General features: G+C 45.6%; 3 protein-coding genes across 5 annotated transcripts; 2 read left to right on the forward strand and 1 right to left on the reverse strand.

The window, feature by feature from the left end:
- Positions 1-35,524: 35,524 nt before the first annotated feature.
- Positions 35,525-64,816, forward strand: LOC137523109 (phospholipase A2 inhibitor gamma subunit B-like). Its single transcript, XM_068243328.1, has 5 exons — positions 35,525-35,602; positions 42,689-42,808; positions 50,111-50,257; positions 61,519-61,665; positions 64,636-64,816. Exons 1-5 carry the CDS (start codon positions 35,554-35,556, stop codon positions 64,758-64,760), a joined length of 588 nt encoding a protein of 195 aa, XP_068099429.1. The 5' UTR covers positions 35,525-35,553; the 3' UTR covers positions 64,761-64,816.
- A 4,709-nt stretch (positions 64,817-69,525) lies between these two features.
- LOC137521981 (phospholipase A2 inhibitor and Ly6/PLAUR domain-containing protein-like) lies at positions 69,526-100,001 on the reverse strand. The gene is made up of 5 exons (XM_068241966.1): positions 99,916-100,001; positions 90,133-90,255; positions 87,800-87,946; positions 74,950-75,099; positions 69,526-70,171 (listed from the first exon to the last, which is right to left on the reverse strand). Exons 1-5 carry the CDS (start codon positions 99,965-99,967, stop codon positions 70,044-70,046), a joined length of 600 nt encoding a protein of 199 aa, XP_068098067.1. The 5' UTR covers positions 99,968-100,001; the 3' UTR covers positions 69,526-70,043.
- Positions 85,706-219,342, forward strand: LYPD3 (LY6/PLAUR domain containing 3). Of its 3 annotated transcripts, XM_068241965.1 has the most exons (6): positions 85,706-85,912; positions 87,823-87,924; positions 197,059-197,196; positions 210,878-211,051; positions 213,381-213,527; positions 218,787-219,342. In XM_068241965.1, exons 3-6 carry the CDS (start codon positions 197,139-197,141, stop codon positions 219,161-219,163), a joined length of 756 nt encoding a protein of 251 aa, XP_068098066.1. In that variant the 5' UTR covers positions 85,706-85,912; positions 87,823-87,924; positions 197,059-197,138; the 3' UTR covers positions 219,164-219,342. The 3 variants fall into 3 exon arrangements, with proteins under 3 accessions (XP_068098066.1, XP_068098065.1, XP_068098064.1); XM_068241964.1 differs by lacking the exon at positions 87,823-87,924; XM_068241963.1 differs by lacking the exons at positions 85,706-85,912; positions 87,823-87,924 and adding an exon at positions 184,430-184,666.
- The last annotated feature ends 69,016 nt before the right edge of the window (positions 219,343-288,358 follow it).

Raw genomic sequence — 288,358 nt, forward strand, 5'->3', positions numbered from 1 at the left:
CGCCCACTATACTTCAGAGGGTGGCATTGCAGGCAGTGGCTCGTAGTGATGGGAAGTTTCTCTTTTCAATGAATCGATTCATTCGAATTTATTCATAAAAAGAACCGGATTGTGAACAGAAGGAGTAGGTAAGCTCCCAGCTCCCTGCTATTCTTGTAACAAGTTTTGCTAAACTAGCTCAGGGATGAGCAGAAACTACGCCGGTGCGAATTTACGCATCGTAGTTCACATCTACGCATCGTAGTTCGTAGGTGAAGTTTCAAAACTACGCTTACGAATTTATACGTAGCGAAGTACCAGTACGCGTTGCTTACGCTCACTATGCGTAGTTAACGTGTATTGCGTAGTGAACTACGAATGCATTACTCGCGTCTAATTTTCAGCGTGTGATTGTATGCTTACAAATTTACGCATTGGAAAGGGGAATGTATGCATAGAAAAGTTCCTGGTATAAGCATTTAAAGAGGAATTAATGCGTAAAATTTTCTGCATGCGGCATAAGCCTCTGCATACCCTACGCTTTGCACTACGTGTAATTGCGTATTTTAACGCGTAGTCTACAAAATGCATATGAAACTAATATTTGAATTCGAAGTCGTAGTTTGGCGAAACGTAATTGCGTAAAACTACGCGTAGTTCCAGCGTAGCGAAGTTGGCTGACTATGACCATCCCTGAACTAGCTGGAGGGGTAGCAGGGACTGGGGACCCAGGTGAGGGAGGGTCCCCCCCCCTCCCTGCTGACTACTGCCACAACCGTCCTGTCTGCCATCACCCTCCAGCATGGCGGCCCCCTCTCCCACTACCCAGGATGTGACACAGAAATGGACCAGTTTCTGTGTCAAAATTTACCTGTGTAAAGGGAAATGTTGCGTACATATTTATATAAAATTTTAAAAAACAATCAAACACGGGGTTACAATAGATAAGAATATATGATAGTTAACTTGAAAACAAAGTTGGTTTGAAATTTTATAATGCAACAATCGTTACGGACCGCGCTACACAGGAAGTACGGAAGCTGGGCAAAATCCAACGCAGGCGCATTGGCCCTTGTAACGATCGTTGTCGGTCCATGTCTGTACACACTATAGTTTTGTAACGATTGTCGTTCAATATGATCCATCCTGTTGGAGTCTTCCATCGTGCCGTTATGGTTCGTTGATCGTTTGGTTAAGTTCTGTCCCCGATTGTCGTCAGACCGATCGTTAAGCTGCTGTTACGACCATAGTCGCAAGTGTGTACGTAGCATTAGTCTCGCTTATCAGCTGTGAGGCCAGAAACCAACCAGGAGCGATTTTCTGAGCACTTTGCGGAAAAAAAAAATTCTCTTGCTAATGTAATGCTATGGGTGTGATCCCACCTGAGCGATGTGATTCTATAAAAATCCCCCATAGCATTGCCTTAGCAAGAGCTTTCTCAAATCACTAGCGATTAGAAATTGCTTGCAGTGGGTTTCTGGCGTAAGGCAGGTGGCTGTGTGCATGAGTCGGGGTTTTCTGTCTAGTGCATGGCTTTAAACGTGTTGGAGCTAGAGATGCTAGGGGACAGCTCGCCAGCGAAGCTTTATGGGCAGTCTGGCCGCCTACTACTTCCGGGCCGCAATGTCCGGGATTAGTGCGCCTGTCTGTGTCTGCACGCAGCCTTTAGTAGGCATGTCCTGGCCCGGCGGTGCGCATCCCTGATTGCAACAACACGCACCGCCGGGCCAGGGCATGCATACTAAAGGATGCGGGCAGGCATACTACTCTGGGACATTGCGGCCCGGAAGTAGTACAAGACCCGCTATTTGCGGCGAGCAGCTCGCGAGCCTACATCTCTGGTTGCAGCTCCTTTCTGTACGCAGGGTAATGCAACAGAAATGAAAATCTATGGGGCCTAGTACACTTACTCCGTCACGTGGCCTTGTGCCCACACTGTCACCCATTCAAACTGAAAGAGTCCTTAGTGGTAAAATCGCTAAGCTCCAAATATTACTACCCATATATCTCTGTCTGTGGTATAACGGTTTTATCTGCTGATGTGGTGGCTGGATAGTGTAATGGGCTCTACCTCTGACACAGGAGACCAGGGTTTGAGGGCTCGTTTCCACTAGTGCGGTGCGGAATCGCCTGCATTCCACCGCGGACGAAATCGCATGCGGGTGCGATTCCGCATGTGTTTTTGCCGCGATTTCGCATGCGATTCCGCATAGGTAAGGTATATGCGAATTTAACCATGTCACTGCTGGTGTAAATTAACATTATTACCTATGCGAAATCGCATGCGATTTCGCGTCAAAAAACGCATGGTCACCCCGCATGCGATTTCCCTATTAAGATACATTAGCGGCGATTCGTGCACATTCCTTCTGCACGCGAAATCTGACGGCTCTGCCGTGCAGATTTCTGCCGCTTCAAAAAACGCTGCCGCACCCGCAGAAGTGGAAACAGCCCCATCCACTGACATTGCCTATGCGAATCCGCATGCAGTGCCCGCATGCGGATTCGCACTAGTGGAAACGAGCCCTTAATCTCAGCTCTGTCTGTTCAGTAAGCCAGCACCTATTCAGCAGGAGACCTTGGGCAAGACTCCCTAACACTGCTACTGCCTATAGAGTGCCCCCTAGTGGCTGCAGCTCTGGAGCTTTGAGTCCGCCAGGAGAAAAGTGCAATATAAATGTTCTGTGTTTATGTATGGGGATGAGCGAAGTTGACCAGGCTATAAAATGAGCACAGTGTTCTTTGCGTTATATAACTCGAGGGGGCCCAACTACTCACTCTTCCTCAATATAGCGCCCCCTTCCCCCCCACACACATATTGTTGGGCTCACACTTGAACTTAGTGGTGCAAGGGGCAAAAGTTTATCTGGGGCTCCTCTGGGTGGTAGTTATGCCACTATAGCGTGAATAAGTTCAGGGGCATAACTAGAAATCTCCGAGCCCCCCCTGAAAAAAAAAAATCTGCCCCGGAGGGGTCGCAACATAAGAGGAGAGAGTGGCACAGCTCAGCGGGGAGGGGGGACATCCCCCCTCCCCCTCTCCTCTCAGCGCTCTTCCTCCTGCAATCCTCATTAGTGGCAGCGGGCGTGGCAGGAAGTAACATGAAGCTCTTAGAGCTCGGAGACCTCTGGCACGATGGAGGTATGTGTGATCTGTGCCACGCTCTCCTCTTATGTTGAGACTCCTCCTGCCCCCCCAAAAGGCCCTGGGAGGCCCTAGGGGCCCCCACCCCCCGCAGGGCTCCCATCCCCTATCGTTACACCCCTGAATAAGTTCTGCATTTACAATTATGTATGGAATACTCTCCTTGTTATGTCCCTAAGGACACAGAGGTGCTCTGTCAGAAATGTATATTTGCCTTGTGATCTATTTGTTGCCCCTCTTTCAGAAAGCTCAGGCCCGGCCCGCGCCTGAACCTCAAGCATGAACAGCATCGTCCTCTTCATCTTGTTAAGCCGTCTTGCCACAGGTCAGTTTGTATTAGTGTTATACTGGGCTGGATAGTGTAAAGCAGGTTGTTTTCGGGGCTCAGCATTAGCATCCCATTGCAGTAATGTAATACCGCTGGGTAAGGGTGATTCAAGGCTCCTGCAGTTGCTGGACCCCAAATTGCATCTCCCTCTGGGTTTGTGACACATTGATGTGCAAATTATGAACCTGGTGCATTAACTAAAACCCTTCCACCACCACATACTGTACATGCCACACAAATAAGACACAGGCTGCTGAGGTTGGCTTTAAAGTGCAAAAGCAGCCCGTTTATTGAGGAAAATTAATTCTAACAATAACCTAAAACAACTTGAGCCAAAACACTGACTGAAGACCCATAAAACATTAAAATGTAGATGAACGTCAACGGGAGGGACTCCAGAGGTCGACCAGGTCCTCAACTGCACAGCTAGGGCCCTCAGCCGTGGACAAAGACAGCTGTAGCAGAATCAAAATGGTCCTACCTTGAAGATAGGTGACATGTACCACCGGAAGAAAACACACCAAGGCGTATCCTACCTACACTCACTGACTGTTCGGGGACCTCCTAGTGCCCTGCCCCAGCAGGCGGCAATGACAACACCACCGTTGTATTCCTTCTGTAAAACAAAACAAGAGGGAGGGAAAGGGAGAAAAACACACAACCAAAATGGACATAAATAAGGAGGGTGGGTGGGAAACTCGCTTCTCTGACTGGTAAGTCCCTCCTTTTCCCCTGGCAAAAACTGACTCTTTCCTACCTACCCTGACCAATCCCACTGCTCCGCTCCTCCCTCCCCAGCTAACTTATGATTGGCCAGGACCCCCACCCATCAGTCTTACTAGGAGCCAGGTCTTTCCTGCCCATCATGTGCAGCCCTGTGACACCCTGTGGGCTCATCTGGGCCTTCTTCTTTATGGGGGAATAGTATTTAAAGAGAACCTGAACTGAAAATTAAGTCAAAATAACCATACACAAGTGATACTTACCTTCCATGTAGTCTACTCCTCAATCTCTCTTCTCGCGCGTCCCATCTGTCCACTGTGATCAATTGAATTCTCCATCCTCCATTTTGAAAATGGCCATTACCCCATAACAACTTTCTGGTCAGCACACAGTTAAACTGTAACATCGCCCACTTGAGCCATAGGGAAACATGGACACATCAGTTCTCCGCTCAGCTGTAACTGACAGCAACTGATATATAACTGAGAGCAACTGATATATTTCAGTTCTGACAAAATGTTGTCAGAACTGGAAGGGATTATTGTCAGAAGAAAATGATGAGCTTCTGAGAGGAACTGATGGCGAGGTAACTATGTAATGTTCATTTGAAGTTACCTCATGTGTTTTATTTTACTTAGTACGGGTTCTCTTTAACACCACCAGGGAGTTTTGCTACTGCAGCAGCAAGAGGCATCATTTGGCTCGCCCCGCGCCCAACTCGCTGATGTACGCTGATTGTGCACTAGCTAAAGATTCTGGAACGTGCACTGGTAGGACACCAGAGTTTCAATCCTGGCTGGAGCCCAATAACTAGCTAGTAAGGAGAACCTGGGCAAGACTCCCTAATAGGGGTGGTCAATGAGATGCAAATTCTGAGTTGATGCAGAAATATTCAAATTCTGTATGAAGCTTCAAAAAATGGACCAATCAAATTCTACTCTGGCAAGGTTTGATTGGCTTATTTTCAAACTGCATACATTTGCTTTATCCTGCATCAACTCGAAGGCAGAGATCACACTTGGGGAAGGAGTGGGCGAATCTCGTACATTTTGGTGCAATGCTATTTTTTTTCCCCCCACACACTGCGTTTTATAGCCATAATTTTTTATTTCTGTATTCAAATGTAGCATAACAATGCGAATGACATTGAAAGGTGATCACATATAAAATAATAGGAAAAAAAAAACAGGAGCTTTAACAACAACCGTTACAAGTAGAAAATTATAACATTAGATCATACAGCACTATAATCGAGGAAATCTAATAGTCCAATTTAATAATGCTTGAACGATGCGTATAGGAATTCTTCTTCCATTTCTTGCACATACTAGAGCGATATAATATTACCCAACCACTCATCACATTGTGTGTGTGTGTGTGTGACGGGTTGGGGACAAATGCCCACTGCTAGATGATACGGGTGATTGGCACAGTGGTCCGGAGAACAGCCAAACACACAATGAAACTTTGTAGTGAAATCACTTTCAGATAGCGTAGAGCAAGAAATGACAGGAAGGTCTGTGTGTCTGAACTTGTACAACAAGGGTCCGAGAATTGCTCTAGAAAGATAACAACATACATTTGAAGAACTGCATGTTGTTTTCTGACGTGCAGAAAACGCAAAGAATCATGGCGGGGGGGGGGGGGGTAGCTTCTGAGCAGTGGCATAGCTAAGGAGCTATGGGCCCCGGTGCAAGTTTTTTACATGGGGCCCCCCCAAGCACTCTATACATAATTGATACTGCGCACCAAAACCTGCCAATGGCAGCTACAGTGTCAGAGGTGCAAGAAGGGGATGGGGAGCAGTTTGTTAATGATCACTTCTATAGATACATTGAATAGTGGTAATTATTATGAGCACAGGACCAATAGAGAGCCAATACCGTAGTTGAGGGAGGGCCCTTCGGGGCCCCTCTGGCCCAAGGGCCCCGATGCAGTCGCAACCTCTGCAACCCCTATTCCTATCTGAGCACACCCTTAAAGGATACCCGAACTGACTTGACATGAGGTAGACATGGGCATGTACAGTGCCTAGCACACAAATATGCTGTGTTCCCTTTTTTTTTTTTTTTTTTTTTTTTTTTTTTTCCCTTTCCCTGCCTGAAAGAGTTAAATATCAGGTATGTAAGTGGCTAACTCAGTCCTGACTCGGACAGGAAGTGACTACAGTGTGACCCTCACTGATAAGAAATTTACCTTTTTATCTCTTTCTTGCTATCAGAAGCCATTTTCTGCTAGGAAAGTGTTTTTTATAGTTGGAATTTTATTAGTGAGGGTCACACTGTAGTCCCTGCCTGTCTGAGTCAGGACTGAGTTAGCCACTTAAATACCTGATATTTAACTCTTTCAGACAGAGAAAGAAAAAAAGGAACACAGCATAGTTGTCTGTGGTGCTAGGCACTGTACATACACTTGTCTACCTCATCATGCCACATGTCAGTTCGGGTATCCTTTAACCAGTTCGGCCTATCTGGACAAGCTTCCTCGTCCAGATAGGCACTGCTGCTTCTGCCGCATGGTGCACGCGAACGGGCGCGCACCTGCCGCTAGCCCCCCGATCAGTGAATGGGAATATAATTCCCATTCACCGATCTAATTTCCCCGCAGAAAAACCGACGCTTTCTAGTGAGAGAGCGCAGTATTTCTGCCCCCCCAGGAAACTTCTTAGTGAACTTTAGTTCCTGGATGCGAGATTGTTCGCATCCAGGACTTTTTTTACTGTGGCCAAATAGTAAACTGCACCCACATACACTTTTAATAAAACAATTCTATTTTACATTTAAAATTAGGAGTTACCCTCCCACACCAAAAATTGCCCACATACATATTTGATTTAAAAAAATAAAATAAAAAATACAATAAAAAAAAAAAAAGTTACCCAAGGGTCTGAACTTTTTAAATATGCATGTCAAGAGAGTATGTTATTATAATATTTAAAATTATAAGCTTATAAATTGTGATGGACACAAATTGAAAAAATGCACCTTTATTTCTAAATGAAATATCGGCACCATAAATTGTGATAGGGACATCGTTTAAATGGTATAATAACCGGGACAGATGGGCAAATAAAATACATGAGTTTTAATTACGGTAGCTTATATTAATTTCAAACTATAATGGCCAAAAACTGAGAAATAATAATTTTTTTTTTTAATTTCTTTATTAATCTTCCTGTTAAAATGGATTTAGAAAAAAATAATTCTTAGCAAAATGTAGCACCCAAAGAAAGCCTAATTAGTGGCGAAAAAAACAAGATCTAGGTCAATTTATTGTGATAAGTAGAGTTGGGCCGAACCTCCGATTTTTAGGTTCGCGAACCCTGTTCGCGAACTTCCGCGAAAGGTTCGGTTCGCGAACCGTAATAGACTTCAATGGGGAGGCGAACTTTGAAAGTTTTAAAAAATTCTATCAGCTGGAAAAATGATAGAAAACATGTTTCAAAAGGTCTAATACCTGGAGCCCCACCTAATTCAGTGAAATACACATCACTGCTGGAGGAACCCCCCCCCCCCCACCCTTCCTCCTCCAAGCAAGGTCCTTTATACCATTTGACTCAGTTGTCTGCCTACACTAATTAGTTATGGGACAGCTGCTACGAAGATTTTAACCTCTCTCCTCCCTCCTCCCTTTTCCCTTTTCCCACCTCCCTCCTACTCTTCTACCTATTCCCTCCTACCGGAGGGAGGAGGGTCTCTTCTGCCAGGGAATTATACTATTTTAAAAACCAGTATACATCATACCATAGCTGAGAATCGAACCCAGATCTCACTGTGTGATGGGCACGTCACCCTAAGCACTGTACCACTACAGTAGTAAGTGAAGCTAGCCTAAAATGTACCATTTATGCTCAACGCAATAGAACCATTAGGTTGCTTAAAAGGAGAACTGTAGTGAGAGGTATATGGAGGCTGCCATATTGATTTCCTTTTAAGCTATACCAGTTGCCTGGCAGCCCTGCTGATCTATTTGGCTGCAGTAGTGTGAATCACACCAGAAACAAGCATGCAGCTAATCTTGTCAGATCTTACAAAAATGTCAAACACCAGATCTGCTGCATGCTTGCTCAGGGTCTAGGGCTAAAAGTATTGGGAGGCAGAGGATCTGCAGGATAGCCAGGTAACTGGTATTGCTTAAAAGGAAATCAATATGGTAGCCTCCATATACCTTTCACTACAGTTCTCCTTTAAAGGGAACCTTAAGGGCCCATTCACACTTGAGCGGGAATCGCACGATTCCCGCTCACGGCAAACCGCTAGCTAGCTACTGCCTATAGAGCATGCCCTAGTGGCTGCAGCTCTGGTGCTTTGAGTCCGCCAGGAGAAAAGTGTGATATAAATGTTATTTGTCTTGTCTACTTTTTCTCTTGTATTGAGCATAAATGGTAAATTTTAGGCCAGCTTCATATGGTACAGTGGTTAGTGTGCTTGTCCACCACACAGTGAGACCCAGGTTCAAATCCCAGCCAATGTGAGTTGGCTTTTATGCTACAAATCCTTAAAGGGAACCTAAACGGAGAAGGATATGGATTTTTCCTTTTAAAATAATACCAGTTGCCTGAATCGCCTGCTGATCCTGTGTCTCTAATACTTTTAGCCACAGCCCCTGAACAAGCATGCAGATCAGGTGCTCTGACTGAAGTCAGACTGGATTAGCTGCATGCTTGTTTCAGGGTGTGATTCAGCCACTATTGCAGTCACAAAGATCAGCTGGACTGCCAGGCAACTGGTATTGTTTACAGGAAACAGCCATATCACTCTCAGTTAAGGTTCCCTTTAAAGGAGAACTGTAGTGAAAGGTATATGGAGGCTACCATATTGATTTCCTTTTAAGCAATACCAGTTACCTGGCTATCCTGCAGATCCTCTGCCTCCAATACTTTTAGCCCTAGACCCTGAACAAGCATGCAGCAGATCTGGTGTTTGACATTTTTGTAAGATCTGACAAGATTAGCTGCATGCTTGTTTCTGGTGTGATTCACACTACTGCAGCCAAATAGATCAGCAGGGCTGCCAGGCAACTGGTATAGCTTAAAAGGAAATCAATATGGCAGACTCCATATACCTCTCACTACAGTTTTCCTTTAAGCAACCTAATGGTTCTATTGCATTGAGCATAAATGGTACATTTTAGGCTAGCTTCACTTACTACTGTAGTGGTACAGTGCTTAGGGTGACGTGCCCATCACACAGTGAGATCTGGGTTCGATTCCCAGCTATGGTATGATGTATACTGGTTTTTAAAATAGTATAATTCCCTGGCAGAAGAGACCCTCCTCCCTCCGGTAGGAGGGAGGAGGGAATAGGTAGAAGGGGAGGTGGGAGGAGGGAGGCCAATTAAAATCTCCCTAGCAGAGTGTGTAGCAGCTGTCCCATAACTAATTAGTGTAGGCAGACAACTGAGTCAAATGGTATAAAGGACCTAGCTTGAAGGGAGGGTGGGCGGGTTCTCGAGCAGTGTGTTTGACAAAAACATGTCTGCTGACAGTGATATGGAGGGTCAAAATTTTGCTCAATAGAGCATTATGGGGCGAATCGAACTTCCGCAAAAGTTCTTTCGATGCAGGCGAACGCGAACCCCCAAAGTTCGCAGGCGAACCGTTCGGCCCAACTCTAGTGATAAGTAGCAATAAAGTTATAGGCGAATGAATGGGAGGTGAACGTTGCTCGGATGCTGGAGATTTTCGGCACTGCGGTGCTGAACCGGTTAAAATGAAATCACTTACTGTATGTTTTCTAGTATTCTCCCGTAAAATCCCTGTAAATCTAAAGTTCGTCTATAATACTGTTTTTGAACCTTCTTTATTTTGCTTACAGTGTTCTGCTTGAGCTGTGTGAAGTGCACAAATAGCACAGATACATACTGTACAGGCCCGGTAGAAGAGTGCTCAGAAGGCATGCAATGTATGTCAACAGTGATACAATTTACCAGTGAAGGTAAGTGCCCACCTTCTAAGCAATGCTTTCTGCATGGGCTGTCAGCTCTCCCAGCTCAGCTTCTGACTGGCTGTCACTATGGACCAATCACAAGCCAGCAGCCAGTAGGGATGCTCGCTGGATTCCGCGGAATTCTAAATTCCGTGATTCCGGACGGAATTGGGCCGATTCCGCCGGTCGGAACGGAATTGCTATAGCTCTAAAACGGAATTCCGCTGAGATTTTTTTTTAATTCCACTGAATTTTACGGAATTCAATTTTTCCTTCCTTCCTTCCTTCCTTCCTTCCTTCCTTCCTTCCTTCCTTCCTTCCTTCCTTCCTTCCTTCCTTCCTTCCTTCCTTCCTTCCCTCCTGGAGGGAGGAAGGTCTCATCTTCCAGGGAATTGTAGTATTTAAAAAGCCAGCTTGCATACCGTGGCTGGGAATTGAACCCGCGTATCAATGAAGTAATGACCGGCTAAATGAGTGTGTTGGGGGGCACACCTGACCCAAGGAGATAGATAATAATGTAATTGCTTCATTGTGGACAGACCAAATTCGATCTGCTGGACAGTCACTGTTCTGTCATTCAGCTACCTCAGCCTGGTGACCATATGGGCTTGAAAACAGTCATCGCCTGCACTCTGGCCACGGTGCGCACCAGTCCAGCACGGCCGTCACTACGCAAAGAGCTGTTTGCGGTGCGTTACACAGTGAGTTTGGTGTGTCAGTGTGAAGCAGTACTCTAATTACACTCCCTGATTGATGTATACACATGCAAGATGTTTTAAAGCACTTTAGGCCTCCAATTTAGCATGCAATGTGATTTCTGTCCTTAAAACGCTGCTGTGCGTCAAATCCGGAGTTTTCCCCGGGACTTTTGGCGTCTATCCCACTCATCCATGCAAAAACTCAGATGTTAGACTCCTTGAAACATCTTTTTCATCACTTTTGTGGCCAGCATAAATGTTTCTCGTTTTCAAAGCTCGCCTCCCCATTGAAGTCTATTGCGGTTCACGCAAACCAAACTTTTGCGGAAGTTCGCGTTCGAGGTTTGAGAACTGAAAATCGGAGGTTCAAGCCAGTTCTACATAGGAAAGTAATTTTAAAGTGCGTTTTACTCTGGGAAAAATGTATATTTTTTTTTCTCAGCACACATGTATTCTAAAGTTTTTTGCAATGTCTTTTGGGATAGCGGTTATTTTAATTTTCAGGCATATCTGAACTGACACTCGCATTCAACAGAGAAAGGATTGTGTTTAAAGGAATCAGGCTAAAAATAAAAAATCAGCATTACTCACCTGTGGCTTTCTCCAGCTCGCAGCAGACTGTCCCACGCTGATCGCTCCACTCTCTGCCGCCATCCCGGACTTTGCGCACAGTGCAGAGGCCGACCTTGAGGTCGTCCTTACTGCGCCTGCATGAAGCGCCGCTGTCAATCCTGGCCACGTTGTCTGCAGCGCACTGCGCAGGTGGTAGTTCTGCATCTGCGCAGTGCGCTGTGGATACCGTGGCCCTGATTGCCAGCGGCGCTTCATGCAGGCGCAGTAAGGACAACCTTGAGGTCGTCCTCTGCACCGTGTGGGGAGCCCAGGATGGCAGCGGAGAGTGGAGCGGCCAGCATGGGGCAGTCAGCTGCAAGGGGCTGGAGAAAACCCAATGTGAGTAATGCTGATTTTTAATTTTTAGCCTGATGATTCCTTTAAGGCTCCATTCATAACAAACTGATCCACAGAGTAACCAATATGCAGGGCAGTTCCTAGGCTAAATGTGCTCAGAGCAAAGTTGTAAAAATTGATCGCCCTTAATCGACTCTGCTGAGACACTAATTGCCTCACCTGTTCATGTTTGTGGTTTTCTGCAAAACACGTACTGTTGGTGGGCCTGGAGGACAGGGTTGGGGGAACACTGTGTTAGGGCACACATTACCTCACGTACAAGGAGCCATTTCCTTCCTCCCACAGCTCTGCCTCTCTGCTGTAAAATCCTCTGTCAGCTTTAGATACAAAAGTGTCGGCTCTTAAAGAAAATCTGTAGTGAAAAAAACTCCCCTGGGGGGTACTCGCCTCGGGTGGGGGATGCCTCAGGATCCTTTTGAGGCTTCCCCTGTCCTCCTCGGTCGGCAGAGAAAATGCTCCCGGAGCGGCGGCGATGTAAATATTTATCTTCCCGACTCCAGCGCAGGCGCAGTATCCGCTCTTCTGACGGAGATAGGTGAAAATAGGCGATCTCCGTCGGGCCACTCTACTGTGCAGGCGCAAGTCTCCTGCACCTGCGCAGTAGAGCGGACCCGACGGAGATCGGCTATTTTCACCTATCTCCGTCAGAAGAGCTGCAACAGCACCCCCGCTGGAGCCCGAAAAGGTAAATATTGAACAGGCTGTCGAATTTGCGGTGTGCGTTTTTGGGGGCTGCAGCGAGACCGCCGTGGGACACAGGAGGGGGGAAGCCTCAATGGGGTCCAGAGGCTTCCTCCTACTGAGGTGAGTGAGTACCCCCCAGGGGAACTTTTTTTTTTTTTTCAGTACAGGTTTTCTGTAAGGTAGCTATACACTGATAGATTTTCAGCAGATTTGACCGTCAGATTTCTGGCAGATGCTTGTCAGGTGAAATCTGACAGGAATCTATCTGATGTGTGCCACACACTAGGAACAGATTTCCAATAGATTTCATTCTGAAATCTATTGCAAATCGCTCTAAAGGCATTACAGCACCATTAGATCCAATGCCACTCTATGGGCCATCGATCTGCTCCCAGCAGCAGATCAACCTAGATCTTCCATCCTGTCAGATCGATCAAATCGATCGAAAACGCCACAAATCGATCAAATGGAGAATTTAATAGAATCGATTTCTGATCAATCGATTCTATAGAATCGATCGATTACTAAAATCGACCAGTGTATGGGCCCCTTTAGAGGGATAGACCATGTCCCTGCACAGAGGGGAAGGGGGGGGGGGTTGCTATGCACTCCCCAGTGTATAGTATAATAATCACCTTGCTGAAAGAATCTCATTGAGATGGAGGTAAGGGGTTAAAGATTCCAGAAATGTGTGTTTTATTATCTATGCTTCTCTGACTGATGATGCCTTTGTAAACGGCTCTCTCCCTCTCAGCAAAGGCACCACATAGCAGCCTACAAAGTAGATGCAGTGTGGAGTGAAAAGTCGCAAGTCAGTCAGGAATAGTGTACACACATCTCCCTGCTAGTTATATTACAGGTTACCTTTTCAGATCAGCCACCGCCTCCTTATGTCTCCTGCATGCTGCGACACAGTGAAGTATATGTGTGAGCTGTGTGAGGAATGAAGGATGATTTTTAAGCAGGGAGATAGAACTGGGTAAACAAAGTGTCCCTAGCCTAGTGGTAATGTGTACCTTTTTTAATATAAAGTATTAAAAAAAGTCATTTTTAATAGTGTTCCTTTAAATATTAACAAAAAGGCTAATATGTTGTTTGTATTGATGGAAGTTTTGTACATAATCTTTTTCTTTCAACCTTTTATGAACTGTTCTGGGTTTCAGGAGGCCAGAAGCAGCTTTCGTTTCATAGAGACTGTGGAAAACTGGAGCTTTGTGATGTCCCTGGCAGCTTGACCAGTCTGGTGACCATACAGAGTCTTAGCACGTGCTGTAACACCTCTGACTCCTGCACGCCGTACATGCCAAAGTGTGAGTACACCACACCCAATTGCTGAATTTATTGATGGATGGAATTAAACTCTAAGGGGGAAAAAAAAAAGTTCAACTTACCTGGGGCTTTTACTGGCACCCTGCAGACGTCCTGCGCCCACACCGAAACAAAACTATCCTCCGGTTCCCCACTGCTGCTTACTTCCTGGTTTTTGAAACTTTAATGTTGCAGTCCACTGTGCCTGAGCAGGAAGCTCCTGGCAACGTCAGTGGGAGCAAGGATGCGTGCGGCCAGGGCCGCGCAGGCAAAGTGGACTGCGACATTAAAGTCACAAAAACCGGTAAGTGAGCCGCAGTGGGGACCAGAGAATCTATTTCTCCCAGCGCAGGCACAGGATGTCTGGGGGGGGCCGTTAGAAGCCCCAGGTAAGTTCAACTCAATAACTTTTTATCTCTGAGCTGATAAAAATGTTACAGTTGAAAAGCATGGACAACAAACCCCCCTCTCATCCCTCCATGGAATTCAATGGCAGAGCTAATTAGTTTAAACAGGTGTAAAATAAACATTCCAGGAGCAGACAGCTGTAGCTATTCAGTAACTTGTACAATGCGCTACTAATATATTATGAAAACAAATGACCTGTTTAAACAGAAGAGACAAAGTAAAATGTGGGTTTAATGTAAATAGAACTGTTTACATTAAAGCTATAATGTACAAAAGATGGCTGAGATGGGAATATCATAAATTCTGTTTTGTCCAGTTTTAGTTTCAGGAACCTAGCGGACATCCAGGAAGCGATGGCTGATAGGTAGGAGAAGACCTTGTCCATGGTAGTGGTGGATATGTCAGGAGTGTGGAGGTAGATCTGGGTGTCATCTGCATACAAATGATAGTTAAAATCCATGGAGGAGATAACCTTGCCAATGGAGGATGTGTATAGGGAGAACAGTAGGGGGCCAAGGACTGAGCCTTGGGGTCTCCCACCAAGAGGTGGTTTGGAACTCCTTGAAGGAGAGGTAGGATGAGAGCCAGGCCAAGGCAAGGTCATGAATGCCCATGGACTAGAGGGTCTGAAGGAGTAAGAAATGGTCCACTGTGTCAAAAGCTGTTGAAAGGTCAAGGAGGAGGAGAATGGAGTATTTGCCTTCAGCTTTAGCTAAGTCGAGGTCATTGACCACTTTGGTGAGAGCTGTTTGGGTTAGGGGGACAGTTGGGCTGGGGGTTAGGGGGACAGTTGCAGCAGAATATTGGGGGAGCAGCTTCCTCTAGGGCTGATGTGAGGGCTTGACGATGCTAAGCTGCAGCAAGATTAGGACAGATTTGGGTGGGAAGAGAGGAGGAGAGGGCAATGAGGGGGACAGCTAGAACACTAGCATTAAGATGACTTAGGTGGTCTCCCTGCCATTGACTGGGTGGGCAGGTGGTTTGGAGGTGCATTCTGTGAGGAGGTTGAAGTTGAGAAGGTGGACTGAGGGTGGGAAGGTTGTGATGTCAAGGTCTGTAATGGTGGTTAAGTGAGTATATTAGGTCGAGATTGGGTGGAGGTGTTGGTATGTTGTACTAGGCCAAGGCAGTTGGTCAAGACAGAATTGTTGGGTTCATTGATGGGAATGTTGAAATCCCCAAGTTGATGGTGGGGAGGTCAGAGGAGAGGATGTGTGGGAGCCAAGAGGCAAGGTTGTCAAGAAATTTTGGTGTGGAGCTCAATGGAGGGCAGTATAAAACCACAACAATGACTGAGAGGTGACAGTAGAGGCACATAATGTGGGCCTCGAATGATGTAATTTGGAGGTAGGTGGTGTGAGGACACGGAAGGTGCAGGATGGGGAGAGGAGCAGACCCACCCCTCCCCCGGTCCTATTGTCTGGTCTGGGGGGTGACTGAGGTGAAGCCCCCCGTATGAGAGGGCAGCCTCTGCGGCAGAGTCAGAGGGGGTGAGCCATGTCTCAGTGAGTGCGAGGATGGTGAGGGATTTGGAGAGGAAGAGGTTGTGGACCGCTGTAAGTTTTATTGTGGACGGATCTGGCATTCCAGCGACCGCAGGGTAGGGGGAGCATGTTTGTGGGTGGGATGGATGGAAATAAGGTTGGGGTGAGGATGGATGTTGAGGTTATTTGGGGCTGTGAAGCAGGGGATTCTTGTCTGGCAGCAGGCTGTGGCCCAGGATTTAGGTGATCTATGCCAGCTGTAGGTAAAAGCAGGAGGGAGAGAGTAAATGGGAATGGGATTTAAATGTTTGTGAGTTTTTTGAGCTGCTTGGGGGTTCATGAGATGCTGAGCAAGGTGAGGAAATCGGAGCAGGTGAAATGAATATGGAATGTTGTACATTGGGAGGATGCATGTAGCAATGCTGCTTATAGATGTTTGCAGACAGGCAAAACCTAAAAAAAATGGAGTAAACATGGTGAGTGTGTGTGATTGATAACCAGAACATTTCCAACCACTAAACCGTTCATATGGATATGCAGGTAGTTCAAGCAAACCGGTGTAAATAAAGAAGCAAATTCGACTTGGCTGTGCAACATATAACCAGCAGTGGCATTTTTGGCAACAGCATTGGAGGCAGTTCTGGATGCAGGGTGTTTTTTCTTTTCTTCAGTTCTGTGGCTGTTTATTCCTGTTTGAATTCCTGGGTGAATTCTTGGTAAGTTGTGAAGGCACTTTGAAATAACTGGCACTTAGAAATTAACGGCATAAGCATGACCAAGGCCACCCGTGACCTTGCTGCAATGTTTAACCTCCTTGGTGGTAACCCCGTGTGTGACACGGGGTAAGCCGCCGGAGGGTGTCGCTCAGGCCCTGCTGGGCCGATTTACATTTTTTTTTTTTTCAAACACGCAGCTAGCACTTTGCTAGCTGCGTGTTTGGTCTGATCGCCGCCGCATGCCGCCGATGCGCCACTACCCGCCGCGGAAACAGGGCCCCCCCCCCTGCATACCCCTTGCACAGCCTGGCCAATCGCGGCCAGGCTGCTCTATGGGGTGGATCGGGATTCCCTGTGACATCGATGACGTCACTCTGTTCGTTGCCATGGCGACGGGGGAAGCCCTCAAGGAAATACCGTTCAGAACGGGATTTCCTTATGGGCAAGCGGCGATCGGTAGGTACGGGGGGGGGGGGGGGGGCGCCGCAGGGAGGGGGGAAGCATGTAGCTAGGCTAGCTACATGCTAAAAAAAATAATTTGAAAAAAAACTCCCGCGGCCACGCAGCCGCATTTCTCATACCGCCAGGGAGGTTAAATAGATATGATAGCTGCCATGGCTGGATTCAAATGATATTCAATTAGAAATTGGGGGGGGGGGGGAGTGCAGCTAAGGATGGGAGCAGCTACCAAAAATCAGGCCCGCAATAAATAATTGGTGCTCACTGGACTGGAACACAGGAATTCACAAATGTAAGGTGGGAGTGTACAAACACTGCTGAACTATTTATACAGATATTAAACAATCTTAGTAACTATGTATGCAGCAATTAAATGAGCAGATATTGATTGCAGTCAGATTGTAAAGCAGATTTTGCAAGAGGAAGCAGCAATTATGTATTTGTGTAGTGCTGACATCTTCTGCAGCGCTGTACTCCATTCTTATAACTCGCTGGTGATGTTTCATTTACTTTTTTTTTTTTTCCCCACCACATTTTAGTGAATTATGTAAAGAGGGAACCTAACGGTGTCCAGTGCCCGGCCTGCCTGGCCATAAATAGGAAGGATTGTATTCTCACAGTAGCTTGGAATTGTGTGGGAGATGAGAAGTATTGCGCTGTCTACAGGATGAAGAAAGATTCTGTTGGTGAGCATATTGGTTTATTATTCTTGATTTATAAAGCGTCAACACACATGCCTCAATTCTGGTAGGGTTATCAAACAAATGACCATGTGAGGTAATTTACCTCCATGAGGTAAAGACATTTAGCAATTCTGGTAGGTTTTAGTCATGTTTTACCTCATGAGGTAAATTAGAAGGTAATTCATGAGGTAATTTACTGATAATGGCTATTCTCATGGAAATTAGGGGACATGTTAGCACATCATTTACTGATCAGTTTAAAGAGACACTGAAGCGAAAAAAAATGTATGATATGATGAATTGGTTGTGTACTATGAATGATTACTAGAAGTTTAGCAGCAAAGAAAATATTCTCATATTTTTATTTTCAGGTATAGTGTTTTTTTCTAACATTGCATCATTCTATAATATGTGCAGATTACACAACACTCAGCACTCAAAATGATTTTCAGAGCAGTCTGTGAACTAATGACCTCTCCTCTGGCAGAAGAAAAGTAATTAGTTCAATAACACTTGAGATAATAAAAGTCAGAAGACAGCCCTCTTTGAAAGTCGTAGAGCTTAATGGCTTTTTTTGCATAGAGCTAACAACTGGAGTTTCTTAACTCTTCCTGTACTGGAAACAATTATACTTATGTCTCTGCTCATAATGTTTTATTTCTTAGCTGTGCTACACATACAAATCACAATATCATATTTTTTTCGCTTTAGTGTCTCTTTAAGACCTGCCTGTACCTGGAGGCAAAGTCAATTTGTATGCATTTTGCAGATTTTAATGGAGTTCCTATTGCTGATTTAGTGTTGTTCCTATTCACGCTGTGTAATAGAAAAGAATAGCAGAAATAAGACCCTAAATATTAACTTTTTTTTTTTTTTTTTTTTCCCTACGAGGAATGCCTATAAATATACTTTTCATTGGTTGCTCCATAATCAAATACACCTCCTCCCCCCCCCCCCCCCCCCCTCAAAAAAAACCTTATGGAAGACAATTAACTATTATTATTTACTGCATGCTTACCGCTGAAAACCCTCATGTTTTACCTCACTTTATGCATTCACCTCATGTTTTTTACCTCCTGTTCGGAAATGGAGAAAAATCTTTCAGAATTGCTAAAGAAAGAGGAAAATGCCTCATGAGGTATTTTACCTACAAAAAAAAATATTTACCTCACAGAGCTACCAGAATTTAGGCCATTCCGTGGCGCTGTACAAAGTAAGAAACAAACATGGGGTACATAATACAGACAATGGTGTACACCAATATACAAGATACATAATTAGTGACAATACAAAAATTATACAGAATACACAATACAGAGTTGGTAATGACAATGATAAAAGTAACATGATAAAATGTATAATCCTTTTTTCCAGTAACCTCCAGGACAGGTCCACCATGAGACGACATAGGCTCCTCCCAGGAACAGGAAACGTCCAAATTAGAGCACTCTATAAATTTAAATCCAATCCCTCCATCACCAGTTGACGTTTCCTGTTCCAGGGAAAAGAGTACTCTATGTCGCTCGCCGGTCCGTCTAGCCAGGTGTGCTGGGGACCTTGGTTGGCGGCGCATGGGGACCTGCCTGGAGCCTGTGGAAGGAGAAGGGAAACACTACTACCTTCTCCATGGCGTCGTGGCTGCCCGGGTGGTGGTAGTTCCGAGGACGCGTACGGCGTCCATGATTCCCTGGTGGCGGAGGCTGTGGCGCGCCGGAAGTGACGAGGGGAAGACTGGGCCTCCGGAGGGCTGGCGAAGGTTTTTGCCCTCAATGGCGGCGCTCGTTGGCGTACTTCCGCCCTTACGTGACGTCACTTCCGGTAAGCGTGGGGAAGAGACGCCGGAAGCCTGCATTGCTCGGCATTTCGTTTTGCGAGCGGAGAAGGATGGACGCTAAGCAGGAGCCGGGAAAGGTAAGGTGGCGGAAGGCTTGGGGACCTTTACGGTATGAGCCTAACGCCCTGCTCCGCGTCTATGCTGAGGTCTGTTTTTGATTAGTGTCATATTAAAACAGTTTCCTGGCCACTTAAGCGTCTGATCTGAGGTCTCTATATAGACATTAAGATTTTACATATTATGTCTGTCTGAGGTCTGTAATATGATATAACAATAGCAAGCTATGTTTTTATGTGGTTATGATTTATTCTTATTAAGGTGGTCTCTGCAGCAATATGTTTTAAAGTGACACCTTTTTCTCTAGCTTATTGGCTCACATATATCTATGATGATTTATTTGAGGTCATTTGTATAATGTTCTGCAATACAAGTACCTTTTTTTTCTCCTAACTGGGGTAGGGAAGCTTCTTTCCTCACGTTCTGGCATTGATCACAAGGGTGTGGCTTTACAATTATCTGCTTTGACAGACAGGTGACACTTGGTTTTCTTATTGTGTTTTTATTATAGGGCACAGAGTCTGCTGACCCTTCAAGGCCGAGGAGGCGTTGCCCGCTCTGTGACACAAAACTTGCCCATACTTACGATAAGCAGTTTTGCCAACCCTGTTTTGTAAAACTGATTCAGGAACAATCAGGGGGATTAAAAGAGGAGATTATGTCAGCAGTTAAACAAGAGATGTCTGATACAATTAAATCATTAAAAGAGGTTTTCTCTGCTGCCATGACCCCGCCTATAGATACTGGCAATGCAGGCCCTAGTAAGACAGCACCTGTAACTCCTACACCTGATAGTGATGCTATTTATCCCGTACAGCCTGCAAAAAGCAAAAGTAAAAGTAAATCCTCCAGTAAAAGACCTATTATTTCTTCCTCTGAAGAGGAAGGAGAGGAGGATGACGGAGACAATTCCGATGCATCTTCAGTTAAAAGTGTTGAAAGTCAGTCAGATATAAAGAAAGTATCTAGGTTCAGGTTTCCGGCAGATGAAACTGACCAGCTTATCTTGGCAATTAATAATACCTTAAAAATTGAGACAAAGAAATCTGAGGAAGTGTCACTGCATGATAAATTGTACCAGGGAATGGAACCAGATGAGACCCTTACTTTCCCGGTACATAAATCTACTAAGAATACTATCCTTAGTCAATGGAGATACCCGGATAGGAAGTTGTTTATGTCGAAGGGGTTTATTAAAAGATTTCCATTTACAGAATCAGATGCCAAGATATGGGACCGGTGTCCTAAGCTAGACGCAGCTTTTTCTCAAGTAAATAAAGACAACGAATTAGCATTTGAAGACCTCGGATACCTTAAAGATCCACAGGATAAAAGGGTAGAATTCGCTCTGAAGAAAGCATGGACTTCAGCAGGAGCAAATTTTCGCCCGGCAGAGGCAACAACATGTGTATCGAGGGTATTAGCTTTATGGGTTAAAAAAGTAGAAGAGAAAGTAGAAAGAGGGGCATCTAAGGAAGAGATCTTAGAGTCACTTGAGGTGGTTTCAAAAGCCACAGACTACATAACTGATGCGGCTGCAGAAAACATAAGGGTAAATGCTAGAACGACAGCCCTGATTAATTCTGCCAGACGTAATTTATGGATAAAAAATTGGGATGGCAGTCAGGCGTCTAAGGCTAGGGTATGTAACATACCTTTCGATGGGGAGCTTTTATTCGGGGCCCAACTAGACGAAATATTAGAGAGAACGAGCGATAGAAAGAAGGGGTTCCCTAAAAAGAAGAAATATATTCAGAATAAAAGATTCTTTAGAAGAAATAGGCAAGAAAACAGGGATAAACCTCAGCAGAAAAGAAAACCCTGGGCTATCAACAGAGAGGGAACGAAAAATAATTTTCTTTTTCGAGACCCAGAAGGCCAAAAGAAAAAGTGACGCCAAAGAAAGAGTTGGGGGTCGTCTAACAGGATTTTATTCCCAATGGACGAACATAACCAAAAACGATTTCATCCTGAATCTTATAAGTCAGGGGTACAAAATTCAATTTCATGCGCTTCCGGGAAACAGGTTTGTTTCCACTCCTCTTCCAAAGGACAAAGAAAAGCGTCAGGCCTTGCAAAGCATTGTAAAGGGCATGACAGAGGAAGGAGTGGTAGCTCCTGTGCCGTGCGATCAACGGTGCAGGGGGTTTTACTCGACCATATTCATGGTAAAGAAGCCGACCGGGAAATTCAGGTTGATTTTAAACCTGAAACCATTAAACCCTTTTGTGACTTACCAAAGATTCAGGATGGAATCAATCTTCTCTGTAAGAAACTTACTAACCCCCAACTGTGTAATGACGAACATAGATCTAAGAGATGCATATTGGCACATTCCAATAAGAGAATCATCACAGAAGTTTCTGAGGTTTGCAATAAAAGAAAAGGAATCAATCCAACATTTTCAGTTCAAGGTCCTTCCCTTCGGAATTTCATCAGCCCCTCGAATCTTCACAAAGATAATGGGAGAAGTGATAAAGGACTTACATGTGAAGGGAATCATGGTGATTCCCTATCTAGACGACTTATTAGTAGTAGCAGACTCTTACCAACAAGCAAAAAGAGACACGAAGAGGGTACTAGAGCAGCTACAGACTCTCGGATGGATAGTAAATTGGGAAAAGTCAGTGCTGGAACCGAAGGCAAGGATACAGTTTCTAGGAGTGGTAATAGACTCAGAAAAAGGAAGACTGTACTTGACAGAACAGAAGGTGACAAAGCTAAAGAACCTAATACAGGACTGTATAAGAAGCCCGATTCTGACAATACGAGAGGTCATGAGAATACTAGGGTTTCTGACATCAACATTACCTGCCATCCAATGGGCACTGTTACACACAAGAGAGCTCCAGAGTTGGATGATGGGAGTATGGAACAAAAAGCAGGAAGATCTAGAGAGAGAAGTGAGATGCCCAGACACAGTACTAAACTCGTTACAGTGGTGGATGTCGGAAAAAATCCTAACAGAAGGAAGATTATGGACAATCCCAACACAAAGATACATTACCACAGATGCAAGTCTCCTAGGATGGGGAGCCCATTTAGAGGGGAAGATGTTTCAGGGTCTCTGGCCAAAGCTAGTAAGAGAGCAGTCATCAAATTACAGAGAACTAAGGGCAGTGAGAGAAGTGCTAGTACAGGTAGTGCAATCACTGAGGGGGCATCATGTTCAACTAAGGACAGACAATACCACGACAGTGGCCTACATAAATCGTCAGGGGGGAACAAGATCAAGGAAGCTTCTAGACCTAACGATGGAAATTCTATTGATAGCGGAGGAAAACTTTCTCTCGTTGACCGCAGTCCACTTGAAAGGATCTTTGAATACCATGGCAGATTTCCTGAGCAGACACAGACTATCAAACTCAGAGATGGAGATATCCAACAAAGTCTTCAGGAATCTAGTCAAAAGATGGGGCCGGCCTCAGATCGACATCTTTGCAAACAGAACAAATACGAAATGCAAGAGGTTCTATTCCCTGAATCCAAGGGAGGGAGCAGAGGCGGTAGATGCGCTCAGTCAAAAGTGGACATTCAGGAAGGCATATGCGTTTCCTCCAATCCAACTAATACCTCGAGTTTTGCAAAAGTTAATGCAGAGCAGAGCAACTTTGATCATGATAACTCCGGATTGGCCGGGAAGGAGCTGGTATCTGATTCTTCTGAAGATGAGACTAGAAGGTCCGATAAGGCTGCCCCACAGAAGGATTCTATCGCAGGTAGAGAAAGGAAGTATAAGTTATATACCAAATCTAAACCTGTGTGCCTGGCTTCTGAGAGGTCTCCTTTAAGAAAGAAAGGGATCTCTGAGAGAGTTATTAGTACCCTCCTCGACTGTAGAAAGAAGGTAACTAGAAAAATATATCTAAAGTACTGGAAGACTTTCAATTTGTGGAAAGAAGAGTCAGGATTTTCAGGAGAGACAATACCAACCGTATTAGAATTCCTGCAAGATGGGGTAGAAAAGAACATTGCCCTTAGTACTTTAAAGGTTCAGGTTACAGCATTATCGACTTATTTAGATCAGAAATTAGCCAATGACCCTCTGATCATACAATTCTTTAGATCCATAGAAAGAAGAAAACCTATAATTAATAAAAGGATTCCGAGTTGGGATCTCTCTTTGGTATTAAGGATCTTGAAGGGAGACCAATTTGAGCCAATATCAGAGATTCCATTAAGGCAGTTAACGATGAAAATTGTTTTTCTAGTAGCAGTCACTTCAGCCAGGAGAGTGAGCGAATTGGAGGCTTTATGTTGTGATGAACCCTTTTGTCTAATATTTAATGATAGGGTGATATTAAAGACATGTGAAGAATTCCTTCCTAAGGTAGCTACGAGCTTTCATAGATCTCAGGAGATTGTATTACCTTCCTTCAATGAAGAACCAACCTTAGATGTTAGGAGGTGTCTCATTGCTTATCTGGACAAAGTAGCAGACTTTAGAAAGTCAAGAGCTCTATTTATCAATTCATCTGGAGCTACTAAGGGCATGAAGATGTCTAAAAGAACTATAGGCAAGTGGATAAGATTGTGTATAGAAGAAGCCTATAGGTTGGCAGGGTCTACTTTACTAGGTGCAGTTAGGGCTCATTCGACTAGGGCAGCTGCTACATCATGGGCCTACAGAGCGGGTGCTACGCCAGAAGAAATTTGTAGAGCCGCTACGTGGACAAGCATGTGCACCTTTTCAAGGCATTACAGGGTGAATCTGATGACTGCAAGACAACAATCCTTTGGGAGAAAGGTTCTGCAGGCAGTCGGCCCACCCTAGAATTGGTAAGATTTCTTGCTCATCTTCTCATGGTGGACCTGTCCTGGAGGTTACTGGAAAAACCAGTGTTAGTTACCTGGTAACATCCTTTTTAGTAACCTCCAGGACAGGTCCGTAACCCACCCGGATAACGGGATATATGTATAGATGAATGTGTACAATAATTTGAATATGCCTCTTTAAGCGGTTAACAGTTCTTATAGTTGACTGGTGATGGAGGGATTGAAATTAAATTTATAGAGTGCTCTAATTTGGACGTTTCCTGTTCCTGGGAGGAGCCTATGTCGTCTCATGGTGGACCTGTCCTGGAGGTTACTAAAAAGGATGTTACCAGGTAACTAACACTGGTTTCAAGACACAAAAGGGGGAGAGAGCCCTGCCCTTGCAAGCTTACAATCTAAAGGGAATGGGGGGAAACAAGAGGAGTGGTCGTATACAGCAAATATATAGAGGCAGTGTGTTTTAGGATACCTAGTAGGAGTGCAATTTTTGGTCTTAGGACAAAAGGGAAGTGGCCTAAGGTAGCGCATATGCTTGTCGGGACAAGTGAGTGTGTCCTCCTTTTTTTCTTTTTTTTTTTTTTTTTTTTAGAGAGTGGTTAAAGGTAACAAAGGTTGGCGAGTGACGGATGTGTTGGGGGAGGGCATTCCAGAGGAGGTGTGAAGTGCGTGCAAAATCTTGCAAACGTGAATGTGAGGAGGTAATTCTAGAGAAGGACAACAGAAGATCATGTGCAGCTTTGAGATTGCGATTGGGTTGGTATCTGGAGATTAGTGAGGATATGTACTGGGGAGAGAGATTGTGGAGAGCTTTGTAGGTTAGGGTTAGGAGTTTGAACTGGATCCTCTGTGCAATTGGCAGCCAGTGAAGAGCTTGACAAAGAGGGTCAGCAGAGGAAGATCGAGAAGAAAGATGAATGAGACGAGCAGCAGAGTTCAGTACCGACTGGAGCGGGGCCAGTCTGTTAGACGGTAGTCCACACAGTAGTATGTTGCAGTAGTTCAGACGAGATATTATAAGAGCATGTATTAACATTTTAGTCATGTCCTGAGTGAGAAAAGGTCGGATGCGAGACCTGTTTTTGAGTTGGAGATGACAGGAGCTGGTTAGGGAGTGAACATGAGGAATAAGAGAGAGATGAGTCGAATATTACCCATAAGCACCGAGCTTTGGGATCTGAAGTTATGGGAGTATTATTAACATTTGTTTCAGGCAGAGACGGTGAAAAAATGATTAGTTCTGTTTTACTCCTATTAAGTTTTTTTAAGAAGCGAGAGGACATGGAGGATATAGCAGACAAGCAGTCAGGAACACGTGTGAGGAGGGAGTTGAGGTCTGGGGCCGAGAGGTACAGGTGTGTATCGTCTGCATACAGGTGGTATTGAAACCTAAATTAGTTGATTAAGTCATCAAGACTGTGTATGGGATGTTATGGAAGCCTACGTGCGTGTTGATGGGTCATGTGATCTACGAGCCTCCTGCAGTCAAGCTGCTGTCATGTGATGCAATCTGGTGGATGCCCCCTTTCCAATCCTACAGACGGGTTCATTCATGTTGGGTGTTACCGAGTGCTATGCAAGAACTTCTACAGGAGATCTGTCAGGCTGGCTGGCTGGTCCTGCTCAAGGTTACCTATGATAACGGAGTAATAGTGTCCAGCCCATTGTAGCCAGGGCTGGATTTGTATGTTTTACTGCCCAAGGCCACTGTCAGCAGCCCCCTTTAATGTATAGGTAGACAACCTCTCCTTCTCACCCCCCCCCCCTTCAGCCTATGTAGCCCGATGACCCCTCTCCTCCCCTCCCCCCCCCCCCCCCCAGTCTAGGTAGCCTGATGACCCCTTCCAGCCAGAATAATCCAGATGACCCCTCCCCCCCCCCCCATTCTGTATAGATAGCCTGATGAACCCCTCCTTCCAGTATAGGTAGCCCTTCCCCCAATATAGCTTGCTGCCCACCCGCCCTTGATCCTTTGGTGCCCTAGGCTATGGCCTATGTGGCCTTGCCTTAAATACGGCACTGATTGTAGCATTACAAGTGATCACATGATAAACTTGAGCTTGGCCATGACTTCTCCTGTAGGATATAGTGATCATCTCTATGTACTTGAAAAGCAACAAGACAGATTGATGGGCTTTAACCAGTTCACCCCCAAGTGGTTTTTACCCTAACGGACCAGAGCAATTTTCACTTGTCAGTGCTCCTCCTTTTTATTCCCAAATAACTTTATTACTACTTATCACAATAAAATGATCCATATCTGGGTTATTTTCACCACCAATTAGGCTTTCTGTGGGTAGTACATTTTTGCTAATTTTTTTTTTTTTTATTATTATTCTAAATGTGGTTTAGTGGGAAAAATAAGAAAATAATGGAAAAAAATAATTATTTCTGCCATTATAGTTTTTAAAATTTATATGAAAAAAGGATACGGCACTCAGAGGCTGAAAGCAGAAACAAGCTGTATTGGAGCAGCAAGGTAGTACACGCAACGTTTTGGGTGGAGCCCCTCCTCAAGTGTCCTGCTAAACAGGAAGCAGCGTGTGTATCAGCAGCTGGGCAGAGGAGGAGACCAGCGGAGAGTGAGCGGCGATTGGAATGCAGGCAGGTGAGTTCCTTTCTGTATACAGCGTTTCCCTGCTCTCACTCTGCAGTCAGACTCGGAGGGGGGAGCACGGCGAGTGGCCCGTGGAGAGGAAGGGAGTGAGAGGTCGGGCTGCCCTCCCCGTGGCTGACTCCCCCCTCCATTATGGGGGGCGGGTACCTAACTATACTGGGGGGGGCAGCTACCTAATCTAACCTATACTGGGGGGCAGCTACCTGTATTGGGGGGCAGCTACCTATCTAACCTATACTGGGGCACCTATACCTGGCTACCTATACTGGGGGGAACCAATAGCCCTTGCCCTGGGTGCATTTTAGCCTAGAAACTGCCCTGGTCCCCTTATTAAATGGGACCCCAGATGATATCATGAATTCCCCCCCCCCCCCCCCAGGCATATCATTCCCCCCCCCCCCCCCCCTCCCTGGCAATGGAGGTGGGGTAGAGATCCTTGTCCATGGATAGGAAAAAGGCTCTGGGGAGATGGGGAGGCTTGGCCAGCCACCTCATCCAGAGCCCCCTCTACTGTGGACCATGCAGGCTGGCTGGTATAGCTCATGGTGTGGACCAGGCTTCTTATTCTGGCTATCCCAGCCTGCATGTCAAAGGGTTAAAGAGGCTTGTGAGGGGGACCCCATGCTGTCCTTTTTCATGAAATGTAAACAATGTGTATTTAGAATTCAGAATGTAGTACGGTTTTCTGCAGCAAAGTGTCATTTTATCCAGTTTAAGATCCCTTTTTCCTATGAAATTTAAAAATGATTTTCTCAAAGTGCATGGTCTCTTTCACTTTATTTATTTATTTTTTTACTATACTCCCTAACATATGTGGCAAATTTGGTGACGACGATGGCATGTACAGGGGCTTTGTTGTTAACTGCAGAAATTTGCACCATTTACTTTAACCATTTCAGCCCATGGGGAATTTTCACCTTATGCATTGGAGCAATTTTCACTTCCCATTCATTCGCTAATAACTTTATCACTACTTACCACAATTTATTGCTCTATATCTTGTTTTTTCTGCCACTAATTAGGCTTTCTGTGGGTGGTACATTTTGCTAAGAGCCACTTTACTGTAAATGCATTTTTACAGGATTAATAAGAAAAAAATGGAAAAAAATCTTTATTTCTCAGTTTTCGGCCGTTATAGCTTTAAAATAATCCACGCTACCATAATTAAAACCTATGTATTTTATTTGCCCGTATGTCTCGGTTATTATACCAATTAAATTTTGTCCCTATCACAATGTATGGCGCCAATATTTTATTTGGAAATAAAGGTGCATTGTTTCAGTTTTGCGTCCATCACTATTTACAAGCTTATAATATATATATAAAAAAAAAAAAAATTTGTAGTATACCCCCTTCAAATGCATATTTAAAAAGTTCAGACCCTTGGGTAACTATGTCTTATGCTACTGGGGGACACTGCGGGGACACCGGGGCGCATTCACGCGGGGGAGCGCAGCAGAGCAGCCGCCCGGACGTGAGCTTCACGTCTGGGCGGCTGAAATGGTAAATAGAATATGCCTTCAGAAAACGAAATTTGATATTTGCCTGCGGAAAACAGAATTTCAATGAATTCACCTGTTCCGGTGATCCCTATATCTTCGCTATGTTTTTGTTTTTTTTTGTTTTTTTTTTTTGTCCCCAATAATCCGCTCATGGACAGCATTGCAGATCGCCAGGTTGGTTGGGATTGGGGGGAACCCACTGTGGGGCTAATCTTCAATGGTGAAATGCCAAGTCCTGAAGCAAGATATCCAGGTTGAGACTTCTCAGTAGGAAGGATACTTCTCCTCCAGTGTTTAGGACATCTCAGTAGGAAGGACACTTCTCCTCCTGTGTTTAGGACATCTCAGTAGGAAGGATGCTTCTCCTCCTGTGTTTAGGACATCTCAGTAGGAAGGATGCTTCTCCTCCTGTGTTTAGGACATCTCAGTAGGAAGGATGCTTCTCCTCCAGTGTTTAGGACATCTCAGTAGGAAGGACGCTTCTTCTCCTGTGTTTAGGACATCTCAGTGGGAATGTCCTTTGTTGACTTTCCCTGGAGAAACAAAGTTCACGATGGCCTGTAACTCCCAACAATGAGAAACTTACTTGTGTCTCTTACGTCACAGATTCTCACAAAAATAAATATTTCATTTGAAAGGAAGCAAAGCTAGGAACTTAACAGCACTTCCTCATATGTCTAAAGTTGTTGTTGTTGTTTTGATTTTCCATCAATGAATGTTCTCAATAAAATGTCCCTTTGATACAAAAGAAGAAACTCTCTCTCTCTGCTTTTCAGACCAGATCGTCCTGAAGGGTTGCGCCAGCTCCTACTTCTGCACTACAGCTCAGGGCGTGAGAGAAGAAGATGGCCACGAGACATCAGTTTGGGCAACATGTGGACGCAGTGGAAGCCTTCCTCTAGCTTATCAGAGTCGTGTCTTGCTGTTTGGGATGTTGGTGGCACCACTGATTAAGGCCATCTTGTAAATGTTACAAAGGTGCAAGTACTTCTTCTTCTGTATACTATATGAAGACCTTGTCATTTTCTGTGACAAATGACTGATTCAGACTGCTTTGCATTAACCGCACATCTTCATGCTTCATTGGTGCCGGCCAGGAGGTTCCACAGGGAAGGGGCTTTTAGGAAGCTACCCTTAACCCTATAAAAAGTTCAATATGGCTGCAGTGACGTCAAAATGCAATCAACCATTTTTGACCTACAGTATGTTATTTTCAGTGGGTGCGGATTTTTATATTTAAATTTATAAAACTGAGCTTATTTAATCATTTTTATAAAAACTGTTTAAAGTTGGGACAATTAATTTTGAATAATGTAAATTTCTGCTGAAAACCTTTTTTTATTCTTGACCAAATTGTAATACTGTAATAAAAATTTTATAAATTACAGCTAACAATGTTTACATCTGATTCGGTGAAGACTATGAAACTAGTAGAAATTGGCACCAGACCAGTGTTCGAGGAAAAGCCTTACTTCTAAAAAGTGTAAATTTGGGCATAAGTATTTGCCAGGTGAATAATTCACCGCGAAGATCGTGTATTTGCATTCGACTCCTTCGGCAAATGGTGCATTCGGTTGGCATCTATACAATATCATTGAGCTAAACTTTGATCCCTTACCTCACAGTCAGCAGACACATGGTAGCCAATCAGCTAGCATGCCCTCCTGGACCGCCCAGCCCCTCTATAAAAACATCAGGACAACAGGCATCTTAGATTCTAACTCTGTGTCTGCAGTGTTAGTGAGAGCAGGGAGAGAGCTGCTGCACATAGGGAAAGCGTTAGCTAGGTCTCTGTTCTGTGTCTTTAGTGTAGACTCTTGCTGCTACCACATTGTCCTGAACAGCTAAGCCCTGTTCTTAGGGCTTATACATTGTTTTCCTTGCGATTGTATTGCTCTTCTGTGGCAAGTGCACAAGTTAGCTGTTGCCAAAAGGTCTACTGGTCCTAGTAGTGCACTGACCATACAGAAAGAGCCCTCACTAAAGTGGTCAATGCCCTTGCCAAAGCCGAAGGTAAATACTCCATCCTGCTCCTCCTGGACCTCTCCTTGGCATTTGACACTGTTGACCATTCCCTGCAGTCAATGGGCATTCAGGACCTAGCCTTAGCCTGGATATCCTCCCATCTCTCCAACCGCTCCTTCACATTCTTCAATGGCTCCTCATCCACTTCTACACCCCTCTCAGTTGATGTTCCGTGCTAGGACCACTACTGTTCTCATTCTACACTGCCTCAATTGGCAAAATCATCTCCTCCATGGGCTTCAATTACCACCTGTATGCCGATGACGCCCAGATATACCTACACACCCCAGATCTCTCCTCCTCCACCATGGACAAAGTCTCCACCTGCCTCACATCCATTTACTCCTGGATGGCCGCGAAGTTCCTGAAGCTAAATTTGGACAAGACTGAGCTTCTCATATTTCCACCCTGCACAGCTGCACCACTCCCAGATTTAAACACCACTATCAAAAATACTACCATCCGCCCTACCTCCCAAGCCCACTGTCTAGGTGTTACCCCGGACTCTGCACTTTCCTTTACATCCCACATCCAAGGTATTGCCCGATCCTGCAACTTCCACCTCCGCAACATCTCCAAGATCCGCTCCTACCTGTCCCCTGACACCACTAAACTCCTCATCCATGCCCTCGTCATCTCCCGCCTAGACTACTGCAGTTCTCTTTTGTCTGGCCTCCCCTCTAACCGTGCTGCCCCACTTCAATCGTTACTGAATGCGGCAGCCAGACTGATGCATTCTTCTCATCGCAGCGCCTCTACAACTCCGCTCTGTAAAGCACTACACTGGCTCCCCATCAGCTTTAGGATCAATTTCAAAATCCTGTGCTTGGCCTAAAAATCAGTGCACAAGACCTGCCCGACCTACATCTCTGATCTGGTCCACAGGCACATACCAGCCCCCCCATCCTCCAATGACCTGCACCTTTAGATTGTAAGCCTCTGGCAGGGCCCTCCCCCCTCCCCCCTCCCCCCCCCTAGTGTTTCCAGCTTGATTATGCAATCTTACTGACAATCACCCCTCTTGTAGACTCGAACAGTCTATTTTGACCTCTGACACTGTATTGTTCTCAAATCATTTGCATGATCTTGTTTTGTTGTGAGTTTCCTGTATGTACTACCTTGTATGTTATCCCATTTATCTATTGTGCAGCGCTGCGTAATATGTTGGCGCTTTATAAAAATAATAAATAACCCACCTTCACTCCACTACTGGCATCTAGTATCCACTGGCCTCCGTGTAAAACTTCAGTGATGTAGGAGACAGATCTGCTGGTCCTAGTAGTGCACCGACCATAACCCACCTTCACACCACTAGGAGATCTAGTATCCACTACTGCCCCCTGTATAAGGCCTCAGTGCAGAATCAGTGTGTTTTTGTTTTTTTGGGGGGTCACTTAACTGAACTACCTCAGCCTGACCATAGAGGTTGGAAAAGCGCGATCACCTGCACTCCCACGATTGTGCACACAAGCACAACGGCAACTATACACCAGGACACAAGGACTGCCGCTGAGAGTACTAACATTTATGTCCTAGAGGTGTCAACTAGTAAAAACAAAGATCTGCTCACCTGACCTCACTAAAGGTCTTTGCAGTTGTTTGTGGACTGCGGTGCGTTAAACGTTTCGCCTGTCAGTATGAAGCGGTAGCCAAAAACCTTGTAGCCGAATAAAAAATATGGGCTACAAAGGGGCGCCCATTTGTAGCTGAATTAACCTCTCTCTTTTTCCTCTTCTCTTTTTCCATCTTCCTTTCACCCTCTCTTTCCTGATTCTTTCTCTTCCACTTAAACTCCTCAGTTGAGCTTATCAGGAGCGACCTCTCTGTTGCCCGTCTATCGCTGGACGACGGGCATGGGGGATCACAGTTTTCCCTGGCCATTGGCTAGGACCACCCCCTTCCCACCCATATACTTGCCCCAGATAGCTGGACATGGTCCTCTGGGTCACATCTCTATAAAGTCTCTAATATGCACTATTCCCTAGTTTACATTGTGATTACGTTATCATTCCTCTCACTGATATTTGACCAATGTTATGTTTATCACCTGGTTATTGTATGACATCTGATCAATGTTACATTGACTGTTACGATACTACTTGGCCATATTGTTAGCCTTAATGTATCTTTTGAAAATGGAAAATTTAATAAAAAGTTTTGAAAAAAAAAAAAAAAAAATGGGCTACAAAGGGGAGCCCTTTTGTAGCCCAATCGTAAACTTTATAGCCGAAAGAAAACTCAGGGCACCTTTTCACCACCTTGTAGCCCATATTTGAAGAAATAATATTGAAGTCTACGGAGAAGCCCTTTTAATACATATGGCTGAGGAGCCCTTTTCAACTGATTCCTCAGAAACAGTCTTTGTAGGTTTTAAAATGTGCCTGCCCATTGAAGTCTATGGAGATTCGCCAGATTCGCCTATTCACGAACTTTCAAGGAAATTTACATTCGAAATTCATGAACCCAAAATGATATTCAGCCCATTACTACATGTGGGTACTTCATCGAGGCAAAGTTTTACCATTCAATGAGGCAATGTGGGAAATGGATGTGAAATCTCTTTACTGGTTCGTTTCCCCACAGCGAAGATATTCCTTCATTGTCCTCTGATGAGAAGATGGAGAAGAAGATAGCCTTATATTATGGTTTTGCATAAAAACCATTTATCTGTATCTTGTAGCACTGGCCACCTTTCTCTTTGGTTAGAGTTTGGTGGTGGCATCTGCCAGTTTGCCATTGTAATGACACACTTGGCCAGTTCCTATATGAAATGTGGAGGGCACTTTTTGTTAAAGCGAGCCCCGGCAGCGATTAAGTCCGACAACTTTCTAATTGCCTATTACTTCCCAATAGTGAGGAGCTCTCGAGTAGTGAGCTATTCGAATCAGTGATTAAAATGAGGATTAATTGCCTCAGGTGTGCGGCTGGGAGAGAGGAGGCTCGTTACCCATAAGTCCGCGGTATTCTATGCGTCTTGCACACGTCCTATTGGACACATTGCAAGACTCACTACGTGTACTTCCTCCTTCCGGCTTGAAGGAGGAAGTGCGCAATACCTCCTTACCATATTCTCAATGTGATCACGCTGTTGTCCTTGGGAGTCCCCCTGCTCCTATTAGTCTTTGACTGGGTTTTTAAGTTGCATGTAACACAGGCGGCACCGCACAAGGAGAGCTGCGCAGTTCCCAGATCGCACTTGCACTGTTGAAGTGCTTGTTTATGTGCTCTTTCTTTCACTGTGCAGGCGCAGGTCCTGAACTTCCACCTGTGCAGTGTAGAATTGCACTGCACCGCTCAGAGTAACTTTCGGGTGGTTGCAGTGTTTGGAGGGTTGGAGGACCCTCAGAGATGAGCCCACTATGGGCTTTATTAACCACTTGAGGACAGCAGTGTTAAACCTCTCCCTCTAGATTGTAAGCCTTTGGGCAGGGTCCTCCTCCTTTTGTGTCCAACCTGATCATGCACCTCTGAGTGAACCTAACTTGCCAAATTTTGATCGATTTGATCTATCTGATAGGATGGAAAATCTAGGTCGATGGCAGCAGATCGATGGCCCATAGAGTTGCATTGGATCTAGTGGTCCAATAATTCATTTAGATCCATTTCCAATAGATTTCATTCTAAAATCTATTGGAAATCTGTTCCTAGCGTGTGGCACACATCAGATTCCTGTCAGATTCAACCTGACCTGCATCTGACCAAAATCTATCAATCTATCTGATGCTGGGAATACAGGGTTCGTCTTTTAGCTGATTAGATGGTTTGATAGATAATTTCCGACATGTCCGATCTCCCTTTCAATCCTTTTGCCACTCGATTTCTGATAGAAGTGAATGGAAAAAGATAAGAAAAACGAGCGGAAGATAAGGGAATTGACTGCAGAATCGAGCGGCAAAAACGATCGAGTGGAGAATCGAGCGCCAGAAACGAACCGCGTATTACCAGCATAATGGTCGATTCTGCTGCAAATCTATAAGTGTATGGCCACCTTAAATTCTGGGCCTCTTTAAATCCAATCAGACTAAAATAAACATTTTGAAATTCAAATGATTGATGGAACGATCATCTGTCATTCATCCGCAACATTGTTGGTAACCGATTCAACCATATAGTTGATCACCTGGGAGATTGTAGCATCAATGAGCACCTTAAGAGGACCCCTCACTTTTTCTGTTAATTCTCCTCCGTCCTATGGTAAAACATGTATTCTCAATATAACAGTTTCTTGTCATAGACATCCTTTACCTATTTGTCGACTATGTCACGCCGATTGGCATGAACACGGCGGCAGCCCCAGGACCGCTCCACAACCGATTGGCGTGAACGGCTTCCTATGGAGCTATCAAGAGATTGCGTGCATCTCCGCTTGGAAGGCCGCTCAGAGACTGTTAGACGCCGAAACTGCTGTCTAATTAGCATGTACAGCACTGTGATCCAAGGCAGCGCTGTCTCCCTGGGACACAGGAATGCGATCAGCTCTCATAGGCTGAAGCCTATGACAGCCGATCGCAGTCATTAGCTGACTGGGGGAGGGAGGGAGTTAGGGGGAAAAAAATAAATAAATAGGTACATTTATTTAAAAAAAAAAATAAATAAAATAAATAAAAAAAGTTGATGCTGAGAAATGTATTATGCTAGGTACACATGATACAATTTTCTAACCGATTTACTTATCGACTTTTTCCAACAGTTCTGATCTGATTTCCAATTGATTTTTTCCACGGTAATGAACAGAAAATCATGTGCACCTAACATTAGGGCTGGTTCACACTACAAGAGCTTTTCTAAGCACTAAAGATGTGAAAAGCTCTTTGCTAATGCAATGCTATGGGGGATTTTTCCTAAATATCGCTCCAGTGTGAACACACACATAGGATAACATTAGCTAGAGCATTTAATATCCCAAAGCGCTTAGAAAAGCTCTGGTAGTGTGAACCAGACCCTGTGGTAGATACAATCGTAACTTGATTCTTTCATGCTGTGGCTTGACTAAAGAGCTCTTCTGTCTTTCTGAAAGATCTTATTGAAAATAATACCGGCCGCTAAAAATTGCACCGTTAATAAGCACCTTCTGTCGAACAAGTCGGTGTCATCTGGTGATCTCATTCTATGCACATGTCGATCCTCATCCAGCACCCTCCCTTGTAATTATCTCTTTATAATCGTCACGGCTTGTCACAATGTCCTGCATACAGAAGCAGGTTCTCGGGAGTTCGCTCGCTGTCTGACTCAACCATGAAGATGCTTCTGAAGATCTACTTGGCTTCCTCTTTCATCTCTGCAGGTGAGAACTGACCGTGTTAATGGGGTACATAGGAAAATGGCGCCTGTGAATAATGGCGCACGGTGATGCCGCAAATCCGTTTTCCGCTTATTGTTAACAATAACACTAAATCGTTAATTTCCATTTTAAAAGCGTCTTCTCAAAAGTCTTACCTAATGTTTGTATTGATCTTAATAATTCTAATGCTCTTAAAGAGAACCCAAGGTGGGGATCTTCGAGTTAAATCTATACACAGAGGCTGGATCTGGCTATAGTGCCCAGCCTCTGTTGCTAGTTGAGTCTTCCCTAAATACCCCCTGCGCTCCGCTCTCCCCCATAAATGACAGCCGCGCTGTCGGGCTCTGTTTACCATTCTAGTGCCACTCCCGCCGCTCCCCCGCCTCCTGTAGAGCGCCAATCCCCGCCCACGTCCCTCCCTCGACGCTGATTGGAGGGAAGGGACGCAGGCGGGGACCGGCACTCTGCAGGGGGCGGGGGGAGTGGCATGAGTGGCACTAGAAAGGTAAACAGAGCATTTATGGGCTTGTGCAGAGCGCAGGGGGGATTTACGGGGGATTCAACTAACAGAGGCTGGGCACTATAGCCAGACCCAGCCTCTGTGTATAGATTTAACTCTAAGATCCCCACCTCGGGTTCTCTTTAATAGTAATCTTTATTTATAGTTATTTTTTACTTACCTAATTGCTATTTTTTATTTTCAAAGTCAGTGTATTAGAGTTAATTAACATTAAGAGTACTGTACATTACAGGTACAAATTAGCTAATGTTATTAAAGATAAGAATTTTTTTTTTTAAAACCTCCAACCCTGCACATTCACAATGTATTAAAGTTAGTCAACATTTACAGAACTGCACATTACTTGAACAAAGTTAATGCTTACAGTACTGCACATTACTTGAACAAAGTTAATAACGTTAGTTAACGTTTACAGAACTGCACATTACTTGAACAAAGTTAATAACGTTAGTTAACGTTTACAGAACTGCACATTACTTGAACAAAGTTAATAACGTTAGTTAACGCTTACAGTACTGCACATTACTTGAACAAAGTTGATAACGTTAGTTAACGCTTACAGTACTGCACATTACTTGAACAAAGTTAATAACGTTAGTTAACGTTTACAGTACTGCGCATTACTTGAACAAAGTTAATAACGTTAGTTAACGTTTACAGAACTGCACATTACTTGAACAAAGTTAATAACGTTAGTTAACGCTTACAGAACTGCACATTACTTGAACAAAGTTAATAACGTTAGTTAACGCTTACAGAACTGCACATTACTTGAACAAAGTTAATAACGTTAGTTAACGCTTACAGAACTGCACATTACTTGAACAAAGTTAATAACGTTAGTTAACGCTTACAGAACTGCACATTACTTGAACAAAGTTAATAACGTTAGTTAACGCTTACAGAACTGCACATTACTTGAACAAAGTTAATAACGTTAGTTAACGCTTACAGAACTGCACATTACTTGAACAAAGTTAATAACGTTAGTTAACGCTTACAGTACTGCACATTACTTGAACAAAGTTAATAACGTTAGTTGACGCTTACAGAACTGCACATTACTTGAACAAAGTTAATAACGTTAGTTAACGTTTACAGTACTGCGCATTACTTGAGCAAAGTTAATAACGTTAGTTAATGTTTACAGTACTGCACATTACTTGAACAAAGTTAATAACGTTAGTTGACGCTTACAGAACTGCACATTACTTGAACAAAGTTAATAACGTTAGTTAACGTTTACAGAACTGCACATTACTTGAACAAAGTTAATAACGTTAGTTAACGTTTACACTACTGCGCATTACTTGAACAAAGTTAATAACGTTAGTTAACGCTTACAGAACTGCACATTACTTGAACAAAGTTAATAACGTTAGTTAACGCTTACAGAACTGCACATTACTTGAACAAAGTTAATAACGTTAGTTAACGCTTACAGTACTGCACATTACTTGAACAAAGTTAATAACGTTAGTTGACGCTTACAGAACTGCACATTACTTGAACAAAGTTAATAACGTTAGTTAACGTTTACACTACTGCGCATTACTTGAACAAAGTTAATAACGTTAGTTAACGCTTACAGAACTGCACATTACTTGAACAAAGTTAATAACGTTAGTTAACGTTTACACTACTGCGCATTACTTGAACAAAGTTAATAACGTTAGTTAACGCTTACAGAACTGCACATTACTTGAACAAAGTTAATAACGTTAGTTAACGCTTACAGAACTGCACATTACTTGAACAAAGTTAATAACGTTAGTTAACGCTTACAGAACTGCACATTACTTGAACAAAGTTAATAACGTTAGTTAACGCTTACAGTACTGCACATTACTTGAACAAAGTTAATAACGTTAGTTGACGCTTACAGAACTGCACATTACTTGAACAAAGTTAATAACGTTAGTTAACGTTTACAGAACTGCACATTACTTGAACAAAGTTAATAAAGTTAGTTAACGTTTACACTACTGCGCATTACTTGAACAAAGTTAATAACGTTAGTTGACGCTTACAGAACTGCACATTACTTGAACAAAGTTAATAACGTTAGTTAACGCTTACAGAACTGCACATTACTTGAACAAAGTTAATAACGTTAGTTAACGCTTACAGTACTGCGCATTACTTGAACAAAGTTAATAATGTTAGTTAACGCTTACAGTACTGCACATTACTTGAACAAAGTTAATAATGTTAGTTAACGCTTACAGTACTGCACATTACTTGAACAAAGTTAATAATGTTAGTTAACGCTTACAGTACTGCACATTACTTGAACAAAGTTAATAATGTTAGTTAACGCTTACAGTACTGCACATTACTTGAACAAAGTTAATAATGTTAGTTAACGCTTACAGTACTGCGCATTACTTGAACAAAGTTGATAAAGTTAATATTGTTTTTTTAAATCCGCAATCTGGGACATCTTTAGAATTTTTAACAGTGTTACATTAAATCCATTCAGCGTTTTGCAGTTAAATAACGTCTGCTGTTTGACTTGCGTATGGCGCTATTGATAAATATCGGCACTGTGCGCCGTCTTTCTTCATTTTTCTCTGTGCGTCATTATGCAGTACTATTGTTAAATAGCGTTAAGCGTATGTTTTCAATGCAGCGCCATTTTAAAGCATAGGCACTGTGCGCCATTATTCTCTGATCCGGTGTTAATGGGCTATATTCGTGTTTAAGGTGGAACGGATAGAGCTGCTATATACAGCCACTCATAGCCTGGACAAGGTCCTCCAGCACCCAAGGCTGAGACATCAAAGTGCGCCCCTCCATCCCTCCCACCCCAGCCGTCACACACTGATTGCTATTAGACTAAGAGGCCCCTCCATCCCTCCCACCCCAGCCGTCACACACTGATTGCTATTAGACTAAGAGGCCCCTCCTCCATCCCTCCCACCCCAGCCGTCACACACTGATTGCTATTAGACTAAGAGGCCCCTCCTCCATCCCTCCCACCCCAGCCTTCACACACTGATTGCTATTACACTAAGAGGCCCCTCCCCATCCGTCACACACTGATTGCTATTACACTAAGAGGCCCCTCCCATCCCTCCCACCCCAGCCGTCACACACTGATTGCTATTAGACTAAGAGGCCCCTCCCCATCCCTCCCACCCCAGCCATCACACACTGATTGCTATTACACTAAGAGGCCCCTCCCCATCCCTCCCACCCCAGCCGTCACACACTGATTGCAATTACACTAAGAGGCCCCTCCTCCATCCCTTCCACCCCAGCCGTCACACACTGATTGCTATTATACTAAGAGGCCCCTCCATCCCTCCCACCCCAGCCGTCACACACTGATTGCTATTACACTAAGAGGCCCCTCCCCCATCCCTCCCACCCCAGCCGTCACACACTGATTGCTATTACACTAAGAGGCCCCTCCCCATCCCTCCCACCCCAGCCGTCACACACTGATTGCTATTACACTGAGGCCCCTCCATCCCTCCCACCCCAGCCGTCACACACTGATTGCTATTATACTAAGAGGCCCCTCCCCCATCCCTCCCACCCCAGCCGCCACACACTGATTGCTATTAGACTAAGAGGCCCCTCCCCCATCCCTCCCACCCCAGCCGCCACACACTGATTGCTATTACACTAAGAGGCCCCTCCCCATCCCTCCCACCCCAGCCGTCACACACTGATTGCTATTAGACTAAGAGGCCCCTCCCCCATCCCTCCCACCCCAGCCGTCACACACTGATTGCTATTACACTAAGAGGCCCCTCCATCCCTCCCACCCCAGTCGTCACACACTGATTGCTATTACATTAAGAGGCTCCTCCCCATCCCTCCCACCCCAGCAGTCACACACTGATTGCTATTACACTAAGAGGCCCCTCCATCCCTCCCACCCCAGCCGTCACACACTGATTGCTATTAGACTAAGAGGCCCCTCCTCCATCCCTCCCACCCCAACCGTCACACACTGATTGCTATTAGACTAAGAGGTAACCCAGGGCCCCAACCCCCCTCCCAACACCTTAAAGGACAACTGTAGAGATAGTATACAATGAACAGAGGCTCAAACGTATAAGATTAGATTAAATGAGCTTAAAAACCAACTTCAATGGCAAAATTGAAGGAGGAAGTGGTGGTCTTACCTCCCTCAAGCAGATACGACAACGACTGCGATTCAGACAGTCAAACACATTTATTAGCAACTCCCCAAAAAAAATGCAACGCGTTTCGCAGGTTCAACCCCGCTTCATCAGGCAATATAGGGAGGAGTATCAAACAATCTGCACAAGGATTCAAATTAAGCGCCTATGTTCCCTGTTTTTAACTGTAGAGATAGGGATATGCAGGCTGCCATATTTATTTCCTTTTAAGAAATACCAGTTGCCTGGCAGCCCTGCTGATCTATTTGACTGCAGTACTGTCTGAATCACACCAGGAACAAGCATGCAACTAATCTTGTCAGATCTGACAATAATGTCAGAATCACCTGATCTGCTGTATGCTTGTTCAGGGTATAATACCGGGAATACACGGGCGATTAGCGGCCGAATCGATTGTCGCTCGTCCCCGGTGCTTCTTAATCAGCGCTCGATTCCCTGCCATTGTCCGGCGGCGGGGATCGAGCGGGCGGGAGTCGAGCAGCTTGATCGGGCCCGCTGAATATTATCAGCTGGTCGATGCACGATACAGAAACGTACCGTGAATCCCCAGCATTAGGCTAAAAGTATGAGTAGCAGAGGATCAGCAGGACAGCCAAGGAACTGGTATTGCTTAAAAGGAAATAAATATGGCTGCCTCCATAACCCACTTTGTTACAGTTGTCCTTTAATCTCCAGTTATCTGGCTTGCAGTCACTGCTATGTATCTCCATTTCTTATTTCTCTCTGCTTCCAACACAATAGAGGAATGATAGCTGAGTGAGTTGTGCGCCCCCTCCTACACTGCGCTCTGTGGCTGGAGCCTCTCTCGCCTCTGCCTCTCCCTGAAGCCACTGATTCTAACTCTCTACTTCAGTTTGATCACTGTAAGTTATGCTGTGTGAGGGGTGCTCAGATGTATTATATTTTGATGGTTTATAATCATTTTAGCTATTTGACTAGACAGGCTGTCTTCTGTCCCCGTCTATGGTGGTTTTGCTCTGGGTCATCACGGAGCCTTGACGGCGTACTGATGAACAACCTATCACGGCTTCACACTGATTCAGGGAGGGAGCAGGCAGCAGGAGGTTGCAAGAGAGAACAATGTGACTTCGTTCAAAATTTATTCTCCTTTTTATTTTCTTCAAAAAGTTTTCTGAACTTTTTGTTTCACATCCCTTATTATTTTTTTTCCTTTATTACACATACTAGTCAATCAGTGTTCTTTTCAATGTATAAAAAAACCACCAAAAATACTATACCTAATCTTGCATTTAGAATTCAAGCCACCCCCTTCTGCTACCTATGCCAGCACGCACACACACACACCACACACACACACACACACCACACACACACACACACACCACACCACACCACACCCCACACACACACTGTATACACACACACACACACACACACCACACCACACCACACCACACCACACCACACCACACCACACCACACCCCACACACACACACTGTATACACACACACACACACACCACACACACACCACACACACCACACGCACACCACACGCACGCACACACCACGCACACACACACGCACACACACACACACACACTGTACACACGCACACACACACACACACTCGCACACACTCGCACACACGCACACACACACAGAGACACACACACACACACACACACACACACACACAGAGACACACACACACACACACACACACACACACACACACACACACACACACACAGTACACACACACACACACACACACACACAGAGACACCCACACACACTGTATACACACACACACACACACACACAGACACACACAGACACACACACACAGACATACACACACAGACACACACACACAGACAGACACACACACACAGACACACACACACAGACACACCACACACAGACACCACACACACAGACACCACACACACACACACACACACACACACACAGACACCACACACACACACACACACACAGAGACACACACGCACAGAGAGACACACACGCACGCACACACCACACACACACACCACACACACACCAGTTTTTACTGCCACTCCCAAACCTTTTTTTGGGGAAGGCCCCAGACCCCTGGTGATGTCATCACTTCATCCTCTATACTTCCATACCTCCAGCTCCTGATCATGTGATCTGCACTGAGAGCCAGAGATATGCAACATAGACAATGGTAAATATTAAAATGCTACTCTACAGAAGTGTTAATTAAATCTTAATAAATTGGCATACGCCACGTTCTTGGCCTACAATTCATCCCAAATGAGATGGGTAAACGCACTAATTTATCTTTTCAGACTGATGATAAAAACCTGTCAAGGAAGTTGATCAGCTTGGCCTAATAATCTAATTATACCGTAGACACGCTCAATGTTCTATAATTGCATATGGGCATTCCCTGTGTTTCAGTGTCATCCCTGATGTGTCACTCCTGCTCGGAGAAGAATTCTGATACCTGCACTGGGAGAGAGGTTCACTGCAAATCATCCACTGGTTCCTGTATCAGCAGTCAGACGGTCCTAACATATGGTAGGTTCTCTTCTTCAGCTGGCTTTCATTTACTATAAGGACATTGGCTCACCTTCCATTAATGTGTGATCAGAACACAACCGGATCCCATTGATGTGCAGTAACGATGATCAAAGAGATGCAAATATTTCTGAGTTGATGCAAATGTATGTAATTATTTTATTATGCATGTATATACAGCTTTAGATTGGACCAATCAAGGCCCACCTAAGTTTAAATTCATTGGTCCAATTTCAAGCTGTATATATTTGCATACAGATTTACACACATTTGCATAATCTTGTATTTGCATCTCTCATCCCTAATGTACAGGGCATTGGCACAGGCAAAACCGCACTGTGTGGAATCCTCCTCCCTTTTCTTGCACTGCTAGTTTGTTTTCCTCAGAAACCACTTCATGATCCCTAAACCTTGCATCAACATAAATTATACAAATTTGGGTCAGGAAATTAAACAAAAATGATAAAATACAGTTTTCTAAGATAGATCCAGCCTTCCATTTAAAGCGGAATATAATCCTGCATTTCAACTTTGCTCTAAAACATTATTTACAGCATCTTATATGCAACCAACATTTTTTTTTTTTTTACTAGACCAGCATTGGAAGGGTTACACACGGAGCTTTAAAGTTCCTCGGAGAGAAATGCTGCCGCATCCGAAGTTTACATAGATACATTTAAGTGATAACCGTTTTTTTGCACAAAACCCATTTTTTTCACGCAAAAACGCGTTAAAATGCGCACAAAGCCGTGCTAACAGCCGTGCTAACAGTTAGCACTGTTTTTTGAATCAAGCACACTGTCATTAAGTTATCAGTTATGATAATCAAAATAGATAGGTAATCTAATCTCTTACCCACACTGTTTTAAAAGAACAGGCAAATGTTTGATTTCATGGGGGCAGCCATCTTTTTGGTTGAAAGGAAGTGACAGGGAGCATGAGACACAGTTCCAACTGTCCTGTGTCCTGATCACCCCTCCCAGTTGCTAAGCAACGAGAACAACAACATCAGAAATCTCATTATGCTTTGCACAGCATCAGGGGAGAAATGCCCGGGCAGATTTCTTTAATGGGGCGGAGCTTAGGTTATGTGCAGCTAAAAATGAGGCTTGGTTAAGAAAAACAAAGTTCTGATGCTGTGAAACTGAAAGAAACACCCGGCATTTTCAGTGCTGCTGAGTAGATTTTTAGTCCGGAGGTTAACTTTAAGATCTTAAAGGAATACTATCGATACCCAAGTGTTCTAAAATGACAGTGTACAAAAAATGTCTAAGTAGCTGTGTAAACATTTTCCTACTTTTCATGTTAAATATCAGAGGCAAAAGCTGTAATTTATTGAGGGTAGGATTTAGCTATATTGGGACAAATCAATTGCAGAAGGAGTGTCTGCTTCAATGCACAGCCAGAGTTGCATATCAGACTACAGAAAGCAAATATCAAACATATCAAACTCTGAAAGCAAAAACCGTATGAAAAAGCTGTGACAATTAGTTACATTTCCTCTGCTCTCTTCATACACGTCAGTCAGAAACACAGGACACAGGAACTGCAGCTGTTGGGAGCTCTCTTCTCTGTCACACACAGAGCTACACATAGAGTTAACTGATCAAGTGTGAGGGGAATTTCCCCTCTCCTCATGGCTGTCAGTTTTGGCGTCAGTAAAGTTTGAATGTATTTTGATAACAGTAAACCAAGAAGTTGCTACTAAAATGTATACACCAGTACTTAGCAGCACTTCCCAAACAATTCCTGTGTCAATTGAAAAAAATGTGAATCGATAGTTTTCCTTTAAGTACAAGAAAATACACAGACTGGGACCGGAACAGCAGCGCCAGAACTAATCTCAAGAAAGAAACTACAGCTAGAGGAGGCACTAGTGTTGGGCGAACAGTGTTCGCCACTGTTTGGGTTCTGCAGAACATCACCCTGTTCGGGTGATGTTCGAGTTCGGCCGAACACCTGATGGTGTTCGGCCAAACCGTTCGGCCGTATGGCTGAACTAAGAGCGCATGGCCGAACGTTCCCCGAACGTTCGGCTAGTGCTGTGATTGGCCGAACGGGTCACGTGGTTTGGACCCGAACGCGCTCTGATTGGCCGAATGGGTCACGTGGTTCGGGTAAATAAATACCCGATCCACGTCATTTCTCCGCCATTTGTCTGTGGGTTTAGCTTTGGGTAGGCAGGCAGGATAGTTCTCTCTCCAGCCAGGCTAGCCAGGGTCCCCCCAGTCATTGTGTCGCTGCTGGGAACAGTAGTACACCGCTCACCCACACTATATAGCATTGTGTTTACTGCCACTCTGTGTACACCGCTCACCCACCACTGTATAGCATTGTGTTTACTGCCACTCTGTGTCTCTGCTGGGAACAGTAATACACCGCTCAACCCGCCACTGTATAGCATTGTGCTCTGTTTCGCTGCTGTGAATAGTAGTACACCGCTCACCCACCACTGTATAGCATTATGCTCTGTGTCGCTGCTGGGAATAGTAGTACACCGCTCACCCACCACTGTATAGCATTGTGCTCTGTGTCGCTGCTGGGAATAGTAGTACACCGCTCTCCCACCACTGTATAGCATTGTGCTCTGTGTCGCTGCTGGGAACAGTAGTTCACCGCTCACCCACCACTGTATAGCATTGTGCTCTGTGTCGCTGCTGGGAACAGTAGTACACCGCTCACCCACCACTGTATAGCATTATGCTCTGTGTCGCTGCTGGGAATAGTAGTACAGCGCTCACCCACCACTGTATAGCATTGTGCTCTGTGTCGCTGCTGGGAATAGTAGTACACCGCTCACCCACCACTGTATAGCATTGTGCACTGTCTCTGCTGGGAACAGTAGTACACCGCTCACCCACCACTGTATAGCATTGTGCTCTGTGTCGCTGCTGGGAATAGTAGTACACCGCTCACCCACCACTGTATAGCATTGTGCTCTGTGTAGCTGCTGGGAATAGTAGTACACCGCTCACCCACCACTATATAGCATTTCTGTACTGCCACTGTACTGCTGCCAGTCAGCGTGTACTTTAAGGATAAGTGAAATGAAGAAGAAACTTTGTGAAAGGGGGAGGGGCAAGGGAAGAGGTGTTTCCCCTGACGGTTCACGTACAGGCCACAGTGGAGCACCGAAGAAAACCCACTCAATACCGCCCATGTTGTCCAGGAAATCAACCCTCACAAATCCAAAAGAACAGGACCAGATAATTAATTGGATGACCTCTCAAGCGTCCAGCAGTGGGTTAAGCAGCACCAGCACATCACGCACGAGGTCCGAGTCCTCAGCCAGTTACAAGGAGCCAGTGGGCACAAAGCTGACACAACCGGCAGCGACACCACGCACACAACTGCCAAATAACCAGTCCGAAGAGTTTCCTCAGGACACAATGGGGTATTCGCAGGAGCTATTCCCAGCCCAACAAACTTCCACCTTTCAAAGGTCAATGGAACAGCCAGAAATGTTGTGCCCGGATTCACAACCATTTACTGTGGGAAATGCACCGCGCACTGAAATGCAAGGCGAGTCCGAGGACTTTAAAACCCAAATCCCAGAGCAAGTTGGGCAGGAGGGGTTTCAATTGCAGGAGGTCGGCCGAGAAGATCTGGAAGACGACGTTGGAGTGAGCTGCGCAGAGGTTGTTCTGGGGAGCTCTACTCCACGGCGGCGGCCCACAATCACATATGACGAGTTTGAGGAGATAGAAGAGGAGGGTTTGGACAATGTGGACACAGACCCAGATTTTGTATGTGAAGGAGAACATCGCCGTCATAGCAGTACAGATGAGTCTGTTGAAGAACCCACTGCTGCACGAGTTCGCCTTGTGCCACAAGGTAGGCGGCGCGAAATTTCAGGCACCACAAGTGTGGAAGTTCAAGTGAGACGCAAAAGAGGCGCAAACAGAAATCGCCAGCAAGGCAGGTGCTCCAAAGTCTGGCCTTTCTTTGAAGACTGCAGTGAGGATGGTACCATGTTGATTTGCAAGGTGTGCAAGACCCGCCTGAGCAGGGGGAAAAATATTAACAACCTCTCCACCACCAGCATGACCCGCCACATGGTATCCAAACATCCCACTCTGTGGGCAAACGCGGCAGGACAGGGTACCAGCAACACTGCCTCCCTTGGGTTCACCAGACTCCTCACCAGACCCGCCTCAGCAGCAGCAGTAGCCCAGCCATTGCGTGGTTCACAACATTCACAAACAGACGACGCTGACACTGTCACTTTCCGGAGTAGTGCTCTTGAGGTCTCCCAGTCTTCATCAAACACAACAACCAACAGCCCTTCAGTGTGCAGCCCTACGGTTCAGTTGTCTGTCTCGGAGATGTTTGAGCGCAAGAGGAAATTGCCAGCAAATGACCCCTGGGCCGTGGCACTAACAGCCAGCATAGCCAAGCTTCTGGCCTGCGAAATGCTGCCATATCGAGTGGTGGAGACAAACAGCTTCAAGGGCATGATGTCAGTGGCCATCCCACGTTACGTGGTTCCCAGCCGCTACCACTTTGCGCGCTCTGCAGTGCCTGAGTTGCATGAGCACGTGGTCAGCAAAATAACCCGAAGCTTGAAGAATGCCGTTGCCTGCAAGGTTCACCTCACCACTGACACCTGGACGAGTGCGTTCGGCCAGGGTCGATACATCTCCCTTACCGCGCACTGGGTGAACCTTGTGGAGCCTGGCAGCGATTCCTCACCTGCTACGGCGCGGGTGTTGCCCACGCCGCAAACAGCTGCACCGCCGTCCCTCCCACTGGATAACAACAGCAGCACCTACCTCTCTGACTCCTTCTCCTCCAACGCATCTCAAAGCTGTACCTCATCCGGAAACGCTAACCCAGCAGCAGTAGGATCGTGGAAGCAGTGCAGCACAGCTGTTGGCATGCGTCAGCAAGCGTTGCTGAAGCTGATCTGCCTTGGGGATAAGCAGCACACAAGGGAGGAAATTTGGAGGGGAATAAAGGAACAGACGGATTTGTGGCTGGCACCGCTGGACCTGAAACCGGGCATGGTTGTGTGTGATAATGGGAGTAATCTCATTCGCGCTTTAAGGTTGGCTAAGCTGACACACATCCCTTGCCTGGCGCACGTGATGAACCTAGTAGTTCAGCGGTTCCTGAGGACATACCCAGGCGTGGCTGATCTTCTGTTGAAGGTGTGACGAGTGGCCAAACATTGTAGAAATTCCAGTACTGCTTCGGGGGCACTCGCCAAGATGCAGGAGCGCTTCAATCTCCCCCACCATTGCTTGCTGTGTGATGTCCCTACACGCTGGAATTCTACGCTGCACATGCTAGCCCGCTTTTGCGAGCAGAAGAGTGCAGTGGTCCAGTACATGACGGCGCAGTACCGAGGCGCATCCGGACAGCTGCCAAGCTTCTGTGAATCCGATTGGGCCAACATGTTGGACCTCTGCCAAGTCCTCCAAAATTTTGAGCAATCCACGTTGCTTGTGAGCAGTGACAACTCTTCAGTCAGCATTACCATACCACTGCTGTGTTTACTGAAGAAGTCAATGTTGAAAATCAAGGAAACCGCTGTCATGATGCAACTGGGGGAATCTGAAGGAGAAAACGATCAGCGTGATGATACCAACATCAGGCCATCTGCTTTAGGAAACGCTGGCCCCAGCAGCTATGACGAAGAAGAGGAGGAGTAACAGCTGGAGTTGGAGCAGGAATTTCATGCCACCACTGACGAGGGCCAGAGCGGTGCACGTTGGACTTCCACAATTCAGCGCGAATGGTCAGCAGAAGCAGACCAGGAAGAAGGTGACGACTATGATGCATCACAACTATCACAACGCTCACAAGAGGATGATGAAGATTCTGGCAGGACTCTGGCACACATGGCTCAATTCATGCTAGACTGCATTGAACGCGACCCACGCATTGTGCGCATTCTGGACAACACCAATTACTGGGTTTATACCCTTCTGGATCCACGGTACAAACACAATGTACCAAAACTGCTTGAAGAAAGAGTCAGACAGGTCAAAATGGAAGAATACCAGTAGGCCCTTGTGGAGACTTTAGAGAGGAGATTGACATCCTCCCCCTCCTCTAGCCAGTTGTACGCCGACAGACTGACTTCCGCAAACCCAGGACGACCAGGAGGGCAGCAAACAACACAAGCCGCAGCTAGTGCCCAAAAGGGAATGGTATCGGCAGTGTCCTTGGAGTGGGAAAATTTTCTGACACCCATGCAGCAGCCCACAGAACAGCAAGCGTGCAGATCCACCTCCAACACCGATTGCCTGGAGAAGATGGTCAAGGACTACATGTCAGATGGTGTAGCTGTGTTGAACAATCCATCTGCACCCTTCAACTATTGGGTATCGAAGCTAGACACCTGGCACGAACTGGCAAAATACGCAATAGAGGTGCTGGCTTGCCCGGCAGCCAGCGTTATGTCGGAACGCTGTTTCAGTGCTGCCGGAGGCATCGTCACAGATCGGCGTATCCACCTCTCCACAGAAAATGCAGACCGTCTGACTCAAATTAAAATGAATCAATCCTGGATTGGAAACGACTACGCAACACTCCCGGACCCCAACCAAGTAACATGAACAATGAACATCTGTGATGGGTTAGCGTTTCCGGTCCCTGTTTATTGAACCTCTCATCTGTATTACATTTATGACTGCATGGCGACAAAATGCATTGCTATCCGCACGCTTCTTGTCCTCATGCAAGGCCTGGGTTGTTGTATCTCAAAGCGTGGCCTTCTCCTCCTGCGCCGCCCTCCTCCTGTTCCATCACGTGTGCTGCTGCTGGGTTAGCGTTACCGGTCCCTTTTCCTGGAACCTCTTATCTGTATTACATTTATGACTGCATGGCGACAAAAAGCATGTTACCTGTGCAAAGAAAAATGACATTTTCCGCATTTAAAAGACATTTTTTCCTTTGAAACTTTACAATCAATTTTCTCAAAAACTATAAGCTCTTTTTCAAATATTTTTTTTCCTCTTGTACCCACTCCCAAGGTGCACATACCCTGCACATTTGGGGTATGTAGCATGTAAGGAAGCTTTACAAAGCACGAAAGTTCGGGTCCCCATTGACTTCCATTATGTTCGGAGTTCGGCGCGAACACTCGAACATCGCGGCCATGTTCGGCGAACGTTCGCAAACCCGAACATCCAGGTGTTCGCCCAACACTAGGAGGCACCACAAGGAAACAGGTGAGTACTACCTCTTTACAGGTTTTTTTTTTTAATCCACGAATTAAACTTTTGTGGCATCTTTTTATTAGTATTTGTTACCTGATTAAGTAATGTCCTTTACTTCTGCATGTTTCATACACAGGAAACTCTATCATAAAACTGCCACAAAAGTCTTGTGGCTTTCCAAAGGTTTGTAACCTGACCTATTCAGTGACTGTGGAGGATGTCCAGATATCAGTCGCGGCCCGGTGCTGCAAGACAGACAACTGCAATGTGGATACTCCGCAAGGTGAGTGCCTGACGTGACAGGTCCTCTTCTTTGTCAGATAAGGGATGGTTCCCCAGCTACCCAGCCTAATAGGGGGAGGGATCTGCAGGAATAATGTGGAATTTCCAAGGAAGTTGCCTTCAAGATTCACTGTGCACCAGAATTCCCCCGGGGGTAAGGCCGAAATTTTAGGATACTGTCTATAACAATATTTTCATTATTTCTTCATCTTTATCTGACTTAGAATAATAAATATGTTAAAATGCTGGTAAAAAAAAACAACTACAAAATATTGTCTATAACAATAAAAACAAAAATCTATAGTAACAGTCGTAATAAGCATAGTACAACATTGGTAAATATTACAGATGTATTACTACAACTACACCTAACCCTACTCTCACACAGAACCCTCCCTCTACCGATACCTAATTCTAAGACCTACCCGGTGGTGCCTAACCCTAACCCCCCCCCCCCCATTCCTGGTGCCTAACACCAAAACCCTCTTCTTGACGTCTAATCCTGTAAATCACTTTAATACAAAAAGAAATACATTTCTAAGATAAAGTTCCAAACGAGATGTCACGATATTATAATTCTCAAAAATAATTTAAAAATGATATTTATCAAAACAAAACATTTGGGTTGGACGGGCCCAGCCCCCGCTATTTATTGGATGCCCAAATTTCTTCTTTGCTGCCCAATACCAGATATTTTGCATTAGGGTCTATGGGGCGCCCAAATAGTCCATTAGCCCCAGGCGCCCAAATTTCCTTATTTCCCCCCTCCCCTTTAGTTTCTAAGTAAATAAACAGAGGAACACCAAGAGCCCCAATAGTGTAGTATGTATTGACAAAGGGGGTAATGACACAAAGTAATAGTTGTTATACCCACAAGTCAGGGTCACCAATAGGCAACCACTGTAAAGGCAGGTGGGGAGATTATCCTGACCCCACTCAGGAATAAGAAGTCGCTCTCTGTAGATAGTAGAAAAGGGTCGCAACCCTTCACCCAGGGTGGATACAATGTTATATAAGAGAGAACAGAGGCGCCAAAAGGATAAAAGGGGTTTTAAACGAGCTTAAAAGCCAAAACTTGGTAATTAGAGGAGGCAGTGGTGGACTTACCCCCTCCAAGCAGACACAACACGACTGTACATTCAGTCTATTTATTAACGAACTCCAGATAAAACAAAGCAACGCGTTTCACGGGTCAGCGCACGCTTCCTCAGGCAATAGAAAAAGGAGTTACAGCATCTAGCCTCAGAGGCGCTGAGTGTCGTTTGTTTTGCTAGATGCTGTAACTCCTTTTTCTATTGCCTGAGGAAGCGAACACTGACCCATGAAACGCGTTGCTTTGTTTTATCTGGAGTTCGTTAATAAATATACTGAATGTACAGTCGTGTTGTGTCTGCTTGGAGGAGGTAAGTCCACCACTGCCTCCTCTAATTACCAAGTTTTGGCTTTTAAGCTCGTTTAAAACCCCTTTTATCCTTTTGGCGCCTCTGTTCTCTCTTATATAATTTAGTTTCTAAGTGATCACCATTACTTTATTGATGAGGGTTTTGTAGGTGTAGGTGGTACCACACTTTCAGCTCCAAATAATTTAGTTTTCTAATCGGCAAAGAAAGTCATCAGTCCTGATCATACATTTTAAGAGAACCTGAAATAAGAGGTACTAGCCGTCCCGCGTCGTAGCATACGCCGCATCTTCTATCTATCTATCTAATAGAGTACGTGCCTCAACCTTGAAGCAAGAAGGATAAAGGTGGGTACACACATCAGATAAAAGTCTTTGGAAAAATGAAAGATCACAGACCAATTTTACCCCCTCCCATGTAGTATGAGAGCCACACCTACACAGTCTATTCTATGGAGCTGCACTCCCCATCAGACAGAAATCTTACCCCCTTCCATGTAGTATGAGAGCCACACCTACACAGTCTATTCTATGGAGCTGCACTCCCCATCAGACAGAAATCTTACCCCCTTCCATGTAGTATGAGAGCCACACCTACACAGTCTATTCTATGGAGCTGCACTCCCCATCAGACAGAAATCTTACCCCCTTCCATGTAGTATGAGAGCCACACCTACACAGTCTATTCTATGGAGCTGCACTCCCCATCAGACAGAAATCTTACCCCCTTCCATGTAGTATGAGAGCCACACCTACACAGTCTATTCTATGGAGCTGAGCTCCCCATCAGACAGAAATCTTACCCCCTTCCATGTAGTACGAGAGCCACACCTACACAGTCTATTCTATGGAGCTGCCCTCCCCATCAGACAGAAATCTTACCCTCTTCCATGTAGTATGAGAGCCACACCTACACAGTCTATTCTATGGAGCTGCACTCCCCATCAGACAGAAATCTTACCCCCTTCCATGTAGTATGAGAGCCACACCTACACAGTCTATTCTATGGAGCTGCACTCCCCATCAGACAGAAATCTTACCCCCTTCCATGTAGTATCAGAGCCATACCTACACAGTCTATTCTATGGAGCTGCACTCCCCATCAGACAGAAATCTTACCACCCTTCCATGTAGTATGAGAGCCACACCTACACAGTCTATTCTATGGAGCTGCACTCCCCATCAGACAGAAATCTCACCCCCTTCCATGTAGTATGAGAGCCATACCTACACAGTCTATTCTATGGAGCTGCACTCCCCATCAGACAGAAATCTTACCCCCTTCCATGTAGTATGAGAGCCACACCTACACAGTCTATTCTATGGAGCTGCACTCCCCATCAGACAGAAATCTTACCCCCTTCCATGTAGTATGAGAGCCATACCTACACAGTCTATTCTATGGAGCTGAACTCCCCATCAGACAGAGATCTTACCCCCTTCCATGTAGTATGAGAGCCATACCTACACAGTCTATTCTATGGAGCTGCACTCCCCATCAGACAGAAATCTTACCTCCTTCCATGTAGTATGAGAGCCACACCTACACAGTCTATTCTATGGAGCTGCACTCCCCATCAGACAGAAATCTTACCCCCTTCCATGTAGTATGAGAGCCACACCTACACAGTCTATTCTATGGAGCTGCACTCCCCATCAGACAGAAATCTTACCCCCTTCCATGTAGTATGAGAGCCATACCTACACAGTCTATTCTATGGAACTGCACTCCCCATCAGACAGAAATCTTACCCCCTTCCATGTAGTATGAGAGCCATACCTACACAGTCTATTCTATGGAACTGCACTCCCCATCAGACAGAAATCTTACCCCCTTCCATGTAGTATGAGAGCCACACTCTATACAGTCTATTCTATGGAGCTGCACTCCCCATCAGACAGAAATCTTACCCCCTTCCATGTAGTATGAGAGCCACACCTACACAGTCTATGGAGCTGCACTCCCCATCAGACAGAAATCTTACCCCCTTCCATGTACTATGAGAGCCATACCTACACAGTCTATTCTATGGAGCTGCACTCCCCATCAGACAGAAATCTTACCCCCTTCCATGTAGTATGAGAGCCACACCTACACAGTCTATTCTATGGAGCTGCACTCCTCATCAGACAGAAATCTTACCCCCTTCCATGTAGTATGAGAGCCACACCTACACAGTCTATTCTATGGAGCTGCACTCCCCATCAGACAGAAATCTTACCCCCTTCCTGTAGTATAAGAGCCACACCTACACAGTCTATTCTATGGAGCTGCACTCCCCATCAGACAGAAATCTTACCACCTTACATGTAGTATGAGAGCCACACCTACACAGTCTATTCTATGGAGCTGCACTCCCCATCAGACAGAAATCTTACCCCCTTCCTGTAGTATAAGAGCCACACCTACACAGTCTATTCTATGGAGCTGCACTCCCCATCAGACAGAAATCTTACCCCCTTCCATGTACTATGAGAGCCATACCTACACAGTCTATTCTATGGAGCTGCACTCCCCATCAGACAGAAATCTTACCCCCTTCCATGTAGTATGAGAGCCACACCTACACAGTCTATTCTATGGAGCTGCACTCCTCATCAGACAGAAATCTTACCCCCTTCCATGTAGTATGAGAGCCACACCTACACAGTCTATTCTATGGAGCTGCACTCCCCATCAGATAGAGATCTTACCCCCTTCCATGTAGTATGAGAGCCACACCTACACAGTCTATTCTATGGAGCTGCACTCCTCATCAGACAGAAATCTTACCCCCTTCCATGTAGTATGAGAGCCACACCTACACAGTCTATTCTATGGAGCTGCACTCCCCATCAGACAGAAATCTTACCCCCTTCCATGTAGTATGAGAGCCACACCTACACAGTCTATTCTATGGAGCTGCACTCCCCATCAGACAGAAATCTTACCCCCTTCCATGTAGTATGAGAGCCACACCTACACAGTCTATTCTATGGAGCTGCACTCCCCATCAGATAGAGATCTTACCCCCTTCCATGTAGTATGAGAGCCACACCTACACAGTCTATTCTATGGAGCTGCACTCCTCATCAGACAGAAATCTTACCCCCTTCCATGTAGTATGAGAGCCACACCTACACAGTCTATTCTATGGAGCTGCACTCCCCATCAGACAGAAATCTTACCCCCTTCCATGTAGTATGAGAGCCATACCTACACAGTCTATTCTATGGAGCTGCACTCCCCATCAGACAGAGATCTTACCCCCTTCCATGTAGTATGAGAGCCACACCTACACAGTCTATTCTATGGAGCTGCACTCCCCATCAGACAGAAATCTTACCCCCTTCCATGTAGTATGAGAGCCATACCTACACAGTCTATTCTATGGAGCTGCACTCCCCATCAGACAGAAATCTTACCCCCTTCCATGTAGTATGAGAGCCACACCTATACAGTCTATTCTATGGAGCTGCACTCCCCATCAGACAGAAATCTTACCCCCTTCCATGTAGTATGAGAGCCACACCTACACAGTCTATTCTATGGAGCTGCACTCCCCATCAGATAGAGATCTTACCCCCTTCCATGTAGTATGAGAGCCACACCTACACAGTCTATTCTATGGAGCTGCACTCCCCATCAGACAGAAATCTTACCCCCTTCCATGTAGTATGAGAGCCATACCTACACAGTGTATTCTATGGAGCTGAACTCCACATCAGACAGAAATCTTACCCCCTTCCATGTAGTATGAGAGCCACACCTACACAGTCTATTCTATGGAGCTGCACTCCCCATCAGACAGAAATCTTACCACCCTTCATGTAGTATGAGAGCCATACCTACACAGTCTATTCTATGGAGCTGCACTCCCCATCAGACAGGAATCTTACCCCCTTCCACGTAGTATGAGAGCCATACTCTACACAGTCTATTCTATGGAGCTGCACTCCCCATCAGACAGGAATCTTACCCCCTTCCATGTAGTATGAGAGCCACACCTACACAGTCTATTCTATGGAGCTGCACTCCCCATCAGACAGAAATCTTACCCCCTTCCATGTAGTATGAGAGCCACACCTACACAGTCTATTCTATGGAGCTGCACTCCCCATCAGACAGAGATCTTACCTCCTTCCATGTAGTATGAGAGCCACACCTACACAGTCTATTCTATGGAGCTGCACTCCCCATCAGACAGAAATCTTACCCCCTTCCATGTAGTATGAGAGCCATACCTACACAGTCTGTTCTATGGAGCTGCACTCCCCATCAGACAGAAATATTACCCCCTTCCATGTAGTATGAGAGCCACAACTACACAGTCTATTCTATGGAGCTGCACTCCCCATCAGACAGAAATCTTACCACCTTCCATGTAGTATGAGAGCCACACCTACACAGTCTATTCTATGGAGCTGCACTCCCCATCAGACAGAAATCTTACCCCCTTCCATGTAGTATCAGAGCCATACCTACACAGTCTATTCTATGGAGCTGCACTCCCCATCAGACAGAAATCTTACCCCCTTCCATGTAGTATGAGAGCCACACCTACACAGTCTATTCTATGGAGCTGAACTCCCCATCAGACAGGAATCTTACCCCCTTCCATGTAGTATGAGAGCCACACCTACACAGTCTATTCTATGGAGCTGCACTCCCCATCAGACAGAAATCTTACCCCCTTCCATGTAGTATGAGAGCCACACCTACACAGTCTATTCTATGGAGCTGAACTCCCCATCAGACAGAAATCTTACCCCCTTCCATGTAGTATGAGAGCCACACCTACACAGTCTATTCTATGGAGCTGATCTCCCCATCAGACAGAAATCTTACCCCCTTCCATGTACTATGAGAGCCATACCTACACAGTCTATTCTATGGAGCTGCACTCCCCATCAGACAGAAATCTTACCCCCTTCCATGTAGTATGAGAGCCACACCTACACAGTCTATTCTATGGAGCTGCACTCCCCATCAGATAGAAATCTTACCCCCTTCCATGTAGTATGAGAGCCACACCTACACAGTCTATTCTATGGAGCTGCACTCCCCATCAGACAGAAATCTTACCCCCTTCCATGTAGTATGAGAGCCATACCTACACAGTCTGTTCTATGGAGCTGCACTCCCCATCAGACAGAGATCTTACCCCCTTCCATGTAGTATGAGAGCCATACCTACACAGTCTGTTCTATGGAGCTGCACTCCCCATCAGACAGAAATATTACCCCCTTACATGTAGTATGAGAGCCACAACTACACAGTCTATTCTATGGAGCTGCACTCCCCATCAGACAGAAATCTTACCACCTTCCATGTAGTATGAGAGCCACACCTACACAGTCTATTCTATGGAGCTGCACTCCCCATCAGACAGAAATCTTACCCCCTTCCATGTAGTATCAGAGCCATACCTACACAGTCTATTCTATGGAGCTGCACTCCCCATCAGACAGAAATCTTACCCCCTTCCATGTAGTATGAGAGCCACACCTACACAGTCTATTCTATGGAGCTGAACTCCCCATCAGACAGGAATCTTACCCCCTTCCATGTAGTATGAGAGCCACACCTACACAGTCTATTCTATGGAGCTGCACTCCCCATCAGACAGAAATCTTACCCCCTTCCATGTAGTATGAGAGCCACACCTACACAGTCTATTCTATGGAGCTGAACTCCCCATCAGACAGAAATCTTACCCCCTTCCATGTAGTATGAGAGCCACACCTACACAGTCTATTCTATGGAGCTGATCTCCCCATCAGACAGAAATCTTACCCCCTTCCATGTACTATGAGAGCCATACCTACACAGTCTATTCTATGGAGCTGCACTCCCCATCAGACAGAAATCTTACCCCCTTCCATGTAGTATGAGAGCCACACCTACACAGTCTATTCTATGGAGCTGCACTCCCCATCAGACAGAAATCTTACCCCCTTCCATGTAGTATGAGAGCCATACCTACACAGTCTATTCTATGGAGCTGCACTCCCCATCAGACAGAGATCTTACCCCCTTCCATGTAGTATGAGAGCCACACCTACACAGTCTATTCTATGGAGCTGCACTCCCCATTAGATAGAAATCTTACCCCCTTCCATGTAGTATCAGAGCCACACCTACACAGTCTATTCTATGGAGCTGCACTCCCCATTAGATAGAAATCTTACCCCCTTCCATGTAGTATCAGAGCCACACCTACACAGTCTATTCTATTGAGCTGCACTCCCCATCAGACAGAAATCTTACCACCCTCCATGTAGTATGAGAGCCACACCTACACAGTCTATTCTATGGAGCTGCACTCCCCATCAGACAGAAATCTTACCCCCTTCCATGTAGTATCAGAGCCACACCTACACAGTCTATTCTATTGAGCTGCACTCCCCATCAGACAGAAATCTTACCCCCTTCCATGTAGTATCAGAGCCACACCTACACAGTCTATTCTATTGAGCTGCACTCCCCATCAGATAGAAATATTTGCAAGATGCTGCACACAAAGTTGCTGTACACATTCAAAAGATCATTATCTGCAAAAGATCCGTTCCTGCAAAAGATCAGTACCTACAAAATACATTCATAGTCTATATTTCCATGCGGATTATTGTGGACATTTTTCCGCATAAGGGCATAAGCATCTGCATACAATGAATTTTCGATGCTGGTCGAAAACACAAATATTTCTGAAGATTTTCGTGAAAATTCGCCAAAAAACGAAAACAGGATTTTCGATGCGAAAATGACTTAGGCGAAAATTCGCAAGCAACACTGCTACATGCTACATTAGCACTATCCAGGAGCGCCACAGGGAGGATTCCCAATGCCCCCTTTTTATACAACCGGAGGGACGGCGGGAACCAGAGCGGCACCCCGGAGGGGGAGGCTAGGTGCCGCAGGCGACCCCCCCCCCCCCCCAAGCGTGGCCAGCGCCAGGGAGAGCCGTCTGCACCCACCTCTCAATATTAAAAACAGGCACTTACCTTAACGTGCATTGCGTTCTGCTACATGCGCATTAATTTTCTCATGGAAAGCATTTTTTGCAGTTTGTATCCTTTGGAGGCAGGTGGTGGATGGCTTGCTCCGGTGGTGTGAGCCCTGGAGTGAGTTGTCTGCACCTGTCCTCCCCCCCTACCCCTCTGGAGTGCTGTATGTGAGCCAGCCCTGAGCTCTAAAGCTCGGGGTGACCCATGCTTCACTCCTTTCTCATGTGGTGCCCCCAAGTTAATGCGCATGTAGCAGAACGCAATGGACGTTAAGGTAAGTGCCTGTTTTTAATATTGGGAGGTGGGTGTGGACGGCTCTCCCCGACGCTGGCCACGCTTGGGGGGGGGGTCGCCTGCGCCTCCCCCTCCGGGGTGTCGCTGTGGTTCCCAGGCAGTGAGAGAGCCTGGGACCCTGTGGTCCCCCCGGTTGTATAAAAGGGGGGCATTGGGAATCCTCCCCGTGCTAATGTAGCATGTAGCAGTGTTGCTTGCGAATTTTCGCCTCGAAAATCCCGTTTTCGTTTTTTGGCGAATTTTTTAACGAAAATCTTCAGAAATATTTGCGTTTTCGACCAGCATCGAAAATTCATTGTATGCGGATGCTTATGCCCTTATGCGGAAAAATGTCCACAATAATATGCATGGAAATTCAATCTATGCGGACGTTTATACGGAAAAATGCCCGCAATAATGCGCAAGGAACTTCTCTGAATGCGGGCGCTAATGCCCTTATGTGGAAAATGTCCGCAATCATACGCAAGTAATGCGAAAATGACTGGCCTTAGGCGAAAATTAACGTGAAAAAATTAGATGGAAAATTTGCCTGTCAAAACGAAATTAGGCGAAAGTTCGGTAAAAATTTATCGAAACAAATTTTTGCATTTTCGCTCATCACTGGCATGTAGCAGGGCGACGGCTTTGCAGTATTGGTTTTTTGACCCTGCATAGTTTGGCATGCAAAAGCAGATGCATATTTGCATGAGCATTGCCTCATGAATAGCCAATTAGGCCAGATTTGCAAAGCCAGACTTGCTAGGGTAGGCCTCTTTTCCACGGACAGTTGATAGGCAGTAACATGCCTCTCAAACTTTTACAACTGCTCACTACTGCCTGGTAACAGCTTGCTGCTGCCTGGAAACTGCTTGTTGCTGCCTGGTATCTGCTTGCTGCTGCCTGGTAACTGCTTGCTGCTGCCTGGTAACTGCTTGCTGCTGCCTGGTAACTGCTTGCTGCTGCCTGGTAACTGCTTGCTGCTGCCTGGTAACTGCTTGCTGAGCACACAGCTCAACAGTCCGTGGAAAAGAAGCCTAAAACTTGGTGATTGAACACGCATACATTTTCTCATGCAAAGTACTTCTTCTTCTTGCTCGAAGGTTGAGGCACTTACTCTATTATATATATAGATATGGAGGCTGACATATTTATTTTCTATTGAACAATGCACATTGCCTGGCTGTTCTGGTGATCCTCAGCCTCCAACACTTTTCGAGAGGTGGGAGGCGGTCAGCAGGCCATGCTCCAAAGTTCCAAAACAAATAAAAAAATGCAGAGACAGCCAAGAGTGGAAAAATTAATTTAGGCACAGAGCGCACCTGATCATTTGGGCGCCACCACAGGCCACTGTACAAACTGCAACTCTGGCTTTCAGAATTAGCAATGGGGAGACAAGATGGCAACAGTGGATAGCAGGAAAGGAAAAATTGCAGCTTTTATGGAATTAGCAGTGGGGAGACAGAACAGCAACAATGCATAGCAGGGAAGGATAAATTACAGCTTTTATGTGTGCCAGAGTTCCCCTATGATATGGTCAAACTCCAGCCTTCCTTGTAATAGTATTTCATTGGAGTAGTTTGGTGGGTGGTTTCCGAAGTGGTGAGGCCCCTTGGCGCACTGCCTACATTGCCTTCCCCCTTGGGGTGTAATCTTTGGGTGATGGTCCCAGGTGGCGTGAGCACTGAGCACTTGAGGCCCTGTCTGTATTGCTGACCCCATTTGCAAGTTTTGGTAAAACTACCCCAGACAACCCACATTTCACTACCAACAACAACAAAATAAAATTCCATCAAGGGGCGTAATTACAGAGCACTAAGGCTGACCCCTGCCCCCCACATCCCCCTTTCATGGGGCAAACACCCCCCCAGCATCTAATCCCCAAGCCCGGAAGTACCCACACTTCTTTATTCCCTTTTCAACCAAGGCCCGCCTTCTGTGCTCCCCTGTATGCTGCTGCTTATCCTTCCTTGGACAGTCCCACAGTTTAGAGCAGCAGTTGTACTTGCAGTGGCATAGCAATAGGGGGTGCAGAGGTTGCGACCGCATTTGGGCCCTTGGGCCAGATGGGCCCATCCCTCAAATACAGTATTAGCTCTTTATTGGTCTTGTGCTGATAATATTCACATCTATAGTTGATTTGAATAGTAGTGATCATTAACACACAGTTTCCCAGCCCCTTCTTGCACCTCTGACACTGCGGTTGTTCTTGATTGGTTTTAGTGTGTTGTATCAATTGTTATCTATAGCAGGCTTGGGGGGCCCCAATGCTAAACTTGCACTGGGGCCCACAGCTTCTTAGCTACGCCACTGTGTACTTGGGTTATCTCTTCCACTGGCTGGTCCCTTCTGCTCTCACACTGCAGCCACTAGGTGTCTTCTGCCTCGCTTTTGACCTCGGTCTACCTGAACATCGTGAGACTTTATGGACTGTGCAGAATACCGAGAGTGGTGTGAAAACTCTGGGATTGCTCATTTTACAGCATGTGAGAATTAGCCCTAAGTTAGTCAATAAATATATTAAAAAAAGGTAAAGGTTGACTAGGCATGTGTTTGAGAAAAATCTTCCCAACCACTGCAAATGACATCTTATGTTAACCTCTCAGTTGCTCCGAGGAACATGACGACGAATGGCTTGGAATGTCCCAGCTGCTTTGAGAAAGGACTGAATGGCTGCATTGCCCAGAAGAAAAGTCTCTGCACAGGCATGGAAACAAAGTGCATCAAGTTTTCTGGCTACCTGGGTATCGAAGGTATGGAAAATCTCGTTCTCAGATAGGTTTGAATTTAATTCTTAGGGCTATGTCACACAGGTGGCTTTGCCACAGGCACTAGCCACTTCAACTAGTCTTGATATCTTAGTCGCTAGGTGCCGTCTTGCATTAGCAGCAACTATTGCCAAATTTCATCTATCTCCATTGAACATTAATCAAATAAAGGCTATCGGCCTTTTTGAGGAGCAACTTTGTCTTTGGAAATGGTTATTCATTATATGAGTCTACTTCTAGACAAGACCGACTGTATGAGCAGATTATATTATTACTATGGAAGGTCCTCCCTAAAAGCAAGAACAATTTGCATGTGCATTTTTTACAAATACACACAGGCTCTATATTATCTCAGGCAGGCCTTCTCAGAAGCCAAGCAACAAGCTCTCTTCCCTGACTCTTCCCTGACTCCCTCAACTCCTCATAGTCCTTTAATCCAAACCATTTTTTAAAGCTTTCAGCTTGTTACTCTGTCCTCCACCTTTTCTTCCTTGTCTCTGCATTTGGATGTTAGGAATAACTTCTCCTATAGCCTAGTTTTTGCATTCAAACACTAGCTTTCACCTCCCCTTTCACTGCTTTCTCTCAATTAACTGGAAGCACCCTCTATGACTTTATATCTAAATCCCATTGCACTTTCCCGCCCCTTGGTCTTATTTCTTCCCGCTTCATCCCGTCCCTCCCATCTTCCATTTTACCTGGCCTAACTTCTCTCATTAACCTTTTCATCTCCATACTCCTTTTCCAATCCATATCAATAAGCAAAAGGTAGGAATAGAACTACATCAAAGACGGACATAACCAAAATCACCATAACTATATTTTATTAGAAAATCACAGAAAATCATAATCCGAATCACACAGTGCTATTAAAAAGGACATTAATAATCGACAAGATGGCTGAGTCCATGTATCTCGATAGGGCAGGGTCCCACCATATTCAACAAAGTCTGTCAATAAGGGTCCAGGCACTGATATGCAGCAGAGTAAAACCAAAAGGCTGAAGTAATGAAGTCATTTATATGCTCAGCATGGGAAGGATTGTTCAACTACAGAGTCCTGTATCACAGATATAAGTATACATCCATTAGCTTGATAAGTGCAACTTCCATATGACAGTAGACTGCAGTGTTCTCTAACCCATTTTTTAGGCCACTTCAGTATTGCTTTAAGAAAGAACTTATGGATCCTATAGCTCCTCCCCCACTACAGTATATATCTACTCCAGTGACTAAACAGATACGTTTTTAGGGATATATCTATTTTATTCCTGAAAGAACTTAATGGTGATCATTATAATTGTACAAAAGTTTACTTGCTGCAAGAGAGGACTGGGCAACCATTTGGATTGTCCCTTCTGTGAGCGCTTGGGATAAACTCCCATTTTCACATCAAAATTTGCTTATTTAAAGAGGAACTCCATTGAAAATACCGTAATGAACAAAAGTGCTTTATTTTTACAATAAATATTTATACATCATTTGGTCAGTGTTTGCCCATTGTAAAATCTTTCCTCTCATTGATTTACACTCTGACATTTATCACATGGTGACATTTTTACTGCTGGCAGGTGATGTCAGTAGAAGTAGCTGCTGCTTGCTTTTTTAGCCATACAGAGCCCCCTGATGATGATCTGTTTGAGAAAAGGTAAAGATTTCTCATGGGAAAGGGGGTATCAGCTACTGATTGATGAGGTGCAATCCTTGGTCACGGTTTCTCTTAAATTTTTCATTTGACTCAATTTTTTTTTTTCAAAAATAGGTAATCGATTTTCCTAAAATTCACATTGTTGCAAAAATGAGAACTTTTTTTTAAACGTGTTTACTCATGCCCTTAACCTGTTGCCGCCCGCGTCACACCAATGGGCGTGGCCGCGGCGGCAGCCCCAGGGCCGTCTAACGCCAATTGGCGTGAAGTCCTGGGGCTGTGTTTTGCAGGTGATCGCGCGCAGGGTGCGCGCGCATCTCCTGCTTGGTGCGTGGAGCAGAGCTCCGCCTTCAGTCTCCGAGCGGCGGTTGCAGCTCGGGAGACTGTTAGAAGGCGTAATCACCGTCTATTTACATGTACAGCGTTGCGATCAGCAGCAGCGCTGTACTGGGGACAGCCCTGTGACACGGCTGTCCCCTCCTGAGCAGCAGAGGTGATCGGCTGTCATTGGCTGAAGCCTATGACAGCTGATCACGGGGATTGGCTAGCGGAGGGAGGGAGGGGGGTTTACACGTAATTTAAAAAAATGACATTTTTGAAAAAAAAAATCAAACAAACAAACACAAATAAACAAACATTGGGGGGGCGATCAGACCCCACCAACAGAGAGCTCTGTTGGTGGAGAGAAAAGGGGGGAACAGTGTAACAAGTGAACACAGTGTAACAAGTGAAAAGGCGCTCTGTGCTTCAGACACACACAGTTTAGAAAAGCTCATTAGAAGATGTTAATGTATAATAAAAAGCAGTTTGAATAAAATGCAATGGCAGCTTTCAGGGCAAGATAAACAACACTTTGGAAACTTGCAATTTGTAAACAGACAATAATATTTATGCACAAAAGCAATTATGATAACTGTATGAGTAATAAAACATAGCAAAACACATTTTTATTGAATTTTATGTCGAGTTTAAGACCACTTTAAGTCAGTTTATTTACATAATTCCCTGTGAGAGCACTGTTAGTGACTTACACTGAAAATCAGTAATGTTGACGTGTAAAAACATATTTTTACTTTTAAGAAATTCAAATATACAGGTTTGGTCCCACCCCTTTTAATTTTCAGTGGCCAAGGGAATATAGTGTTGGTTTACAAACTTGACATAAAAAAAATAAACAAACAGTAAAACGTGTGAGCAACCAGCATCACCTTGTAGTAATCTGAAAAAATTACGTTTTGTGACTGAAGAATGATTGTATTACGGTAATAAATTATGTATTGGATTCTTCTTAATGTCTTTTTTTTCTAGGCGATCCGGTAGCAGCTTCCTATCAAGGTTGTGCAACTCCAAGCTCCTGTCTGCCTTCGCCTCGGGCATCAACTAACCGACCCAAGGGCAGCAGACTAAGCTGCACTGAGGCTGAAGTGCACTGAGAAGGAAAAGCCTGGCTAAAATTGTCAAAGCATATTGTGAAATAATAACAATAAATGCTACCCAATTTCAAAAAGATATGGAGGCTGCCATCTTTATATTATTTTGCATGTAATCAGATCTTGTATTCATTTTATTTTGCTTGGAAAAACAGATCTATTTAAGTAACAAACTTCTATCACTCTACATTCCTTAAATGTGCATGCAGTATATGGTCAACTGTTGTCCAACAAAGCTGTCCATCCAACTCCCTGTTGTGGACAATTAAAGAGAATCTGTACTCTAAAATTCTTACAATAAAAAGCATACCATTCTATTCATTATGTTCTCCTGGGCCCCTCTGTGCTGTTTCTGCCACTCCCTGCTGCAATCCTGGCTTGTAATTAACAGTTTTAGGCAGTGTTTACAAACAAAAGCCTGGCTTTTAACCAGAGTATCATAGGCTGAAAACAGCTTACTGTGTGACTCATGCAGAGCTTGGAGAGGGTGTGTAAAGCTTCTGCCACAAGCAGTGCTGCACATTCCACACATTCCAGCCTGAGCCCGACAGAAACGACAGAGGAAAGAAGATAAGATGTATTACAGAGACAGTGCAACTAGAAAATGCTGCAGTAAGACAGACCACATTAGAACAGGCATAGGAACTTATAGGATAGAAGAAATAAGGCTCAAAATTTTGTTACAGAGTCTCTTTAAAACAGAGGTGGAGGTGCCCAGTGCATAATAGCCTAATAAAGCTGTTGATTTTATACATCAGAATCAGAGTCAATTTACTTCGCCAAGTAATTTGACATGGCAGTTTGTTAAAGCAGTAGGATCAGCCATACTGTGCCAGGGAAAAAGCACATATATAAGTAGATACATACTTGATCTACTTACATAACACATGTATTGTACTGTCCGCATTTTGATCTCAGTGAATATTATATAGCAAATGAAGAGAATTCTGTTCCTGGTGGGGGCCATGTCTTTTGCCCACAGTTTGAGGCTAAATACTTATGTAATTTCTTCCCTTAACTTTTTTTTCTTTTCCCCCTTTCGATCGCTGAGTCACCTCAGCCTTGCTTGTAAACACAAGTGAGCAGAGGATCATCTAATCACATAAGCTGCGCTCAATTGATCCTATGAGAAAAACAGTCCTCATACATATGACAATTGCCTCGGCGATAGTTCAGTTCAGCATCAGTACTTCTGCAGGGTGCAATCAAATACGCCACTTCAGTGAGACACCACCACCACACCCCAAGCAGAGGGCACTCACCGTATATATATATATATATGACCCTCTGTTAGATGGGTCACCAGCACACATGGCTGGCGACAGGCGACGTGGGTACAGAGCGGAACGCAGGGGAGACGGCGACCATACCAGCGCATATCAGCCCACCCAGCGGCCAACGATTGGGGTAAAGCCCAAAAAATCTGTGCTACAAAACCACAAATATACTTGTGAGTGCAAATTTCTATTATTAGTAAAAGTTTTTATGGTTTTACGCTATGGTGGTTCCGATGATGTCCTTTTGAGGTGTATTGACCCTATGAGGAGGTGATATCAGTGAACAGAAAGTGCTCAGGGAGGCAGGGGGCGGCCAGATGACCCCATAGGCGCTGGTGACCCATCTAACAGAGGGTCATATATATATATATATACGGTGAGTGCCCTCTGCTTGGGGTGTGGTGGTGTCTCACTGAAGTGGCGTATTTGATTGCAACCTGCAGAAGTACTGATGCTGAACTGAACTATCGCCGAGGCAATTGTCATATGTATGAAGACTGTTTTTCTCATAGGAACATTTGAACGCAGCTTATGTGATTAGATTGGACATTATTAGATTTTGGGCAGCGCACCACCAGTTAAAGAGACTCTGAAGCGACATTAAAAATCGCTTTTTACCTTATAATCAACATGAGCATGTCTGCCCCTGCTAAAACGCTGCTATCCCGCGGCTGAACGAGGGGTCTTTAACCCCCCAAATCCCCTCCGTGGTGCCCGGGATCGCTTCCTGTTTTGGCAGGGCTAATGGCCGCAGCCCTGCCTCTCAGCGCGTCTATCAGCGCTGATCGCCGCCTTTCCCCCGCCCCTCTCAGCCTTCCTTCACTGAGAGGGGCGGGGAGAGGCGGAGATCCGCCGGCTGACAGACGCGCATGGAGGCAGAGCTACAGCTGAAAGCTCTGCCTCCATGAGCAGCAAAATCTACGACCAAGTTGGTCGTGGATTTTGCAGGGGGTGATTTGAGGGGTAAAGACCCCTCGTTCAGCTGCGGGATAACGGTGTTTTAGCAGGGGCAGACATGCCCATGTTGATTATAAGGTAAAAAGCAATTTTTAATGTCGCTTCAGAGTCTCTTTAAAACATTTCAGTGTTTGATATCAGCACAGTAGTTGTATTTTTCTGAGCAGAGGATCATATTTCAGCAAGGCAGCTAGGGCAGGGAAATAAAGGGAAGAGGAGGAATATATTATTGATAAAAAGAACCCCCAGCATGCAACTGAATGGCAATGGCTATTAAAGGGCCTGTGCTCCTAAGGTATGTGATAATTCCAAACCATAACAGCAGAAAAGTTTTGAATGCAGGATTAGCTATTACTTAATACACTCAGACCAGTTGCTGTTAAACTTTGATTTTTATGGTGACAATCCAGCTTTAACAGACACAAACAAAAACAATACAAGGACAGACAGTATATATATTACAAGTCAAGGACAATGGCGTCAATTCACTAAGATCATGCTGGAGATAAGGCACAAGAAAACTTACCTCGTTTCCACCGCTCCCGCCGCCAATTGTTGGATGAATAAATGAGAACGAAGTTCCCATTCATTAATCTCCCCTCTAGGCCCCCATGATAGCAGGCATCAATGAGATGCCTTCGCCACTTCTGAAGTGTAACAGCCACGCATTACTTCCTATTTAGTGTACTTTTGTATGCTTATAGGCTATAATGTGCAAGGACATCTTGTGGCCAAGTAGTAAAATTACACCTACAGACTTCAGGACTAAACATTTTTTATTATGTATGGCAAGAGGGTATATTTTTATTAAATTATAAACTTGTAATGAGGGATGGATGCACCTTTATTTCCAAATAAAATATTGTCACCATACATTGCACTAGGGATGTAATTTAGGCCTCTTTTACAGTGGGACGTTAAAGTCGCTCATTATAAAAAATGATAATTCAGACTAACGCACAGAAATACAAAGTCTGTGCGACATTCACAGTGCACACGTTGCATTGTGTGTAACGTGTAGCAATATATAGAAAGTGCTGCATGCTGTGCGTTTAGCAATAAATTTGCTGCGTTGTGTGTTGCACATGCTCAGTAATGTTTTTGTTTTTTTTATGTAACGCATGCGCCGTTTTCGTTCCATCACTGTGCGACGAGCACGGTGCACCAAGAGACACATAACGCAGTGCAAAATAACGTCCAATTTCACAACCTACATGCGCTGCGTTAGGGGCACATTGTGCGACTTTAACGTCGCATCAAACGCAACGTCCCACTGTGAGAGAGGCCTTAAACGTTACATTAACCGAGACCAATGGGGAAATAAAATGTCTGGGTTTTAATTACAGTACTATGTATTATTTGAAAACTATAATGGTCCAAAACTGAGAAATAATGAATTTTTCATTTTTTTTCTTATTTTCCCTATTAAAACGTATTGATCATTTTGTTGTTATATGTAGTGATAAAGTTATTAGGTAATGAAAGGAACTAGCGCTGACAGGTGAAAATTCCTCTTGTCCATAAGGTGAAAACAACCCGCAGGCTGAAATGGTTAAACTAATAATAACCTCTCATTGGAGGATGCTCTGATCACAAGGCTGTGAGATTTTCTCCTTCCTGCTCTCTCTCTCGTATTTCTTCTCTGTGAAAGTCCTTGCAAATGGAAGGAAAACGGTTTTAGTCTCACAAAGGGTGATCCACCACACCCAGACTTGACACTCAACAGATGCTATGGAGACTTATATTTCTTGTAGAAACCACAACGTTCTTACAGTAGCAAAGCACAGAGCTTCGTTTCGGGCGGCCCTTCATCAGGCCCTTGTGACAAAAAATTCTAAAAAATTTAAACTGACATAACCAGAATTCAAATTCAAAAATATTTCATATATAAGTCACCTAAAGGAACCAAAAAGTGAAAGATTGGCTGATTACATGCAGATTACAGATAATCCAACAAACCCAACATCAGCCTGAATCAGATGAACAGATAAATATCCCCCGCTCTGGGAAATGGTCAAAACACATACAGTAAAATATAGAAGAACTCGAAGAGACATATATATATATATATATATATATATATATATACACATATACACAGAAAGGGTATGACTATAGTCACAGTGAGTAGCCAATATTGATAAGAGATGGGCAAAAAACAAACCTCATAAATCCAATCTGGAACAAAACTATGTTTGATAGGTATGCTTCACTTCTCACCTTTGCAACCTGGTAGCTACTAGGCTACTAGGCAGGAAAGTAGTCCATAACCCGCTAGTGGTGGTGGCCCACCATACCTTGCGGGGTGCTCTTGTAAAGACTGGTAGCTGCTTAGACTCTCTTCCCTGGGAGAGCCCACGCCACCTACTGGTGTCGGGATCAACAGTTTCCCACAAATCTTAACAGAGTCTTGGTAAACTGGGGGCCCCCCTGACAGACCATCCCCTTCCCTACAGCGACATTAAGGCCCCTTTGTTGATGCCAAATCCCCCCCCCCCAGGACCCCTACATCAACTGTAATCACCCCTCCCCCACCCAAAGTCTACTCCCAATTTAACTGTGGTATATGGGCTCCTGCAGAGTCTACAGCACTGTAGCGACTCACCTGTCTCAGCTGGCATGCTCCTCCCAGTCTTTGGCTGTGGGCTTCATCCACCACTGGCTGCATCATCTCTGTGATCTGTGGCATGTGATTGCGTAACGACATGCACCGGGCCATGGAGGAGAGGCACCCCTGGGAGGATGAAGACAGGAGTGGACGGAGCCACGAATTGACAGAGGAGCACACCAGCATTACCAAAGACTCTATGTGGCCCCCGAAGACCATAGTTATATTGCATGGAAACCTGTGGGAAGCAACTGCAAGCTCTGGGCCCTGGGGCAATTGCCCAGGTCGCCCGTATGATAGCACCGGCCCTGGTCAGCGGGAATACAAGAGAGGGATGGCACAGAGCAGTTACTGAGATTCATTGACACAAAAAGACCTTTACACGCTTCCCTGCCTAGCCATTATGTAATGATAATCCTGGTTGGGGTTTGGTTAGGCCCATCTTCAGTGTTTGGGCTGCAGACAAGTCAGTATGTAGCCGGGATCGATGAGACTTGCTGGGTATGCTGTTATCTGATATTGGCAGGCACTCTCCGTGATACAGCCGTGATGGGTCCACTTATTAAAATGAGCTGAAAGAGAGAGGTTACAATAATCTTTAGTTATCTATGTTACCATTATACATCATTCCAGGAATTTTATATTTGGGCGGAGGAACCCCACAAAGAATAATTTTGCGGGGCTGTTACTGTGTCACATTTTCCACCAACTTCCTATAAAACTTTCAAGAGCGTCATGAGAGATTATTCTACCTATGAGGTCCATGATGTACGAGACGGACTATCCACATGTCAAACTTATGACATGAACACTTGCATCTGTTGAATTATTTCCAAATATAACTATTATATTCTGTTTTCATTCTTTAAATATTTGTGACCTGCACTCCATTCAACCAACCCCCCCCCCCAGTGTTGTCAACCTTTCACGTTATTTTTTACTGACATACCTAAAAATTTACTGACAAAAGATTTTTTTTTACTGACAAAATCTCCTGAGCCGCGCGCCAAAGAATGGACGTGGTCACGCAACAGAATGTGGGCGTGGTCAAGGGTGGGGCCAAATATACATGATTTTAGTATTGCTGTAAAAGGTCTGCCAGGGAAGTTTGAGCTCTGCCATAGTGTTTTCCCCCCTTCCCCCAAAATACATGTAATCTTACAGCATTTCACCAAAGATCCACGTAATCTGGCAGAGGTTCTTTCAAAATACAGACAATACGGCAGTGGTTCCCAAAAAATAGATGTAATCTGGCAGCAGCAATTCCCCAACATACACATAATCTGGCAGCAGTTCCCCAAAATACATTTAATCTGACAGCAATGGTTCCCCAAAAATAGGTAGCCCCAGGTCTATAGGTGTCCCCAGAATAGGTGGCCAGGGGTATAGATGTCCCCAGAACAGGTAGCCAGGGGTATATGTGCCCAGTATATGTAGGCAGGGGTACAGGGCCGGTTCTAGACTGGCACATACAAGGGGGCAGTCAAATGGGTAGGGGGCAACATGTTCGAGGAAATTGGGCATGGCAAGTAAATGCACATAATGAGAGACAGCCTTTCACCAGTAAATGCACGTAATGACAGACAGCTTTTCACCAGTAAATGCATGTAATGAGAGACAGCTTTTCACCAGTAAATGCATGTAATGAAAGACAGCTTTTCACCAGTAAATGCACATAATGAGAGACAGCTTTTCACCAGTAAATGCACATAATAAGAGACAGCTTTTCACCAGTAAATGCACATAAGAGGCAGCTTTTCACCAGTATATTCACATATTAAGAGACAGCTTTTCACTAGTAAATGCACATAATAAGAGACAGCTTTTCACCAGTAAATGCACATAATAAGAGACAGCTTTTCACCAGTAAATGCACATAATAAGAGACAGCTTTTCACCAGTAAATGCACATAATAAGAGACAGCTTTTTACCAGTATATGCACATAATAAGAGACAGCTTTTCACCAGTAAATGCACATAATAAGAGACAGCTTTTCACCAGTAAATGCACATAATAAGAGACAGCTTTTCACCAGTAAATGCACATAATGGCAAACAGCCAGCGTCCTCAGTATATGTAGCCAGGGATATATGTCCCCAGTATATGTAGCCAGGGGTATATGTCCCCAGTATATGTAGCCAGGGGTATATGTGCCCAGTATATGTAGCCACAGGTATATGTCCCAGTATATGTAGTCAGGGTTAAATGTGCCCAGTATATGTAGCCAGAGGTATATGTGCCTACAATAGGTAGCCAGGGGGTATATGTGCCCAGTATATGTAGCCAGGGTTATATGTCCCCAGTATATGTAGGCAGGGTATATGTGCCCAGTATATGTCCCAGTATATGTAGTCAGGGTTATATGTGCCCAGTATATGTAGCCAGGGGTATATGTGCCCAGTATATGTAGGCAGGGTATATGTGCCCAGTATATGTAGGCAGGGTATATGTGCCCAGTATATGTAGCCACAGGTATATGTGGCCAGGGTTATATGTGCCCAGTATATGTAGCCAGGGGTATATGTCCAAATATATGTAGTCAGGGTTATATGTGCCCACAATAGGTAGCCAGGTAACCCCCCCCCCCCCCCCCAGCAGGAGGACAGCAGCACAGTGGAGGGAGAGCTGTGGCATCAGTGGTGGAGAAGGGGGGCAATCTACCCCCTTCTCTCACCTTAGTGCTCTCCCTCCCTCGCTGACTGTCCCCTCCTGATCTAAGTGCTGAGTGGCTGGCAGGCGGCAGCGAGCGGAACTTACCTGCGTCTCGTCCCCGGCACAGGATGATTTGCCGCTACTCTGGTCTGGTCCAGACCAGAGCAGCAGAACTTCCGGCGCAGGAGCGAGACGGAAGGTAAGTCCCGCCCCCTGCCAAACGCCACTCCGCACTTAGATCAGGAGGGGACAGTCAGCGAGGGAGGGAGAGCACTAAGGTGAGAGAAGGGGGGGAGATTGCCCCCCCTTCTCCACCGCTGCTCACAGCTCTTCCTCCACAGCACTGCTGTCCTCCTGGAACAGGGCAGCTCATTTTGTATCAAAATTTACGGGTTGCCCGTAAATTTAAGGGCGGTTGGCAACACTGCCCTCCCCGGCCTTTTCCTGAACACACACACACACACACACACACACACACACACACACACACACCACACACATGGAGTAAACACGAACTTATGAAATAAACACTCGCACCTGTAGAATTATTCCCAAACAGAAGTATTTGGGAGCTCCTACTTCTCATTCCCGTCTGATACCTTCTTTGTTCTTTCTTTAAATATTTAACATTTTATTCAAAGAAACAGTATTCTGCAGCTCCCTCCCCCCTTCCCCCCCCCCCCCCCCCCAAAAAAAAAATCTTAATCCTGCACGTGGATATCGAAAGTAGGGATGCTCATTTGGGTTATGTGGAAGTGAAATTTCCGTATCTCTCCGATCAGAAATCTGCCTTTCCAATTGGAATTTGGAAATCGGGAATCAGAATTCTGGGGAAATCCGATTTACTGCAAATCTGTACTTTTAGCCCAATTAGAGAACTCTGAAGCATTGGACCAATCGGTGAATGCCGAATTTTTGTGGAAAATTTTAATTTCAGACCAATCACAAGATTTTCAGTTTTTCCAATTTCTGCTTCTTCGATTTCTGTTTTTCTGATTTAAGTTTTAAGTTTTATTTTTATTTATTTTTTTAGCATCCTCTTTGCAAAAAAATCGACTAATAAAATATTCCTAGAAAATCAGAAATTGGAGAAACTGAAAATCGGAAATCAGAAAATTGGAAAACTGGGAAATTCAGAAATCAGAAAACGCAAATTCGGAATTTCCGTGAAATCGGAAATCGGCATTTTCGACCATCCCTAATTAAAAGCCTAAGCTGGACAGTGTGGGGCTCCATAATAACCTGAACAATGCAAATCCACATGGTTGTTGATACAGAGAGTTCACCATAAGAGAGGGACTGAATCATTATTGTCAAGGTCAAGGTGCGCCTCCTATCTCTGTTGCCTAGGCGTTGTCTATGTCAAGGGTCAAGCTGCTCCTCCCATCTCTGTTGCCTAGGTGTTTTCTATCTCAAGGTCAAGCTGCTGCTCCCATCTCTGTTGCCTGTGTGCTGTCTATCTAAAGGTCAAGCTGCTCCTCCCATCTCTGGTGCCTGTGTGTTGTCTATCTAAAGGTCAAGCTGCTCCTCCCATCTCTGTTGCCTAGGTGTTGTCTATCTCAAGGTCATGGTGCTCCTCCCATCACTGTTCCCTTGATGTTATCTATCTTAAGGTCAAAGTGCTCCTCCCATCTGTGCTGCCTAGGTGATGTTTATCTCAAGGTAAAGGTGCTCCTCCCATCTGTGTTGCCTAGGTGTTGTCTATCTCAAGGTAAAGGTGCTCCTCCCATCTGTGTTGCCTAGGTGTTGTCTATCTCAAGGTAAAGGTGCTCCTCCCATCTGTGTTGCCTAGATGTTGTCTATCTCAAGGTCAAAGTGCCCCTCCCATCTGTGTTGCCTAGGTGATGTCTATCTCAAGGTAAAGGTGCTCCTCCCATCTGTGTTACCTAGGTGTTGTCTATGTCAAGGTGCTCCTCCCATCTCCCATTGCCTAGGTGGATGTGGGGTTAACAACCCCTATATATACCGGGTTTGTACTGGAGAAATGGGCATGAGTGGATATTAGAACTCCTTACCCATCCCCACAAATTGTTCAAAACAAATGTAAAGCACTGTGGAATATTTCTGTCCCACAAAACACAAAAAAATAAGTAGGAATAATGATAATAATAATAATAATGGTGTATCTTAGCTCAGTCCAGGAATGGTCGTAGTCAGCTAACTTCGCTACGCTGGAACTACGCATAGTTTTACGCAATTATGCTTCACCAAACTAGGACTTCGAAATCAAATATTCACTTCATATGAATTTCGTAGACTAAGTGTTAAAATACACAATTACGCGTAGTGCGAAGCGTACTGTATGCGGATACTTATGCCCGTATGCAGAAAATGCACGCATTAATTCCTTTAAATTGCTTATACCGGGAACTCTTCTATGCGTACATTCCCCTTTCCAATGCGTAAATCTGTAAGCATACAATCGCACGCGGAAAATTAGACGCGAGTAACGCATTCGCAGTTCACTACACAATACACATGTTAACTACACACAGTGGGCGTAAGCTACGCGTAGCGGTACTTCACTACGTGTAAATTCGTAAGCATAGTTTTTAAATTTCACCTACAAACTACGATGCGTAGATGCGAACTACGATGCGTAAATTCGCACTGCCGTAGTTTCTGCTCATCCCTGGCTCAGTCTTCTAACTCTAACTAGCATACGATCAGGGAATATCATGAAAAGAGCCACTTACTTCCATTGTAGACCTTGCCAATGAAAATGACGCATTGTGTCTGGGGGCCCTGGCATTTCATGGTCTCCCCTGGCTCGGATGTGCAGCAAGCACTCTTGGCGTGGCAGACCGGGCACTCCACCCCATTGTCTTCTGTGCTCGTCTCATTCACTGAAATAAAAACACAAGATCTGGGCACAAGATAAACAACAATTTTAAAAAAAGATAATTTGGTGTAATATTTTGTGAAAAACTATAGAAGTTGCTGGAGCAAAAATTGAGATTTACAGAAAATTGATGGTGATACGTTTTGTAGGGTGGTTTTCAAAAGCTTTGGGAACATTCTACTGGGTATATTATTATTATTTATTGGATCTACAGTATATAGTGCCAACATATTACGCAGCGCTGTACAATACATAGGATTACTGGCAATGATAACAGAGGTGACAGACAACACAATACAGGTACTAAGCAATAAGATACAACAACGAAATACAGGTAATTAGCAATAAGGTACACACCACAATATGGGTAGTAATACAAGGCCAGATCATACAATAATACAAGTTCACATTATTCTGTGAGCAGGATGCACAATCAAGTATGATACACAAGGAGAGAGGGCCCTGCCAAAGGCTTACAATCTAGAGGGAGGGATGGTGACAAGAAAGGAGGGGGGCTGCATTGAGGGTTTCTCAGGGGAGAGAGTTAGGGCAGTATTGAAGTGGGGTAGGCCTTCTTGAAGAAGTGAGTTTTGAGGGCTTGTTTGAAGGAGGGAGCAAGCGTGATGGGCAGTGGGAGAGAGTTCCACAGGATGGGGGCAGCTCTAGTGAAGTCCTGTAGTTCAGAATGGGAGTGTGAGATGCGTGGGGTGGTTAAGAGGAGGTTGGTGGAGGAGCAAAGTGGGCGGCTAGGTACCAGGTCAGAGATTTAGGTTGGCCAGGACTTGTGTATAGATTTGTAAGCCATTTCACAGTCAGGATACCTGGATTCATCTGCTTGTTTGTCACAGTCTCATTTCTATGATGCCCTCTAGTGGTGCCTCTTATTATGTGCGCCACTGGAGGGGGTAATGGAGACAAATCTGCGACCCACAAGCGGATGGATCCTGGCAGCAAAAGTGAGTAAACTCTTCTGCTATGCACCGCTGTGTAACACTATGCATATGCCCAGGGGCACTGCGCTCCTGCCGTGCATATGCCCGGGGGAACACTTGTACTGCGGACAGTAACCAGAATACAGCTGCAGCAGTGGGAGGGGCGTGATTTCACGCAGCTCCCTTATGTCCCGGGTGGATGGGGGGACATTATCGAGTGGCCACAGTCCTGCATACCGTGCCGGCAAGTGGGCACAGTCCTGTATTTCTATAGCGAGCATTCGTGGCACCAGATACTGTATTTCAGCTGTATAAGACGCATTTTTTCTCCCCAAAAAATGGGGAGATAAAGTCTCAGGGACTATACGGCGGAAATACAGTATCTGGTGCCACGACTGCCCGCTATAGAAAGATCGGCCCGTGTTTCTGCAAACCCTCCCTTCCCCACGTCTCTTCTCCACCCATGTAGTGTAGAATTGTATCGGGCAGCTGGATTACCTACTCCACTCCATGCCCACGGGGATTGCAGACATCGCACCTCCTCCACGCGGCTGGCTCTAGTGACAGGCTTGTGATGATCGCGTCATCAGTACAAAACAGGGGACACATGCTGAACGGGACACATGAGCAGTGGTGCTCACCGCCAGGTCGTGATCACGCTTACGCGTGGATTCACGACCATTTTGACGCATTCCGCCTCGGACACGAAAATCCGTGAATAGATTTTCAACCACGAAAATCTACTTCGGCTTCGCGTGAATGCGGACAGAAATCCGCATTCACGCTCGTGAAACCCGGTGCTGAAGTCGTGGTTTGCGGAAATGCGTCAAACTATGCGGAAGTGACACATTGCAGGCCAATCAGAGTGCCCCAGCCAGGCCCTAGCAACCAATCACAGGAGGGGACCTATGCCCTCCCCTCCTGAATATAAAGCGGCGGCCATGATGGAAAAGCTCTGTCCTTGCTACTAGACTGTGGTGCTGAGAGGATTATCTCCAGGCCATTGTTGTTTGAGCAAGTGCATTTATTGTGTTAAAAACAAAGCGGTTTTTTTGCTAACACTGCTCTTATACTGTACACAGTTAGCTAGTCAGTGAGTGATTGCTGTAGTTAGTTGTAGTCAGTGTAGTGTAGTGGGAGTGTGGGAGTCTAGTGATTATTTAACTGTGTGTAGTGCTGTGCAGGCAGGTTCAGTGCTGCAGTGTAGTGGGAGTGGGGATTATCTGTGTGTAGAGTGCAGGCAGGCAGGTTAGTGCAGCTGCAGTGTTCACTTGTATATTCCAGTGACAGTTATACACTTGTACTATTTGCAGGCAGCCAGTCACACCGCCGGCGCCGCCACTCTCTGCCAGCGCTGTTCATTCATTCTGTCAGTGACCTTGTGCCGTGCCCAGTGCCCACTGCTCGCTCGCTCGCTGGCATATGAGCATCTCATTACACAGTGTGACATCCTTGTGTGCCCACTGCATCCTTCAGTGACCTAGTTGTATATCCAGTGCCCACTGCTGTGCCCACTGCATCCTTCAGTGACCTTGTACTGTGGCCACTGCATCCTTCAGTGACCTAGTTGTATATCCAGTGGCCACTGCTGTGCCCACTGCATCCTTCAGTGACCTTGTACTGTGGCCACTGCATCCTTCAGTGACCTAGTTGTATATCCAGTGCCCACTGCTGTGCCCACTGCATCCTTCAGTGACCTTGTACTGTCCCCACTGCATCCTTCAGTGACCTTGTACTGTGCCCACTGCATCCTTCAGTGACCTTGTACTGTGCCCACTGCATCCTTCAGTGACCTAGTTGTATATCCAGTGCCCACTGCTGTGCCCACTGCATCCTTCAGTGACCTTGTACTGTGGCCACTGCATCCTTCAGTGACCTTGTACTGTGCCCACTGCATCCTTCAGTGACCTAGTTGTATATCCAGTGCCCACTGCTGTGCCCACTGCATCCTTCAGTGACCTTGTACTGTGGCCACTGCATCCTTCAGTGACCTAGTTGTATATCCAGTGGCCACTGCTGTGCCCACTGCATCCTTCAGTGACCTTGTACTGTGGCCACTGCATCCTTCAGTGACCTAGTTGTATATCCAGTGCCCACTGCTGTGCCCACTGCATCCTTCAGTGACCTTGTACTGTGCCCACTGCATCCTTCAGTGACCTTGTACTGTGCCCACTGCATCCTTCAGTGACCTTGTACTGTGCCCACTGCATCCTTCAGTGACCTAGTTGTATATCCAGTGCCCACTGCTGTGCCCACTGCATCCTTCAGTGACCTTGTACTGTGGCCACTGCATCCTTCAGTGACCTTGTACTGTGCCCACTGCATCCTTCAGTGACCTAGTTGTATATCCAGTGCCCACTGCTGTGCCCACTGCATCCTTCAGTGACCTTGTACTGTGGCCACTGCATCCTTCAGTGACCTTGTACTGTGCCCACTGCATCCTTCAGTGACCTAGTTGTATATCCAGTGCCCACTGCTGTGCCCACTGCATCCTTCAGTGACCTTGTACTGTGCCCACTGCATCCTTCAGTGACCTTGTACTGTGCCCACTGCATCCTTCAGTGACCTTGTACTGTGCCCACTGCATCCTTCAGTGACCTAGTTGTATATCCAGTGCCCACTGCTGTGCCCACTGCATCCTTAAGTGACCTTGTACTGTGGCCACTGCATCCTTCAGTGACCTAGTTGTATATCCAGTGCCCACTGCATCCTTCAGTGACCTTGTACTGTGGCCACTGCATCCTTCAGTGACCTTGTACTGTGCCCACTGCATCCTTCAGTGACCTTGTACTGTGCCCACTGCATCCAGTGATTCATTACTAGCAACATGTCTGGCAGGGTTTCGCGGGGTGAGAGGAAAGGGAGTTCAATTGCCTCAGCCACTTCTGGGACTGCTCCACGTCCAGGGAGAGGACGCCCAGCTGTACGTGGTCGTGATGCAGCAGAAAAGGGGGCAGCAAAGCCTGGGCCGAGTCAGCGGACGCCATTGTCCAAATATTTTAAAGTTTCTGGTCCTCGTGTGGTGGTTGAGCAAATGGAACCTGACGTACTCATGGACATCATGACTTCCTCCCAGACCTCTACTGTGAGCACCACTCCAAGCAGTAGCAGCAGCAGCCAACATCCCACGCTTGTTGTGACATCCACCCCAGCACCCACTGGTCAGCAGCCCTCCCAGGATGACAGCGTTCTGTCCCTCAGTCCGGCATCTGAGAACCTGCTGATGCAAGAAGCTCAGGACTTACTGGGGACTAATGTGGCAGAGATTGAGATTGGGCCACAATCAGAAGCGTTGTTGAGTTCTGGTGATGAAGAAGAGGGGTCTGTGTCTGGGGATGTAGGGACAGAAGAGGAGGCGGGGGAGTCAGAGGAAGAGCTGGATTATGATGATGCTGCTGATGATGACGACGTTGTGGACCCTAACTATGTGCAGCCTGCTGAGTCCGTGGAAGAATGGTCAGAGCAGGATGACGAGTCACCTCGGCCTAGGCAAGGATATCGCCATATGTCAGGCAGGGGCAGGGGCATCGGCAGCAGTGGGCGTGGAGGAAGTAGACAGGACACTGCTTCAGCCGGCACCACCACCATGCAACCCCCGGCAACTACTACCACACATTGCTCCGCTGCACCCTCTGCTAGTGGGAGCCGCAGTAAATTAAAGTCACCAGTGTGGGATTGCTTTGAGGAATGTACTGATGACAAAAGGTATGCGGTGTGCAGGTTATGCAGCAAAAGATTGAGCCGTGGGAAAAGTCTGAGCAAGATGGGTACCTCATCCCTCCAGGGCCACCTGAGAAGCCGCCACTGCCGCGAGTATGCAGACTTTAAGAGGAAGCAGGCACTGCTGGCAGGGGTTCCTGAGAGCAGAAGGCCCACCAGCGCAGCAGCATCCTCCCTCCCTCAGGGTCGTGAATCCCCCACAGCAGCAGCAGTAGTAGCACGCAAGCGCTCTTCCACCTCGGCTGCTCAGGACACAGACATTGAGGCTGGCAGCCAGTGTTCGTCTCTCTCCTCTGTCTCCCCTGCATCCCAGCGTCGTCAGACCCTGCTGAGCGACACCTTTCAGGGTCTGACCAAGCCTCTGCCTCCAAGCCACAGGCGGATCCGCAAACTAAATGGCTTGCTGGCCCGGGCCATGGCATCACAGCTGCTTCCCTACTCCCTGGTGCAGGAGGGGAGCGCCATGCGGACGCTGCTCCAATTTGGCATCCCCGAGTGGCAAGTCCCCAGTCGCCACTATTTCAGCAGGAGCGCGATCCCAGCACTCCACAAGTTTGCGGTGGAAAACGTGGCCCGTTCCCTGGACTACTCTGTGGGCAAGCGGGTCCACGTGACCATGGACTCGTGGAGTAGCAGATTTGGGACATGTCGCTACCTGTCCTTTACGGCCCACTGGGTGACACTGATGGAAGGGAGGGAGGACAAGAGCGCATCAGCCCAGCTAGTGGTGCCACCACGCGGGATCAGGGGGGATGCAGAAGGGTCCTGTCACGACACTCCCTCAGCACCCGGAAAGCAAGCCCGCCTCGGCAGCAGCAGCGCCAAGCCTCGGCACTGCCAAGCCCTTTTAACATTGGTGACCCTGGGGAAGGAGAGGCTTACGGCCACCAACGTCCTGGCCGCCCTCAGGAAGCAGGAGCGGAGGTGGCTGACCCCCAGAGGCCTGGAAGTGGGGTATGTGGCAGCCGATAACGGGGCCAACCTGGTGGCAGCAGTGCAGCAGGGAAACCTCCAGCACATCCCCTGCTTGGCCCACGTGCTCAATCTTGTGGTGCAGCGCTTCTTGCGCACCTACCAGGGGATGAGCGAGCTGCTGCAGGATGCCCGGGCGGTGGTACGCTTTTTCCGCCTGTCAGCCACTGCCTCTGCACTCTTGTCCACCTTACAGCAGCAGTATGGAAGGCCACAACACCGGCTGATCATCGACATGCCAGTTCGCTGGAATTCGACTCTGGCCATGTTGGAGCGGCTGTGTCAGCACAGGCTGGCTCTTAGGGCCTACATGCTAGACCCAAGTGTCCCCAGCAACCAGCAAGTCCCCATGATTACTGCCACTCAGTGGACACTGATGCAGCAAGTATGCCTGGTGCTGAGTCCCTTCCTGGAGGCAACCAAGATGGTCAGTGAGGAGCGGGCCTCTGTGTGCCAGTGGGTGCCCTTGGTTTGTCTACTGGAGCAGGCAATGGACAATTTAATTGAGCGTGGGGATGAAGCCCTGAGGCAGTTGGAAGAACAGGAGCAGATGGCAGCACAGTCCAGCTCAGAGGAGGGCTCACAGCAGGTAGTGGAAGAGTTGGAGGTCCCTAACCTGAATGAGGAGGAGGAGCAGAGTGCAGCAGGCGTTGTACGTGGATGGCGGTTTGAGGAGGACAACGACATGGCACAGGAAGAGGACAGGCATGCGTTATGGGACAATGGCGAGGACGAGGAAGATCTTGCTGGCAGCGCCCACTTGTTTCCCATGGCTGTGCACATGTTGCGCTGCCTTCGCAGGGACCCCCGGGTGATCCAGATGCGTTCAAGGGAGGACATCTGGATTACCTTGATGCTTGATCCCGGTCTGAAGGGGAAGCTGGGAGACTTAATGACGCCATCCACTACCGAGCAACGCACAAGGGAGTTGAAGGAGGCCCTTGTGCGCAGACTACTGGAAGCATTCCCCCAGCCTTCCACCCCCACTGTAACTGCTCTGCCAAGCCAGCAAGAGGTGCCTGCCATTGCCACTAGCAGCACAACAACAACCACCAGCAGCAGCAGCAGCAACTGGCGCCCCGGAGACCTGAAGAGCCTAAGCAAGAGCCTGTATGCAGTGCAGCAGCCCAGAACAGAGGTGCCCGCCACAGCATCCACCACCAACCAGCACAAGCAACGACTGACCACCATGGTGTCTGACTATATGGGGTCATCCAGCGGGCTCAATGACACCGACAGCCCCGTGGACCCCTTGGAGTACTGGGTCAAGAGACTGGACATCTGGAGCGAGCTTTCCCAGTACGCCCTGGAACTCCTATCCTGCCCTCCTTCCAGTGTCCTCTCAGAGAGATGCTTTAGTGCGGCCGGTGGCGTGGTCACAGAGAAGCGCTCTCGGCTCTCCCACGCCTCTGTGGACAAACTCACCTTCCTGAAAATCAACCAGGCTTGGGTGGAAGGTGAGTTCCTGGCCCCTATTGTCGGACACAGGGGGACATGAAGTGGCTGCTGCATGTGCTGTTGTTAACTATGCCTGCCTTTATAAAGACATTTACTACCTGCCTAGTGCCTACCTTGGTTAATTTTTTGGGTGTTATGGTACTACTACCAGTAAGTTGCCATGGTCCTCCTTCTGAGCTGCTGAACTGACCGCCCGCTTTGTCCTCCTGACTCAGTCGCTACTACACTCTGCATTCACACTGCCCGGGTCGCCGGGTGCATTTAATTTTTTGGCCAGCACTATGACGCTGTGCTACTACTACTGTGCTGCTGCTGCTGAACTGACCGCCCGCTTTGTCCTCCTGACTCAGTCGCTACTACACTCTGCGTTCACACTGCCCGGGTCGCCGGGTGCATTTAATTTTTTGGCCAGCACTATGACGCTGTGCTACTACTACTGTGCTGCTGCTGCTGAACTGACCGCCCGCTTTGTCCTCCTGACTCAGTCGCTACTACACTCTGCGTGCACACTGCCCGGGTCGCCGGGTGCATTTAATTTTTTGGCCAGCACTATGACGCTGTGCTACTACTACTGTGCTGCTGCTGCTGCTGAACTGACCGCCCGCTTTGTCCTCCTGACTCAGTCGCTACTACACTCTGCGTTCACACTGCCCGGGTCGCCGGGTGCATTTAATTTTTTGGCCAGCACTATGACGCTGTGCTACTACTACTGTGCTGCTGCTGCTGAACTGACCGCCCGCTTTGTCCTCCTGACTCAGTCGCTACTACACTCTGCGTTCACACTGCCCGGGTCGCCGGGTGCATTTAATTTTTTGGCCAGCACTATGACGCTGTGCTGCTACTACTATCACCAGTATGTTGCCGTGGTCCTTCTGTGCTGCTGAACTGACCGCCCGCATAGTCCTTCTCCTGACTCAGTCGCTACCACCACTGCACTCTGCGTTCACACTGCCCGTGTCCACTGACAACTCTGCTGCGATGTCATTGCTAATTGCTGCAAAAAAAAACAAAAAAAAAATTACAAAAACCTCTCTGGAGCCTTTTTGGCGTCAGCCACTCATCCTCCTCCAGCGGTACCTTCGCCGCCAAGTGCCATTGGAACTCGCCTTCACCTCTTTGACTGCTTAACGCGTATATCCCTTTTTAAAACCACTTATTACCAATTAATAGCCCCATTTAAAGTGTTGATTTCACTTTAACATCCATTTTCTCTAGAAAAAATTTTTGGGGGGGAATTTTTTATGTTGAAGTTATGTTGCCCCTTATCACCTCGATAATCCATGCTATTTGGGGGACTGTAGCATGTATGGGGGCTTTGTTATTAACGTTAAAAGAAAAACCGCCTCCGGGTGTGAATCCGCGCGTGATTACGCCATTCACGGGAAAAAATCCGCGTGGTTGCGTGGACGCGGACGAAAATCCGCATGTGGCGGGGCCGAATGCAGATTTTTTTTTGCAACCACGCGGATTTCCGAATTCGTGGATGAGGCACATCCGAGCATCCCTGCACATGAGGGACTAAAGGGCACACATGAGCAGCAGAAAGGGCACACAGGAGGACACATAAAGGGCAGATGGACACAGAAGGGAACACATCGGGGACACAGGAGGACACCATTTGGGGTAGAACATGTACAAGACGCTCCTGGAACATGGACGCACCAGGTTTAGTATATATATATATATATATATTAACCTGTTTTTGCCCTCTAAACCTGGTGCATCTTATATTCCGGAGCTTATATGGCGGAAAATACGGTATTTTTATGGGGTGCCTCTGGGACCCAAATTTGCTGTCATAGCCACTTTGAGACTTTTTACAAAGGTGCCCATGATGGGCTCAAATTTACTCAGTGCCTCCGACTCCCAAAGTTATGTGACCGCAGGTAAGCAAGAGAGTGCGGAGTCATAAAAGGCGGGACATACCAAGTAAAGTAATGTGACGTAGTAAATAAATTACTGCTAATGTGTATTAAAATAGCTAGTAGGGCAGTTGGTGCCATCCTTGTCATCAGGAGTAATGAGAATGTGAGGAATGTGCCTGCAGTATGTGGTGGAGAATGCTGGGATTAATGTCATCCTGAGTACAGAACCGGTTTGGGCAGCAGAGAGACAGTGCTGAGGGATATTTCATCTCACTCTATAGGTATACCTCCCAACTTTTTGAGATGAGAAAGAGGGACACTAAACCTTTTCCCGACCGCGTCACGCCGATGCCAACGTTGATTCAGAGGCGTATCTAGGGAAGATAGCGCCTATGGCAAGTACTGAAATTGCGCCCCCCCCCCACCCAGTCCCCCTTGTTGTTGTTTTTTTTTCATATTCAAATGTGTGAATTAAAGGGAACCTGAATTGAAACAAAAAAAAGTTTGTTACCTGGAGCTTCTACCAGCCCAGTGCAGCTGTCTCGCACGTGCACTGTCAGGGATCGAGTCTCTGCTCCCTCACTACCACTTTCTTGCTGACTCAGCCATGTGGATGGCCACTGTGAAAATCTCATACTGCACATGTGCTGGGACGCTCCTGGCCATGGGAGTGTGATTGAGGACCCGCATGGCCAAGGCTGCACAGGTGCAGTGGCCATCGACTGGCCAGTCAATAAGAATGAAACTAAGCAGGGGGGGGCTGAAAGATTTAATCTGTGACAAAGCAGGCACAGGGCTGATACAGGGGGCTGGTAGAAGCCCCAGCTAAGTGAAACTTTTTCTTTTTTAAATTTAGGTTCCTTTTAATTCACACTTTTAAATTTGAAAAAAAAAACTCACTGACTCACTGTGTATTGTAATATACAGTCTCCATTTTCTGTGGATCTGTTGTGCTGTTGTGACACACAGGTTTCTAGGCGCTGAAAGAAGCCCCAGGTAAGTAAAGTTTTATAGGTAACAATCACTTAAAGGTAATATCCAGGCTATATAAAAACAATGATAGCCCTTAACTTACCTGGGGCTTATCCCAGCACCTAGAAGGCTGTGTGTCACAACAAATCCACATAAAATGGAGACTGAGAGAGACTGGATATTACCTTTAAGGGTTAAGAAAGCCTAGAAAAAAGAAGTGAAAGGAAGAGAGCTGACCCCAGGTCACAGCTGGTCTGGAGGATACCTGCATATCAGAAGTTTCCCTTTCATGTGTAATTCGTGTCTCCCAGCAGCCAGGATTAACCACCCCCTGCTGCACTGCAGAAAGTTAATTACAGTAACTTACTTGTCTCACTCATGCTGGCGTGTTCTTATTGTCGCGTTCTGTCTGCTAAATAAATAGACGGCTCAAGTCAGCTGGGTGAAGATTGTAGTGAGAGGAGAGGAGCGTGGAGATTGGGACATGGCACCAGTTATATGGGGTAATGTTAATGGGTGAGCAGAGTGAGCTGAGTGCTGTCTATCGCTCAGTGACAAGCAATCTCTGAGCATGCTGAATCGGCTCTGGTTACCTTCTGGTAACTTACTTATAACTTATTAAATACCTTGTTTTATTATTTCACTGCTTCCAGCCAGCAGCAAGATGTGATCTCTGCTGCCCGCAGCCCGACCAGCCTAGCTGCTTACAGTCAGCGTGCATGTCATCTGACCTCTTGCAACTCCATCCACGAACTGTTTCCTCTCCCACCCCCATCATCCCCAGCGGCACAGAGGTGGCCAATCAGGAGGGGGGATCGCGGATGTGAGGCAGTGCCTGTTGTCACCAAAGTTACTATGGCGATCAAAAATGCTGGGCACTGCAGCGGTAGGACCGCAGGTAAACGCAAGTCACACACAGTCCCTCTCCCTCTTCTCTACCTCTGCAGGCAGGCGGGCGGGCGGCATAGATAACAGCGCTGGCGGTGCGCCAGCAACATGGGAAGGAGGTGCGTGCCTGAATTGACCGGAGGGGTGATTTATTAAACTGCTTACTGGGGATGCGCCCCCCCCAGGTGAGTGACAAGGGGGCGCCCATAGCAGGTGCCCTATGTGCACCCCTAAAGATACGCCTCTGCGTTGATTGGCGTAAAGTCCTGGGGCTGTAATTTGCATGAGATCGCGCGCACGCTGCGCGCGCATATCATGCTCGGAGGTCGGAGCTCCGCCCCCTCTTCAGTTTCCGAGCGGCTATTGCTGCTCGGGAGACTGTTAGACGGCGTGATCGCCGTCTATTTACACTGTGCAGCGCTGCGATCAGCAGCAGCACTGCACTGGGGACAGCCGTGTGACACGGCTGTCCCCCTGGGGGACAAGAGAGTGATCGGCTCTCATAGGCAGAAGCCTATGACAGCCGATCGCAGTAATTGGCTGGCTGTGGGGAGGGAGGGAGGGAGGGAGGGAGGGAAGGGATTTAAGGAAACAGTGTTTTTTTTTTAAAAACACGAACAATAATATTTATAAAAAAAAAATAAACATGGGGGGAGCCATCAGACCCCACCAACAGAGAGCTCTGTTGGTGGGGAGAAAAGGGGGGGGGGATCACTTGTGTGCGGTGTTGTGCGGCCCTGCAGCTTGGCCTTAAAGCTGCAGTGGCCAATTTCACTAAAAATGGCCTGGTCACTAGGGGGGTTTAGCCCTGCAGTCCTCAAGAGGTTAAGCCACGCCCCTGACACACTACTAACCACACCCCCGGCACACCCCTAATCACACATACTATAAAGATTTTTTAGGAATAGTATGTTGTTTTATAATTCAAACCACACTGGTCCTTTCTATCCTGGTTCATTTTCCTTCATATTAACATTTTACAATTAGTAATATATCAATTTACAGGATGGAATAAAGTTTAGAGTCAAACACATTTTTAGTGGAGAAATACATATATTTACATAGAAAGAGGGACAAAGTCCTGAAAGAGGGACAAATGAGGAGGAAGGAGGGACAGGGGGACAGGGCTCCCAAAGAGGGACTATCCCTCCAAAAGAGGGACCATTGGGAGCTGTACTATAGGCTGCCATACACTGGTCGATTGCCACCAGATCGACCAATGGATAGATCCCTCTCTGATCGAATCTGATCAGAGAGGGATCTATTGGCTGCCCATACACTGCACACAGATTTTGAATTGATTTCAGCATGAAATCAATTCACAACCTGTGGAACTGCCGCTGCCGCCCTACCTCGCCGCCCTGCCTCACCGCCCCTGCTCCCCCGGCCAGCAGCAATACATCATCTGTCTGCCGTCGCGAGTCCCTGCATCCATGCTGTTCCTTCTTCCAGCGTCCTCCTCAGTCTCCTCTTCACTTCCTGTCCCATCCTGTGACAAGCGGAAGTTCAAACAGTAGAGGGTGCACTACTGTTTGACCTTCACCTTCTCACAGGACAGGACAGGAAGTGAAGAGGAGAAGGAGAAGAAGGCCAGCCGATGAAAGGGACAGCATGGACCTGGGATTCGTCCCGGGGGACAGGTAATGTACTGCTGCTTCGGTCATCGCCAAATCAAACGCCGCTAATGACGCACTACCAACCCGCTGGCGAACGAGCTAAATTTTCCACCTGGAAAGATCGACTGAATCGATCGATTCTGAATGGAAATTGGTTGATCGATCAACATTTGCGTTAAAGATTTCACAGCAGATTCAATCACAGTGATCGAGTCTGCTGTATATCGGGAAATCGATGTAGTGTAAGGGTACCTTATGAGACATCATTACGGCTGACTCACGTTGTATTGGTTCTGAATTGCAGAGGTCCCCCTCGCAGCACTCGGCCTTGCTGTATATGTACACCCCTGAGGACATGTTGTACGTGGAGTAACACATCAGTGGGTCATCAGCACAAGACTTCCAGGTTTGATAGAGGGTCTTGTTTTCTAATGAAAAACGAACAATCAGTAAATATAATGTAAAATCTACAATCAATATATAACAGATCTTAAGTTGCCATATTTGTTTTTCAAAAGTAATAATGTTACAATACAGTTAGTTATTCCTTCTTTATTGTGGGAAACAAATTGGTTCAAAGCCGTTTTATACATTAGTAGAGTTTAGTCTTAAACCTTGTTCACACTGTGCGCATTGCACTGCACAACAGTTTTAGGGATTACCATAGCAGCCATAGCAACTTCTTTAGGGCCCATAGGCAAAGGGGGCCCAGAGTCAGTGGCTGGCAGTGATAAGGGGGGAGGGATAATGAGGTACAGAGTAGCAAGCAGACAGAATGGAGGAAATAAGAATCTCACGTCACCGGCAGGCACCGCAGACTCAAGCACATGGGCAGTCTCGGACGCATGCCTCCTCAATCACGCTCCCTTTGCCAGGAGCATTCTGCGCATGCACAAGTAGTAAAAATGTGTAACTGCGCAGGGCGCTCCCAAGTACGGGAGCACCATCGAGAAGGCTTGCAGGTGGGATAGCTCATGTGCCTTGTCAGGTCATGGACTTTACAGCCACAGGACGGAGGGAACTTGGAGGACATCAAGGAACCTAAATCACTATGGGGAAGCTAATGGTGCAGAGTGGTTGGTCCTCGCAGATTGGCATTGAGTATAACAGGTTAGAACACGTGCAGGGATAAAACCTCCATCAGGAATTGCACCATACTTAGAACAGAGAGGAACATAGAGAATACAGGAAATAACAATCTGATAAAGATCATCACATTTTACACACAGTGACATCTTGTGGTTGTTTTACTATACTGCAGTTTGACAAAAGTTTGCTTTCTTAAAACAGAAATAATTTGCGATAATTCAGGTTGGAGTGACCTTGAGATGTCTCCCAGTGCATCACTGCTGAATATATGCAAATTAACCATTGTACCCTTAGAAGCTAAGCACACCTCCAGAACCGCTGGAATGCAATGATGTGTCAGCTTGTTAATTTGTACAGAGCCATAATAATTAGGGATGCTCATTCGGATTCCCTGGAAATGCAATTTCCGCATCGGAATTCAGAAATCGGTAATGCAAGTGCCGTAGGCGGATTTCTGTCGGAAATCGCGGAAATTTGCCCTGGAAATCGCGGAAATTCCACCCCGACTTTAACATAAATTTTCTCAAAAACTATAAGGTCTTTTTGAAAACTTTTTTTTGCATCTTGTTCAGAAGATTCTGTTTAATATACCCTGAAATTTGGTGAGTCTAGGACTTAGGGGGGATTTGCTATTAACCGCTAAAGTCGGCGGATTTTTACTGTAATGTAAAATGCAGAAAATCTGCATCTGCCTGTTTTCTGCATTTTACATTACAGTAAAAATCCGCCGACTTTAGCGGTTAAAAGCAAAGTCCCTGTAAGTCCTAGAAACACCAAATTTTCAGGGTTTAGTAAACAGAATCTTCTGAACAAGATGCAAAAAAAAGTTTTCAAAAAGACCTTATAGTTTTTGAGAAAATCGATGTTAAAGTCGGGCGGAATTTCCACGATTTCCGGCGGAAATTCCGCATTGGAATGCGGAAATTGGTAGCGGAAAGCGGAATCGGTAATTGGTACATGACGGAATGCGGATTTACCGCGGAATCGGAAATTGGCATTCCAATCATCCCTAGCCTAATAATAATCCACCATGCATACAGACTGTTTCGGATTGTTTGATCCTCATCAGTGCATGGCATGTATTTATTTGGCTCTATGCAGTAGGGCTTGTAACACCGAGAGGGACAGACTAACCAGCAAGCTCATGGTGACCCAGAACTCATTGGAGTGTGTAAGGTCGGGATGCTCATTCGGATTTCGCAGAATTGAAATTTCCAATCGGAAATCTGAATTCAGGGGCTTTCCGCTAAAATCGGTGACCGTTCGCCTGCCATTTAAGTCTATGGAGCCCGCTGCGAACAGCCGGTTCATAAACATTAGTGGTGAATTCATGTTCATGTTCAGGAAATGTGATGTTCACTAAATCACTACTGAGGTTTACTTTAAACAGTTGACACCTGCGTAAGCCTAGTAATCTAACTGCAGTAAGTGAATTACATGTACTTGTAAAATGCCTTGACATCTCATTCACTCATTGGAACTGAATAATCCAAACCGATAATTTACTATGACTTGGCTGCATTACCCAGTTTTTGGACCATGAGGAGGGAGACGCACTGGGTGACGGTTTTGTCGCAGGTCTGAGACGTGTAGCTGGAACAGTCGCTTCCGGTGTAATTGGCACACTGCTGACAGACAAGACATTCCCCTGGAAAACAGATAATAAGGCGGTTACCAAACAATGCTCATTGTCAATAAAGCAAGGTGACACTCTCTCTACGTTTTTTATTTAACCACTTGAGGACTGCAGTGCTAAACCCCCCTAGTGACCAGGGCATTTTTAGTGAAATTGGCCACTGCAGCTTTAAGGCCAAGCTCAACACAGCACACAAGTGATTCCCTCCCCTTTTTCCCCCACCAACAGAGCTCTCTGTTGGTGGGGTCTGATTGCTCCCCCCGTGTTTATTTTTTTTATAATAAATATTATTGTTTGTTTGTTTTTTTTAAAAAAAAACTTGTTTCTTTAAATTTCTTCCCTCCCTCCCCCCAGCCAGCCAATTATGGCGATCGGCTGTCATAGCTGTGTGTGTGGTGTCTGTGTGTGTGTGTGTGTGTGTGTGTGATGTGTGTGTGTGATGTGTGTGTGTGTGTGTGTGTGTGTGTGTGTGTGTGTGTGGTGTGTGTGTGTGTGTGCGAGTGCGTGTGTGTGTGTGTGTGTGTGTGTGTATGTATGTGTGTGTGTGTGTGTGTGGTGTGTGTGTGTGTGTGTGCGAGTGCGTGTGTGTGTGTGTGTGTGTGTGTGTGCGAGTGTGTGTGTGTGTGTGTGTGTGTGTGTGTGTGTGTGTGTGTGTGTGTGTGTGTGTGTGTGTGTGTGTGTGTGTGTGTGTGTGTGTGTGTGTGTGTGTGTGTGTGCGAGTGTGTGTGTGTGCGAGTGTGTGTGTGTGTGTGTATGTGGTGCGTGTGAGAGTGTGTGTGTGTGTGTGTGTGTGTGTGTGTATGTGTGTGTGTGTGTGTGTGTGTCCCTGCTTACAGAACTGACAGTTTGCTGTCTGTGAACCTCATTGCATTGTGGGAAATAACAGCTTTTTCCAACTGCCAAGCAAGCAACATCTCCCAGTGTGCACATACTTCAGACAGTAATGGTGGATAGGCAATCGGGACGTGTCTGTGCACGCATTTATTTTTTTCCATTATTTTCTTATTTTTCCCGTTCTTACGCATTTAGAATAAAAAAATTCTTAGCAAAATTTACTACCAACAGAAAGCCTAATTGGTGGCGAAAAACAACGGGGTTTAGATCATTTTGTTGTGACAAGTAGTAATAAAGTTATTAAGCAATTAAAGGGAGGAGCACTGACAGGTGAAAATTGCTCTGGTTCGTTAGGGTAAAAACCACTTGGGTGTAAACTGGTTAAATTTCGCTTTCAGGAGTGTAATAAGTAAAATTTCATTTTCACTTATTTTATCGTTTTAAAATTTGTTTTCATAAGTATAATGTTTAATGTATAAAAATTAAACATCGTTTTCAAGCTTATTGTATTACAAATATATCGCTTTTGGTATTAACCTTGTTTTCAGAATTATAATACGTAAATTATAGTTTTCAGATTTATTATCTTATTAATATATCGCTTTTAATATTACCGTTATTTTAAGATTTTTAATGTGTACGTGACTGCAAGGCTGTTTATTCTATTATAACTATATACCGGTAACTTTTTCTATTTATAATATGTTTAATGCGTACGTGATTTTAAGGCTATTTATTCTATTACAAATATATAACTTTTATAATTCATAATATGTTTAATGTGTACATGATTGTAAGGCTATTTATTCTAATGTATAAATTATTCTATTCATGTTATTTGTAGTGAAGTAGTTTACAGTATCAAATATATTATCGTTTCTATGAGTGTAAGGGTGTTTGTGCAGTGGGGATGGTTAGGGTTAGGCACCACCATGGGGATGGTTAGGTTTAGGTACCACCAGGGGGATGGTTAGGTTTAGGTATCTCCAGGGGGGTGGTTAGGGTCAGGCAAAACCCGGTGGGTGGTTAGGGTTCGGTCCCACCAGGGGAGTGGTTAGGGTTCGGTCCCACCAGGGGGGTGGTTAGGGTTAGGCAACACCTGGGGAGTATAGGGGTTAGGGATAGGTACAGGGAGGGTTCTTTGTGAGAGTAGGGTTAGGTATAGTTCCAGTACAATATTTGCAATATATACAATTTATTAAACTATGCTTATTACCACGGGGGGGGGGGGGGGGGGGGGGTCATAGGGGTTAGGGATAGGGAGAGATCTGTGTGAGCCTACAGTTAGGTAAAGTTGCAGTAAAATACATGTAATATCTACAATTGTATCACTATGCTTAATACCAGTGTAAATATTGTTTTTTGTTATAGACGGTATTTTGCCATTTTATTACCGTTAATTCAACATATTTAGCACTTGATTTTCGGTTATAATATAGAAATGAAAAATATTGTTTTAGATAAAAACGTATAATTTTGTCTATATCTCGCGCCCTTTTTTCCAGATTCCCCTGAAACAAGAAGTAGTTAAAGGGACTATCACTTTGGTGGGCTGAGACCAGTTTTTGTTATGCAAGAGATTTTCACTCCTCTTTTCAGATCATTGGCGTGTATGCACTAAGCTGCATTAAGCAGAAATGTGTGTGTAAAGTCTTCCGCATGATGTGTAGAGTGTAATGCATTGTATGTTTTGTATTCTGCTCTACTCAATGCGTGATAAGACTTTACTGACATCATTCTGCTCAGCGCAGTTTATTGCTTACACCCCGGTGTGTCAGACTCGAGAAGTAGCCACTGGCTTATAAACTTGGAGGGCAAACTTCACAGTGAAACACATTTTTTTAAAACATGCTGCTGGTATTAACTGGTTCCCAGCCACTGGACAGTGTATGTATGCCCCTGTGTACTTCACTTAACAAACAGGGGGCGTAGATACACGTATCTTTCTATTTACTTACGGCGCACCACATGGTAGTGATCAGTGAATGGGAACATGTGTTCTCAAAGCCAATCAAAGTGCCTGCAGAGATATGCGAGAAGCCGGTGGTCATTTACAAAATGAAAGTAAACACAAACACATGCACATTACTTTCTGTGTAATGTTTAGTACACAGGAATAAAATGTGGTGACATCTAGTGGCCAAAACATAAAAAGACACTACATTACAGTAAAGTGGACCTGAACTTTGCACAGGACAGAAGGGAAACATAAAGAAAAGCACCCAGTATGTATTTAGAGAGTTTAGCCTTTCTAATTCCCCCTCATATGTGCCTAATCACCACTGTAATTTGATCTCTCAGCTGTGTCAGCTCAGGAATCATCTCTGCCAGGGCAGAGCAGCTAATTTGTAAACACAAGGTAGACACACTGCAGATTTATTGCAGGATTTGTATCAGCTGTAACAAAGAACTGTTTTTCGTTTAAGGTTATTATGCTGTTGCATATCTTTTACAACAAAAAGGAAGTCAGTTCAGGTCTGCTTTTATATAAATAAAAAAAATAAATAAATGACCACTTATTTATTAACACATCCCCTCCCCCCCCCCCCCCCCCCCCCCACACACACACACACACACAAACACAGTTACCACCATAAAATACCTATAAAAGAAAACAAAAAAAAATTAAAAAAAAAACAAAACAAAGTGGCAGCTTTTTTTTAAAACAGTACATAAATAGTTACCTTAGGGACTCAGCTTTTTTAATGTGTTTATGTATATCATGAGGGTATATTCTCGTTATTTTTGCAAATAAAGGCTTTTAATTATTGAAATAGTATAAGGAAACACAAAACTGAAAAAAATACACCTTAATTTACAAATAAAATATTGTCACTACACATTGTACTAGGGACTCAATTTAAATGTTGTAATAATTGGGACAAATGGGCAAATACATGTGTGGGTTTTATATGTGTAGTAGCACATTTTATTTTAAAACTATAATAGCTGAAAACTAAATAATATTTGTTTTCCTGTTTTCCTTCTTGTTCCCTTTAAAATGCATATAAAATAAAATAATTCTTAGCAAAAAGTACCACCCAAAGAAAGCCTAATCTGTGGTGAAAAAAAAAACAATGTATAGGACATCTTGGTATGATAAGTAGTGACAAATATACTGGCTAATCAATGGGAGGAGCATGACAAGTAAAAATTTCTCTACTTTTTAAGGAGAAATAACCTGTGATGCAGAAGTGGTTACATTCAAAATGAATATATATTTTTCAAAAAACATTACAATGTTTTAGAATGTAATATGTTATCTTTGCATAATTTTCACCAGAGGCCCTCCTTCAACCCCTGTATTAGCTCTTCATTGCTGTCATGCTGGTAATGATCCTGTGAGGAAACGCGGAAAAGCCGCCGCAAGTACTCAGAGTGAGGCGGCTGTTTCCGCATCCAACATGGCGGCACAATGCGGAGAAACCGCCGCATGCCGCATGGGCAGAGCGGTGGAGTCCGCGTTTAATGCGGCAGATTGCGCGCACGACAATGTTAATGACAGTGTGGTTGGACGCGGGGAGGCCGCCGCTTGCTTGGAGAGCAGCGCGGCGGGTCCCGCGCCTGAGTCAGCAGATACATTGCAAAACATGTCTGGTGTGGCTGGGACTGATAGTCCACACAGGTTCAGAAGGACGCGCGCGCGCTAAGAGGCAAAGCTTATATGACAGCCAGAGGAGAGTCAGCTGACCAAGCTGGTCAGCTGACATTTTCACCAGTCCTGATTGGTCCAGCAATTAGGGGTGGCGCTGGAGAGTGCTATAGTATATATACTGGGTGCTGGTCATTTCTCTGGTGTCTGTCATTGCGATCACTACGTGGTAGCACTCAGACCTTGTCAGTATCTGTGTTCTAGACCAGTTTCCAAAGGTGTTGATGATCACGGAGCTCACACCTTAGCTTAGGAATATTGTATTGTATTATTTGTTATGACCTTCTGCCTGCCTGACCATTCCTCTGATCTCTGATTCTGTACCTTGCTATTCTGATATCCTGTTGCCAAACTCTGCTCGTTCCTGGACTCTGTATCTGCCTCCTGATTCTGTACCTCGCTATTCTGATATTCCGTTGCCAAACTCTGCCTGTCCATTGGATTCCGTATCTGTCTCCTGAATCTGTACCTTATCTGTCTGTGTGTTAACGACCTGGCTTGCCCGACCTCGAGAACTGGCCTTACTGTTAGAGGCAGTTCCCAGACCTGTTAGTGACATCCTCATTAGTGTCACTCACACTCTGTCCTTCCTACTCTCAGCCTAGCTCCTCCCCCGGGAGAGTCTAGGCTAACGGAAGGAACGTACTTCTGTGCAGTATCTCGTACTGCCTAGCACCCTCTATAGGGTGCTCTCCTCAAAGTATTACTGTTGCTCCAAACACTCTCATCCTTCATGGTGTCCAGAGGTTAGTAGATATATCTGATTATCGGTGATACTGCAGATCATCAATAATCGGGTATATTCTGCATTCTCGGTGATACTGCAGATCACCGGTAATCAGATCCTCTCTGTGTTACACCGATCGTGACAGATCCTCTCTGTGTGTGCTTGCCTTCCAATAGCGGCAATCATTAACAGACTGCTCTACTTCCCTGCTCTATATCAATTGTAAAGGGGGCCCAATGTAATCTCGCACTGGGGCCCATAGCTCATAAGCTACACCGCTAGTGGTTACACAATAAACCGCTTTTCCAGATGAATTTCTAATATTAATTACTCTAAAGGTGGCCACACCATAGATTTCCATATTTTTTTTCAATTCAAGAATTACAATCAATTTTTTTCAACTGATTGTAATCTTTGAAACATCTGACCAATGTAACACACACACACATGTTCATTTTTTCCCAGCTATGAAAAAATATGATCTACCGTAAACTCTGAAAACGTTGTTTGAGTCTATAAATCAAGAAATTGACAATATTTATCTACTTTCAATTTTCAGAAAAATATATCAGAATTTTTCACCGGTCCCAGTTGACTTAAATCGAAATAATATGGTAAATTCAATCACTAGTTTTGACACCTAAAATAAAAAAAAATAAAAAAAAATCCTGTTAGGCCCAGTGTATATCAAAAAGCATTAGTGTAAAGCAAACGCTTCACACTTTTTGTAGTGTTTTTAAGGTGATTCTAGGCATGTGCAGAGTATGCCTAGAATCTAGTATGCCTAGCATTTTTGGGAGCGTTTTGGTGTAACGATTTTTATATTTTGTTACAGTAGAGCTGTTAGGGCCGGTTCACACTTGCGGTTCTCTGCCAAACGGACCGGATGACCTGACCGGATCCGTACGGTTCTGATCCGGATCCAATCCGGATCCGGTCAGGTTGCATCAGGTGTTCATCAGGATGCGATCCGGATCCGTTTGGCAAAAGATAGTAGAAATAGAATAAAAATGTTGGGGTCTGGGAGGTCAGCAGAAGGTGGACCTGTGGAATCAGGCCCTCCGCTGTTTAGCACTCACCTCCACCTCCGACATACTGCCAACATCTCCAGCACGTTTAAAGTCACTGCTGCTCCACTCCAAAATGCTTGCCCATGTGTCCCCATCCAAAATCGCCGCTACAATACGCATAGGAAGTGGGGTAGAACGTCCGGATTTTTAGCCAGTGTGTTGTGCGCTCTCCGGTTCTCATTGGTTTGTATTGGCCGGATGGTGCAGTCCGGCTCCGCTCCGGATACGGCTGCCGGAGGAGCCGGACCAAAAAATAGCGCATGTTGGGTCTTATGCCGGAGTCCAGATCCGGTCCGGATGAAACGGACGCATGTGAACGGACGCATGTGAACGGACGCATAGGCTTCCATTGCTATGCCGTGCGTCCGTTCCGTCCGTTCTGCATGCGGTCCGGCTCCGGCACGGCGATTCCGGACGACGACCGCTAATGTGAACCGGGCCTAACTGAACAGCTTTTCATAGCGGTTTTCCACTTTCCACGCCGCAGAAATCAGCAAAAATGCTGCAGGACAGGAGTCTGCGTTTGGGGAAAAAATGAATCGCTGTGGTGTGCACCATCTGATTGAAATACGTACATTAGCCAAGTGCTTTTCCAAGTGCATGTGTTTTTAAAAAACGCTGAGAACCGCTCTTGAGGCTTGATTCACTTAACCGTGATAACTCAAATATCACTCCGTATCAAAGATATCACACCTTATCAAAGTTATCGCACCTTATCAGAGTAGCACAGCGAGCGTTACGAACTTATGCCTGCTAACTGGCAATGACACTCATCCTGCCCTGAGCCCCTGCGGGTTCCTAGTGCTCGCTATGCTACTCTGATAAGGCGTGTTAACTTTGATAGGGTGTCATAACTTTGATAAGGTGTGATATCTTTGATAAGGTGGGATATCTTTGATAAGGTGTGATGTCTTAGATAAGGCGTGATGTCTTAGATAAGGTGTGATATCTTTGGTAAGGTGTGATATCTCTGATAAGGTGTGATATCTTTGATAAGGTGTGATATCTTTGATAAGGTGTTATAACTCTGATACGGTGTGATATCTTTGATAAGGTGTGATATTTGAGTTATCACAGTTTAGTGAATCCAGCCCTTGGTGTCCACCAGCCCTTACTGAGAGTTCTATGCACAGAGGGAGATACTGCTTGTTTGGCAGTTGGTAAAAGCCATTATTACCCATAATGCAACAAGGTTCACAGACAGTTAACTTTCAGGACCTTGTTCATGACATCGCCCAGTGGGAGGGGTTTCACCACAATCTCAGCCACACAGACCCCCCTGATGATCTATTATAGAAGGTAAAGATTTCTCGTGGGAAAGGGGGTATCAGCTACTGATCAGAATGAAGCTCATTCCTTGGTTAAAGCACTTATTTAAAAGTAGGGATGGTCGGAAATGTCAGTTTCCGATTCCACACAAATTCCGATTTCTGCCAATGCTGATTACCAGTTTATAAATGAATGGCAGAGCTCCTCTTGAAAAGATTAAATCTGTAAAGAATCAAACATACTCCACATAGTGCATTACTGCAAGATTATGCCATAAAAATCAAAACACCCCGAGTGGTCAGTGATGCAAATGTGATTCACACCGTGTGTAAGTCCACCAGACTCCCACAATAGTGGCAGCTCACCAGATCAAAGCCACCTCAGATCCAGGTGGGTCTAGCATTCAATATCACCAAAGAACCAGGCAACGTCAGCTCCTCTTGCACAGTATTCAAAATAGATTCAATCCAGTGTACATGTAAAACAAGATCATAAAACCGCTCATAGCGTAACCTTAAAAGTAACAGTATTCAGCCCTGCACCATCCAGCGCACTTACGTAATCCTCAATGACAAGAGCGCCTATAGAGCTATTCAGCCCAGCTGTTTTGTCCCCTCCGGTGGCATCGGCGTCCCGTTCATCCACGCAGCAGTCCCCGCTCGTTCACTAGTAACTTTTCGACCGGATGAGTCCGCACGAACGAAACGTGTAGGGCGGAGCCAGGTGCGTCTGACGTCACTGGATGTGGAAGAGAATGCTGGCCGGTCGGAAAGTTACTAGTGAACGAGCGGGGACTGCTGCGTGGATGAACGGGACGCCGACGCCACCGGAGGGGACAAAACAGCTGGGCTGAATAGCTCTATAGGCGCTCTTGTCATTGAGGATTACGTAAGTGCGCTGGATGGCGCAGGGCTGAATACTGTTACTTTTAAGGTTACGCTATGAGTGGTTTTATGATCTTGTTTTACATGTACACTGGATTGAATCTATTTTGAATACTGTGCAAGAGGAGCTGACGTTGCCTGGTTCTTTGGTGATATTGAATGCTAGACCCACCTGGATCTGAGGTGGCTTTGATCTGGTGAGCTGCCACTATTGTGGGAGAGTCTGGTGTACTTACACACGGTGTGAATCACATTTGCATCACTGACCACTCGGGGTGTTTTGATTTTTATGGCATAATCTTGCAGTAATGCACTATGTGGAGTATGCTTGATTCTTTACAGATTTAATCCCTTCAAGAGGAGCTCTGCCATTCATCTATAAACTGTCATTTACATGGAACTGTGGTGGCGAACACTCTGTTTTGATGCATAGAGGTTTAAGTCTTGTATAGAACGGGCAGGCGCAGTTTGCTGTTGTTGAATGCTGATTACCAATTCCACGGATTTCTGATCGGTTTTCGATTTCCTAGTAGTATTTTTTTGGATCTTTTTTTGCATTCTCTGTTTGGTCAGATACCTCCGAGTTGACTCTGCATTCTCTGATTGGTTGAATGCTTCTGAGTTCTGTGAGTGGGCTACTACAATTACCGAGTTGTGGTAATGCTGTATTTCTACAGAAATCCGATTTCCAAGTTCGGATTTCTGATTTCCGAGTAACAGGGTTTTTTTGTCATTTTTTGCATTCTCTGATTGGCCAAATACTTCCGAGTTGTTTCTGCAGTCTCTGATTGGTCCATTCATTTTGAGTGATTGGGCTAAAATTACCGAATTGCAGTATTGCAGTATTTCTGCAGAAATCCGATTTCCAAGTTCCGTTTTCCGATTTACGATCGGAAATTCGGATTTACGATCGGAAATTTCAATTCGGCGAAATCTGAATGAGCATCTCTATTTAAAAGTTTAGAGACAGAGGAACAGCAGGACAGCCAGACCATTTTCAAGACTGAAATAAACATGGAAGCCACCATAGCCCTCTCCCTTTAGATGTCCTTTAACCCTTGTAGTTGTGGGAGGAGTCTGAAAGCCCCAAAGGAAACCCACCCAAGCACAGAAAGAACATACAGAACTCCAACCAGGACAGTCTCTGTTGTGTTGAGCATAAATATTGTCCTCCTCCTCAATTTTGAACGCCCCTTCCCCAAAATATTCAATGAAAGCCGGAAATGGAGACCTCACCTGTGGTGGAGACCATGAGCACTATCAGTAGAGATGCCAGTACCCCCTTCATTGCTGGATGGATCCAGGTGATGTTGGCAACGAGACAGGACTTCACAATGTACGTCTCTATCAGTGGAACTCCTATTTATCTTCTGCCAAGCAAGTAGGTTAATCAAGAGATTATCTTGTCACATCAGATAAATGACTTAATGAAGAAGAGGAATCTGCATCTTCAACCCACATGCAAACCAAAGAGTCTAGTGATGTTTATCTAGATCTATTATTAGGTTATTATCATTTATTTATTATAAGGTTAGGATCAGTTCTTACTGTTTTTGTACATACAGTATGTTTTGGTTTGGCGTGATAGTTTGTGATAGTTCATGGGGTCCCTAGAAAAACTTTCATGCCCCCCCCCCCATGTTTACACCTTTAGGGCCTGTCATGGAAGAGCCGTGAAGAACACAATCACAATCGGTTTTCTGCACTGATTGTGATTACCGATATGATACAAATTGGATGTGTAGGTATAGCGGAGTGCAGATGGCTTGGGGTCTTCCTTTGAACCCTGGCTATTCAAGTTGTTTAACCCAGATTGAGCTTTTCACATGTATCTGTAACAACTCTGACAGGGTAATTAACCTCGTTACAGTTACCTGGGAAAGACCAACACACACATGGCCTCCTAAAAAGGGATACGTCGGGAAACCCACAACAGAGGGCCTATTCAGAAACTACAGTCTCGCAGACCGCTTGGCACTGGCCACCGCATGACTTCCTAGTGTGGGCAACACATATTAGAATATACCTATTTTTTGGTAAGATTGTAGCAGAATGCCACTGACTATCTCTACAGTAATAATCCATTCAAGCGCAGATGAAATTGCACACGTTCTAAGATGTCGTGGAAGTTCATAGCTCTTTCCAAAGCTGAGATATTAATTTTGGTGCAACTAATTGGGCTAGACTAGTGATTCTTGATCTTTGTGTGATTCCCTAGATCCACTGTGTATAAATCTGTCATCAGCACAAATATGGTATTTATTGTTTTTGAATTACAGCGTTCTACAGTTTAAACCTAAAATCTCCCTCCGGGGAAATGGACTGTGATTGGTTTGTTACCCGGAGGGGGCAGGCTTGGTCCCACCCCAAAACTAGCTTCAATAAAACCAAGCTGCATGCAGGGAGGAGGGGTTCTCCCATTTTCCATCTGACCGGAACCAGCTGGAGGACCTTGACGCTGGTTTCCCTGTTTTTTTCAATCTGGAACAAAGGACTTTAACTTGCTTCCACAAAGGGACATATTTCATCTGAACTTAAAGGGAACCTGAACTGAGTAAAATGATTTACACATAAGGAAACTTCAAATGAACATTACATAGTTACCTTGCCATCAGTTCCTCTCAGAAGCTCATCATTCTCTTCTAACAATGATCCCTTCCAGTTCTGACAACATTTTGTCAGAACTGAAATATATCAGTTGCTGTCAGTTATAGCTGAGAGGACAACTGATTGGTCAGGTAATGTCCATGTTTCCCTATGGCTCAAGTGGGTGATGTTACAGTTTAACAGTGTGCTGACCAGGAAGCTGTTATGTGGTAATGGCCATTTTCAAAATGGAGGATGGAGAATTTCATTGATCACAGTGGCCAAATGGGACACAGGAGAGGAGACATAGATTTATGAGTAGACTCCGCAGGAGGTAAGTATGACCTGTATATGTTTATTTTGAGTTTTCATTTTCAGTTCAGGTTTTCTTTAAGTATTCATTTATTTCCTTTCCTTTTTATTTTACACTTGGTTACTGTTCTCTTTAATTGTAATTTTTAATGATTTTCTGTATATATTAATTTTTTATATTGCATTTATAAATAAAAGACTTCTAAAGTCACTTATTTCTCAGTTACACCTACTATTCAGCCACGCAGAACAAATCTTAGCTTTCCGAAGAGACGCTACTAAGAAGTACTATTCATTATAGTCAGATTAGGGAGTTTTAACCATTTTTTTATTTGCAGGTCTTAGAATCAGTGAGATTAGGTCCTCTGTCCTTTACAGAGGTGGTGGGAGCCTTGTACCCCAAAATAGTGTGTAGTTTGTGTTACTGTAGCTCGCAAGCTCCCTTCTAGCCTGTCTGTGGCCAAATTCCAGCTGTTTCAGCTTATCGATTGTGTCCAAGAGACTGGACAGTCTGTGGGTTGAAATACCTTGGAAGGCACTTATCTGTCCAGCCACTAGGGGGCCTGTGATATTGCCCATCTCACAAGGGTCATGTGAGAATCCGCTCAGCTGCCTGCGCAGGCAGGCAGCCTTTTGACCATTGTTTAGGTTTGCTTGCTGCAGGACTCTGGAAAGGAGACCTTCTGTCAGTTGTGCAGCTTGTGTTGCTGAGGGATTTGCATACATTAGTCATGCAAATCCTTTTCCTGCCTTCTTTTGATGACTGCCACTATAAAAGCATTCTGCTCCCAGAATGCTTTGCTGGACATTTCCCTTCCATGGTCTGTTCCTGATGGACACTGCTGGAGTGTCAGCCATTGCTATCTAGTATAGTTAATTCCTGGGGTTGCTTAAGGCTCCCCTTCTAGCCCAGTCAGGTTGTAATATCTGTTTTTCCTGTTCCGTCTGTCTTGTGTTTGGATCGCACAAGCCCTAGCGTTAGCGGCTGTGGATCCTTCTGATTGAGTCTGGAGTGTAGGTTGGAACAGCGGTTGTTTCTGCCTACCTCATCTGTTCTGTCTGCCGTGTGTTTGGATCGCACTCGCCCTAGCGCTAGTGCTGGGGATCCTTCTGTTCTGTCTCCTGGGATCGCGCTAGCTACTTTTCGCTAGCGCTGGGGATCCTTCTGTTCTGTCTCCTGGGATCACGCTAGCTACTTTTCGCTAGCGCTGGGGATCCTTCTGTTGTGTCTTCTGGGATCGCACTAGCCACTTTTTGCTAGCGCTGGGGATCCTTCTGTTCTGCTACTCTGTCTCCTGGGATCGCGCTAGCTACTTTTCGCTAGCGCTGGGGATCCTTCTGTTCTGCTACTCTGTACCTGGATCGCGCTAGCCACTTTTCGCTAGTGCTGTGGATCCTATCTTTCGCTTGTCCCTGTTTTCGTGTGTCTGTTTTGTCTGATTCGAAACGCTTGCTGTAGGCTCGGTGAGGTAACCGTTAAGCAAGCGCTTGCGTTCTCTGTTTCGTGTTTGTCTGTCTTTGGTTAGTTAGGCGTGCTTGTCTCTGTTGTGCGTAACACGCGGAGACCGCGCACGAACGCGTGCACTGTTGCGAATGAGTGCGGTGTTCGCGTTCAGCTAGCATTTGTTATTTTCTTTATCTTTCTCTTTGTATGATTTGCTGTGCCTTTGCTACCCCTGTGCTCTGTCCTGCTCAGTCTTGTGTCGCTATTGGCAATCGCCATTCTTGCGATTGCGTTTCCTACTTCGTTTCCGCCGTTGTGTGTTTGCCGTCGCTGGGTGGCGACTAATTTGGTGAGCACACATTGGTTCTGTCCTTTTGCTCTGTTCCCTGTGGGCTATCCAGCCCTGCCTGATTGTACCTTGTCCCGGATCTGTACAATTCCCATTTGGCATCTGTGGCTGTGCAGCGGCTGTGTTCGCCTGCACTCCACAGCGCCATCTGCCGGTGGGAATTGCCCTCTGCGGGTGCATAGCACCTAGCCTGGGTGTCCGCAATAATACGCTTGTGGAGGAAATCCGCCGCGTCAGCGCACGTCTGGTGCGCTGACCACAGAGACGATTCCACAATCGTTACAGAATGTCCAGCCAAACCAAAATTCCCAGGGCAGAGGGAACCTTCGATTTTGTTCAGATGTCATTGCCTGAGGCAAAGGCATATGTGGATCCTATTATAGGTAGGATCGCACACTACATTAAAGCAGTTAAAAAGTCTGTCCTCGTTCCTGACCCCAACCCATATGGAGATTACCTAGATACTGGGTTGTTTGAACCGCCATTTGCCTCATGGGAGATTGGGGCCTTGTTGGAAGAGTTTGATTTCGATTGGAAAGCCTTTTGCGATTTTTATATCGCAAAGAGCGCGGATGACCTGAATGATTGTCTCGACTCTATGTACCTTTTGATCGATTCTGATGAATGTGATGAGTGTGATGTGGATCTGGTGATTTATGTGTGGCAGACTATTTTGGACGAATTGCACACACACCAACCAATTATTTCCAATAAAGAGACACCATTGTCACATGATTATTCCTGTCTTTCTGGGGTAAAGCAAGTGATTTTGGACACTGTGCGACCTGAAATGAATGGGTGTGCCTCGACTGTGGACACCTGCGTGAATTCTGATGGAGTTTCTCCCGTTTGTTTAGAGGTTAAATCTGTGCGATCTGATGCCGGTTTCTCAGATGTTCCTGCCGATTGTGATCGGCGTGAGTGTGTCAGTTTTGTCAATGATTTGTGTGATCCCTTGTCATGTAAAAACAGATCTTCTTCTCTCAGTACTACTTTAAGATCCTCCATCTATGATCTTGCTATGGGGAAAATTCCCAAACTATGCAGTTTCAAGAGTAAAATTAATATGATTCCTCATGTTGTTGTCACAACTTCCCCTAACATGGTTCAGTATGAATGCTCAGACCTAGTCAGGTGTGAATGGGAGCCCCCGTTCCAGAAAAATCAGCTCGAAGCGTTGGCGTATAAATTGGAGAATGATTTAGAGTCGTTTTGTGAGTACTACATTACCAGAAGTGAATCTGTCTTGAGAGCATGTATAAGTTATGCTTCCGCCTTAAGAGAAAAAAAGGGGTGTGAATTTGACTTTGTGAGTCCGCTGATTTGTATGTGGAAAATGATTCTGAATGAATTACGTGTACGTCATTCAGGTGACGTTTGTAAAGGTACATTGTCAGCTGGCATTTCTGAGATCCAGCAATCCAGCCTGGAGACCTCAGAATCCCTGTCTTTGGAGTGTTCGGTTTCGCAACCTAAAGCGATTGTGGATTCGCAAATTTTGCGTTCTGTCTCCTCGGATTCGACATCGTTAGCCGAGTCTAAGAATGAGACAGCACTTTGGTTTTGTGAACCTGATACTGAAGCACCTTTGCTCTGTCCAGAGAAGATGTCTCTGAGCCTGCCCTGTATCATGAATAAAGACATTATGTCCACTCGCATTGACATTTGCGAGTCTGATTCTGAAGTAAGTACTGACTCTCCACCCAGTAATCTGGATGAGTCAATATTACCTTGTTTAAAATCTCCTGCAGTGTCCCTAGAGGCTCGTCTAGGTATTGCAACCATTGTTACCTGTTTCTCTGCTATTTTGGAATTGCAGTCTGGTTTGACTGCTATGGAGGAATTTCCCTACAGTGAAACGAAACTCAGAAAACCAGAGTTAGTTTCACTAGATATTTTTGTGTACCCCTGTCCTGATGATGAAACTCAGTCTCAGTTTATGGTGGAACCTTCCCTGGGACATCTGCCCGGTTCACAAAATAAAGTTCAAGCTTTGCCCTGTAACATGGATAGTTCAGAATCCTGCTTAGGAGACTTGAAAAAGGATGTTCCTGAGGTCCTGTCTGACCTCCTGGAGATCTCCGAGTTCCTCCCAAGGGGTGCAGAACTTGTAGGAGACATCTCCTGCCCCCCAAGTCCTTCTGAGGTGTTGCCCACTTCAGTAGGCATTGCTGCCTTGCTGGCTACCTTTTCAGCTCTGATGGAGCTTCACGCCTGTGTAGTCAATGATGATATTGCAGTCACAGAAATTTCTGAATTTGAGTCCGAGTCTTCTTTTGAAAGACCAGTGCCTGTGGCCCCTACTCGTGATGAACTTATGCCCGGTCCTGGTTTTGGTTTTCTCGTATCGGACTCTGAGGTTGGCAGTTCCCCGACATGTCCTGAGGTTTCTCCTGTGCTGGTGTACCCCAGTGTGCTCTGTGACCCAGAAAGCCCAAGTGTGCCTCGGTTACCAGCATACTCAGATGCTTCCTCGGTGGAGACATGCTCTGATATGGCCTGCCTGCTTGCATGCCCAGAAGTGGTCCCTGAAAGTCTTGATCTTGATGGGTGTCCTCGTAATTCTGAATCCGGAATTGTCATTGGTTCCATGGGGGTTCTTGGTAATTCTCCATGTGAGCCTGGTGATTGTTCTACCCTCTTGGGATCTCTGTGGAGCTTCAAAAGGTTCTGGGAGATTCCGGGAGAGATTTTGCTTGGTACCCTGGATAAGATCAACGGTGGCTTTTGTGTTGTAAGGGACACTTCGAACAGGTATTGTGGCAAGTTTGGTATTTTCGGACGCTCCTTGGAAGGTGGTGGGTATTGTCTGGAGGGTGTCGATGGCTTCTTCTCTGGCGTTCACAGTCCTGATGGGTGTTACGCTGAGACTTGTAGTGCTGACGGGCATGTTTCGGTGGCTTCTGTTTCCCATGAGGTCGGTTTCGGGTGGACTGACTCTGGAATTGGACCTTGTCGGGCTGGCCCGACCTTCATGAGTCTTCTGTTAAAGTGGTTTGGAGATATCAGTTTTGAGGGTCGTCTGGAATTCGACCCTAGGAGGAGGGGTACTGTGAGAATCCGCTCAGCTGCCTGCGCAGGCAGGCAGCCTTTTGACCATTGTTTAGGTTTGCTTGCTGCAGGACTCTGGAAAGGAGACCTTCTGTCAGTTGTGCAGCTTGTGTTGCTGAGGGATTTGCATACATTAGTCATGCAAATCCTTTTCCTGCCTTCTTTTGATGACTGCCACTATAAAAGCATTCTGCTCCCAGAATGCTTTGCTGGACATTTCCCTTCCATGGTCTGTTCCTGATGGACACTGCTGGAGTGTCAGCCATTGCTATCTAGTATAGTTAATTCCTGGGGTTGCTTTAGGCTCCCCTTCTAGCCCAGTCAGGTTGTAATATCTGTTTTGCCTGTTCCGTCTGTCTTGTGTTTGGATCGCACAAGCCCTAGCGTTAGCGGCTGTGGATCCTTCTGATTGAGTCTGGAGTGTAGGTTGGAACAGCGGTTGTTTCTGCCTACCTCATCTGTTCTGTCTGCCGTGTGTTTGGATCGCACTCGCCCTAGCGCTAGTGCTGGGGATCCTTCTGTTCTGTCTCCTGGGATCGCGCTAGCTACTTTTCGCTTGCGCTGGGGATCCTTCTGTTCTGTCTCCTGGGATCACGCTAGCTACTTTTCGCTAGCGCTGGGGATCCTTCTGTTCTGTCTTCTGGGATCGCACTAGCCACTTTTCGCTAGCGCTGGGGATCCTTCTGTTCTGCTACTCTGTCTCCTGGGATCGCGCTAGCTACTTTTCGCTAGCGCTGGGGATCCTTCTGTTCTGCTACTCTGTACCTGGATCGCGCTAGCCACTTTTTGCTAGTGCTATGGATCCTATCTCTCGCTTGTCCCTGTTTTCGTGTGTCTGTTTTGTCTGATTCGAGCGCTTGCTGTAGGCTCGGTGAGGTAACCGTTAAGCAAGCGCTCGCGTTCTCTGTTTCGTGTTTGTCTGTCTTTGGTTAGTTAGGCGTGCTTGTCTCTGTTGTGCGTAACACGCGGAGACCGCGCACAAACGCGTGCACTGTTGCGAATGAGTGCGGTGTTCGCGTTCAGCTAGCGTTTGTTATTTTCTTTATCTTTCTCTTTGTATGATTTGCTGTGCCTTTGCTACCCTTGTGCTCTGTCCTGCTCAGTCTTGTGTCGCTATTGGCAATCGCCATTCTTGCAATTGCGTTTCCTACTTCGTTTCCGCCGTTGTGTGTTCGCCGTCGCTGGGTGGCGACTAATTTGGTGGGCACACATTGGTTCTGTCCTTTTGCTCTGTTCCCTGTGGGCTATCCAGCCCTGCCTGATTGTACCTTGTCCCGGATCTGTACAATTCCCATTTGGCATCTGTGGCTGTGCAGCGGCTGTGTTCGCCTGCACTCCACAGCGCCATCTGCCGGTGGGAATTGCCCTCTGCGGGTGCATAGCACCTAGCCTGGGTGTCCGCAATAATACGCTTGTGGAGGAAATCCGCCGCGTCAGCGCACGTCTGGTGCGCTGACCACAGAGACGATTCCACAATCGTTACAGGTCATAAAAAAAGTGTGGCCCTTAGAATCTTAACACACACAACAAGTGGAGCCCCAAAACCTGATCTGAAGTATGGTCGCTTGTATGGGTGGAAGGGAAGGTTCGTAGTTGGGGCCCCCACAGCTCTGGGTTCACCTGCGATCGCAGGGGCTGCTTCCTGGTTACGCCCTAATTTGTTTAGGTACAGAGTAGCCATGAACGAAATTTTGCATAGCAGTAATTTCAGCAAAATTCGGAAATGTGATGCAAAATTGTAACACTAAATTTTGGGCTATTGCAAAATTAACTTTACATGTAACCATAATTACGATGCGTAATTTCGCAATAATGCATAATTTCCCAAAATAAAAACTTTCTCCTGCCCATAGACTTGAGTACATTTATGTGAAAATGTGTCTTCTCATGTGTGAAATTGTAAAGCAAAATTTAAGACTATTGCAAAATTAATTTTTCATTTAATTGTAATTATGATCTGTAATCTCACAATGATGTGTGCGTTTGAGAAAATATAACTTTCTCATGCCCACAGACTTCAATGCATTCAGGCAAATATGTGTTTTCTCATATGCAAACATTTTTCTCGTATGCCTCATAGACTTCAGTGTATTTATGCGCCGCTAAATGGTTGCCAGATAAAATCCAGAACATTATCATACCCTTCAGATCAAAGTGTCAGACTATGTCCAACACTCTGATTGGTGCTATCCCCATCCTCTGCACCACAGAATATAAATATTATGTGGGCTGATTTGGGCTTTCTATAGGCACTCTGCTGCCGGATCCTTAAGGACTAGGAACCATATTCTAGTTCTCAACTAGGGTTCCATGAGAGGTGGTGAGACACCTTCGGCATTTTTATCACTTCACTAGCTGATTGCCCGGCGTTGCCCGGGTATGTATTTGGCTAGTGTTGGCTCCACCCACTTTTTCTAACCCTAACACACAATTACGCAATGACCAAGTTTGTGAGCTTTGCAGTCTTTGAAATCAATAATTTGCATTGAAATTAAAAAAAATATGATTGGCTGTTTGTGGCTCCACCCCCTTTTCTGAATTTGAACCCCCAGTTACCCAATGACCAACTGTACCAGGTTTGAGGCCTGTGCCATTAACAGTGCAAGAATGGCAGCAATTAAATATTCCCCTTGAGAAGCAATAGGTGAAGTTTGATTCATTTTGTAGGCTCCACCCATTTTTCTGAATATTTAACCCAGTCACCCAGTGACCAACTGTGCAAAGTTTGAGAACCCTGCCATTAACAGTGTAAGAATGGCTGCAGTATACATTTTCCCAGTGAAATTTGTATTTGTCTCCACCCACTAATGACGTGGAACTGCCCGCCTGTGTATGTATTTGACCGGTTTTGGCTTCGCCCACTTTTTCTAACCCTAACGCACGAACACTCAATGACCAAGTTTGTGAGCTTTGGGGTCTTTGGCATCAATAATTTGTATATTCCCATAGAAATTAAACAAATCAGATTGGCTGTCTGTGGCTGCACTCCTCTCCAACATTTGAACCCCAGTCACCCAATGACCAACTATAGCAGGTTTGAGGCATCTGCTACAGCCCCGTTTCTATGGGCGTGCGATACGTGCAATCGCCCGGGGCGCTTTATTGTGCGGCAGGAGGGGGGCGTCGGAGCGGGGGAACGGACATAATAGTTATAACTCACCTTCTTCATCCGTTCCCCCGCAGTTTCAATATCTTTTCTCTCCCGGCGTCCGTCGCCTGGTAACAGCGCCCCCTGTGATGACATACCGCATGTCATCACAGGAAGCGCTGTTACTAATGAGATAGATGCCGGGAAAGGAAGGACATTGAAGCAGCGCGGGTTCGGCGGAAGCAGGTGAGTTATTACTATTATGTCTGCTCCCCCCGCTCCTGCGCCCAACTCATGCCGCCCATACCAACTAACCTAAACTGTGGGAACCTACCTAACACCCGTATTGCGGGGCACCTATCTAACTAACCTGAACTGCCGGAACCTACCTATTTAACCTAAACTGCAGGAACCTACCTATTTAACCTAAACTGCAGGAACCTACCTACCTAACTAACCTATACTGCGGGAACCTATCTACCTAACTAACCTATACTGCAGGAACCTACCTACCTAACCTATACTGTGGGAACCTACCTAACTAACCTACACTGCGGGAACCTACCTAACTAACCTAAACTGCGGGAACCTACCTAGCCAAGCTATACTGTGGGAACCTACCTAACTATCCTATACTGCGGGAACTTACCTAACTAACCTATACTGCGGGAACCTACCTAACTAACCTATACTGCAGGAACCTACCTAACTAACCTATACTGCGGGAACCTACCTAGCCAAGCTATACTGCGGGAACCTACCTAACTATCCTATACTGCTGGAACCTACCTAGCCAAGCTATACTGCGGGAACCTACCTAACTATCCTATACTGCTGGAACCTACCTATATAACCTAAACTGCAGGAACCTACCTATCTAACCCATACTGGGGGGACCTACCTATCTAACCTATACTGGGGGAACCTACCTATCGAACCCATACTGGGGGAACCTACCTATCTAACCCATACTGGGGGAACCTACCTATCGAACCTATACTGCGAGAACCTACCTATCTAACCTATACTGCGGGCACCTACCTATCTAAACTATACTGGGCGCACCTACCTATCTAACCTACACTGGGGGCAACTATACAGGCTACCCTATACTGGAGTTACCTACGTAGCTAACCTGTACAACCTGTACTGCGGGCACCTATGCCTGGCTCCATGGGGGTGGGGGAGGGCGATTTTTACACCCTCGCCCTGGGTGAAATTTAGCCTAGAACCTGCTCTGATCTGCTATTACCAGTGTAAAAATGGCAGCAATTTAAATATTCCATTTGAAAATCAACAGGTGAATTTTGATTGGCTATTATAGGCTCCACCCACTTCCCTGAATATTAATCTCAGTCACCCAGTGACCATCTTGGCAAAGTTTGAGATCCCTGCCATTAACAGTGAAGAAGGGCTGCAGTTTACATTTTCCCAGTGAAATTTGTTTTTGGCTCCGCCCACTTTTTGTAAACTGGACACACAGTCACTCAATGACCATGTTTGTGAGCTTTAAGTCCTTGGCATCAATAATTTGTATTTTCCCAGTGAAATGAAACACATCTGATTGGCTGTTTGTGGCTCTATCCCAGTCATGGGCAAACTTGGCCCTCCAGCTGTTAAGGAACTACAAATCCCACAATGCATTTGCTTTTATGAGTCATGACTGTGGCTGTCAGACTCCTGCAATGCATTGTGGGACTTGTAGTTCCTCAACAGCTGGAGGGCCAAGTTTGCCCATGCCTGCTCTATCCCATTTTCTGAATTTGAACCCCAGTGACTCAATGACCAACTGTACCAGGTTGGAGGCTTGTGCCATTAACAGTGCAAGAATGGCAGCAATTTTAATATTCCCTTTGAAAATCAACAGGTGAATTTTGATTGGCTTTTTTAGGCTCCACCCATTTTTCTGTATAATAATCTGTGCCATTAACAGTGCAAGAATGGCAGCAATGTAAATATTCCCCTTGAAAATCAAAAGATTAATTTTGATTGGCTGTTGTACACTCCACCCACTTTCCTGAATATTAATCCTAGTCACCCAGTGGCAAACTGTGTTAAGTTTGAGAACCCTGCCAATAACAGAATGGCTGAAATCAATCTAACAAATCTGATTGGCTGTTTGTGGCTCCACCGCCTTTAGTGAATTTGGTCCCCAGTCACCCAATTACTGACTGTATCAGGTTTGAGCCCTCTGCCATTAACAGTGTAAGAATGGTAGCAATGTAAATATTCCCCATGAAAATCAATAGGTAAATTTTGATTGGCTGTTGTAGGCTCCACCCACATTTCTGAATAATAATCCCAGGCACCCAGTGGCCAATTGTATCAAGTTTGGGAACCCTGCCATGTAAAAAAAATTACCAAGTTTATCAGCTTTGGGGTCCTTGGTATCAATACTTTGTATATCTGATTGGCTGTTTGTGGCTCCGCCCCTTTCTGAATTTGAACCCCAGTCACCCAGTGACCAGCTGTACCAGGTTTGAGGCATCTGCTATTAACAGTATAAGAATGGTTGCAGTTTAAATATTCCCTTTGAAAATTAAAAGTTGAATTTTGATTGGCTGTTGTAGGCTCCACCCACTTTCCAAAATCTTAACCACATTCACCCAATGACCAACTGTGCAAAGTTTGACAACCCTGCCTTTAACAGTGTAAGAATGGCTGCAGTTTAAATTTTCCCAGTAAAATGTGTTTTTGGCTCCACCCACTTTGTGTAACCTTGTCACACAGTCACTCAGTGACCAATTTTGTGAGCTTCCAGGTTCCTGGCATCAAAAATGTGTGAATGGAAGCAGTTTATCCAGCAAAGAAATCTGATTGGCTGTTTGTGGCCCCACCCCTTTAGTGAATTTGGACCCCAGTCACCCAATGACTGACTGCAGCAAGTCTGAAGCCTCTGCCATAAACAGTGTAAGAATGGCAGCAGTTTAAATATTCCCCTTTAAACGCAATAGGTGAATTTTGATTGGCTGTTTTAGGCTCCACCCACTTTCCAAAATCTTAATCTTATTCACCCAGTGACCAAGTGTGGCAAGTTTGAGAACCCTGCGATTAACAGTGTAAGAATGGCTGCAGTTTACATTTTCCCATTTAAAATGAATGGCTGAATTTTGATTGGCTGTTTTATGCTCCACCCGCGTTTCCTGGATTTTTAAACTCGGTCACCAAGTGACCAACTGTGCCAAGTGTGGGGACTCTGGCTTGATTACTGTGAGAATGGCAGCCTTTTACATTTTTTTCATTGACTTGAATGGGTGAAATCTGATTTGCTGTTTGTAGCTCCGCCCAGGTTTGCAGGGTGGCCGCGAGACCCCCAGATCATATCATCCCAGGTAGTAAGGGATCTGTGTACCAAGTTTCGTTCAAATCGGTCCAGCCGTTTTCGAGTGATCGCGGCACATACATACACACACACACACACATACGATTTTATATATATAGATGGGACAAAATAATCCTGCTTGCCCATGGATGCGACCGGAAAATTGATTTAATCTGTGGCATATCACCAAGTTCTCCTATTGGACAGGTTAAGTGCCCATCATCCTTTGAACTGAAGATAAAGACGGCAACTGTGGTGGAGACGGGTGGATGTGACGGCGAGTGCAAGAGATAAGACAAGCAAAGCAGCACGGGACAGTGGTGCTCAGCAGAGCTCGAATATTCGAGTAGCTCGAATATTCGAGCTCTTTTCCAGCTATTTGAGCTCGGTATTCGAGCTCCGAATAGCTGCAGCTATTCGAATGGGCTATTCGAGTAAACGCGAATAGCCTATTCACTATTCGAGCTATTCGAGCAAACGGCGCTATTCGAGCTCGAATACCGAGCTCGAATAGCGTCATAGCCCAGATTGATGTCCTTAGAGCCAATCAGAGGGCTCCCAGGCCCTCTGACGGCAGCCAATCACAGAGGGGGACCCTGGCCAGCCCCTACCCTATAAATAGCGGCCGCCATGTTCCGTTTCTCCGTCCTTGCCTGAGACTTGCATAGAGAGAACGTTGCTCCTTTGTGCTTTGGCTTAGCAAGAGCTCTATTGTGGTCATTTACCTAGCGTTTTTGCTCACATACACCTCCTATACACACCTATATTGTTGTTAGATAGACATTGTATTTTAGTTAGTAGCTTTTGTGTTACATAGAGAGAGACTCAGACAGCTGCTGCAGGCTTACAGCTTTAGGCCTCAGGGCCTTGCCTGTGTGGGCAGCTGTCCTCCTGTCCTCTGTTAGTTTATTTCTCATTAGTATTTAGACAGTATTAGACAGTATTAGATAGTACTAGACAGTATTTCTGCTGTCCTTTACTACTTAGTGATTGTATTTTGTATTGTAGTTATATACTGTAACTATACTAGGACACTCACTGACTGTCACTGTTTATAGGCTACTAGCTCCTGCGTGTGTGTGTGCACTCACTGTCTGTGTACTGTACACACACTCTATTTCCTTCTGAATAGTTATATACTGTAACTGTACTAGGACACTCACTGACTGTCACTGTTCATAGGCTAGCTCCTGCGTGTGCTTGCACTCACTGTCTGTGTACACACACTCTATTTCCTTCTGAATAGTTATATACTGTAACTGTACTAGGACACTCACTGTCACTGTTCATAGGCTACTAGCTCCTGCGTGTGCGTGCACTCACTCACTGTCTGTGTACTGTACACACACTCTATTTCCTTCTGATTACTGATTGATTATTGTAAATTCTACTTCCTGACAGTTACTACTTACTTACTGTAGTAGGGACACTCACTCAGTCACTGTTCATAGGCTAGCTCCTGCACGTGTGTGCGCGTGCGTGCACTCACTGTCTGTAGTGTACACACACTCTATTTCCTTGTGATTACTACTGATTATTGTAACTTCTAGTTGTACTTCCTGACTGTTACTACTTACTTACTGTACTAGGGACACTCACTCACTCTCTGTTCATAGGCCAGCTCCTGCGCGTGTTTACGCGTGCGTGCACTCACTGTCTGTAGTGTACACACACTCTATTTCCTTGTGATTACTACTGATTATTGTAACTGCTAGTTGTACTTCCTGACTGTTACTACTTACTTACTGTACTAGGGAGTCGGGACACTCACTCAGTCACCTCACCCACCAACCCACTCCATTAAAGTACCCCACTTTTCACCCGCCCTTTTCAAAAACTTTTGTGTTTACGCCCAAAACATCGAAGATGTCTGGAAGTGACAGCCAGCGCGGTTTGGGCAAGGGGAAGGGCAGCAAGGGAATCAGGAGGAGAGGGGGCAGCATTGTGGCAAGCCGCGGGCGCGGCCGCGACACCATGCACAGTTCCGCAGCAGCAGCAGCAGCGTCAGTGGCTAACATTCCTCCCATAGCCACTGGCCGTGGACGCCTTGGGCGCCGCCCAGCAGGAGCATCTGCAACTCACGCTGCAGAGACACAGCAGCAGCAGCGTGTAGCACCTGCTCCGATTTTCCTCCAGCCGGGTCGGAAACGTCCCATTGAGGAAAAGGATGCAGACACTGTGGTGCAACTGATGACGGAGGATGAGCAGCCCGCCATCAGCTCTGCATCCGAGGCCTCCACCCTCACCACCACCACCCCTGTTCGCAGCAGCCGCCCAGCAGGGCCTGGGGAGGAGGCCAGTTCACCGTCAGTCGCCGACCTGTCACTCAGCACTCTTTTGAGCCCAGGCATGATGCGTCAATTGTCTGCTGTTGTTGGCGATTTGGAGGAGGAGATGCTGATGGGCACTTTGGGGGATGAGGGATTGGACAGCAAGACTGTGGCGACAGTCAAGCAGCCCATCCATGCATCAGGAGAGGAGTTTGGGGGGTCATCATCCCAGCAGGACATGTTTCAGGAGGGGGAGGATGATGATGACACGGTGACAGACAGAGACTGGGTGCCACCACCTCCAGGGGATGTCGTCCTCAGCAGCTCTGAGGAGGAGGAGGAGGATGCGCTTGTGGGCCTTGCAAGGAGGCGCATCATTGCAAGCATTGGCAGCAGTAGGCAGGTCCCACAGCCTGCTGGTGTCTCAGGCTCAGCAGCAGCAGCAGCAGCAGCATCTGCCAGTACCACCACCAGCCGCACCCAAGCCCCCCCCCCCCCCCCAATCACCACAGGGAGACAGGCAGCAGCGGTTCCATGCCGTAGGGGGTCGTTTTTGTCACCAATCTGGCGTTTTTTCACCATGCCCACAGTGTACAGCAAGTACGCCACTTGCAACCACTGTCAGCGGAAGTTGAGCAGAGGTGCAGACCCCTTAAAGTTCAGCACCAGCTCGCTCATCAACCACCTTGCTGCGAAACATTTCCACCAGCATGAGGAGTTCCAGAGGCTGAAGGCATCTGGTGCTGGCAGTGGCACCACACCCATCACTGCACAGCCTTCAGCAGCAGCAACAGCAGCGACAGCAGCCACCCGCCCTCCTGCTCCTCCAGCAGCACCAGCAGGAGTGCGGAAACACACTGCTCCTCCCCCCTCTGCAACTCCTGCCGCCGACACTGAGGCCTGTTCTGGCAGCCAGTCCTCAGTGGCCTCCTCTGCTGTGTCTGCTGATTCCCGTGCCAGCAAAAGGCCACGCCAGAGCCTTTTGAGTGAGTCCTTCCAGGGGGTGGTTAGGGCTCTGCCTCCCAGCAGCCGTCGCGTGCGGCAGCTGAACGGCTTGCTGGCACGGGCCATGTGCTCCCAACTCCTGCCATACACGCTTGTGCAGGAGGGGAGCGACATGCGTGCGCTGCTTGCTTGTGCAGCCCCAGACTGGCAGCTCCCCAGCAGACACTTCTTCGCCCGCAAGGCCATTCCTGCACTGCACCGCTTTGTGATGGCCAATGTGGAGCGAGGGCTGGAGCACGCGGTTGGTGAAAGGGTCCACGTCACCATGGACTCCTGGAGCAGCCGCTTCGGGACAGGCCGCTACCTGTCTTTCACTGTCCACTGGGTCAGCTTGGTGGAAGGGGGTGAGGATGGGAGAGCAGCAGCGGGCACAGCAGCAGCAACACAGTGGGTGGTGCCCCCCCGCAGGGTCAGGGGAACTGCAGCAGGTTCCTCCGATCCTCTGCCATCCTCCGGCACACCTGGCCAAACCCCCCGCCTCAGCAGCAGCGTGAAGGCCCGCCACTGCCAAGCGCTGCTGCACTTGGTCAGCCTTGGGAAGACCAAGCTGACGGCAACCCATGTGTTGGCCAAACTCCAGGAGCAGGAGAGGATTTGGCTGACCCCCAGAGGCCTCAGAGTCGGAGAGGTGGTGGCCGACAATGGGGCCAATCTGGTTGCCGCAATAGACAGGGGAAACCTGACCCACATCCCCTGTCTTGCCCACGTGCTGAACCTGGTGGTGCAAAAGTTCTTGCGCACCTACCAGGGGATGGGCGAACTGCTGGAAATGGCAAGGAACGTTGTGCGTCACTTCCGGCGCTCAGCTGCAGCCTGTGCGAGCCTGGAAGACGTGCAAAAGGAGCTGGAGCTGCCACGCCATCGGCTGATCCTTGACGTTCCGACTCGCTGGAACTCCACCCTGGCGATGTTGGAGCGTCTGGTTGAACAGAAGCACGCTGTCAACCAGTACCTTGCCCTGGCCACTGTTTCCGCTGCTCGGAGAAGGGACAAGACCAGCAACATCCCGTCCATCGTCCCCGATGATGACTGGAGGCACATGCAGCAGGTGTGCTTAGTGCTGGCTCCCTTTCTGCAGGCCACTAACATGGTGAGCAGGGACCATGCTATGGTCTGCGAGTGGGTGCCCCTGGTTTGTCTGCTGAACAGGGCCCTCGATGCTTTGCTGGAACAGGGAGCGGCAGCCTTGGACCAGCAGGAGCGGCAAGCAGCTGCACAGTCCACCTCTGAGGGGGAGGAGGAGGAGGACTTGGTGGAGGTCCCTGACCTTGCTGCTGATGAGGGGGAGCAGCACAGTGCAGCTGAGTTGGTGCGGGGGTGGAGAGAGGATGAGGCGGCAGAGGAGGAGGATGAGGAGGACAGCACTGCCGTCGATGTGCCAGCACACGTGGCCCGCCTCTTCCCAATGGCAGCGCACATGCTGGCGTGCCTGCGCAAGGACCCCAGGGTGATCCAGATGAAGCAGAGGGAGGACATCTGGATCAGCATGATGTTGGACCCACGCCTCAAGGGGAAGTTGAGCCAGTTCCTGCCGCCTGCAGGAGGAGACCCAGCGCAACAAATAAGGAGCTTGCAGCAGGCCCTTGTTGAGCGCTTGGAGGAAGCCTTCCCCCAGCCTTCCACCCCCACTGTCCAGCAGCCAGCACAGAGGCAGCAGCAGGTGCCTGCATCCAGCAGCAAGCGCCCCACAGACCTGCTGTCTCTCAGCCACGAGCTCTACAGGACTGTAGAGGCTCCGGCAGCAGTGACTAGAGAGGAGGTGCATGATGCAGCAGCATCCTCCTCCAGTCACAGCCAGCGCCTGACCCGCATGGTGGTTGACTACATGGGGTCCTACAGCAGGCTTGACAGCGATGCCCCTGTTGATCCCATGGAGTATTGGGTCAAGCGCCTGGAGATCTGGAGCGAGCTGGCGCAGTACGCCCTGGAAGTGCTGTCCTGCCCCCCTTCCAGCGTGCTGTCCGAGCGCTGCTTCAGTGCAGCTGGTGGCGTGGTCACCGAGAAACGCTCACGTCTGTCTCACAAGTCTGTGGACAGACTGACGTTTCTCAAGATGAACCAGGCGTGGGTGGAAGGCGAGTTCCTGGCCCCTGTTGTCGGCGAGAGGGGGACATGAACTGGCTAAGAACCATCGTTAATGTGCCTTACCACCCTTTACCACCTCCTGGCTCCTGCTCACTAAGCCAGCCTGGTTCAGTTTGACTATTACGTCGCCTGCAGCCACACATTTTACACCTACAGTGGACTGCTGTGTACTGCCCTTCTGCTGTCTGTCTGTGTTTCCCACTGCCAGGGTACACAGAATTACATTCTGCTGCCACTCTGCCACCAGCTATTACGTCAAACAATAGCTATATATCTGTGTAATTGGTTGTACAAACAAAACCAAAAAACCATTAAAAAAAAAAAAAAGGTTTAATTTTTCTGAGGTGCCCAGGTTGAAAACTGTGTTGTCCCAGTTGTGTTTTGGACACGATGTGGGCTGCACGACCGCTGTCTGGGACCTCCTGTTGTGTTTATTTACAGCCCTGGTATCACCGCTAGGTACCAGGGCTATTATGTCACGCTGCCTGCCTGCTGCCACACTCACACTACTCCTCCATTCCTCCTGCTGCTGCTGTCTGTCTGTGTTTCCCACTGCCAGGGTACACAGAATTACCTTCTGCTGCCACACTGCCACCAGCTATTACGTCAAACAATAGCTGCTCACATTACTCCTCCATTCCTCCTGCTACTGCTGCTGTCGGTTTGTGTTTCCCACTGCCAGGGTACACAGAATTACATTCTGCTGCCACTCTGCCACCAGCTATTACGTCAAACAATAGCTATATATCTGTGTAATTGGTTGTACAAACAAAACCAAAAAACCATTAAAAAAAAAAAAAGGTTTAATTTTTCTGAGGTGCCCGGGTTGAAAACTGTGTTGTCCCAGTTGTGTATTGGACACGATGTGGGCTGCACGACCGCTGTCTGGGACCTCCTGTTGTGTTTATTTACAGCCCTGGTATCACCGCTAGGTACCAGGGCTATTATGTCACGCTGCCTGCCTCATTGACTGCCTGCTGCCACACACTCATCCTCCTCCTCCTGCTGCTGAATTTACCTCCTGCTGTCTGTGTGTTTCCACTGCCAGGGAGCACATACAATGGCGCTTCCAACATGTGTGCGCCACCAGCTATTTGTTACGCTCAAAAATAGCTGCATTTCTGTAAAAAAAAAAAATTGAAAAGAGAAATAAGTGAAGAAGAAGACGATATAGAAGAAGATGAAGAAGATGAAGAAGAAGAAGATGAAGAAGATGAAGAAGAAGAAGATGAAGAAGAAGAAGAAGAAGAAGGAGAAGAAGAAGAAGATGAAGAAGAAGAAAATGAAGAAGGAGAAGAAGAAGAAGATGAAGAAGAAGAAGAAGAAGATGAAGAAGATGAAGAAGATGAAGAAGATGCAGAAGAAGATGAAGAAGAAGAAGATAAAGAAGATGAAGAAGATGCAGAAGAAGATGAAGAAGAAGATGAAGAAGAAGAAGATGAAGAAGATGAAGATGAAGAAGAAGAAGATGAAGAAGAAGAAGAAGAAGATGATGATGATGAAGAAGATGAAGAAGATGAAGAAGATGAAGAAGAAGAAGATGAAGAAGAAGAAGAAGACAATATAGAAGAAGAAGAAGATATAGAAGAAGATATAGAAGAAGAAGATATAGAAGAAGAAGATATAGAAGAAGAAGAAGATAGAAGATAAAGAAGAAGAAGAAGAAGAAGAAGAAGAAGAAGAAGAAGAAGTATATACAGTACTGAACAAAATTCTGGACACAACTTCTCTTTTCACCTTTTTTTTTTTAAAGGAACATCCCCACATAATCACTTGCTGTTGTTACTTGGAAAAAAAGATGTTTCTTGCATCATTCACCCTCAAAACAAGTGTTGGAAGCTATTTAAGGCCAATTCGAATAGTCAGCTCGAATAATGAGCTCGAATACCGACTCGAATAGTGAGCTCGAAGTCCGAGGTCGAATCGAATAGTAAAAATTATTCGACTCGAATATTCGACTGACCTCGAATAATTTACTATTCGAATTCGACCAAACTTGAATTTTAAAAAGGGGTATTTGAGCACCACTGGCACGGGAGGAGAGAAGGAGACAAATGGAGTGGTGGTTGGTGCACTGTGGGGTAACTGTTGCAGTTCTTATGTGGGGTGATTGTCGCACTGTGGGGTAATTGTTCATGTTTTTATCTGCAGTTCTTATGTGGGGCAATTGCTACACTGTGGGGTAATTGTTGATGTTTTAATCTGCGGTTCTTATGTGGGGTGATTTTTGCACTGTGGCATAATTTTGGCACTTCATATGTGGGGTGATTGCTGCTCTGTGGTCTAATTGTTGCAGTTCTTATCTGGGGTGATTGCTGCACTTCATATGTGGAGTAATTGAGGCATTTCATATTTGGAGGTGATTGCTGCATTTGTAACGTGGGGTAGTGATTGCTGCATATGTAAAATGACAATGGCACTTTTGTTAACCAAGAGGTGTATAATAGTAGGTAGAGGACAAAACTGTTGTATTTTTATGCAGGAGTTCCCCCAAGACCCAAAATATTTTGTAGCGGTTTCTTGACGAAAAGTGTTGAGAAAGGCTGCTCGAAATATTAAAGAGATAATTTGGGTTCTAGGAGAAACAGTAAGAGTTTTTTCTCACAACGGTTGACTAATGAGTCAGTCTTACTTCTAGTACAACCTGTTGCTGGAATTTATTTTGATTAAGTTACTATTGAACATTGCATAAATTATTGCATGGAAGAACATCAGGAGAAGATAATAAATCTCAGAGCACCAATTACGTGTGAGATAATCCCGTCACTCCAGACATCACTGTATGTTCAAGATGTCCACATACCAGGAGGTGAACTGGCCATTGACCGCACAATGATTATGATGAGTGCCGCACAGTTTACTATGGAAAACTTCAGTTCCAGGTACCTGCTCTGTGTTAGAGGGTGTTTCACAGTGGAAATTAAGACAGTGAAATAATGTCCTCTGTTCTCTTTGCAATAGCCCAAATGGATCAGCAATAAGAACATATTAGATGTAGTAATAGGGGATACAGAAGTTGTGTATCCACAGAGGAGCCCATCAGGGGCCTGCCTTCATCCATCTTATTAGAGTTTCATTGGTGGTATTCTGGAAATGAACCCCTCGATATGAACATTGCATAGTAGTAGTCCTTAACTGTTTCCTTACTGATTACACCTCCCTGACACTGTGGCTGTCCTTGTCAGGTTTTGGGGATTCATATCAATAGAGTTCTTGGGGTCCCATGTAAAACTTGCACTGGAGCCCCAAGCTCCTCAGTTATGCCACTGGATCCAGCTGCAACCACCACTGAGTGTCTACCACCAGTATGAACACATTCTAGTCCTAGATGGTGATGACACACTCATTTGGCCAATTTTGCTTCAGCAGAGTTTAGTAAAATACAGTATATTGAAATGCATAAAAAAGTCACAGTGGAAAATGAACTTTGGGTGCTTTGTAGTGATTTAAAAGAGAATGTTCTTATAAATGATCCATATTGTTAGGGTAAGTGGAAGATTCATTTAACGTTGCTTAACCATTTCAGCCGCCCAGACGTGAAGCTCACGTCCGGGCGGCTGCTCTCCTGCGCACTATCGCGGGCGCGCCCCCGTGTCCCCGTTGTGTCCTCCGGTAGCCCTGGGATCAGTGAAAGGGAACATGGTTCCCGATCACCGATCCCTTTCCCCCGCAGAAAAACTGAAGCGCTCACCCGTGAGGCTTCAGTTCTTCTGCCCGGAACAATTTCTGCATCCCCCATGTACTTCCGCTTAGCGAGAAGTACAAGGAGGGAAACTAAAAACTAAGGTGGCCATCTTGTGGCCAATAAGTAAAATTACATCTGCACATTTTTTACATTACAATTTACACACATTACAACATTAAAAATTAATTGTTTATGTCCCACACCAAAATATTACGTAAATAAAAGTTTTAATGGTAAAAAAATAAAAATTACAATTAAAAAAAGACATAAATAGATACCTAAGGGTCTGAACTTTTTAAATATGCATTTGAAGGGGGTATACTACAAAAAAATTTTAAATTATAAGCTTGTAAATAGTGATGGACGCAAAACGGAAACAATGCACCTTTATTTCCAAATAAAATATTGGCGCCATACATTGTGATAGGGACAAAATTTAAATGGTATAATAACCGAGACATACAGGCAAATAAAATGCATAGGTTTTAAATATGGTAGTGTGGATTATTTTAAAGCTATAATGGCCGAAAACTGAGAAATAATGATTTTTTTCCATTTTTTTATTATTAATCCTGTTAAAATGCATTGGCAGTTGGCTGATGGTGTAATGGTTAAGGGCTCTGCCTCTGACACAGGAGACCAGGGTTCGAATCTCGGCTCTGCCTGTTCAGTAAGCCAGCACTAATTCAGTAGGAGACCTTTGGCAAGTCTCCCTTACACTGCTACTGCCAATAGAGCGCGCCCTAGTGGCTGCTGCTCTGCTCTGGCGCTTTGAGTCCGCAAGGAGAAAAGCGCAATATAAATGTTATTTGTCTTGTCTTGTCTTGTCTACAGTAAAGTGGCTCTTAGCAAAATGTACCACCCAAAGAAAGCCTAATTAGTGGCGGAAAAAACAAGATGTAGATCAATAAATTGTGATAAGTAGTGATAAAGTTATTAGCGAATGAATGGGAGGTGAACATTGCTCTGATGCAAAAGGGGAAAAATCCCCGCTGGCTGAAATGGTTAATCTGTGGTATCTCTTTGATCTAATTTCCACGGAATTCCACGGAAAACTGAGAAATTTCTCGGAAAGCAGATTTCCGTCCTACTCGGCCTTTGGCATTTCTGACATCCCCATTAGTGATGAGGTGCGTGCTATGCTCAGACTCTCATAAATAAAAACATGAGGCTTCAAAGAGCTGGATTTGGCATTCGGAGTAAGTCTCGCTGAGATTGACTTACGGTCGTGTGTGACAGAAGTACGGGGCTGCTCTAGGCACAAGTTGAGGCAGTAATGGAAAACCTTTTAATTAGTTGTACTTTGAATTTTTGGAATGTGTGTTCCACGGCTGAGTACTGTGACACATGCCGCAAAATGAAAATGGAGATTAGAGAGATAATTGTTTAGCTATTAAGAGATCAGGACAGGTTTGAATTGTAGATAGACTGTGCCAGGATTTTAATTAGGCTTTTATTCTTTTTATTTTTATTGGATCTTAGATGCAGGCATCTCCCTCCCTAACGATCACACTGATGTAAACATGAACCGCTGCCAACACGTTATACACATCAGGAAGCACGCCCAAGTCTTCACTCTTCAGCACAACAGTTCTAGATCTGCCCTTTACTCTGAAGCCTGGAACACACATCCAATCATGACTGTCCAGTAATTGGCAAATTTTACCACTTCAGTGTAGTATGAGAATATACCTGCTCCTTCTGTTCATAGTATTCAAGTTCTGCTGACCCGCATACTATATGGAGGTGGTAAAATTGGTCAGTGATTGACCAAAGAAAATTGGATGTGCATATGCATTCCAAATGTACACTCTCCTCATCCCTTATCCACAACCTCTCTCTCTCTCTCTCTCTCTCTCTCTCTCTCTCTGTCTCTCTCTCTCTCCAAATCCAAAAAGCTTTATTGGCAGGACCAAATACATTTAGCATTGCCAAAGCAAAACAAAACATTAACATGGGGAGGGGGGGGGGGGTGTCTCTCTCCCTCTCTCTCTGTCCTCCTCTCTCTGCCTCCCTCTCACCCTCATACTACTTGGAGGTGGTAAAATTAGTCAGGGATTGGCCAAACAAAATTGGATGTGCATATGCATTTCAAATTTACACTGTTCCCAACCCCCCACCCAGCCACAACCTCTCTCTGTGTCTCTCTCTCTCTCTCACCCCCCACCCCTCTCTCTCTCTCTCCCACTCTCTCTCCGTCCCTCTCTCCCACTCTCTCTCTCCCTTTCTCTCTCTCTCTCTCTCTCTCTCTCTCTCTCTCTCCCTTTCTCTCTCCCTTTCTCTCTCCCTCTCTCCCTCCCTCTCTCCCTCTCTCCCCCCTCTCTCTCCCACTCTCCCTCCCTCTCTCCTCTCTCTCTTTCTCTCTCCCTCGCTCTCTCTCTCCCTCTCACTTTTTCTCCCACTCTCTCTCTCTCTCTCTCTCCCTCTCACTTTTTCTCCCACTCTCTCTCTCTCTCTCTCTCTCTATCTATCTCCCTCTCTCTCTCTCTCTCTCTCCCCCTCCCGTTCTCTCTCTCTCCCACGCTCTCTCCCCCCCCCCTCTCTCTATATCCCACTCTCTCTCTCTCCCTCCCTCTCTCCCACTCTCTCCCTCTCCCTCTGTCCCTCTCTATTCTCTCTCTCTCTCTCCCTCTCTCTCTACCTCTCCCACTCTCTCTCTCCCTCCCTCTCTCCCTCTCCCCCCCTCTCTTCCTCCCTTCCTCTCTCTCTCTCTCCCACTCTCGCCCTCTCTCTATCTATCTATCTATCTATCTATCTATCTATCTTCCTCTCTCTCTCTCTCTCTCTCTCTCCCCCCTCTCTTTTTCTCTCTCCCCCTCCCGCTCTCTCTCTCTCTCTCTCTCTCCCCCACTCTGTCTCCCCCCCCTCTCTCTCTCTGAATCTTAGCTCTTCCAGTTCAGTAAGCCAGCCTATATTTCTGCATGGTAATTTTGTTCAATGATCTATAATCAATGCATGGACGGAGTCCACCATCCTTTTTTTGCACAAAAAAAGAATCCTGCCCCTGCCGGTGACTTAGATTGACGGATAAAACCTTTCTCAAGATTTTCTTTGATGTAATCTTTCATGGCTACCTGTTCTGGACCTGAGAGGTTATATAGATGACCCCTAGGAGGCATGGTACCGGGTCTCAAATCGATGGGACAGTCAAATTCCCTATGGGGGGGGAAGTTTATCCGCGGAACGCGGACAAAACACATCAGAAAACTCAACATACTGCGCAGGGTCACCCTCCACCTGAAAGTCAACCGAACACATGGCAATTTTCTCCAGACATTGTTTCTGGCAGGCTGGGGACCATGCCAGTAATTGTCCAGTGTTCCAATCTATCAGAGGAGAGTGTTTTTGCAACCAGGGGAGACCCAGGACGATAGCAAAGGAAAACATATTAAGAACATAAAATTGTATCTCCTCTTTATGCAGAACTCCCACGTGACAGACCACAGGGGAGTCTGCATAAGAGGCTGTTTGTTTTGCAGAGGAGAGTCATCAATAGCAGTTACATAAATTTGCCTCTTGTCAGGAACCGGCCCGCGGCACGCCTGCGTATACGGTTCCCGACTGCGGGTTTGACCAGATTAAGCGGGGAACAGCCTTATTTAAGCTACAAACAAGGCTGGAACCCCTCAAACACTTCCCACTGCCACCACTAGCGTTGCTAGACACGTTCACTCAGCTATCGAGTGCTCAATACGCAATCTGCGTTTTCGTATTTGGGTCAGCTTTGCGCTTAGGCCAAATACGGGAACGCCACGCACCCACACACACACACAGTTGCAATCTTACACTGTCGTGAAGCAAAGACCCACTAACAGTCGTTCCGAACGATACTGTTAGCCACTCTGCTGTCGCTACTCGCACTGGCGTTGTTTGTACGTTGGGTCAGCTGCGCGCTTAGGCCAACGTATGACAAACGCCCCCACACACAATGCAATTACAATTTCATACGGTAGTGTTGCTCAAGCGTACAATTAGGCATGAACTTATACACGGTTACACTTCAGTCTCTTCTAGGCTATGAGTGTTAGTTTAGTACGGCAGAAGTCAAACTTATTAAATAATAATTTAATATTCTAGAAAAACATAGAACAGTGCAGAGCTTAATATATACAAAAAGATTACAAAAAACAAAGTCAAAATAGTTACAAGATAAAAGTTACAAAGATAACACACACGGATATTTGCGTAAAATAAAAATGGGGATTAAAAAAAACGTTACCAACTTGAAGGTCTCAAAGTTGTCGGCAGGAGCATGCCGCTTGTTCGACCGGAAGTCGAGATCGACTCTAGCTATGCGCTAACTCCCAGAGCAGATGGTCACTAGGCATTTGCCTCTGCTTTTTATACTCTGAGCTACGCCTGGAGGCTGCAACTTACTTGGGGAGGGGAGGAACTAGGTTTTAATTAAATCTCAGACATATTCCATTTCCAGGTAAAAGTCTACTATACATCAAAGATTGTGAAGTTAGGCTTTCAACTCCAGGTGAAAACTTGATTAAGGCGTTTTCCTGTCTCCGTTCTCAGACATAAATGGGATTTCCAGAGATCCACATACATGAAAAGGGTACTATAGCGCACACACAAAACAAAAGACTTCCTTCACTTCCAATCTCCCCAGGTTACAGGTGACAATTGATTAAGGCTTTCACATTGCAGCAGGATGTCCTGTGTGATAGGTGACAATTGCTCCCAAACACAATACACCTCGGAGACATTATTCAGACAACATGGTCTGACCACCTGTATAGGCTTCACAGCAACTAATTAAGGGTTTCCTAATTAGAAGCAGACAATGATAGGTAATTTTCACTTTATACAGAATTCCAGGAAGACTGGCTAACAGACAATCCCATATGATAGTCAAAAAAAATGAAGGAAATATGTTCCTGTTATCCTTAATATCATCAGCACCTCAATATATCTCCACACCTCCGCCGTTAACTTGGTGCAAGGCAGATGATCTTCCCAGATCATCCTGCCTGCACCTACACTGTTGGTTCTGCTTGACGGGACAGCCCATCAGCATTCCCATGATTGCTCCCCTTCCTATGTTGAATGGTGAAGCTATATTGTTGGAGAACTAAGCTCCATCTCAGCAGTTTTCCATTGTCCCCGGAAACCCGATGTAACCAACTAAGAGGGTTGTGGTCGGTTACGACGGTGAATACACGACCGTAGAGATAGTGCTGCAGCTTTTGTAGGGCCCATACAATTGCCAAGCACTCCTTCTCTATGGTGGCGTAAGCTACCTCCCGGGGTAGCAGCTTCCGACTTAAGTACAGAATCGGATGTTCTTCCCCAGTTTGGTTTACCGGGCTTAATACAGCACCTAGGCCAAAGGCTGAGGCGTCCGTCTGGACTACAAACCGTCGGCTGAAGTCTGGCGCTTGCAACACGGGAGGGCTGGCTAGGGCCCTCTTCAGAGCTGTGAATAACTGTTCACATTCTGGTGTCCAGAGAATCTGCTTGGGCAGCTTCTTTTTTGTGAGGTCTGTCAATGGCTTGGCGAGGGCACTGTAGTTGGGGACAAACTTTCTATAGTACCCCGCAGTCCCTAAGAAGGACTGAATCTGTTTCTTCGTCTGGGGGGTGGGCCAGGACACAATGGCATCTACCTTCCCCGTATCTGGACGAAGCTCTCCCCCCCCCCCACCACATGTCCCAGGTACTGTACCTGTTTCATGCCGATCTGACACTTGCTAGGCTTGACTGTTAGTCCTGCTGCAGTGATGCGCCCCAAAACCTGTGACAGCTGCGCTAAGTGGTCGTTCCAGTTGGCGCTAAACACGGCGATGTCATCCAGGTAGGCGACAGCGCAGTGTTCCAAACCTTCCAGGAGACCATTTACAGCCCGTTGGAAGGTGGCCGGGGCGTTTTTCATTCCAAAAGGCATTACATTAAATTCAAACAGACCTGAGGGGGTGATAAAGGCAGACCTCTCCCGTGCCTCAGCTGTTAGAGGGACCTGCCAGTATCCCCGACTCAAATCCACGATTGTTAGATATTGCGCGCCAGCTAGCTTATCTAACAATTCGTCGACCCTCGGCATTGGGTAAGCATCTGACGCAGTTATCAAATTTAGTTTTCGATAATCTACACAGAACCGAGTGGTCTGGTCCCGTTTGGGTACTAGCACTACAGGTGATGCCCATGCGCTGTGCGACCGTTGGATCACCCCTAGTGACAGCATTTCCTCAATCTCCTTGCTGATGTGGGCCTGAACCTCAGGGGAGACTCTATAGGCTGACTGTCTAACCGGCTTGTTATTTCCGGTGTCAACATGGTGTACAGCCAGGCTGGTCAGACCAGGGCGGGCTGTAAAGGTACCACGGTAAAGGGTCAGCACATCAGATAGCCCAGCCTGCTGCTCTGCTGTCAACTCCGGATTGATCTGCACCTCGGCAACAGAGTCAGTTTCCTGGGTGGATGCCAGGATGTCAACCAGGGCCTCTGCTTCACCGTCCGGTAGCAAACTGCAGACAGGGAGAGCGCAAGCGGTTCTAGCATGATGTTCCTTTAACATATTTACATGGTATGTTTTCAGCTGCTTACCTCGGTCATCCAGCGCGACCACATAGGTCACATCACTAATCTTCCTATGTATGGTATAGGGCCCATCCCAAGCGGCCTGCAGCTTATTCTGTCGCATCGGGTTTAGGACCCATACCTTGCGACCTACCTCATAAACTCTCTCCCTAGCCCCGTGGTCATACCACTGCTTCTGGGTGGCCTGGGCTTGAGTCAGATTCTCTCGCACTAACCCCACCAGGATGTCCATCTTTTCCCGGAACTTTAGAACGTATTCCACTATGGAGACTCCGGGACCCATGTCCTGCCCCTCCCAGACCTCTCGAATGAGATCGAGGGGTCCGCGTACCCTCCTCCCATATAATAGCTCAAAGGGCGAGAACCCGGTGGATGCCTGGGGCACCTCACGATAAGCAAACAGTAAGTGGGGCAGGTATCGCTCCCAGTCTCTCCCTTGCGATTCAACAAACACCCTTAGCATCTGTTTCAGAGTACCATTGAACCGCTCACATAACCCATTTGTCTGGGGGTGGTAAGGGCTGGCCATGATGTGTTCTACCTGCATTTGTTTACAGAGGCATTCCATTAGGCGCGACATGAATTGCGGGCCGTGATCGGTGAGCATTTCACGGGGAAAACCGACCCGTGAGAAAATGCGCACCAATGCGTCCGCAACCTTGTCTGCCCGTATGGAGCTCAGGGCTACAGCTTCAGGGTAGCGAGTGGCATAATCTACCACCGTAAGAATGAAACGTTTCCCTGTGCTGCTGGGTATCGCTAGAGGCCCAATTATGTCAACAGCAACCCTTTGGAAGGGCTCCTCTATTATGGGTAAGGGCCTTAGTGGGGCTTTGTCGGTGTCACCTGCTTTGCCGACCCGCTGACAGGCGACACAAGACCGGCAAAAATCAGCAATATCTGTCCCCATGTGGGGCCAATAAAAATTGTGGGCAAGCCGGGATTTGGTCTTGCGGATCCCCAAGTGACCAGCCAGGGGCACCTCATGTGCTATTCTTAATAGCTGCTCCCTGTACCTGTGGGGAACAATCAACTGCCGGTCGGCCTCCTCCACTGCAGACGGCTCAGAGGGAATAACCTCTCTGTACAGTCTGCCGTGCTCCCAGTACACACTCACTCTGTCGCCCTCAACCGGTGCCCTGTCTGCCAGACCCCTGAGCTCTTCCAGGCTGCTATCAAGTCGCACAGCCTCGGAGAACTCAGCGCTGTCGGCCACAGGCACCAGGGAGGTGGCAAACTGAGAGGCCTCTGGGTCCTCAGAGCCAGGCTCTGAAGTGGAAGAGCCCGACCCAGTGACATCAGCCCCTTCAGTGGACAATTCGTCTGCTGCAGCCCGGTGAGCACTGCGGGTCACCACTGCAGCTGACGGAGCATTCACTGTACACATGTCATCATGCAACACATCACATATTACATCAACATTATCTGCATTCATGGTAACAACGTGTCCTCCTCCAGGCCTGGGCACTGGAGACTCACTAGGGCTGGCTCCTAGTACACAGTCCGTAGCCCCTGGGGCCTCACCAGCACTCCCCGCTTGCACAGCATTATCACACAGTACCTTGCAAGAGTCCTGAACTTCTGCGGGGGATGCAGGCTCCATGGGGTGTGGAGTAGGCTCATACCGGGCCACTAACCGTCCCAGGTCAGTACCCAACAAAACGTTCGTGGGGATGGCATCCGTTACCCCCACTTCTTTCATTCCGCTGCCGGCCCCCCAATCCAGGTGGACCAAGGCGGTGGGTATGGCGGGGGTGACGCCCCCAACTCCTTTGACAGCCATAGTCTTGCCAGGAATGTACTCCTCAGGGTTCACAAGCTGGGGGTGCACTAGAGTCACCTCTGCTCCAGTGTCTCTTAGACCGGTGGTAACTGTATCCCCAACCGTGACAGGTTGCAGATTCTCTGCATAGCTACCTGCATTCCTGGTGGCACACAACGCATTCCGGGCCCCGCCAGAGTTTGGGGCTTCCTTCTTCTTTTCTGGGCACGTAGCACTGATGTGACCCGGTTTGTTACAGGCAAAACATCTCCGAGTGTCAACGGTGGCTGTTCTACCTCCAGGCGGCTGCGGGACTTGGCTTCGCTGGGTGCTCAGAGGAGAAGGTCTCGCAGGCTTTTCTCCCTTCCAGCTGGGCGCCGTAGTCCTCCGAAAATCAGATGCTCGATTGGACGTGTAGGCATCAGCAACTTTCGCGGCCTCATCCACGGTCTTTGGCTCTCGGTCCCGTACAAACTGCCGGACCTCAACAGGGCAAGTGTGGAGGAACTGGTCTTTTATTATCAGTTCCTGCAGGGCATCAAAGGTTTCAACAGCCAGTCCTTTTACCCACTGCTGGAAGGCAGTGCGCAGGTTGCACGCATGATCCAGGTAACTGTCATTAGGACCTCGCTGCACTGTCCTGAAACGTTTGCGATACACCTCTGGCGTGAGGTGGTATCGTGCAATGATGGCTTTCTTAATTGCCTCAAAGTCTGTTTCTTCCTCCTGGGGGAGACTCACAAACGCCTCCAGGGCCTTGCCTCTCAGCCCTGGTGTGAGGTATCTTGCCCACTGCTCACGGGGCACCCCATACTGCCGACAAGTCCTTTCAAACCCCTGTAGGAAAGTGTCTATGTCAGAGTCCTTGTCCATAGCGGGGAACTTATCCAGGGGGATTCTGTGGACTCGCTCACCTTCGCGTTCTGCGGGTCCAGCAGACCGGTTCTGCTGCTGAAGTTTAGCCAGCTCCAGCTGATGTTGCCGTTCAGCTCTTTCCCTCTCGGCCTGGAGTCGCTGTGCAGCTTGTTCCCGCTCGGCTTGGTGTCGCCGTTCAGCACTTTCCCTCTCGGCCTGGTGTCTTTCACTCTCGGCCTGGCGTCGCCGTTCAGCTCTCCCCTCCTCTGCCTGTCGGTGCAGTAGGATCAGCTTTAGGCGCAGTTCCGGATCAGCCGAGTTCAGTAGCTGTAGATCAGCTTCCAGAGATGTCATCTCCGTGTTCGGTGGATCATCCAGGACATCGTCTCCACTCGCATGCTGTGGCGGGAGCGATTCCTCCTCTGGCGTGTCGTGAGCTGCATCCGCTGACGTTGAAGCACGGGCTCGCTCTGCCTCATCATACTCCTCGAGCGCACGAACTAACTGCTCCTTAGTCTGGCCGCTCACCGTCTCGATGCCTTTGTGCTCACACAGGTTGAGTAGTATCTCTTTGTTTTGCCTTGCATAGCTGGATGCTTTCTGAGCCATCGTGTTGCAAAAAATAAAAAGAAAAAAGGGGGGAAGGGAAAGCAAAACACCAAGTGTGTATCTTTGAACAAAAAAAAACGTATATAGTTTCTGCACTGAGTAGACTTCTGTAGGCTAGTTGCTTCTAGCAAGCTTCCAGCCTTTAGTACTAAGAATAGCGAGCTAAACTGCGTACTAATGTACTAAACGATGCCACCACTGCCAGCCAATTATGTCAGGAACCGGCCCGCGGCACGCCTGCGTATACGGTTCCCGACTGCGGGTTTGACCAGATTAAGCGGGGAACAGCCTTATTTAAGCTACAAACAAGGCTGGAACCCCTCAAACACTTCCCACTGCCACCACTAGCGTTGCTAGACACGTTCACTCAGCTATCGAGTGCTCAATACGCAATCTGCGTTTTCGTATTTGGGTCAGCTTTGCGCTTAGGCCAAATACGGGAACGCCACGCACCCACACACACACACAGTTGCAATCTTACACTGTCGTGAAGCAAAGACCCACTAACAGTCGTTCCGAACGATACTGTTAGCCACTCTGCTGTCGCTACTCGCACTGGCGTTGTTTGTACGTTGGGTCAGCTGCACGCTTAGGCCAACGTATGACAAACGCCCCCACACACAATGCAATTACAATTTCATACGGTAGTGTTGCTCAAGCGTACAATTAGGCATGAACTTATACACGGTTACACTTCAGTCTCTTCTAGGCTATGAGTGTTAGTTTAGTACGGCAGAAGTCAAACTTATTAAATAATAATTTAATATTCTAGAAAAACATAGAACAGTGCAGAGCTTAATATATACAAAAAGATTACAAAAAACAAAGTCAAAATAGTTACAAGATAAAAGTTACAAAGATAACACACACGGATATTTGCGTAAAATAAAAATGGGGATTAAAAAAAACGTTACCAACTTCAAGGTCTCAAAGTTGTCGGCAGGAGCATGCCGCTTGTTCGACCGGAAGTCGAGATCGACTCTAGCTATGCGCTAACTCCCAGAGCAGATGGTCACTAGGCATTTGCCTCTGCTTTTTATACTCTGAGCTACGCCTGGAGGCTGCAACTTACTTGGGGAGGGGAGGTTTTAATTAAATCTCAGACATATTCCATTTCCAGGTAAAAGTCTACTATACATCAAAGATTGTGAAGTTAGGCTTTCAACTCCAGGTGAAAACTTGATTAAGGCGTTTTCCTGTCTCCGTTCTCAGACATAAATGGGATTTCCAGAGATCCACCTACATGAAAAGGGTACTATAGCACACACACAAAACAAAAGACTTCCTTCACTTCCAATCTCCCCAGGTTACAGGTGACAATTGATTAAGGCTTTCACATTGCAGCAGGATGTCCTGTGTGATAGGTGACAATTGCTCCCAAACACAATACACCTCGGAGACATTATTCAGACAACATGGTCTGACCACCTGTATAGGCTTCACAGCAACTAATTAAGGGTTTCCTAATTAGAAGCAGACAATGATAGGTAATTTTCACTTTATACGGAATTCCAGGAAGACTGGCTAACAGACAATCCCATATGATAGTCAAAAAAAATGAAGGAAATATGTTCCTGTTATCCTTAATATCATCAGCACCTCAATATATCTCCACACCTCTCAATGGAACAAATGGGAATATTCCACCGAGAGGCCAACTCAGAGTCGATAAAGTTGGCTGCAGAACCTGAATCGACAAAGGCCTGAGTGTAATGAACCTTATTCTCCCATATGATAGAACAGGGTAACAATAACTTGTTATTTTTTGGAGGTAAAATAAGTTCGCCTAGGGTAGGACCTGGGTTCAATTCCCGGCCAAGGTATGTAAGCTGGCTTTTGACATACTACAATTCCCTGTAAGCCAAGACCCTCCTCCCTCCGGGAGAGGGGGAAGGAAGGAGGGAGAGAGGGATTACACTTCCTGATGTTGTAAAGCAGTGTAGGCCTGCAATTGAACAGTTAATGAGATTTCTGACCTTAAAACATTGCTTTGTGTTAAACCCAGATTTTTTTCTGGGACTTTTGATGTGTATTTCTCTTAACCATGTCTTCCTCCAGGTATTAGACCCCTTAAAACATGTTTTCTATCATTTTTCTAGTCAGCAGAAATTTTTCTAAATTTTTAAGTTCGCCTTCCTATTGAAGTCTATTGCGGCTCGCGAAAGTTTGCGTGAACCGAACCTTCCACGAAAGTTCGCGAACGGGGTTCACGAACCGAAAACCGGAGGTTCGCGACATCTCTACTGCTCAAATGAATCTGCAGTAACGGAGATTTGAGACAAGGTGAAGATATACATTGCAAAAGCCACTTTTGTGCAATATAGACAAAGGAGGTTGCTTATTATTATTTTTTCCTCAGTCAGTATTGGGAGCATTGTGCATATTCTGATCTCGCTGTATGGGCGTTTATGAGGGGGATTCCGTCTATTTGATCATAACTAGAAGTTTTATTCATCTATCAGTGTTGAATAGGTAGTTTTATATACGATGTGCTTTTTATGAAAAGAAAAATTAGCAATATTGTTTCCTGAGGCACAAGAGTTGTACAATATAAATGTGTGTCTTGTCTTGTTATTGTTTAGCTTCTCTAGTTATGCTCAGACAAAACCCTAGCAAATGAGGTACAGGGAGCAATGAATGTGACTGGTTTGTGATTTGTGAAATACGATAACAGAGGCGCCAAGTAGAATAAAATTAGTTAAAATTGTTAAAAAGGGGGCTGGACATGGAACGGGAGGGGCGCTGCTGCACAAGATACTTGGCCTAGGGGCACAAAAAGTATAAATCCGACCTGGAGTACTACATGAGTTCACAACAGACAACTGAGTACAATACGCAGGGTATTGGAACTAATTTACAAAATGGCCCATAAAATGCACTAAAACTTTATTAACGATAAAATCAAGGGCAACAACATATAACACAGATGAGGACAACAAGGTTAGGCATGAGGTTATCCTGTCTAGCCTGCTTGTACATACAAATGTCTGCTGTCCTAATAGGTGGTCAGATATACAGGCAACACATGTATCAGTGGAAATAAGACAGAAATATGGGTTCAGGCACCCAACAACTAGTAACAATAGTCAAAAGTGGGGGTATGTATAGAAGCAGATCATATACAACCATGTGATAGTGGTTTACAAAGGCTCCATCAAATATATTAACTGCCCCAATTAACTCTGATACACAGTAGTGTCATCAATGCATTGGGCACTATATCATTAAATCAACATAAACCTCACTGCAAGGTAAACACCCAACGTGTTTCGCCCTAAAGAGGTCTTTGTCAGGGGATAAAATTATATACATAGAGTGTATGAAAAATAACCACCCCCCCCTTTCACACACACACACATGTCTACTGCCAGCAATAACCCATGTCGAGGCTTAGTCTTATTGTTAACAATTACTTATTTTTAACAATTACAAAGGTAAAAGTTCATGACCTGATTTTGCACCCTCCAAAAATCGTTTGCCTGAAGAAGCGGGACTGTTACCCGTGAAACGCGTTGCACTTTTGGAGTTACTAATAAATGTTACTTTAGACTGTAAGTAACCTGTCCATTGTCCGGCCTTTTTTTTCAGAAGGAAGGTGAGTCCACCCACTTCCCCCTTTTTAACAATTTTAACTAATTGTATTCTACTTGGCGCCTCTGTTATCATATTTCAATATTATCTAGTCCACCCTTGGTGGAGGGGTGTATCCCCATTTTCTCCTATCTACAGAGAGCAACTTTTTAAACCTGAGCGGGGTCAGGTTACAATTCTCCCACCGGCCTTTCCAGTGGTTGCCTTTGTGGCGACCCACCCTTGTGAGTATAAATATCTCAATTATTCACAAGAGATCTCTCCATATTAACATACTGCACCATATTGGGCTCTCAGTTTCTCCCTCATTGTTCAAGGTTTGTGATTTTTGTAAGTAGGATTTCTATTAAAATGCTGCAGAAAATATATGGGATCAGTGAAAAATGGCGCCAGGCGCGGGTGCTATAAAAATTGCGCCTCATTGAAAATCAATATTAAACGACATTTATCGTTTTATAAAGTAAAAAAATGGCGCAGACCGTCAAAACGTTATTTATCCTTTTAAAACCTGCTTTTTTTGTCCTGCCTGAACAATATTTATCGTTTTAAGCCCTGCTTTCCTGCCGTTTGGAAAATGTCTGGCCGCCGACTTTAACGTTTAATAGCACAGCCCCCTTATAAGCTAGAAACACCAAATTTGCAGGTTATGTTTGTAATAAACAATGGAGAAGCAGCTGCGGGGAACAGCGCTACCACCACAGCTGCCTCTAGCTCTCTCCTTGACAATGTATCCGTGCCTCAGGCGTCTAGCATGCCGAGGACGGGTCTGTCAGCTGCACATAAGGTTGCATTATCACGCACGCACAGACAGGACCTTTATGCGGGGAGGAGGCACGTCAGCTGACCGGCCGGTCGGCTGACGTCAGAGGAGACACTCGCTGCTCCTCATTGGCTGAGAGGAGTAGGTGTGACGGAGGGGTCTCCCATGCTTCATAAGCCTAGCTGAATCACTCGCAACTTGTCTGCTGTTGCGAATACTTGGTGTTAGCGCTCAGAGTTTCGGTGTGCTTTGATCCGGGAGGAAACCGGGGATTTCACACAGAGATAGGAATTATTTGATAGCGATTAAGTTACTTCTTTACTGTGTTATTATCTGTGTATGACTCTGGCTCGTTCTGACTACTCTTCCGCTCAGTGATTCTGTACCTTTGCCCATCTGATCTTGCTGCCGACTCTGCTTGCTTATACCTTCCTGTCTCTGCCTGCCGATTTTGTACTGCATCTGTCTGTCTGTTGCCAACCCGATTAGTCTGACCACTCTACTCTCACCAGAGGGCCCTTGACACTGGTGAGGGACGCTGTACTGTTAGTACCCACCAGCTCCTCTGGTGAAGTTTAGTTAAATCTATCAGTACTACTGTTGCACCAATCACTATACATGCTAGTAGCTATCTCATCAGCTGTCTGGTATACCTGTATTATTGGTGATTCTGCAGATCACCTGATAATCAGAACTCTGTTCTTGCTGACACTTACAATGTTAAGAAGAAAATTGGAAACAAGAGGAATTTTTTTTTTTCAAAAAGACCTTATAGTTTTTGAGAAAATTGATTTTAAAATTCTCCTTCTGACCGCGGGAAAATTAAACGCCAGCCGACTTTAGCGGTTAATAGCAAATCCCCTTTAAATGCCAGAAACACCAAATGTGTAGGGAATGTTAAGAAGAACAGTGGGAACAAGAAGAAAAAAAAACATTTCAAAAAGACCTTATACTTTTTGAGAAAATTGATTTTAAAATTTCAAAGAAAAAAAGTATACATTTAAATGCCATAATGACAGTTCTTAGGGAAACAATTCCCGCCGACTTTAGCAGTTAATAGCAAAGGCCCCTTACATCCTAGCAACACCTAATTTGCAGGATATGTTAAAAAGATAGTGGGAGACAATATTTAAAAAAAAAATATATTTTTTTTTATTTAATTTTTTTTTATGTTCAGAGTGTGGGAAAGTTTTTTAAAAAATGGTGTGGGGTCCCCCCTCTGGAGGCTTTGTAACCCCTTGTCCCCATGCAGGCTGGGATAGCCAGAATGCAGAGCCCCGGCCGACTGGGGCTTCGCACCCTGAGCTATACCAGCCCGCATGGTCCATGGTATGGGGGGGCTGCGGGGGGGAGGGGCAGCCAATCCTTCCCCTCTCCCCCCGAGCCCTTGTCCAATCCATGGATTGGGGGACCCCACGTAATTTTTTTTTTTTAAATTTGCTATCAACTTTTTTTTTTATGTACAGATGGTGAGAAATTAAAAAAAAATGATGTGGGGTCCCCCTTCCCGAGCATCTGTAACCCCTTGTCCCCCATGCAGGCTGGGAAAGCTAGAATGTGGAGCCTCGGCCGACTGGGGCTTCACTCCCTGAGCTATACCAGCTCATATGATCCATGGTATAGGGGGGCTCCGGGGGAGAGGGGCGGTCAAGCCTTCCCCTCTCCCTCCGAGCCCTTGTCCAATCCATGGACAAGGGGCTCTTCCCCACCTCCAGTGCCCCAGGAGGAGGTGGGAGCGAAAAGTCGATGACTCCCTGGGGGGGTTCATGGTGGCATCTGGGAGTCCCCTTTAAGAAGGGGACCCCCAGATGCCCACTCCCATCCCAGGATAAATGAGTATAGGGGTACAAAGTACCCCTTACCCATTTCTACAAAGGGTTAAATAAAATAAAAACACAACCACGAGCAAAGTATTTTAATAATCTTAATTAACCAGAAATACTAACTTGTACCTTTAAAAAAATGTTCCCACACCATTATCCTCGGTAAATGATCCAATGAATACAGTATCCTCCAATCTTGCTATCTTCATTTAAGTTGATTGAAGATCTCTGCCGCCCCCGACATAGCAAAGAATGTGTCCTGTGGGACACATAGCTGCCGGCTCCCGCTGTCCTCCCCTTCTCCTCACCTGTCACCTCTCTCTCCCGGAGCCCCCCCCCCATACCATGGACCATGCAGGCTGGTATAGCTCAGGGTGTGAAGCCCCAGTCAGCTGGGGCTCCGCATTCTGGCTATCCCAGCCTGCATGGGGGACAAGGGTTTACAGAGGCTAAGGAAGGGGGACCCCACGCCATATTTTTTTTCAGATTTCCCACACTCAGACAGAACATTCCCCAAAATTAAAAATGTTTATTTATTTTTTTTTATATTGTTTCCCACTATCTTTTTAACATATCCTTCAAATTAGGTGTTGCTAGGATGTAAGGGGCCTTTGCTATTAACTGCTGGGAAATATTTCCCACACTCTTTGACCGGCAGCATTTACTGTAAATGTATCGTTTTTTTCTTTGAACTTTTAAAATCAATTTTCTCAAAAAGTATAAGGACCTTTTGAAATGTTTTTTTTCTTCTTGCTCCCACTGTTCTTCTTAACATTCCCTACAAATTTGGTGTATCTGGCACTTAAAGGGGCTTTGCTATTAACCGCTAAAGTCGGCGGGCGTTTAATTTTCCCACGGTCAGAAGGAGAAGTTTAAAATCGATTTTCTCAAAAACTGTAAGGTCTTTTTGAAAAAAAATGTTCCTCTTATTCCCAATTTTCTTCTTAACATAACATGCAAATTTGGTGTTTCGGCGGGCAGACATTTTCCAAACGGCAGCAAAGCAGGGCTTAAAACGATAAATATCGTTCAGGCAGGACAAAAAAAAACAGGTTTTAAAATGATAAATTAGGTTCACAAGGTCTGCACTATTTTAACCTTTTAAAACGATAAATATCGTTTTAAACAAATATCGGGCAGAAGGGGGCGCCATTTTTTAACCAGTGCCATTTTTCACTGGACCCAAAATATAATACAGTACAAATGTGTATGTAGTGCCTGGCAGACACTGCAGTTTGCTATATGGACACAAGATGTCAGCGTTGTCACCATGCACAATGCCTAGGCAAATTAGCTAGGAATAGAGAGAAGCTGAAAACTCAAACTGAATCGTCTCTCTTGTTCCCCAGAAAGCATTATTATTACAGACAGGCCTGGAACTTTGCACAGGGTTAATCAGGTGTGTGGCCCAGTGCACACCAAAAACCTCTAGCAGATCCACAAAACGCTAGAGGTTTTTGAAGCAAACTTTCAGAGCAATTCCTAGGCATAGAGAGGTTTTCTAAACATGCCTAGTGGTTTTGGAGCATTTTTTTGTAGCAGATTTCATATATTGTTCCAGTAAAGCTGTTACTGAACAGCTTCTGTAACAAAAACGCCTGGATAGCCGCTCTGATCTAGCGTTTTTCAGAGCGGTTTTCCACTTTTCTATACTTTACATTGAGGCAGAAACGCCTCAGAAATCAAAAAAAATGCTGCAGCCCCCGAGTTTGCTTTTGTGGAAAAAACGAGCTGCTCTGGTGTGCACCATCCTATTCACTTTCATTAGCCAAGCGGATTTCAGCCTGTAAGCATTTTTAAAAATGCTCCAGAACCGATTTGGTGTGCACCAGCCGTGTGTGTGTGTGTGTGTGTGTGTGTGTGTGTGTGTGTGTGTGTGTGTGTGTGTGTGTGTACAGTGTGTGTGTATGTAAGTGTGTGTATGTAAGTGCGTGTGTGTGTGTGTGTGTGTGTGTGTGTTTGTGCGTGCGTGTGTTTGTGTGTGTGTGTGTGTGTGTGTGTTTGTGTGTACAGTGTGTGTACAGTGTGTGTGTGTGTGTGTGTGTGTGTGTGTGTGTGTAGTGTGTATGTGTGTGTGTGTTTGTGTGTACAGTGTGTGTGTGTGTGTGTGTGTGTGTGTGTGTGTGTGTGTGTGTGTGTGTGTGTGTGTGTGTGTGTGTGTGTGTGTGTGTGTGTGTGTGTAGTGTGTGTAGTGTGTGTGTGTGTGTGTTTGTGTGTGTTTGTGTGTACAGTGTGTGTGTGTGTGTGTGTGTGTGTGTGTGTGTGTGTGTGTGTGTGTGTGTGTGTGTGTGTGTTGTGCGTGCGTGCGTGTGTGTGTTTGTGTGTGTGTGTGTGTGTGTTTGTGTGTACAGTGTGTGTACAGTGTGTGTGTGTGTGTGTGTGTGTGTGTGTGTGTGTGTGTGTGTGTAGTGTGTGTATGTGTGTGTGTGTGTGTGTGTGTGTGTGTGTGTGTGTGTGTGTGTGTGTGTGTGTGTGTGTGTGTGTAGTGTGTGTAGTGTGTGTGTGTGTGTGTTTGTGTGTGTTTGTGTGTACAGTGTGTGTGTGTGTGTGTGTGTGTGTGTGTGTGTGTGTGTGTGTGTGTGTGTGTGTGTGTGTGTGCGTGCGTGTGTGTGTTTGTGTGTGTGTGTGTGTGTTTGTGTGTACAGTGTGTGTACAGTGTGTGTGTGTGTGTGTGTGTGTGTGTGTGTGTGTGTGTGTGTGTGTGTGTGTGTAGTGTGTGTATGTGTGTGTGTGTGTGTGTGTGTGTGTGTGTCAGGGCCGGATTACCAACCAGGCAACAAAAGCAGTTGCTTGGGGCCCCGTTCAGAGGCAAAGGGGCCCCATCAGCACATAAACCAGCCCTCGCCATCCTGTCAGCGGTGGCTGGATGATATAATGGTTAAAGGGACTCTGAGCAGTGCAGTAACTATGGAAAGATGCATATCATTTTAAAGCTCCTGATGAGTACATTGGACGAAACGCGTAGGGCGTGACCAGGAGCACTGACGTCACTGGGCAACAGGGCAGAGGCGCGCACACCGAGGAACTAGCAGCTACAGGGAGCGGAGGATCGGGACGCCGGCACCGCTAACAGGAGCTAGATACTGTTGGGCTATGAGGCCCGAGATGCCTGATATCTTCTTAATCACGTGAGTGCGCTGACATTGCGCAGGCCCTGCTGACTATTCGTACTGTATCACGCTATGTATGTTTTTATGTATTTTTACAAGTGGAACTGCACATTAAAGAGGATTTGATCCGGCTGTGGATATACGCATTGTGGAGGCTGGTATTTGAAGTTGGCCGCTCTAAGGCTCAGCGCTAGACCCACCTGGATTGTGAGGTGGTGTCCATCTGGTGAGCTGCTGGTGTGAGGGGGTTGTTGTTTCATCACGAGTGGAGCACACTGTTATCACTTCTGCACGTTTCTGGGCGCATATGAATTTTATGATCTGAAAAACAGTAATGCACTATGTGCAATTTGTATCTGTGTTCTGTTTGCAGGTGTTGAAGAGGAGCGCTGTCACATATATATATTGATGGTTGGTATAATGGTTAAAGGGACTCTGAGCACTGCAGTAACTATGGAAAGATGCATATCATTTTAAAGCTCTCTTTCTCCCCTTTCCAATGATATATAAACCGCCGCCCTATGCCTTTTAGTTTTCACTATTTTCGCGATCGAAATCGCGGCCACGACAATTTCGAACGCAAAAATAGCAAAAACTAAAAGGCATAGGGTGGCAGTTTATCTATCATTGGAAAGAGGAGAAAGAGAGCTTCAAAATGATATGCATCTTTCCATAGTTACATTGTATTACACAGGACAACTTTTGTCCAAAGTCGGCAGCTCGATTCAGCACAATGCAATGAAATATAAGGAACCCAGGGGGATATAATTACAAACCTCATGCTGGTAGGTGTGAGGATGTAATTAATTAGTTGTGGGTATGCTTAAAGGCATACCCACAGGCACTGCTCGGAGTCCCTTTAAAGGATACTGCAGCCGAAAGGCTGCTGAGAGATAAAACCTGCAATGTGTAGGGAAAGAAAAGTACATACTCACCGCTCCCCTCGCTCCCTGCCGTCGGGCACGCTAGCTTTATAGTGGAGCCGCTGGAGCGCACACGCAGGAGGCTGGGGAGTGTCCGTACTTCTGGCGTCATGACGCGACGCCAGAAGCGAAGATTACAGGACATACTGCGCATGCGCGGCGCAGTATGTCCGGGTCAGGGATCAGGAGAGTCAGCCAGTACCGGGAGCTGTGGCTAACGAGCGGGACCCGACGGCAGGGAGCGAGGGGAGCGGTGAGTATGTACTTTTCTTTCCCTACACATTGCAGGTTTTATCTCTCAGCAGCCTTTCGGCTGCAGTATCCTTTAAGGGCTCTGCCTCTGACACAGGAGACCAGGGTTCGAATCTCGGCTCTTCCTGTTCAGTAAGCCAGCACCTATTCAGTAGGAGACCTTAGGCAAGTCTCTCTAACACTGCTACTGCCTATAGGGTGCGTCCTAGTGGCTGCAGCTCTGGCGCTTTGAGTCCGCCAAGAGAAAAGCGCAATATAAATGTTATTTGTCTTGTCTTGTCAAATGATGCCGTGCGCTGCTGATTGTCTTCAGAGCCAGGCTTTTCTCCTAGGTCCCCCTCCTGCTACTGTGCGCTCTGCCACTGCCCACTCCTCCCTCCCTTCCCACAGAGAACCACAGCTGCAGCAAGAATGATAGCAGCAGATGGCAAACGTCACTCACCTATCCATGATCCAAGCAATAGAGATCCCGTCACCTGAAACCCATCTGTCTCTTCTACAGTGCAGCCGCTCGCTCTGAACTTCCTGATTCTCAGATCAGACAGGAAGTAGGAAGTAGTAATATTAGTAGTAACAGAGCGGCAGCACTCTAGAGGAGACAGATGGGCTCCGGATGATGGGACCTCTATTGCTTGGATTGCAATAGGTGAATGTGAGTCATCTGGTGCAGTCATTCTCCCCCGCTGCGGCTGCCTTCTCTGCTGGACTATCGTATTCACTGGGATGGAGGCTGCATGGTCGCTGTCTAGTTTGGGAGGAAATTGGTTGTTCGGTGGTGGGGGTGGTTATGTAATTCTGTCTGGGGAACGGCTTCTGGTTTGGCGGTGTCCAACGCTTTCTGCTATTGCCAGGCTGGAGATGCACGGGGAAAGTGCAGCTGCTGTGATATCTGGCGCCCTCTTCACAGGGGTGCCCCAGTCCCTAAGTGCAAATGTCCCAGCCATTCATCTCTCACTCTGCATTTTGCCGCTGCTATTCCCTGCATTGTGCACCCACAGAGGAAAGTGGGCTGTTGCCCATTGCAACCAGTAGCTCGGCTGCCCCGGTGTGTGCAGCATGTTGCTGTGCAGCTGCATCTTCTAAATCTATTACAACTTGATGGGGGGGCCCAAATCAGTTACTTTGCTTAGGGCCCCATTTAGTCTTAATCCGGCTCTGGTGTGTGTGTGTGTGTGTGTGTGTGTGTGTGTGTGTGTGTGTGTGTGTGTGTGTGTGTATGTGTGTGTAGTGTGTGTGTGTGTGTGTGTGTGTGTGTGTAGTGTGTGTGTGTGTGTGTGTGTGTGTGTGTGTGTGTGTGTGTGTGTGTGTGTGTGTATGTGTGTGTAGTGTGTGTATGTGTGTGTAGTGTGTGTGTGTGTGTGTGTGTGTGTGTGTGTGTGTGTGTGTGTGTAGTGTGTGTATGTGTGTGTAGTGTGTGTGTGTGTGTGTGTGTGTGTGTGTGTGTGTGTGTGTGTGTGTGTGTGTGTGTGTGTGTGTGTGTGTGTGTGTGTGTGTGTGCGGCGCGCGCAGGGCACAAAGTGAGGGAACATTTTGCACATGCCCACACTGCTCTGCCTTTCACACTACTGTGGGCACTGCAGTGTCTCCATAAGTGGTCCACATATAAACCCCGCCCCCTGCTGGCCACTCGCTGCTGAGCTGGCAACAACAAGCGCTTGTATCTGCAGACACAGGGGACTCAGAGAACACTGGAGGTGAATGCCGGATGTTGTGGAAGCAAAGCAAGTATGGGGCGTGTGGCACCGTGGTGGGTTCCTGGTTTGAACCTGTGCCAGTACACTAGCTGCATTGAGTTGTGTGTCTTAACAATGTATTGCTTCAGGCTGCAAAAAGTCTAGAACTGGCCCTGGATTAGCTGCATGCTTGTTTCAGTTGTGTGATTCACACACTGCTTCAGCCAAAGAGATAGCAAGGCTGCCAGGCAACTGGTATTGATTAACCTTCCTGGCGGTAACCCCGAACGTAGTTCGGGGTAAGCCGCGCAGGAGGTTTTCTCAGGCCCTGCTGGGCCGATTTGAATAATTTTTTTTTTCTGAACGCAGCTAGCACTTTGCTAGCTGCGTCAGCAGTTCGATCGCCGCCGCCCCGCGCTCGATCGCCGCTATCCGCGTCGCAAGACAGCCCCACCCTAGACCCTGCGCTGCCTGGCCTATCAGCGCCAGGCAGCGGCAAGGGGTGGATCGGGACTCCCTTAGACGTCACAACGTCCATGACGTCGGTGACGTCATCCCGCCCCGTCGCCATGGCGACGGGGGAAGCCCTCCAGGAAATCCCGTTCTTTGAACGGGATTTCCTGATCGCCTATCGCCGGGGCTGGGGGGATGCCGCTGAGCAGCGGCTATCATGTAGCGAGCCCTAGGCTCGCTACATGATTTAAAAAAAATAAATAAATAAAAAAAACGGCTGCGCTGTCCCCTGGCGGTTTTTAATAGACCGCCAGGAGGGTTAAAGAGGAACTCCAGTAAAAAAAAATGTAATAAAAAAGTGCTTCATTTTTACAATAATTATGTATAAATGATTTATTCAGTGTTTGCCCATTGTAAAATCTTTCCTCTCCCTGATTTACATTCTGACATTTATCACACGGTGACATTTTTTCTGCTGGCAGGTGATGACAGAGGAAGGAGATGTTGCTTGATTTTTTGGCAGTTGAAAACAGCTGTAAACAGCAATTTCCCACAATGCAATGAGGTTCACAGACGTGAAACTGCCAGGATCATGGTCCTAACATCACACTGTGGGAGGGGTTTCACCACAATATCAACCATACAGCGCCCCCTGATGATCCGTTTGAGAAAAGGAATAGATTTCTCATGTAAAAGGGGGTATCAGCTACTGATTGGGATGAAGTTCAATTCCTGGTTACAGTTTCTCTTTAAAAGGAAATATACATGGCTCCACCATAGGTTTCTCACCTCGGGTTCCATTTAAAAGAGATATAAGCTGAACTCCAGGTCAAAATCCATCACTATCTGGTTGCACCATCTTCTGAGAGTCACTGGGTTCTGGTGAAGAAGAAATCACTGGAGGACTATAACATAAAAGAATGGGAGTTGCTAAAATGCATTTTGACAATCCGCAAATCTCTTCAGAGAGAAAGTCCTCATCAACAGATGAGAGAAGACTGGAACTTTTGATCAAGTCCCATCAGCTAGAGGTCCTTAGAGGAAAAATGAAATGTTAAAAGAAAACAGCAGTATAGTTTCTGTGAAACACGGGTGGGGCTGAGGCTCAGGTATGTGTTTAGGCTGTTTGGCTGTTTTTGGCAGGGTATGCCTGGAGTTTTAGCAGAGAACAATGAAATCTCAAGACCATCAAGACATTCTGGAACAAAATGTGCTGTCCAGCTACAAGCTCTGTCTCAGTTGTAGCTCATGTCTCCTCCAATAAGATAATAACCAGAAAATCACACAGCTAGAAGCATGGAAGAATGGCTACGAACAAAACACTGGACGGACTGTCGGGAAGAGGCCTTGTATAACCCCTGGTATGATTACTGCTTAATATCTACGGAAAGGACATTCAGTCTGGAGAAGGCACTCTTCATATCTGACATAGCTGGAGAAGTTTGCTCAGGAAGATGCAGAAGTCTCTGTAACGATGTGCTAGTGTGTGTGAGCACTAGCAGACAGACAATAAATAGACTTTCCCTGAAAGGCCAAAGTCTTACATACAGTGAGAGTAGAAGGCAGTACAAACAGATATATATAGAATGGTCAGGCAATCGAGTCGGCAACAGATCAGATTGGTCAGGTACAAAATCGCCAGGCAATAACAAAGTGAGTAATCAGGCCGAGGTCGGCAACTGGTCAAATAGGAAGAGGTACAAAATCGGCAGGCTAAATCTAAGTGAGTAAACAGGCAGAGGTCGGCAACAGATCAGATTGGCAGGGTACAAAATCGGCAGGCAGAGAGTAGTCGGAAAAACAGGCAGAAGTCAATACACAGGTAATATAATATATAATAGCTGAGCTAGTATGGAATCCCTGGGGTCCTGCCGGTTCAAGCCACACACGGAACTGACTAAGGTCTGAAGCCTTCACTGCGAAGTGTTAGCTAGAGTAGACAGTGAGCAAGTGTCAGAACAGAGCTTAAATAGCCCGGGTAATCGCCCCCAAGCCGCTGGGCCAATCAGGAACCGGAGGTGGAGTCCTGCGTGTCAGCTGACAGCTGACACGCTTCCTTAGGGCATAAGAGGAGCGACGTTGCCAGCGCATGTGTCCGCCCTCATTTACAGTCTGAGTATCATGCAGCCGAATCCCCACAGGAACGCTGCTGACACCATCCCTGCCACTGCAGGCAGCCGCACCGGAAGTCCCAGATGCGCTGCCAGTGGTGGCAGCCACAACTGAGTTGGTAAGCACAGGATTTCTGACAGTCTCATTGGGGTTGGTTCACAAAGCTTACTTATTTTTCATCTTAAAGTGGAACCGAACTCTTAGAGAAAACATAAAGAAATGCACCCTGTATGTATTTAGAGAGTTTAGGCTGTCTAATTCCCCCTCATTTCTGTCTAATCTTAAGTTGTAATTTGATCCTCCCCTGTGTCACATGACTGCCTATGACAGATAAACAGATAAGCCCATTTGAAAGCACAGGTCTGCTTTGGTGAATCAGGAAGTCGAAACTGCAGATTTATTTTAGGAGTTGTATCAGCTGTAACAAAGACATGTTTTTTGTTTAAAGGTTATTATGTTGTTGCTTATCTTTTAGAGCAGAGAGGAAGTTCTGAGTTCAGGTCCGCTTTAACTGTAAGGAAAGCTAATGCACACGATAAACAAAGGAGGAGAGTTAATTCATAAGATAAACAGATATGGAGAGATAAATCATTAGTGAAGTGATAAGGATACAGAGGCTGCCACAGTTATCTCCTTTTAAACAATGCATATTGCCTGGCTGTCTTGCTGATCCTCTGCCTCTTATGCTAGGAACACACAATGAGATTTTCTGGAAGATTTACTGTCAGATAGGTTATTTCCAACATGTCCGATCTGATTTCCGATCATTTTCCGATCGTTTTTCCATGGAGGTGAACAGAAAATGGATTGGAGGACGATCGGAAATCAGATCGGACATGTTGGAAATAACTTATCTGACAGTAAATCTTCCAGAAAATCTCATTGTGTGTTCCTAGCATAATGCTTTTACTTTTAGCCATAGCCCCTGAACAAGCATGCAGCAGATCAGGTGCTCTGACTGAAGAATGACTGGATTAGCTGCATGCTTGTTTCAGGTGTGTGATTCAGACACTACTGCAGCCAAAAAGATCAGTAGGGCTGCCAGGCAACTAGTATTGTTTAAAAGGGAATACATATGGTATCCTTCATATACCTCTAAGTTCAGGTTCCCATGAAGGACATATAAATTGTGAGTTTAAAGTAAACCTCCTCAGTAGAGTGGACCCAATTGGGTTTGGCTGTTTCCACAGGAGCCCGGGGGGAAGTCCTGCGCCTGCGTAGGAACGCGGATTGGTAAATATTGCTGCGTGCTGAAGCCCCTACTTGTCAGTGGATTTTCAGGGGCTGCCAGCGGTGGATCCCCGAGGTTGAAGAGGCCGGGGGAAGCCTCATTAGGATCCAGAGTCTTCTCCCTCCTGAGGTAAGTACACCATAGGGGCACCTTTTTCCTTACAGGTTTACTTTATGATGACATCACACTGTGGGAGGGGTTTCACCACAACATCAGCCATACAGACCCACCCGCTGACCTGTTTGAGAAAAGGGAAAGATTTCTCATGGGAAAGGGGGATCAGCTTCTGATTGGGATGAAGTCCGATTCTTGGTTACAGGTCCTCTTTAAAGGGAACTATAGATGAAAATGAAAAATAAGTTATACATACCTGGGGCTTCCTCCAGCCCCATACGCTCTGATCGATCCCACGCCGCCATCCTCCGCTGCTCACAGCTACGAGAACCGGCTCCCCGATGTTCCGTCAGTCGGAGTCAGTCTAGGCGTAAGAGAAGTGCGCTGTTTGCGTATCTCTGCAGCCGCTGGAGAAATACGTAGAGGGCACACTTCTCCTGTGTAGCTGGTTCCGACTGACGTCAGTGACGGGAGCCGGTTCTCGTAGATGCAGGCAGAGGAGGACGGCGTTGGATCGATCAGAGTGTACGGGGCTGGAGGAAGCCCCAGGTATGTATAACATCTTTTTCATTTTCAAGGTTCAGGTTCATCTCTGGTTCCCTTTAAACACTCTGATTGGCTCTCTGGCTGATTTGGAAAGCCTCCTTTCATTTCATGCTAATGTAATGTTTCTACGTTATGAAACGCGGCCGCGAGAAGGAAATAGGAGAGGAAGTCAGAGAAATCACACTGTGAGATCCAGGGGCATAACTAGAAGTCCCTGGGCCCCCCTGCAAGAATTTGAGCAGGCCCCCCCACCCCACCCTGGGGCCTGCACATGGCCGTTTTGGGGGAGCAGGAGGGGACACAGCATAAGGGGAGAGCTTTGCACATCAGCAGGGAGGAGGGACAGTCCCCCACCCTCTCACCTCGGGCTCTCCCCTCTGCGCTCCCTCTCCTGCATCTATCCAAGTGACAGCAGCGGCGGCGGCAGCTATAAATACCTCCATTCACCACCGGAGGTCAGCGACCTCCGTGGTGAATGGAGGTAATTATAGCTGTTGCCGCCGCCACTGTTTACACTTAGATGCAGGAGGGGAGTGCAGAGGGGAGAGCCCGAGGTGAGGGAGGGGGGGGACTGTCCCTCCTCCCCGCTGATGTGCAAAGCTTTCCCCTCATGCTGCGACCCCTCCTGCCCCCCCCAAACGGCCATGAGGGGGTCCCAGGGGGGCCCCGGGCCCCCCAGCGGGGGCAGGGGCTGCTTCCTCTATTGTTACGCCAGTGGTGAGATCCCAGGATCCCGGCATGCCACAGCTTGTTCAGAATGCAGGAGAGGTGAGAGATATTACACCAGGGGCGCCTGGTCCACCAGGCCGACCAGGCAGTCACCTGGAGTGCTGTGCCGAGGGGGGGGGGGGCACTGCCACATGGAGCGGGACTTTGCTCCCCCCTGCCAAATTGTGGGACCCCCCAGGTGGTGATTTGGCTTGTGATGTCTAATAGATGCTGCACAAGTTCACTCTCCACAGCCCGGAGCTTACCTCAGCCTGCAGGAGTCTAGTCAGGACTACGGGAAGATGACGTCCGAAGCCCTGCACTGGAGACTATTTGTGTCTCCAGTACAGGACTTTGGGCACAGTCTTCCTGTAGCCCTGCTCTGTAGTGTCAGCGCAGGAGTTGTGAAGATGATCAGGGGAGCTGGAGGAGTCTTCTGCAGGTGAGTAAATGCTTTACGTTTATTTTCTGGTGAAATGCTGCCCACATCATTATTATTTTCTGGTAAAATATTGCCGCATTATGATTATTTTCTGGTGAAACACTGCCCACATTACGATTATTTTCCATCGAAACATTGCTGCATTACGATTATTTTCTGGTGAAATGCTGCCCACATTATGATTATATTCTAGTGAAACATTGCCACATTATGATTATTTTCTGGTGAACCGCTACCCACATTACGATTATTTTCTGATGAAACCCTGCTCACATTACGATTATTTTCTGGGGAAACATTGTCGCATTACGATTATTTTCTGGTGAAACACTGCCCACATTACGATTCTTTTCTAGTGAAATGCTGCCCACATTACGATCATTTTCTGGTGAAACATTGCCGCATTATGATTATTTTCTCGTGAATCATTGCTCCATTACGATTATTTTCTGGTGAAACATTGCCAGTTTACAATTATTTTCTGGTGAAATGCTGCCCACATTACGATTATTAACATTGCTGTGAGAGACATTACACCGTGAGATCCCAGGATCCCGGCATGCCACAGCTTGCTCAGATTGCAGGAAAGGTGATAAACATTACACCGTAAGATCCCAGGATCCCGTCATGCCACAGCTTGTGCAGATTGCAGGAGAGGTGAGAGACATTACACCATGAGATCCCAGGATCCCGGCATGCTACAGCTTGATCAGATTGCAGGAGAGGTGAGAGATGTTAAACCGTGAGATCCCAAGATCCCATCGTGCTGCAGCTTGATCAGATTGCAGGAAAGGTGAGAGACGTTACACCGTGAGATCCCAGGATTCCGGAATGTCACAGCTTGTTCAGATTGCAGGAGAGGTGAGAGAGATTACACCGTGAGATCCCAGTATCCCATAATGCCACGGCTTGTTCAGATTGCAGGAGAGGTGAGAGACGTTACACCGTAAGATCCCAGAATCCCGGCATGCCACAGCTTGTTCAGATTGCAGGAGAGGTGAGAGACGTTACACCATGAGATCCCAGGATCCCGGCATGCCACAGCTTGTTCAGATTGCAGGAGAGGTGAGAGACGTTACACCATGAGATCCCTGGATCCCGGCATGCCACAGCTTGTTCAGATTGCAGGAGAGGTGAGAGATGTTACACCGTGAGATCACTGGATCCCGTCATGCTGCAGCTTGTTCAGATTGCAGGAAAGGTGAGAGACGTTACACCGTGAGATCCCGGGATCCCGGCATGCTGCAGCTTGTTCAGATTGCAGGAGAGGTGAGAGAAATCACAAGAGATTCCAGGATCCCGTCATGCCACACCTTGCTCACATTGCAGGAGAGGTGAGAGACGTTACACCGTGAGATCCCAGGATCCCGTCATTCCACAGCTTGTTCAGATTGCACGAGAGGCCAGAGACATTACACCGTGAGACCCCAGGATCCCGTCATGCCACAGCTTGTTCAGATTGCAGGAGAGGTGAGAGACATTACACCGTGAGATCCCAGGATCCTGTCATGCCACAGCTTGTTCAGATTGCAGAAGAGGTGAGAGACGTTACACTGTGAGATCCCGGGATCCCATCATGCCACAGTTTGCTCAGATTGCAGGAGAGGTGAGAGACGTTACACTGTGAGATCCTGGGATCCCATCATGCCGCAGCTTGCTCAGATTGCAGGAGAGGTGGGAGACGTTACACCGTGAGATCCCAGGATCCCGGCATGCCACAGCTTGCTCAGATTGCAGGAGAGGTGAGAGACATTACACCGTGAGATCCCAGGATCCCGGCATGCTACAGCTTGCTCAGATAGCAGGAGAGGTGAGAGACATTACACCGTGAGATCCCAGGATCCCGGCATGCTGCAGCTTGCTCAGATTGCAGGAGAGGTGAGAGACATTACACCGTGAGATCCCAGGATCCCGGCATGCCACAGCTTGCTCAGATAGCAGGAGAGGTGAGAGACATTACACCGTGAGATCCCAGGATCCCGGCATGCCACAGCTTGCTCAGATTGCAGGAGAGGTGAGAGACATTACACCGTGAGATCCCAGGATCCCGGCATGCTGCAGCTTGCTCAGATTGCAGGAGAGGTGAGAGACATTACACCGTGAGATCCCAGGATCCCGGCATGCCACAGCTTGCTCAGATAGCAGGAGAGGTGAGAGACATTACACCGTGAGATCCCAGGATCCCGGCATGCCACAGCTTGCTCAGATTGCAGGAGAGGTGAGAGCCATTACACCGTGAGATCCCAGGATCCCGTCATGCCACAGCTTGCTCAGATAGCAGGAGAGGTGAGAGAGATTACACTGTGAGATCCCAGGATCCTGGCATGCCACAGCTTGCTCAGATTGCAGGAGAGGTGAGAGACATTACAACGTGAGATCCCAGGATCCCGGCATGCCACAGCTTGCTCAGATAGCAGGAGAGGTGAGAGACATTACACCGTGAGATCCCAGGATCCCGTCATGCCACGGCTTGTTCAGATTGCAGGAGAGGTGAGAGACATTACACCGTGAGATCCCAGGATCCCGTAATGCCACAGCTTGTTCAGATTGCAGGAGAGGTGAGAGACATTACACCGTGAGATCCCAGGATCCCGGCATGCCACAGCTTGCTCAGATAGCAGGAGAGGTGAGAGACATTACACCGTGAGATCCCAGGATCCCGTCATGCCACGGCTTGTTCAGATTGCAGGAGAGGTGAGAGACATTACACCATGAGATCCCAGGATCCCGTAATGCCACAGCTTGTTAAGCTTGCAGGAGAAGTGAGAGAGATTACACCGTGAGATCCCAGGATCCCGGCATGCCACGGCTTGTTCAGATTGCAGGAGAGGTGAGAGATATTACTCCGAGAGATCCCAGGATCCCGGCATGCCACGGCTTGTTCAGATTGCAGGAGAGGTGAGAGACATTACACCGTGAGATCCCAGTATCCCATAATGCCACGGCTTGTTCAGCTTGCAGGAGAGGTGAGAGAGATTACACCGTGAGATCCCAGGATCCCGGCATGCTGCTGCTTGCTCAGATTGCAGGAGAGGTGAGAGAGATTACACCGTGAGATCCCAGGATCCCGGCATGCTGCTGCTTGCTCAGATTGCAGGAGAGGTGAGAGACGTTACACCGTGAGATCCCAGGATCCTGGCATGCCACAGCTTGCTCAGATTGCAGGAGAGGTGAGAGACATTACACCGTGAGATCCCAGGATCCCGTCATGCCACGGCTTGTTCAGATTGCAGGAGAGGTGAGAGACGTTACACCGTGAGATCCCTGGATCCCGTCATGCCGCAGCTTGCTCAGATTGCAGGAGAGGTGAGAGACATTACACCGTGAGATCCCAGGATCCTGGCATGCCACAGCTTGCTCAGATTGCAGGAGAGGTGAGAGAGATTACACCGTGAGATCCCAGGATCCCGGCATGCCACGGCTTGCTCAGATTGCAGGAGAGGTGAGAGACATTACACCGTGAGATCCCAGGATCCCGGCATGCCTCAGCTTGCTCAGATAGCAGGAGAGGTGAGAGACATTACACCGTGAGATCCCAGGATCCCGTCATGCCGCGGCTTGTTCAGATTGCAGGAGAGGTGAGAGACATTACACCGTGAGATCCCAGGATCCCGTAATGCCACAGCTTGCTCAGATTGCAGGAGAGGTGAGAGACATTACACCGTGAGATCCCAGGATCCCGGCATGCCACAGCTTGCTCAGATAGCAGGAGAGGTGAGAGACATTACACCGTGAGATCCCAGTATCCCATAATGCCACGGCTTGTTCAGATTGCAGGAGAGGTGAGAGACATTACACCGTGAGATCCCAGGATCCCGGCATGCTGCAGCTTGCTCAGATTGCAGGAGAGGTGAGAGACATTACACCGTGAGATCCCAGGATCCCGTCATGCCACAGCTTGCTCAGATAGCAGGAGAGGTGAGAAAGATTACACTGTGAGATCCCAGGATCCCGTCATGCCACAGCTTGCTCAGATAGCAGGAGAGGTGAGAGACATTACACCGTGAGATCCCAGGATCCCGGCATGCTGCTGCTTGCTCAGATTGCAGTAGAGGTGAGAGACATTACACCGTGAGATCCCAGGATCCTGGCATGCTGCTGCTTGCTCAGATAGCAGGAGAGGTGAGAGACATTACACCGTGAGATCCCAGGATCCCGGCATGCCACAGCTTGCTCAGATAGCAGGAGAGGTGAGAGACATTACACCGTGAGATCCCAGGATCCCGGCATGCCACAGCTTGCTCAGATTGCAGGAGAGGTGAGAGACATTACACCATGAGATCCCAGGATCCCGGCATGCCACAGCTTGCTCAGATAGCAGGAGAGGTGAGAGACATTACACCGTGAGATCCCAGGATCCCGTCATGCCACGGCTTGTTCAGATTGCAGGAGAGGTGAGAGACATTACACCGTGAGATCCCAGGATCCCGTAATGCCACCGCTTGTTCAGCTTGAAGGAGAAGTGAGAGAGATTACACCGTGAGATCCCAGGATCCCGGCATGCCACGGCTTGTTCAGATTGCAGGAGAGGTGAGAGACATTACACCGTGAGATCCCAGGATCCCGGCATGCCGCAGCTTGCTCAGATTGCAGGAGAGGTGAGAGACATTACACCGTGAGATCCCAGGATCCCGTAATGCCACCGCTTGTTCAGCTTGCAAGAGAAGTGAGAGAGATTACACCGTGAGATCCCAGGATCCCGGCATGCCACGGCTTGTTCAGATTGCAGGAGAGGTGAGAGATATTACTCAGAGAGATCCCAGGATCCCGGCATGCCACGGCTTGTTCAGATTGCAGGAGAGGTGAGAGACATTACACCGTGAGATCCCAGGATCCCGGCATGCCACGGCTTGTTCAGATTGCAGGAGAGGTGAGAGACATTACACCATGAGATCCCAGGATCCCGGCATGACGCAGCTTGTTCAGATTGCAGGAGAGGTGAGAGACGTTACACCGTGAGATCCCAGTATCCCGGCATGCTGCTGCTTGCTCAGATTGCAGGAGAGGTGAGAGACATTACACCGTGAGATCCCAGGATCCCGGCATGCCGCACTTTGTTCAGATTGCAGGAGAGGTGAGAGACGTTACACCGTGAGATCCCAGGATCCCGTAATGCCACCGCTTGTTCAGCTTGCAGGAGAGGTGAGAGACATTACACCGTGAGATCCCAGGATCCCGGCATGCTGCTGCTTGCTCAGATTGCAGGAGAGGTGAGAGAGATTACACCGTGAGATCCCAGGATCCCGGCATGCTGCTGCTTGCTCACATTGCAGGAGAGGTGAGAGACGTTACACCGTGAGATCCCAGGATCCCGTCATGCCACAGCTTGCTCAGATTGCAGGAGAGGTGAGAGACGTTACACCGTGAGATCCCAGGATCCCGGCATGCCACAGCTTGCTCAGATAGCAGGAGAGGTGAGAGACATTACACCGTGAGATCCCAGGATCCCGGCATGCCACGGCTTGTTCAGATTGCAGGAAAGGTGAGAGACATTACACCGTGAGATCCCAGGATCCTGGCATGCTGCAGCTTGCTCAGATTGCAGGAGAGGTGAGAGACATTACACCGTGAGATCCCAGGATCCCGGCATGCCACAGCTTGCTCAGATAGCAGGAGAGGTGATAGAGATTACACTGTGAGATCCCAGGATCCTGGCATGCCACAGCTTGCTCAGATTGCAGGAGAGGTGAGAGACATTACACCGTGAGATCCCAGGATCCCGGCATGCCACAGCTTGCTCAGATAGCCGGAGAGGTGAGAGACATTACACCGTGAGATCCCAGGATCCCGTCATGCCGCAGCTTGCTCAGATTGCAGGAGAGGTGAGAGACATTACACCGTGAGATCCCAGGATCCTGGCATGCCACAGCTTGCTCAGATTGCAGGAGAGGTGAGAGAGATTACACCGTGAGATCCCAGGATCCCGGCATGCCACGGCTTGCTCAGATTGCAGGAGAGGTGAGAGACATTACACCGTGAGATCCCAGGATCCCGGCATGCCACAGCTTGCTCAGATAGCAGGAAAGGTGAGAGACATTACACCGTGAGATCCCAGGATCCCGTAATGCCACAGCTTGCTCAGATTGCAGGAGAGGTGAGAGACATTACACCGTGAGATCCCAGGATCCCGGCATGCCACAGCTTGCTCAGATAGCAGGAGAGGTGAGAGAGATTACACCGTGAGATCCCATCATCCCGTAATGCCACCGCTTGTTCAGCTTGCAGGAGAAGTGAGAGAGATTACACCGTGAGATCCCAGGATCCCGTCATGCCACGGCTTGTTCAGATTGCAGGAGAGGTGAGAGACGTTACACCGTGAGATCCCAGGATCCCGGCATGCCACGGCTTGTTCAGCTTGCAGGAGAGGTGAGAAACATTACACCGTGAGATCCCAGGATCCCCTAATGCCACCGCTTGTTCAGCTTGCAGGAGAAGTGAGAGAGATTACACCGTGAGATCCCAGTATCCCATAATGCCACGGCTTGTTCAGCTTGCAGGAGAGGTGAGAGACGTTACACCGTGAGATCCCAGGATCCCGGCATGCCACAGCTTGTTTAGATTGCAGGAGAGGTGAGAGACATTACACCGTGAGATCCCAGGATCCCGTAATGCCACCGCTTGTTCAGCTTGCAGGAGAAGTGAGAGAGATTACACCGTGAGATCCCATCATCCCATAATGCCACCGCTTGCTCAGCTTGCAGGAGAAGTGAGAGAGATTACACCGTGAGATCCCAGGATCCCGTCATGCCACGGCTTGTTCAGATTGCAGGAGAGGTGAGAGATATTACTCAGAGAGATCCCAGGATCCCGGCATGCCACGGCTTGTTCAGATTGCAGGAGAGGTGAGAGACATTACACCGTGAGATCCCAGGATCCCGGCATGCCGCAGCTTGTTCAGATTGCAGGAGAGGTGAGAGACGTTACACCGTGAGATCCCAGTATCCCATAATGCCACGGCTTGTTCAGCTTGCAGGAGAGGTGAGAGAGATTACACCGTGAGATCCCAGGATCCCGGCATGCTGCTGCTTGCTCAGATTGCAGGAGAGGTGAGAGATTACACCGTGAGATCCCAGGATCCCGGCATGCCACAGCTTGCTCAGATAGCAGGAAAGGTGAGAGACATTACACCGTGAGATCCCAGGATCCCGTAATGCCACAGCTTGCTCAGATTGCAGGAGAGGTGAGAGACATTACACCGTGAGATCCCAGGATCCCGGCATGCCACAGCTTGCTCAGATAGCAGGAGAGGTGAGAGAGATTACACCGTGAGATCCCATCATCCCGTAATGCCACCGCTTGTTCAGCTTGCAGGAGAAGTGAGAGAGATTACACCGTGAGATCCCAGGATCCCGTCATGCCACGGCTTGTTCAGATTGCAGGAGAGGTGAGAGACGTTACACCGTGAGATCCCAGGATCCCGGCATGCTGCTGCTTGCTCAGATTGCAGGAGAGGTGAGAGATTACACCGTGAGATCCCAGGATCCCGGCATGCTGCTGCTTGCTTAGATTGCAGGAGAGGTGGGAGAGATTACACCGTGAGATCACAGGATCCCGGCATGCTGCTGCTTGCTCAGATTGCAGGAGAGGTGAGAGACATTACACCGTGAGATCCCAGGATCCCGGCATGCTGCAGCTTGTTCAGCTTGCAGGAGAAGTGAGAGAGATTACACCGTGAGATCCCAGGATCCTGACATGCTGCTGCTTGCTCAGATAGCAGGAGAGGTGAGAGACATTACACCGTGAGATCCCAGGATCCCGTAATGCCACCGCTTGTTCAGCTTGCAGGAGAAGTGAGAGAGATTACACCGTGAGATCCCAGGATCCCGGCATGCCACGGCTTGTTCAGATTGCAGGAGAGGTGAGAGATATTACTCAGAGAGATCCCAGGATCCCGGCATGCCACGGCTTGTTCAGATTGCAGGAGAGGTGAGAGACATTACACCGTGAGATCCCAGGATCCCGGCATGCCGCAGCTTGTTCAGATTGCAGGAGAGGTGAGAGACGTTACACCGTGAGATCCCAGTATCCCATAATGCCACGGCTTGTTCAGCTTGCAGGAGAGGTGAGAGAGATTACACCGTGAGATCCCAGGATCCCGGCATGCTGCTGCTTGCTCAGATTGCAGGAGAGGTGAGAGATTACACCGTGAGATCCCAGGATCCCGGCATGCTGCTGCTTGCTTAGATTGCAGGAGAGGTGAGAGAGATTACACCGTGAGATTACAGGATCCCGGCATGCTGCTGCTTGCTCAGATTGCAGGAGAGGTGAGAGACATTACACCGTGAGATCCCAGGATCCCGGCATGCTGCAGCTTGTTCAGCTTGCAGGAGAAGTGAGAGAGATTACACCGTGAGATCCCAGGATCCTGACATGCTGCTGCTTGCTCAGATAGCAGGAGAGGTGAGAGACATTACACCGTGAGATCCCAGGATCCTGGCATGCCACAGCTTGCTCAGATAGCAGGAGAGGTGAGAGACATTACACCGTGAGATCCCAGGATCCCGGCATGCCACAGCTTGCTCAGATTGCAGGAGAGGTGAGAGACATTACACCATGAGATCCCAGGATCCCGGCATGCCACAGCTTTCTCAGATAGCAGGAGAGGTGAGAGACATTACACCGTGAGATCCCAGGATCCCGTCATGCCACGGCTTGTTCAGATTGCAGGAGAGGTGAGAGACATTACACCGTGAGATCCCAGGATCCCGTAATGCCACCGCTTGTTCAGCTTGCAGGAGAAGTGAGAGAGATTACACCGTGAGATCCCAGGATCCCGGCATGCCACGGCTTGTTCAGATTGCAGGAGAGGTGAGAGACATTACACCGTGAGATCCCAGGATCCAGGCATGCCACAGCTTGCTCAGATTGCAGGAGAGGTGAGAGACATTACACCGTGAGATCCCAGGATCCCGTAATGCCACCGCTTGTTCAGCTTGCAGGAGAAGTGAGAGAGATTACACCGTGAGATCCCAGGATCCCGGCATGCCACGGCTTGTTCAGATTGCAGGAGAGGTGAGCGATATTACTCAGAGAGATCCCAGGATCCCGGCATGCCACGGCTTGTTTAGATTGCAGGAGAGGTGAGAGACATTACACCGTGAGATCCCAGGATCCCGGCATGCCACGGCTTGTTCAGATTGCAGGAGAGGTGCGAGACATTACACCATGAGATCCCAGGATCCCGGCATGACGCAGCTTGTTCAGATTGCAGGAGAGGTGAGAGACGTTACACCGTGAGATCCCAGGATCCCGGCATGCTACAGCTTGATCAGATTGCAGGAGAGGTGAGAGATGTTACACCGTGAGATCCCAGGATCCCGTCATGCCGCAGCTTGCTCATATTGCAGGAGAGGTGAGAGACATTACACCATGAGATCCCAGTATCCCGGCATGCCGCAGTTTGTTCAGATTGCAGGAGAGGTGAGAGACGTTACACCGTGAGATCCCAGGATCCCGTAATGCCACCGCTTGTTCAGCTTGCAGGAGAGGTGAGAGACATTACACCGTGAGATCCCAGGATCCCGGCATGCTGCTGCTTGCTCAGATTGCAGGAGAGGTGAGAGAGATTACACCGTGAGATCCCAGGATCCCGGCATGCTGCTGCTTGCTCAGATTGCAGGAGAGGTGAGAGACGTTACACCGTGAGATCCCAGGATCCCGGCATGCCACAGCTTGCTCAGATTGCAGGAGAGGTGAGAGACGTTACACCGTGAGATCCCAGGATCCCGGCATGCCACAGCTTGCTCAGATAGCAGGAGAGGTGAGAGACATTACACCGTGAGATCCCAGGATCCCGGCATGCCATGGCTTGTTCAGATTGCAGGAAAGGTGAGAGACATTACACCGTGAGATCCCAGGATCCTGGCATGCTGCAGCTTGCTCAGATTGCAGGAGAGGTGAGAGACATTACACCGTGAGTTACCAGGACCCCGGCATGCCACAGCTTGCTCAGATAGCAGGAGAGGTGATAGAGATTACACTGTGAGATCCCAGGATCCTGGCATGCCACAGCTTGCTCAGATTGCAGGAGAGGTGAGAGACATTACACCGTGAGATCCCAGGATCCCGGCATGCCACAGCTTGCTCAGATAGCAGGAGAGGTGAGAGACATTACACCGTGAGATCCCAGGATCCCGTAATGCCACAGCTTGCTCAGATTGCAGGAGAGGTGAGAGAGATTACACCGTGAGATCCCAGGATCCCGTAATGCCACCGCTTGTTCAGCTTGCAGGAGAAGTGAGAGAGATTACACCGTGAGATCCCAGGATCCCGTAATGCCACAGCTTGCTCAGATTGCAGGAGAGGTGAGAGACATTACACCGTGAGATCCCAGGATCCCGGCATGCCACAGCTTGCTCAGATAGCAGGAGAGGTGAGAGAGATTACACCGTGAGATCCCACGATCCCGTAATGCCACCGCTTGTTCAGCTTGCAGGAGAAGTGAGAGAGATTACACCGTGAGATCCCAGGATCCCGTCATGCCACGGCTTGTTCAGATTGCAGGAGAGGTGAGAGACGTTACACCGTGAGATCCCAGGATCCCGGCATGCCACGGCTTGTTCAGCTTGCAGGAGAGGTGAGAGACATTACACCGTGAGATCCCAGGATCCCGTAATGCCACCGCTTGTTCAGCTTGCAGGAGAAGTGAGAGAGATTACACCGTGAGATCCCAGGATCCTGGCATGCCACGGCTTGTTCAGCTTGCAGGAGAGGTGAGAGACGTTACACCGTGAGATCCCAGGATCCCGGCATGCCACAGCTTGCTCAGATTGCAGGAGAGGTGAGAGACATTACACCGTGAGATCCCAGGATCCCGTAATGCCACCGCTTGTTCAGCTTGCAGGAGAAGTGAGAGAGATTACACCGTGAGATCCCAGGATCCCGGCATGCCACGGCTTGTTCAGATTGCAGGAGAGGTGAGAGATATTACTCAGAGAGATCCCAGGATCCCAGCATGCCACGGCTTGTTCAGATTGCAGGAGAGGTGAGAGACATTACACCGTGAGATCCCAGGATCCCGGCATGCCGCAGCTTGTTCAGATTGCAGGAGAGGTGAGAGACATTACACCGTGAGATCCCAGGATCCCGGCATGCTGCTGCTTGCTCAGATTGCAGGAGAGGTGAGAGATTACACCGTGAGATCCCAGGATCCCGGCATGCTGCTGCTTGCTCAGATTGCAGGAGAGGTGAGAGACATTACACCGTGAGATCACAGGATCCCGGCATGCTGCTGCTTGCTCAGATTGCAGGAGAGGTGAGAGACATTACACCGTGAGATCCCAGGATCCCGGCATGCCACAGCTTGCTCAGATAGCAGGAGAGGTGATAGAGATTACACTGTGAGATCCCAGGATCCTGGCATGCCACAGCTTGCTCAGATTGCAGGAGAGGTGAGAGACATTACACCGTGAGATCCCAGGATCCCGGCATGCCACAGCTTGCTCAGATAGCCGGAGAGGTGAGAGACATTACACCGTGAGATCCCAGGATCCCGTCATGCCGCAGCTTGCTCAGATTGCAGGAGAGGTGAGAGACATTACACCGTGAGATCCCAGGATCCTGGCATGCCACAGCTTGCTCAGATTGCAGGAGAGGTGAGAGAGATTACACCGTGAGATCCCAGGATCCCGGCATGCCACGGCTTGCTCAGATTGCAGGAGAGGTGAGAGACATTACACCGTGAGATCCCAGGATCCCGGCATGCCACAGCTTGCTCAGATAGCAGGAAAGGTGAGAGACATTACACCGTGAGATCCCAGGATCCCGTAATGCCACAGCTTGCTCAGATTGCAGGAGAGGTGAGAGACATTACACCGTGAGATCCCAGGATCCCGGCATGCCACAGCTTGCTCAGATAGCAGGAGAGGTGAGAGAGATTACACCGTGAGATCCCAGGATCCCGTAATGCCACCGCTTGTTCAGCTTGCAGGAGAAGTGAGAGAGATTACACCGTGAGATCCCAGGATCCCGTCATGCCACGGCTTGTTCAGATTGCAGGAGAGGTGAGAGACGTTACACCGTGAGATCCCAGGATCCCGGCATGCCACGGCTTGTTCAGCTTGCAGGAGAGGTGAGAGACATTACACCGTGAGATCCCAGGATCCCGTAATGCCACCGCTTGTTCAGCTTGCAGGAGAAGTGAGAGAGATTACACCGTGAGATCCCAGGATCCTGGCATGCCACGGCTTGTTCAGCTTGCAGGAGAGGTGAGAGACGTTACACCGTGAGATCCCAGGATCCCGGCATGCCACAGCTTGCTCAGATAGCAGGAAAGGTGAGAGACATTACACCGTGAGATCCCAGGATCCCGTAATGCCACCGCTTGTTCAGCTTGCAGGAGAAGTGAGAGAGATTACACCGTGAGATCCCAGGATCCCGGCATGCCACGGCTTGTTCAGATTGCAGGAGAGGTGAGAGATATTACTCAGAGAGATCCCAGGATCCCGGCATGCCACGGCTTGTTCAGATTGCAGGAGAGGTGAGAGACATTACACCGTGAGATCCCAGGATCCCGGCATGCCGCAGCTTGTTCAGATTGCAGGAGAGGTGAGAGACGTTACACCGTGAGATCCCAGTATCCCATAATGCCACGGCTTGTTCAGCTTGCAGGAGAGGTGAGAGAGATTACACCGTGAGATCCCAGGATCCCGGCATGCCACGGCTTGCTCAGATTGCAGGAGAGGTGAGAGACATTACACCGTGAGATCCCAGGATCCCGGCATGCCACAGCTTGCTCAGATAGCAGGAAAGGTGAGAGACATTACACCGTGAGATCCCAGGATCCCGTAATGCCACAGCTTGCTCAGATTGCAGGAGAGGTGAGAGACATTACACCGTGAGATCCCAGGATCCCGGCATGCCACAGCTTGCTCAGATAGCAGGAGAGGTGAGAGAGATTACACCGTGAGATCCCAGGATCCCGTAATGCCACCGCTTGTTCAGCTTGCAGGAGAAGTGAGAGAGATTACACCGTGAGATCCCAGGATCCCGTCATGCCACGGCTTGTTCAGATTGCAGGAGAGGTGAGAGACGTTACACCGTGAGATCCCAGGATCCCGGCATGCCACGGCTTGTTCAGCTTGCAGGAGAGGTGAGAGACATTACACCGTGAGATCCCAGGATCCCGTAATGCCACCGCTTGTTCAGCTTGCAGGAGAAGTGAGAGAGATTACACCGTGAGATCCCAGGATCCCGGCATGCCACAGCTTGCTCAGATTGCAGGAGAGGTGAGAGACATTACACCGTGAGATCCCAGGATCCCGTAATGCCACCGCTTGTTCAGCTTGCAGGAGAAGTGAGAGAGATTACACCGTGAGATCCCAGGATCCTGGCATGCCACGGCTTGTTCAGCTTGCAGGAGAGGTGAGAGACGTTACACCGTGAGATCCCAGGATCCCGGCATGCCACAGCTTGCTCAGATAGCAGGAAAGGTGAGAGACATTACACCGTGAGATCCCAGGATCCCGTAATGCCACCGCTTGTTCAGCTTGCAGGAGAAGTGAGAGAGATTACACCGTGAGATCCCAGGATCCCGGCATGCCACGGCTTGTTCAGATTGCAGGAGAGGTGAGAGATATTACTCAGAGAGATCCCAGGATCCCGGCATGCCACGGCTTGTTCAGATTGCAGGAGAGGTGAGAGACATTACACCGTGAGATCCCAGGATCCCGGCATGCCGCAGCTTGTTCAGATTGCAGGAGAGGTGAGAGACGTTACACCGTGAGATCCCAGTATCCCATAATGCCACGGCTTGTTCAGCTTGCAGGAGAGGTGAGAGAGATTACACCGTGAGATCCCAGGATCCCGGCATGCCACGGCTTGCTCAGATTGCAGGAGAGGTGAGAGACATTACACCGTGAGATCCCAGGATCCCGGCATGCCACAGCTTGCTCAGATAGCAGGAAAGGTGAGAGACATTACACCGTGAGATCCCAGGATCCCGTAATGCCACAGCTTGCTCAGATTGCAGGAGAGGTGAGAGACATTACACCGTGAGATCCCAGGATCCCGGCATGCCACAGCTTGCTCAGATAGCAGGAGAGGTGAGAGAGATTACACCGTGAGATCCCAGGATCCCGTAATGCCACCGCTTGTTCAGCTTGCAGGAGAAGTGAGAGAGATTACACCGTGAGATCCCAGGATCCCGTCATGCCACGGCTTGTTCAGATTGCAGGAGAGGTGAGAGACGTTACACCGTGAGATCCCAGGATCCCGGCATGCCACGGCTTGTTCAGCTTGCAGGAGAGGTGAGAGACATTACACCGTGAGATCCCAGGATCCCGTAATGCCACCGCTTGTTCAGCTTGCAGGAGAAGTGAGAGAGATTACACCGTGAGATCCCAGGATCCCGGCATGCCACAGCTTGCTCAGATTGCAGGAGAGGTGAGAGACATTACACCGTGAGATCCCAGGATCCCGTAATGCCACCGCTTGTTCAGCTTGCAGGAGAAGTGAGAGAGATTACACCGTGAGATCCCAGGATCCCGGCATGCCACGGCTTGTTCAGCTTGCAGGAGAGGTGAGAGACATTACACCGTGAGATCCCAGGATCCCGTAATGCCACCGCTTGTTCAGCTTGCAGGAGAAGTGAGAGAGATTACACCGTGAGATCCCAGGATCCCGGCATGCCACGGCTTGTTCAGATTGCAGGAGAGGTGAGAGATATTACTCAGAGAGATCCCAGGATCCCGGCATGCCACGGCTTGTTCAGATTGCAGGAGAGGTGAGAGACATTACACCGTGAGATCCCAGGATCCCGGCATGCCGCAGCTTGTTCAGATTGCAGGAGAGGTGAGAGACATTACACCGTGAGATCCCAGGATCCCGGCATGCTGCTGCTTGCTCAGATTGCAGGAGAGGTGAGAGATTACACCGTGAGATCCCAGGATTCCGGCATGCTGCTGCTTGCTCAGATTGCAGGAGAGGTGAGAGAGATTACACCGTGAGATCACAGGATCCCGGCATGCTGCTGCTTGCTCAGATTGCAGGAGAGGTGAGAGACATTACACCGTGAGATCCCAGGATCCCGGCATGCCACAGCTTGCTCAGATAGCAGGAGAGGTGATAGAGATTACACTGTGAGATCCCAGGATCCTGGCATGCCACAGCTTGGTCAGATTGCAGGAGAGGTGAGAGACATTACACCGTGAGATCCCAGGATCCCGTAATGCCACCGCTTGTTCAGCTTGCAGGAGAAGTGAGAGAGATTACACCGTGAGATCCCAGGATCCCGGCATGCCACGGCTTGTTCAGATTGCAGGAGAGGTGAGAGACATTACACCGTGAGATCCCAGGATCCCGGCATGCCACGGCTTGTTCAGATTGCAGGAGAGGTGAGAGATATTACTCAGAGAGATCCCAGGATCCCGGCATGCCACGGCTTGTTCAGATTGCAGGAGAGGTGAGAGACATTACACCGTGAGATCCCAGGATCCCGGCATGCCGCAGCTTGTTCAGATTGCAGGAGAGGTGAGAGACGTTACACCGTGAGATCCCAGTATCCCATAATGCCACGGCTTGTTCAGCTTGCAGGAGAGGTGAGAGAGATTACACCTTGAGATCCCAGGATCCCGGCATGCCACGGCTTGTTCAGATTGCAGGAGAGGTGAGAGACATTACACCGTGAGATCCCAGGATCCCGGCATGCCACGGCTTGTTCAGATTGCAGGAGAGGTGAGAGATATTACTCAGAGAGATCCCAGGATCCCGGCATGCCACGGCTTGTTCAGATTGCAGGAGAGGTGAGAGACATTACACCGTGAGATCCCAGGATCCCGGCATGCCGCAGCTTGTTCAGCTTGCAGGAGAGGTGAGAGAGATTACACCGTGAGATCCCAGGATCCCGTAATGCCACAGCTTGCTCAGATTGCAGGAGAGGTGAGAGACATTACACCGTGAGATCCCAGGATCCCGGCATGCCACAGCTTGCTCAGATAGCAGGAGAGGTGAGAGAGATTACACCGTGAGATCCCAGGATCCCGTAATGCCACCGCTTGTTCAGCTTGCAGGAGAAGTGAGAGAGATTACACCGTGAGATCCCAGGATCCCGTCATGCCACGGCTTGTTCAGATTGCAGGAGAGGTGAGAGACGTTACACCGTGAGATCCCAGGATCCCGGCATGCCACGGCTTGTTCAGCTTGCAGGAGAGGTGAGAGACATTACACCGTGAGATCCCAGGATCCCGTAATGCCACCGCTTGTTCAGCTTGCAGGAGAAGTGAGAGAGATTACACCGTGAGATCCCAGGATCCTGGCATGCCACGGCTTGTTCAGCTTGCAGGAGAGGTGCGAGACGTTACACCGTGAGATCCCAGGATCCCGGCATGCCACAGCTTGCTCAGATTGCAGGAGAGGTGAGAGACATTACACCGTGAGATCCCAGGATCCCGTAATGCCACCGCTTGTTCAGCTTGCAGGAGAAGTGAGAGAGATTACACCGTGAGATCCCAGGATCCCGGCATGCCACGGCTTGTTTAGATTGCAGGAGAGGTGAGAGATATTACTCAGAGAGATCCCAGGATCCCGGCATGCCACGGCTTGTTCAGATTGCAGGAGAGGTGAGAGACATTACACCGTGAGATCCCAGGATCCCGGCATGCCGCAGCTTGTTCAGATTGCAGGAGAGGTGAGAGACATTACACCGTGAGATCCCAGGATCCCGGCATGCTGCTGCTTGCTCAGATTGCAGGAGAGGTGAGAGATTACACCGTGAGATCCCAGGATCCCGGCATGCTGCTGCTTGCTCAGATTGCAGGAGAGGTGAGAGAGATTACACCGTGAGATCACAGGATCCCGGCATGCTGCTGCTTGCTCAGATTGCAGGAGAGGTGAGAGACATTACACCGTGAGATCCCAGGATCCCGGCATGCCACAGCTTGCTCAGATAGCAGGAGAGGTGATAGAGATTACACTGTGAGATCCCAGGATCCTGGCATGCCACAGCTTGCTCAGATTGCAGGAGAGGTGAGAGACATTACACCGTGAGATCCCAGGATCCCGTAACGCCACCGCTTGTTCAGCTTGCAGGAGAAGTGAGAGAGATTACACCGTGAGATCCCAGGATCCCGGCATGCCACGGCTTGTTCAGATTGCAGGAGAGGTGAGAGACATTACACCGTGAGATCCCAGGATCCCGGCATGCCACGGCTTGTTCAGATTGCAGGAGAGGTGAGAGATATTACTCAGAGAGATCCCAGGATCCCGGCATGCCACGGCTTGTTCAGATTGCAGGAGAGGTGAGAGACATTACACCGTGAGATCCCAGGATCCCGGCATGCCGCAGCTTGTTCAGATTGCAGGAGAGGTGAGAGACGTTACACCGTGAGATCCCAGTATCCCATAATGCCACGGCTTGTTCAGCTTGCAGGAGAGGTGAGAGAGATTACACCGTGAGATCCCAGGATCCCGGCATGCCACGGCTTGCTCAGATTGCAGGAGAGGTGAGAGACATTACACCGTGAGATCCCAGGATCCCGGCATGCCACAGCTTGCTCAGATAGCAGGAAAGGTGAGAGACATTACACCGTGAGATCCCAGGATCCCGTAATGCCACAGCTTGCTCAGATTGCAGGAGAGGTGAGAGACATTACACCGTGAGATCCCAGGATCCCGGCATGCCACAGCTTGCTCAGATAGCAGGAGAGGTGAGAGAGATTACACCGTGAGATCCCAGGATCCCGTAATGCCACCGCTTGTTCAGCTTGCAGGAGAAGTGAGAGAGATTACACCGTGAGATCCCAGGATCCCGTCATGCCACGGCTTGTTCAGATTGCAGGAGAGGTGAGAGACGTTACACCGTGAGATCCCAGGATCCCGGCATGCCACGGCTTGTTCAGCTTGCAGGAGAGGTGAGAGACATTACACCGTGAGATCCCAGGATCCCGTAATGCCACCGCTTGTTCAGCTTGCAGGAGAAGTGAGAGAGATTACACCGTGAGATCCCAGGATCCCGGCATGCCACAGCTTGCTCAGATTGCAGGAGAGGTGAGAGACATTACACCGTGAGATCCCAGGATCCCGTAATGCCACCGCTTGTTCAGCTTGCAGGAGAAGTGAGAGAGATTACACCGTGAGATCCCAGGATCCCGGCATGCCACGGCTTGTTCAGCTTGCAGGAGAGGTGAGAGACATTACACCGTGAGATCCCAGGATCCCGTAATGCCACCGCTTGTTCAGCTTGCAGGAGAAGTGAGAGAGATTACACCGTGAGATCCCAGGATCCCGGCATGCCACGGCTTGTTCAGATTGCAGGAGAGGTGAGAGATATTACTCAGAGAGATCCCAGGATCCCGGCATGCCACGGCTTGTTCAGATTGCAGGAGAGGTGAGAGACATTACACCGTGAGATCCCAGGATCCCGGCATGCCGCAGCTTGTTCAGATTGCAGGAGAGGTGAGAGACATTACACCGTGAGATCCCAGGATCCCGGCATGCTGCTGCTTGCTCAGATTGCAGGAGAGGTGAGAGATTACACCGTGAGATCCCAGGATCCCGGCATGCTGCTGCTTGCTCAGATTGCAGGAGAGGTGAGAGAGATTACACCGTGAGATCACAGGATCCCGGCATGCTGCTGCTTGCTCAGATTGCAGGAGAGGTGAGAGACATTACACCGTGAGATCCCAGGATCCCGGCATGCCACAGCTTGCTCAGATAGCAGGAGAGGTGATAGAGATTACACTGTGAGATCCCAGGATCCTGGCATGCCACAGCTTGCTCAGATTGCAGGAGAGGTGAGAGACATTACACCGTGAGATCCCAGGATCCCGTAATGCCACCGCTTGTTCAGCTTGCAGGAGAAGTGAGAGAGATTACACCGTGAGATCCCAGGATCCCGGCATGCCACGGCTTGTTCAGATTGCAGGAGAGGTGAGAGACATTACACCGTGAGATCCCAGGATCCCGGCATGCCACGGCTTGTTCAGATTGCAGGAGAGGTGAGAGATATTACTCAGAGAGATCCCAGGATCCCGGCATGCCACGGCTTGTTCAGATTGCAGGAGAGGTGAGAGACATTACACCGTGAGATCCCAGGATCCCGGCATGCCGCAGCTTGTTCAGATTGCAGGAGAGGTGAGAGACGTTACACCGTGAGATCCCAGTATCCCATAATGCCACGGCTTGTTCAGCTTGCAGGAGAGGTGAGAGAGATTACACCTTGAGATCCCAGGATCCCGGCATGCCACGGCTTGTTCAGATTGCAGGAGAGGTGAGAGACATTACACCGTGAGATCCCAGGATCCCGGCATGCCACGGCTTGTTCAGATTGCAGGAGAGGTGAGAGATATTACTCAGAGAGATCCAAGGATCCCGGCATGCCACGGCTTGTTCAGATTGCAGGAGAGGTGAGAGACATTACACCGTGAGATCCCAGGATCCCGGCATGCCGCAGCTTGTTCAGCTTGCAGGAGAGGTGAGAGAGATTACACCGTGAGATCCCAGGATCCCGTAATGCCACAGCTTGCTCAGATTGCAGGAGAGGTGAGAGACATTACACCGTGAGATCCCAGGATCCCGGCATGCCACAGCTTGCTCAGATAGCAGGAGAGGTGAGAGAGATTACACCGTGAGATCCCAGGATCCCGTAATGCCACCGCTTGTTCAGCTTGCAGGAGAAGTGAGAGAGATTACACCGTGAGATCCCAGGATCCCGTCATGCCACGGCTTGTTCAGATTGCAGGAGAGGTGAGAGACGTTACACCGTGAGATCCCAGGATCCCGGCATGCCACGGCTTGTTCAGCTTGCAGGAGAGGTGAGAGACATTACACCGTGAGATCCCAGGATCCCGTAATGCCACCGCTTGTTCAGCTTGCAGGAGAAGTGAGAGAGATTACACCGTGAGATCCCAGGATCCTGGCATGCCACGGCTTGTTCAGCTTGCAGGAGAGGTGAGAGACGTTACACCGTGAGATCCCAGGATCCCGGCATGCCACAGCTTGCTCAGATTGCAGGAGAGGTGAGAGACATTACACCGTGAGATCCCAGGATCCCGTAATGCCACCGCTTGTTCAGCTTGCAGGAGAAGTGAGAGAGATTACACCGTGAGATCCCAGGATCCCGGCATGCCACGGCTTGTTCAGATTGCAGGAGAGGTGAGAGATATTACTCAGAGAGATCCCAGGATCCCGGCATGCCACGGCTTGTTCAGATTGCAGGAGAGGTGAGAGACATTACACCGTGAGATCCCAGGATCCCGGCATGCCGCAGCTTGTTCAGATTGCAGGAGAGGTGAGAGACATTACACCGTGAGATCCCAGGATCCCGGCATGCTGCTGCTTGCTCAGATTGCAGGAGAGGTGAGAGATTACACCGTGAGATCCTAGGATCCCGGCATGCTGCTGCTTGCTCAGATTGCAGGAGAGGTGAGAGAGATTACACCGTGAGATCACAGGATCCCGGCATGCTGCTGCTTGCTCAGATTGCAGGAGAGGTGAGAGACATTACACCGTGAGATCCCAGGATCCCGGCATGCCACAGCTTGCTCAGATAGCAGGAGAGGTGATAGAGATTACACTGTGAGATCCCAGGATCCTGGCATGCCACAGCTTGCTCAGATTGCAGGAGAGGTGAGAGACATTACACCGTGAGATCCCAGGATCCCGTAATGCCACCGCTTGTTCAGCTTGCAGGAGAAGTGAGAGAGATTACACCGTGAGATCCCAGGATCCCGGCATGCCACGGCTTGTTCAGATTGCAGGAGAGGTGAGAGACATTACACCGTGAGATCCCAGGATCCCGGCATGCCACGGCTTGTTCAGATTGCAGGAGAGGTGAGAGATATTACTCAGAGAGATCCCAGGATCCCGGCATGCCACGGCTTGTTCAGATTGCAGGAGAGGTGAGAGACATTACACCGTGAGATCCCAGGATCCCGGCATGCCGCAGCTTGTTCAGATTGCAGGAGAGGTGAGAGACGTTACACCGTGAGATCCCAGGATCCCGGCATGCCGCAGCTTGTTCAGCTTGCAGGAGAGGTGAGAGAGATTACACCGTGAGATCCCAGGATCCCGGCATGCCACGGCTTGCTCAGATTGCAGGAGAGGTGAGAGACATTACACCGTGAGATCCCAGGATCCCGGCATGCCGCAGCTTGTTCAGCTTGCAGGAGAGGTGAGAGAGATTACACCGTGAGATCCCAGGATCCCGTAATGCCACAGCTTGCTCAGATTGCAGGAGAGGTGAGAGACATTACACCGTGAGATCCCAGGATCCCGGCATGCCACAGCTTGCTCAGATAGCAGGAGAGGTGAGAGAGATTACACCGTGAGATCCCAGGATCCCGTAATGCCACCGCTTGTTCAGCTTGCAGGAGAAGTGAGAGAGATTACACCGTGAGATCCCAGGATCCCGTCATGCCACGGCTTGTTCAGATTGCAGGAGAGGTGAGAGACGTTACACCGTGAGATCCCAGGATCCCGGCATGCCACGGCTTGTTCAGCTTGCAGGAGAGGTGAGAGACATTACACCGTGAGATCCCAGGATCCCGTAATGCCACCGCTTGTTCAGCTTGCAGGAGAAGTGAGAGAGATTACACCGTGAGATCCCAGGATCCTGGCATGCCACGGCTTGTTCAGCTTGCAGGAGAGGTGAGAGACGTTACACCGTGAGATCCCAGGATCCCGGCATGCCACAGCTTGCTCAGATTGCAGGAGAGGTGAGAGACATAACACCGTGAGATCCCAGGATCCCGTAATGCCACTGCTTGTTCAGCTTGCAGGAGAAGTGAGAGAGATTACACCGTGAGATCCCAGGATCCCGGCATGCCACGGCTTGTTCAGATTGCAGGAGAGGTGAGAGATATTACTCAGAGAGATCCCAGGATCCCGGCATGCCACGGCTTGTTCAGATTGCAGGAGAGGTGAGAGACATTACACCGTGAGATCCCAGGATCCCGGCATGCCGCAGCTTGTTCAGATTGCAGGAGAGGTGAGAGACATTACACCGTGAGATCCCAGGATCCCGGCATGCTGCTGCTTGCTCAGATTGCAGGAGAGGTGAGAGATTACACCGTGAGATCCCAGGATCCCGGCATGCTGCTGCTTGCTCAGATTGCAGGAGAGGTGAGAGAGATTACACCGTGAGATCACAGGATCCCGGCATGCTGCTGCTTGCTCAGATTGCAGGAGAGGTGAGAGACATTACACCGTGAGATCCCAGGATCCCGGCATGCCACAGCTTGCTCAGATAGCAGGAGAGGTGATAGAGATTACACTGTGAGATCCCAGGATCCTGGCATGCCACAGCTTGCTCAGATTGCAGGAGAGGTGAGAGACATTACACCGTGAGATCCCAGGATCCCGGCATGCCACAGCTTGCTCAGATAGCCGGAGAGGTGAGAGACATTACACCGTGAGATCCCAGGATCCCGTCATGCCGCAGCTTGCTCAGATTGCAGGAGAGGTGAGAGACATTACACCGTGAGATCCCAGGATCCTGGCATGCCACAGCTTGCTCAGATTGCAGGAGAGGTGAGAGAGATTACACCGTGAGATCCCAGGATCCCGGCATGCCACGGCTTGCTCAGATTGCAGGAGAGGTGAGAGACATTACACCGTGAGATCCCAGGATCCCGGCATGCCACAGCTTGCTCAGATAGCAGGAAAGGTGAGAGACATTACACCGTGAGATCCCAGGATCCCGTAATGCCACAGCTTGCTCAGATTGCAGGAGAGGTGAGAGACATTACACCGTGAGATCCCAGGATCCCGGCATGCCACAGCTTGCTCAGATAGCAGGAGAGGTGAGAGAGATTACACCGTGAGATCCCAGGATCCCGTAATGCCACCGCTTGTTCAGCTTGCAGGAGAAGTGAGAGAGATTACACCGTGAGATCCCAGGATCCCGTCATGCCACGGCTTGTTCAGATTGCAGGAGAGGTGAGAGACGTTACACCGTGAGATCCCAGGATCCCGGCATGCCACGGCTTGTTCAGCTTGCAGGAGAGGTGAGAGACATTACACCGTGAGATCCCAGGATCCCGTAATGCCACCGCTTGTTCAGCTTGCAGGAGAAGTGAGAGAGATTACACCGTGAGATCCCAGGATCCTGGCATGCCACGGCTTGTTCAGCTTGCAGGAGAGGTGAGAGACGTTACACCGTGAGATCCCAGGATCCCGTAATGCCACAGCTTGCTCAGATTGCAGGAGAGGTGAGAGACATTACACCGTGAGATCCCAGGATCCCGTAATGCCACCGCTTGTTCAGCTTGCAGGAGAAGTGAGAGAGATTACACCGTGAGATCCCAGGATCCCGGCATGCCACGGCTTGTTCAGATTGCAGGAGAGGTGAGAGATATTACTCAGAGAGATCCCAGGATCCCGGCATGCCACGGCTTGTTCAGATTGCAGGAGAGGTGAGAGACATTACACCGTGAGATCCCAGGATCCCGGCATGCCGCAGCTTGTTCAGATTGCAGGAGAGGTGAGAGACGTTACACCGTGAGATCCCAGTATCCCATAATGCCACGGCTTGTTCAGCTTGCAGGAGAGGTGAGAGAGATTACACCGTGAGATCCCAGGATCCCGGCATGCTGCTGCTTGCTCAGATTGCAGGAGAGGTGAGAGATTACACCGTGAGATCCCAGGATCCCGGCATGCTGCTGCTTGCTCAGATTGCAGGAGAGGTGAGAGAGATTACACCGTGAGATCACAGGATCCCGGCATGCTGCTGCTTGCTCAGATTGCAGGAGAGGTGAGAGACATTACACCGTGAGATCCCAGTATCCCATAATGCCACGGCTTGTTCAGCTTGCAGGAGAGGTGAGAGAGATTACACCGTGAGATCCCAGGATCCCGGCATGCTGCTGCTTGCTCAGATTGCAGGAGAGGTGAGAGAGATTACACCGTGAGATCACAGGATCCCGGCATGCTGCTGCTTGCTCAGATTGCAGGAGAGGTGAGAGACATTACACCGTGAGATCCCAGTATCCCATAATGCCACGGCTTGTTCAGCTTGCAGGAGAGGTGAGAGAGATTACACCGTGAGATCCCAGGATCCTGGCATGCTGCAGCTTGTTCAGATTGCTGGGAGTCTGCTTGTGTCACAATAACGACAATAACGTTATAATTGGAATTACATAAAAGTGTGTCACTAATTGACACTCACATTAAACATGGGCGGCGACAGGAAAGAAGATTAATTGCTGAGCAGGGCAGAGCTGCCTTTGATGACAGTAAAATGAATGTGGCTATGGAAGCGATATCATGGCAGCAGCTAAGAAAATAACACAATGAATACATGGATGTGGGCAGGCAGGGCAAGGGTGGCTCTTCCTGCCCCTACAGAGATAAATGCCTACTGCAATCATTTATATAAGGATGCCACTTATAAAGGCCTGACCACACAGGCAGTGGTGCCAAGCAAAGCACATGACCTGGCTGCCATGGTGTTATGTAGCTTCATTCTACGCAGGTGAATAGGGCACCATGTCAAATGCTAGCCATGCTTTTACATGGTACTATACCACCATTGCTCTCAACAGTACCATGCGGGTGCATTGGGAGCAGTAGTGAGGGGTCAATGAGAGTGGTTTCTTCCTGTGGTTTGACCATTTTTAACCTATGCTGTCACCTTAAAGTGTAACTGTCGAGCATAAAATTAGAAATCAATTCTTTATTTTTATCTGGTGTGAGAAAACGTGGAAAAGCCGCCGCAAGTACTCAGAGTAAGGCGGCTGATTCCGCGTTCAGCATGGCAGCTTGCGCGCAGGGACCTGCAATCACTGGCCTGACGGAACGCGGAGAAACCGCCGCATGCCTAGAGGACAGGGCGGCGGATTCCGTGTCCGACGCGGCGGTTTGCACGCATAGGCCTACCTCTCTCAGTACTGCTGAATGCGGAGAAACCGCCGCACGCTCGGACAGCGCTGCGGCGGATTCCGCATTTAAAACAGCAGAGGCATTACAACACATGTCTGGTGTGGCTGGGACTGATATTCCACACTTGTTCAGAAGGCCGCGTGCGCGCGCGGAGAGGCACAGCATTTATGACCAGTGCTGGTCGTAATGGAAAAATCTACGCTTACGGATCATTACGCGTAATTTTACGCTATTACGCATTACGCAATTACGGTTACGGCGTAGGAAATTATCTATGGTACATCACTGTAATTACGCGTAAACTTACGCAGTTACGCGTAAGGATACCGTAATGTAGGCGCTTACACTACAATGTTACGCGTAGTGCTGTAATACCCATTAATGCGTATTTTTTTACGCATACGGACGATATGTACGCAATAGCCGTCAATGTGACAGTTATTGCGTACATATCATTCGTATGCGTCAAAACGTACGCTTATACTGAAGGGCGGGAGAAGATACTATTGGTTGCTTAGGATGTTGACTGATTGGCTACTCTTAGAAAAGGGGGGTTTTTAAGTTAGTAATTACGCGTAAAATTACGCGTAAGTGTTCGTAAAATTACGCATACCTAGCAATTACGGTAGACAGTGTAATTACGATACCACTCTACTGCTTACGCGTAAATAATTACGCGTAAGACCGTAATTTACACGTAGTGCTTACGCGTAAATTTACATTGAATTACGATGCGTAATTACGCTCATACGTAATTTCGGCCCAGCACTGTTTATGACAGCCAGAGGGGTGTCATCTGACCAGGCCGGTCAGCTGACAATTCTTTCTGTTCTCATTGGTCCAGCACTTAGGGGAGGCGCAGGTGAGCGCTGATGTATATATACTGGGTGCTGGTCATTCCTCTGGTGTCTGGCGTTGCGATCACTATGTGGTAGTGCTCAGACCCTGTCAGTATCTGTGTTATATTAGACCAGTTTCTTAGGTGTTGATGATCATGGAGCTCACACCTTAGTCTAGGAAATTCTGTTATCATTTGTGTTATTATCTAGACCAGTTTCCAAGGTGTTGATGATCAAGGAACTCACACCTTAGTCTAGGAATTGTTGATTATTTGTTATGACTTTCTGCTTTCCTGACCATTCTTCTGATCTCTGATTTTGTACCTTTGTCATTACTCTGTTGCAGAACTCGGCTAGTCTCAAGATTCTGCACCTGTCTCCTGTCTCTGTACCTTATCTGTCAGTGTGTTAACGACCTGGCCTGCCCGACCTCGAGAACTATCTCTCCTGTTGAGAGATAGTTCACAGATCTGTCAGTGACACTCCCTCATTGGTGTCACTCACGTTCTGTCCTTCCTACTCTCGGCCTGACTTCTCCTTGCGGAGAGTTCAGACCAACGGAAGGAACTTGCTGCAGAGCAATACTCCTTATTGCTCTAGCACCTGATATCCAGGTGCGGTCCTCAAAGTATTACTGTTGCACCAAAACACTCTCATCTCTCAGGTGTCCAGAGGTTAGAGATATATCTGATTATCGGTGATACTGCAGATCATCAATAATCGGGTATATATCTGCATTCTCGGTGATACTGCAGATCACCGGTAATCAGATCCTCTCTGTGATACACCGATCGTTACATCTGGTAAACAAGGAATAAGGATGTGAAAAAGGCAATCCAAAAGTTACAAATCACTATTACTTTTCTTGTTGATAAATGATCATTCCCCAGTTAAAGTTTACCTGACTTTGGTACACACAAGATTTGGTACACAAAAAGGAAGTTGCAGGGCATGCTGGGTTGTCCTTTTTTGCTTCTGTACTTCCCCTCAGACTTAACTAATGAAGCCTGATTGGCTGAAGCCTCTTTCCTCCTGTTTTCCCCTCCCACACCTCTGTTCCTCTCTGATTGGCCAATATTTCTCATGCTGAGACAATGCACTTTCTATAGTGAATGGCGGGCAAATGACATCAGAATTGGCTGCAAAATAGCCACACTTAAAGTGTGAAATGCTAGAAAGGATGTTTTCTTTTTTTACTGTACAAAATTCACTAAAATCAAAACGTGGACAGTGCAATACATGTTATGTAAGTAGAGCAAGTATTTATCTGCTTATATATGTGTTGTTTTTTCTAAAATAGTATGGCTGACAGCTCCTCTTTAACAGAATGATGCAGAATTGGAAGCATGAAAGATTGAATGATATCACTGCTGAGGCAGAGCTCCATTACTTCTCTATACATCAGTGCATGGAGAAATTGCTAAAACATTTTTAAAAAAATTATAGTAGAAAGAGACAGTGCATCAATACTTATAGGGAAAGCAGAGGTGTAACGATAGACCCTTCAAGGGATCCAGCTGCAGGGGGCCCTGTTGGGGGAGAAGTTTTTTTTTCTCTCTGTCCTGAGAGAAAGACAACTAAGGGCACAGAGAGAAAAAGCTTTGTACTCTCTGCACAATTGTTCTAATGACTGCATCTGCTCAGTCTGTGTCTCTGTATGCATTGTCTACACACCATGCTTGTCTGTATGTGTGAAAACATGCATATTTTATCACAGAAGCTGATGTAAGTGATAGAGAAAATGTGTGCAGTGCTTCACTGCTGTCTGTTTTTATCTGCATGGGGAAAACACATTCAAGTGTGCACTAGCCAACTGACAGTGGCGTAGCTAAGGAGCTGTGGGCCCTGATGCAAGTTTTACATTGGGCCCCCCCAAGCACTCTATACATAATAATTGATACAGCGCACCAAAACCTTCCAATGGCAGCTACAGTGTCAGAGGAGCAAGAGGGGGATGGGGAATACTTTGTTAATAATTACCACTATTCAATGTATCTATAGAAGCGATAATTATGAACCTCAGAAACAACAAGAGGTTATTGGTACAATATAAGTACATTTCCCAGGCACCCTTTTTTATGTACGCTCTTCACATGCCTAGCCCCCCCCCCCCATTGTAAAACCCCTTCCCTACACTTAACCTACCCCTCCTCCCCCCCCCCCACACACACACACACATTGTAATAAGTCATGTAGCGAACATCAAATTTTCAGATCACAAACGCAAATTTTACACAACAGTTGATCAGGCGAACCTTCATAGATTTCAATGGCCAGGCAAATTTTAAAACCTAGAGGGTCTGTTTCTGGCAACAAAAGTGATTAAAAAGTTGTTTCAAGAGGTCTGGACACCTGGACTGTGGCATGCCGGAGGGGGATCCAATGCCAAAAGTCCCACCAAACGTCACATAGTTGATGCAGAATCCTGTTTCAATCTCTAAAGGGTAGAAGTCATAGTACATTCCTAAATGTGTGGAATTAAGTGCTTTACAATGTCCGACGTGCGTACACGGCAATAAGGTAGTGCAAGGGTTTTTTTCCTGTTCACACTGACAGACGAAACGCTGCGTTAAATGCACCGCAAACAACCGCAAAGATCTTTAGTGATAATGTCAGGTAAGCAAATCATTGTTTTTGCTAGTTGTCACCTCCGGGACATAAATGTTAGCCCTCTTGGTGACAGTGTTTGTGTAGTGGTATGTAGTGTCCGCTGTGGTTGTGCGCACATTCGCAAAAGTGCAGGCAGTCGTGGTTTTCCAGCCCCTGAGGTAGTTCAATGACAGTTAATTGACTAAAAAACACTGATTCTGCACTGAGGCCTTATTCAGTGGACAGTAGTGGATACTAGATGCCAGTAGTGGTGGAGAAGGATTATTGGGTTATGGTCGGTGCACTACTAGGACCAGCAGACCTGTCTCCAACAGCTAATGGGTGTACTGGGCACACAGAACTGCAATATAACAATAGCAAGAAAAAGAAAAACAGCGCTTAGAAGACTAAACTACTGTAGCACTGACTGCACCTTTCTGCAACTGCTAAAGTGCACTGTGTGCAATATCACAAGATCAAAACACAGCCTTTAGAAGGGCTCTGGGGTTATGTAGATGGTAAATTGGTACTGTAGCAGCAAGAAACTCCACTGGGGACACAGAACACAGGCCTAACTAACACTTTCCCTATCTATAGCACAGGTCTCCCCTAAGCTGCTTCACACAGAACACAGTCAGAGTGTAACATGGCTGCTGTGCTGGTCAGTGATGAGCAAAAATACAAAAATTATTTTTGCCTAATGTCGTTTCGACAGGCGAATTTTCGATCAAATATTTTCGCGTTAATTTTCACCTAATGCCCGTTGTTTTCGGGTTAAACTCGTAGTTCATCGCATACGTATTTCCGTGTAGTCATAGTACCGCTATGCAAAGCTTTGCCACGCATGTATTAGCGGATTATTGCGGACATTTTTCCACATAAGAGCATAAGCGTCTGCATATAGCAACGTTTCTTGCAGATTATTGCGGACATTTTTCCGCATAAGGGCATAAGCGTCCGCATAGTTCAATTTTCGATGTTGGTCGAAAACGTGAATATTTCTGAAGATTTTTGCAAAAATTCGCCAAATTCGAATTCGGATTTTCGATGCGAAAATGACTTGGGCGAAAATTCACAAGCAACACTGGTCCAGATGAGAGGGATAGCTAATTGGCTGCCATATGTCTGCTGACTCGCCGGGTAAACAGTTTGGGCCGTCTCTAATTGTAATGCATTATGTTAATGGTAGTTTCTTCCTATTGCCAACCTTAAACCCCTTCCTGATGCAAATGCCTTCCTAAACCTAAGCTTAACCTACACACTCTGACTATTAATTCTATCCTCCCCTTTCCTGCCTCTAACGCTATCCTTCCTAAAATTATTCCTAACCTTAACCATTAATTGCCCTGTAAATATGATATCTGGATATCAGCTATATAATATCTAAAAGCTAAAAACACAAAATAAGGTTAGCTGTGTGAACATCAAAATTCAACCAAGCCCCCTCCCCTCCCAATCACCACAGTTGGTGCTGGAGGTAGCACTGTTTATATCTGTAAACACAACAATGCTACTTTCTAACATTTACATCTTTAGATCTTTTTTTTTTCTATTTAATTTATGAATGCCCTCCCACCCTATTAATAAAAAAATAGATTTTTTTTTTACATGATGAAATGGGTGGCCCTGTCACAATGAACCTTAAAGAGAACCTGTACTCTAAAATTCTTACAATAAAAAGCATACCATTCTATTCATCTCCTGTGCCTCTTTGTGCAGTTTCTGCCACTCTCTGCTGCAATCCTGGCTTGTAATTGCCATTTTTATGCAGTGTTTACAAACAAAAGACATAGCAAGTGATAGGCTGAGAGTAGCTCAGTGTGTGAGTCATACAGATTGTGCAGGGGGCCTGGAGAGGGTGTGTATAGCTTCTATCCAATCACAAGCAGCACAGCACATTCCAGCCTGACTGCCTCAGCCCGACAGAGCTGACAGAGGAGAGAAGATTAGATCATATAACAGATATAATACAGCCACTGTGCAACTAGAAAAGGCTGCAGTAAGACAGAGCACATTAGAACAGGTATAGGAACATATAGGATAGAAGAAATAAGGATGAAAATTTTTTTACAGAATCTCTTTAAATTAGGTCTCCTTGAAATTATAACTGGTCCTCCTAACATCTAAAAGTTACTGAAACATTGATTTTTTATTTAAAAAGCTTCTCTATGGTATTGAGGCTGTCCTTCAATATACAAGAAGGTCTTGTGTACATGGATGAGAAGCTCCTAAACTGCAATCAAGTTCCCAGGAGGGTAATCATAATTAGGGCAGAAATTTTGCACCATTTTTTAACCCCTGCCCTCCACTCAAACCCTATATATTTGACAGCTGCCTATATAAATATATTTTTAGGCTGTTGCTACACGAATGATTGATTGAGCAGCTGTTGCTCCTCTGACAATGTGCGAGGATACAGGTATGTCTACATAGAGTCGGCATACATTATTTTTGTGATGTTTCACTTGTGGGTTTCAAAATATGTTTTGCTCTATATGCATTGTGCAACCTGTTTGATTATAAACCATTTATCTTTCTTATTTCTACAATCAAAAAATTATCTTTTGATACAAAAAAACACGTGTATAATAATGAACGTCAGAGGCACTTATGAAGAGCTGATGAAACAAGGTCATTATATCATTTATTTTTTTGTTAGCACCACCTGCCAATTCCTTCTATTTTTACTCTAAGAGTGGGCTTGGCTATAGAGAAAGGTGATGCAGGCTGGAACCATAGCATCGTAGGATGTGGCTCAGGGGTTTGTGGGAGGGCCATGGCTGTTATGTTCCCTATAGGAGAGAACTTGGCTTGGAGGAGAGGGAAAATGTTCAGACAAGGAAAGCATGGAGTGAGGTCACCTTTGAAACTTATGTTCCCGCTTTCGTCTCTAGTAAGATGCTTCCACTGGCCAGATGTCACCATCTCTAGTCATGTGATAATGGTGACTGGATTATTGGGCACTGGCCTAGTGACAGTTGGGTAATGGGAGTAGTTTAGTGAAGGGTGAAGGATTGGGGACAATTTATAACTCAGCCATCAAAATAGAGTTCTTCAGTGAAATGGTTAAGGGCTCTTCTCTGCCTGTTCCTTCTTAAACACAGCGAATATGTCATATAATGAAAAAGCCCCCCTTCGGGGAAAGACTCAGCAGACTTCTAGGCCTCCAAGGCCAATGCTCGCATTCGGGGTATTGGCCACCCCGCAGCCTCTCTGGCAGTCCTCTCTCGGCTATTCCCAGTCTGTGTAATCAAAGAAACGAATTCCACATCGCGTAAAAGCGTACCAGTTTATTTAAAAAATGGTTAAAAACAGATCAGTGGTGTGTAACCACTCATTGGGTCAAAAAACTTCATCAAGAAAAAGAAACACAGCCAGCCCCTTGTTTGACAAGCTACCAGGGGCCTGAGGAGTTGCTAGGTCAACGAAACGTTGGGCGGAGCCACGGAGTGACGTCATAGCGCACGACGCTCGCTGGACGCGGCGGGATTGTCTGTGTGCAGTAGGCTCGGTATCTTTTAGAGCACTAGCCAGTAAGATATTGCGGAGAGGGACGCTAGATGACAGAGGCATGCGCCTTGTCACAAGCTTAGTGCATCTCATCTCTGCATACCCCTGTACCTGGAATCAGGTAGCTTGTCAAACAAGGGGCTGGCTGTGTTTCTTTTTCTTGATGAAGTTTTTTGACCCAATGAGTGGTTACACACCACTGATCTGTTTTTAACCATTTTTTATAAAATGGACTGGTACGCTTTTGCGCGATGTGGAATTCGTTTCTTTGATTACACAGACTGGGAATAGCCGAGAGAGGACTGCCAGAGAGGCTGCGGGGTGGCCAATACCCCGAATGCGAGCATTGGCCTTGGAGGCCTAGAAGTCTGCTGAGTCTTTCCCCGAAGGGGGGGCTTTTTCATTATATGACATTTGCTGTGTTTAAGAAGGAACAGGCAGAGAAGAGCGCTTAACCATTTCACTGAAGAACTCTATTTTGATGGCTGCACGCATCTAGGAAGAGCGCTCCCACATGATAACTATTATATGAGCAAGGACATTATACATGTGGTTACTACCTGCCAATGTGTTTTATTTAGGATTTAGCACCTGTAATATGAATGTTTGATGAATGTTTGATTCATTATCTTTTATAAAATTTTAGAGGTGACCCACTTAACACCTGACTCAGCATATGAGCGCAGTATCAGGGTGCTGTAATTGTTGTGAATTTATAACTCAGGCCTGAGTCTCACTCCATAAGACCTGGCTCACATTAGCGCTAAAAAACGGACTGTAAGCGGAACGGAACAGATACTTTACAAACAGAACGGATGTGAACAGATCAAATGTTAACCTATGGAACCGTTCACATGCTTTCGGATCCACTGCGCATGTTCCGCTGAACAGACCACAATTTTGCTGCAGCACCAATTTTTCCCAGAGGACCCGAAACGGAAGATGAATCGCTGCATTGGGGGCAATGAGAGAAAGGAAAGTTTCTTCACACTAGTGAAGAAATGGTACGTTTTTAACCCTCCCTCACCTGCAGTTGTGAAGTGCGGAATGGTTAAAAATGGCCTGGTCACTAGGGTGGGGGTATAAACCTGGTCTTCAAGTGGTTAAAATTCACCAGACAGGTTCATAATCAGACAGGGAAGGTGGGTGTGTAGCTTAAAGGGAGCATGAAGTGGGTAAAATTATTTAAAATTAGCACATGACGTAGCTGCAAATGAATATTACATACTAACCTCACCGCCAGTTCCTCTCAGAAGCTCACCATTTTCTTCTTACAGTGATCCCTTCCAGTTCTGACAAGATTTTGTCATAACTGAAATATATCAGTTGCTGTCAGTTATATATTGTAACAGTTGGGTGTCGCAACTCAGATGTCTGATTATTTGGTGATCTGCAGAATCACCAATAATGCAGACGCTATACCTGATTATGTGTGATCTGCAGAATCACCAATAATACCAGTATAGCAGCACAAGGAGCTGAGTATGTAGTGCTTGGTGCAACCGTAACTTAATAGTTTGACGAGACCTCACCAGAGGGGCTGGTGAGGTACTATCGGTACACTGACCGTGTAATAGAGTACAGTAACTTTAATAGTTTAGCGAGACCTCACCAGAGGGGCTGGTGAGGTACTATCGACACACTGCCTGTATAATAAAGTACAAACCCCAGCAAGCTGGAGATACTGAAACTGAAGAGATAGAATCTCCCAAGGAGTGGGTGATTCAGACAGTACTGCAGCCTAGTGATCACTTGAGGGGCAGGTGATTGAGACTGTACTGCAGCATGAGGAGCAGGAGATACAGACAGTACTGTGAGTAATGATCACCTGAGGAGCAGGCGATTCAGAGCGTACTGCAGCCTAGGAGCAGGAGGTACAAACAGCATTGTAACTAATGATCACCTGAGGAGTAGGCGATTCAGACTTTACTGCAGCCTAGGAGCAGAAGCAATCGGACATAAGCAAATAACTTCACCAGGGGAACTGGTGAAGCTAACACCTCACCAGTGGCGAGGGCCCACTGGTGAGTAGAATGGTCAGACAGGCAAGGGTTGGCAACAGAGAGGACAGTATCAGAGTAGAATGGTAAGGCAGAAGAGTAGTCGGTAATCGGGCAGAGGTTCAGCAACGTAGGCAGATAGGCAGAGGTACAGAATCGATAAGCTTAGAGCAGAGTCAGAGTATAGCCGGAGTCAAACACAGAATATCAATCACAATATAAATAATATCCTAGTCTAGGTGTGAAGTCCTTGGTTTCACCACCTGGGATCTAGTCTAAGGTCTGAGCGCTAACACAGGATGTATTCACGACAGCAGACAGTGTCTGAATGAAGCCCGGAGGCTTAAGAAGCAGAGGAGACCTCACTGGCACGCCCCCAGCAGTCAGCCAATCCTGGGCGCCGTGAGGCTCCTGTGACGTCAGCCGACCAGCAGGTCAGCTGACGAGCCTCCTCTTAGCATAAAGGTCCCGTCTGTGCGCGCGCCCGCGCGAAACGGTGACCCTATGCGTAAATAAATGTTCCGTCCTCGGCGTCCTAGACGCCGGGAGGACGGTCAGCGGCACGGAGGCAGCTGCGACGGCGGTGCTGTTCACCGCAGCTGCCTCGTTCATTACATATATCAGCTGCTGTCAGTTACAACTGAATGTGCAAAGTAATGTCCATGTTTCCCTATAGCTCAAGTGGGTGATATTACAGTGTAACAGTGTGCTGACCAGAAAGCTGTTATGGGGTAATGGCCATTTTTAAAATGGAGGACAGAGAATTCCATTGATCACAGTGGACAAATGGGACGCAGGAGAGGAGAAAGAGTATGAGGAGTAGACTACATGGGAGGTAAGTATGACTTGTGTATGTTTGTTTTGACTTTTTATTTTCAGTCCAGGTTTTCTTTAAACTGACAAAATAGTTTAGGGGAGAATGCAGCATACAGTGTTTTGCAGGCAGGAGGTTGGTGGGGCTGCTGTGAGCTGACTCCTGATTCATGCAATCTGATCTGGCTGGATCTCACATCACACCTGGAGACGGGGCTGATCTCCCCACAGGAAGCTGTAAAGATCCAGAGGGAATAAAACCCAGCCTGACTCCACTATTAAAAAGCAGCTCTGGGTTACACTTTAAAGCCTTGTAAAACATGATAAGTGAATGATATACCACAAGGAAGTGATGACATCTCCCCAAAAGCCTCATAAACGTGCCTTTACAGCTTTCCCCTGAGCAGGATTAAGGGCAGTGGCTGAGCGCCTCGTCATAGACACACCGGTGAACCTGGCTTTACGTTCTGCAGGTTCTTCTGCTGCTGATGGGAGTTCCCACCTCAGGACTCTCATTGGCCGTGATCCAGGCAGAGCTGATTAGTGAGACTTCAGGAGATGGAGTTTAAACTCTGCGGTGGACTGGCTGAAACCAGAACAGAGCTCTGTTAGAGCCGCAGGGGAAACATCGCTGAAGATGGAGGGGAGGTCGGGAAACGTAGGCAGATGTTCTGCTGTCTCCATCCTCTGTCTGATCCTCGTTCTGGGATTACCAGGTAACTAGTCTTCCTTCTCCCAGCATGTTAGTACAAGCAGCTCTAGAGAAGGCTTACTATCGCAGTGATAGACAGCAGGGCTGGGATACAAGAGGTATGAACAGTAATAGAAACATCCGATAAGTTAGAGAAACTTCTTTTGAGTTGTTTTTTTGCATGCTGGCGGCTAGAAGCATATTTTATGGATGAAATGCAAAACATCTCCTGTGAGAAAACTCATGAGAAAATTTTGGTAAATATTCTCATCAGTTACCTCTCCAAGGAACCTGATTAAAGACATAACTACAGGAGAGCCACCTCTGTGACCGCACGGGGGCCCGAAGCTGTAAGGGGGCCCCAACCACTATATTACTTCCTCCGATAAAGGGGTCCATCCTTCACATCAGGTGTTTTATGGCTCCACTTGTTATGGGTATGAAGATCATGAAGGCCACCCTTATTTTATGGTTCTTGCAATATGGACTCTTTGGCTGTGAAGGTCACCAAGAGTAGGCAAGGGAAACAGCATAAACATTGGGGGGCCCCTTCAAATTTCTGCTGGGGGCCCCCTGATTTGTAGTTATGCTCCTGAACCTGATCCCATAAAGAGAGAATCTTGTAGAATCTTGTCCACAGTGGGGTGTGATGTAATGGCGGCCATTTTAACAAGCTGAAATGTAAGTCTATGCGATGTTTAGAGTGCATCTGGTGCTATGCGATCCAATGGACTCCGGTATCCCAACGTGGAGCATGCAGTGCGTTACAGCGCCTCTCATGTGCTAACAGTGAAGCTTCATTTTCACCTACTATGCTTCATTGTATGTCACTCAAAGTTAGTTGTCGGTGATTAAATGAACTTTTTTTTAAAGTGCTTTGTTACTTACTAGATATTAAAAAGGTGCTATATACACATACAGAACACTGTTCCTTTACTTATGATATGCAGTGTCCTTTATTGATCATTTTTCTAATTGTAATTAGTACCTGCTCTGGTAATATCTTGTTTGGAATATTGCACTATACTGCTTTGTGGACTACCTTCTAACAGACTGGCCCCGCTCCAGTCGGTACTGAACTCAGCTGCTTGTCTCATTCATCTCTCTCCCCACTCTTCCTCTGCTGCTCCTCTCTGCCACGCTCTTCACTGGCTGTCAATTACCCAGAGGATCCAGTTCAAACTCTTAACCCTAACTTACAAAGCTCTCCACAATCTCTCTTCCCGGTCGATCTGCTCACTAGTTTCCAGATACCAACCTAACTGCAATATCAGATCTGCACACAACCTTCTGTTGTCCTCCTCTAGAACCACTTCCTCAAATTCAGGCATACAAGATTTCTCATGTGCCTCACCCCTCCTCTGGAATGCCCTTCCACAGTACATCAGTCACTCTCCAACCTTTGAAATCTTCAAGCGCTCCCTCAAAACTCACTTTTTCTGACAAGCATACACTCTAATTTAGGTCATTCTCTTTCAACCCCTGGCCAAGTTGTACTCCTTACCAGTTAACCTAAGAGCACACTGCCTCTAGGTACTCATTTTGCATACTATCCCACCTCTTGTTGCGCTCCCCCTCCATTCCTTTAGATTGTAAGCTTGCAAGAGCAGGGCTCTCTTACCCTTTTGTGTCTTGGAATTATTTTATTAATTTTGTGTCTTGAAATTTTTTATACATTTTATTTATCATGTTACATTTGTCACTTCACTTGCTATGTCTACCAAATCTGTGTTTTGTACCGTATCTATATTTGATGTATATCATTGTCTGTATTATTTTGTACTCCTTGTTTGTGTCTTACTTAGTGCAGTGCCACAAAATATGTTTTAGCTTTATAAATTAATAATAATAATAATATTACTCTAGTACATACAATATTAAACATTTTTTTCATTGACCCTCCTATAGAAGGCACCTGAAGTGGGAGGATATGGATGCTGCCATGTTTAACCAATACCAGTTGCCTGGCAGTCCTGCTGATCTTTCATGCATCAGTAGTGTCTGAATGACACAACTAAAATAAGCATGCGGCTTATCCAGTCAAATTTTGGTCAAATATCGGATCTGCTGCATGCTTGTTCAGGGTCTGTGGTTTAAAGTATTAGAGGCAGAGAGATCAGAAGGATAGCCAGGCAATCTGCATTGTTTAAAAGGAAACAAATATGTCAGCTTCTGTACCCTCTCATTTCAGGTGTGCTTTAAAGCTTTCAAGGTCTAACTCAATAATTACCTGCAGTATATGAAAAGAGTGTGTGTGTGTGTGTGTGTGTGGGGGGGGGGGGTCCATAGATTTAATTTTCTGTTACAGTTTATCATTTTGAACTATCTCTCCTATTTTGTTTTGCATTCATTTGATGATATAAATAAGGAGAGACTGATAGGGAGTTAATTCACAAAATATTTCTCAAATATAAATCAGCCTTCTTAAAACAGAAGCTATCTGCAATCATGCAGCTTTATGTGAGCAAGAACGATTTCCCATGAAGCTTCACTGCTGATTCTATGCAAATCATTCCCTTATGCCCCTAAAGGCCTATTTTTACAAACGACGGGTCCGTCAGACTCTCCCGCAGGGCGGTCGTTCTGCTGCCGACAGTAGGACGTGAGTACAGGCTGTCGGCAGACCGATAAGACTGTTTTTGAGGGATCCGCTCAGGCTGCCGACAGCTTGTACTCATGTCCTACTGTCGGTAGAACCACCGCCCTGCGGGAGGGTCTGACGGACCCGTCGTTTGTAAAAATACAGCATGGCGTGTGTAAGAGCCTTAAGAGCCAGGCACATATCCAGAGCACAAAGTGTGCCTATTGCCTATCAATGATGGGATGATCAAGGACGCATGCTGCTGGCAAGATCCTGTGTATTTCTTAAAGACCTTGCTGACGCTAAAGTCGCCGCAGGTACTGTTTTTGGCGAAAAGTTTATCACAGGGCCAGGAGAACTGTTCATTCCATCTCTATTGCCTATTAATTTTCAAGAGCAATATAAATCCAAAATGCATACAGCTGTTTCAGACTTGGTCCTCATCAGGTGATATTCAGTATTGATTCATCATGGGGGATTTTTCTTGCTCACATAAAGCTTAATAATTGCAAATACCTTCTGTTTTATTCAGCATAGCTTTATTTCTATCAGTAAGGGAGCTTTTTGGTTCCTTTTGCTCCCTTACAAATCCTTAGCGGTTCTGGTTCACAATGAGCCTACTTGGTAATTTTTGAAACAGTACTAAAAAGGAGGTAAAAAAAAAGTACTATCAAAATGATTTTGAGCATTTTATTCCTTGCTGGTCGTTTAAAAGGCATTTAATTAACAAAGTGTAAAAACAGCACATACGGTTGTAGTAAATACAGGAGGAAAAGGTAATTGCATATTGGCCAAAAGATAACTCAAGAAATAAAAAGATAACTTGTCCCATATATAATTAAGTTTTTCTCCTGAGTTTTCACCGTGGAGATTTTTTTCTCTTCTCTTTAAAATAACTCATCAGCACTTTGCAGTTTAGAAAGTACCAAAAAGTAGGTGAAAACGTACTATCAAAATTATTTTGCATATTTTTTTAGCTTGCTGGGCCGGTAGGCTATTAACTTTTTCTCCTGCGTTTTTTCCTAGGAGTTAATTTTTAATTTTCTATTTAGAATAACTTTTCAACACATAAGCCTCAATTCACTAAGCTTCATCAAACGCTTAATCAAACGTTTGATAATTTATCTCACGAGTAATATCTAATTTTGAGTTCACTAAAGTATTTATCAAATGTTTTATCGATAAAACGCTCAATAAATCTATAGCACCTTAGTGAATTCAAAATTAGATTTTACTCATGAGGTAAATTATCAAACGTTTGATTAAAGTGTTTGATAAAGCTCCGTGAATTGAGGCCTTTGCAATTGAAAAGGTACCAAAAAGTAGGTGGAAACGTACTATCAAAACTGTTTGAAGTATTTTCTTGCTTGCTGGTGGTTTCAAGGGCATTTTATTGAAAATATTGAAAATATCACCTAGCAGAAATCTCATGAGAAAATGGCTCTGATAAGTTTGCTATTCCTTTTTTACCTTCTATTTTGCAATTTTTCAACTCAAACGTTTTTTTTATAGATAAGATGAAAACTTATCTCCTTGAGGAAAACTCAGAAGAAAAATTAATTGAATTAGGACCACGGGCCCATATGCAGTTAACTTTTTTTTACTGAGTTTTTTCCTCAGAGATCATTTTTCAATGTCTTTCTAAAATAACTTTTCAGCGTTGTGGAATGTAAAAAGTACCTTTTAAATCCTTTTGAGCATGTTCGTGTTTGCTGGTGATGGTTTAAAGGGTATTACTGTCAGGGGCCTATATCCTTTTCACTTTTCTCCTGGGTTTTCTCCAAGGAGATGTCTTCAAACCTTTTCGGTAAAATACCTTTAAAGTTCCCACCATTTAAAGTGAACCGAGCACCTTTTTTTATCACTCAGGACATTTCTATAGCACATGAAAAATGCATGCCGACAATCTGTTTCATTATTAAAATAAACTTTCATTTTACCTTGTATTTTACATTCAAAGTACTGTTAGTAGCCTGATTCAGCAGGCCTGCCCGACCGTCCCCATCCACAGAGCTTTCAGGAACCTAATTGTTTTATTGAGCTAATTACCAAGAGGTACACAATGCCTTTTCATCAGCATAGGGGGTGAGTAATTAGGACTGTTTCTTCAAATCCATTGTGTGTGTCAATGTGTCAAGATAGCATCTCTGACTTCTGTAAATAAGGAATGTGAGAAGGGGAGGGGGGGACATGGCAGCTTCTATGCCAGGAGAGATTCCAGTGAAAGAGAATGTGCTCAGTTCCCTTTAAGAAAATACTTAAAATAAGTTTGATATTATTTGTTTACCTATTTTTCAGTACTTTTTTACTTGCTTCGTGCTGAAAAGTAATTTTTATGTAAGATGAAAAATTGTCTCCTAATATTAAAGGTACCCATATTTTAGAAGATGATGAATGTGCAGATCGACCAAGAGACAGATCTTTCTCTGGATGAATCTGACTGGAGAGAGATCTGTGGGCGCCATAAACCACAGGCCAATTCCCGATCAATGTCAGTATGAAATTTTCCGGAATTGGCCTTGTGATGCTGCCGGCTGTCCTCCTATTGTAAAATGTGTCCCCCCAGTGTAAAACCCCTCCCACAATGTAATATAAAGGCCATGGCCCTGACAGACTCCTATCTGTGAACTTTGTTGCATTGTGGCAAATAATGTCTGTTTCCAACGGCCAGACAACCATTATCTCCCTCCGTGCATATATGCAGTGTCTATCTGGATGACTATAGTGATCCAGATAGACTTAAAGAGGAACTCCAGTGAAAATAATGTAATAAAAAAGTGCTTCATTTTTACAATAATTATGTATAAATGATTTAGTCAGTGTTTGCTCATTGTAAAATCTTTCCTCTCCCTGATTTACATTCAGACATTCATTACATGGGGACATTTTTACTGCTGGCAGGTGATGTCACTGGAAGGATATGCTGCTTGCTTTTTTGGCAGTTGTAAACAGCTGTTATTTCCTACAATGCAACAGGTCTCCCACAGTGTGATGTCAGTACCTCAGTGCTGTGAGGCGGTGACATCACACTGTGGGAGGGGTTTTACCACAATATCAGCCATACAGAGCTCACTGAGGATCTATTAGAGAATAGGTAAAGATTTCTCGTGGGAAAGGGGGTATCAGCTACTGACTGGGATGAAGTTCAGTCCTTGGTTATGGTTTCTCTTTAAGTGGTTTATTTGCATTAAAAAGTTAAGTCTAGAATTGCACTTTAAATGTAGTCTGTAATAAAAGGAGTTTCTAAAAGGAGAGTCCCACCGCATACATACTTTGTTTCTCCTATTGTCTTCCCACCAGCCCAGCAACACCATGCAGCCACTATTTAGCCCTTCATAACAATAAACAGGCTAATGTATGATAATGTGAGGTGGGCGTATACTTAATACCATGCAAATTCCAACTTAAAGGAATACTTAAGGCAAAAATAAAAAATGAGTTTTACTCACATGGGGCATCCCTCAGCCCCCTGAAGCTGTATGGTGCCCTAGCAGCCCGGCTCCGATCGTCCTGTCCCCGCCGGCGGCTACTTCCGGGTTCGGCGACAGGCTGGGAACGCGGCTGATTCTCCGCATTCCCAGCCACTATATCACCCTCTATGCTGCTATAGCGTATATATATATATATATATATATATATATATATATATATATATATATATATACGACTGGGTCATTCTAACACATAGATAGGTTTTGTTTTAAACCATTCCATTGTTGCCCTGGCTTTATGTTTAGGGTCATTGTCCTGCTGGAAGGTGAACCTCCGCCCCAGTCTCACGTCTTTTGCAGTCTCCAATAGGTTTTCTTCCAAGTTTGCCCTGTATTTGGCTCCACTCATCTTCCCATCAACTCTGACCAGCTTCCCTGTCCCTGCTGAAGAGATGCACCCCCAGAGCATGATGCTGCCACCACCATATTTGACAGTGGGGATGGTGTGTTCAGAGTGATGTGCAGTGTTAGTTTTCCGTCACACATGGCGTTTTGCATTTTGGCCAAAAAGTTCCATTTTGGTCTCTTCTGACCAGAGCACCTTCTCCCACATGGTTGCTGTGTCCCCCACATGGTTTGTGACTGGCAAACTTCAAACGGGACTTCTTATGCTTTCTGGTAACAATGGCTTTCTTCTTGCCACTCTTCCATAAAGCCCAACTTTGTGCAGTGCACGACTAATAGTTGTCCTACGGACAGATTCCCCAAACTGAGCTGTAGATCTCTGCAGCTCGTCCAGAGTCACCATGGGCCTCTTGACTGCATTTCTGATCTTCGCTCTCCTTGTTCGACCTGTGAGTTTAGGTGGACGGCCTTGTCTTGGTAGGTTTACAGTTGTGCCATACTCCTTCCATTTCTGAATAATCGCTTGAACAGTGCTCTGTGGGATGTTCAAGGCTTTGGAAATCTTTTTGTAGCCTAAGCCTGCTCTAAATTTCTCAATAACTTGATCCCTGACCTGTCTTGTGTGTTCTTTGGACTTCACTGTGTTATTGCTCCCAATATTCTCTTAGACAACCTTTGAGGCCCTCACAGAGCAGCTGTATTTGTACTGAGATTACATTACACACAGGTGCACTCTATTTAGTCATTAGCACTCATCAGGCAATGTCTATAGGCAACTGACTGCACTCAGATCAAAGGGGGCCGAATAATTATGCACACCCCACTTTGCAGTTATTTATTTGTAAAAAATGTTTGGAATGATGTATGATTTTCGTTCCACTTCTCACGTGTACACCACTTTGTGTTGGTCTTTCACGTGGAATTCCAATAAAATTGATTCATGTTTGTGGCAGTAATATGACAAAATGTGGAAAACGTCAAGGGGGCCGAATACTTTTGCAACCCACTGTATGTACATTCCTGACTGATGTGCTTCTGCATGAATAAAATGTGCCTATATCTTATCCACTGAGAGAATTCCCTTTTCTGTTTCTCCTTGGGATGGACGGAGTTGCACTATAGGAACCCAGGTCACAGGAGGGATCTCTGGAGGTGGATTGGAGCTTGTGTATGCCAACAGCAATGTAATACCTGGCGCTGTGTTTCTATGTCACCGTTTCTGTGAAGGAAAGTGGACTTATCTTTGGCACGACAGCAGAGGTGGTTGAAAACCCACAAGGGAAGTGACTCTTTGTTTGGGGCGCCTCGAATCGCCCTTTTCATCAAATTCATCAAATGCCAAGCAAGCTTTCTGTGCTGCAACCAAATATACACCGTGTTTGCAACTAAACCTAACAGTCATCAATTGTAAACATTAGGCAGCATGGTGGCATCGCGAATAGCACTCTTGCGTGGGTTTCCGGATCAAATTCCAGCCAGGGCACTATCTGCAAAGAGTTAGTATGTTCTCCTTGTGTCTCTATCGGTTTCCTCTAGGCACTCTGGTTTCTTTCCTCTTCCCAAAAACATACAGATAAGAAAAACAGTCCCCCCCCCCCCTAAATTGGCCCTAGAATACGTTGGACGTATGACTAGGCTAGGGAGTCGATTGCAAGCTCCTGTAAGGAGAATCAGTGACATGACTACATACTCTAAGACTAAGAATCTGCTTTGTGGGGAATATGTGATGATTCTTTTTAATTCCTGTTTAACCCCCCTGGCGGTATGAAAAATTCCACCAGGGGGCAGCGCAGCAGTTTTTTTTTTTTTTAAATCATGTAGCGAGCCCAGGGCTCGCTACATGATAGCCGCTGCTCAGCGGCATCCCCCCGCCCGCTTCGATCGCCTGCGGCGATCTCCGATCAGGAAATCCCGTTCAAAGAACGGGATTTCCTGGAGGGCTTCCCCCGTCACCATGGCGACGGGGCAGGATGACGTCACCGATGTCACCAATGTCGGGACGTCATTGGGAGTCCCGGAGCACCCCTCGGCACTGATTGGCCAGGCAGCGCACGGGGTCTGGGGGGGAGTGCTGGCGCAGCTAGCAAAGTGCAAAATTATGAAAATCGGCCCAGCAGGGCCTGAGCGGCACCCTCCGGCAGCTTACCCCGTGTCCAGCACGGGGTTACCGCTAAGGAGGTTAATTTATGAAACAAAATTAATTCTAAAAAAGGTTTTTCTCAAAAAAGTTGTTTTATTTTTGAAAAAATATAAAATGTTACACATAAATAGGTTTATTTTGTGCTCTTTAAAAAAAAAATCACATCTAGGAAGGGCAATAGCTGTACTGCTATGTTAAAAAAAGAGTTCACAGCAGACACTGGAGATTTGGCTCTGCTGAGCTGCAGTAATGAAGCAAGACTCATTTTTACTGTTTAGAAAATTTTCCAGTTAAACAAGTATAAAAAGGGGAGCTAAAAAAAGTTGTATACATTTATATTTTCCAAATGAAAAATAAAATAACCAATCAATTGAAAATATGTTGAAATTATATTTTAGAACTAAACGTAAAATGTAAAAAACATGTCTTAAAAAGGAAAAAATAAATGTATCTTGCTTATAACTAAAGTAAAAGCATTGTTTGAGGAGTAGTGCTGTTATATTGTTGTGTTAGTGTAGTGTTGTTATAGTGTTGTAATAGTGTAGTGTTGTTATAGTGTTGTGTTAGTGTAGTGTTGTTATAGTGTTGTGTTTGTGTAATGTTGTTATAGTGTTGTGTTTGTGTAATGTTGTTATATTGTTGTGTTAGTGTAGTGTAGTTATAGTGTTGTGTTAGTGTAGTGTTGTTATATTGTTGTGTTAGTGTAGTGTTGTTATAATGTTGTAATAGTGTAGTGTTGTTATAGTGTTGTGTTAGTGTAGTGTTGTTATAGTGTTGTGTTTGTGTAATGTTGTTATATTGTTGTGTTAGTGTAGTGTAGTTATAGTGTTGTGTTAGTGTAGTGTTGTTATAGTGTTGTGTTTGTGTAATGTTGTTACATTGTTGTGTTAGCGTAGTGTTGTTATATTGTTGTGTTAGTGTAGTGTTGATATATGTATGTGTTGGTATAGCATTGTTATATTGTTATGTTAGTTTAGTGTTGTTATAGTGTTGTGTTAGTGTAGTGTTGTTACATTGTTGTGTTAGTGTAGTGTTGTTATAGTGTTGTGTTAGCATAGTGTTGTTATATTGTTGTGTTAGTGTAGTGTTGTTATATTGTTGTGTTATTGTAGTGTCGTTATATTGATGTGTTAGAGTAGTGTTGTTATATTGTTGTGTTAGTGTAGTGTTGTTATATTGTTGTGTTATTGTAGTGTCGTTATATTGATGTGTTAGAGTAGCGTTGTTATATTGTTGTGTTAGCGTAGTGTTGTTATATTGATGTGTTAGTGTAGTGTCGTTATATTGTTGTGTTAGTGTAGTGTTGTTATAGTGTTGTGTTAGCGTAGTGTTGTTATAGTGTTGTGTTAGCGTAGTGTTGTTATATTGATGTGTTAGTGTAGTGTCGTTATATTGTTGTGTTAGTGTAGTGTTGTTATATTGTTGTGTTAGTGTAGTGTTGCTATAGTGTTGTGTTAGCGTAGTGTTGTTATAGTGTTGTGTTAGCGTAGTGTTGTTATATTGATGTGTTAGTGTAGTGTCGTTATATTGTTGTGTTAGTGTAGTGTTGTTATAGTGTTGTGTTAGCGTAGTGTTGTTATATTGATGTGTTAGTGTTGTGTTGTTATAGTGTTGAGTTAGTGTAGTGTTATTGTATTATTGTGTTAGTGTAGTGCTGTTATATTGATGTGTTAGTGTTGTGTTGTTATAGTGTTGTCTTAGTGTAATGTTGTTATATTGTTGTTAAAGTGTTATTTTAATGTAGTGTTGCTATATTGTTGTATCAGTGGAGTGTTATTATATTGTTGTGTTAGTGTTGTGTTGTTACATTGTTGTGTTTGTGGAGTGTTGTTATATTGTTGTGTAAGTGTAAGGTTGTTACATTGTTGTGTTAGCGTAGTGTTGTTATATTGTTGTGTTAGTGTAGTGTTGTTATATTTATGTGTTGGTATAGCGTTGTTATATTGTTATGTTAGTGTAATGTTGTTATATTGTTGTGTTAGTGTAGTGCTGTTATATTTTTGTGTTAGTGTAGTGTTATTGTATTGTTGTGTTATTGTAGTGTTGTTATTTCGTTGTGTTATTGTAGTGTTGTTATATTGATGTGTTAGAGTAGTATTGTTATATTGTTGTGTTATTGTAGTGTCGTTATATTGATGTGTTAGTGTAGTGTTGTTATATTGTTATAATCATTGTATCAGATTCTGTCTCTAATTTGTGAAAACCGCAGCAGAACTCCTTGTATGATGATTACATGGAGCATGGCAATAACAATATAGTCACACATGAGCCAAACTGATAATACAGGTAAGTATTGTGTACTCCTAGACTAGCTGTCTACAGTAAATGATGTATTGGCATTCATTAAAGTTTAGGCGTGTCTCACTCGGTCAAATTGAGTTTAGCTGTGAATTTTTGGATCAAAACAAAAGGTTACAAAATACTGTCAAACTGCTTTTCTTATTGCAAAATTTTATTGTATCCAAAAATCAAACAAAACAGCTAGCAATAAATTCAAAACAAAGCCAAAGACTTGGTGAGAATACCAAATCACGAATCCACTGCTTACTTCTCAGGGAGTTTACACATATATTGTATATAATAAAGGAAAGGGGTCTAAACAGCAAATATAAAAAAATACACTTAAGATATGTAAATATTCAAAAATACAATCTCGGCGTTACATACAAATACATTAAGGCTAGTTACACACCAGGACGTTGTGTTTAGGGGACGTTATAGCGCACATAACGTGCCCCTAACGCAACACCTGGTGCTCTCTGGTGTGGACGTCAGAGTGAGCCGCGTTGTGCAGCTCACTCTGGCGTCCGTGATGCCGTGATGCGTACTCTTGGACGCATGCGGCATCACATGGTCCCGCCCGGCCAATCGCCGCACAGAGCGGCCGCTCCAGGAAGTAAACACTGCACATCACTGAGTGCAGTGAATATTAATTAGCCATGTGCCCGGCCGCTCTCCCCTCCTCCCCAACATGACTGAGCATGTGCAAGCAGTCTAACGCGGCTTAGCCGTGCAGAACGCACAGCATGCAGCACTTTGCTGCGTTACAATGTAACGCAACGTGGGCAGTGTGAACAGCCCACTTGTGTTACATTGCTGTGCGTTGGGGGAGCGTTACAGGCGCACTAACGTGCGCCTGTAATGTCCCTGTGTGCAAGAAGCCTTATAGCTTTTATGTAATGTGTTTTATTCTTTTTGATATCCTGTCTCTCTTTTTTTCAAAGTGAAACTAGCTTAAGGCTTCTTGCACACAGGGACGTTACAGGCGCACGTTAGTGCAGCCTGTAACGCTCCCCCAACGCACAGCAATGTAACACAAGTGGGCTGTTCACACTGCCCACGTTGCGTTACATTGTAACGCAGCAAAGTGCTGCATGCTGTGCGTTCTACTCGGCTAAGCCGCGCTAGACTGTTTGCACATGCTCAGTCATGTTGGGGAGGAGGGGAGAGCGGCCGGGCACATGGCTAATTAATATTCACTGCACTCAGTGACGTGCAGTGTTTACTTCCTGGAGCGGCCGCTCTGTGCGGCGATTGGACGGGCGGGACCACGTGTTGCCGCATGCGTCCAAGAGTATGGACGCCAGAGTGAGCTGCACAACGCGGCTCACTCCGACGTCCACACCAGAGAGTACCAGGCATTGCGTTAGGGGCACGTTATGTGCCCTGTAACGTCCCCTAAACGCAACGTCCTGGTGTGTAACTAGCCTAAAGGAAACCTGAAGTATGTAAAAAAAACACACAAAAAAAACCACGAGTGTACATTACTTAATAAAATAATGTAAAAAATAACAGATCAACCACTGTACTACCATAAAGGGATAAATGTACTGTCTGTCTTTCAATCTCTTCGCCTCTAGGAGTTCAGTCCCAGGCCACTGAATGCTATGCCTGTACGGATGAGGGCGACGGTGGCTGCTTACCCGACAAAGCCCGAAACATGTCCTGCTCAACCGACCATGACGTCTGCATGGAGGTGATCACAGCCGTAACCACAAGTATGTAAACAAACAGGATCACTGCTTTTTACTATAAACCAAGAAAATTCTCAAAAATTTTAATATGATGTTATTATTATTATTGTTATTATTATTAACCTACAAACTTCCACAACCAAACGTTCACAAGGTAGTCAATCCTCCATTGCAGCAGACCGTACCACATATTTTTCAGCAGAGAACCTTCTTATAGTCACATTTTCAGTCAAAGCCGGATCATCCACAAGACAACTGAGGCAGTTGCCTAGAGATGGAAAGAGACTAGGGGCGTAGTTAATTTTAGCTCCCATCAAATCTCAGAAAAAAATAAATCCAGGTGGCCATAAAGGGTGGGACCCAAGTTGTTACTAGCCTAGGGCCCTATTTCACCTTAGTCCGTCTTTGTTCTTAGTAGGTGTTACAAAAGCTTACGGGGTAAAGGTGCACCCTCACGTCCAAATTTACGCCATATTGTCGTTCGAACGACTTGAAGTGCAACCAACAAGTCTTTCATATGTCCTGTACACACTGACCAACAAAGCGGCTGATATCCAATTTACATGTCGGTTAACCAACTTTATAATGGACAATGGACTAGATAGAACAACGGACTAGATTAAAACGACTGATCAAACGACTGTATGTTTGAATGTCTATTAGTTGGACAAACAACTAGAAGTGGTTTGTACATACGTACGGACCTGACAGTCGTTTGAACGACGGTTGGTCCAGCTGATCCACCAAGTGGATCAGGCAAACCAGCTGTTATCAGTCGCTCAACTGTGCATACACACGTCCAACTTGTCGTTCAAACGACAAGTCGGACGACAAGTTGGGCAGAAAATCAAGATGTGTTTACGTACCTTAAAGAGAAACCATAGCCAACAATTGAACTTCTTTCCTATCAGTAGCGGATACCCCCTTTCCCATGAGAAATCTATTCCTTTTCACAAACAGACCATCAGGGGGCACTGTATAGCTGATATTGTGGTGAAACCCCTCCCACAGTGTGATGTCAGGACCATGGTTCTGACATCACACTGTGGGAGCCTTGTTGCACTGTGGGAAATAACAACGGTTTCCAACTGCAACAAAGCAAGCAGCATCTCCTTCCAGTGACTAGTGTTGGGCGAACAGTGTTCGCCACTGTTCGGGTTCTGCAGAACATCACCCTGTTCGGGTGATGTTCGAGTTCGGCCGAACACCTGACGGTGCTCGGCCAAACCGTTCGGCCACATGGCCGAACTAAGAGCGCATGGCCGAACGTTCCCCGAACGTTCGGCTAGCGCTGTGATTGGCCGAACGGGTCACGTGGTTCGGGCCCGAACGCGCTCTGATTGGCCGAACGGTCACGTGGTTCGGGTAAATAAATACCCGAACCACGTCATATCTCCGCCATTTCTCTGTGGGTTTAGCTTTGGGTAGGCAGGCAGGGTAGTTCGCTCTCCAGCCACGCTAGCCAGGGTCCCCCCCAGTCATTGTGTGTCGCTGCAAGGGAACAGTAGTACACCGCTCGCTCAGCCACACTATATATAGCATTGTTTACTGCCACTGTGTACCTCGCTCAGCCACGCTATATATAGCATTGTGTTTTCTGACACTCTGTGTACACGGCTTAGCCTGACTATATAGCATTGTGTGTACTGCCACTGTGCACCTCGCTCAGCCACGCTATATATAGCATTGTGTTTTCTGACACTCTGTGTACACGGCTTAGCCTGACTATATAGCATTGTGTGTACTGCCACTGTGCACCTCGCTCAGCCACGCTATATATAGCATTGTGTTTACTGCCACTCTGTGTACACCGCTCAGCCAGACTATATACCATTGTTTACTGACACTCTGTGTACACCGCTCAGCCAGACTATATACCATTGTTTACTGACACTCTGTGTACACGGCTCAGCCTGACTATATAGCATTGTGTGTACTGCCACTGTGCACCTCGCTCAGCCACGCTATATATAGCATTGTGTTTTCTGACACTCTGTGTACACGGCTTAGCCTGACTATATAGCATTGTGTGTACTGCCACTGTGCACCTCGCTCAGCCACGCTATATATAGCATTGTGTTTACTGCCACTCTGTGTACACCGCTCAGCCAGACTATATACCATTGTTTACTGACACTCTGTGTACACCGCTCAGCCCGACTATATACCATTGTTTACTGACACTCTGTGTACACGGCTCAGCCTGACTATATAGCATTGTGTGTACTGCCACTGTGCACCTCGCTCAGCCACGCTATATATAGCATTGTGTTTACTGCCACTCTGTGTACACCGCTCAGCCAGACTATATACCATTGTTTACTGACACTCTGTGTACACCGCTCAGCCAGACTATATACCATTGTTTACTGACACTCTGTGTACATGGCTCAGCCTGACTATATAGCATTGTGTGTACTGCCACTGTGCACCTCGCTCAGCCACGCTATATATAGCATTGTGTTTTCTGACACTCTGTGTACACGGCTTAGCCTGACTATATAGCATTGTGTGTACTGCCACTGTGCACCTCGCTCAGCCACGCTATATATAGCATTGTGTTTACTGCCACTCTGTGTACACCGCTCAGCCAGACTATATACCATTGTTTACTGACACTCTGTGTACACCGCTCAGCCAGACTATATACCATTGTTTACTGACACTCTGTGTACATGGCTCAGCCTGACTATATAGCATTGTGTGTACTGCCACTGTGTACCTCGCTCAGCCACGCTATATATAGCATTGTTTACTGACACTCTGTGTACACGGGTCAGCCAGACTATATAGCATTGTGTGTACTGCCACTCTGTGTACACGGCTCAGCCAGACTATATATCATTGTGTGTACTGCCACTCTGTGTACACCGCTCAGCCAGACTATATAGCATTGTGTGTACTGCCACTCTGTGTACACCGCTCAGCCAGACTATATAGCATTGTGTGTACTGCCACTCTGTGTACACCGCTCAGCCAGACTATATAGCATTGTGTGTACTGCCACTCTGTGTACACCGCTCAGCCAGACTATATAGCATTGTGTGTACTGCCACTCTGTGTACACCGCTCAGCCAGACTATATACCATTGTTTACTGACACTCTGTGTACACCGCTCAGCCAGACTATATACCATTGTTTACTGACACTGTGTGTACACCGCTCAGCCAGACTATATAGCATTGTGTGTACTGCCACTGTGTACCTCGCTCAGCCACGCTATATATAGCATTGTTTACTGACACTCTGTGTACACGGCTCAGCCAGACTATATAGCATTGTGTGTACTGCAACTCTGTGTACACCGCTCAGCCAGACTATATAGCATTGTGTTTACTTCCACTCTGTGTCTGCTGGGCCTGGGAACAGTAGTACACCGCTCACCTGCCACTGTATAGCATTGTGCTCTGTGTCGCTGCTGGGAATAGTGGTACACCGCTCACCCGCCACTGTATAGCATTGTGCTCTGTGTCGCTGCTGGGAATAGTGGTACTGTATAGCATTTCTGTACTGCCACTGTACTGCTGCCAGTCAGCGTGTACTGTAAGGATAAGTGAAATGAGGAAGAAATCCGGTGAAAGAGGAAGGGGCAAGGGAAGAGGTGTTTCCCCTGACGGTTCACGTACAGGCCACAGGGGAGCACCCAAGAAAACCCACTCAATACCGCCCATGTTGTCCAGGACAACAACCCTCACAGATCCAAAAGAACAGGACCAGATAATTACTTGGATGACCTCTCAAGCGTCCAGCAGTGGGTTAAGCAGCACCAGCACATCACGCACGAGGTCCGAGTCCTCAGCCAGTTACAAGGAGCCAGTGGGCACAAAGCTGACACAACCGGCAGCGACACCACGCACACAACTGCCAGATAACCAGTCCGATGAATTACCTCAGGACACAATGGGGTATTCGCAGGAGCTATTCCCAGCCCAACAAACTTCCACCTTTCAAAGGTCAATGGAGGAACAGCCAGAAATGTTGTGCCCGGATTCACAACCATTAACTGTGGGAAATGCACCGCGCACTGAAATACTAGGCGAGTCCGAGGAGGACTCGGAAGCCCAAATCCCAGAGCAAGTTGGGCAGGAGGGGTTGCAATTGCAGGAGGTCGGCCGACAAGATCTGGAAGACGACGTTGGAGTGAGCTGCGCAGAGGTTGTTCTGGGGAGCTCTACTCCACGGCGGCGGCCCCCCACAATGACATATGACGAGTTTGAGGAGATGGAAGAGGAGGGTATGGACAATGTGGACATAGACCCAGATTTTGTTTCTGAACGAGAACATCGCCGTCGTAGCAGCAGCACAGATGAGTCTGTTGAAGAACCCACTGCTGCACGAGTTCGCCTTGTGCCACAAGGTAGGCGGCGCGCAATTTCAGGCACCACAAGCGTGGAAGTTCAAGTGAGAGGCAAAAGAGGAGCAAACAGAAATCGCCAGCAAGGAGGCAGGTGCTCCAAAGTCTGGGCTTTCTTTGAAGACTGCACTGAGGATGTTACCATGGCGATTTGCAAGGTGTGCAAGACCCGCCTGAGCAGGGGGAAAAGTATTAACAACCTCTCCACCACCAGCATGAGCCGCCACATGCTATCCAAACATCCCACTCTGTGGGTACCAGCAACACTGCCTCCCTTGGGTTCACCAGACTACCACCAGACCCGCCTCAGCAGCAGCAGTAGCCCAGCCATTGCGTGGTTCACAACATTCACAAACATCAGACGACGCTGACACTGTCACTTTCCGGAGTAGTGCTCTTGAGGTCTCCCAGTGTTCATCAAACACAACAACCAACAGCCCTTCCGTGTGCAGCGCTACGGTTCAGTTGTCTGTGTTGGAGATGTTTGAGCGCAAGAGGAAATTGCCAGCAAATGACCCCCGGGCCGTAGCAGTAACAGCCAGCATAGCCAAGCTTCTGGCCTGGGAAATGCTGCCATATCGAGTGGTGGAGACAAACAGCTTCAAGGGCATGATGTCAGTGGCCATCCCACGTTACGTGGTTCCCAGCCGCTACCACTTTGCGCGCTCTGCAGTGCCTGAGTTGCATGAGCACGTGGTCAGCAAAATAACCCGAAGCTTGAAGAATGCTGTTGCCTGCAAGGTTCACCTCACCACTGACACTTGGACGAGTGCGTTCGGACAGGGTCGATACATCTCCCTTACCGCGCACTGGGTGAACCTTGTGGAGCCTGGCAGCGATTCCTCACCTGCTACGGCGCGGGTGTTGCCCACGCCGCAAACAGCTGCACCGCCGTCCCTCCCACTGGATAACAACAGCAGCACCTACCTCTCTGACTCCTTCTCCTCCAACGCATCTCAAAGCTGTACCTCATCCGGAAACGCTAACCCAGCAGCAGTAGGATCGTGGAAGCAGTGCAGCACAGCTGTTGGCATGCGTCAGCAAGCGTTGCTGAAGCTGATCTGCCTTGGGGATAAGCAGCACACAGGGGAGGAAATTTGGAAGGGAATAAAGGAACAGACGGATTTGTGGCTGGCACCGCTGGACCTGAAACCGGGCATGGTTGTGTGTGATAATGGGAGTAATCTCATTTGCGCTTTAAGGTTGGCTAAGCTGACACACATCCCTTGCCTGGCGCACGTGATGAACCTAGTAGTTCAGCGGTTCCTGAGGACATACCCAGGCGTGGCCGATCTTCTGTTGAAGGTGCGTCGAGTGGCCAAACATTGTAGAAATTCCAGTACTGCTTCGGGGGCACTCGCCAAGATGCAGGAGCGCTTCAATCTCCCCCACCATCGCTTGCTGTGTGATGTCCCTACGCGCTGGAATTCTACGCTGCACATGCTAGCACGCTTTTGTGAGCAGAAGAGTGCAGTGGTCCAGTACATGACGGCGCAGTACCGAGGCGCATCCGGACAGCTGCCAAGCTTCTGTGGATCCGATTGGGCCAACATGTTGGACCTCTGCCAAGTCCTCCAAAATTTTGAGCAATCCACGTTGCTTGTGAGCAGTGACAACTCTTCAGTCAGCATTACCATACCACTGCTGTGTTTACTGAAGAGGTCAATGTTGAAAATCAAGGAAACAACTGTCATGATGCAACTGGGGGAATCTGAAGGAGAAAACGATCAGCGTGATGGTACCAACATCAGGCCATCCGCCTCAGGGAACGCTGGCCCCAGCAGCTATGACGAAGAAGAGGAGGAACAGCTGGAGTTGGAGCAGGAATTTCATGCCACCACTGACGAGGGCCAGAGCGGTGCACGTTGGACTTCCACAATTCAGCGCGAATGGTCAGCAGAAGCAGACCAGGAGGAAGGTGACGACTATGATGCATCACAACAACTATCACAACGCTCACAAGAGGATGATGAGGATTCTGGTAGGACTCTGGCACACATGGCTCAATTCATGCTAGACTGCATTGAACGCGACCCACGCATTGTGCGCATTCTGGACAACACCAATTACTGGGTTTATACCCTTCTGGATCCACGGTACAAACACAATGTTCCAAAACTGCTTGAAGAAAGAGTCAGACAGGTCAAAATGGAAGAATACCAGCAGGCCCTTGTGGAGACTTTAGAGAGGAGATTGACATCCTCCCCCTCCTCTAGCCAGTTGTACGCCGACAGACTGACTTCCGCAAACCCAGGACGACCAGGAGGGCAGCAAACAACGCAAGCCGCAGCTAGTGCCCAAAAGGGAATGGTATCGGCAGTGTCCTTGGAGTGGGAAAATTTTCTGACACCCATGCAGCAGCAGCCCACTGAACAGCAAGCGTGCAGATCCACCTCCAACACCGATCGCCTGGAGAAGATGGTCAAGGACTACATGTCAGATGACGTAGCTGTGTCGAACAATCCATCTGCACCCTTCAACTATTGGGTATCGAAGCTAGACACCTGGCACGAACTGGCAATGTACGCAATAGAGGTGCTGGCTTGCCCGGCAGCCAGCGTTATGTCGGAACGCTGTTTCAGTGCTGCCGGAGGCATCGTCACAGATCGGCGTATCCGCCTCTCCACAGAAAATGCAGACCGTCTGACTCAAATTAAAATGAATCAATCCTGGATTGGAAATGACTACGCAACACTCCAGGACCCCAACCAAGTAACATGACCAATGAACATCTGGGATGGTGTAGCGTTTCCGGTCCCTGTTTATTGAACCTCTCATCTGTATTACATTTATGACTGCATGGCGGCAAAAAGCATTGCTGCTATATCCGCACGCTTTTTGTCCTCATGCAAGGCCTGGGTTGTTGTGTCTCAAAAAGCATGGCCTTCTCCTCCTGCGCCTGCTCCTGTTCCATCACGTGTGCTGCTGCTGCTGCTGGGTTAGCGTTGCCGGTCCCTGTTTATGGAACCTCTTATCTTTATTACATTTATGACTGCATGGCGGTACAAAGCATGCTATCTGCACGCTTCTTGTCCTCATGCAAGGCCTGGGTTGTTGTGTCTCACAAAGCGTAGCCTTCTCCTCCTGCGCCTCCTCCTGTTCCATCACGTCTGCTGCTGCTGGGTTAGCGTTGCCGCGTGGTCCCTGTTTATTGAACCACTTATCTTTATTACATTTATGACTGCATGGCGGTACCTCATGCTAGGCCTGGGTTGTTGTGTCTCACAAAGCGTGGCCTTCTCCTCCTGCGCCTCCTCCTGTTCCATCACGTCTGCTGCTGCTGGGTTAGCGTTGCCGCGTGGTCCCTGTTTATTGAACCACTTATCTTTATTACATTTATGACTGCATGGCGGTACAAAGCATGCTATCCGCACGCTTCTTGTCCTCATGCAAGGCCTGGGTTGTTGTGTCTCACAAAGCGTGGCCTTCTCCTCCTGCGCCTCCTCCTGTTCCATCACGTCTGCTGCTGCTGGGTTAGCGTTGCCGCGTGGTCCCTGTTTATTGAACCACTTATCTTTATTACATTTATGACTGCATGGCGGTACAAAGCATGCTATCGGCACGCTTCTTGTCCTCATGCAAGGCCTGGGTTGTTGTGTCTCACAAAGCGTGGCCTTCTCCTCCTGCGCCACCCTCCTCCTGTTCCATCACGTGTGCTGCTGCTGGGTTAGCGTTACCGGTCCCTTTTCCTGGAACCTCTTATATGTATTACATTTATGACTGCATGCCGACAAAAAGCATGTTACCTGTGCAAAGAAAACAGACATTTCCCGCATTTAAAAGACAGTTTTCCCTTTGAAACTTTAAAATCGATTTTCTCAAAAACTATAAGCTCTTTTTGCTAAATTTTTTTTTCCTCTTGTACCCACTCCCAAGGTGCACATACCCTGTAAATTTGGGGTATGTAGCATGTAAGGAGGCTTTACAAAGCACAAAAGTTCGGGTCCCCATTGACTTCCATTATGTTCGGAGTTCGGGTCGAACACCCGAACATCGCGGCCATGTTCGGCCAGAACCCGAACATCTAGATGTTCGCCCAACACTACCAGTGACCTCACCTGCCAGCAGTAAAAATGTCACCATTTGATAAATGTCTGAATGTAAATTAGGGAGAGGAAAGATTTTACAAACACTGACTAAAGGTGGCCATACACTGGTCGATTGCCACCAGATAGACCAACAGATAGATCTCTCTCTGATCTAATCTGAGCAGAGAGGGATCAATTGTCTGCCCAATGTGCCCATACACTGCACACAGATTTTGAATTGATTTCAGCATGAAATTGATTCACATTCTGTGGAGCTGCCGTTGCCCGCCGCTCCTGGAAATACATTACCTCTCCGCCGACGCGAGTCCCTGCTGTTCCTTCTGTCCACGCAGGGCATCTTCTCTCTGGGCAATGCATCTCTCTCCTGTGACCAGGAGAAATTCAAACAGTAGAGGGCGCTCTACTGTTTGAACTTCCCCTGACAGGATGGGACAGGAAGTGAAGAGAAGATAGCCAGTCGGAGAAAGGACAGTGGAGATAATGTATTGCTGGGTTGGTTGTCGGCCAATCGAACGCCGCTATTGACGCACTCCCAACCCCCGGGCGATCGACATACATTTTCCGCCCGGACAGATCGACGGGATCGATTGATTTCAGATGGAAACCGGTCAATCTGCGTTTGGGTTATCAATTTAACAGCAGATTTGATCACAGTGATCAAATCTGCTGTATATCGGCGTGAATTCGACGCAGTGTATGGGCACCTTAAATCATTTATACATAATTATTGTAAAAAATGAAGCACTTTTTTATTACATTATTTTCACTGGAGTTCCTCTTTAAAGAGAATCTGTATTGTTAAAATCGCACAAAAGTAAACATACCAGTGTGTTAGGGGACATCTCCTATTCCCCTCTGTCACAATTTCACCGCTCCCCGCCGCATTAAAAGTGGTTAAAAAGTTTGTTTATAAACAAACAAAATGGCCACCAAAACAGGAAGTAGGTTGATGTACAGCATGTCCACACATAGAAAATACATCCATACACAAGCAGGCTGTATACAGCCTTCCTTTTGAATCTCAAGAGATCATTTGTGTGTTTCTTTCCCCCCTGAGGGGGGAGTGCATAGCAGAACCACAACACTGAAGAACTTGGCAGCCTTCCAGACACAGGCTGACAAGTCTGACAGGGGAAAGATACATTGATTTATTACAGAGACTGTGATAGTACAAAGTGCTGCAGTAAGCCAGAACACATTAGAATAGCTTTTGGAACTTGTAGGATGATAAAAAACAGGATGCAATTTTTGTTACGGAGTCTCTTTAAGACTGCAAAGTGCACAGTGTGGCTAGTAACTGCCATATCGGCTAGGTACAATAAGTCCGATACGCTAATCTTTTTAAGGTGCCCTGAACATCTGTCCTATCTCTTTTTTTAGAATTTAGATTTGCATACATCCAGCTAACGACAGTAATGTATGTTGTAACACAAGGGCAGGTAGCAGCAGAGGCGTGGCTAAGAGGTGATGCTTTCCAGAGCCAGTTTTACATCAGGCTCCCTCAAGCAATTATACATAGCAATTGATATGGCGTGCCAAAACCTGCCAAGGGCAGACAGTGTCAGAGAGATGTAAGCAGCAGGAGGGGATTATTTGTTAACGATTACAATATTTATTTTAAGCCTGCATACAGATTTACCACTGGATGGACTACGAACTAAACTTAACACTTGAGAAATCCTTTCTACACAGTACAAGCCTATTGCTTGTCCTGAACCAAAAACAAGTTAAATACAGTAGACTTTTTTGGTACAAATTCACAGCACCTGTGCAGGCTAGCACACAGCCTGTGTAATCTCCCAGATCCGGCTGAACCAGGCTAATTAAAGGTTTATTTCCCACCTCTCAGGAGAAACAGCTTATTCCTGGAGTGGATCTACTTCCCTTACCTGAGCACCTGTATATGGGAGGAGACAAAATCCCAGAGCTGATTAATATGGCAATGCAGATCACAGAAATCTGGCACATACCGTATAAACAAAACATTAATCACTTTCCCAGACTCTCTTTCTGCAGCTGCCACAATGTATAGCATGGTAGAACCTAATTTTGAAACTTTTCACATTAAAGCGGACCCAAACCAAACATTTTTTTTTTTTTTATTAAAAATAATTACCAGTAGTTGCACCACTCTGACACATACAAAGATAAATAAACACTCCTTCAAGCCTATGAGCATTTCCGTGCATGCTTTTCACCCTTCTCTCTCCATAACTAGGGTTATACAGGTGGCAGCCATTAGCAATTCCTCCTTTGCCGGACACCACTTACTCCACCAGTCTGCCGGATTCTGTCCCGGCAATATGATAGGAAGGGAGGGGTTTCTCCAATAAATGTAAAATATTTTATATTTGTCATCATGCAGCTGAAAAAAGGCTGCTATTTATTATTATAAGTTAGAAAATAGATTTTATTTCTGAAATCTTGTATTTTTAATTTGGGTCCACTTTAAATCTGTTTTTTGAAAATAAAAAATGTTTATAATAGATGTTGCAGAGATAAACTATAGAGAAAAAAACCAAACAACTCCTAAATTAGTAAGGGTAGTTAAAGGAGAAGGAGTCATCAATCAAAAAAGCTCCCCCCCCACCTCTACTTACCCGGGGCTTCCTCCAGCCCCTTGCAGCTGACATGTCCCATGCTGATAGCAAAGCTCGCAGCCTCCAGCCCGGGGTCCCCAGCGGTGCAGAGGCCGACCTAGTGCACCTGCGTGAGCGCCGCTGTCAATCAAGTCCACATTGTGCGCGGTGTTCTGCGCCTGCGCAGTACATCGTGGACAATGTGGACTTTATTGACAGCGGCGCTGGCGGAGGCACAGTACAGACCTCAAGGTCGCCCCCTGCACCAGCGGGGACCCCGGGCCAACGGCTGAGTGCAGAACTGTGGCATGGAACATGTCGGCTGCAAGGGGCTGTAGGAAGCCCTGAGTAAGTAGAGTGGGGGGGGGAGCTTTTTTTGACTGAGGACTCCTTTAAGAGAGTTACAGATTTCCCAGCAAGCTCATGGGGAACCAGAACTCCCTGGAGTGTGTAAGGGGCTGAAAGAGACCAAAAAGCCTCCTTACTAAAAATGTTATGCAAAACAGAATACTGCCTTCTTAAAGCAGAAGGTATTTGCAATTATTCAGGTTGGAGTGAGCATAGGATGTCTCCCACAATGCATCACTGCTGAATATGCAAATCTTCCTTTGTTGTCCCTGAAAGCTAGCCACACCTCCAGAACCGCTTGAATGCAATGATGTGTCAGCTTGTTAACCTCCCTGGCGGTAAGCCCGAGCTGAGCTCGGGCTATGCCGCCGGGAGGCACCGCTCAGGCCCCGCTGGGCCGATTTGCATAATTTTTTTTTGTTACACGCAGCTAGCACTTTGCTAGCTGCGTGTAACCTCCGATTGCAGCCGCTACCCGCCGATCCGCCGCTATACCCATCGCCGCAGCTCCCGTGCGCTGCCTGGCCAATTAGTGCCAGGCAGCGCTGTGGGGTGGATCGGATTCCCCTTTGACGTCACGACGTCGATGACGTCATCCCGCCCCGTCGCCATGGTGACGGGGGAAGCCCTCCAAGAGATCCCGTTCTTTGAACGGGATCTCCGTTCGCCGAAGGTGATCGGAGGGGCTGGGGGGATGCCGCTCAGCAGCGGCTATCATGTAGCGAGACATTGTCTCGCTACATGAAAAATTTTTTTTTTTTGAAAAAAAGGTATTTGCTGCCCCCTGGCGGATTTTAACAAGACGCCAGGGAGGTTAAGGAAAGAGTGATGTTATTTGCCATTATATTTCATTAAATACATAATAATGAGAATAAGAACGGAACAGTATGTCATCAGGTCAAGAAACAATAATACAAACTGCAAAGATCATATCTGAAGGCAGAGATTGACTTCATTATAATAGTTTAGACAGCTTCCCTTAGTGCTGAAAAGGTCGTGGGAAACACTTGTTAGTTGTATTGCCACATTACAGTAACGAGAATAGTTTATACCAGCATTTCTCAACATTATTATAGGGTGTACCCCTAATAATGGCTGTGTGTGACATCTCAAGTACTCCTTGACTCTTATGTATTTGTTAAAGAGCCACTGTAGTGACGTATGGTAGAATCCAGTAAAGTATTCAGGATATCCACTTTCACATTAATTTTTCTGGGCTCAGGATCAGAAACACTTCCTACGTCTATCTATATATTGGAAGACTAGGTGTATTTTCTACTGGCTTCCAAACTCTCAGTGAAAGAAAATTCCAAAGATCTGCACCTGAATGACAAGACTAGATGTTGCCGCCATGTGATACATTTCAGAATGTTAAGCGGGGTGATAAAAGATTTTACAATGGGCAAATACTAACTAAATAATCTATAGTATAAATGCATATTTAAAAAAAAGATAAAGGCAAAATAGACTGGGAACCCCAAAATAGGGGATAATGGCAACCAATGTAAAGAACTGTAGGCCTACAGGTGCTCCAAGCTGCTCAGTTCCTCCTTCAACACACTATATACTGACCTGATGAAGCGGGTATGTACCCGCGAAACATGTTGTCTGATTGGTGTTCTTAATAAATTAAATGGTCTAAATTTGCTGTATCCTCATCTGTGAAATAACTTATTTTATCTTTCAAACTGCTTTCAATCTTATCTATTTTGGGTAGCCTTCATTACAGTATTTAACAGCCCAGATGTTAGATTTAATAAAGCATTTCATTTATTTAAAAACTTAAGCAAATTGGGATATATATCAGAAGTGGATATTTGGGATCTGCAGCTTTAAGACAACAATTTGGCCAAAGACTTCACAGAACTGTGATCCATGGCTAGGGATGGCAGTGCTTAGGAGAACTAATGGAGAAGCATGTGATCAGTGTGATCAGCTGATAGATATGTAAGGCTCTGATTGGCTGGTCATGATCATGTGTTAAATCAGGAAGTATTCACAGCAAATCAGAACCTTACAAATCCATCAGCTGGTCAAACTGATCACATGCTTCTCCATGAGTTCTCCTAAGCATGGCCATCTCTATGTGGAACCTGATTCACTATCATTCTATAATTTTGTCATGTGCAATAGCGTCCCACCCATTACCAAAGCATCTCGTACAATATCCAAATAGCGTGAGCTACTGCCATGTCATTAGAGCTGGTAAAATTGCCATCTGCAAATTTGCTGACAGTTGGTGCATGAGCCCCATGGAAAGTAAAGATGTTTCGTTCATTTGCTTGTGGCTGCCCTGTTGTTCTGATAGAAGGTTGAGAAAGTGGTCGTTTTGTGTAATATGTTAGTATATTAACAAAATCCTGTTGCTCCCCAGGTCATTACAACCACGTTGTGCTGAAAAAAGGTTGTGGCAATGGCATGACTACTGTAATGGAAAAGAACATACTGTACCACGGAATATCCATATACATCCAGCTGAACCAGTGCAATGAGAGCTTCTGCAACACCAACATGGACCTCAAGAACTACCAACTTGCTCCAGCAGTCGGTAATGTGTCCTGCTCCCATAGAAACCATTGATAAGCCTGTCCATGAAGCTGACCTTGGATATTTTTGTCAAAATAGCACAAAGGACTTGTTGGTAACTCAAGTATATGGTACAAGGATCATCATGTGGTCCTCATGTGACCCCCTCCCGCCCCCTTACCATATGTAGGTCTCCAAGTTCTTCTCATTTATTGGGTTTGCCCTCATGTGTCCCCGTATTAGTATATAGGCTCTCATGTGCTCCCTATTAATCATGTAAGTTCTTCATTACCATTTAGGTCCTCATGTGCTCCCTATTAATGATGTAGGTCCTCACAAGTTCTCCATTACTTACCATTTAAGTCCTCATGTACCCCCCATGCTGTCTTAATATATATATTATCATGTGCCATCTATGAATTGTGTAGGTCTACATGGGAAATATAGAAGCTTTCCTGAATGTTTGGGGAGAGTTCGGAATGGAACCCCTATCATTCTGTTTGAGTCTTATACTGCCCTGTTCATCTGTTTTGGCAGTACAAGCTTGCATGGGGGACAAGGGGTTAAAAAAGGGGATTTGTGGAACTTGCACTGATTTCTTTTTCTGTACAAATATTGCTAACAATTACACAAAAACAACAAAAAAAAACCCTAAATATTAAAACCTGATATAAAAAGAAGTACCATTCCGAGGTGCCCAGTAGGTTTTGGAGAGGCAAGAAGTCATTTTTTAACGTAGTGACTTTTTCTAAATTCCTACATCTGAAATCACAAACTGAATTAGGAGAGAAGAATGTTGGAATATTAAAATTATGTTCAAGTAAGTTCTTCTTTATTCCATGGCTGTGAGAACTACGGTAATATTTATCAGGTTTTTTATTGATTGAAAAATGCAAATTGCTATTGGCCTGAGTTTAACAGTAACCATTACTTCATGGTCTCGATTGTTATAACTGAATCAGGCCCATCAAGACCACAGGTATAAGGAAACCTTCTGTAAAATCCTTCGAAAAGGTCCTTAAAAAAGGCTTCATATTATAAACATCTTATTAAAAAGTATTAGATCCCATATGATGAACAGTCTCTGGGGAGAAAATTGGATTGCTTATCACTCACAGGAAGATTCATAATTAAGTAATTAGGTTGAAAAAAAGATATTCATCCATCGAGTTTGACCAATTAGCTCTATAAGGGGGAAAAAAACCTTCTTGAGTTCAGAAGGCAATCAGATAAAATCCCGGGATCAATTCTGCTGGGAATTACCTAGTAGTCATTGCTGTGGATGTCTCTGAATGTAAAAGAAAGCATTTAAAGGATACCTGAAGTGGCATGTGACATGATGAGATAGACATGTGTATGTACAAATATGCTGAGTTCCTTTTTTTTTCCCTCTGCCTGAAAGAGTTAAATATCAGGTATGTAAGTGGCTGACTCAGTCCTGACTTAGACAGAAAGTGACTACAGTGTGACCCACACTGACAAGAAATGTGTCACTTCGGGTATCCTTTAAGCCCCCCTTAGCCCATCTAGTCACCCCCTCATAGTCACTGACTTTGCTTTTTATCCAGGTATCTTCTCCCTCACAACATTGTTTTTTGCCTACAGTATCTTCAATGCCATCCTCTACATCATTTTTGGTAACTGAACCCATAAGTAATTTAGGACACCAGAGAAGCCATCAATCAAAACCGTTACCCTTACTTTCCCATAATGTCATGTACCAAAGGGGATGGATGTGGTGGTCTTCTTTAAAGATGCAGCCAGAGACATGGTGGTGAGGAAGGAAACACCTAACAAAGTAACAGGAGCACAGGGATCCAAAGACTTGTTCCTGGTGATGTCTAATGTTTTCTCACTAGAGAGGACACACAGCCCAGCAAGCAACACTGGGGATCCGGCTGCCTGACCCCCCAAAAAATTGCTCTGACTCCTTAACTCCGACTCCATAGCCCTGATTTTTTTTTCTCCTCACAGGTTAGCGTTAAAGTAAAAATATCTGCTTTTAAGATCCAAGCAACACTCATGTAAAATAAATAAACAGCCTCCGTATTCCACCCACATCATGTTCCTTTTAAAACAGTTCACACCTCAGAAGATGTTACCCAATTACACTACAATAATTCCTCTGAAATAGTGCAAAGACACGGCATACATTGTTTGAATCTGATTATCAAAATTATACTGCAATAAATGAAATATTTATATGCTTCCCATCCTGTCTGTCTGGTTTCTGTGTTGTAAACCTTTTTTCTCTGGCAAACCTGTTTTTGAGTTGTGCCAAAATCGTAGTAAAGTCTTCTTGGCACGCATCCCGTTTCTAACTATACTATAATTGTCTTTACATCCTGCAGATAACGCAACTCGGCAGCCCAATGATGGGCAGTGTTACAGCTGCATAGGAAAGCCTGACGTGGGGTGTTCCCGCTCCCATTCTCCAACCACTCAATGCTACGACTCCTACGAGCACTGCTTTGACGGGAACATTACCGTTTCCATTGGTAATTATATTTCTTTGGTGTTTGATATATAAATATATTACAGAAATGCTGTAGAAATAATATGAGGCAAATTGGAGTTTTTTTTTTTTTTTAATTGCCCCCTATACTGATCAAACACCATTCACTTGCCCCGGCTAATCTCCTATTTTTAAAAGGAGAATGTGCAGGAGAGCATAACTCTTCAACTTCCTTCTGCTGTTCAGACAGGAAGTGTTTCTTTTCAGATACTCAACCCCTTTTTGAACAACTTTCCACCCCTCCTCTTTCCCCATGTAATGCCTCCTGACCTTCCTATACCACTCCCACATCCTTCCCCTTCATTGTTACCTCTGCTGACCCTAATTTACACACCCTTCTAATATTATTTCACCTTTTGTTTCACCTCTCTTGACCCTCACCTGTCCACTTCTCATCTGTCCTTCCATCCAATATTCCATCTCTTCTGTCTCTCAATACCCACTGATTCCTTTTCTGTCCCTCAAACCCCCTACTCAACCCCCACCCCCGACCTTCACCCATTTATTTCTTATTTATTCTTCTATCCCCCTCCAGCCCAATGTCACGTCTCCTGACCTTCGCCTACGTTTCCGCTCACTGTCGCCCTTTCTAACCTTTACCTAGCCATCCTGTCTTGACATTCTCCTTTCCACCCTCACCCTTCCTCCACCCGATATCACCTGTCCTGCCCTTCACATATTCTACCCCTCATCTATCCTTCCACCCCATATCATAAGTCCCATCCTTCATATTTCTGATCAATCTTCTATCCTTGTCACCCCTGTATCCTGACTTTCACCTATCCACCCTTCATCTTTCCATCCACCCAGCATGTCATCTTTTCTAACTCTTCACCTAACTCTGATTTATCTTTCTGCCAACCCCTTCCCCCATTGCTCTCCTGATCATCACCAACACACACTTCTTGTGTTCTTCTACTCCTCTATTTTACCTCTCCTGACTCTCACTACCCACTCATGATTCCTCTATCTACTCCCATGCCACTAAACTTCACCAGGACCTAACCACCTACCTTTTGTTTATCTTTATGTATTTTTCCAATCCCACCTCCCCACCAATGTCACCTTTCCTGACCCTTACCTACCCATTCCCCTTTCCCTTCCAATCCTGGATTAGACAGCGATCCTAGGCTTACACTAGTAGTATCTGACATTCATGATTGTTCTAGGTTAAAATCTAGGGAGACTACAGCTGTCCCTGATGTCCTCCTGCAAGCTGCACCGGGCACCTCTAGCTCATCCTGCCTCCTGTCTTCCCCATAGAATATTCTGAGATGCATTTAGAAACAGAGTTAGGTACAATGAAAACAACATTCAATTTTATAAATATATCACCCGCCAACATCTCTTAACAACATCCCTTCAATCTTTTTACAAGCGTTGATTTTGTTTGTCACCTAATATAAGGTAATATTGTGAAACTCCAGGTCAGGTTTGTGATCTCCAGTTTTCTTGAGCTTTGCAATATTTTTTTTCCTATTATTAATTTTTATTACATTTCAGAAAAACAAAACAATAGAAATGCTCACGCTTACAATCAAATCATGTAGCGTCTTAGGAGAAATTTCAAAGTCTAACTATGTACATATACAAGTATCTGAAAATAATTATTCAACTTTTCTACTAAAAAGATACATTAATTAAATCTAGCACTGTATAACGCAGGGACGGATCTAGGGGGGGCCAGGCGGGTATCTTGCCCCAGGCGCAGTTTGTTGGATTCTTAAAAAGGCGGCAAAATTTGGATGGGGAATGGCAGTTTAGGCGCCAAAACCTGACCTTGCCCCAGGCGCAACTTGGTCTAGATCCGTAACTAAGAAAGCTAGAAATTAATCTGGGAAGTATATAACAACATTTAATATATCACTCATCTATCTAAACAGCCTCAGGAAAAATATAGCGTTACCATAGTATATTATATGAAATAAACTTATTCTACTACTAGAACTTTCCAGTAATATACGGTAAACTACAGACTTTCATCAATACTTTTTGTAGACATTCTAGAGCACATTGTCCATTCAGTAAGTAAATAGCTTCTACCGTAACCATGGTTAATATTAGGTATATGTGATGTACCCTAGTTAATAAGGATTTGTTGTCTAGCTACACATAATGGCTGTGTCATTTCATATCATAATAGTAAAGGAATACAGCCAAAACCAATCTCACTAACGTTATAAATGCAAAAATGTGGATGTTTGTTACTCAATCACGCAACAATGGCTGATCGGATGTGAATGAAATTTGGCATACACATAGTACATTACCTGGAATAAAGTATAGGATACTTTTAATCCCCATAACCAAAAAGGGGGCGGAGACAAATACACATTTCACTGGAAAATGTAAACTGCAGCAATTCTTACACTGTTAATGGCAGGATTCTCAAACTTTGCACAGTTGGTCACTGGGTGACTGGGATTAATATTCAGAAATGGGGGTAGAGCCTACAAAAGCCAATCAAAATTCACCTATTGATTTTCAAGAGGAATATTTCATTGCTTCCATTATTGCACTGTTAATGACACAAGCCTCAAACCTGGTACAGTTGGTCATTGGGTGACTGGGGTTCAATTTCAGAAAAGGGGGTGGAGCCACAGCCATTCAGAAACCAGGGCAACGTCGGGCCATCAGCTAATGTGTAATAAAGCTAGTGAAGAGGATAAAACAAACCAAATTATCCCGTACGATATACAGTATATTCATTTTTCCCAATATGGAGCTATAAGTGGGCAAGCCCACAAGGCCGGATTTATACTTTTCAGCCTCTAGGCAAACTTTCTTGCAGCTCCCCTTCCGTGTGCAGCAGCCCCTCCTATTCCTTGTGCAGCCCCCTCTTCCATGTTTAACATCCATGTACAGCCGTCTCCTTCACGTCTATACAGGTCCCCCTTGGGCAGCAGCTCCCAATCTCCATGTGTTGCTTCGTTCTTATTTGCAACCTCTGTATTCCGTTTACAGCCTCTTCTGATCAAGTAGTCCAGGTAGTTTAATCAGGCGCATGATATATATAAATTTGTTCACAAAGTGTTAGACCAAGCACTCCAATGGAGATAGGAGTGTGCTAAAGCTGATATGACCCTGATGCCCAAAAAGCCAAGATCAGCAGCACCGCTCTTGAAGAAATAGCTCTTTATTCAGACACATAATTAACTATTTCTGCCGCCCGAACGTGAAGCTCACGTCTGGGCAGCTGCTCTGATGCGGTGGCGCGCTTTGCCCCCGCCTCCCCCGCTGTGTCCCCCGGTAGCCCTGGGATCAGTGAAAGGGAACATGGTTCCCGATCACCGATCCCTTTCCCCCGCAGAAAAAACGAAGTGCTCACCTGTGAGGCTCCGGCTCTTCTGCCCGGACAGATTTCCGCATCCCCCTTGTACTTCCACTTAGCAAGAAGTACAAGGAGGGAAACCAAAAATGAAGGTGGCCATCTTGTGGCCAAATAGTAAAACTACATCTACACATTATTTTCATTACAATTTACACATATAAAAACATTAAAAATTAATTGTTTATGTCCCACACCAAAATATTACCTAAATAAAAATTTTAATGGAAAAAAAAAATTACAATTAAAAAAAAAAAAAAAGACATAAATAGTTACCTAAGGGTCTGAACTTTTTAAATATGCTTTTGAAGGGGGTATACTACAAACATTTTTTAAATTATAAGCTTGTAAATAGTGATGGCCGCAAAACGGAAACAATGTACCTTTATTTCCAAATAAAATATTGGCGCCATACATTGTGATAGGGACAAAATTTAAATGGTATAATAACCGAGACATACGGGCAAATAAAATACATAGGTTTTAATTATGGTAGCGTGGATTATTTTAAAGCTATAATGGCCGAAAACTGAGAAATAATGAATTTTTCCATTTTTTTCCTTATTAATCCTGTTAAAATGCATTTACGGTAAAGTGGCTCTTAGCAAAATGTACCACCCACAGAAAGCCTAGTCAGTGGCTGGAAAAAACACGATATAGATCAATAAATTGTGATAAGTAGTGATAAAGTTATTAGCGAATGAATGGGAGGTGAAATTGCTCCGATGCATAAGGTGAAAAATCCCCGCGGGCTGAAATGGTTAAAATCACATGCCATAATCATAATGAGCTTGCAGCTTGACAAAGAAGCATTCGAAACAGTGGGCTGTAGCTGCGTCTAAGCCCATTTTACTGGCATGTGATATTAACCTATTTTGGTTCCTGGACGTAGAAACTACGTCCAGGAACCATGCGCGCTCCCGCGCGCTCCCGCAGCCGATCGCGCGCGTGCACACGCGCTCCCGGCCCACGGTTCGTTAGCCAGGCAATCAGTGTATCGGGCTATGGTGCCTGATCACTGATTCCTCTCCCCCGCTGAAAAAGCGACAGCTTCTCTCGGAAGCTTCACTTTTTCTGGCTGTAACGTACCCCATGCGTCGCTCTAAGCGTGTGTTACACTTAGAGTGACGTCATGTAAACAAACTCATGGCCGCCATCTTGTGGCCAAAAAGTAAAACTACAACTAAAAGTAAAAAAAAAAAATTCAAACACACATTTACATTATAAATCACATGTTTACATCCCACCCTCCCAAAACTACCCAAATAAAATGTTTAATATAAAAAAAAAAAACATTACAATAAAAAACAAACAAAAAAAAACATGTAAATATTTACATAAGGGTCTAAACTTTTTAAATATCAATGTAAAGATGAAATACTTCTATATTTTTTTTTTATTTTAAACTTGTAAATAGTGATAGATGCAAAACGGAAAGAATGCACCTTTATTTCCAAATAAAATATTGTCGCCATACATTGTGATGCGGACATAATTTTAACGGTGTAAAAACCGGGACAAATGGGCAAATACAATACGTGAGTTTTAATTATGGAGGCATGTATTATTTTAAAACTATAATGGCCGAAAACTGAGAAATAATGAATTTTTTCCGTTTTTTTCTTATTCTTCCTGTTAAAATACATTTACAGTAAAGTGGCTCTTAGCAAAATGTACCCTCCAAAGAAAGCCTAATTGGTGGCGGAAAAAACAAGATATAGATCAGTTCATTGTGATAAGTAGTGATAAAGTTATAGGCTAATGAATGGGAGGTGAACATTTCTCAAGTGAAAACGACGGAACGCGAATGGGTTAATGATGTGTCTGAATAAAGAGCTATTTCTTCAAGAGCGGTGCTGCTGATCTTGGCTTTCTGAATATATAAATTTGTTGATTTATCTTCTTCCTTTCCAGATAATGACACAACAGTCATACCTATCAAGAGCTGCTCCCAGAGATATTATTGCACCTCGCACAGTCTAGACTATGGGAACCTGAACTTTGATGTCAGAGGAGCCTGCTGCTCAGAAGACCTCTGCAACAAGGACCTGTCCAATAAGACACAGCTGGCAGAAGTGCCATACCTTACTCTCCTGAACGAAGACAATGAGGAGGTGACCACCACTGTGCTCCCCCCACGCTGGATAATCCCAACAGAGCCCATGACCAGCTTCACAACACAAGTGACAAGCCCTAACATGACTTCCATTCACATGGCTCGGAACAGTCACGCCACCATGGCCTGCGGACACTTGGTTTGGCTTGCTCTTCTGCTGATGCTGCTTTCTTGATAACTTATTGAGGATCTGCCAAGAAACTGTGACTAGTCTGATCATTCAGGGTCACCTGGAAAGTAACAAAGAATATAAATGGCCCCCAGGCCATTCTTAATTTTATGTACGAGAGGGAGACCCGCCCTCTTTAAAAGGATCAAATCAAAATAAAATTTCATTTCTACTCAAATTCTAAAGGCTGCCTAAAGGACAATGTTGTTGTGATTTGCACATTTTCGTATGACTGCTTTGATATAGAGTACTGTATAGTAACTGACTGACATACAGATCTAAAGATGTCTGCCCTCTAGTGGACACTTAAAGGACACATCCGAGCAAATTAAAAATAAAAAAAATCCACTTACCTGGGGCTTCCTCCAGCACCTGCCAGTCGTTCAGTGCCCTCGCTGCATCTCCGCTCACCGCTGGTAGTCCTGGATCCCCTCTGGCTCAGGATTCCTACTGCGCCTGTGTGAGTGGCTCTCAGAGTCGCGCTGATGTCACCTGGACTGTACAGCGCAGGAGTAGAACTACTGCGCTTGCGCTGTACAGTCCTGATGACGTCAACACGACCAGTGAACTGCATGATTGAGTGCAGAGGAAGCCGACATTAATGCCTGGAAATGTCGGCTTCTCCATCGGAGGGGATCGGGAGCCACCGGAGCTGCGGCACGGCACAGAACGGACGCCAGGGGCTGGAGGAAGTCCGAGGTAAGTGGATTTTTTATTTGTTTTGGGTTACCGAGATAGGTATGCGCGGTTTGAGTTGTTGTGAATATGGTGGAGGAAATTTCAGGAAATACTCCCACGACTTTAATGTTGCCTGTACAGTAGGGTATTCTGTTTTGGGTGGTTTGAGTCCTAAGAGCATACTACATAGTATCTTTTCTTCTCATTATTAGACCACCATGCATTGGCAAATTCTAAATTACATGAGTAATAAAAAAGTTCTATGTTAATTATTATTTTTTACAGAGAACTTCATGAAAAGTCCTTCAACTAAACCACCCAACGTTTCATTTTGGTAGAAACTTATTACAAATAACATATTGCTTATAATAATGCAATGTGTGTCAAGGGCAGAGCCTACTTTTTTTATTGTTTTGGAATTCGTACATGTGATAGAGCTGTATTTCATGTGTACCATGGGTAGCCAGCAGAGGGAGCACTTGCACAAAAAACATGTCGCTTTACAATTCACATAAAAAATGTTGAAATGTTCAATGGAAATGCGTAGTCTCCATTCAAGATATTACTGCTTCCCCTACATAGAGATGGCCCGAACTCTGCGCCTGAACAATGCGCGTTCCCTTTCGCGTCTCTCTGAAAACATATGGCGTGTTTGATTTGCCCCCTATACATTATAATGGAGCCAAAAAATGAACCCTCACACCAGAGTCATCAGACACATGGCAGCCAATCAGCTATTCCTCCCACCTGGACCCCCCACCTATTGGAAAGCCAGCACAGCAGCCATTTTACACTCTACCTGTGGCTGCTGGGAAGGAGACTAGGGAGAGACCTGTGCTGCAGATAGGGAAAGTGTTAGTTAGGCCTCTGTTCTGTGTCCCCAGTGGAGTTTCTTGCTGCTACAGTACCAATTCACCATCTACAGAGCCCTTCTAAAGGCTGTGTTTCGATCTTGTGATATTGATGTTCAGTGTGTCCACACAGTGCACTTTAGCTGTTGCAGACAGGTGCAGTCAGTGCTTAGTGCTACTGTAGGTTTCTCTTCTATGGCTGTTTTTCTTATTCTTGCTATCGTTATATTGCAGGCTTTTTGTGTCCAGGGCACAAGTTAGCTGTTGGAGACAGGTCTGCTGGTCCTAGTAGTGCACAAACCGTAACCCAATAATCCTTCACCACCACTACTGGCATCTAGTATCCACTACTGTCCCCTGTATAAGGCTTCAGTGCAGAATCAGTGTTTTTTTGGTTACTTAACTGTCATTGAAATTACCTCAGCCCAACCATAGGGGCTGGAAACCCGCACACACCTACAGTCTCCCAAATGTGCGCACAAGCATGGTGGCCACTACACACCACTACACAAAGATTGCCACGGACAGGTCTAACATTTATGTCCTGGAGGTGTCAACTAGCAAAAACAATGATTTGCTATCACAAAAGCTCTTTGTGGTTGTTTACAGTGCATTAAACATGGTGTTTTATCTGTCAGTGTGAATCAGGCATAACCCTCACACTATTTTATCGCCGTTTATGCGCGCCGGATGTTTTAAAGCACTTGATTCTACAAATGTACTTTGATTTCTGCCCTGTAGAGATTAAAACACGATTCTGCATCAACTACGTAATTTTTGGTAGGACTTTTGCCATGGATCCCCCTCCGGCATGCCACGGTCCAGGTGTTAGACCCCTTGAAACAATTTTTCCATCATTTTTGTGGACAGAAACAGTTCCTATAATGCAGCTTTTCTCAACCTTTTTACACTGGAGGAACCCTGCAAATAATTTTTGGATCTCAAGGAAACCCTGGCATGGTCTTTAACCATTTAAGCCTCCTGGACGTAGATAGAAGCTACGTCCAGGAGGCCATGTGCGCTCCCACTGCCGATAGTGCGTGTGCACGCGCACTCCTGGCCGCGGATCGTTAGCCCAGGAATCAATCAATCGGGACATGGTGCCCAATGATTGATTCCTCTCCCCTGCAGAAAAGCGACGGCTTCTCTCGGAAGCCTCGCTTTTTCTGCCTCTTGCGTCCCCCTAAGCGTACATGTTACGCTTAGAGTGACGTCACGTAAACAAACTCATGGCTGCCATCTTGTGGCCAAAAAGTGAAACTACATCTAAATGTAAAAAAAAATAAAAATACACATATATTTACATAAAAAATTACTATTTACATCCCACCCTCCCAAAAATACCCAAATAAAATGTTTCATTAAAAAAAAAACATTACAATAAAAAAAACATGTAAATATTTACCTAAGGGTCTAAACTTTTTAAATATGACTGTAAAAATGAAATATTTCTATTTTTTTTAATTATTATATTATAAGCTTGTAAATAGTGATGGATGCAAAACGGAAAAAAATGCACTTTTATTTCCAAATAAAATATTGTCGCCATACATTGTGATAGGGACATAATTTAAATGGTGTAATAACCGGGACAAATGGGCAAATACAATACATGGGTTTTAAATTATGGAGGCATGTATTATTTTAAATCTATAATGGCCAAAAAACTGAGAAATAATGAATTTTTTCTGTTTTTTTCTTATTCTTCCTGTTAAAATGCATTTACAGTAAAGTGGCTCATAGCAAAATGTACCCCTAAAGAAAGCCTAATTGGTGGTGGAAAAAAACAAGATATAGATCAGTTCATTGTGATAAGTAGTGATAAAGTTATAGGCTAATGAATGGGAGGTGAACATTGCTCGGATGCATAAAGTGAAAACGACTGAGTGGTTAAAGGGACTCCGAGCTCAGAAAAAAAGGAAAGTTGTACTCACCAGGGGCTTTTTCCAGCCCAGTGCTGGTCGGGAGGTCCCACGCCGGCGTCCTGGCTCCTCTCCTTCACCCCGCTCCGGAATGGCTGGCAGGCCGCAGCCCGGGCGACACTCTCCCGAGTGTCGGGCTGCTTCTTCCGCATATGACGCGGATTACGTCACACGCCGGCCGCCTCGCGTCATCACGGCGGCCGGCGTGAAAGTACTGCGCATGCGTGCTTTGTTCGCGCATGCGCAGTACTTTCACGCCGGCCGCCGTGATGACGCGAGGCGGCCGGCGTGTGACGTAATCCGCGTCATATGCGGAAGAAGCAGCCCGACACTCGGGAGAGTGTCGCCCGGGCTGCGGCCTGCCAGCCATTCCGGAGCGGGGAGTAGGAGAGGAGCCAGGACGCCGGCGTGGGACCTCCCGACCAGCACTGGGCTGGAAAAAGCCCCTGGTGAGTACAACTTTCCTTTTTTTTCAGAGCTCGGAGTCCCTTTTAAAGCTGGTGTGGCTCTTTATGTTACTACCACCTATTACAGTGCCCTTCATTACAATGTCTCCTTATTCTAGTTCTATTTATTAATGTGCTCATTAGTATTCTGCGCAAGTGTTTTTTTCAAAAATGCCCTGAAAGCGCTTACACCATAAATCTCTATGAGACAGTTCACATCTGAGCGGTTCGTTTCCGATCCGCTCAGATAAGCGGTGCAGGGGCCATTTTTGAGGCGATTTTGCCTCAATGGAAGGTATAGGAAAACCGCAAACGCTCACAAAATCACTTTGTGCAGCGATTGCATTCGCGTTTTTAAAAATACATACATTGTATTTATTCTTTTCCGGATCAAAGAGTCCTGACATCAGGAAGTGAAAAAACGAAATGGCTTGGCAAAACCGCTTAGAAAAGCGGTTCCCCCCAAAAACCGCACAGGAAATCACCAGAAAACGCTTTACAAATACGCGTCAAAAAGCGCCAAATGCGGACGAAACGCAATGTGAACAAGGCCTTATAGTATGTTCTCTATCACACTTCCCCCAGCCCCCACGATGAGGAAAAATCCAAAGGAACGCCTGCGGAGTACTCGAGGAACTCTGATTCAGAAAGCCTGCTCTAATGTTTCAAAATTTGCCTGCCCATTGAAGTTTATGGTGGTTTGCCAATATTTGTGGCAAATTCGCACTTGCGAACCGAAAACATCAGGTTCACAACATCACTACCCCTACAAAGATTCATTTTTCTAAAGTTCCGTAGACTCTGTTTACTGTAGCATAAATGATCTAATCAATGCAGCAAAAAATGAAGGAACAAGCTATGGAGAACATTAACGAGTTATTTGTATAGTAAATTCTGTAGCAGCTGAAACAACGAAAAAAATGATCTTGTTTTTATTGGCTGGAGAGAGGTGCAGAAGAAAAAAGTGGGAGGGGCGCTGACTGAAGGGCGAAGCTCCTGATCTCGCAGCGAAGCGCCAATTGTTTCGGAGCCAGCACTGCGGGTTTAATTTGGGCATACGGAGTTTCAGCCTGGCGCCGCACAGATTAGTTTAAAATAAAAGTAATTTGGTTGCCGTCAATAGCTACAACTCGGAGGGGGAATAGTATTTAGCAGGAGCCGAGAGTTCATGCAGGAACAGGGTGAGACATCTTTCGGCTTTGCCCTGCACCAAAATCACACACACCAGTAGTAAATGTATGCCTTGGAGTGATTGAGGAGGAGGCCTGACATTTGGCGCGACCTCCCCGAGCTCGTTAGTAACTGCGGTGCGCACAAGCGCATAAGAGAACGCGGTGTTATAGGCACGTTTTCACGGACACATGTTTTAAATGACGGACATTGCCGACACATACAATTCAGAATGGTTTTGATGAACCGTCTATTAAAAGATGGACGTTTGGCAAAACTGGTTGTTCCCCAGTAAGCACTGTCTAGGGTTGCTAAGGTGGGCTGGTGGTATGGGCAAGACACAGAATGGTAATATATGAAAAACCTAGTGGATAAAGCCAGTACCATACTAGAACGATACCAATGTAAAACGATGTGGTGGGATAAGGCCTGGAACCCACTAGCGGTACTTTGCAAAGCATTTTCTAAGCTCTTGTGATTTAAAAAGCTTTTGCTGATGTAATGTTATGAGTGTGATCCCACTTGAGGGATGTGATTAGTTTAAAAATCCCCCATAACATTACATTAGCAAGAGCTTTTTAAATCCCGAGTGCTTAGAAAAGTGCTGCTAGTGGGTCCCAGGCCTAAGGGCCCTTCTCCATTCACAGTGGGACGTTATTGTCCTGCATTATGAAGTCATTATAACGCAGGATAACGCACTGTAATGTTAAATCTATGCGACATTCACAGTGCGAGTCGCGTTGTAAATGTTGCGTTATGGTAACTCACCGCTTGCAGTGCGTTACCTCTAAACGCAGACGTTAAACAGATACAGAGAGGCATACTTTTCATTGCCTGTATGCTCCACTGTATCTACTGTATGCGACGGTAATGCAGCGTTAATGTGTGTTACCGCCTTTTTTTGCGTTGTAGTGCTGCGTTGCGACTTTAACGTCGCATAACAACGCAACGTCCCACTGTGAATCAGCTCTAAAAATTGTGATTGCAAATGCGCCGTGATGCAATTGCGATATTTCCCTATGTTAGAAAGCGATTTTCCATGCTTTGTGGCACGATTTTCGTACCATCGGTCAGGGTTCATGTTGTGATTTTCTGATGATTCCTAAAAGAAAAAAAATTAAGATTGGGAAATCCCAAGAAAATCGCATAGCCCTGCATTTGTTTTGCAATTTTCTTGCACCCTCATTGACTTAACACAATAAAAATACAGCATGCTCCAAATTTGTGTAAAAGTTGAGTCACATCAGTGGGAACGTGGACCAGCAATTACATGGATAATCATAGTGCACTGTGATTGGGGAAGCCCAAGTCTTGTGTGCTCTGATTCTGGGATCAGAACAGTGGAAAAGGCCCTAAATATCATAACTTTATAATATTTAAAGGACCACTATTGTAAAAAATTGTAAAATGTATAATACATGAAAACACATACAAAGGCTTCAATTCATCAAGCCATATCGACCGAGTTACCGAATGTTCGTTAAGTTACCAAATGTAATAGCGAATGTGAAGCATTCATGAAAGGTAACGAATGTATTTATCGAACGTTCGGTAACTCGGCGGTAACTCAGCGGTAACTCAGCGGTATCTGTTCGGTAAACAGCTAAAAATGTTAATTCATAAAGGGAAAAGGGGGCGTGTTTGCACGCTAAGTAACGCTGCAGTTATCACCTGCATTGAGCTGTCGGTAACCCTGACAGATGTGAGGAGAATTTTGCAATGGAGCCATTTCAGCCATTGCTGTATCAGTTAACCGTTATACAGAGGAGAAGGAGGGCCAGGCAGAGATCCAGGGTCATGTGCATCCGTCAATTTAGGCCACGAATAGTTCTTGATGATTACAATGAAGTAGAAATAATTAACAAATTTAGGTTACATAGTTACATAGTTATTTTGGTTGAAAAAAGACATACGTCCATCGAGTTCAACCAGTATAAAGTACAACACCAGCCTGCTCCCTCACATATCCCTGTTGATCCAGAGGAAGGCGAAAAAACCCTTACAAGGCATGGTCCAATTAGCCCCTAAAGGGAAAAATTCCTTCCCGACTCCAGATGGCAATCAGATAAAATCCCTGGATCAACATCATTAGGCATTACCTAGTAATTGTAGCCATGGATGTCTTTCAACGCAAGGAAAGCATCTAAGCCCCCTTTAAATGCAGGTATAGAGTTTGCCATAACGACTTCCTGTGGCAATGCATTCCACATCTTAATCACTCTTACTGTAAAGAACCCTTTCCTAAATAAATGGCTAAAACATTTTTCCTCCATGCGCAGATCATGTCCTCTAGTCCTTTGAGAAGGCCTAGGGACAAAAAGCTCATCCGCCAAGGTATTATATTGCCCTCTGATGTATTTATACATGTTAACTAGATCCCCTCTAAGGCGTCTTTTCTCTAGACTAAATAAACCCAGTTTATCTAACCTTTCTCGATAAGTGAGACCTTCCATCCCACGCATCAATTTTGTTGCTCGTCTCTGCACCTGCTCTAAAACTGCAATATCTTTTTTGTAATGTGGTGCCCAGAACTGAATTCCATATTCCAGATGTGGCCTTACTAGAGAGTTAAACAGGGGCAATATTATGCTAGCATCTCGAGTTTTTATTTCCCTTTTAATGCATCCCAAAATTTTGTTAGCTTTAGCTGCAGCTGCTTGGCATTGAGTACGATTATTTAACTTGTTGTCAATGAGTACTCCTAAGTCCTTCTCCAAGTTTGATGTCCCCAACTGTATCCCATTTATTTTGTATGGTGCTAGACCATTAGTACGTCCAAAATGCATGACCTTACATTTGTCAACATTGAATTTCATCTGCCATGTATGTGCCCATATAGCCATCCTATCCAGATCCTGTTGCAATATGACACTATCTTCCTGAGAGTTAATGATTCTGCACAATTTTGTGTCATCTGCAAAAATAGCAACATTGCTCACTACTGCATCTACTAGGTCATTAATAAATAAATTGAAGAGCACTGGACCCAGAACAGACCCCTGTGGGACCCCACTGCTAACAGTCTCCCATTTTGAGTATGATCCATTGACCACAACTCTTTGTTTTCTGTCCATTAGCCAGTTCCCTATCCATGAACACAGACTCTTCCCCAGTCCTTGCATCCTCAACTTTTGCACCAGACTTTTGTGGGGAACAGTGTCGAAGGCCTTTGCAAAGTCCAAGTATATCACATCTACAGCATTCCCAATATCCATATTAGCATTCACTACCTCATAAAAGCTGAGCATGTTAGTCAAACAGGACCTGTCTTTAGTAAACCCATGTTGATGCTGAGAAATAAGATTATTTTCTACTATGAAGTCATGTATAGTATCTCTTAGTAACCCCTCAAATAGTTTGCATACAACTGATGTTAAACTTACAGGTCTATAATTTCCTGGATCAGATTTTTTGCCCTTCCTAAATAATGGGAAAACGTGGGCTGTACGCCAATCCACTGGGACTCTGCCAGTTGCAAGAGAGTCACAAAAGATAAGATAAAGGGGTTTATCTATAACTGAACTTAATTCCCTTAGGACCCGAGGATGCATGCCATCCGGGCCAGGTGCCTTGTCTATTTTTAATTTATTTAGTCTTGCCTTCACTTCTTCCTGCGTTAAGTATTTAATATTACAGTTAGAAGATTGAGACTCTTCCGCCTCTGTAGTTTGCAACAGTGCTGTTTCTTTTGTGAAGACAGAAGCAAAGAAAGCATTTAATAACTCTGCCTTACCTTGGTCATCCACCATTGAGTTCCCATCCTCATCCTTTAGGAGTCCTATACAGTCAACCTTTCTTTTTTTAGAGTTAATGTACTTGTAAAACTTTTTTGGGTTAGATTTGATATCCTTAGCGATTTGTTTTTCAGCTTCAATCTTTGCCTGCCTAATTTCTTTTTTACAATTTTTATTGCACTCCTTATAATTGCTTAGTGCAGCCTCGGTCCCCTCCTGTTTTAAGACCTTATAGGCATTCTTTTTCCTCTTCATTTTATCTTTAACCTTTCTATTCATCCATAGAGGCCTTTTTTTATTCCTAGACATTTTGTTTCCATATGGGATATACATACTACAGTATTGATTGAGTATAAGTTTAAAAGCTTGCCATTTCCCTTCAGTGTCTTCCCCTTGTAGTACATTATCCCAGTTCACCAAACTTAGTGCCTGCCTAATTTGAGTGAACTTTGCTTTTCTAAAGTTCATAGTTTTAGTGGTCCCGCTGCCCCGTGGCCTATCAGTCACCAGCTCAAACGTTATCATGTTGTGATCACTATTTCCCAAATGTTCTTGAACCTGCACATTTGATACATTATCTGGTCTATTAGAAATGATCAGGTTATCAAGAGAGATGATCTTATCACTGTACAGTGAGATTCATGATGATTTACAACCTACCTGTGCGAGAAGTGCTGCAGTTTCTGGTCTTACAAAATTCCTTGTAGGGCTTCATTTTTTCGGGAAAGGATCTTACCAGGCAGTAGCAGGCGAAGTTGTGGGGGTATCTCAAGCCACCTTCTCACGTGTGCTTACCCAAGTGCTTGCTGCAATACGTAAAGTTGCTAAAAAGTACATTTACCTTCCAAAGAGTCGACATGAGTGGGATGAGGTGAAGCGGCAGTTTTTCCGGATGTCAGGCATGCCAAATGTGATGGGTGCGATAGACTGCACACACGTTCCCTTAAACCCTCCAAAAGGGAAGGAGGCGATTTATAGGAATCGTAAACAGTACCATTCAACAAATATCCAGGTCGTCTGCAATGCAGATATGATTATCACTAGTGTCCTGACTGGTTTTCCAGGAGCATGCCACGATGCCCACATATTAAAGCGGTCTGCATTGTTTAGTAAATTCAACCAGGGAGAATTGTGTGGTGGATGGCTGTTGGGTAAGTATTAAGTATACGTATCATTGTAATGTAATTTAATATGCGGGTTATTTTTTTTTTATGTTTATTAATTTTTTTTTATAAATGAGGTATATTCTCTGTGCCGACAGTAAAACTTTCAACACCGTTCACCTGTGACTCCTACAATCCACGGTGGTCATGTACACACAGATGTCTCCTCTCCCCAGTTCACAGGTCTTAGAAGCAGTACCTCAGTAACAGCTTGATTTCCATTTGTCTATCAGCTCTAACTGAGATACTGCTTCCAAGGTGTGTGTGAGCTGGGGAGAGGTGATATGTGTGTGTACATGAACACCGTTTAGCGCTGGAGTGACAGGTAACAGTTGAGGTATGTTTGGTAGAAGGCACAGACAACTGATTATAAACTGTTCTCACCACTCACCTGTGACTCATAGCATCACAGTGCACTTGTGTAAACAGTTTTTACCTCTCAACATCTCATATAGGCCTAGTGATCTAAACGTTAGTAGTAGTGGTTAGTCATCAACCTATCAGCTGTCTCTGAGGTACTGTTTGTGAGGCCTATGTGAGCGGGGGAGAGTTGATACCTGTGAATACATGACTGCTGTTCAATGTAGGAGTGACAATTGAGCAGTGAGAGAAGTTCGACAGGGGTTGTCTGTGCCTTTTATACCTTACTGCTCACCTGTTACTTATAAATTTCATGTAAGGTTTCTCATCTGCACTTGTGTCACTTCTCACCAGCTCTAAATTGCCTCGTAAACATTAGCTTAGTGTCAGCTTATAGGTGGAGTACAATCCACCGATATCCACTGTTACTGTTGTCCTGCTTACAAGGCCTTTTTGAGATGGGTAGAGATGACACCTGTGTATACATGACCATTGTTCAATGTTGGAGTGAGTTGTAATGGGATAGAGTACAGTTTTGCAGTGATGCTCTGTTCCTTCTGTCCAACTTTCCCTACCGCTCAGCTCACACTGCAACATTGCACGCTGGCCATGTACACCCAGGTATCATGTCTCCCCATCTCACCCAGGCCTTGAAATTAGTACCTCAGTGTTAGTTGAGAGTTGTACAAATCAACGATTTGCGCAGCTACTGAGGTTGCGCTTGAAAGGCCTGGTGAGTTGGGTTTGGAGGTGTCACCTGGGTGTACATGACCATGGTTCCAATGTTGGAGTGAGTTGGAATGGCTTACAGTGCAGTGTTGCTGTGATGCTCTGTACCTTCGCTCCCACTTACCTTACCGCTCACCACACACTCCCACATTGCACGCCGGTCATGGCCACCAAGGTGTCTCCTCTCCCCATCTCACACAGGCCTTGGGAGCAGTACCGCAGTGGCAGCTGAACCATGTTGTGGAAAACAACGAGTTCCGCTGCTACTGAGGTTGCGCTTGAAAGGCCTTGGTGAGATGGGTTTGGAGGTGTCACCTGGGTGTACATGACCATGGTTACAATGTTGGAGTGAGTGTATATTTTATGATGCCTTTCACAAGGAAGTGGTAGGTGACACCAGTGTATTCATTAACAGCGTGGAATGTAGTATTAGTAGGTGAGCAGTGGTTTTAGTTTGCAAAGATTGAACAGACCGTGTGTTAAACTGTCTTTTAAAATGCTAAATAAAACCTACATGTACAAGTGGGTTTCATCCAATTCAAAACTCAGAAACTGTATCGAACCACTTTCCTAGTTGTAGCCACTACATTTCAGAAAAGTGACCAACATATTTTGTGGTCAGAAAAAAGCAACAATCGGTCTGTGCGATCTTTGTTGCGATTTCACCTCTGTATCAAAGAGTGCTATGCTATGTATGCATGACTGCCTACTTAGCAAGGCAATGTGATATTTTTTTTATTATTTTTTTTCAAATTGCTTTCTTTTTTATTTCATAAATACCACGTTTCCCATCAACAAAACCTTATTATTTTACCTAATTTTTTGGTTGGTGTGTTTTAGGCGATTCTGGCTATCCGTGCCTGCCTTGGTTGTTCACACCAGTGCTCCGCCCTACTACTGATGCTCAAGTCAAATACAATGTTAGTCATACGAAGACTCATGTTGTTATTGAAAGAACCTTTGGAGTTCTCAAGGGTCGTTTCAGGGCTATCTCTTTGTCTGGTGGCTACCTAAAGTATTCTCCTGCAAAGGTTGCAGACATATTCCTTTCGTGCTGTGTTTTACATAACATAGCACGTAAAGGTGGCCTGGAGCTTTTTGATGACCTTTATGAAGCAGAAGAAGATGATCTGACGGATGTTCTGGAGTGCGATATGCCAGGCAGTGGTGCTCGTAACCAATTCATAGAAAATTATTTTTCTTGTAAGTATACTATAGATTAGTAATGTACAAGTTAAGTGTATTTGATGTTTTTTGTACAAAGAATTAACTGTACATACAAAAATGGACTGCTTTTTTTGAATTGTAAATAATTAATTCTAAAACACTTCTGAAGTCAAACATATACTGATTTACAGGATTTGTCAACTTTTCATTACAAATTTTATGTCGTGAAGTTTATTAAGAACATTTTTTGAAAGCAGAACATTATTGTAACTGCCAAATGTTTAGTTTTAACTGTTTCTATAAATTTGAAATATTACAAAACGGGTAGTGCAAACACAACTCAATGTTTTGATTTGAAATATCAAAATATTTATTAATACGAACCTTGTGAACATAGTATAAAACTTTGCTCAACTGTGCATTTCTTAAAGTTTGAACATGTTACAATAAACCTTACAATGAAACATTTTTCGTACAACTTTGAAAATCAGTAGTGCAAATACAAAAGTAAACGCTTACATAACGGTAGTTGTGAACTTACGTTACAACCTAGTGCAATCAGAATGTCAACGACCACTACTGAGAATGATCTATTTCAAGTTTAACATGCTATGTTGGACCATCCTCACTTGCAGATGTAGTGTACAGTACACTGTCTGTTACATGGAAGTAGAGATGAAGGCAATTTGACAAGACTAAAAAAACTGGCATACATACCTGTGCCTTCCTGCATCCCCATATGCATGGCTAATTCTCAAGACTCTGCCCACTGCTGGCCACATCTACTACAACTGGCTTTTGTCACTAATGTCATTGGAGCCAGCTACACAGGAGAAGTGTGCATTAATGCCTCTTCTCAACATTAGTTTTCGGTAAGCACCAACACAGCACTTCAATTTGGAATGTACTGACAAAGTAATTGCAAAGCAGGGAGGCTGAGCTCACAGATGTGGACAACGGTGGATGTCTGCCAAAGAACAATCTGTGCGTAAAGTGCTATAGGAGGTCACAGGTTTTGATAGTAATGTTTTTTCATCTCTGCTTCCCTTCAAGGCTAATGTACAAGACACATTATTGTACACAATTTCATCCCGATTGTATTGAACATTCTGTGTAATCCAACCTGTCAGAATCTGATTTTATTCAATTCTAATGACCAGAACCAAACAGTGTTAAATTAAACTCTATACAACCAAGATGTGACATGTGGGATGTGTTGTAATTGTCAACAGGTGTGTAATCAGATCTGACATAAGATTGATATCATGTACACGGAGCTTTAACGGGTTGTGTATATTGTACTAAATACTGTCATTCAGAACATATTTAGCGTTCCCGTACTGCAAGTAATGCCTGTTTCCTGCTGAGTACATTATTTCCAAGCAAAACTGATGCAAAATCTTTTGTGAATCATGTTGATTTTGGTCATGAGTAACCTACATCCAAATGTTAATTTTACTTGCAAATAATGTAAACTAAGGGAATTGGTCAAGACAACCGGTAAGTGATTAAACCATTTGTAATATTCTAAATTATTTGCTGAAAACCTTCCTCCACCATCTTTTCTAATTTCTATTCTTAAAATCAAATAAACAATTGTCAAACGATATTCTATACCCAAGTTTCTACTAAACAGATGCAGTATCTATTACTAGTGAAAAAAGGTTCACCGTATTCAGTGTAATCATTTATAATTTCTCTCAACAGGAAGAGAAATCTCCTACAACAGCACCATGAAACAAAAAACTGTATTGAGCCTCACAAGCTGTACACATGCATACTCCTTTGTTTTGTTTTGGGGGATTGTGAATAATGTAATCAATATTATCTGAGCTACAGATGTTTACTTTAACGTTAAGTATTTGGCAAACATGTGATTTTGTAGTAATTACTTTGTCCTCCTCATGAATAAGCATTAAGTTCAATTAAGAAAAATGTTGTGTTTTCCATTATTTCTATAAGTTATGTTAATACCATAGTAGTAACTAAAGTGGTTTAAATTCTGTTTAAGTTTTGTACTCAGCCATTTATGAACTATGGTTTCAAAGTTTCTATTTAAACATTACTCTACGTGTCTACTTGAGCCGTATGTTACATTACATGTTCTAGGTATCTTTGAATGAACAGACGTAGAGTCATAACAAAAAGTACTGAGGTACTATCTGGTGATGGCACTAGGACCTCGGGAAGTTGAGAAGAATGTAAATTACATAGCTTTATCAGTTATTGTTTTCTTGTCGTGCTTTAATTTTACCTTAAAAAGTAATATATAATACAAGTAATTAGTGAAATATGATAGCTAAAGAAGGAGTTGTTGTATTAATGGTAATTTTGGCTCATTAAACTGGTACTATCCAAATGCTACCAGCTAGGAATTTGTTATGGATTATAAACCAACTAACAAAGGAAGCGGCTTTATTAACTGTAAACATATACAGGGTACTTTTTTACTTAAGATTTGTTAGTTACAATGGTATGCTTAATGTTATTTAGTGATACCCATATTACCAAGTTAAGCCATCACAATATTCTATCGATGAGAGTAATGCAAAGATTAAACTCGCTTCTTAGCTTATAATCATTAGTGGCATGTGTGCCCCTGATAAACAAATGCTATACATCGACTTACCGGTGGTCTCTTACCTCCCAAATCCTATCGTGGGGCCCCAGAAAGCTATGCATGGTTTTGCATGGCTAATGGTCGTAGTCCTGCCTCCATGCGCGTCTATCAGCGCTTATCTCCGCCTCTCCTCTGCCCCGCTTTGTCTTCCTTTGCTGAGCAGGGCAGTGGAGCGAGGTCGATGCGGCGTTGATAGACACGCTGAGAGGCAGGGCTGCCTCTGTAGGCCTTCCTCAACAGCAGCAAAATCTGCGACCAAGTTGATCGTGAAAATTGAAAGGAGAGGGGGGGGGGAATTTTTGGGTGTGGAATCACTTGGTTGGGTTTTGGCCAGTAAGGCACACCCTTTTTTGGACGCGGGAAAGTTGCTTCCGAGCAGGTGCACACATGCCCCTGCTGAATATAAGATCGGAAGCGACATGTATCCTCGCATCAGTGTCCCTTTAACTTATGTCATAGGCACAACAGACACAATAGTAGAAAAGGTGACACATCTTTAACTATGTTTCTAGTCTTTAACACAACACTGATTTCTTAAAGGGATAGCTTTGGGGGGGTGAAAGAGTAGAAATTTCCCCGGGACTTCTAATGGTCCCCCGCAGGCATCCTGTGCACGTGCTGGCACTCACCGATGCTCCTGCCCCGCCTCACTTCTGGAGTTTTAGACTTTAAAGTCTGCGTTGCCGTGTCCTTGTTTTCCATTATGTCATCAGGAGCGCATGGCGCAAGTACAGACCATAATGGGACTGCGCTGGATGCTCCTGGTGACATCAGATGGAGTGAGGATACGACCAAGCTTTTGCTATTGTTTTCAGACCCAAACTCTGAAATCCCAGAAGTGAACCGGAGGCGGGGCCAGAGCATTGGTGAGTTTCGGCGCGTGCACCGGACGTCTGTGGGGGATCATTAGAAGCCCTGGGTAACTGCAACTCATTTTCCAACAACCCCGCTACAGTATGCCATTAAATTTCCACCTTGCAAACCTCACCAATTGGGATATCATTGCGTGTCTGTTAATGTTTTGTGGTCTAACAGTGTTGGATGCTTTGAAATAGTAATGTTAATTACACCAGTGAGCAAATGTTTGCATCAACCAAGTGAACCTGGCAAATCTGGCTTTGCAAATTTGGCCTATTGGCTAACCACGAGACATTGCTCATGCAAATATGCATTTGCTAACGCTTGCCTAAATATGCAGGGTCAAAAAACAAAACCCGCAAAACGCCCTGCGGGAATTAGTTCATGCTTCATAGCACTATCCAGGGGTGCCACCAGGAGGCTTCCCAATGCCCCCATACAAACAGGGGGGCCGGGGGGGTCCCAGGCACTGGGACCCCCGCGGCCCCCCTGTTTGTATGGGGGCATTGGGAAGCCTCCTGGTGGCGCCCCTGGATAGTGCTATGAAGCATGAACTAATTCCCGCAGGGCGTTTTGCGGGTTTTGTTTTTTGACCCTGCATATTTAGGCAAGCGTTAGCAAATGCATATTTGCATGAGCAATGTCTCGTGGTTAGCCAATAGGCCAAATTTGCAAAGCCAGATTTGCCAGGTTCACTTGGTTGATGCAAACATTTGCTCACTGGCGTAATTAACATTACTTTGAAATAGTGCAAATAATAATGCGTATGTACACGGTAAGATTTAACATTTGCTTCTTGACCATTTTTAACATTCCTTTACTACCTAATCTTGCTAAAGTGCTTAAAGAGATTAATAAATAATCCCCCAGAAAATTGTGTCAACTCCTTTTGTCCAATATTGTCTTGTTGAAAACGACAGCAAATAAATTAACAAAGATAATTGCCATCTTAACCGTTACAAACTTTTAACAGAGGTTTATGAAGTTTATCACTGAAAACCTAAACCTCGGAAAGAGATACATTACCACTGTCTTCTGGCGCTTTTTCTCCAGAGTGATTAGAGTTGTCATGCAGAAATGGTTGTTTCGAAAGAAAGAGTAATTTCTGCTCTCTGTACAATTTTGTCAAAATACAATATTCCCTTTGAATATCATTAGCAATCTCTGTTGCTTGCCGAATTCCAACCAAGTTTTTCACTGCCTCACGCAAGTAATTAGTAATTTCCTGAATGTTGATGCAGTTGTTACTAAAATTGTGATTGAACACCTCAAGATGGCTTATAACAGCATCCAATCGTTGCATATGTTCCTGTCTCTGCTTTTCTTGTGCTTCATGAATGCGATCAGCTTGTTCTCTGTCGAACATGTACTGCTCTCTGTCCATGTTCCTTGTCCGACACGTTGTTCGATTGTTTCTTGATAAATTAACAGGTAGAGATTGATTTGTTGTAACGTTATTCCTCCCTGACCTTGCTCCTTGAGGTGCTGAGTGATTGTCACGTACAGTTTGCTCAGGTGTTACTGTTTCATTGCGTGTCCCTTCATTTGGTGCTTCATGCACATCAATATTCACCAAGGTTACTTGGACAGAATCTACCTCGGCAACCTCAGTAATATCCGCTCCAAATTCTGTATCACTGTGATCACTAAATAACATCATAGTTTCTCTATTGTCTTGTTGTTGAGATTGTGGTTCCACAATAGCTGCAATAGTAAAAGTTGTGGGTACGTTACAAGCTACTTCAAGACATCTTTACCTTAAAGGCAACAATTTCTGGATCATTTCAAAAACATATGTGGTTACTACACTGATAAGCAAACATGGAGCTCACAAATTGTAAAGTTAAAGAAAACCAGAGATGAAGCACACTGTTGTCTTTTACCTTGTAAATCAGTGGGTATATGGCAGTTACTACCTACTATAATCTTTGATTCATTGTTTTCTCTGTAATCTGACTGTTATCACCGGTGATAAGAATCCCTGACTGAGCACTCAGTGTAGCTTTGCTACGGAAAGATTATAGTGGAGTCCATCGTTTCATGTGTTTTTTAAAGCCCAATCCTGCCGCCTTTAAGCTCTGCTATAATGACTCAGCTACAAAAATTCAAAGCCAGAAAGAATGCTCAGCCTTGGATTCCTATCACAGTTGATAATAGACACCGTTAACAGTGAGGATGAAACATAGTGCATTGTGAAGCTGGCCATACACTAGGCCGATTCCCTGCCGACCAACAGCTGTCACATTGTTCCCGCTGCACGCTGATTATCAATCTATTTATTCCAATACCGCCGATCGGTCAGTGCCTAAAGTTACCGTTGATCGCCCGCTGGCAGGGAGTGTGTCGCTAGCGGTGTTTGATTGCCCTACGGCCGACGCAATACAACGGCAGTACATTACCTGCTCCGCCGATGGCAGTGCCCCCAGTCAACGCTGCTCCGTTTCCGCTTTAATCTGGTCTCGCGGTCCGGCATGCTTAACTTACTTGTGCCCGGCAGGAATGAAAAAGATTAGTGGGCACTGCAATCTTTCAACTTCCGGCTGGTGAGGAGGATGTGAAGCATGCCAGACCTGGAGACCAGACCAGAGCGTAGACGGAACAGCGATGTCCGGGGGCATTGGCGCCGACGGAGCAGGTAAAGTATGCGGGGTTGGGATGAAAGGCGGAAGCACCACCACTACAGATTGAGAAGGGTTTCAAGCTAAAATTGGTTCACAATCTATCAACAGTAAAGGTAGCCATACGTTCCCTCTCTGATCACATTTAATCATAAAGGGATATATCTGTTAGTCGAATCTCATGGCAAATCTACCAGTGTATGGCTACCGTAAGTGTGTTCTGTAGTGTTCCTACTGATATATATGATAAAATACACCAGTGTGCTTCGTATCTGGTTCACCTTTAAAGTTTGTACAGGAATGTTCAAGACTAAATAAATGTGTTATCGAAATTGTGAATATTTTTCAAATTTTACCATGTAATGCGCATTTAATTTTAATAGTTACTAGTGGAATGATAATTATGAAATAAGCCATGACAAAGGTGACCTTGTGAGTACCATTTTGGAAGCAATGTCATGTAAATCATTTTTCAATTAAATTAGTCATCTAAGAGTGTAAACTTATAGCAATTTTTTTGTGTTACAAAGATGGTAGCGGTGGTATAGTACTATTCCATTTTCCATACACATTATGAAACAAGAAAAAAAAACGCTTTTTAGTACCTCAACTTTCATCATATTAAATAAACGAATAAAAACACATTATGTAATAACACAAAAACAGTGTAGAAGAAAACAAAGGTGAATTTGGATTTAGATTTACATAGCGGTTAATAATTAACTGAATGTATTAAGAAAAAGTATGTTCAAAAAAAATGAAAACAACCAACCATCACTTGTATGTTGCTTCTTCAAGCACCTGAGTCTCGACCGCACAGCTCCTGCATCTCCCTGCGTCCATTGTTGAAGAAGCTAAGCTTGTTACATTGGCTTCTAGGTCTACTTCTGTGACCTTCATTGCGTATTTGGGGTGGATTACGTGGTGAAGGGACGTAATGGATTCAGTACTGTGCATGAATACTGTGCCTGCCCATTACACCACAGATGATGGCACTTACACCACATGACCTGGTAGCCAACCTGATAAAGTTTACTTAATGGCAGCTGGACGCAAGGAGGTAGAGGAGCTGCTACGAGGGCACAGACCGACTGAAAGTAGAAGGAAGAAGCCCCATGTAAGTGCAGTTTTTTGAAGTAACTGTGTGAATAATCAATTTCAGAAATAATTTCAGACAGAAATATTTAAGGTTGGAGTGATGTTTGGAGGCTGTTGCATAAAAAGAAGCATCAACTAATAAGAACCTATCCAGCAGCAATGTTAACAAAAGCAGTACGCATTTTGCCTGTATCAATTTGGTTATTTACTCTTCCTATGACACACACTCCACTGTCGTAGGCTCATGCCAAAGCCATTCAAACATTGTAATCGGCTGACTATGGAATGTTCGTTACGGAAGTAAATCAAGAAATAATAAGTAGGAATGTTTGTATAAGTAACAAATAATTTCTAAACATACCTTACTACTAGGGATGGGACGAATCCACAATTTTTTCGAATCCGAATCCGAATCTGAAAAGGTTCTCGAATATCTCGAACCTTTCAAATCCCGAATCTAACGAATCCTGCACATAAGAATTGTGCGATCCGTGGTATAGTTGCCCGCAGTATAGGTAGCGAGGTAAAGGTGCCTTCAGTATAGCTAGCTAGGTATGGGTGCCTTCAATATTGGTAGCTTTCAGTATAGGTAGCAGGGTATATGGGCCTTCAGTATAGGTAGCAGGGTATATAGGCCTTCAGTATAGGTAGCAGGGTATATGGGCCTTCAGTATAGGTAGCAGGGTATATGGGCCTTCAGTATAGGTTGCAGGGTATATGGGCCTTCAGTATAGGTAGCAGGGTATATGGGCCTTCAGTATAGGTAACAGGGTATATAGAGGCCTTAATTATAGGTAGGTATGTAGGTAGGTAGGTATAGGGGCCTTTAGGTAGGTAGGTAGGTAGGTAGGTATAGGGGCCTTTAGGTAGGTATAGGGGCCTTTAGGTAGGTAGGTAGGTACATATAGGGGGCCTTTAGGTAGGTATCGGGGCCTGTAGGTAGGTAGGGATAGTGGTAGGTAGGTACGTATCCTTTAGGTAGGTATAGGGGCCTGTAGGTAGGTAGGTATAGTGGCGGGTAGGTAGGTAGGTACGTATAGGGGGCCTTTAGGTAGGTATAGAGGTCGGTATAGAGGGAGGTATAGAGGTAGGTAGGTAGGTAGGTGTAGGTGTCGCTCCCCCCCGTGCCTCCGTCTGCTCACCCCCACGGCCTCCTCCGTGCCTGCATAAGTATCAACTCACCTGTCCAGTGGAGCGCAGAGCGGCAGACCTCCTCGGTACTTCTCGGTTCCCTCTAGTGGCTGGACTGGCTTTTACTGATGACGTCATTGTAAAAGCCGTCACTAGAGGGAACCAGGAAGTGAGCGAGAGGTCTGCCGCTCTGCGCTCCACTGGACAGGTGAGTTGATACAATGTATGCGGGCGGGCGGAGGAGACGCGTGGGGGGGGCTCGGAGGAGGACGTGGACGAGTGCGAGCGGCGGATGCGCGGTGATGCAGCGTCGGGATTCGGCGGATTCGCAAAGTGGAAAATGGCGTCGGGATTCGAATCCACGAATCTCGAATATTTCCAAATATTCGAGGGATTCGTGGATTCGCCGGATTCGTCATCCCATCTCTACTTACTACCTTGTACATACAAGCAAAGAAGTATGTGTTCAATGAAATAAATGGGGTCGTGCCTGTGTACTTAGATGAGTACCATGTCGATGTACCGTCATGCTTTAAATAAAGATCGCGATATGGACTCCAGCAATAAGTACTGCTTTGTTGGCAGGGGGGAGTGGGGGGTTCATATTAACATTAGGGTTAATGGTTTTAAAACAATATTATGTGAATATATGTACATTACACGCTTACTCTCTGAATCGCGATCAGCATCAAATGCTTCGTCAATACCAGTTATTGAATCCGGGTCAATCATGGGTTTTAAAAGGTTTTCATATTCTCGAAAGTACATTTTTCTTCCGAGACCCCCCGTTTTTTTACTGCAAAAAATGCAAAAATATTTGAATGTAATGAAATCTGGGGAAAATGTAAGCTAATACTTGGTTCTACTTTTTTACTAACCTTTCTGTTATTTCCTCAGACATTTTCTTTCTGACGTCACCTTTTATGTCTTGAAAGCGTTTTTTAATATTTTCAAGATCTCGTGGAGTAGTACTGACACTGTTTACAGCTTGCAGAATATCATTCCACTTCTTACTTCGCCATATGGTGTCAGTGTGTGACAGATCCTTTCCAACCAAACGGTCATACACTTCAAGAATGTGTTCCATCAGGACAAGATTTTCGTCAAAAGTGAACCGTGCCTTTCTTTTTCTCTGTGTTGTTTGGGTTTGACTTTTTTTCTTCGCCGGTCTTGATGTATCTTCCTCCATGGCACTCTCTTGGTCGGTACTGTCTTCAGAACGTTGCCTTTTTTTCTTTGTATTTGCTTTCTGTGTCTTCTTATTTCTACTATCGCCTCCATACCTTTTTTGTTCGAACTCCTCCGTTCCATACCATTCCGCCAAGGGTGTATTGTTCCTACTACATTTCTAAAGAAAATTAAATAAATAGTACAGATTATACTTTTGCTTGCAAAGTTTTATATTACCACTGTACAGTAATTTTCCTTTTTTGGTTTTTGTCCGGAAAACAAGTAATACTGATGGTAACCACACAAATCTAAATTTATAAACACTAGTACTTTTTGCTTTTTTAATGAGCACTGCCCAGGTAACAAGATTTGCATTTGTCACAGAACACATTTGCAATGTGATGTGTCCGTTTATGGCTATTGGAATTGATGTGGGGTTGATATTGTTTTACTTCTCATGAAGATTAGTTGTAGTATAGAAGCAATTTTTGACTACACAGCCTGACCTTTAACTTTTTCTTCAATAGAACAATTTTGTGTGTTTCAAGTAACATTACAGTACAGTGCGGAACTATAAATGTGCTACTACAAAAATAATATAGATTTTCACTTTTTTTCCCCCTGTATAGCACCCTTTTCTGATAGTTTACTTGCGAAAAATAAAACATATGTTTTTTTTTAGGCACCGGGTGTACAATTGTAAGTTACATCTGCTGCACACATTTGGACGAACGATCACGTGTTCTTGCTACCATATATACTAGAGTATATGCCAGGATTTTAGGACCAAAATTTTTTTTAAAAAAGTGGTGGTCTCGGCTTACACCGGGGTTACTACCTCTTGAGTGAGTGACATGTGTGTGTGCTGAGTGCTCCCGTGGTCATGGCATGAAGTAAGCGTCAACATAAGTGTCTCCGAGTGCTTGGAATCTGTGTTCTCATTGTGACTACAAAGTATATGAGCGCAGCTTGAAACTTAAACCCCCCCCCCCCCCCCCAGGCACACTCCCACGCACCAGTACAGAGCTAGATGTGATGCCTTTGAAAATGAAAAGTAGTGCACAACAATGATAGCATTCATTAACCTGTCCACGGCGATGATAATAATATGGCTACAATGTATCTGAGTGGCGTTTGGATCTTCTGCTCCCCCCCCGATTCTCTCTCCCACTTGTCTGAGCATAGCGTTTAGAGTTGATTACCTATGAAGAGTAATGCTCAGCTTTCTCCCTCACCGGTCCATGCCGCTGCTCGGAATCTCATCTTTACGGCGCCTTTAATTAGACACGACGTCATAGAGATGAGACTCCAACAGGCGGCATGAACCGGTGAGGGAACGCTGTGCATTACTCTTCTTAGGGAACCAAATCACAACGCTGCGCTCGGACAAGGGAGGGATGGAGAGACTTGGGGGGCAGGGGGGGGGGCGGGTTGAAGAGAAGATGAAAGCAACACTCAGATACGTAGCCACATCATTATCATCGCCGTGGGCAAGAGAATGATTGAGGTCAATGCTCTGCACTACTTCCCTTTTCCAAAGGCAACACATCTCGCTCTGTACTTGTGCGGGGGAGCCGGCTGGGGGGGGGGGGGGGGGAGTTGTAAGCTGCGCTCTAATTAAAGTTGTACTATGGTAAGCAAATGTGTTGTTGTAAAATTGATTTTATGGACGCCAATTGAAGTCACACGCTTTCTATGGAGTCAAGAATATTGAACAACATATTAGAAGACGCCAGTAGAAGACTACACTCCCATTACTATTACCATTTCAAAACTTATGTTTTCAATGTTTGAGTAATGTAAGCTACCCTTGTACAAGTGCTCAATGTACACCACATTTTTAAAAACAAGTTCTAAATCTCCACCAAGTTTACAATTAACATATTTTCAATATATTTACCCTAGCATTGTCATCTTTTTCACATTCATAATCATCAGAATTATCCACTCTGTCAGTGCTCTTGTGGCTGTTGTGTTTTCTTTTTTTTTCCACACGTTGACCGTCTGCGTAAGATGAATAATGCAATGTTGAAGATTGTGAAGCCTAAAATTAAATGTTTCGACAATTAATCGATCACCCAAAAACAAAAAAATTAAGCAAGGCAGTTGTAATGTCATAACAACACGCAAGTTTACAGTAACTAACCCTTGAGCTGTTCTCCCTTTCATTTTCGATACGATTTGATTTATCAACTCTACTACTGCTCCTCTTGCTGTCAGAAGCGTGATGTTTTTTGGCATGTTTATCGTCACTACGTGATGACGAAAATGAGGTAGACGCTTGAGAACCCTGTGTAGAATCACGGTGTAAGATAAGTTTGTCATACAAATAATGTAGTGTTATACACTGATAACCGCTACATATCTTACCTTGGAAGTAATTGAAGGGTGATTTGCTCGTTGCATTGATTTCACTTGCTTATCCGAAGTACTATGTTGTTGATATCCCTGAAAAGAGAGTAAAAATTTCCTTGCATTTTCCGTCGTTTGCACCAAGCCTAATGAATTTTTGGGCACTAATTATATTGGTATTATTTCACAGTAACACCGACTGCATTCACAATTATAAAAAAAGAAACACCTCAACATTACATTTGCACGTTATTGTGGCCCTGCACAAAATTATTATATAACAACTTCTTTTTGCAGGTGACGGAGCATAATCACAGCACCATTAATCTATTTTAACTTTCCATTTAACCAATGAAATACAGACATGCTTCTTCTCTTGTAGTTGTATTGTCACCTAATTTTTTTTTCAATAAATTTGAACAATTTGCCAGGAAGTATTTGGTATGTAATGATATGCTCACGCTTTGGAGTCTATTTTTAATGTGATAAAAAAAAAATTTGACAATACATTTTTACATCTATTTTTTAAATTGTACCACTTAACTTACAGAGACACTTAAGCGAGACTAAATCTCGCTTTAGCTCTCATATATAGCAGGGGTACGTGTGTCCCTGCTAAAACGCCGCTATCACGCGGCTAAACGGGGGTCCCTTTACCCCCAACCCCCCCCCCCCCCCCCCCCCCCAAAAGTTATTTGGAAAGTTGGTCGTAGAAATTGTCGTAGAAATTGCCCCAACCAGGAAGCGCTCCCCCGCTTCCTGGTTGGGAGTGGTGTTTGGGGGGCAGGGATCCCCCGTTAAGCCGCGGGATAGCGGCGTTTTAGCAGGGGCACACGTGCATGCCCCTGCTACAAATGAGGTCTGAAGCGAGATCTATTCTTGTTTCAGACTCTCTTTAAATGCCTTCTGTTATAATTACAATGCAAATCGATAAATACTTTCATCTTTTTAACAAAAAAATTTTTATGATCCATGCACAAAGGTATTGATGTATTTGTTAAATCACAGCTCTACATTTAAAATGAACACGTTGGTTCACTTACATGGGGCTTCACCAAGCCCCCAGCAACTCTCCTGCCCTGTACTACTCCAGTCCAAGCCTTCATTCCATCCCGTACCTCGACTTCTACCTCCAGGTCAGTACAACCCTGCAAAGCTGATGTTTTCCTCACATACCCCCTCTCAAATAGCGGATAACAAGAAGAAAAAAAGCATGTGGCCATAGTCCAACAGGCCCAAAAACAAATCTGTCCAAATCAAAAGTAGAATGAGTTTGGAGAACGGAGGTACAATGAGTAGCGTTTAGGTACTAGACGGCGGATGGGGGCCCGGTGAAGCCCTAGGTAATTGATAGAATACTTTGCCTTTCTAGATACAGTACAGCTTTAACTTACATAAAGGAGATATATTTTAATAACCCATTACTTGCTGTTATAACACAGCTGGATTGTTGTTTGGGATCAATGATACCAAAGAGTATAGGTAACGTTTTCATTTGCAAATGGTGGAAAATAGACTTTTTGATAAGGCACTTAATGAGGGAGCATAAAAAGTATAAAAACTGATAAAATTAACCATCAAGTGCTGGAATTGGAGATGAATTGCTACGGTAATATAGGACTTAGTACACGACTCTCTTACAATATTGTGCACATCACTGTTTCCATTGTTACTTACCAAAACCCTCAAATTCCATACAGTTTTTAGAACACTACAAAAAATAAAGTTATTGAACTGATACCTGCTCTCTTGACGTACTCGGAGTACTGGAATTACTGTGTATCCTTTTGGACAAGCCCAAATGTTTTTCTGTTTTCTTAGAAGCACTACTCATACTTGATTGAGAGGTAATAGCCTGTAACAAAAAATTGGAAACATTTATTAAATATAATAAATCCTTACCAATACAACACTGAAATTTTGAAAATATTCATTTCTTACGTGCGAATATGTTTGAGTCATCTCAGGCGCCTGCTGGCTTGCAATTTCCTGACTTTCAATTTGTGTCAGATCGTCCTGTTAAAAAACAAATTGTATGCTTTACACATTTATATACTTCAGTTATGGTTACAGTTATTAAATGTTAATAACAATGCCTACATCAACTGGATCTTCTTCGTCGGACAAATCATCTCTATTGATAGGACTGTCAATCTACGAAAAAAAAAAAAAAAAAAATTATACAGTTTGTACGAATAGTGATATATTTTCATTGTAGAGTTCGCCTTACAACACAGAGTATGGGAGGATGTGAAAGGGTGAGGGAGGGTGTGAGGAAGGGTGCTAAAGGATGAGAGAGGATGTAAGAGGGTGTAGGAGAGTCTGAGAGGGAGGGAGAGGGTGTGGGAGGAATAGAGAGGGTGAGCGATTGTGTGAAAAGATGAGAGAGGGTGTGGCAAGGTGATAGAGGGTTTGGGAGGGTGTGAGAGGGTGAGGAAGTGTCTGAGAGGATGAGAGAAGGTGAGGGAGGGTGAGAGAGGGTGAACGAGGATGATAGAGGGTTTGGGAGGGTGTGAGAGGGTGAGGAAGTGTCTGAAAAGAAGAGAGAGAGTGAGGGAGGGTGAGAGAGGGTGAGCGAGGGTGATAGAGGGTGAGCGAGGGTGTGAGAGGGTAAAGGAAGGGTGAGAGAGGGTGTAAGACAGTGTGATAGGGTGAGAGAGGGAGAGGGTGAAAGAGGGTGAGGAAGGGAGGTTGAGTGACAGAAGGGTGTGATAGTGTGAGTGAGGGAGGGTGTGAGAGAGTGAGAGGGAGGGTGAGAGAGGGTGAGGGAGGGAGAGGGAGGGTGCGTGACAGAAGGGTGTGAGAGGGTGCGTGAGGGAGGGTGTGAGAGAGTGAGAGGGAGGTAGGGAGGGAGGGTGAGGGAGAGAAAGGGTTAGAGAGGGTGAGGGAGGGTGAGGGTTAGAGAGGGTGAGGGAGGGAGAGTGAGTGAGGGAGGGTGAGGGAGAGGGTTAGAGAGGGTGAGGGAGGGAGAGGGAGGGTGCGTGACAGAAGGGTGTGAGAGGGTGAGTGAGGGAGGGTGTGAGAGAGTGAGACGGAGAGAGGGAGGGTGAGGGAGGGAGAGGGTTAGAGAGGGTGAGGGAGGGTGAGGGAGGGAGAGGGTTGGAGAGGGTTAGAGAGGGTGAGGGATGGTGAGGGAGAGGGTTAGAGAGAGTGAGGGAGGGAGAGGGAGGGTGCGTGACAGAAGGGTGTGAGAGGGTGAGAGAGGGTGAGGGTGGGTGAGGGAGAGAGGGTGAGGGAGGGAGGGTGACGGAGGGAGGGTGACGGAGGGAGGGTGAGGGAGAGGGTTAGAGAGGGTGAGGGAGTAAGAGGGAGGGAGGGTGTGAGAGAGTGAGGGATGGTGTGGGAGGGAGGATGTGGGAGAGGGTGAGGGAGAGGCTGAGAGAGGGTGAGGGAGAGGCTGAGAGAGGGTGAGGGAGGGAGGGTGTGAGAGAGTGAGGGATGGTGTGGGAGGGAGGATGTGGGAGAGGGTGAGGGAGAGGCTGAGAGAGGGTGAGGGAGAGGCTGAGGGAGGGAGGGTGAGAGAGGGAGGGTGAGAGAGGGAGGGAGGGAGAGTGAGGGAGAGGGAGGGTGGGAGGGAGGGTGAGGTAGGTAGGGAGGGAGGGTGAGGTAGGGAGGGAGAGGGAGGGAGGAAGAGGGAGGGAGGGTGCGAGAAGGTAAGGGAGGGTGTGGGAGGAATAAAGAGGGTGTGGAAGGGTGTGGGAGGGTGTGGAAGGGTATAAGAGAGTGAGAGAGAGTGTAGGTGGAAGATTAAGAGAGAGCCTGAGGGAGGGTGAGGGAGGGAGAGGGAGGGATGGAGAGGGAGGGAGGGAGAGGGAGGGTGAGGGAGGGTGCGTGACAGAAGGATGTGAGAGGGTGAGTGAGGGAGGGTGTGAGAGAGTGAGAGGGAGGGAGGGAGGGTGAGGTAGGGACGGAAGGAAGGGAGGGTGAGGTAGGGAGGTAGGGAGGGTGAGGGTTAGAGAGGGTGAGGGAGGGAGGGTGAGGGTTAGAGAGGGTGAGGGAGGGTGAGGGAGGAAGGGAGAGAGGGTGAGGGAGTGAGGAAGGGAGAGGGAGGAAGGGAAGGGGAGGGAGTGTGCGGGAAGGAGGGGGAGGGTGAGTGAGAGGGTGACGGAGGGTGAGTGAGGGAGGGTGTGAGAGGGTGATGGAGAGAGGGGGTGAGGGAAAGTGTGAGAGAGGATGTGGGACGATGTGAGAGGGTGAGTGTCAGAGGGTGAGTGAGGATGAGGGAGGGTGTGAGAGGGTGAGGGAGGGTGCGTGACAGAAGGGTGTGAGAGGGTGAGAGAGGGTGAGGGAGGGAGGGTGGGTGAGGGAGAGAGGGTGAGGGAGGGAGGGTGACGGAGGGAGGGTGAGGGAGGGTGTGAGAGAGTGAGGGATGGTGTGGGAGGGAGGATGTGGGAGAGGGTGAGGGGGAGGCTGAGAGAGGGTGAGGGAGAGGCTGAGAGAGGGTGAGGGAGAGGCTGAGAGAGGCTGAGAGAGGGTGAGGGAGGGAGGGTGTGAGAGAGTGAGGGATGGTGTGGGAGGGAGGATGTGGGAGAGGGTGAGGGAGAGGCTGAGAGAGGGTGAGGGAGAGGCTGAGGGAGGGAGGGTGAGAGAGGGAGGGTGAGAGAGGGAGGGAGGGAGAGTGAGGGAGAGGGAGGGTGGGAGGGAGGGAGGGTGAGGTAGGTAGGGAGGGAGAGGGAGGGAGGAAGAGGGAGGGAGGGTGCGAGAAGGTAAGGGAGGGTGTGGGAGGAATAAAGAGGGTGTGGAAGGGTGTGGGAGGGTGTGGAAGGGTATAAGAGAGTGAGAGAGAGTGTAGGTGTAAGATTAAGAGAGAGCCTGAGGGAGGGTGAGGGAGGGAGAGGGAGGGATGGAGAGGGAGGGAGAGGGAGGGTGAGGGAGGGTGCGTGACAGAAGGATGTGAGAGGGTGAGTGAGGGAGGGTGTGAGAGAGTGAGAGGGAGGGAGGGAGGGTGAGGTAGGGAGGGAGGGAGGGTGAGGTAGGGAGGGAGGGAGGGAGGGAGGGTGAGGTAGGGAGGGAGGGAGGGTGAGATAGAGAGAGGGTGAGGGTGGGTGAGGGAGGGAGGGTGAGGGTTAGAGAGGGTGAGGGAGGGTGAGGGAGGAAGGGAGAGAGGGTGAGGGAGTGAGGAAGGGAGAGGGAGGAAGGGAGGGGGAGGGAGTGTGCGGGAAGGAGGGGGTGACGGAGGGTGAGTGAGGGAGGGTGTGAGAGGGTGATGGAGAGAGGGGGTGAGGGAAAGTGTGAGAGAGGATGTGGGACGATGTGAGAGGGTGAGTGTCAGAGGGTGAGTGAGGATGAGGGAGGGTGTGAGAGGGTGAGGGAGGGTGTGAGAGGGTGAGGGAGGGTGTGAGAGGGTGAGGGAGGATGTAAGTGCGAGTGTAAGAGGATGAGTGAGGGTGACAAAACATTTGAGACAGTCAATTAAGGTGTGATTACGTCACTGAGCGGGTATGTAATGGTGATTGCAGGTGTCTATCATCACCAAACCCCAACACATGAAGAGGTAACATCCAAATTACTTCCAAGTTAAATAACAATATAACAATTACACACTTCTCACGGAGGGAAAAAAGCAAAGCAGAACACTGTAATGGGCAGAAAATAACATGGAAAACAATTTTTTTTTAAAAAACATTAATCACAGGTTTCACAAACTATACTTACACACGATTGAAGCAAAGAACGCACAGTGGCTTTTCTGGATCCGGCCATTACATGCCCTCTGTTCCTCTTCTCAAACCGTCTCCCTTCTCTCGCCGTCTGTCAGGCCCTCTGTGCACGTCTTCTCTCGGCCGCACCCTTCTTCACGGAAGTCCGGTCCTCGAGTGGCGCGAAAAACTAGTCACGAGGTCTTTAGATCCTGCCTCTTTCTCCCACAATGCAATCTGTTTAACACATGCAGTCGTTAAAATAACTCAGGCCACGATCTTTAACGAAGGCTTAACGCACTACTATCGACAGCTTAGCGAATGCTATCCTTAGTTTAACGAAAGTGGAATTACTACGGAAAAATATTGATGAATAACTGACACGAAACGATAAATTTCACCTGCGCAATATTAACGGCACCAACTTGCTTATCGAAGCACTGTTGATGAATTTAAGCCAAAGTGTGTAAAATGTGTTATAAATTACTTTTCTCCTATGTTGTTATTGCTTACAGTCGGTAGTAGAAATCTGACAGAACTGGTTTTGGAGTAGTTCATCTCCTCATTGGGGGTTTCTCAAGGTTTTCTTTATATTCAGTACTTATGCAATGGCATTTAGGGCACACCAAGAGCACTTCTGAGCGCCTTTTAAAACGCTAGCACTTAGAAAAGCGCTTGGCTAATGTATTTGTATGGGATGGATCACACCAGAGTGCTGTGATTTTTTCCCAAATGCCCCCTGCAGCATTTCGGAAGCGATTCAGCCTCAAAGTTAAGCATAGGAAAAGTGGAAAATCACTCTAAGGCTAATTTCACACCAGGACGTTGCGTTAGAGGGGGCGTTAAGGTCGCATAACGTCCCCCTAACGGAACGCCTGGTGGTGCTGGATCTGGACGTCAGAGTGAGCCGCGTTGTGCAGCTCACTCTGGCGTCCGTGATGCCGTGATGCGTACTCTTGTGCGCATGCGGCATCACGTGGTCCCGCCGGCCAATCGCCGCACAGAGTGGCTGCTCCAGGAAGTAAACACTGCACGTCATAACGTGCAGTGAATATTAATTAGCCATGTGCCTGGCCGCTCTCCGCTCCTCCCCCACATTACTGAGCATGTGCAAGCAGTCTAACGTCCAAAGTACTGCATGCAGTACGTTGTCTTGTGACGCAGCGTTACAATGTAACGCAACGTCCGCACTGTGAACAGCCCCATTGATTTTTCATTACTGTGCGGTGGGCTGCGTTACAGGCTGCTCTAACGTGCGCCTGTAACGTCCCACTGTGAAACCAGCCTAAAAAAAGCTAGAACAAAGCGATTTCCCATGCAATTTTTTTTCAAAAAGCTGTTCGCTTCCAGCTCAAACTGTACAAAAAAATAAAAAATCTGTACACCAAAATGCTCCAAAAATTGCTAGGGATTACTAGAAAATCGCTAGTCACATGCCTGGAATCAATGGCTTCTAAAAACACTGAGCGTTTGCGATTACGCTAGCCATTTTTGGTGTGCACTGGCCCTGTCTCAGTCTAACTGCCAGAATAGTGAGCAGGTACGGGTGGCGTCCTGCATCTTTGTATAGAGCCTTTCCAGGGAGTGCTTTTGTAAAGAGTACATGAAATACTGTGAATCCCCCATGGAGAGATGGACTAGAAAAAAAAACAGTCAGTTCTGTCAGATTTCTATGAGGCTTATTTCAGATAAGCGGATATACGCAGTCCGCCAGCACACACGGACATCTGGACACAGGAACCAGGCATCTTATTAAAGGTGGCCACACACCATACAATTTTTTAAATATCTGTTCTATTTAAGAATTGCAATCAATTTTTCTGACTGATTGTAAGGCCTGGAACCCACTGCAAAACGCTATCGCTAATCGCAAGCGCTAGCATTTTGTATGAGCAGTTTGTCAGCGGTTTCAAGAGCATTTTAGGAAGGGAGTTTACAAAGTGTATCAATTTGCCAGCGATTGTGTAGCGATTAGTAATTAGCGTTTTAAAGTCTTATTGGTCCTTTCAATTAATTTTAATTTTGTTACAGTGTGTGGTAACGTTAAAACGCTAGCAAAATCGCTCCATGCAGGTTTTAATGAGCGATTACGCCAGCGTTTATATACTTTACATTGAAGCGCTAACGCTCCTAAAATGCTGAATGTCCTGCATTTGCGATTTGAGGAATCGCAAACGCTCCAGTGGAAGTTGCCCCATCCATTTACATTAGCTGAGCGTTTTGGGAACACACTAGCATTCTGTAATGCTCCAAAAATGCTCTCAAAATCGCCCTTGTGCGTTCCAGCCCTTACATTTCAGAAGTATGTCAAACAAAGTCTAAAAGAAGACAAGCCCTATAGGTAAAAACACCTCAGTACGGTGTCTTGTCAAAATTAGACCAATTGGTCGAGTGATATGCCTCCTGTATTTGGAGGGATATCAACGGTACACTCTCCTAATAGGGATAGTTGGCTACAAGTATGTGCAAATTACTGCGGGGGTCTTTGCTGATCCCCCCCACTCGATGTGTCGACGTGGGGTGTAGCTATCCCACAGGCAGTGCACTAGTGTACCGGGACAGTGCGTGAGGTTAGAGGGGCATAAACAAGCTACCTGCAATCTATTAATAACAGATAGGGTAGAGCCCAGAGTTCTGCCTCACACTACTGTGCCCAAAGGAGACAGGATGGATAGAGTACTGTGTCATCACAAGTGCCCAGTGCTGTACATATAAAACCTTAATATGAACATATTTCGCCCATAGACAGGGCTTCCTCAGAAGGTGCTATACAATATATACAAATTTACATAAACAGTGATTAAAATATCTACACAGACCCCCCCCACCGCCATCCCTCAAAGCTTAAGTCAAAGCTAACCGAGCCATGTCAGGCCTCTGTTTAAATAGGTGGTGGAGGGGGGAAGTGGACAACGCCCCTTGTCTGGGGCGTGTCTAAAGTAAATTGGCAGTCAACACTGTATAGACCCTCTAATGGGTAGTTAAATGACCCTGAGGGGTGTCTACCTTAAATACATGTAGGCGCTGTGGTTGGCGGCAAATACCGCCACCGCGATCGTCCCCAGGAGTCCGCCATCCTGTGCCTCCAAGCCGGGTTAGTTCCATGTGTACATGGCGGAGCAGCCCGTTTCCGCCCGGCGTATACGTCATGCGCTGTATGTAACCATAGTGACGGCGCCGGACAAAGCCGGCGTCACAATGCGCCTCCTCCCATGTTGTCAGGGAGACGCAATGCCACCAGCGCATAGGTCTGCATCAGACCCATGGGGCGGGGCTCCATAACGGAGCAGACTATCCCCGCCCAGCATGTAAAAGTGGCATGGAGTATAGTCAAGGTGCCGGCCTGGCCTCATTCGGCGCCGCATCCGCCCCCTGCTAAGTTGCCAGGGTAACGGCGATGCCGGCAACCGATTGGTCCGTCCTTGGCCAGTGAGGCGGCACTCATAGATACTCACATCTCCAAGTGACGTCTTCCAGAGGGAGGGCGCATGAGTTGTCATGGCAACATAATACAGCCAGATCATGATAGCATGATACAGCCAGATCAAAGACAGTATATAAACTGTCAGCACGCCATCTGACGCACTGAGAGTGTTCTATGCGCATAATCTGTGTATGTGCAGACATAAACAGGTCAGCCCATGAGTGATGTGCGATACGTCATATTGATACATCACTTAAATGCACAATGGGGCATAGATGCAGGAGGCATGGTAGGGAAAAGGGGAGAGACACTATATCCATTCCACCATAAACAGAGCAATAGGTAGGAGGGGGAGGAACCTGGCTAAACTTGGCTAAACCAATACAGAGAGAATCAGACTCACATGGAAGCACAATAACATATAGAATGGGTGGCAGACAAGGTATGTCATAGGAAACAGGCCAGATTAAAGTCCTCGTTTAATCCCTTTGGTGCAATAGTTTCCAGACGAAATATCCACTCGGACTCTATCTGTGTGAGCTTGCGATCAAAATTGCCCCCTCTTTTATCCCGTTTCCAACATTGAATTCCCCAGAAGGAAATGTCAAAACGATGGCCGCTATGGCATTCATTCATATGCCTGGCAATAGGGGTGCTGCTTTTATGTGTGATATTGCCCACATGTTCCAGTACCCTTTCCTTGAATTGTCTTGTGGTTTTACCCACATACCACAGGTTGCATGGGCATTTCGCTCCATACACTACTCCGCGTGTCTCACAGTTAATGAATGATTTGATTGTAAACGTTCTCCCACTATGTGGGGCTGTAAAGCTTTTGACAGTGGGTACATACTTGCATGCTTTGCAGTGTCCACACCTAAAGGACCCCACAGGTTTAGGGGGGAGCCAGGTCTGGATGGGTGTAGTGACTTTTGAAAATGTACTATGTACAAGCATGTCTCTGAGATTAGCCGCCCTTCTATATGTGATAGCTGGGAGGGGGGATAGATGTTTCACGAGGTCCTTGTCCTTTTGCAAAATCGGCCAGTAATGTTTAATAATTTCAAATACATCATGCGAGTGCTCAGTGAAGGTCCCAATCAGTCTTGGTGTATTGGCTGATTGTGTCCTGTTTGGAGTGCCTGATGTCATGCCACCTATGGGTCTCTTTTTGTCAACTAGGGTCTCTGTCCTAGGTGTATGCAGAGCCCTCCTGTATGCCCTGTCGATAACCTCATCAGGGAAACCCCGCTGTACTTTCAGAAGTATGACCAATGTACCACACACCTATGTTTAATTTTTTCCCCTCTTATGATAAAAATGATTGGAAACTCTGAGAAAATTGCTAAGGTGTGTATATTAATAAATTGGCAATCTACCACATACCATGCAATCTTTTGAAAGATTGAAGAAAAATATCTGGCATTCCGGATCGATAAAAATCAAAGAAAACGGGAAATCCAATCGGATTTTTTAGTTGAGGCTAATTTCACACCAGGACGTTGCGTTAGAGGGGGCGTTAAGGTCGCATAACGTCCCCTAACGGAACGCCTGGTGGTGCTGGATCTGGACGTCAGAGTGAGCCGCGTTGTGCAGCTCACTCTGGCATCAGTGATGCCGTGATGCGCACTCTTGTGCGCATGCGGCATCACGTGGTCCCGCCGGCCAATCGCCGCACAGAGCGGCTGCTCCAGGAAGTAAACACTGCACGTCACAACGTGCAGTGCATATTAATTAGCCATGTGCCTGGCCGCTCTCCGCTCCTCCACAAGATTACTGAGCATGTGCAAGCAGTCTAACGCGGCTCAGCCGCGTCTAAAGTACTGCATGCAGTACGTTGTCTTGTGACGCAGCGTTACAATGTAACGCAACGTCCGCACTGTGAACAGCCCATTGATTTTTCATTGCTGTGCGGTGGGCTGCGTTACAGGCTGCTCTAACGTGCGCCTGTAACGTCCCACTGTGAAACCAGCCTGAATGAAAAAAGAAGCTTTTGATTTTTTCGGGAGAACCGATCGTGTTTTATCGAATTGCCGTCAAATCGGATAATTTTATTGTATCGTGTGTGTCTACATCACCTTTGGTTGTAGATTTTTTTTTCTTAAATTGTACTGTATAACCTTGTAAGGGATATTGGGCATATGAAGGTGCCCATTTAACCTCCTTGGCGGTAATGGACGAGCTCAGCTCGTCCATTATCGCTGGAGGGCGCCACTCAGGCCCCGCTGGGCCGATTTTCACTCGACTGTACAATCAATCGACTGTACAATCAATTGGATTGACAAAGAATAATCATTCTATTGAATGTTCCGTAGTTCCAAATCGCAGAATGATTCTTTTAGGCCTTCTTTATTTATTGAATTTATAAAGCGCCAACAATATTACGCAGGCCTTGTTCACATTATAAATCGCCAGCGCTGTCGCAAGTGCTGAGCAATTTATTTAGCCATTTTTAAAGCACTTTTTAAGCGCTTTCAGAGCGATTTGCGCTTAGAAATGCCCTTTTCTAAGCGCTTTTGTGTAGCAATGTTTTTCTTTCACCTCCTGACTTCAGTCAGGAAGTAAACTCTTTGCCCCGGAAGCACTTGGGAAATCGCTTTCATGTAACTTTGTGTTTGCAATCTTTATGCATTTAAATTTTATATGGCAGGCTTGCTTTTTTTTACGTGAAAGCAGAAAATGTGCATATAATGCAAATATTTGCAAAAGATGCAAAAAAAATTGCATGTGATTTTGAAGCTGATTAGATGGATATGAAAATCTATCTAATTAGCTTCAAAAATCGCATGCAAGTAAATCAACTTGATTGATATTTATGGGGAAATTGCAATGCAAAATTTGCATGCATACACATACAAAAGCTCAAAAACATGCACAAAAATTGGTATAAAAAAAATTAAAAAATTGCAAATGCCGATCATGCTTGTAGAAAATTGCATGCATAGTATGATGAGGCCTCTTTTCCATGGACTGTTGAGCTGGGTGCCCAGCAGTTGTAAGAGTTTCAGAGCCATTTCACTGCCATGGAAACGAGGCCTATGACAAGTATGAATTACCCCTTATAATGATCTGAATGAAATAAGCTGTATTCTGAGCTTTCTGCTATCACAGGGGAATAGTACTGGTATGTTTGGACATGCAGGGGTTACTAGTATACTTCTCTATAGTGGAGGGTGGAGCTAGAGAAGTGGCAGTGTTTGATTGGCTGACAGAGTGCACCACCTCCCTTGTGTTTCTAGATATATAGGTGGAGTGAGTAGACAGGGTTCTTTTAGCTAAGCTGCTGGGTGTGGGGAGGTTGGGGATTGTGTAACTACAGACTTTGCGCTAATTGTTTACTATGCGCTATAATTTTTTTAAGTTTTTACATGTTCTCTTAAGTGTCTCATTCACATTGTAAATGCTTTTAGGGATCTGTGTGGTTGAACATTGTAATAGTTATTAGATCGGGTGAGAAATGCAGTGTATGGCCCTGACAATGCACACCAAAAACCTCGAGCAGATCTGCAAAACGCTAGAGGTTATTGAAGCAGATTTTCAGAGCAATTCCTAGGCATAGAGAGGTTTTCTACTCCTGCCTAGCGTTTTTGGAGCGTTTTTGTGTAGCAGATTTCATATATTGTTACAGTAAAGCTGTTACTGAACAGCTTCTGTAACAAAAACGCCTGGAAAACCGCTCTGATCTAGCGATTTTCAGAGTAGTTTTCCACTTTTCTATACTTTACATTGAGGCAGAAACTCCTCAGAAATCTAAAAAATGCTGCAGCCCCCGAGTTTGCTTTAGTGGAAGAAACGAGCTGCTCTGGTGTGCACCATCCCATTCACTTTCATTAGCCAAGTGGTCCCCCCCCCCCTAAAAGAATTTAAAAAAAAATAGATAAAAATATTTCCATAATCGTTCAATATTAAGGTTTGTAGCAATTTAAAAACTGTTAACATACCTAAGGCCTTCTTTCCATGGACCGCTGATAGGCAGTGAAATGCCTGCTCATTGCTGCATGATACCTGCTTACGTCTGCCTGGTAACTGCTTGCTGAGCACAAAGGTGGCCTAAGGGCCTGTTTCTATTGGATGCAGAAAACTGACTCCAATGAATGCTTATGGGAAAAATCTGCCGAAAAATCGTGTTTAGTGGAAACAGGCCCATAGACATTCATTGGAGTCAGTTTTTCTGCATCCAATCTGTGTAGTGGAAACGGGCCCTTACTGATCAACTGCCTGTGTAAATGGGCCCTAATTCTTAATTTCTCTACTCTATTGCTTTGTAGTGCAGTAATAAAGGAGAGTTCCACTATCTGTAGACTATTATACCACTACAAGCATTTGCAGAAAGTTTTTGAATGGGAGGAGGCAGCTCAGTTGCACCATAAATTGCAAACATCACTGTGGCCTCCTTTGGCATATCTCCTTAACTGGTCATTTTAACTGCTAGTAATCTTATTTGTACTGAACTGTGTAATACAGGGAACCTTCCCAGTTACACCATCTGCCAGTGAAACCAAAAGATCATGGCTAACATTCATAAAGCATTTCCGCATGCGGAAATGCTGAAAACAGCTGAATTTACCGAGCACTTAGCAAAGTGTTTATTCATAAAGGCTGTTTCCGCATGAAAACCTGACATTCCTGAGCAGAGCGATAAATTACTGCCATGTGCGGTGATTATGTTAACAAATGTCACCATATGTCAATTCCTAAAGATTAGAGCAAGGGGTGTCAGCACAGATACTGCTCCCTTGGATGTAGCGATACGCATGCGGAGAACAGCTAATCTAATGAGACAGACCTCCCAGGCAGCAGCAGCAGTGAGAGCAGAGCAAAGAAACCATTCTGGAATACCAAGGCTGTCTTTTTAACCCCTTGGGTACCTGGTTTCTGATATTTCACATCAGAAAGCCTGCATGTGTAACATTTTTTGAACTTCCTCTTAGTTGTGGCAATTAAATTGTTTAGAAAGACTAATGGACAGATTCAGGCAAGGAGAGGCAGTTTAAAAAAAAAATGCACATGTAAAGGGATGCTGGGGCTGCCTCTTCTGTAGTAACGCTGTCCCTGGAGGAGAAAATGTATCAACTTGGCAGCTTCTCATGTTACACAAACATACCGCCTGCCTAGTTAAGGGAAAATACCAAACTTGTATCGCAACTGTAAACATTTTTATGAATGAGCACACAGAAGTGTAAACTACCGAATGCGGTATTTTCCCACTCAGATTATTTTTTTTTTAGAGGCACTGCTTTTATGAATGAGAGCCCATGAATGAAAAGGTTAAAATGTCGTGTGTGTGTACTAAATTCAAGGTATTCAATTCACAATTTCTCAAATGATTTGGTTTTTTTACCTAATAAAAAATAAACCTTTCTTAACATTTTAAAATCAAAATAGTCACTCAAAGCAAGTTGTTCCTTACTTAATTTTTTTCAATATTTTCTCACTAATCCTACTAAAATTATAAATGGGGATGTTTGGATGTTACTCAATGACGCAAAAACAGCTGAACGAATGTGAAAATTTGGCACACACATAGTACATTACCTGGAATAAAGTATAGGATACTTTTTTATTCCCATAACCAAAAAGGGGGCGGAGACAAGTACACTTCACTGGAAAATGTAAACTGCAGCAATTCTTACACTGTTAATGGTAGGGTTCTCAAACTTTGCACAGTTGGTCATTGGGTGACTGGGATTAATATTCAGAAAGGTGGGTGGGGCCTACAAAAGCCAATCAAAATTCATTTATTGCTTTTCAAGGGGAATATTTAATTGCTGCCATTTTTGCACTGTTAATGGTACAAGCCTCAAACCTGGTACAGTTGATCATTGATTGGAGTTTGAATTCATTTCCATGTAAATTAGTGATGCCAAAGACAGCATGGCTCACAAACTAGGTCATTGAGTTAGGCCTCTTTTCCACGAACTGTTGAGCTGTGTGCTCAGCAAGCAGTTACCAGGCGGCAGTGAGCAGTTGTGAGTTTGAGAGGCATTTCACTACCTAACAGTTCGTGGTAGAGAGGCCTAACTGACTAATTGTGTAATGCTGGGTACACACGATGAGATTTCCCGTTCGATTTGCGGATAGATTCGATTAAATCAAACATGTTCGATTGGATTTCGATCGTTTTTTTCATGATGGGTATGCAAAATCGACGGAAAAAACAATCGAAATCCAATCGAACATGTTTGATTTAATCGAATCGATCCGCAAATCGAACGGGAAATCTCATTGTGTGTACCCAGCATTAGGGTTAGAAAAGTGGGCGGAGGCAAAACCAGCCAGATACTGTACATACCCAGGCAATGCCGGGCCATCAGCTAGTGTTATAAATGTGAAAAGTTTGGATGTTAATCACGCAAAAATGGCTGATTGGATTTGAATGAAATTTGGCACACACATAGTACACTACCTGGAATAACATAGGATCCATTTTTTTTTTTTATTCCCATAACCAAAAAGTGGGCAAAAACAAATACAAATTTTACTGGGAAAATGTAAACTGCAGCCATTCTTACACTGGTAATAGTACGGTTCTTAAACTTTGCACAGCTCATCACTGGGTGAATGGGATTAATAATTAGAAAAGTGGGTGGAGCCTACAACAGCCAATCAAAATTCACCTATTTTTCAAGAGGAATATTTAATTGCTGCCATTCTTGCACAGTTAAGTCTCAAAGCTGGTAGTTATTGGGTGACTGGGGGTTCAAATTCAGAAAATGGGGTGGAGCCACAAACCAATTTTTTTTTTTTTTTACAAAAATACCTTTTTCCCTTAAGGGTGGAAACACACACTAGGCAGTGCGTACAAAAAAATTGCATTTGCATGCCTTTTAATGCGTTTGCAGATATAAACCGCATATGCATTTTTGTATGTTTATGCTAATCACTAGTAAGTCAAATGGGAAGTGGAAATACAGAATTTTTTTTTTTTAATGCACTAAAACTCAATACCTCTGCGTCACCATTGACATGCATTGTGTGGGGTTTTTAAAATGCATTTTGGAAAAATATGTAGCAAGTCCTGCGTTTTTTTAAAAAAACGCACACTGGTGTCCCTACCCTGCAAGGAAAATTATGTAAACTCATAAAAAAACACATGCAAAACACACATGCAATTCAGAAAATGCAAAAACACATAGGAACACATAGGAACACAGACATGCATATGGCTGAAAGATTAGATTTTCTGCAGGCAAGTGTGCGCCAGCCCCCATTCTTCTTGCAGTTTTTTTATTCCATAAATTAGCCCAGTGTTTCCCTGTCAGTCTATCAGTGGTGCATGTTTTTGTAGTAATGTCACTTCTGTACAGGTGGGATTCATATAAGGGCTAGTGCACACCAATTGTGTTTTTTTTTTTTTTTGTTGGTATGACTGAGCGTTTTCTGTTAACTCAAGCTGAATCACTCAATGCTCCATGCAGCGCCTCTGAAATTTTTAGAGAAATCACAATGCTGCTGTGGGCTGGCGATTTTGAGAAGCGCTCTTGGTGTGCACTAGCCCTAACTGAGAAGCGAATTTCCCTCTGGGATACACCTTGTATAGGACCTTCTTCTTCTTCTTCTTCTTTTTTTTTTTTTTTTTTTTTTTTTTTTTTTTGCCATCAAATCACAAACTCAAATTTCATTTCTGCAGCATTTTCTTTTAACTTGCTAGGAAGTCAGAGAAAATGCTCAAAAATGCAGCATGCAGGATCTTTTGCGATCAGGAAAAATCACATTGTAATCTCTTAGCACTAGTAGAAGTTCTGTGACTTTTTTTTTCATTTATTTTTGTTTTGAATCAGTATGATACCATTGATTAGCCAAGTTAAGATTGAGTGAGCAACTTTCGGATGTAAAGCCTTCGGCCTTCAATCCTGTTCAAAAAGGATTGAAGCCCAATGAAGGCTATTCAGCCAAAAGCTTGCTTGCTTATGCTACGTACACACTTGCGATAACTATCGTTTGCAAGGGACGATAGTTACCAGACGAACGATATTGGAAAGATTGGTATGCAACGATGGGATGCAGCGATCATCATACACATTTTAACGATCGTTCTCGCAGAAAAGAACAATCAGAAGGAAATGTTGCGTACATATTTATAGAAAATAAAAAAAAACACCAACATGGAGTTACAATAGATACAAATACAGTATATGATTACTTGAACACAAAGTTTAATTGAAATGAGCAATGTAACAATCTTTACGGCCGCGCTACAAAGTGCGGAAGCTGGGCAGAATTCAACGCAGGCGCATTGGCCCTTGTAACGATCGTTCTCGGCCGATGTCTGTACACACTATAGTTTTGTAACGATTGTCGGTAGATACGATCCGTCAGGTTGGATAATTCCATCTTTCCGATGTCATTCTTTTGTCGTTCGTGTTAATGATCGTTGGGTAATTTTTTTTTTTTTTTTCCCCTGATTGTTGGCGGAACGATCGTTAATTAGCTGTTTCAAACGACCATAGTCGCCAGTGTGTACGTAGCATCACTCTTAGGCCTCTTTCACAGTGAGCCGTTAAAGTCGCACGTTAGAAAATGTTATAATGCAGACTAACGCACAGCAATGCAAAGTATGTATGACATTCACAGTGCACGCGTTGCGTTGTGTGTAACGTGTAGCAATATTTACACAGTGCTGCATGCTGTGCTTTTTAGCAATACATTTGCTGCGTTGCACATACTCAGTAAGGTTTATTTTTTAAATGGAACGCATGCGCCATTTTCGTTCCATCAGCATGACATTCGGCACAGACACCAACGCAGTGCAAAATAACATCCAATTTCATAACCTACATGCGCTACGTTAGGGGCACGTTGTGCAACTTTAATGTCGCATCAAATGCAACGTCCCAATGTGAAAGGCCTTAAGGTGGCCACACACCATACATTTGAAAGATCCTATTTGATTTAGATCAGTTGTCCTGAAAAATCAAGAGCTTTTCTTGTGTTAAATCGATAAATCCGATTTGAATTTCACGTTTTTTTAGAGTTTTTTTTTATTTTATTTTTTTTTTAATTTTTTTTTGGGACATTTTGGAAATTTTAGACTAACTTCTATCAATTGTATAGTGTGGTGGATTGTCAATTCATTGATGTACAGTTCCAATTTTTTGAGCTTTCAATTTTATTCATGATTGGGGAAAAATCGTGTTACATTGGTCATATTTTTTTTTTTAATTGTTAGTCAGAAAAATTGATTGCTATTCTTGAACAGATATATTTAAAAAAAATGTATGTTGCCACTTTTTTTTATATATACTTATGAACACGGTACTGTTGTGAAATATCACAGATCAGTATCTTGGAAGTATAGTAGAAGTTTACTGTACAGGAGCCACAGAATGTCTGCTGTCCAGGGAAAGCTTGGAACAGACAGATATACACTTCGAAATGAATTACAGATTAGAATTCCACCTATCTAAAGCCCCAATTTGGGTTCCTAACAAAGGAGCAAACTTATTAGATGATGCAAAATGCATAAATGAATACACCTCTAACTCAAACTTCTGAAAGTTTGCGAACCTGCAACCTTTTCAAACCGCAATAGACTTCAATGGGCAGACAAACTTAAACTACAAACACTTTCTGGCAAGAAAAGTGGTGGAAAAGATGTTACAAGGGGTCTAACACCTGGAGGGGTCATGGCTGAGTGGGCTACGTGCCAAAAGTCCCAGGAAAAATTACGGATTTGCCGCACAGCAGGGTTATAGTTCCTAAAAGGCAGAAATCGCATTGCTAAATTGGGGGTCTAAAGTGCTTGAAAACATCTTGGGTGTGTAGACATGGATCAGCAGTTAGTGTAATTAGAGTACTGCTTCACACTGACACACCAAACTCACTGTGTAACGCACCGCAAACAGCTGTTTGTGTAGTGATGGCCGTGCTGGACTGGTGCGCACCGTGGCGAGAGTGCAGGCCGTGGCGGTTTTCAAGCCCATATGGTCGCCGGGCTGAGGTAGCTCAATGACAGAACTGTCCACAATGAAGCAACAACCTTATCTTGGGTCAGGTGTGACCCCCCCCCCCCCCCCCAACACACTCATATAGCCGGTCATTGCTTTATTGTGATACGCAAGCCCCTTCACCGCGGCAAGGTAACAATCACGAAAGGGAATTGACAATGTACATGCCTTTTTTTTTTTTTTTTTTTTTTTTTTTTTTTTTTGTTGCAGGCAGAAAAATGACAGGCATGTACACGCACCAGAAAAAAATTGTTAGCAGCTGCTAGCAGCGGCCTTACATTCAGAAATCCAAGCAGCAAGGTAAGGAGATTCCGCTTGACCTTTACGACCCCTTATAGTTTAGAGTATATTAAAATCGTCAATATTAAAAAGTATTTGCCCATTCTGCATTCAGACCCAAAGCTCTACATTTTGGAGGAAGGTTGCAGCTTTTCTGCACGTCGAGCCCCTACCCTGAGGTCTTCTACTGTCTCCAAGCCTTTTTTTTTTTTTTTTTTTTTTTCCAGCTCAGAAAAAAAGTCCCCCACCTGGTTAACATACACAGGTTCCTTTTTAAGTGCGGATATAATACCTGTAAATACTGTTGCGTTCATGGCTCAGCACGTGAGATGATCTCCAATGGCATGATATTTCAGATTAAACAATATAACTGTAACCCTAGCTATGTGATTTATCTCATTAGCTGCACCATCTGTAAACTGCAGTATGTGGGGATTACACGACCGCTACGCCAATGTATCTCGGAGCACTTTAATGGACCTTCCAGGTGCCTCAGAAATGAAGCCTACATTTCCCAGGTTTCCAGTGTATCTAAACACTTTTTTTGAATGTACACCGGGGGATATGAGGGGTCTTGTTTTCCGGGGGTAGAAAGGGTCACACGTCCTGTAATGTGGCGGGAGAGACTTTCTGGATATGGAGACTGGACACACGTATTCCCAGGGGCCTAAACTCTAGAATGGATATCAGCCTAACCTAGGATACTGGCCATTAGCTTTATATACTCTTACTGAACTTTTATCTATATTATAGTTGAAATTGTTGATGCTTATTTTTGTGAATATTATATATGGGGCAGTAATGACATAGTTGTCACCTTACATAATTATATATGCCTCTTATTTTTGTATAAATTGCACTTTATTTTTGTCTGGTTTTATGAGTTTGGACATTGGCATCGCTATTTTAAACTGTTATATATGTATGTTACTTTAAGGCTAACTACCTCGCCCCCCTCCTTGTGGGGCGACACTAGAAGACTACTTATTTAAACCAGTGCTTTGTAACAGATTGTAAGCTATGATTAATGAGCCGCGAGCTTTTTATCCTTGTAACCACTGATGTGACAAATGGAGTTTTTTTTTTTTTTTTTTTTCTTCACCCAGCCATTGGTGTAGCGGAATCTCCCTTTCCTTGGATGAGTTCTATGGATTCCTGCCTTTGGCTTGCTTGTGGGTGATTGTAGCGGTCCCACTCCTGTTCCACTGTATATTCAGAAATCCACCTGGAGGCCTGGTTTGGACCCTGGTGGTTGTGTAGAAGGCAGTCAAGTCGCCTGCAGGCAGAGGTGCTGTGTGGGGATTGACTTAGTATCGGGGCAGGCAGTCACACGGTGTGCAGGCATAGGTGCTGTGTGGGGAGCGACTTAGTCTTGGCAGGCAGGCAGTCAGTCACATGGCATGCAGGCAGAGATGCTGTGTGTGGGGACTGACTTAGTCTTTGGGCAGGCAGTAGCCCCCCTGGATCCATGCCTCATTCATTTTGATAAAGGTGACCTGACTGCTGGTGGTATAATACAATGTGCAGTCACACAGAGGCAGTGAAAGGTACGCACTGAATGTGCTGGGCCTGGCACAGTACAGCAATTAGCAAAGGCCAGCTGCGACAGACAGGGTTGTATATGCAGTGTCAGTGGCACACACACTCAAACACATCAGAAGAACATTGGCTCTCAAATGAGCAGTTTTGGGGTGCTTTTCATCAACAAATATGAGCAAAGAGAAACCTAACAGACCAACTATCGCTTTCTCCATCTCTCCAATGTCTCTCCCTTCTCTCACTAATACAGCAGCACACAGTGAGAACATGGCTGACGCTGCTGCCTTTTTTAAGGGGGAGGAGGGCTCCAGGAGGGAGTGCAGCCTGATTAGCTGCCATGTGTCTGCTGACTGATGTAGAGGGTCAAAGTTTAACCTAATGATGTAGTATAGGGGGCGGGTCAAACTCGCTAAGTGTTTGCGGTTCACCGTGAACGCGAACCAGCTAAGTTTGCGCGAACACGTTCTCCGGCAACTTGTTCGGGCCATCTCTATACATGAATATTTATGAATATCTAAGTAGGTAAGCTTGTTAAAGATTGGCTCATGTGGACAGTTCCGTGGACAATAGATCTGTGTAGCTCAATGTTATAACTTGTGGGAAACACTGCGTTCTCTTATCTGCAAGATACCAACCCCAAATCCCACAGCTGCACATTCCTGTCATGAGCCTGTGTGACACTGCGAAACAAGAGAACCTGTTATTTCTAAGGACAAATGTATGCTATAAAGGAAGTGTGCAATATGGCTTACAGGTGGCCATTTTGTTATAAACTATCAATTTTACTTCAATACAATACACTGCTATATTTAAGTTTTTTGCATGCATCTGGAAAACACAGCAAAATCCTGCATAATATAAACTAAGCTGATTAACTAGTTACACCCCCCCCCCCCCCCCCCGCGGCAGTAACTTACGTACACTAATGAAATGATAGATTTGTTTGGAACAGTCCAGGGTTATCAGATGCGTCCTGCAGAGTGACTTACCTATAGGTCTGGTCTCTCTGGGGGTTATCCAGGTACCAGTGGCCCAGGAACTTGCTGCTCAGAAGTTCAGCAAGCTTATCCCCAAATTTGGTAACAGAGGCCGCCTCCAGCTCCTGCAGCCGGTTTCCCACCTTCTTTATAAACTCCACAGTGGCAGCAATTTCTTCCCTCATTTCCAATGGGATATTTTCATAGGCAACCATTTTCCTAAAGACAAAAGCATTTTTTTTTTTTTTTTTTTTTTTTTAGGTCTACTTGATGGAACTTTGTACTCCTGCTCCTTCTCTATAAAGGCATGAATTGCACACATTCTGTTAGAGTACAGTCTTCTACCATGTGTGTTAAATGTATCATTTAATTTTAGTGCTAATCTCTTTAGAAACCCATGTGTTATATTTTATTTGGGAAGCTGTACCCTTATTTTTTTTTTTTTTTGTCAAAAAAATTAAAAAATTAATCTATAATGGGAATAATCAGTAAGATGCAATTCTGAGTTGATGTAAAATTATGCAAATTCTGCATGCAAATGTAATTCTGGCAAAAAGAGAAATCAAATTCCACCAAGGAAAATTAGATGAGTAAATAGCATGGTCTGTACTATGTGCCCCATGATAGGTCCTTACCCTGTAGAGTGCCACAGAATATATTGGTGTTGCATAATAAAAATAAAAAAAAAATCCAAATCCCCCCCCCCCTCCCCGTTTCCATAAGTTTCTGAAATTATATATGCCTGATAAAAGTGTTAAAGGAATGTCTAGAGATGAACATCAAGTTGGCAGCACGGTGGCGTAGTGGTTAGCGCTCTCGCCTTGCAGCGCTGGGTTCCCAGTTTGAATCCCAGCCAGGGTAACATCTGCAAGGAGTTTGTATGTTCTCCCCGTGTCTGTGGGTTTCCTCCGGGAACTCCAGTTTCCTCCCACAACCCAAAAACAGAAGTGTAATTGGCTTCCCACTAAATTGGCCCTAGACTGATGCATGCACTACACGATACATACACGACACGATACATACATAGACATGACTATAGTAGGGACTAGATTGTGAGCCCCTCTGAGGGACAGTGATGACAATATACTCTGTACAGCACTGCGTAATATGTTGGCGCTATATAAATAAATGAAGTTATGCAAACATGGACTATGACTTTATGATGCCCCACCCTCGCCTGGGTCATATCAAATAAAAGCCAAGATTGCTAAGTAAAAAAAATTAATTGGTGGTTGTGGTTTTGCATTTGCATGAATGATCCATAACCACATGGTGTGTTTTTTTTTACCAAATGTATTTAAATCCTGAATTAGACTACTTTTTTTAAAATATTGCTCTAGGAAGTTTCAGTCTTTTCCAGGCAGTGAAACTCATAAAATTGTTAATACAGAAGCTAGAACATTTCTTGACGAGCATCGCTGAAATGCCAAGGTTATTTTGACAAGTTTAAAAATGCTTTACAAAAGTGTCCTATAGAGTTGGGCCGAACCTCCGATTTTAGGTTCGCGAACCGGGTTCGTGAACTTCCACGGAAGGTTCGCGTAAAAGTTCGCGAACCGCAATAGACTTCAATGGGGAGGCGAACTTTGAAAAAAAAAAAATGTATGCTGGCCACAAAAGTGATGGAAAAGATGTTTTCAAGGGGTCTAACACCTGGAGGGGGGCATGGCGGAGTGGGATAGATGCCAAAAGTCCCCGGGAAAAATCTGGATTTGACGAAAAGCAGCGTTTTAAGGGCAGAAATCACATTGAATGCTAAATGACAGGCCTAAAGTGCTTTAAAACATCTTGCATGTGTATACATCAATCAGGTAGTGTAATTAAGGTACTGCTTTACACTGACACACCAAACTGTTCACTGAACAGAACAGGAATACAGTGGCGGGTTCACTGAACAGAACCGGTATGCAGTGGCGGGTTCACTGAACAGAACAGGTATGCAGTGGCGGGTTCACTGAACAGGTATGCAGTGGCGGGTTCACTGAACAGGTATGCAGTGGCGGGTTCACTGAACAGAACCGGTATGCAGTGGCAGGTTCACTGAACAGAACCGGTATGCAGTGGCGGGTTCACTGAACAGAACAGGTATACAGTGGCGGGTTCACTGAACAGAACAGGTATACAGTGGCGGGTTCACTGAACAGAACAGGTATACAGTGGTGGGTTCACTGAACAGGTATGCAGTGGTGGGTTCACTGAACAGGTATGCAGTGGCGGGTTCACTGAACAGGTATGCAGTGGCGGGTTCACTGAACAGGTATGCAGTGGCGGGTTCACTGAACAGGTATGCAGTGGCGGGTTCACTGAACAGGTATGCAGTGGCGGGTTCACTGAACAGGTATGCAGTGGCGGGTTCACTGAACAGGTATGCAGTGGCGGGTTCACTGAACAGGTATGCAGTGGCGGGTTCACTGAACACAACAGGTATGCAGTGGCGGGTTCACTGAACAGGTATGCAGTGGCGGGTTCACTGAACAGGTATGCAGTGGCGGGTTCACTGAACAGGTATGCAGTGGTGGGTTCACTGAACAGGTATGCAGTGGTGGGTTCACTGAACAGGTATGCAGTGGTGGGTTCACTGAACAGGTATGCAGTGGTGGGTTCACAGAACAGGTATGCAGTGGTGGGTTCACAGAACAGGTATGCAGTGGTGGGTTCACTGAACAGGTATGCAGTGGTGGGTTCACTGAACAGGTATGCAGTGGTGGGTTCACTGAACAGGTATGCAGTGGTGGGTTCACTGAACAGGTATGCAGTGGTGGGTTCACTGAACAGGTATGCAGTGGTGGGTTCACTGAACAGGTATGCAGTGGCGGGTTCACTGAACAGGTATTCAGCCAGGGACAAGCTAAGCCTAACTAATCTTTCCCTATGAGAGACAGTCTGCAGCAGCTCGCCCTACTCTCACTAACGCAGGCACACGAGTGACCGTAATGGCCGCCGCTGCCTGCCTTTTAGTAGGGGGGAGTGGCTCCAGGGGCTAGTGTAGCCTAATTGGCTACACTGTGCCTGCTGACTGATGTAGAGGGTCAAAGTTGACCCTCCATGGTGCATTATGGGGCGAACCGAACGCGAACCACGGAAGTTCGCATGGAACCGTTCGCAGGCGAACCGTTCGGCCCAACTCTAGTGTCCTACCCTGTTTGTCTTGTCGCACTACTCCTTTACAGAGTAGCTGTACTGATATGCATACTCAAACCTCCAACAAAAATCGATTACCAGTACTGCTGCATGTGCTTTAAAGTTTTTTCAAATTTTTGTGACCAGTTCCACAATACAAATCGGTCAATAGCAACACATTAAAATCAAATTGACTAAAAACATGGACCAGCACAGTGAGTGCTCAGATTATAAAACCACAGATCATAATTGGTCTGTCCAAATCGCCCAGCCGACCGCCTATGCAAAAATGGACAACCCACGATCTTGTTTGGTCATCTATGGTCCCACCACTGACGCACGAGGCCTCAAGTACACTCACTACAGACCTAACTTAGCTTGCTAAATATGCTTCTATCGTGTCCAACAATCCCCCATCTATTGATGGATTGGAATGCTTTTCCTATATCGGTAGCTTCCCCTTTTAAATGACTTGCTGCAATTCAAATGTCATTTTTTCATAGATTTCACTGGGATTCTACTGGTATCCCTTTTCCTTGTTAAATCGCCTTTCCGTTCAAAAAGCAAATAAGGTGGATTTTACCTGAGTGTTCACTATACCGAGCCACCTCTGTGTAGTGCTGGGTTCATCCTCCGCACTGTACTTTACAGGATTCCATCTCCCAACCACGTAGCAACTTGGGGGCTTGCGGAGAGGCGTCCCTTCCATCCGCGCTGCTCCCCTTACCGTGATTCCACCGTCCGGACGCGAGGGTCTCTTTGCGTAGCGGTGATATGAAGTGCGACCACGTGAGCGCTCACTCTGCTGGTCCCCGCCTCCTGCTTAAGCGTTTCGCCCCGCCCACAGGGCTTTTTTAATCACTTTGAAACCCTTGCTACGCTTATCTACTCCCCACAAAACTTCATCTGAAGCTCAGGGGAGTAGATAGGCGTACTTGTGGTAAACAGTGTGCTGTATGCCCAATAAGCTATCTGATTATGTATATAGGGTATCATTTTAACCATGACAAGTGAGAATAGATTTTGTGGTGTTTGACAACTGAGGGATAAGTCATGTGATTTTTTTATTTTTTATTTTTTTTTTACCGTAAAACTGAATGAAAAGCAAAACTGTTATTTTTATGTACTCTATACCCCCAAATACTTGTAAACACAACAAAAGTGACAGCATTGAAAAGAGAATACATAGTTACCCTAGGGACTTAGCTTTTAAAATATGTATGCCATGAGAGTGTATTACTGTTAATCATGAAGATAAGGGCTTTTAATTACTGATAGAGTACAATGAGAAATCAAAAAACACAAACCAGAAACTTATATATTATGGCCATACATTGTACTAGGAACATTATTTAAATGTTGAGATAACCAGGACAAATTAGCAAATACAATGTGTATGTTTTACCTATGGTAACATTGTTTGTTTGAAAACTACAGTGGATGGGTATGGAGAAATAGTGTTTTTTTTTTCTCATTTTTTCCCTTTTAAAATGCACAGATAATAACATAATTACTAAAAGCAAATATCACCCTCACAAAGCATAATTTGTGGCAAAAAAACAAGATATAGATCATTTACATCTGATGAGTAGCAATAAAGTTATTGGTGAATGAATGGGAGGAGCGCTGAAATGTGAAAATTGCTCTGGTTTTTAAGCAGCAAAACCCTGTGGTGCTGAAGTGGTTAAAGCAACCGACGGATACTGCCTTCTCTTTCATCTCTCCTTATATCTGTTAAACTAGATGGGAGTGAAAAAACTTAATTTAACGCAGATATTATGTACAGAGTTCTTTCACTGCTGATGCCTCATTAAATTTTAACATTTTGAGAACGATGGAGGTCATCCCTACTTTTCCACCCCCACACACGGAAAGGTCATGTCTGTTTTGGCTTTGAATTAAACTTTGATCTAACCAAAATATTTTTTTAAATTTGGGGCCCGTTTAGCTGTCATGAATGGCCGGCTTCCTACCAGCTTTTCAATTCTTGGATCCAACATCAGTATATTCCAATGTTTCTGCAATGTGTTTTGTGATTCATACCAATGGGTACCGTTTAAAAATCCCATTTACTGCAGCATGCACAGAAGCATAAATGCTTTACATGACATAAAAATAGTATTAACTATTTATTAGTAGTAATAGTAGTTCTTTTTAAGATAAACTGTTAAGCCCTATGATTAAATATAACAGAATTTATAACTTTGAAATCCATTTAAATGCATGATTCTCCAGGTAAAGTGTTCCCACAGATGAGTTTAAATAAGGAATTTGTAAACCATGTTAAATGTCAGCTATTCAAAACATAAAAAGGTAATTTCAGCCAATCAGAACCAGAGATTTAGGGACATTCCAAATTAGTCAGCCATATTGAAGAAAATGCTATAAAAGGTGGGAACTGAAGCTCATAGCTCTAGCCTACAAATCGTCTGAGAACACACAAGCCAGAAGCTACCTTCCCACACGTGTTTCTAGATGCTGAAGAGATGACAGAGAAAGGGTAATATGCTTAATAATCTGGTGATTTACTTAATTTTTTCAGTATTAAGTTCTGTTAAAATGCTAGCAAGAATTTTTTTTTTTTTTTTTTTTTTAGAAGCTATTTTTTATATTCTTTTTCAAGATTACTACAACTTTTTTACATAGCTACTAATGCAGAGGAGACCACTTTTGATCCTCTACTTCATAACATAAATGTTGTTTTTAACCTCACTAGCGGTAACCCCGAGTCAGGCTCGGGACAGAAATCTGCAGCTCTGAGCAGTAATCCCGAGTTGGATCCATCGGAGGTGTAAAATGTGCAGGGCTGCCGCAGATCTATCAAGCGGTATGATTTTTAGGGTCTGAAAGCTTGTGAAAAAATTGCACCGCTTTTGGAAAAAGAGAATCTGTAAATACCTTTGAAATCTTTAAACGCTCCCTCAAAACCCACCTTTTCCGACAAGCATATTCTCTAGCTTAGGCCATGCACCCACTAAATAACCTAATTACGCACTGCCTGTACATATACTGTATACTTCCCCCACCTCTTGTTTCCACCCCATTCCTTTAGATTGTAAGCTCGCAAGGGCAGGGCTCTAACCCTATTGTGTCATGGAATGTTATTAATGTAATTCCTTGCACTCTGTTAGACATTTATACATTTCAGTCATCATGTTAAATCAAATTGTAATCAGCAGTGCTGTATCTTGTATCAGTGTTTATATTTGATGTATATCATTGTCTGTATCATTATGTATCCCTTGTTTGTTTTCTTACATTGTACAGCGCCACGGAATATGTTGGCGCTTTATAAATAATAATAATAATCATACCGCCAGGGAGGTTAATGTACTTAGAAGATTCATGATTGCTTGGCTATTTATACATATGGCAGCCTCCACATCTTACACTTCAGTTGCCCTTTAACCCTCCTGGCGGTTAATTTTTTTTGCCACTTAGGCAAAAATCCTTTTTTTTAAATTTTTTTTTTTTTTTGTTTCATGTAAAGCTACCAGAGTGGTAGCTACATGAAACACCACTAGAGGGCGCATGTGTCCCTCTAGTGCGATCGTCGCCGGCATCAAAAGCAAACAGGGGAACGCGTATATAACGCGCTCCCCTGTTTGGCTTCTCCTGTCGCCATGGCGACGATCGGAATGACGTCATGGACGTCAGCCGACGTCCTGACGTCAGATGTCTCCGATCCAGCCCATAGCGCTGCCCGGAACTCATTGGTCCGGGCAGCGCAGGGCTCTGGCGGGGGGGGGGGGGGGCCCTCTTGCGCCGCTGCGTGCGGGCGATCGCCGCAGAGCGGCGGCGATCGAGCTGTACGCGCAGCTAGCAAAGTGCTAGCTGCGCGTACAGCAGTTTGAAGTGCGCAAATCGCCCCACCAGGGGCTGATATATCTTCCTGCGCGGCATAGCCCGAGCTCAGCTCGGGCTTACCGCCAGGAAGGTTAAAGTAAAACTGTAGTGAACCTTCTATGTATGAAGACTTATTGTCACATTTCACAATACGACTTTATAGTCTGGCCTTCTATAAAAAGTTTATGAAAAAATAACAATCACACCAGGAACAAGCATGCAGCTACTCAACACAGGAAATAAAAGAAAAAATCCCTGCATGCTGGTGCAAGGTGTAAAACGACCATAGGATCACAAGGAATAACCGGCAACTGGTATTAACTAATACCAAAACAAAGGAATCCACAATTTACTACTTGCTTTCAGTTGCGGCCTAAAATTAGTACACACGTATCCCGCCAACTTTCGTTGTGCATTATACATTTGCAAATGCATATGTTAATGATTAACTGGTTCACAATACATACATAAAAACCTTTGCATACTGTTGCCGCTTGCGCAGCCTTAGTTTGATGTCTGCAAACCGCTTGCGGCATTGCTGTGCAGATCGGTCCACCCTGCCCACATCAGACAGCAGCTTTCATGGTCCTCCATAGTCTGTTTTGTACGAACATCTGTCTTGGCAGACGCCCGTACAACTCGGGGAAATTTAGGATCACCTCCTGACCGAGGACCGAGTTCTCCTGAAGAGAGAACCGTATCCCCCTTACCCTGCCTTGTGCTTGGCCGCTGTGATGTGTGGCTGGCTGAGATATGACGGGGGCTGCGACTGCCACCTCTAGGACTCCAGCTGTCAGTGTGGCTCAGTGCGGCCACTATGCCGATGTGCACGGGAACTTGGGGTGGGTGACAACACCTGAGAAGACGCATGCAATCTGTCACTTCTCCTCACTTGCTGCCTCCTGCCTTGCTCCATGTCTACCCACAAAACCCTACCCTAAAAAAAACTTTATACACACACTAAATAGTACTATTGAAACTAGGTAGAGCAAGGTGACCAGCCTATTCAAGAAAAATAGGATTGAACAATCTATTCTGCCCCTATGTACATCCTACCGCTTTCCTCAGAAGGAAAACACACCCATAATTTTACTTTTACAACAATGACCAAAACTAGCAGAGCAAAGAAATAAACTTAGTGTTACATGAGAGATATGTAGTTTAGTTTATGTAAGCAGTTGAAGGTACAAGGTTAGTAACTTTTTTTTACTGATAAGGGTTAAAAGAATATCCCAATGTAAATACACAACATATGACTTAATATAAGTTTAACAAGGGTACTAGTATTGAGCAAGTATGTTGGCAAGGCCATGAAGCTATGTTGAGGATATGGTACTGTTAAACTTGTTGTAGAACTACTAAATATTGATCCCTGGCTTGTACGATGGTACAAGATATTAACAAGCTGTTGTATTCTAGCAAGATCTTTGTTGGGATGGAATCTTTATTTGCTAACCATTGTTGATCTCAAAAAATGTTCAATAAAAATGTAAAGTTTTAAAAAAAATAGTACAAATCAAAACAGGAAACTTAATTGCACACTGCGCTTAATGAATATCGCACGCAAACTATTACGCCGCAGAGATTGATCTCGCATGGTTCACGGCACCATTGCGGAATTCATTACCTATCTACATAACGCGCGAAGCGCCGTAGTTATCATGTGAAAAGCACATTGCACAAAGCTGTACACGCGATAAAAGTTAACATGCTAGTGCTAAACTTTTCACGCGCAACATGCATGCTAAAATGACTTGCGCACGAAACCCTTTAACACCTAATATCTGACTTGGCACCCTTTAGTGAATTAAGCCCAGTATCAGCAGATTCCTGAGACCAATGTCCAGGAATCGGTGACAAAGCTGAAGCTGCGCCAGGGCGGGATCTTTCAACAAGACGACCAGTGCTGCTCATCAGGATTCCGGATATCTGGGTGAACCGGATATCCAAACCTTTTTTTATGCTATCCAATTCGGATTACGGATTTTTTTTAAAATCCGGCCAGCTATCTGCGGGTATTTGGCCGCATAACCCGGATATCCGGATCCGAAATACTGTAAGAAGATGTCCTGGAGCCAATCAGAGGGCTCCCAGCAGAAGCCCTAGCAACCAACCACAAAGGGGGAACCCTGGCCAGCCCCACCTGACCTCATTGAGCCAATCAGAGGACTCCCGGCCTAAACCCTGGCACCCAATCACAGAAAGGAACACTGGCCAGCCCCACTGTATGAGGGCTGCTATGAGACATCGTCTTAGCTTGCTGAATGCGCACTGAGAGACATGCTCCAGTGCTGGTGGCCTACCAAGGGCTGTACACAGTTATAAACCTAAAGCTGTTCAGTGATTAACCCCTTCACTATCACTATTGTTAAATCGTTAATTAGCTTGATGTCATTTGTGTGTTTGTGCTGCAGGCAGCTGCTATGTGTCTGTGTCTGTGCTGTGCACAGACCAGGCCAGCTGCTGGCCAGCTATTAGCCTTAGGTATAGGTTAGGGATTAGGGGATAGGAATACTGTTATTGTGTAGTTAGTACTGTAGTACTGCAGTCAGTGGGCTAGTTGTTGTTGTTTGTTGTAGTAGTACTGCTGTTAGCTTTCTACTGAACTGCTGTGCTGTGAGCAGTGACAGTGTGCTCTAGTGTCTTCTCTGTCTGTCACTCGGCACTTGCCACGTGTCACGTGCCAATTGCAACATGCCAAGTTTGACATGCTCCTGGCACACATTACACCTGCTGCTGCATTGCCCTGCTCCTGCTGCCTGTGGAGCTCCCACTGCCAGGCCAGGGTGCCACAGGCCACTGATACCACCTATTTTTAACCCAAAACACAATTGCTGCGTACATTTTTTTTGGAGGTGTCTTGGCTGAAAACTGTCATGTCCCAGTTGTGCGGTTGGACTTTGGACACAATGTGGGCTGCACGACCGGTCTGCAGTCTGGAACCTAGGTCTAATGTTAATTGACAGCCTTTTTTTGGGGGGAAGGGGAGATTTTAGTCCCCACATCAATTAGTGTTCCCCTTTACAAAATAATGCTACATGCCTCATATACCCTAAACATTTTTGAAAGCAATTTAAAGGCCGTTTCTATCCGGATAGCCGAATTTGCCTGGATATCCCGGATACTAGGGTCGGATATCTGATTCGGATTGGAAAATTTTGAAATCTGATATCTGACCCGGATTGGATATCTGGGTATCCGGATTTTGAAAAGGAGTATCCGAGCAGCACTGACGACACTTAAATAACACTGCTCAAATTCCACTAAGGCATTCATGCAGAGGAACAAGTACAATGTTCTGGAATGGCCATCTCAGTCCCCAGACCTGAATATAATTAAAATCTGTCTGAGTTAAAAAGCTCTGTCTATGCTCTGAAGCCATCAAACCTGAATGAACTAGATTCTCAGATGTTTTGTAAAGAATGGTCCAAAATACCTTCAGCCAGAATTAACTCTCATTGGAACCCACAGGAAGTGTTTAGAGGCTGTAATTTCTGCAAAAGGAGAATCTACTAAATATTTATTTCATTTCTTTTTCGGGGTGCCCAAATGTATGCACCTGCCTAATATTTTGTTTAAACAATTATTGCACACTTTCTGTAAATCCAATAAGCTTCATTTCACTTCTCAAATATCACTGTGTGTGTCTCCTATATGATATATTTAACTGACTTTTTTATCGTAACAACCAACAATTTATACAGGAAAATCATGGTGATTAACAAGGTTGCCCAAACTTTCACATCCCACTGTATATGCTGTATAAGCAAATACCTTTTTTTATAATATATCTATATTGTCAAATACTGTTTTATTTAAAGGTATACCATCTATAATTACCGTAAGAGGGTTCAGACCCCGCTATGCCGGATTTATATGATAGCAACACTTTAAAGGCTTGATCTTTACTGAGTTAGCGATCATGCAAAAGGCAAGAACCACAAAGGCTCACGCATAGGTGGCAGTTGTCTGTGTGAAGGCTTTACAAGGTCCAATGTCTTTAATTGACGTGCGCTTTTTTTTTTTTTTTTTTTTTTTACACACCATATTTGGAGGGGATTTAAACAATGGAATACTCAGGCTCAAAGCGGACAAATTGTTTTTGATGATTGGAGCAATTTTTAGTGATAGGTTGCCAAGATTTTTTTTTTTTTTTTTTTGTCTGCTCTGGTTTTGCTTGGATCCAGCAACAATTGCTTACAATTGCTCGTACCTGAGATTCCTGCAGGCTCCTGGGGTGGAAACCAAGGTATTGCGACCAGTCAGTTCAGTGTAGAGGTCGACAAAGTAAATGACAATCTTTTTCACAACATCTAGAAGCAGTAAAATTTTACTCTGTTGGCAGTAAATTTCAAGAATGGTAAGGCTTCTAATGAAGTTCGGTGTAGAAAGCATCAAAGGAGGACTTGGGCCCAGACCAAATAAGAAAAATGTCTATATACCGATGCCCTAGACAGGCAAATTGTAAAAATATACTGTAAGCACAGTTCTCCTCAAATTTTTCTACTAAAAGTTTGCATAGACCGGGGCAGCATTGGATCTCACAGTAGAACCCCTTAACTGTAAGATGTCCTGAATAGCAACTAGTTACACTCAACACTAACTCGAATAGGGACATGATAGACTAGTTGAACACCTGATACAGACTGGTCAAACCTGAATGATTCACTGAAAGCCTCTTTATGGGGGATACATGTATATGATTCAATGTCCTGCATAATAAGGCAATCCTCATGTGTACACGTTCACTTGGTGAATAAAATTAGAGGTATCCCTAAGGTACAAGCTCTGGCCAATCGTATTTTCATAAGAAAATTGATCTACTGAACGCTGAATCGCATTGTCCTACAGTTGGTCTGTCAGGTGGCTTATCTTGGTTCTTATGGATCTTAGGGAGGCAGTAAACTTGGTTAATTTGGATATTATATAGTTATACAATTTTTGATCTTTAATGGCATTAGTCAATGCCTCCTCTAATACACCCTTAAATTGGCTCAAATGTCATTGTTGGATCACAGTCCAGTTTCTTATACACCTTGTCATCCAGCCATCTCAATTTCCCCAACAATTTTTTTTATTCATAATTACAATGCCCCTCCCCTGCCTCAGCCATCAACTCAATATAGAGAATTATATCAAGACTTTAACTACCTAACGACCGTGTCATGCCAATGGGCGTGACCGTGGCGGCAGCCCCAGAACCACCTAATGCCAATTGGCGCCAAGTCCTGGGGCTGGCTACTGCAGGAGATTGTGCGCGCATCTCCTGCTTGAGGGGCAGAGCTCCGCCCCACCTTCAGTCTTCGAGTGGTGATCAACGCTCGGGAGACTTGGATGGCGAAACCGCCATCTTTAACTAAGTACAGCACTGCGATCCATGGCAGCGCTGTACTGGGGACAGCCGTGTGACATGGCTGTCCCTCTGGGCACTAGAGAGCGATCGGCTCTCATAGGCAGAAGCCTGTGACAGCCGATCGCCAGGATTGGGTGGCTGCGGGGGAGGAGTTTGTAAAAGACAAACATAGATTTATTTAAAAAAAAAACTGGGGGTGATCAGACCCCACCAACAGGGGGGGGGGGGGGAGAATCACTAGTGTGCTGTGGTGTGCCCTGCAGCTTGGCCTTAAAACTGCAGTGGTCCATTTTAGGAAAAATTGCCTGGTCTTTAGGAAAATGTAGCACTGTGGTCCTCCAGAGGTTAAGGATGCATTCAAAACTGTTCAGAAATGTCAGTGAAGGTAGTTGGCCAAATCTGATCTTGTGCCTCTGGAAATTCTAGACATTTTATTATAGTCAGCTTGGGTTTGGCCATGTACTTCAGGGTTAATATACTAATTTGCTCCATTTCCTTCGAATCTGTGGTTACTGTCCGAATCTCTGAAATGTTAACACCCTTAAACACTATTCAAGATGCTTTGTCTTCATCTAAAAATGAAAATATGGCACAACTAGGATTAGTGGTTTCTTCTTCCAAAGTTGTTGGCTCATTGGAGGACATTTTTAACAACTTAACTCTCTGGACGGATATATCCATCTAGATAGACTGTGCTGCTCCTTCAGCGTGGTGCGCACAATCGGGTGCGCTCCCGCTGCCTGCCGCTAGCCCCCCGATCAGTGACTGGGAATTCCCATTCACCGATCTAAGCCCCCCGGAGAAATACCGACGCTTTCTGCCCGGAAAAAAAAAATTACAGCCTCATAGTTCCTGGCAGTGATTGTACGCTCCAGGAACTTTTTTGACTGGCCACCTTGTGGCCAAATAGTAAACTGCACCCACATTTTTTAAATAAAAAATTACATCTAAAAATAGCTGTTTACCTCCCAAACTAAAATTACCCACATTTAATTAAAAAATAAAATTACAATTAAAAAAACTACATAAATAGTTAAGTCTAAACTTTTTAAATATACATGTTAAAAGAGCATCTTCATTTTTTTAAAATTATAAGCTTGTAAATAGTGATGAACGCAAATTGAAAAAAATGCACCTTTTTTATTTCTAAATAAAATATCAGCACCATAAATTGTGATTGGGACAATTTAAAGGTGTAATAAGCGGGACAAATGCACAAATAAAATACATGGGTTTTAATTACGGTAGCATGTGTTAATTTTAAACTACAATGGCCAAAAACTGAGAAATGGTGTTTTTTTTTTCCATTTTTCTTAATCTTCCTGTTAAAATTGATTTAGAAAAAAATAATTCTTAGCAAAATGTACCACCCAAAGAAAGCCTAATTAGTGGAGGTAAAAAACAAGATATAGATCAATCAATTGTGATTAGTAGCGATAAAGTTATTGGCGAAGGAATGGGAGGTGAACGTTGCTTGGATGCATGAGATTTTTCCACGCTGTAGATTGAAGTGGTTAAAGACCATATATGGATGGCTATCAGAAAAACAAAATTTCTTCTTCTAGCAGTTGGCTGATGGTATTATGGTTAAGGGCTCTGCCTCTGACACAGGAGACCAGGGTTCGAATCTCGGCTCTGCCTGTTCAGTAAGCCAGCACTAATTCAGTAGGAGACCTTTGGCAAGTCTCCCTTACACTGCTACTGCCAATAGAGCGCGCCCTAGTGGCTGCTGCTCTGCTCTGGCGCTTTGAGTCCGCCAGGAGAAATGCGCAATATAAATGTTGTTTGTCTTGTCTTCTTCCTGGTAGAAAGGTCAATAGACACAAAAAAAGTATCACTCAATATGCCTCGACCGCCCCCCCTCAAATTTTGAGAACCAATTCCGCCACTTCACATCAAGGCAGACACATTTATTCTTTGGGGGTGTTTTTTCTGCTAACTGGACAAGACACTTTCACTGCATCTAATGGACTGGGTCATGTGCCATCGAATCTTGGGTGAGAACTTCTCAGCCAGGGCATTGAAATTGGGTTATGTGGATGGGTGTTCCAGGATGAATGACTAAAACACATGGCCAAGGCAACAAAGGAGAGGCTCAAGATGAAGCCCACACAGGTCCTGGACTGGCCTAGTGAATTTCCAGACTTTAATCCAAGAGAAAATCTGTGGAGGGAGCTGAGGGTTTGAGTTGACAAACATCAGCCTCAAAACCTTACTGACTTGGAGAGGATCTGCAAAAAGGAGTGGGTGAAAATCCCTCCTAAGATGTGCAAAGCTGGCAGCCAACTACAAGAAACGTCCGACCTCTGATTGCCAACAAGAGTTTTGCCACCAAATACCAAGTCCTCTTTCGATAGGTGATCCAAATACTTATGTCACACATGCCAGTGTACATCAAGTTCTAAACTTTGGGATGCTGGACTTTTGAGGGCTCTTGTTCTCTCAGCTACAGTAAAGATACCACTATTACAGACTGGTCATTTCTTGGTCAGAGGGCAAACTGGCAAAATCAGCAGAGGATCAAATACTACTTTACCTTACCGTATTATAGTTCATGACAACTTATTCTGATCAGGAACGGTACTTCCATAAGGTCAAACTAGGAAAATCACAGATCCCATTGCTCCTTAGGGGCTTAACAAATCAGGAACTGTAGATTACGATTAGTACAGTAAGAATGTAAGGGGTGTTTTTGCGCAGGGCTTTTTTTTTTTTTTTTTTTAAACCTAAAACTGTCTGATTTTGAGCAAGTCTTTGCTTTTTGGGAGCAAAAAAGAGCTCCTATTGATGAGCAAAAGTGAAACATTATTGAATCCGGCTTTAGAAGTCACCTTTTGAAATTAGAAGATATTCACTTGTCAAAGGGAAACTCCAAACCTAAATATGGAGGTTAACCAGAGTATGTTGAGTCCCTAACATGGACATAACTAAAGTCAGATGTGAGACGTGAGGAGAGTTTTTGCATTGCGTTGAATTCTGTATACATTTTAAAATGGCCGCTGTGGAAATTTTTAGTCGGATATCTTCAAGTATATTGATAAATTAGATATCTAATAGTAAAATCTTTACCGATTGTATTTATTTTATAGCCTAACCTTACTCATGAGCCTCCCCTCTCTTGATGTCTAATCCTAACCAACCTCCCCCCTGCACAATGTATGACCCGAAGGACACCAGCCACCTCAATTAACTGCTTTGTGAATTTGTACATAAAAAGTGGTAATGTCAGGATTAAGCAATGCTTAATTTCAGTATATGCTGATATTTAGTGGTGGGAAGAGGGGAAATGAGCAGAACAACCACAGCTTAGCTGGCAAATATCCTGACAAGTTAGTTTGTTTCTCCTCAATAAACCGCAGACTAAAGGTGCATACCCATGCACAATGACTACCAGGACCATGTAATACAGAATTAAGTTAGATAAGATTTATTGAAAACAAAATATATAAAGATCACAAATATATAAAGTTGCAAGATATGGTAATCCCCCTGATATTCACATTGCTTGTTAATTCTTCATCTTCTAGTCTACCTTCCTCGTACCTCTCTCCTGGTCCTTAAGTCAGTCTTTCTCTCCTCTGGCTCCATGCACATGATCCTTGCCTCTTTAGCTCCACCCATCTGACCCTCCCCTCTGGCTCCACCGTCCCTGACCTACTCTCTGGCTCCATCTTCCACCTTTCTGACTCCATACTACTCCTACTCTCTCTCTTCCTGTCTCTCTCCCCTCTGGCTGCATTGTCCTCTGTCTCTCTGGGGTCCACCTTCCTGGCCTTGGATTCTCTCCTTTGCCTCCTTGGTTTCTTCAGGGGGGGAACCACAAAGGAGACCATATTCGAAAGACTCCTGGGGTCTTCTATGGAAAAGAAAAATGAAACTTTTAGTAAACCAAGAACAAGTTTGAGATTTAAAAAACTTGATTCCCACACCACTAAAATACAATATATTAAAAAATATCTTTAGAGACAGCCCCAACCTTTATAAGGACAAGTCAGCATAAGGTCACTAAATGCAGGGTGGCTTTATTTCATCTTGGTTGAAATCCATTCTAGATTTTTTTTTTTTCAGTATGAAATGATAGAACAGTATTGCATGTGTGCCATTTGTAGCCAGCAGGTGGAGCTCCTGCAAACAAGTGGCTACACAAGTTGCACATTTTTGGAATAACCACCCGCTAACAACTTGCAAATGTGGCATCCATATACAGGTATATAACATTGCTTTTGTTAAAATGTGCTGCACACGTGAATTTGCAACATTCCATGAATTTTCTCAAATTATTTGTAGTGTAGTGGGGGTGTCGGCACCTTGCAGGAAAAAAAAATATAAGAGACCAATACGGGAGCCCAATAGTGTAGTATAGTTAGTATGCAATTGAAAAAAGCAATTCTCAAAATTAAGCTAAAATACCCAAGCATAACCTTTTTTTTTTTTTTTTTTTTACATTTTTGTGGCAGTGCCCAGAAACTCCCATCACCCAACCTGATCAGCGCTAATGTCTGTGTTGCTCATTTACTACATCTGTAGTAAAATGATTGGCAGAAGACATTCACACTCCCATCCAACATGATCAGAATACCGTTCAATGATGATTTTATATGGAAAAGAGGTATCGTCCATTTGGTTCATCCCACTTTCTGAAGAGCTGGATTAACTGTATAAATAGTAATTTCCATGCCATATAGGTTGTCTTTAATGGTTTATATTCTTGGAGACAAAGTCTTCTAAAGTGAATATTTGTGTTCTATTACTCACCCGTATTTCAGGAACTGTAACGGGAGTCCACCACAGACCCTCATCAGTGGAGACCCAGGAAGCCTCTGGGATGGGGCTGGAGTTTCGGGTGGCCATAATGCGTATAGTGTGTTTGAATGTGGCCACTGTGTGAGGGGTACAATCTTCTCCCAACCTGCCAATAAACATTAAGCATAGCTTTGCACTAAAAATAGTCCCATGTAAAGAAAAAACTGTAAAATGGCTAACTTTGCTAAAGCTCTACAGTCTGATTAGTCCTTGAGCCATTCCACCCACTTCACATCCCAGATAAACATGTTATTTGCTATAGGCAGACAGAATTCTTACCAGTGCTAAGACCCTAAATCTCCATACTAGTCAAGTGTCCCCTGCTCTGATTTCTGCTCCACTTTCCCTAGATCTATATTGATATGCATATCAGTTCTTCTGTTAACTATTTCTATTTTGCGTCTAAATTAAGGATAACCTCTAAGAAACCATATTCTGAGAGGTGAAGGTGGATCTCTTTGCACGCTGTGTAGCAATGAAGTTTGGCACGACTATAGCAGTAATTCTATAGTCCGCACAAGTAATTTGGTGATCCAGCAATTGCCGGACTCCAATCGCTACTTCCTCCAAGTTATGACTTGGAGTGGGAATAGTATTTAGCTTCACCCTGATTTTTTTTTTTGTGGCAGCAGAGAGCCGTCATTCAGCTCGCCCTGTGCCAAAAAGCCCTGTGCTGACGTGCCATGCCCGCAAGTGTGGAACCTTCTTGAATCTAGATCACAGGTGTTGGACTCCAGTCATCAAGGGTCATATCCATGCCAGTGTTTTTAGGATGGACTGAGAAATGTATTCTACTTGAACCACACCTTCCTTCCCGGCTTTAGTCCCATTAATTTGAGCTTTGCCAAAAGTGTGAGGACCTCGGCCCTTGAGGACTGAAGTTCAACTTGCCTGATCAAGATGGATGGGCAGACTTCTATGATGGTAATAGTAGGATAAATTGTGAAAGATTGGAACTGTTTTTGCTATCTAGGGTTTAGTTTGGAGATTCCTCCACTTTCCAAAGACAGGCCTCCACCAATCACTGGTATAACAGCTGGTTATAGTGCCTGGTAGAATGTAGTCCAATGAAGTTTAGGGCCACCTATGTGTTCTGCCAGTAGTGGGAGGTAATTACTACTCACCGACTGAAGACTTTTTGCATGGGTCTATCCAGATGAATATAGGCTCTGGAAGTGCCAAGTCCTCATACTGCAGTCCACTATAAGCACAGGCCTCCAGAATACTCACGTCCTTGTAACATTCATTACTGGAGATGGATCTGAAAGACAAGATGAAGGTCCTATTAGATGTAATACAGATTTACAACAGCAACTGGCCATATAGTGAACAGGGATGCAAAAAGCATAAAAGCTAAGTGCATGTTTAGTAAAGCACTTGGCCTTGCTGATGCCACAGTAGGTAAAATGTTGCCAATCAAAGTTTGAAGTGGTGTATTAAGTCTCATACCCATGCTTGATTAACATCTGCTGAAAGGGTATATAACTGCCTCTGCCAATAATCAGGCAGTTGTACACTGGCACCAATCCCCAAATGGCAACTGAAGAAAAAGATGAACCCCTCACTGCGATGACTGCGCCATCCAGTCATCCCCCAACCACACACACAGTGCATCATCTGTTACATACATGGTCCCAAGCCCAGATAAGCAGCTTTATTCAAAGGTGTGCAAGCACCTTTAGACAGAGGGAAAATCTTAAACACTGTCTTAGGCCTGGAACCCATTGAAATCAGAAAACGCAACCGCTAGCGTTTTTTCTGAGCGGTTTGCAAGCGGATTCATGTGCGTTTTTGGTCATGTTTTGCAACATTGTATTTTTTTGCCCAGCGGGTGCGTAGCGTTTTGCGTTTTGCGTTTTTTATCCTGATTGGTCCTGTGAATTATTTTTCATTTTGTTAGTGTGCTGAACCGCAAAACGCTAGCAAAACCGCTCAGTTTAGGTTTTGCTGAGCGTTTCCGCTAGCGGTTCAATACTTTACATTGAAGCGCTAACGCTCCCAAAATGCTGCAGGTCCTGCGTTTGCGGTTCTGAGAAACGCAAACGCTCCTGTGGAAGTTGCCCCATCCATTAACATTAGCCCAGCGTTTTGGCAAACTGCTAGCGTATCGCAGTGCTGCCAAAACGCTGCCAAAAGCGCTCCTGTGGGTTCCAGCCCTTACTGACAAATGTCACTAGGACACATGTCCCTGCGAATAAAGCTACGATTGGCCAATCACTGACCAATTTTACTACCTCCCATTGTAGTACGAGTCGGATATTGAGTATTTAAAAAAAAAAAAGAAAAAAAGGGGGGGGGTATAGCGCTCAACAGCTTTCAATATATACCAATCAGTCCAAAAGGCAGTACCACCTGGAATAAGTACAGTCTCTTAATCAATCTCCATTTTTAGGGTAACAGACGCTGTTACCCTAAAAATGGAGATTAAGAGACTTTCTCTGTGCACTTATTCCAGGTGTTACTGCCTTTGGGACTAATTGGTATATATTGAAAGCTGTTGAACTATACCCCCCCCCCCTTTTTTTTTTTTTTCTTTTAGTTACTAACTGAAATGCACACTCTGTATGGTAGTTGGCAATCCAGCGATGAGTTGGAACTGCGTATGACGGAATATCAAGCTTGACATGTGTTTAAACAAATTTAATAGAGGAGCGCAAGGTTAGACCATTACCCTTTACATATTGAGTATTATAAGCAGACTGCATAGATAAACACTCATCGTACATAGGTGGGTAACATTGGACAGTGATTGGCCAATCATAATAAAGTGTACCAGGATTTATTTAGTGGGCGTTGACCTCCCTTCTGAGAAAAGGTAGTATTAAAAACACAAGTTCTAAGCCAGGGATGTCCAACTCCAGTCCCTTGAGGGAAAAATCCATGCCAGCGTTTTTAGCATGGACAGTCAAATGGAGAAATGTATTCTACTTCAGCCACACCTTTAATTCAGTTCCATTGAATTCTTTTGAGCTGTACCAAAAATGTGTGAGGACGAGGGATGCGCCCTTCGGATTCCGTGGAATTGAACATTTTCGCATTTTCTGATCAGTTTGGGAAATCTGCATTCCCCCAGTGATCCAATTTACCCCAACTTGGTCATTTTAGCCCAATCACAGAACTCGAAGCCTTGAAGCAATCAGAATGCAGGACATTTCTGCAGAAATCTGATCACCACAATTTCAGACACGTTATAAGACCGTCTTTTCTGATTTAGATTTTTCCGATTTCTAGTTTTTTTCCTTTCCCTTTTTTTTTTTTTTTTTTTAAATGCATTCTGATAGAAAAAATTACCACTAAAATCAGGGGGGGGGGGGGAGGAGAATTGTAAAAACAAATTGTCAGGAATCAGAATTTCTGCAGAATCTGAAATGGACATTTTTATTTTCAACCATCCCTAGTGAGGACCTCGGCCCTTTAGTTGGACATTCCTGGTCTTGGCTATCCACAATGTCTAAACCTAGAATATTTTTGGGTTGGAGTTAGTCCATGTTTTATTACCAGTATATGTAAATGTATGTGAGATGGGAGGAATATGAGGATAGTAAATACCAAGAGTAGTATTTGCTCCTCCTTTATATGTGTATACATTTGAATAAAAAAGATGCATTTATTACAAACTGCAAATCCTGGGCAGAAATCCTTCCACCTAAAAAATGTAAAGTCCGTAAAAAGATTCTCTTTATTGGAGTCCAGCCACACTTGGTTTGGATGATACAAGCTTGATACTATCCATGACATTTTATGGGCTCCCTAAATGTCGTCTGCTACTTCATGTTGGAGAAAGATCTGATGGCCAACAAACATTAGAGTAACCATTACCAGGGGCGTATCTGGGTAATATAGGGCCTATGGCAAACACTGAAATTGCGCCCCCCCCCCCCCCATCTAAAAACAGCATCCTTTCTCATGTACATGTGTTATGGTTGCCTACGTTTTTTTGCTCAGGATATTGCTGAAGTTACTTTTTTGGAAATATCTCTTCTTATTCCCTCTGTCCTTTTTTCTAACACTAAGCCAAGTGCACCCTACATATATAAATTAAGTACCAATGTTCCCCAGAAAAGAGAATTAATCTGATATGAAATCTGAGTCACAGGGGCAGGCATGGCGCCCTTGGTGCTGTGGCGCCCATGGCAAGGGCCATGCCTGCACCCCTCTAGATACGCCTCTGACCATCACCACTAAACTGGTACAATAGCAATGCAGGAATGGCCAAATATTCACAACCTGGGGCTTTAAGGCAGAAAACCAAGTCTGAGCGAAATGTCTAATTTATAAAGTTATGTATCAATTGGTTGGACAGTCCAGGGTTATCAGATTTGTCCTGCAGAGTGACTTACCTATAGGTCTGGTCTCTCTGGGGGTTATCCGGGTACCAGTGGCCCAGGAACTTGCTGCTCAGAAGTTCGGCAAGCTTATCCCCAAATTTAACAGAGGCCGCCTCCAGCTCCTGCAGCCGGTTTCCTTTCCTTTCTTTATAAACTCCACAGTGGCAGACATTTCTTCCCTCATTTCCACTGGGATGTTTCCATAGGCAACCATTTTTTCCTAGAATGACAAAAGCATATTGTAATTTTTTATTTCTACTTTATTTAAACTTTGTACTAGTTCTTTTAATCTAATAAAAGGCCAAATTGCATTAATTAGCATACCTCCCAATTTTTTGACAGACACCTAAGCAACGCCCCTGTCACACATACTATAGTCATGCATACTATAAAAATTTCATATGAAAAATGTTTTATAATTCAAACCACACTGGTCATTTCTAACCTGGTTTATTTTCCTTCATATAAACAAACAAATGAAAATAATAAATAGCAATTTAAATGATGAATACAAATTAGTCAAACATTTTCAGTAGAAAAATACATACATAGATTTACATCTGTACATCTGTCCTGAAAGAGGGGCAGTTGGTAGCTATGCATCAGGGTATAGTCTATCATGTGTAAATGTATTGTTGGCAAACTATTACTAACATGAAATATAAATGCATATTTTTATTTGGGAGGCTGCATCTGCTCCCTTTGCTATTTTTTGTGACTAGGAAAAAATGTGCCTATTATTCGAATCAAGGTCTATCATGGGGAGCGTCAATGAGATGCAAATAATTCTCAAGGTTCATACACACCTACCAACTATCTGCCAAACTTTCTGAATGATCCACTCAGCGGAACGTTCAGAAACGGCCTTATCAGTCAGCCGACAGCGCGTACACATGCTACTGTCGGCTAAGTCCGCCCAGCGGGAGGATCTGACGGACGCATCATTGGTGGCTGTAGTGCGTTTGTGCGCAACTTAACAGACCAGTTGGTATAGTTGGACAGATGGTAGGTGTGTATGAACCTTTAGTTGATGTAAGATCATACAAATTGATGCAGCTGGAAAATGAACCAATCAAATTATGCCAAGGTGTAATTAGATCAGTGGCATCGGACACTTACAGTTCCCGATCATCTTTCCACAAATCTTTACGCATATGTCCAAACGTATCACTGAAGCAATGCAAACGAGGACTGGATTGCTTTCAAATTCTTAAGCAGAGATACCACATCCTCCCTCTGGGGGGTCCTGGGGGCACACCATAGGGCAACAGAGGCTGGTGTTGGTGTGCACAACCAGCCTCCTGTGCCCCACTAATATAATTAAATCCCACCTCAGGTTCTCTTTAAGTTGTAGCTTTTAAATGTTACAAATCCAGTGTGGTACTAATCATGTGGTTTGTTTGTTTGTTTTTTGGCCTCATCCAAACAGGAAGCTACAGGCTCTTTATTACTCTGTCCAGCCTCCATTGCAATTCACAATCAAAACATTGTAACTTGTGTGGTTTGTAAGTAGGGGACTGTTACAGCTCCCAAAACTCCACTCTAAGATTAATGCACCAACTCTTATGCTAAGCATGCTCTGTTTTTTAATAGAATAGATGTTAGATTTGATTAAATAGAAACGGAAAACTTCTTACAAATATAAAATGTTCAAAACTTTTTATGAATCAAACGTTGATTGGAAATTATCATGATTAAAAACAGTGGGTGTAACTAAGCGCTTTGTCATATGGGAGAAATGCGCTATATAAATGTGGTGGTTGTTGACAATTACTGTAGAATTACTCCTTTTTTGTATAATTATGATTTCCCCTAAGAATTCTTACTTGCTGTGTATGGAACATACAAAATATTCACTCTGAATGTAAGTGGAGCCAGT

Source organism: Hyperolius riggenbachi, chromosome 6 (genome assembly GCF_040937935.1).
Source record: "Hyperolius riggenbachi isolate aHypRig1 chromosome 6, aHypRig1.pri, whole genome shotgun sequence".
NCBI lineage: Eukaryota > Metazoa > Chordata > Amphibia > Anura > Hyperoliidae > Hyperolius > Hyperolius riggenbachi.

Coding starts and splice junctions, on each gene's coding strand:
- LYPD3 (XM_068241963.1), top strand. CDS start 184,588: ATGGAGGGGAGGTCGGGAAACGTAGGCAGATGTTCTGCTGTCTCCATC. Junction 197,197..210,877: donor GATCACAGCCGTAACCACAA/GTATGTAAACAA, acceptor GTTGCTCCCCAG/GTCATTACAACCACGTTGTG. Junction 211,052..213,380: donor CCAACTTGCTCCAGCAGTCG/GTAATGTGTCCT, acceptor TACATCCTGCAG/ATAACGCAACTCGGCAGCCC.
- LOC137521981 (XM_068241966.1), bottom strand. CDS start 99,967: ATGAAGGGGGTACTGGCATCTCTACTGATAGTGCTCATGGTCTCCACC. Junction 87,947..90,132: donor CCTCATGGTCCAAAAACTGG/GTAATGCAGCCA, acceptor GTTTTTCATTAG/AAAACAAGACCCTCTATCAA. Junction 70,172..74,949: donor TGGCAAGGTCTACAATGGAA/GTAAGTGGCTCT, acceptor TCTCTCTTTCAG/CTCATTTTAATAAGTGGACC.
- LOC137523109 (XM_068243328.1), top strand. CDS start 35,554: ATGAAGATGCTTCTGAAGATCTACTTGGCTTCCTCTTTCATCTCTGCA. Junction 50,258..61,518: donor CAATGTGGATACTCCGCAAG/GTGAGTGCCTGA, acceptor TTAACCTCTCAG/TTGCTCCGAGGAACATGACG. Junction 61,666..64,635: donor TGGCTACCTGGGTATCGAAG/GTATGGAAAATC, acceptor TTTTTTTTCTAG/GCGATCCGGTAGCAGCTTCC.